Source organism: Agelaius phoeniceus, chromosome 29, assembly GCF_051311805.1.
Source record: "Agelaius phoeniceus isolate bAgePho1 chromosome 29, bAgePho1.hap1, whole genome shotgun sequence".
Classification (NCBI taxonomy): domain Eukaryota; kingdom Metazoa; phylum Chordata; class Aves; order Passeriformes; family Icteridae; genus Agelaius; species Agelaius phoeniceus.
Genome location: NC_135293.1, coordinates 4189559 through 4443561, shown reverse-complemented (window position 1 = coordinate 4443561; position 254003 = coordinate 4189559). Strand labels below are relative to the sequence as shown.

Sequence of the window (254003 nt, the reverse complement as noted above, 5' to 3'; positions counted from 1 at the left end):
GCCGTGGGATCCCGGGCTGTGTTAGGAAGAGCATCGGTGTTAGGACATGGCAGCTGATCCTGGCCCTTCCTCAGCCCTGCTGGGGCTCAGCTGGATACTGTGTCCAGCTCTGGGCTCCTCGGGATCAGTTAGACGTGGAGTGGGCCCGTGGGGGCTGTGGACATGATGAAGGGACTGGAGCATCTCTCGTACGAGGAACGGCTGGGGCTGTTCAGCCTCCAGAGCAGACCCAGCTGAGAGGGGCCCTCAGCCCTGTGTGCCTGAGGGAGGCTCAGAGCATGGCCCGGCCTCTGCCCTGTGGAGCCCAGCAGTGGCACCAGAGGAACTGGCAGGAACACATGCCCAGGAACTTCCACCTGGACGTCAGGCAGAACTTTGCTGTGCAGGTGACCAAGCACTGAACAGACTGCCCAGGGAAAGTGTGGGGCATCCCTCACTGGGAACATTCCAGAACCATCTGGACACAATCCTGCGCCCTGTGCTCTGGGATAGCCCTGCCGGAGCAGGAGGGTGGCAGCGGATGGCCCGGTGTGGTCACTCAAACTTGAATTATTCTGGGGTTCATCCCCTCCCACGCCCCGCGACAGCCGCGTCACTGCTGCCACTGCTGTCACTGCTGCCACTGCTGCCACTGTCCCAGCACTGGCCACGCCCCCAGACCGGGCCATGCCCCTGAACTGGCCACGCCCCCAGCCGGGCGCTCCCGCGGGTCCCACGTGGCAGCGCGGGCGCGCGCGGCGGGGAGGCGCGTGGGGACCGGGGTCCTTCCGTGGGAATGGGGGTCCCCCCGTGGGAATGGGGGTCCCCCCGTGGGAATGGGGGTCCCTCCGTGAGGATGGAGGTCCTTCCATGAGGGTGGGTGTCCTCCCGTGGGGACAGGATCCCTCCGAAGGGAGAAGGGGCCGTCATTGGGGATGGGGGTCTCTCCATGGGGATGGGGGTCCCTTTGTGGGCCTGAGGGTCCTTTCTGAGGCTGAGAGTTCCTGCATGGGGCCGGGGGTCACTCCATGGGGCTGGGGAACTCTCCATAAGGATGGAGACACCTCCATGGGTCTGCAGGTCCTTTCTGGGGCTGAGAGTCCCCCCATGGGGTCAGGTGTACCTCCATAGGGATCCCTCCATGGGGCTGCAGGTCCCTCCATGGGGATGGGGATCCTTCCATGGGGCTGCAGGTCCTTTCTGGGGCTAAGAGTCCCCCTGTGGGGTCAGGTGTACCTTCATAGGGATGGGAGAGCTGCAGGTCCCTCCATGGGGATGGGGATCCTTCCACGGGGCTGCAGGTCCTTTCTGGGGCTGAGAGTTCCCCCGTGGGGTCAGGTGTACCTTCATAGGGATGGGGGAGCTGCAGGTCCCTCCATGGGGTGGGGGTCCCATAGAGTGGGGCTGGCAGAGCTCCAGCTCTCCCCTCTGCCCATGGGTGTCAGCATTGGCTGCACAACCAAGAGAGCCAAATTCTGGGTCATTTTTTATTGGGGATGCAGCTCCAGAGGCTGCCACACCTGAGCACCCACTAAACACTGTCACCCACTGCCCCAGGTGACCAGTGTCAGTGTGGGAAAGCTGTGACAGGTGACATGATGTGTGGAACTTTGTGGGTGTCCCCATGCATGTAGGCACAGAGTGGGCAGTGGTTTGGTGTCCCTGTGACCACAGCTTGTCCTCTACCCGTGTGCCAAACACTCCTGAACGAGCCCCTACCCATGGATGACATGGCCCCACTGCAGGTGGGTGGTGACAGGGACCAGGAGAGGGTAAACAAAATGTGCAGGGGCTGCTTTCCCACCCCACCTTCATCTCAAGAACAGGATTCCAGCATCAGGGAAAGGAGGGAACCAAAGAGAAAGGAGCTTGCAAACAAAAAGGAGACATGACCTTGCCAAGATCCACCTGGGATTCTGAGCTGCTGCACATCAGGGGAAGGAAAAGGATTTCTCTTGCTCTCAATGTTTTCCCCTTTGTTCTCTGCCTTCAGCCTGGGCTTTGCAGGCTGTTGGTGTTGGCCCAGGGGCAGAGAGAGGAGCCCAGCTCAGGGGTTGTGTTGGTTTTATTCAGAAATAGCTGCACACATCAGCCCCTCTGCAGGAGGTTTCCCTTTTGAAGGGAAAAAGTCAAAGGGAGGAGTTGTGTTTGCTGGAGTCCTCATGGTATGGAGAACATCCAGCTGCCAGGCTGAGGCTGTGGTTGGGAAGGGCTGGCTGTGCCCAGCTGTGCTGTCACTGTCCCCACACTGTCCCCACACTGTCCCCACACTGTCCCCACACTGTCCCCCTGCCTCTGACTGGGCTGCTCTCTGAGGGGATCCCCAAAACCCTTGTGAAAATCCCCTGTTTTAACCCAGCCCTTTGCAGCGGAGCTCAGCCACTGTCACACTGTCACATAGTCACACTATCACATTGTCACACTGTCACTTTGTCACGTTGCCATTTTGCCACACCCTCACAGCCCCAGGCAGGGAAGCCCAGGCTGGGAGATGCAGCACCCCGAGGTGTGGGGAACATCTCCTACAGATGGGTTTGGACTCAAGACTTGATCCCTCCCAACTGAATTTCCACGGATTTCTTTTCCTGAGGCAGCCTGACTTAGTTCAGCCTTAAGAATTGTATTTGGGACACAATTGACTTTTTCACTCTTCCTGTGAATGCTGAAGGGTTTGGAATCCCCTTATGATCACCTTTAATTAACAGCATTGCTTTAAACCTAATTGCTGCCATCGGTGATACCTAAATCTTAAAATTCTCAGCTTTTGTCTTTCCCAGCTTTTGTCTTTCCCAGCTTTTGTCTTTCCCAGTTTTTGCAGCTCAGATATTTTTATTATTATTTTTTTAATAAATTACGCCACCTCCTGTTTTCTCTGCTGCACTTACACAGGCAGCATTTCCAGGGAAGGAATTTTCCCTCTCCAGCCGCTGAGAGAGTATCCCTAAGGAATGCTGTGCCTTGGGAGAGCTCTGCTGAGTCCCACAAAACACAATCCCTACCATCACATCCCCGATGGAGCTGGCTCTGAGCTGCTTGTTTGGTTTCCCCCGTGGCAATGCTTCCAAGAGCTTTCTCCCCATTCCTGGCACTCAAAGCACTCTGTGGGTTTCACACCCCAATGATGTTTAAGAGGATGTACTTGGTTATGTTAATTGTGATTTTTATGTAAATCACAAGGAAAGACACATGGAATTGAAGGAAAGAAACATGAAATTGGGGCTGTTCAGCCTCCAAGGGTCCAGCCAGGGTTCCCATGACAGGATGTCCATTTTGGAGTGCTCCTTTGGGGTGTTTCATGCCTGGGTACCCATATTGGGATGCCTGTGTTGGAGTGTCCTTGCCAGGAACCCCATGCCAGGATGTCTTTTTTGGGGCGTCCTTTATGGGACACTCAGGATGGGGTGACTGAGCCAGGGTGCCCTGTCCCCAGGTGACAATACTGGGGTACCCGTTTTGGGGTGCCCATATTGGGGTGCCCCATGTTGCAGTCCCCATGCTGAGGTGTCTGTGACAGAATACCTATTTTGGGATGCCCCTTTTGGAGTGCTTACATTGGGGTGCCCCATGCCTGGGTACCCATATTGGGATGCCTGTGTTGGAGTGTCCTTGCCAGGAATCCCATGCCAGGATGCCCTTTTTGGGGTGTCCTTTATGGGACACTCAGGATGGGGTGACTGAGCCAGGGTGCCCTGTCCCCAGGTGACAATACTGGGGTACCCGTTTTGGGGTGCCCATATTGGGGTGCCCCATGTTGCAGTCCCCATGCTGAGGTGTCTGTGACAGGATACCTATTTCGGGATGCCCCTTTTGGGGTGTCCTTTATGGGACACTCAGGATGGGGTGACTGAGCCAGGGTGCCCTGTCCCCAGGTGACAATACTGGGGTACCCGTTTTGGGGTGCCCATATTGGGGTGCCCCATGTTGCAGTTCGTATGCCAAGGTGTCTGTGACAGAATGCCCATTTTGGGGTGCCCATTTTGGGGTGCTTACAGTGGGGTACCCCATGCCTGGGTGCCCATATTGGGGTACCTCTGCTGGAGTGTCTTTGCTGGGATGGCCGTGTCAAAATGCCCTTTTTGAGGTGTCCCATGTAGGGTTGTCCTTGATGCCCAGGATGGTGTGACTGTGCCAGGGTGTCCTGCCCCCTGGGGACAATAGTGGAGTGCCCGAATTGAGCCCATACTGCAGTCCCCATGCAGAGGTGTCTGTGACAGGATGCCCGTTTTGGGGTGCCCGTTCTGGAGTACCCATATTGGGGCACTCCCATACTGCAGTCCTTATGCCAAGGTATCTGTGACAGGATGCCCATTTTGAGGTGCCAGTTTCGGGGTGAATCACGCTGGGGTGCCCCATGCCCCAGTGTCCCTATTGGGGCGCTCATACTGGGGTACCTGTGTTGGAATGTGTTTACCTGGGTGCCCTTTTTGGGGTGCTCCTATTGGGGTCCCATATCCAGGTGCCCCATGCCAGGGTGCCCGTGGTGGGGTGCCCCCATTGGGGTGCCTATATCCAGATGCCCCATGCCGGGGTGCCCCTTTTGGGGTGCCCATATCCAGATGCCCCATTCATGGGTGCCCTTTTCGGGGTGCCCCTATGGGATGCCCATATCCAGATGCTCGTTTTGTGGTGCCCCTATTGGGGTCCCATATCCAGATGCCCCATTCCGGAGTGCCCGTTTTGGGGTGCCCATATCCAGATGCCCCATTCCGGAGTGCCCGTTTTGGGGTGCCCATATCCAGATGCTCCATGCCAGGGTGCCCTTTTTGGGGTGCCCCTATTCGGATGCCCATATCCAGATGCCCCATTCCGGGATGCCCTTTTTGGAGTCCCTCATGCGGGGTGCCCTGTCCTGGGGTGCCGCTGTCGGGGTGTCCGCGGTGCCGGGCACAGACCCCGCTCCGCCGGTCCCTGCTCGTCCCCGCGAGGTGGCGCCTGCGGCCCGGGAGAGCCGGGGGGACACGGCGGGACCTGCCGGGGCTGGGGACACGCGTGGGGGACCTGTGTCATCAGGGGCAGGGCTGTAAGCCTTTAGGGGGATATGGGGGGCGATGGACTCCCCGTGTTTGGGTGATGGGTGCACTGTGGCTGGATGGGGCGCTGGGTTCCCCATCGGGCACCCGGTGTGGGTGACGGGTGCCCCGTGTGTGCTGCTGGGGTGACGCCTCTGTGGTGTCTGGTTGAGGGTGATGGGTGCCCCACATTCGGGTGGAGGTGATGGGTGCTCACATTTAGATTAAGGGTGACCCAAATATGTTCCCACCCCCACATTAGGGTGTGGGTGACGATGAGCTGTGGGGTGGGGCGCGGGGGCAGCCGGTGTCCCCGCGGGCCAGGCACGGGCCGGGACACGTGGCCAGCCGGCGCTGCGGGGACAAGGGACCCATTCAGGAGGCTCCGTGAGCCGCGGCTGCCTTGGGGCACTGCGGGTCCCGGGCGGGTGACTCGGGTCTGGCACCGCTGCACGGGCAGCTGGCACGGTCCCCTCGCCCCAGCCTGAGCCTTTGTGCCCCCACATTCCCTGCTGAAAGAGAGGGGGTCGGATGGAGCCCGAGGGTTAAACACCCGCCTCGTGCTCCCAAATTCCACATCTGATAGAATGCCTGGAATCCATCCCAAACCACGGCACATTGGAGCGGGCCGGGCCGGCAAGGTGAAGGCTGGGGAGAGCCCGGAGCCAGGGGAAAGCTGGGCACTGCTCCCTCTGCCTGAGAAATGGAGCCAGCGTGTCCCCAACCCCGGCTGCCCCAAACAAGGGGGTAAAAAAGGGCGAGAGAGGTGGGAGGCAGCAGCAGGGACAACCCAGCCCACCCACAGGACCAGGTTCGTCCTCTCTGTCCCCTCTGCCAGGGGCCAGGGCAGCGCAGAGGCTCCCTGGATGGCACCAGGGGCTCTCCAGAAGCCCTCTGGCAGTGTGGGGTTAGACACAGCCAGCGCTGCAGCATCGGCCAATTCAAGCTCCAGCAGAGCCTAAGAGGACAAAATTGGGTTTGTTTCCCCCTGGCAAAGCAGAGCTGATGGGAACCCCCGAGGGCTGGGTGGGAGGGAGGCACAGTGAAAACATTCCTGGCGCCTCCCCTGCCTCAGGGCTGCTCTGGGGGGCTGAGCAGGTGACTCTTCTGCCATCAGCTGTGCCTGGCACAGCCAGTGCCCCTGGCTTTGTCCCTCTTGTTCCTTGATGAATCTGGAGCACTGTGTAAGGGAGGCTCCAGCAGTGGCAGCCACATCTCCCTAGGGAGAAAAAGCTCCCAAACTGGGCTCAAACCCGGTTTGAGACCAGTTCCAGGACCAAAAGGGAGACACTGACAACCACAAGTGGCTTTATCCTGCCTGGACCTCCACTGGCACCAGCGCAGCTTTGATGCCTCGCCCAGCCCAGGCCCTCGGTATCAACAGGACTCCAGTGCAGAGGAAACTGTTGCATCACTGTTGTTGTGGCAACTGCAGCCAGAGCATCCCTGGAGAGCTTTTGCCCAGAGAGTTGGCAGGACAGATGGAAAGGACAGATGGAAAGATGTTGCTCCATGATGTGGAAGGGAATTCCCTGATGCCATGCAGGATTGACCCCAAGAAATTTAAGTGGGGCTTGGAAAATTGCACGTGGGGCATTTTGCATGAGGGAAAGGGAAGTTGTGCACTGACTCCATCCCTGGGGCTCTGGACCACCTGCATCCTCCCCTGCCACTACCAGGGCTCCCCTTGGGATGTTTCATCTGATGGGAGCAAACTTGCCTGCAGGAACCTGCCTCGTGATCCAGCTTGTTGTTGTCAGCTAAATTGGGTCAATAGTGAAGATGAGCTGTTGCTGGAAGGCAGGTCCACGTCAGAGGAGCTGAGTGCTCCTCGAACCCCTGTGCCAAGCCCTGGCCCTGCCTGAGGGTCAATGGACACATGAACATGATAGAAGCCGACCCCACAGTCCAAGGGGAGTAACCCCGGTGTGGGATGAGCTCCAGAGGTGCCTTTGCACGTGGTTTGTGCACAGAGGGTCAGAGCACTGCCTGTGCAAAGTGTCCTTAATTAATGCATTAATGCCCTCCCTGTGTCCCCCCACAGTGCAGAGTTGGGACCCCCATTCTGGGGGATCCCTGGCTGGGGCTGTATGGGAGCAGAGGTGGGATGTGGGAGCAGCAGGGCAGGAGGGGCTGTGCCAGCTGCCTGTGGGCACCAGCTGCCCACTGTGCACTCTTGACATGGAAAAATCTCTTTTCCAGTGCTACAGGAGCAGAGTTGTGTGCACGGAGCAGTGCAGAGCTTCCCCATTCCTCCCTATCCAAACTGGTTCATCTGGTGGTGGCAAAAAAAAAATTCAGCTCTGAATTGTGCCAGCCTGGAGCCAGGAGCTGCAGCTGGGGGATGCAGCAGGACCAGCACACCTGGGGAGGAGATGGGAACCTCTCCCCCCACAAACCTCCACACCAGAAAAATCCAACTGCTGCCAATTTGGAAGTGGATTCTTGATTCTCTGGAAGGGCCAATGCTGCAGGTCACTGCCTGGTGTCCCTGGAATATCATCTCTGGAACCCTGGCAGCAGCCAGTGTGTCCTGGTGCAGCACAGAGAGAGGAGCTGCAGGAGAGCACAGGGTGAGTGGGCAGAGAATCAGGGAATGGTTTGGGTTGGGAGGAACCTTAAATCCCACCCAGTGCCACCCCTGCCATGGCAGGGACACCTCCCACTGTCCCAGGTGCTCCCAGCCCTGTCCAGCCTGGCCTTGGGCACTGCCAGGGATGCAGGGGCAGCCCCAGCTGCTCTGGGCACCCTGTGCCAGGGCCTCACTGCCCTCACAGAGAGGAATTCTTTCCCAAAATCCCATCTAACCCTGCCCTCTGGCACTTGGAAGCCTTTCCCCTGACATGCTCTGGTCAGAAGCCTCTCCCAAGATTTCTTATAGACCCGCAAGACACCCAAAAAAGCAAAAATCCAGAGCTGTCCAAGGGGACAGAGTGGCTCCCAGCTCTCTCACATCTCTCAGGGGTCAGCTCAGCTCACTGAACCAGCTGCAAACAGGGCATTGCCCTTCCTTGCTTCCCTCTCATCTTCCAGATGTAAAACTCAGAGAAATCAATGAAAAGATGTCCTGATTCAGGCAGGTGCTTCAAAAATGACTCACTCCCCACTACCTGCCAGGAGGAGACATCAGCTCCAGCACCGAGCCCCTGCATGGTGGCCAGATGGTTGGGATTCATCTGGGAAATCCTGGAAGCTTCCATTACTCTTTATTAGCAGCCCAGGAGCCTGCTTGGGCCACACAAGGACTTGGACGACAAACTGATTAAAGACCAACCTAACGAACTCAAAGAGAATTCTTTAAATGGAGCCTGCTGTGCCTTGGAGAACTCCTGCCATGTCTATTTATTTAAATTTAATGGAATTTTTGTGGTAAGCTAATTAAAAATGAATTGATTATTTAAGAGGCAGTCAGAGCAGTTTAAGCACTGCTGACTTGATGATTTTAGTGTTTTCCTTAGAAAAGCGTTGCTAGCTATGGAGCTTTCTGCACGTACAGACGTTTAAGGGAGAGAAAAAGGATACAAAGAGGGGAGTGGATGAGTCTGGAGCCAGCCTTGGAGCAGTTTCTGGAGAAGGGAGCAGCCATGGGAACAGGAGCAGGGGCACATCCCAGCCCCCATCACAGAGCTGTGCAGCTGCCCCCAATAAACAGCTCCTGTCTCTGCTGAAGGCAGAGACCTGTCAGGAAATACAGGTGTTAAATAATGTACAAAATCCCTGTGCAGGGAATATCCTGCTCTGGCACTCGCTGGCTCTGGATGCATTTCAGGCATGGTGCATTCCCTGCCATCCTGAGGAGCACAGGGCCACAGGCAGTGACCCAAGCAGGACACCAGACACTGGATGTCTCCATGGCACATCTCCATCCCAAAGGACTTGCAGAGGTTCACTGGATGCAGGAGGCTTTGCCTGGCCCTGGAGCCACATCCCAGAGCAGGAGCAGAGTGGATGTGATGGCACCGACACAGGGGCACCAAAGCTGAGCTCCATAGGCTCCCCCAGGCTCCCCAGCATGGCTGAGCCACATCCTCTGCAGCCCCATAAAAGAATGATGGGATTAATAAACTGGGAACAACAGCCAGGAGAGCCAGATGGCACAAGCATCCTGCCCTGAGCTGTGTTTACTTGTCTTTGGCTGAGAAAGTGAGGAACCACAGGGGGAAAAGGTCCCAACACACACTGGCATGGCAGAACTTCCACCACCAGTTTATTGGGAAGGACTGGTTTTCCTTCCAGGTGCCAACTGGCTCTGCTGGACCCGGCTGCAGGTCAGAGCTGGGCTCAGCCGTGCCCAGCTGGGCTGAGGGCACCTCCTCAGGATGCTCCTGTCCCGCAGCAGGGATGCTCATCCCCAGCAGATGCTGCCTCCCAGCTGCTCTTCCACCCTCAGATGGAGCATGGCACCCTGCACGCTGTCATTGTCCCCTGGCCCCCTCGGAGGTGAGCAGAGGGTGTGGGCGCTGTGGTGGTGCTGGGTGCCCTTCCCTCGCAGTGCAGGGCAGGGTGGCAGGGTCCCCAGATGTCCCTGCACCCCAGGGCACGCACATGTCCCTGGAAGAGGGAAAGGCTGTGAAGGAGGAAGCTCCGGCCTGGTTTGTCGCCCAGTTGGACACCTATAGACATGCAAACGGTGTCACCCTGCCCGGCGGGCACCTATAGACATGGAAATCGCTGTCACTGAGCCCATCACCGGCCTCTATAGAGATGCAGCTCCCGGCCACACCCAGGTGTCACCGCTCCCTGCCCCCACCCAGGACACCTCCCGCTCCTGTCGCTGCCTGGCTGGGGTGCACTCAGCCCTACTCCCAGGTTACACCGTGTTGTAAGGCTGTAGCTGCCGCCACAGAGCTGCCGGTGCTGCTCTGGGCACCCAGTGCTTGGTGTCTGTGGCTGATGGACCCTGTCGCCATGTGCCGTTGTCCCCGTGTCCCCACTGGCCACTGCTGTGCACAGGGCTCACTGTGCTCCCTTGTGCCACTAAAGCTCCCCCTCGGAGTGTATGGAGCCCCCTGCACATCCTGGCACACCCACCCGTGTGCAATGGGGATGCCCCCTCTGTGTCCCACGTGTGACACACCCCCACGATCGTGACTGTCACCGTGTGGCACCGGGTAAAGCTCACAGGTCACTTGTATGCAGACTTTGCCCCAGGAACTTTGGGGGCTTGGTCCAGTGAGCCATGAGCACAGCCTGGCCTCACACGAGTGTGACAGCCCTGGGCCATCATATGTGTGCCAGCTGTATGGCATCATGAGTGTGACAGCCCTGTGCCATCACAAATGTGCCAGCTGTGTGCCATCATGTGCGTGACAACCCTGTGCCCTCACATGGGTGTGACAGCCCTGTGCCATCGCAAGTGTGCCAGCTGTATGGCATCATGAGTGTGTCAGCCCTGTGCCATCACATGAGTGTGACAGCCCTGTGCCATCACACGGGTGTGACAGCCCTGTGCCATCACGAGTGTGCCAGTCTTGTACCACCACATCAGTGACCCAGCCCTGCAAGGCCACATGAATGTCCCATGCCAGCCTTGTGCTGTCACATGGGTGCTCCACCCTCACACAGACCCTGAGTGCCATGGCCACCCTTGCCCTGTGTGACGCGTGACAATGTCCATCCTGCCTCCCGTGTGCCATGTGCCACCCTCACTCTGTCACCTGTGTCACACCACAGCCTGTCCTGCTCCCATGTGCCACCTTCTCCCCATCACACATGTGACAACGTGGCCTGTCCCACTCCTGTGCCCATGTGCCAACCTTGGCCTTGTCACACATCATGCCACAACCTGTTCTGTTCACAGGTGCCACTCTTGCTGTGTCACATGTGTCACACCACAGACGCTCCTGCTCCCATGTGCCACCCTCACCTTGTCACACATGTGTGACAATGTGGCCCATCCCTTCCTGTGCCCATGTGCCATCTTTGTGCCATCACACACATGTGACACTGCAGCCCATCCTGCTCCCGTGTGCAGGTGCCACCCTTGTCCCTGTTACACGCATGTGACACTGCAGCCCATCCTGCTCTTGTGTGCTGCCCTGGCCCTGTCACACGTGTGTGACACCATGGCCTGTCCTGCTCCTGTGTCCCATGTGCCACCCTGGCCCTGTCACACACGTGTCACACTGCAGCCCATCCTGCTCTTGTGTGCTGTGTGCCATCTTGGCCCGGTCACACGGATGTCACAGTGCAGCCTGTCCTGCTCCCGTGTGCCAGGTGCCACACTCATCCTTGTCACATGCGTGTAACACTGTAGTCCATCCTGCTTTCATGTGCTGTGTGTTGCCCTGGCCCTGTCACATGCATGTGACACCATGGCCTGTCCTGCTCCCATGTGCCACCCTCGTCCTTGTCACACACATGTCACTGCAGCCTATCCATCTCTCATGTCCCATGTGCCACCCTGGCCCTGTCACACGTGTCTGGCGCCGCAGCCGGTGCTGCTCTCCGTGCCTGTGTCACCCCAGTGCCACCCCAGTGCCACCCCAGTGCCACCCCTGTGTCACACCGCCCTGTCCGGGGGGCCCGTCCCCGCAGCCCCCCCCACCTCCCCCCTCCGCGCGCGACCCCCGCCCGCACCCGCACGCAGGAGGGGGGGGGATGGGGGGTGGGGGGTGGCTGCGGGCACGCGCACGAGAGGGCGAGAGGGCCGCGGGAGCGCGCGCGGCGCGGGGGCAGCTGAGGACAGGGGGGAGGGAGGGGAGGGAAGGGAAGGGGGGAGGGACCGCGGGGCCGTGCCCGCCCCTCTCCCCGCCCGCCCCCTCCCCGCGTCTGTCGCGTCGCTCGGGCCCGGCCCGGCCCGGCCCCGGCGCCTCATTGTGCTTCGCCTCACGCCGGCCCAAGATGGCGGCGGCGCCCGAGAGCCCCGCGAGCCGCCAACGACAATAGAGGGAGGGACGGGACCCGCCGCCCCCCCGGCACCGGCCGCCCCTCCCCGCCGCTCCCGCCGCCCCCCGCCCGCCGCACCGCGCCCACGCCCCCGGCCCGGCCCGGCCGCCGCACCCCGCCCCGGCCGGCCCCTCTAGCATGGTGCGGGGCCGCCGCCGCCTCGTCCTCCGGCTGCCGACATGGGCGAGAGGCTGGAGCTGCGGCTGAAGTCGCCCGTGGGAGCCGAGCCCGCCGTGTACCCCTGGCCGCTGCCCGTCTACGTGAGTATGGCCCGGCCCCGCACCTGCCCCGCGCCCTGTCAGCGCCCCCGGCCCTGCCCCGGCCCTGGCAGCCGCCGGGCGATCCCTCAGCGCCGGCCCTTCCCGGGATCCGTCGGGATGATCGCCCCCCGTGAGGGAACCCTCCCGCAGCCCCGGCCCCGGGTGCCGCCGCTGCTCGCCTGGAAGTCAAATCCCCAATTTCATTTTATAATTGGTTGACTAAACCGAAGGGCGGGGAGGAGGAGGACTGGTTAATGAAAAGTTTTCGTGTTTTCCTCGCGCTGGGCTCGTGTAACTGGTTAATAACCGGTGCTGCTCCGAGCGGGGTGCAATCCAGGGATTCTGGATGGGGGAATAGCGCTTAAATTATGGATGGCCTCGGGTGGTCGTGGGGACCCCAGGACCAGCCGCAGAGGGGGAATAAACAGCGGCCAGCGGCGCTTGTGGGTCTGGAGGCAGCGCTGGTGTCTGGGGCGGCCGCCAGTTCCCCTCCAGCCGTGCCCTTGGAGCTCCCCTTTTATTTATCCCGAGTAGAATTCGAGCCAGCCGCAATCCTCGTGCTTCCAAATAAAATGTCACTTGTCCTTGCTTAGCTACCGAGCAGCGTTTTTCCTTAACTTGCCTGACTTTCTCCCGAGCCCGGACGAGCGATGTGTGACCTTGATAACAATGTCCATGTTCAAATTAGTGACAATCCCACGAGAGGCGAAAGGCTCCGGGGAGGGTATTTTTGGATGTGTGTAGGCTTCCTATCAACCCTTGAGCAATTTCTCTCCCTAACTGCGTGTAGCCCCTCGGAGCACAGTTTGCAAAGGCAAACCGTCTCTCTTTATGTTTACTTGGCGCAGGCACTGTTGATTATCCCTGCGTTCCAGGCTGTGCTGTTGTACGTGAGCCGTTTTCCCGGCGAGAACACGCTGGGACGCACAGGCTGGGGCAGCTGATACTGCTGATGTTGTTGCTCGCTTTTGGCAATCGCTTGTTGTGTGTGAGCGATTAGGAATATATCGCTCGTGGCAGGGGGAGACGGCTGCCTGCTCCTATCTGCCGCCTGCCTTTCGGGGCTGCCGCTGTAGCCGTGCTTTTCCAAAACATCCTCCATGCAGTGCTGCTCCCGGCGTGTCTCCCAGCACACACTGGTTAAGCGCAGCCTTTCCTGTTTGGGCAGCTCTGTCAGTGTTGGCGGGCGCGCGCTCTGCTCAAATTGTCAGAAACTGAAAGTACAAGCGATGACCGGGTTCGGTTTTCCTCGCCAAATATTAACTCGTGTGTCCCCCCCTCCCTCCTCCACCTCCCTCTCCGAGCGGGTTGTGTGAAGCGGAGGTTAAAGATTACGCGGGATAGGGATTGTTCTGGGAGGGAGAGATGGTTTTATGTCTGTTCACAGAGATTCCTACGGGCTTAAAAACCGAAAAACCGATCCCCCCCCCCGCCCTTTATTTTAAGGGTGAAACGTGTGTTTTGCAGCATGGGAAATAAGGATTTAATTGTTTTGGGGGAACTTGAGCAGCTGTTTTTGAGGATGGCAGAATAAATAGAATTTTTTCTCAGTTAATCAGAAATGCGGATGGTGGAGGTGGTGGGCGGGGGAGGGGGCTGTGATCCCCCTATGTACTGAGAAATACCACAAACCCCAAACATCCTGCCCTTAAACCGTGCGCTTGGCACTGCCAGCCTTTCCAGAGCCATTCCCGGGTGGATGTTCCACCGGGGGCCGGGGGAGCTCCGGGGAGCGGAGCGCTGCGGCGCGGCCGAGGCGTGCTCGCACACACGCACTCCCCGGCTTTGACCGCGGCTCCGGCTGAACCCTGGGGCTCTGCAAACAAATCCCCGTGTCCGTGGCAGCGCTTGGCCTGCTGACATCGTGCTCTGCTGAACTGCAGCCGCGCTTTCCCCGCGCTGGCGCGGCCCCGAGCTGCCGGCAGAGCTCGGCTCGCTTTGACGTAAGCAGAACATTTCTTAGTTTCACCGCCCGTGCTTCCGAGGAAGCAAGGTGGGATAGCCGAGAGGAGGGAAAATCAAAAAAAAAAACCACACCACGCTGATTCAAGGAGTTTTATTTAGCAGCGTTCGGGTTGCTTCCTGTTGTACTCTGTGAGATGTGTTTTCCGAGGAGGGCTGTAGGAAAGGGAACGGGAAACTCACGGTCCCGGCAGGTTATTTTTGGTAAGAGCAGCAGCAGTGGCACGGAGTCATCTTTCCCAACATCCGAGGCTCTGTAGTGTGAACCTGCTGCGTGCCCGGGCTCCGTGGTGTGATGTAACCCTGCCTTGAGTAACTTGGCTATTTTTATGCCCTTACTACATCTTAAATTAGCGGCGTCAGTGTTGCTGCGTTGAAGGCTGGTCTCTCTTATTAATGGACGCCTGGGTTAATACCGTGTCTCTTTATTGCTGGGCTGCTGCTTATTTCGTGTATAATAGGAAAAGTGGGGTCTCTCCAGACTGCTGAGTCCGGATAATAACCCGGCTGACAACCCGGCGCTTGTTGGGATGCTAAAAGAGCCGGGGAGGCTGATGTGAAACACGTATTTCCCTCCGAGTCTAATTAGGGCCGTGGGAGGAGAGAGAGCGGCGGCGGTGGTGCAGCTCCAGCCTCCCACTGGCTTCCACACAAAACTGAAAGTGCGGCTCCTTCCCCCGCCTCAAAGGAAAGGCCACGGTGCCCTAATGAAGCCGTGGTGAGCCGTGCTGGCCGTGCCACACTGTGATGAGTAAGTTGAATAGTGCATGGTGAGTAATCTCTCCTCATGACTCACAAAATATTTTCTGATGTTGACCTCTGTTTTTGTGACTGCCCCGCTTAATCAGAGCTGAAGTGAGTGTACTCTTTTGTGGGCTGGTTAACTCCTCGGCTCCCACGTATCTGCCCCACTTTTTGCTGGTGCCAGGTTGTCAAGAGACCCAGGGATATGTGTTAAAATTTTAATTTTGGTACTACGAAAGATACAGGCCTAGATAAAGGAAGTATTTGGGTGAGAGACCAGAGTTAATGGATCTAACTGGTCTTAAATAGGCTACTGCTGGTAGAGGATGGCATTTTCACTCATACTTCAAGTGTTGCTAAGCATAACTTGGTACTCATCATTTAGATCTGAAGGGTATGAGGAGTGAAGTCCCCTTGTGTAGTTTTAAGACTTGCAGATATTTAGGTTTTTTCCCTGAGAATTTTTCTTAAAATCGGTCATTCTTGTCTCTGACTTCTACTATAGTTAAATTTGAATATGGATTAGGTTTAAATTTGAAGATTTTTCGTTTTATACCTCAGTATAAAGTGGAGATTTTTCATTTTATATCTCAGTAAGGCCTGCCTGATCTGTGAGGTGTCTCGGTTGTACTTTGAACTCCTGACAAGTTCCTGTGTAGAATGGCAGGCTGTTTTGTGTGCAGGAGGGAGAAAGGGTGGGGATGTTGTAGGGTGGCTCAGCTCTACAGTCTGGTCTGGCAGGGTTCTGCTGATATATCTGTGGCACCAGGGAGGGATTGCTTGCACAGAGAGCTGAGCAACAGGAGGTTCAGAGCTGCTGAAGCTGATAAATGTCCCCAAACTCGACGTTTCCTGGGCTGCACCCTGTTGCAGCAGAGAGTTGGTGAATGTGGAAAAGCCTGTTTGCAGTGTGCCAAAGAGAGGAAGGACACTGTGCTTCATTCATTTGCTCTCCTTAAGGCCTGCACTGCACTGGGAACAGGAGGCACCACCAGGTGCTGAGGGCTGTGCAGGGCTCTTGTGGCACCGTGTCCTTGGCCCTGCTGCCTGCTGTGTCCAATAGGCTGCAAGTCCCTTCCAGGTGCAGAATGAGCCATCTGCCTCTTGTGCTGTGATCCCTGCTGGGTGGCATTCCCGTGGAAGGCCCTGCAAGTGTCCATGTGTGACAGGTTGTTGTGGCTTGTGTTCCCCTCTCCCTGTGGGACTTGTGGAGGCTGAGCTGTGACAGTACCTGTAGGGTTGTGCTCTGGGTATAGGATCACAGAATCATGCAATGCTTTGGCTGGGAAGGGACCTTAAAGCCCAGCTTGTTCCACTCCCTTCCACTGTCCCAGGTCATTCCAAGCCCTGTCCAATCTGGCCTTGGACATTCCAGGGATGGGGCAGCCACAGCTGTTCTGGACAACCTGTGCCAGGGCCTCACCACCCTCACAGCCAAGAATTTATCTTCTGCCCTAGTTACCATATGGTAATACCATTTCTTTTTCATCTACCAATTTTATTCCCTTCTTCCAGCCTTTGACTCTGTCCCAGGAGGGGACAGTCCTGGCTGTGCCACCGTGCACATCTTACCAGGCTGAGGTGCCTCTGCCCTGAGCTGCTGGAGCTTAAACCTCCAAATCAGCACCTGTGATGAGAAGTCTGGCTTGAATAATTAATTTATTTGTGTTCCTCATCGTTACTGCTGACTTTCCACTCAGCTGTGATGGCAAGAAAATTCTCATTTTCTAATTGAGTGTTGTCAGAGCATCACCCTGCACCTGGAGGTGTGTGTGTGGCTGCTACTGGGAGTAATGGGATACAAGCTTCTTACTACTAGATTTTGCACAGGTGGGAGGGTGCAGGGTGTGGGTTTTGTTTTTTTTTTTCCCTTATCCAGCTGATACCATTCTGTCACCAAAGGAATGTGCTGTGCAGGGAGACCTCAAGGGCAGGGAGTGTTAATGAAAATCACAGCCCAGCGGGGATTGTCACCTTTGAAATTAAAGATCAGCGGTGGAGATGAATAACAAACCTTGTCTGAGAATTAAATCCTCTTTTTTTGTTCGTGTCACTCAGCTTTCCTGGGAAGTTTCTGTGCTGCCTGGCTTTGACTTCCCAGGCATCGAGGCAGGTGTGGGAGTGCCTTAGGATGGTGCTGTAGATGATTTTGGGAAGGAGCTAAAGAAAACCTAAATTGTTCCCTTGGGCTTGGAGCTGCCCTGCTGCTGGGGGTGGTCCTGTGCATCCTTCTCTGCCACAGACCCATCCCATGGGGTCCTTATTCCACACCCCACTGCCCTCCTGTGGGATGAGCTGATGGAAAACACGTTTTACACGTGCTCCTGGCTTTTCCTTGGGACCAGCCTGAGTTGGAGGGGGAAGGTGAAGCCCCCCTGATCCTCCCTGTGGTTGGGAATGTTGGTGCCTGTGGAGCTGTGTGTGGGGCGGCTCTGGGAACAGGATCGCTGGAAAAAAAAATGTAGCAGTGTATTGAGAGGCGGCCCCCCGGCCTGCTCTGTGAAATGTGAGTCAGGTTCTGCCCGGGGCAGCCGGCCCTACAAAGGAGGCAGAGGAGGAAACTGTTGCTCTGCCTTTGCCAGGCAAAAACCTCCTCACCCCCTGAGTAATGGCCCAGAAATTCGGCAGAGTCCGGGGGGGTTTTCCCTGTTGCTTCAGCTTGTTGGGAAATGCTTGTGGGGATGACTAATCACTTAGAAAAAGCTTGTCTAGTGAGGGAAAGGTTTGAACATTGAGCACAGTTCCGATTTCTCAGCACCTCTCTCTCTCTGCCTGCCCTCCCCTGTTGTAAAAACACCTGGAGTGGGGAGAGCACGCAGCGTGAAGCTGGGAAATATTGACTCAGTCATTTGCAAAGCGCTCGGGTTTCGGTGCTGTTAGCACATCACACAGCTGGCACAGTTACATCATTTTCCTGCCCTTTTCCCCGGTGCCAGAGGGACTCAGGGCTGTGCTCTTGGGGGGCACAAGAGCCCTACGGCGTTAATTGTGCAGCACGTGGGCAGCACAGAAGAGCAGTTTCCTTCTGGGCTTTACCTTTTGATGTTGCCCTGAGTGACAATCGGTGCTTGTTCAGTTCTCAAACTCCTTTGTTCCAAGCCCTGACCCGTTGGATCCAAGATAAATCATGAGTTCAGTTAACGGACACTTTTCTTGCCCAGTTTGAAAAGTGAAAGTTGGTCTCTTGTCTTGCATCTTAAAGGCCACACTAGTATTTATTTTTTTATATAACTGATTTATCTGAAAGGCAACTGTTGAAAGACAGAGTAGCTGTCCAAGATTGCTCGTTTTCCCCCTTCCATTCATCAACAGATGAGTGAGGATTAATGTTCCTGTCCAGGCCAAAGTTCCAGCCCAGGCAATTCAGAATTATCTACCTAAAAATTCACCCATCAGCTCCAGTTGGACACAGCACTGAAAGCTTTCAGTGTGCCAAGGGAAATCCATGCCCCCACATGCAGCTCCAGCTCTTGTCCTTCATGGCAGCCTTATTATAAATGGAGATGATTATCCTTTCAAGGCTCAGATACGGGACTGAATTGTGTTGCCTCTGGGAATTTAGGCAAAATATCTTACCTCTTGGTATGTGAGATTTATGGGGGATTTAATCACCCTTCTCCCTAGACATCCATATGTCTACTTTTGTACTCTTCCTTCTTTCTTTTCCCCCTTTCTCATTGATTTGCTTTTTTTTCCTCCTGCTTTGAGTTAACCTTTAACTGTCTGATTAAAGTTTTGCACTGTAATGATCAACACAAAGACCAAGGGTGGGGTGAATTTTTTCTGTATTTTATCACAGATTGATAATCATAAATTGTCTCAACGTATTTTTGCCTCGATTATTTTCTCCTTCCTAACAGAAGGATCCACAGAAGGAGGAAAAGTTCATGTTGGGAATTGTGAACATATTTACTTTCATGGTAATTATTAAAGACAAAACTAACTCTGAAGAGGAACAAGAAATAAAACTGAATAGAAAAGTTGGCCACATGCTGCTAGAGCTATCAAATCAAGCAGGGACTATTTTTAGAGCATAGGAAGAGGGTGAGTATATTTTACAGCAGGAAATGATGGTTTCATAGATAGGAGCAGATCAGTGAATAACGAAAAAGTTCCCGTTCAGAGTATTTTGGTTTGTTTCATTTCAGCAGTGAATGAGAGTTTTCTAAACATGTACACTGAATGGACTTGGTAGTGTTGGATGAAAAGTCTAAGGAGCTACTGAAGACAGATAAATGAAGCATTGGAAAACTTTTCTGAACCAAATCCTACAAAAAGTTCTGAATTAAGCTTCTTAGTAAAAATGAATGAGTTTTAATAGTGTTTGTTATTTTCTTCCCTTGTCGTGTGAAGGCCAATTTCCTGAGGTTTTGTTAATAATGTGTCATTCACTTTTTGGAGCTCAGCAATATTATTATTATTTGACACTTGTAAAATTCTAACAACTGTGAGCTTTTGAGGCTTCTCATTCATTCCTGAGTGGGATTCCCACTGGGCTGCAGGAGGTTCCCTCTGGTTCCCACATCCCACAAGACCTGGGAGATCAGGTGCTGGCTCAGGGTGGCCTCTGACCCCTGGAGCTGGGTTTAGAGTCTTTGTGGATCTTGGCTTCCACCCCTGCTCATTACAGCAAACACTCAGTTGAAATTCTGCAATCTGTGAAGAATGCATTGTAATATTGTAGGATCACTTATAAGTCTAAAGCAAAAGCTTGTGGAAATGGTTGGTGGCTGGAAGTTGATGTCTGCTGTCAGAACCTCCACTGGATCGCTGCTCTGCTCCACAAGTTGAAGCTTATAGAGGAAAACCCATCCATATTCTTTTTTTTTTTTGGTACCTCCATGCCCAGTGAGCTTCAGAAAGAGTACAGAATTTTACTGCTAATTTCTGTTATGTGGAATATTTATGTGTTTTAAGTAGGAACAGAATTTCTGAGCTGTCCAAGAGTGAGTTATCTTCACAGAATATAGAGTGGTTATTGAAGCTGTTGTCTCACCAGTTTTCCCTGCAGGAGATGGGGCTCAGGCTGTGCCATGAGCTTCCTCCCCTTCCTTCCCCACTGAGGGTGTTGAAAGACCTTGGGCTTGAGAAGGAGATGGTGGCAGCTTTCAGCAGCAGCAATTTTGGGGCTGTGTGTGGATTCCTTCCCCTGGGTCCTGTGTGCAGGGCTGTTTCTGGCAGTGTGGCTGAGCAGAGATGCCTTGTGCACCCTGCAGGGGTGGGGTATTTCCCTGCTAGCACAGCTGTGGCTCCTGGGGAGGTGCAGCTTTGGGGCTGGGACATCTGCAGGTAGAAGTGACTCTTGTCATCTCTGCTCCCTGGTGCTGAGCTGCTCTCACCCTTGGAGCAGTGTTTGTGAGCTGGGCTGGTTCAAAGGGAGCTGAGCCAAAAGCCCACAAAGGTTTGGTTTGAGTTCAGCCTCCCCTGCCTTTGCTGTGTGAGAGCACAGGCACTGCTGGCCCAGAGCAAGGGGTGACTTTTGGGGAAGTGTGGCAGGGCAGGTGGCTGGGTGGGGTTAAACTGGCTGTGAAAGGGTGGCAGAGCTGCCTCCTCTGCTCCAGGGAGTGAAAGCCCAGCAGTCTCAGAACAAGCAGTGCTGGCTTCTTGTGCCATGTGCACATGGGCTCACCACAGCCTCTGCCCCCTCCTGCAGCTGCCCTGGTGTGGGCAGGGTGTGCCACTGCCTAAAACCCACCTGGGAGGGCAGTGGGACACACCAGTGAATTGCTGTTCTACCAGAATCACTGCATCCCCCTATGTATTCTGTTTATGTTAGAATACATTATGTTATGTATTTTAAACTGCCTTTTTGCATAGTGGAAATGCTTCTTTTGTCTGGCTCATCCTGCTGTGGCTGTCCTGTGTGCCTCCAACGCTCCTGCAGGCTGATTGCATGTAAATGGATTGACCCAGCCCCTCCTGCACTACCAGGGGAACCATTCCCTCCTGCATCTGTGCAGTGTCCGTAGCAACAGTTGGGATTGCTGTGTGCAAAGGCAGAACTGTTACTGTGCTTGAAGCAGCAGCAGTGAAAGTGCAATCCCTCTTGCAACCATGCTAAATCATTATCCAGAGCACTTTGGATCTTCTTTCTCAATGCCTATTTCCTTTGTTAGTTTATTTTGGACCTTGGACCAACCTTTTCTTTTTATTTAAATGTCCTTATGTAGCCGTTAAGGAGGCCATGGTGACCACTATGTTTTCCAGTTGGTTTTGTGTGACAGTAACCTAGAAACTACCTCAGGCTTGTCTGCCTCCTGCTGTGTGGGAGATGGGCTTCCAAATGCAGTCTTGGGAGCTCTTCCTTCCCTTGTCTTTTCTTCCCTGAAACTGGGAGGAAAAGATGGTTACAAGGTGTTCTCTGTAGGAGATCTCTTTTTATACATTCTAATAAAAATGTGTTCTTGTGAATGTCCCTATGCTTTCTTGATTAAGGGAATGAAAATAATTGGGTGGCTCAGAGGAGACTTTTGGTTCTTGTCCATCTTGGTAAGAAAAACTGGGCTATGGTTGTTGCTATGGAAGCTAAAATTGGCATAATCTTGATTTGGGATAAAATCTGGTAACGTTAAACCAAGTCCTGCTATCCAGTATGGAATACTGCATGGAGCAGGCTTTCCCTTCCCTTACTCAAGGCTTAACTGGCATTTGAGCACAAGGCAAATAGCTGAAAATGCAAAGTGGTGGAAGGCAGAGCTGGCGGGACATGGAGCCTGAGATCCTCCCTCCTTGAGCAGCTCCTGGCTGCTGCAGTGCTGGAAGTGCTTTGGCTTTTCAGAGCCTCCTGTCACCTTCTTGTGTTCAGGTGTGCTGGCCATGGATGTGCCTGGGCAGGGGGATGTGCTGCTGGCTCTCTCTAGGTGGGTTAAGTGAAATTAAACCCTGTGGGAGGAGAACACAGCTTGTGACAGGCTGGAATCCCTGGTTTGTGAGGGCATCCATGTGCTGTGCAGAATGCTGGGTCTTTCCTGGCTCCCAGCAGCTGCAGTGGCTCTTGTTGCCTTTCCTGGTGTCCAGAGAAATCCTTATCATCCTCCCCAGATGGAAGCAAGAAAGGGGCTTGAAAGAGGCACTTGTCCCACCAGCCTTCTGCAAGATTGATTGGCTTTTCCTAATCCATCTTTTTGATCTCTGCTAACCATCTTGTCTGCAGCTGTAACATCCTCTCCTTTGGATTTATGGACTGCTGCCTGGGGAGAGAGAGCTGCCACTGCAGGCAACCAAGCTGTTCTTTAAACCCAGGGGCTGGTGGGACTGACCTCTTTTGTTTTGCAAGTTAAATGGGTCATGTGGAGATCAGAATTTGGCAAATCCCTCTGACTTCTGTTAATCCATGAGTGGGGTCAGTGTCCAGGATTTGGGAGGAGCTGCTGTTACATTGGAGGGCTGGAAGTGTATCCCCACAGGTCATTAAAAGGTACACAAGGTTGCCATTGAATTATTTGTAACTGGCTTGTTTCAGCTTTGGTTTTCACACATCTGGTGGGCAGGGGAAAGCTGTGGGAGATCTGTCCCTCCTGCTCTGCCCCTGCTTGACCACAGCTGCTTTTCACATTTCTGAAGAGCTGCTTTGGTCACCTGGCCTGTTTTTAGGGGAGGAAGCATGGTCTGGTGAGCCAGAACTGGCTCTGAAAGGGCAAGGGTTGCTCTGCTGTGGGACAGTTTAGTCTGGGCAGCCAAAGCTATGCCCAGAAATGTTCCTGTCTATGCAGAGGAGATAAAGGGTCATAAAAGTCTCTGTACGATGCTGGGAGAGTGAAAGATTGAAGGGGTCTGAGCTGTATTTCTTTTTTATTTCTTTTTCTTTTTTTTTTTTTTTTGTCAAGAACTTATATTTTCCAACCATTTGTTTGCTGCTCAGGTCTGCAGGCTTTTTGGGTACCTTTTCACTACCTGTGCTGTGTAGGTGATCAGATCTCACAAAGATCCCTCTTCCAGAGAATCATGGAATCACAGATTTGGGTTGGAAGGGACCTTAAACTCATCCAGTGCCACCCCCTGGCATGGCAGGGACATCTTCCACTATCCCAGGGTACTCCAAGCCCTGTCCAGCCTGGATGAGGTGAAGCTTGGCATGTGGGGAAATAAAATTCAGAAAAATATGGTGTTCACCCTCAAACCCCAATTTAGGCTTACCCCAAGGCTAAGCACAGTTTTGTAAGAAGAATTCAAATAAAAAAAGATGTAAATCTGGAAGGGCACTGGGGTGGTGTTTTGTGCCTCCAGGCAGTGCTGGCTGCCCAATTTAACTGAACAAATTTGTGTTTGAGGATGGAAAGCAGAACATTTAAAATTGTTGCTTTAGGTTATAGATTCACTTTGGACTATGGATTGTTGCACTGGGGGTTAACTGTTCTGTGCAAACACACCCAGGAGTCTGGGATAGGGTACTGGAACACAGAATTAAATCCAAATCTTGCCATTTAAGTATCTCAAGGGATGTTAGTTTGAAGATTTGATGTAACCAAAGCAGCCACACCTGGAGGAGGAGTGTAGGGGGAATTACAGGGGGAAGGAACTACAAACTGTTCCAACAGCCAACCTGTGGCAAAATTGTTGCCAACTCTAATTTGTACCTTACCTTGCTCTCCAAGAGTGTTCTGTAGAAATGTCTGCTTTGGCTGTTTTTAGTAGGAATTTGGTGCTTTGTAGAAGAAAGTTGTGCACAGGTTACTGAGTTGTGGCTGGTGCTGACCATGTCATGCACACTGTGATCCCTTGGGGCTGTGTTTGGGGTATTATTTGGGCTGCTTTAGCTTTTCTCACCCTGATGGCAGAGGAAGAGCTGTGAGTGCTGCTGAGTCCTGAATATCCTGAGCTGGAAGGGACCCTCAGGGATGATCAGTGCAGCCCCTGTGCTTGCACAGCCACCCCAAGAACCCCACCCTGAGCAGCCCTGGGAGCTCCTGGAGCTCTGAGCATCCCAAACTGCTCCTGGAGCTCTGAGCATCCCAAACTGCTCCTGGAGCTCTGAGCATCCCAAACTGCTCCTGGAGCTCTGAGCATCCCAAACTGCTCCTGGAGCTCTGAGCATCCCAAACTGCTCCTGGAGCTCTGAGCATCCCAAACTGCTCCTGGAGCTCTGGCAGCCTTGGCACCATTCCCTGGGGAGCCTGGGCAGTGCCCAGCACACAGCTCTGGTCATATTGGTGATTTGGAAAGAGCTTTTGGGCACTGTCTTATATGACTCCAAATGACAAATTAGGGCTTCTCATATCTGCAAGATACAAAAGGTCTTTTTTATGAGGAGGTGAAGGGAAAGATTGAACTCTCAGAAATTGCTCTGTGGTGTAACCCCCATGGCCTGAAGAGTGCCAGGAATTGGTGTCTGCAGGAGGACTCAGCTCTGTGTGTGTGGGACAGGAGCTCTGTGTGCTGGGGGCTCTGCTGTGCTCACTTACAGCTGTGGGGCTGTTCTGGCTCCAAACCCTGCTCACAGTTGGAGGAATGTGTGGTTGGAGAAACCTGTTGTAAGAATCAGAGGGGTGAAGCTGTTCAGTCCTGCTGGCTGAAACTCTGCTCCACTTTTCCATAGAATATGTTGGATGCTCTTTGACATGACTTTTGACAAAGTGTCTGCTTTCTTTCTGTTATTTTTTTCCAATGAAATATCTTGGCAAAAACTATCAAACTTTCTCTGGGAACTCACGTTTCAAATTAAAATTCAATGTTTGGGTTGAAGACCAGAACTCTGTGAAAAGGTCAGCTGGAGAGGGTTGGCTGCAATAACTCAATGTGTGTTTAAGTTTGGTTTGTTTAAATCTTGTTGTGAAGAGCTTTGGGCAGTCTCAATAATTACTGCAACTCTTTACTTGAAATACTTTCCACATTAAAGAGATAAGGTTGGTTGTGAAAAGCTTCCATTTATGTGGCTCAGAAGATTCCAAGGGCCTCTCAGACAACATAAGTACAGGAACATTGGAAAGTACACAGAGGGCAGGAGCAGCACGTAGTGTGCAGGGAGGAGGGAGGGAGGGAAGGAGGGAGAGCAGCCTGGAGCAGAGGAGGGTGAATGGAGCTGCTCTTTGTGACAGGGAGCACCGTGCTGGCATCATCTCATCTCGTGACTGGGAACAGAACACAGAGGCTGCTTGAGCCTGGGCCAAAAGGCTCCCGCACACGGGATTCCAGCACTGCTGGAGTGTGTGGGAGGCTCTTTCCCAACAGCTTTCACTGCCAGAGCCCTGGGGGTGTCAGAGTCCAGCGTGACACACGAGCACAACCTGCCTGCAACCTGAGTCATGGGCACTGCAGCTGGGGAAAAGAACAGAAACCCTCTGAACTGAGCCAAAAAACCCCAAAGTCAGACCCCTGGCTGAGGGGGGGAAGCTTCAGGCAACCTTTGGGGGTGCAGGGGTGGCTGTTGGCTGAGCAGGGTGAGGTTGATCAGCAGAGCAGGAGTCACCATCCTTCCATCCATCCTTCCATCCTTCCATCCATCCCTCCTTCCTTCCATCCCTCCTTCCTTCCATCCCTCCTTCCTTCCATCCCTCCTTCCTTCCATCCCTCCATCCATCCATCCCTCCATCCTTCCATCCCTCCATCCCTCCTTCCATCCATCCCTTCTTCCATCCATCCCTCCTTCCATCCATCCCTCCTTCCATCCATCCCTCCTTCCTTCCATCCCTCCATCCCTCCATCCCTCCTTCCACGCATCCATCTACCCATCATCCATTCACCCATCCATCATCCATCCACCATCCATCATCCATCCATCCATCATCCATCCATCCATCATCCATCCATCCATCATCCATCCATCCATCCACCATCCATCATCCATCCATCCATCATCCATCCATCCATCCATCCATCATCCATCCACCATCCATCATCCATCCATCCATCATCCATCCATCCATCATCCATCCATCCATCATCCATCCATCCATCCATCATCCATCCATCCATCATCCATCCATCCATCCATCCATCCATCATCCCTGTCCATCCATCCATCCCCCATCCATCCCTCATCCATCCCTCATCCATCCATCATCCATGTCCATCCATCCATCCATCCATCATCCATGTCCATCCATCCATCCATCCATCCATCATCCATGTCCATCCATCCATCCATCCATCCATCATCCATCCTTCCACCCTTCCACTCTTCCATCCAACCTTCCACCCTTCCTCCCAGGCTGCTGCCTTCAGTGTTCATCTATCTGGGGCAAAGGTTCTGGGGCAAAGCTGCTGCTCCTGCACCACTGCACCTGCTTGGGCTGCTGATGGAGCAGGGGCAGGATCTGGGGGGGTTCTGTGGGAAATGGATTTGTGGAGCACCTTTATTAAAGTTTGATAGAAGGTTTGTATAGGATGTATCTGTATTTAAACTTTGAGATGAGAAATGCTGACTTAGAAATGCCATGGAATAGGGCAGACATTGCTGAGAGAGAAATGGAACTAGAAATAAGTTTCGAAGTGTGGCCTTACAAATAAGTTGAGATACTTTAGAGAAATAAAACTATGAAAGATGCATTGCAGTAGGACCCACAAGGGGTAATTTTGGATGATTGGCTTTGAGGCCTTTACAGCATGGTGTGACAAAAACTGATAAGTCAAGAAATGTTTATGATGTATTGTAATTAGGAAATAATTGGCTTCTAATTGTGATGCTGTGAATTATAACATCTGTATTGTCTCACCTTTCACATGAGACTAAAAATAGAATTAAAATTTTTAAAGCACCTCAGTTGTCTCATCTGTGGGTCAGAAAAGAGCCTGATCCAACAGTTTCTATTCCATTTCCCTTTTGGTTGCCTCAGACTCCCTGCCAGTGCCACAACCAATTGCCTGAACACAGATGTGATGCCTGTTGCTGTTCAATGTCCTTTCTGATTAAATCATACAACCATAATCATGAAATGGGGTTGGAAGTTTCTCTAAGAAAAGAGAAGCTGCTCTGTAGTCCCTTCTGATATGTTTCCCCCTTCCCTCAGTTTTCCACAGCCAGCTCTGCTTTGAAGAAATGTAGGAGATCCTACTGGATTTAAAAAAAATATTATTTTATTTAATTTTTTTGGTGAGATTTGCTTGAGACCTTGGGAGCTTCTCTGCTCAGCCAAAGTCTGTTAGAGAGTGAAGTAAACTTGGGAAGTGTTTCAGCCTGGGGAGTTCAGCAGCAGTAGATGTGGAACTGGTTTGGATTTCTTTATTCCCAGATAATGTCACAAACTAAGCTCAAAGGTTCCTTCTTTCTGCCTGGAGTTTCCATGTGAGGTTGTGCAAAGTCACTTAAATTGGCTGATCTGTAGTTGTAGATGTGAATTGTAATTTATTATTATTATTTCTTAGATAGATTTGTTTACTTTTTAACCCAAGACAAGAGAGTCTGTTATTGAGACAATTTTAGTCACTTATAGGGTTGTTTTCATGAAGACCTGTAGGACAAGGGGTCTCTCATGTGCTCTGCTCTCACTGCAAGTGTCCAAGCCCAGAACTTCCTCCCAGGAAATGGCTATGCCAGAATAAGCCTGAATTCACTTTTCTGGTATAATGTGCTTCTGTTGATAAAGTAAATTGTGATTCTGCAGGGACACAGTTGGCTGGGAGAGCTGCATCAGCCCAGGGGGCTCTGCTGGATCATCGTGCATGGAGTGAAACATGAACATTGCTGGGAGATGTTTATGGATGAGCTGCTGGCCTGGGTTATTCTTACACACTTGGCAGATAAGAAATGAGAAGAAAGAGAAGTTCTCCTCCCTCCTTGTCCCCTCCTTTCAGTGCACAGAGAAAAAAGGAGACAACACGTTCTCTTTTATTTGTGCACTGAGAGGCAGGAGCAGGTTTTAGTTTGATTGTTTCCCTGGTTTCTAGGCCAACATTTATCAGAAGAATTACCTGACATTCCTGGGAAACTGGGTTATGGATGCTGCTGTTTTCTGTGGGGTTTGGGCTGTCCCAGCCCAGGAGCCTGGAGGAAGCACAGCCCAAATCTGTTCTGTGCTGTTTGGTGCAGCAGCAGTTGTTCAATGTGCCCAGGGCAGAGCTCAGCTCCAGGCTCTGTGTGATCCATCCCAAATGGCCTGGCTAATGTTGTTGGATGTTTTTCCTTCTCCATGTTGTAACTGGAATAATTTGGTTTTCTTGGCTTAGCCTTCCTTGTGACTTCTAGATTTGGTGTTAACTTTTTGTCATCTGAAAAGAAGAGTTTTTTTCTAGTGAAATAATATTTTCTCATAGCTTTAGTACAGAATCCCAGACTGGTTTGGGTTGGAAGGCACCTTAAAATATAATTTAGTTCCATTTTTCACCATTCCAGAATGCTCCAAGCCCCATCCAACCTGGCCTTGGACACTGCCAGGGATCCAGGGGCAGCCACAGGATGACACCCTTGATCCAGGTTGCTCTGGGCACCCTGTGCCAGGGCCTGCCCACCCTGCCAGAGAACAATTCCTGCCCAAGATCCCATCCAGCCCTGCCCTCTGGCACTGGGAGCCATTGCCTGGCTCCTGTCCCTCCTCACTGCAGTCGTGTCCTTCCACTGGGGACACAAACACAGTGGCACTGCCCCCTCTGCCTGCTCAGCCCAGCTCAGCTCAGCACAGGAGCTCCCCAGGCACAGGCAGCTCCTCCCTGGCCCCTGCAGCCACAGCCACAGCTGGGAGCACCCTGAGCCACAGCTGGGCACTGAAAGAATTCCACAAAATCACAGAATGGTTTGTGGGTTATGGTTTGTTCAAGCCCACCCAGTGCCACCCCTGCCATGGCAGGGACACCTCCCACTGTCCCAGGCTGCTCCCAGCCCTGTCCAGCCTGGCCTTGGGCACTGCCAGGGATGCAGGGGCAGCCCCAGCTGCTCTGGGCACCCTGTGCCAGGGCTGCCCACCCTGCCAGGGAACAATTCCTGATTGCCAAGATCCCATCCAGCCCTGCCCTCTGGCACTGGGAGCCATTGCCTGGCTCCTGTCACCAACTCCCCATATTAAAATTTCCTCTCCCTTCTGTTTATGAGCCCCTTTAAGGCACTGGAAGGATGGCAAAGCTCAGAAATTCTTGCCTATTTGTCCTGAAGTTTTTAACTAGGCATTGAAAGGGCTGTGTAGAAATTTCTTGGAATGAGAACTTCTGCAGGCCTGGCTGATTCCAAGTGCATGGAGTGGTTGTACAAGGGAAAATGTGTTTCCTCCTGAAAATAGGAAAGCTGAGATAATGATAGCAAATGCTTCCATTTGACTCAGATCATGTCCTTCCATGTCTTGAAAACGAGATAATCCAACCATTTGCTGTTATCAACCATCAGTGGTTTTCTTCTTGCCTTCCCCTGCCCCCAGTCCTCTGCTTTGTTACCTGTCTCTGCCCTTTGCTACAGAATTTCCCCTGGTAACTACAGAAATGACATTTCTGCAGCACAAAGCAAGGGAAATGATTTGAGGGAGCCTTTGCACTTGTATTTCTGGAAGGGCTGTAGATACAAGACTCCTAATTAAAAGGTCAAAGCCACTTGCAGAAACAAATGTCTAAATATAACCCCAGCTTTGTGCAGATGGACTCTGGTAACTAAGGCTGGATACATCAATGTGGATGAGGAACTCCTGTGGCTTCCCTAAAATAGAACTTCTTTTGTACAATGGTGCATATAAATACAGCTCCAAGAGCTCTTTCTAGCATGAATTTGTAATAATTAAAATAGTAAATAGTATAATAGTATATATATAATATATATATATACACATATATATGTGTATATATATATTATATATACACTATATATATAGTATATATATAGAGTATTATATATACTATATAAAATACTATATTTAGTATATATATACTATATATACTATATATATAGTATTATATATAGTATATATAATATACTATATATATAGTATATTATATATATAATTATATATAATGATATATAGTATATATATACTATTTATAATATAATATTTATATTATATACTATATATAATTTATATATTAATTATATATAGTATATATATACAATATATAAAATATTATATATATATATATATATATATATATATATATATATATATATATATATATATATAATAGTATAATAATTTATAGTAATAATAATTAAAATAGTAAAATGCTTCTGTTGCTCCTGAGTAAGCTCCCAAATGAAACCAGCAAACCTCCATGTCTCACCCTGGTGTGGATGTGTGCTGCTCAGGGTTTGGTGTGTTTTGGCTTTCAGTTCATGAGCAGGGCTGCACATCCAGGCCTTTTTTTCTGTGTGCTCTGAGGCTGTTTTTCCTGCACTGACATCTGCTCCCACTGTTTATTGGATGCTTTATTTTGGAAAGCCATTCCCTGTGCAAGAATCTCACTGCCCATCTGGAGCTGGGAGCCTGTGCCAGATGCTGGGCCAAGGGATTCAGCTGCTCATTGGGAACTTGCAGGGGAGTACCTGCTGCATCCCAACAATCCCAAAGGCTTCAGTCCCATAATCCCCAGCCACACAGTCCCTGACTGCAGGGAGTGACAGAGAAATGAGTAGAATGACAGTTCAGTCAGAGACACTTGAGAAATTTATTTCCTTCAGCCTTATTTTTCCTTAAAGGGCTCATTTTGATGGCTTCAATGGGTGGAATTCAAAGACTTCTGTCCCTGTATGCTTGGCACCTGTATCCTAAAAACCAGTGTGTTTTTAATTTCTGTAAACTCCTGACAAACAGCACCTCATGTGTCTTTTTTTCTGTTTAATTTCAGGACAAACACCACGATGCTGCTCATGAAATTATTGAGACAATTCGGTAAGTGCTGGGTGCAGCCTGCCTGGGACCCTTCCTGTGCCTCACTGCAGCTCTGGGGAGGGAGGGCTGCACTCAGGACACACAGGAGGGCAGCAGTTACCATTTAGCACCTCTGAGTTATTTTTCTAAGCTGAATTTGCTGCAATACAGAGCTCCTTGCCAAAGAGATTTTTGTTTTATCTTGCCATATTCCATTCTGTTGTGAACAGAGTTCAAAATGAGTGGTGGTGCTCAGCTTTAATACTTGTGGCAGTTGGTATCTGAGCTGTGGACACACAAGGTTTAGGGAACATTGATGTGTTATGTCCTGATCTTGCCTCTGCCCACCCTCTCTGTTTCCCCTGTTGCTGTGATCTTGCAGCATTTGGGTTGTTTGGCAATGATCTCCCTGTAGCATTGCTCTTAATCCTGCTGATAAAGTTGGAACAACGTGGGGAAAATGGGAGGATAAAGGTGAAAGACAACTGAGAGCAGCAAGAAGTCAGAGGATTTCCCAACACAGGCTCTCAGGACGTGACTTGCTGTTATTTCAGCAGGATTAGGAGGGGACTTGCCAAAGAACAACTTTTAATAAATGCTACACGAATTCCCCAAACACCTGAGGGATGAGGATGAGTTATCCCCATTCCAAAGCTGCTCTTGTTAACTGGTTTACATCCTCACAGGCTGCCCTTGGCTCAGCTCAGGGCTGTGTCTGCAGCAGGGTTTAGTGCTTGGGTGGTGCAGATACAGGTGAGGGAGGAGGTGTTTTACCTGCAGAACCACCTGAGCTCAAAATCTGCTCACAGATGGCAAAGGCAGCAGTGAGCCTTGTGTGCTGCCAGTGTGAGGGTGAGAGAACCAAGTGCTTGATAACATCACTCACATGCCTGAAATCAGAGCATTTCCCACGGGCTGGGGGGCAGAGGATGTGAATGAGGCTGCAGCTGAACATTTTTCTCCTAAAGGAGTTTCTATCTACAGAACTCTGCCACTGGGGCTGCCAGTTTGCCAGGACTGGTGGGGATAAGATTCTGTCTTTGGGGGTTTTGTGGCATCATTTTTGGGCCCCTTTCCAAGGGGCTCAGAGGGGGTGGCTGCAGTGGTTGGTGCTTTCTGTGCTGCATGGAGGCAAAGGGAAGCTGCCTTAGGAAGCTGTTGGGTCAGGTGATATTTCACAACTGTTTTCAGCAAGGCTGGAGTGAACTCAGTGTCAAAAGCTCTTTATGCTGCCTTTGCCTTGTGCAAAGTGCCCATGGTGTTGTGAAAGTGGTGCTGAGAGAATGCAGGAAATATCCCAATATCCCTTTATGTCATCAGGCAGTGGAATAATGGAATATCCCTGGACACAAGGATCCAGCTGCTGACTGCCTGTTCCTGGGATTTCAGAAGCACCAACCACTCCAGCCACCCCCTCAGAGCCCTGGTGCTTTTAGGGGACATGTGAGACACCAGAGGAGGGCCAGCCATGCATGTCCAAGTTCAGGTTTTCACTGGCTTGTGTAGTTATTAACCATGTGTGAATCAGCCACAAGGAACAGAACTGTTGGATCTTCAGTATTTTTTTTTATTCACCATTTTAATAGTGAAGAATGGAGCAAAGTTCATGAGGAAGAAATTCTGTGATTCCTATTGGAATTCATCTTGTGATGTGGGTTTTTCTGATGCTGACAGTGCTTTCCAATTTGATATTTGTGGAGGAAATTTGTGTGCAAAGCTTCTGTGGCTTTTAAATTGCTTTTGAAGGGAATGAATCTTCCTCCATTCCACAAGTGAAGCTCTCTCCTGTGAGCTGCCATTGTTGGATGCACTGCAAGTGGGAATGTGCTTCCCCTTTCTGATACCACAACACACAGGGCTGTGTTAATTCAGAGTATCAAAGGGGTCTTTTAGCAAAATAACTTCTCAAAATCTGGTTTGGCTGGGTGTGTAAGGTGTGAGGGAGTTTAAGCACTCCCCAGAGGAGAATATCCTGGCACTGAGTGGTTGGTGACAGGGTTTTTGGGCTGCTGTGGGAAATGTCTTCTCCACATTCAGCCTTGTCAAAGCTTCCTTGCAGCATCAGAATTCTTTGGAAATGCTGCACTTCTGCATTTTCTGTTAGATTAACATCAGCCATGACTCTGAGTATTTTTAGACACGTGGAATACATTTATCACCTCATTTTGAAGCTTTCTGCTCCTGCCAGTGTCTACAGGCATCTTGCTGTTTATTCAGAACAAATGTGAACTGTTGCAGTTTCCCATTATGTCTGCCTTATTCCTGAATTACTGTGAGCTCCCAGGGCTGCTGCAGTGTCCTCTCTTCATGTAAAGCAGCCCAAATTGAGACAAACAACCTTATTACACTTAATTGGCAACACCACTGTTCATTATTTCTTCTCTCCTTCTAGGTGGGTCTGTGAAGAAATCCCAGATCTCAAGCTTGCCATGGAAAACTATGTTTTAATTGACTATGATACAAAAAGGTGAGAGGAATGTTTTTGTTCCCAGCAGGAGTTGAGGGTGTAGTGAACCAGTGTAGAACTGGTTATTCTTAGACACTACCAACTGAAATTTTCTCTCAGAACTGGCTTCAGGCTCTGCTGGAGTTATTTTGGTAGGAAATGTGTAACAGCAACATTGGCAAAGGCAGTTGGATTAAGGACATAATTGGAAACTCCACGAGCTCCAGTGCAGCTCTGCTGTACATTGAATTACTCACTGTGAAACAATGATTGGTATCTGCACCCTTGGAGCAGGGCCAGGCTGGGAATCTCAGTGGTTCCTGCTCCTGTAGTAACCAGGAATTCCTGTTCTCAGCAGGCCATGGCAGAGCTGGGTGGCAGAGGGAGCTGCACCTTCCCCTTTTCCCTTTCCTGCTGGTTGGGGGCTGAATTAAAAAGTGAAATTCCCAGAGAGTATGGCCAGAGTGGGAATTTCAATGGTTCCTATTCCTGTAGTAACCAGGAATTCCTGTTCTCAGCAGGCCATGGCAGAGCTGGGTGGCAGAGGGAGCTGCACCTTCCCCTCCCTCCCCTTCTTTCTGGATGGGGGCTGAATTAAAAAGTGAAATTCCCAGGGAGCATGGCCAGAGTGGGAATTTCAATGGTTCCTGCTCCTGTAGTAACCAGGAATTCCTGTTCTCAGCAGGCCATGGCAGAGCTGGGTGGCAGAGGGAGCTGCACCTTCCCCTTTTCCCTTTCCTGCTGGTTGGGGGCTGAATTCAAAGGTGAAATTCCCAGAGAGTATGGCCAGGATGGGAATTTCAATGGTTCCTATTCCTGTAGTAACCAGGAATTCCTGTTCTCAGCAGGCCATGGCAGAGCTGGGTGGCAGAGGGAGCTGCACCTTCCCCTTCTCCTTTTCCTGCTGGTTGGGGGCTGAATTAAAAAGTGAAATTCCCAGAGAGTATGGCCAGGATGGGAATTTCAGTGGTTCCCACTCCTGTAGTAGCCAGGAATTCCTGTTCTCAGCAGGCCATGGCAGAGCTGGGTGGCAGAGGGAGCTGCACCATCCCCTTCTCCCTTTCCTGCTGGTTGGGGGCTGAATTAAAAAGTGAAATTCCCAGAGAGTATGGCCAGAGTGGGAATTTCAATGGTTCCTATTCCTGTAGTAACCAGGAATTCCTGTTCTCAGCAGGCCATGGCAGAGCTGGGTGGCAGAGGGAGCTGCACCTTCCCCTTCTCCCTTTCCTGCTAGTTGGGGGCTGAATTCAAAGGTGAAATTCCCAGGAGTGTTGTGGGCAGCTGGAGGGGTTCTGAGGTGCCTCAGCTCCATGGAGTTCAGAATAAATTAATTATGGGATATTCCCCTCCTGGGAGAGGCAGATCCTGACCTGTGATGTGTCTGTGGAGATTTCTGAGGTTCTGTGCATGGACTTGGCTCCACTGACATGGGAAAAGGGAGGATGCTCAACTGCAGTTTATAAAAACCTCCCTGGTTGCCTACATGGGAAAGACTGAATTTATCCAAATCTACAGAATGATTAAACTGTTAGAAGAAAGTTTACTGATGAAACTGCATTGCTGTCAGCAGAATCCCAGAATATCCTGAGCTGGATCCCACAGGGATCATCAGTGCAGCCCCTGGCCCTGCAGAGACAGAGACAAAAATCCCACCCTGAGCAGCCCTGGGGGCTCCTGGAGCTCTGGCAGCCTTGGCACCATTCCCTGGGGAGCCTGGGCAGTGCCCAGCAGCCTCAGGGGAAAGAACCTTTCCCAACCTAAACCTCCCCAGCCCCAGATATTTCTGTCATGCTTAAGGTATTGCCTCCTCTTCTCTCAATTTTCATTGTTTCATTGAAAGACTTTTTAGTCTTTGCCTTCCTCCTGGAAAATTCAAAAGGGGTAATCAAGGTCAAGCATCCCATTAAAATTCATTAATTTGGATTTGTGGATTACTCACAGCAGCTGCATTACTGTATTTTTGTGGTTCTGGCATCCTCACTGGGTGTGTTTCACTGGGGACCATCAGTGTGGTTGGCAGCAATGCTGAATAAAAGGGAAACCCTTCTGTTCCCCAAAGTCACCCCCCACTATCTTCCTGCAGCTTTTCAAGAAAGTCATGAACTGGAATTCTGGTAAAGATTTCAGTCTTTTTTACTTCCTTTGCAAAAATTTGTTGGAAAAATCCCTGGCAGCAGATGGGCTGAGGCAGGGATGTGAAAGAGAAGCAGCAGGTTATGGAAATGCAGACAAACCCCATTGCAGCCTTGCTTTTCCCAGCTTGGAAACAAGCACAGGCAGCTGGGAGAGCTCATGGGAGAGGAGTCCTGGCCAGGGTAGTGACCCTGAGGATCACAAGAGACTCAAGGGTCCCTTCTGATGTCCCCTGGCCCCCCATCCCTTGCCAGCTTTGGGAATGCCCATGTTTTGGGGATGTCACTCCTGTAACTCCTTGTGTTGTTTGTGCTCTGCTCTGTGGGTCTGGTTACATAACCATTGATGTTCCCAGGAATCAACTTTCTTTCCTGGCCTTGAATTGATTTAATCCTCTCAGTTTGTGTCATTAGGGCATCTGCCTGGGCTGACCATAATCCCAGGCAGCCCATGGAGCAATCCTCAGGCTTTCCTGATGGGTGATGCTTTAGGCTGTGTACTGGCTCTAAATGCATTTTCAGTCCCAGGGTGAATTTCTGGAAAAGCATCTGCTTGTCTCAGAACTGATTATTGTGGAGAGATGACAACAAAAAAGAGAAAAATGTACTGAGCTCTTAAATGTCTCTTCAGCTGAAAATATGGAGAAGAGGTTCTGAGAATACAGAAGTTTACCAGGAAAAGGGCTGTACTCAAAGTATGACTTGAAATAAAGGAACTAATATTATTTGTCATGTACTCCGGGTCTGCTGGGGATTTTATTTAAAGGAAACAAAGACTTTAATCTATGTATGTAATTACATATCCTGAGAGAAGCAAACCCTAAATACCTACTAACCAAGAGGATAGAAAAGCACAAGGTTTTACCTTCAAACCTGCCTGTTTTGAGCTGCCCCTGTGTTCTCCCCCCAGCTTTGAGAGCATGCAGAGACTGTGTGACAAGTACAACCGAGCCATTGACAGCATCCACCAGTTGGTGAGTATTGAATTTAGCAAAAACCTGCCAAGGTTTTTGTGTGCCACCTTTGAATTCAGGTAGTGAACAACAGCAGAAAGCTGTGACCGACTCAGTTCTGCATCATTACTCAGTTCAACATCGGTTCAGTGGGGATGGCAAAGAAACAAGGAGTGAACAAACCTTTACACCCACCCCAACTCTATTCAGTGCTGTGCTTTACATTGCCAAATGGCTTTTGCATCTCTTTATATTCCCCTTTATCACCTGTGAAATTACCTGTTAATTGAGGTGTGAGAAATGTGGTGTTCCAGAAACAGCCTGGAACTTCCAGTTTTTGGGGGGCTTGAGCTTAATATTAAACTTATTTTCTTGATCACATCTGGACAGTCAAGGAGTTAGTATTGGAGGGATATTCCTACAGAAAGAAAGGGAATTAAACACCATTTTTAGTTCCCAAATTCTGGTGCTCTTCCTTGTGCACTTCTGGCACTGTTATTTTGGCACGTGGAAACAACTGACTTGCCTTTAGGGGGAAGGAAAAGTTTATCTACCTTTAACACAGGGATTTCTCATATAGATTGACTTTTGCACAGAGAAATCTGTGACTTATGGGTACTTAAATAATCCATATGAAGTCTCTTGTGTGTTGTGGAAGTGATCCATGGCTTAGGAATTTCCTTGCCACAGTTCAGCTGCTCTGGCCTGTGGGATCACTGGCTAAAGTAGAATGTAATCTCTTTTCAGGCCAATTTAATGAGCTTTTTTGGTTCTTTTACCCCCCAAAAAGTTGAACTGGAGGAAGCAAAACCTGAACAATGAATAATGTAACTATTCTGCTTAATTTGAAAACATAGGTGGATTTTTTCTCTGCTGTGCTTGTGGGAGTTATTTGAAATATGCAGTATTATGGCAACAAGCCTTTTTTGCTGGGATTTTCTTAATATTTTGGGCCTTAAAACTTGTGCTTATTTGGATTCAGGCACCTTCATGTCTGTGTTGGTTAATAGCTAATTATTAGCAGCTATTCAGCATTTGCAGTTCCTATCTGAACTGGCAAACCTGATGGGCTTCATTTTTTCCTTTCCATTTGAATTTCACAGGAGAGTTTAGAAGGGGACTGGAATTGCCCTTTTATGGTTTGTTTTTATCAAGGGGAGAGGTAGACATTTTAAAAACTGAACAACTTTTCTGCTTAGCATGGGGTTTTTTCTGAAGAAGAAAGGAAGCTTGATTTCCATCTCTTTCCTGCCACTCCCTGTCTGAGTGCATCTGATCCCTCCCATGTGACAGCTCCTGGAGCAAAATTAACCTGTTCTTGTGTTGACAGTCAACAGCAGTTCAGTGGGGGTAGAAAAAAGGAGTGAACAAACCTTTACACCCACCCCAAAGTGTTGTGTTTTAAAATTGCCAATTGTTTCTGGCATCTCTTTAAGTTCCCCTTTATTACCTGGTAACTGAGGTGTGACAAAGTGCTGAGCAGCTGCTGGTGTGCAGTTTCTGCAGAATGACAGAAAGATTTGGGTTAGGAGGGACCTCAAAGCCCACCCAGAGCCACCCCTGCCATGGCAGGGACACCTCCCACTGTCCCAGGCTGCTCCCAGCCCTGTCCAGCCTGGCCTTGGGCACTGCCAGGGATGCAGGGGCAGCCCCAGCTGCTCTGGGCACCCTGGGCCAGGGCCTGCCCACCCTGCCAGGGAACAATTCCTGATTGCCAAGATCCCATCCAGCCCTGCCCTCTGGCACTGGGAGCCATTGCCTGGCTCCTGTCCCTGCAGGCCTTGTCCCCAGTCCCTCTGCAGCTCTCCTGGAGCCCCTTCAGGCCCTGCCAGGGGCTCTCAGGTGTCCCTGGAGCCTTCTCTTGTCCAGGTGAGCACCCCCAGCTCTCCCAGCACAAAAGCAAACCAGATTATTCCAGTCCCCAATTCCTGCTTCCAGCCCTGCTTCCCCAAGGACTGAACACATCTGAACCCATTTCTGCTCTCACTGAAATCAAGGGCACTGCTCCAATCCCTTGGCTTCAAGTCACAGGGTTGGGATCTGCAGGGGGCTCTGAGCTCTCCCCAGGGCCTTTTCTTGTCCAGGTGAGCACCCCCAGCTCTGCCAGCCTGGCTCCAGTTCCATTCCCTGCTTTTATCTTTAGGAAGCAGCACCTGCAGCCCAAGCTGAGGGTGAGGGGGTGGGAGGGGCCTGTCCCTCATCCCTCAGTGGGTTTGGTGCCACTTCCTTCTCCCCACAGTGGGTTCACCCTCATCCCCCTTGTGAGAAACAACTGCTGACTTTAAAAATTTAAAAAGGTTTATTAAACCTTAACAAAAATTCAACAAAAGGACTAAATAAGGGAAAATTCACAGCACTGGGAGCTGCCCTCATGCACACCACATGGCCAGTTCATCTTCAAGATGGATGCTCAGTGTTTTTTACCCCTGGGGGTTGCATCAACCCTCCCAAAGTCTGTCAGTCAGCTCTTCTTTGCCATTTACCATTGGAAACTGCTTTCTTGTAACTGGATTGGAGATCAGGTGTGCCTGATCCCCTCATGCCTCACCCCCTAAGCACCCCCAAGCTTTTCCATTCCCAGCTGTCCCATGCAAGGGACACACGTGCACACCTCTGTACCTGTCCTAGACAACCCAACCTGTCTGATGGTCACAATGCAGGGGGAAAGGGGAACTATGGGGAGAGCAGAGGACATCTAAACTACAATAACATCATATACATCACTAAAGCTTTTCTTAAAATGCACACAATAGTTATCCCTTAATTGTGAGAGCCAATCATCTCAATATCCACCCATAACACTTGTCCCCATGGTGGGTTCACCCCTGTCCCCCTTGTGAGAAACAACTGCTCACTTTGAAAAATTACAAAGGTTCATTAAACCTTGACAAAAATACAACAAAAGGACTCTATAAGGAAAAATTTGCACCGGTGGGAACTGCCCCTCGTGCACACCACATGGCCAATTCATCTTCAAGATGGATGCTCAGTCTTTTATACCCCTGGAGGTTGCATCAACCCTCCCAAAGTCTGTCAGTCAGCTCTTCTTTGCCATTTATCAGTGGAGACTGCTTTGTAACTGGATTGGAGGTCAGGTGTTGCCATGCCTCACCCCCTAAGCACCAAGCTTTTCCATTCCCAGCTGTCCCATGCAAGGGACACACGTGCACACCTCTGTACCTGTCCTAGACAACCCAACCTGTCTGATGGTCACAATACAGGGGGAAAGGGAACTATGGGGAGAGCAGAGGACGTCTAAACTACAATAACATAACTGTACATCACTAAAGCTTTTCTTAATATTCACACAATAGTTTTCTTTTAATTGTGAGAGCCAATCATCTCATTATCCATCTATAACAATGATATATAGTTATTGGTTGGTTTAGAGTAGAAGCTCACTGTCTAACATAGGTGATAGGTATTGGGAAGTTATGGTAAATATTGTACACGTAGTTTTTAGTATAAAAAGGTAACACCACCCTGAGGGTGTCAGTGTGCCTCTGTCTGACCTGCTGAAGGGACCTCAGCAGGCCAGGAGAAAGAATTTTATAGATAAGAAGCAAAATAAACAACCTTGAGAAGGAGAACTGAAGAGTTCTGATTCCTTCTTTGACAGCTGGGCTGGGAAAAGAGACTTTCTAACACATCTGGGGGTCACTGAGCAGCAAAACCCTGAGAAACTGAATCAACACAAAAAGGCAAAAACAATTAAAAGCACCCATAAGACAATTCTTAAAATGCAAACAATTTTGAGTCTTCCATGTCCAAACAGATTTTCTGGAGCATCTTAGGGCTTGCAGGAGGGATGTGGGGTTTTCTTAGCATGGTTTATCAGGACAAGGTTTTTTCTGTCACCTGTTGTTGGGGTCTCTTGCTTGTCAGAGTGACCCCAAGAAAAGTTAAAAAGTCTCTTTTCCCAGCCTGGCACTTGAAGAAGGAGTCAGGGCTCTTCATTTCTCGGTCTCAAGGTTGTTTATTGTATCTCATCTATAAAATTCTTTCTCCTGCCCTGCCGAGATCCACTCAGCAAGGCAGTCCAGGCACTCTGCCTGCCCCCAGGGCAGGGTTATGTGTTTATACTAAAAACTACAATGTGTACAATGTTTGCAATTACTTTCCAATACCTATCACCTATGTTAGACAGTGAGCTTCTACTCTAAACCAATCTAAAAGTGCCAACATTACAGCAAAAGATGGAGGCCAAGGAGAAGGAGGAAGGCTGGACATGCCCAGATTCCTCCATCTTGCCCTGCTGAATCCCTGTTCTAAAAATGCCAAAATCTTGTTTTTAACCCTGTGATAACTTCACTATCATTCTACTTAATTTGTCGGGGCTTGCAGATTTTCATCTAAGTTTGGTGATTTGCTCCATGGGTCATAATCAAACCCACAGGTGATCTGGGCTCTGTGCCAGGGTCTCTGAGCCCCCTGGCAGAGCGATGTCCTGGCTCCTGACAGCCTGTGCTGAAGGGCTTGGCTGTGACAGACTCTGCACCAGGCAGTGTGGCTCCAGCCATCTCAAGGTCCATCTCTGTCCCTGCAGTGGAAGGGGACCACGCAGCCCATGAAGCTGAACACGCGTCCCTCCAACGGGCTCCTGAGGCACATCCTGCAGCAGGTCTACAACCACTCGGTCACCGACCCCGAGAAACTCAACAACTACGAGCCCTTCTCGCCCGAGGTCTACGGAGAAACCTCCTTTGACTTGGTGGCCCAAATGATCGATGAGATTAAAATGACAGAGGATGATTTGTTCGTTGACTTGGGCAGTGGTAAGTGAGCAATAATTCCTTTTTCTCCTTTGCTTTCTCTTTTTCTTAATACTTTCAAAACCTCATATTTGGGAAGCCAAGTAGGGGCTGATCCTGTAACACAACCCCCAGGGCTGAGGGTTGTGTTAGAGGATAAACATTGTGAAAAACGCCAATCACTTGTTTTTAAAATTTTAAATGTTTGATAGTAATAAAATGGTTAGAAAAATAGTAATATAATTAGAGTAATAATAATTTTGGACAATTTGGATTAGGACAATATGAGACAATAGAAACAAAGAGTTATGGACAGTCTGGGTAAGGACCCACATTGACAGAGGTTTAACCCTTAAAAACAATAACCTGTTGCATATTCAAACACCTCATACATGATGTATAAATTCCCTTCAAACACAGAACTCTGTCTGGTCATCTTCAACTTCTTCTTAACCTTAACTGGCATCTTCATGGCTGAGTGAGATGGGAAGAAGTTCATTTCTCCTGATAATGGGGCAATAAATTCTCCTTCTCTGAAAGATTCAGGTGTCCTGTGGCTGCCATCTCAGTGTGAGTCCTTTCTTTAGAAAAAAAGTATCCCACACAGCATAGTCTCCACTCCAACCTCATCTTATAACCTAAAACTATATTTAACACACTACTCAAGAAAACCAATGCAGCACAACTTTCTAACATAACACATATAATATTAATTTTAATATTTGTGAAAAGCCAATCATAAAATACGCATTTTTCACAAGCATTTTTCCAGATAATCCCAAAGATGCTCCTGCTTTTTATGCCAGGATTAAATGGACCAGACAAACCCCCAGACCTCTTTTGTGTGGCAGTGAAATATCAGCCTGCAATGCAATAAACCCTTGTTACAAACCCCTTTGTTTGTGTTGGTATTGTTGGATACACTTGTGAAGAAGAAGAAATGTTAAAAATTATGTTTGACCCATCAAGTTACATTCCTAAGGATTCATCTGTTTTCACTGGATTTGTTTTATGCCCTTCATATCTGAAAATTGCATTTCCTGATCCTTCCCATGTGAAACCCTTGGTGTGGAATCTGAAAATGAAGGGTTTTTTTACCTCTGACTTGTCAGTGTGTCAAAAAAGCTTTTACAGTTTACTTGAACAGTTGTGAAACCCACAAAATCTAACCCACATCTGCAACAGAGTCAAGTTTTAAAAGGAAATTGATGTGTCTAGTTGGTGAGGAAACCAGGTATGACTCAAGCACATGTGCAACAGAGACACTGAGTAAGAAAATGTTCTTTTTCTTGGTAAATCTGGTTCAGAACAGGAAGGGAGTAATAAGAATTTCCTCTCTTGCTTGATGTGTTCTGAAGTTTTAACACATTTAAACACAAACAAGTATGTGTGATACAGGACTTCTGGGGAAAAATAGATTTTAAAAAAATTATATTTTGAATTTGAAAGTATATTTAAATATAAAACAGTTATATATAAATATTAGATATTTATGTATGTTATACATAGTGAAACAATAGATTGTAGAATAATTTAATATTAAGTAATATACTGTTAAAAAGTATAAGAATATAGTACACATGATAAAACAGAAAAGATATTAATATATAATATATATACATAATATATTACATGCAATATATTGTAATATATAATATTATATAATATATAATATATATTATATATGTAGAATATATAATATTTAGTAGTATAATATATAATATATATTATATATGTAGAATATATAATATTTAGTAGTATATAATATATATAATAGTATATAATATTAGATGTAAGATATATATAATATATAGATAATATAGAAAAATATACATCCTTATATAAATAAATGTAATAATAAATAATATATATTATTTATAGATTTATATACAATATATTATATATAAAACATAATTTAATACATTATATATTATACATTATATATTAATAGAAAAACAGACTAATAACATATGTTATATATTTATATATAATATAATATGGTATAATATATAATATAAGTATATAAAATATAGTAAATATAAAGAAAAATTTAAGAATATAAATATATAAGTATATAAGTATATAGATATACAAATATATACATTATTTGGATATAAGTATAAAAATAAATACATAAATAAACAAATAAATACACATACAGGCTCTTCAGTGATTTTGTTACCTCTACTTCCCCTCTCAGTGGGACTGACTGAAATTTCCTGTCAGGGACTGATGCTCAGATGAGACCTTTAGAAAGACATCAGAGCTGAGAAACTCTTTTCCATCTGGAGGGAAACAAAACCTCCACAGAATCTCACAATTGTTTGTCCAGGAAGGTTAAAGCAGATCATATCTGGGAGTGCTGCAGGCTGGGGCCCAGGCCCATGGCAGAGACTTTAATCTGCTGTCCCCAGGAATAAATCAGGTGTTCCTCACTCTGGTTTAGGGCTGAGCAGCACCAGAGCAGTGGGAATGACTTTGGGAACGCCCAGTGCCTCCAGTGGGATGTGAGAGCCCTGCCCAGTGCCCAGTCCCCCTGCTGGTTTTGTGTGCCCTAAATCTTCTCTCCCCTGGCAGTGGTTTGTTCTAAGCTCTGGGGTTTTTGTTCCTCCCCTGCAGGTGTGGGGCAGGTGGTGCTTCAGGTGGCTGCAGCCACAAACTGCAAACATCACTATGGAGTGGAGAAAGCTGATATTCCAGCCAAGTATGCTGAGGTGAGTGAGCTGGGGGTGCTGCTGGGGCAGGGGCTCTCTGCTGCAGGAAAAGCACAATTCCAGCCCTGCTGTATTTGCTGCTCAGCTCAGCCTGTCCTGGAGCTGTGAAATAGCAGCTGTGCAAGGATGGGCTTGAGGAAAGAAGTGTGTCCAGTCTGGAGTGTTCAGAAACATCTTTCTGGAGTCATTGCAGGCCCTGAAAGCTCTTTTACAATAATACAGGGTCTGTTCAAAAGGGGAGTGCAGGGTAAGCTTCACCCAAATACCTGCAGTCATTCCATGTCTGGAATGGCTCTAATGCAGCTCCCAGAGGCCACAGCAAGGAGCAAATCCAGGAATAAATTCACCAAACAATTAGAGTTAAGTATTTTAAAGGCCATGTCTCTGCCTTGGTGGTGATGTCCCTTTCTCAGTTATTAAACCACCAGAATTCCTCCTGAGGCCTGTGCTGGGTGTCTGCTCAGGAGGCACCTTAGTGAGGAAAACCATCAAATGGCCTGAAGCTGCAGGAGGGGAGATTGGGATTAGAGATTAGGAAGGAATTCTTGGCCTTGAGGGTGGCACAGGGTGCCCAGAGCAGCTGTGGCTGCCCCTGAATCCCTGGAAGTGTCAAAGGACAGGTTGGAAAGGGCTTGGAGCAGCCTGGGACAGAGGGAGGTGTCCCATGGCAGGGTATAGAACTAAATCATATTTAAGGTCCCTTGCAACCCAAACCATTCCATGATTGTTTGATAATGTTTAGTCAGGCTTTTTTAGTATATTTTAATATTTATGTTAAGGCTTCTTTAGTGAAGTTTCTGTACATTTCTAATCCTGTGCCAAGGGGACACACACAGCTGATGAGTTCAAGGCCAACCTGGAGGCCACAAGCAAGCAGGGAAGGTCAGGCATGGTTTACCACAAGAAGTTTGCTTCCTTCAGTAGCCTGAACAGAAACTGATCCCTCTGAATTGTCAAAACACAGATTCAGCCTGAACAGGCTGGAAAATTATCCCTCATGAAAGGAGGGAGGGAATAAATAAAACTCCTTGATCCTTCTTTTCAGTGATGTGGGCAAAATGCATGAACACAGTGGTGAGGATCATCAGTCAAGGACCTAAAAATCCACTTTATTTCTCCTGCCAGGACTGAGTGGAAGTTTTTACCTGGAGGGCTCTGCAGTCCCTCTGTGTGAACATCCTGGTGTTGCTTTGGGGCATTTACAAGGGCAGGAATCCCCTCTGTGTTTACCATGAAACTTAAGAGATCAGCTTTATAAGGAAAAGTGAAATTCTCACTTTTACTAATGCCCCTTCCTGTCACTGTGCAAACACAAGGCTTTGGTGCAAACAGCAAACAAAAGAATGAGCCACAAATGCAGAATTAGGGGTGAACAAAATATTCTACATTATTTCCCTGGTTAAATCCTTTCAGATTTAACAACCAAGGAGCTGCTGCAGTGTCAGAGTGTGTGGAGCTGCCTTGTGCCTCTGTTAGGACACAGTTTTCCTCCAAATATTGGTGGAAGAAGTTGGGTTGAGTTTCCAGGTAAATTGGCTGTGGGTACCATGATAATAGATGGATAATTAAATTTGAAAAGCTTCACCTAAAGAGGAAGAATGTTACAGATTTATTTCAGTGAAGTTGCCTTAATAAATTAAAATGGAAGTTCCTACATTAAAATACAGGGGATTTTGGGGTTTTTCTGCTCAGCTTTGGATTGCCTTTGAGCATAAAACATGGCTGTGCACACAGAGAGTTGTGTTGAGCTGATCAACCATCAGCTTGAGTTGTCAGTGGGATCACAATTTCTGCTGGGCCTCTCACACAGAACCACAGAGTAGCTGGTGTTGGAAGGGACCTCTGGCAGGGCCACCTGGAGCAGGAGGCACAGGAATGTGTCCAGGTGGCTTTGGGATGTCTGCAGGGAGGGAAACTCACCTCCAAATATGGGCCAAATCCTAAAGATCAGCTGGGCCAGGCTGCTGGCAGGGTGCTGTGGGGATGTGTGAGGCACTGAGCTGCCTGGATATGGGATTTTGTTCCTTTCTCCCTTCTTTGGACAATAAAATCCAGCAGAGCCCTCCCTGCTCTGCAGCCCTGGAGTGTTTGGGTGCAGTTTGAAGCACTCCCAGTGTCTGTGGGAAGCAGATTTGCTGCAGGATTCTCCCTCTTTGCTGCTGGGATGCTTTTCCTGCTGCTTTCTGCTTCCTCAGTGACCCCAGCAGACCTGGCCTTGTCCTGGCTGTCCCTTTGCTCCCTGGCCTTAGGCTGGGCTCACCCCCCTCCTCCTGGTGGGATTATGCACCACAAATTAATGCTGGGCTATTTTTAGTGCTGGGCAGTGTAAGGGCCTTGCTTAGAACATGGAACTTCCTTGGAAAGTGGGGGGGTGAAAATGCCAGCTTTGCCTTGGCCCTAAAAAAGTGAGGGTTTGGTTTTTTTAAGGAAACTGAACAGCAGGAGCTCTGTGTCTGCCTGTGCTTGGAATGTTCATGGCAAAAAAACCTCCAGCCAGCCAGAATTCCTGGGGATCAATGAGTGCTTCAGAGCTGTGTCCCATTGCTGGGATGGAATTGGAAATGTCAGATGTCCTCATGGCTCATTTTGGTTTTCTTCCCTCTTGCAGACGATGGACAGAGAGTTCAGAAAATGGATGAAATGGTATGGGAAGAAACATGCAGAATACACAGTGAGTGACACTCAGCTGCAGATTGGGATCCACACCCTGTGCAGAGTTTGTAAAGTCCCCTCCAGCCTTTGCTCAGGCAGCAGCAGCTGAGGCACAGCTGCTCCCTGGTTCATGTGTTGATCCTGGGGATGGTGTTTTCAATTTATCCTCTCAGACCCTCTCTATGTGGGGTATGGTGTTATTGGGAGCACTTCCGGGTCTTTCTAGAAACTTTTTTGGAAGATTTATTCTTCTAAAATATTGTTCTGACTGGGGCTGCCATGAGTCTTCTGTTTGTGTTAAATCCCCTTTCCCCTCCCTCTCTCCATGGATTGGGGTTTTTGCCAGGTATGGCAGCTCCTTTTTGGGGTTCTGAACTGTCCTGCTGGAAATGAAAGCTGAAGCTTTGGTTCTGCAGGCAGGGGAAGGTGTGGCCACCTGGGCCCAGTTCTGGAGGTTCTGGGTGGGTGGAGATTGGAGCAGAAAGCTCCAGGAGCAGGTAACAGGGTGGATGGCTCTCAGGAGAGGGTGGTGGGTGGTTCTGCCTTGGAAGGGTTTGGAATTGGATGCTCTGAAGGTGGAGCTGGAACAAGAGGAGTGATTGGGTCATTATGGGGGATCTTCCTGCCTGGGCCAAGGCTTGTGTTGAAATTTGATGTTTCTTTATTATCTAAGGATGTTTTGCCCTCCAAGGATGGTGTGAGGAATGTGCAAATCCATGCACTGTCCTGTCCATTCCTTCCTGTTTCCCTTTTTTTCCCTTTGTAATTGTCTATAAGAAAATCTGCTCTCTGCTTAATCCCTTTCCATTCAGAAGATGGATGTACAATAGGAACCCACTGGGAGTTTTGAAAACACATCTATTTCTGCTCCTGCCACTTTTCTGTGGTCAGGGAAGAGCCTGGGTGGATCAGGGATATTCCCAAATGTCCCAGGGAAGTCAGGGCAGTGCTCAGAGGCTGCAGCTGGCCATGTGTCCTGCATCTGGTGTGAGCAAGGATTGGGGAACTCCCTTCTCCTTCCTCCCTTTTCCTCCCTCCCTTTTCCTTCCTCCCTTTTCCTTCCTCCCTTCTCCTTCCTCCCTTCTCCTTCCTCCCTTCTCCTTCCTCCCTTCTCCTTCCTCCCTTCTCCTTCCTCCCTTCTCCTTCCTCCCTTCTCCTCCCTCCCTTTTCCTCCCTCCCTTTTCCTTCCTCCCTTTTCCTTCCTCCCTTCTCCTTCCTCCCTTCTCCTTCCTCCCTTTTCCTCCCTCCCTTTTCCTCCCTCCCTTTTCCTCCCTCCCTTTTTCTCCCTCCCTTTTCCTCCCTCCCTTTTTCTCCCTCCCTTTTCCTTCCTCCCTTTTCCTTCCTCCCTTCTCCTTCCTCCCTTCTCCTTCCTCCCTTCTCCTTCCTCCCTTCTCCTTCCCCTCCCTTCTCCTTCCCCTCCCTTCTCCTTCCCCTCCCTTCTCCTTCCCCTCCCTTCTCCTTCCCCTCCCTTCTTGCTCCCTTCTTGCTCCCTTCTTGCTCCCTTCTTGCTCCCTTCTTGCTCCCTTCTTGCTCCCTTCTTGCTCCCTTCTTGCTCCCTTCTTGCTCCCTTCTTGCTCCCTTCTTGCTCCCTTCTTGCTCCCTTCTTGCTCCCTTCTTGCTCCCTTCTTGCTCCCTTCTTGCTCCCTTCTTCCTCCCTTCTTCCTCCCTTCTTCCTCCCTTCTTCCTCCCTTCTTCCTCCCTTCTTCCTCCCTTCTTCCTCCCTTCTTCCTCCCTTCTTCCTCCCTTCTTCCTCCCTTTCTCCTTCCCTTTCTCCTTCCCTTTCTCCTTCCCTTTCTCCTTCCCTTTCTCCTTCCCTTTCTCCTTCCCTTTCTCCTTCCCTTCTCCCCTCCCTGCCCTGTCCCTGGGCTGGTGTGATCCACGTAGATCCCAGCACTGTGGGATCAATTGGAGCTGACCTGGTTTTATTTCCCAATTTTCTGTCTCCTGAGGCCCTTGGTGCCCTCATCTTGCAGAGCAGCTGCTCCAACTCTCCTTTGGGAAGCAGGCTGGGAAGGAGATGCTCCCACCTGCCCCTGGCACCTCCCTCCTGCAATTCCTGCTCTGCACACAGGGATTCCCTTCCAGGGATGCTGGGCCTGCTCTGCAGCAGGATTGATAATTCCTTCCTGCTGTGGCAGCACTGGGAGTGCTTTCCTTTTCCTGAAGTGGCCAGATGGCATTTTTCCATTGTGTCACCCAGCTGGCATGACTTGAAAGGAATTGTTCCTGAGGATGCTCTGCTTCTGGGCTGGGTAATTTAAGGAATAGGAGAGGAACTTAGACTAAAATATTGGAAGCATATTGCTTGCCTTAGGCAGCATTTCCATATTGAGCATTCCAAGTGACAGAGTCTGGTGCTATATTGAAACAAAGCTATTTATTTTTGCCAGGTTCTTTGGCTTTTATAACTCTGTTTTCTGCAGTGTTTAGAGTAAAATTTCCCTGAATATGCAATCTGAGGTTTTTTTGGGAAGAGTTAAACACTTGCAGCACTTCTTGTCTGAAGGGAAGTTGGTTTCCTGTCACCTTGGAGTGATGCTTGAACACAGATTTTATAGGAGGCACACAGGGCAGATTTTATTTAGGTTTTATTCATCAAACAGACTTTTGCCAGGCAGTTTATTTCCTTTAGGAACTCCTTAGCAGCATCTGCTATAGGTGACTGTTAAACACATCTATAAACACAGAGCAAACTTGATCATGATGCAGCTGGAGGACACAGGAAGATGTGGAATTGAAAACCTGGTATCTTTGTCTTTCTGGAAAACACTTTTGATCCTGCTTTGTGAGGTCCCAAAATTCCAAATGTTGGAGACAAAATAAGCACAAACTGAAATAATCTGTCATCAGCAGAGCTCAACTCGTGAGTTCCACTCCAGTGTTAGAGGCAGTCATATGAAAAATCAGTGTTTCAGAAGAATCAAGTGCTGGAGCAGGGGAGGGCTTGGTGGGAGTTCAGTGGGAAGAATTGCAGATCCCACCTGCAGCTCTGGCTGAACTTTGTGGATGGTGTTTCCCTCTTGCTGTAAAAGTAAAAACTGTGGTGCCTTAGGCAGCAATAAATGCTGGACATGCCCTACAGGGTCATGCTGGGTTTTTAGGGTATTTTAACAGCCAAGATCCCAGCACAGTTAGACATTTCCAATTCAAATGGATTTTGGGTTCTCCCTGAAAAGTGATCTGCTGAAAAGTTGACTTTGCAGAGTGTTCCATGCTTGTTTGGGATTGTGCATGGCTACAGTTCCTTGTTACTTGGGGAATCCTGATCTCTGGAGCTTTTCAGCATCTCCAGCCTTCCCAGCTGATAGAATCTTTTTGAGAAATATTTTCTGTCCTTTTTGCCTGTTGCAGCAGTCCAAGGGAACTCAGAACCTGATGATGTTTTTGCAACCTGCCCCAATCCTCCCAAGAGGATTTTTTCAGCTTGCCATTGAAGGAAAGTTGCTAGGAATGTAAACAACCAAAACCCCAGGAACCCCCCAAACTCTGCAAGCAATAAAGTTGTGTTTGAGAAGCCTTGGAGAGAAGGGCAGTCACTGTCCCCTCACCAAATTGTTCTGCAGCCTTGAAATTCAGCTTCTGGCCTTCCCCATTGGATTGTTCTTGTTAGTGCTGGAAGTTGTGAGCTTGGACATGAATTCTGGACAGCAAGACCCAGTTTATTTAAAATAAACCCCAATTATCCAGGTGTGTTTGTCCACAAATTATATAAATATATATATATATTGTCTACAATTGTAAAATAAAACAAAACAAAACTTCTTGAATGCTTCCACCCAAAATTTGTTCTGTAGTCACTTGGTGATAAAATCACATTAAAGTTCCCCAGCTGCAGGTGGCAAAGTGTCCTGGGGGTGTTGGATGCCCAAGGCTGCAGAGCCACAGCTGAGGGGGGGAAGATCCATGAGGGGCATGAGAGGAGAGGGAGGGATTTGCTCCTCATGCATTGCCCTGGGAGGCTCCTGATCTGCAGCTGTTGTTGGCCACTGAGTCTCATAATCCTCTTTAATGAATATTTACATGCCCTGCTCTTGGGGAATGTGCAATTCCTGCTCATTTAGGGAAAATCAGATTCTGCTGCTCTTCTCTCCTGCATTCCAAGGGGAGGATCCTCCTCCTCTAGTGCTTTTCATCATCATCATCATCATCATCTTCAGCTTTTTGCTCTAGAATGTCCCACTTCCACCACATGTCCTTTTATTCCAACTCTTTAAACTTCTCCTTTCTCTTCTCATGGAGCTCAGAAGTTTCCAAGATTAACTTTACCCCACTCTTTTCAAGTAAACTTCTCTGAAGGAACAGGAGACTTTGGGAAGGTCATTAGGCCTGGCTAATTAGTGAGTCTTTCTTGGGGAATTCCTGCATATGTGCAGCCATTCAATTAAAACCCTGCATGGCAATTAAGAGGCAGATGGGTTTTCATGGTTTCTAACTGTAAATATCCTCCTGTGGCCTCAGAATCAGAACCATCTCAGGTATCTGGGGCAGGAGGCTGGGATTGCTGAGTAGCACAAAGTTCTGCTCTTCCTGGGCTCCCCTTAGGGAAAGTTTGGGGTATTTTTTGGTTTTTTGTTGAGTTCTCAGTACCTGGGACCTGTTGTTCCCTTTAGAGAATGAAACACAGAGCAGACTTGCTGGAGGACACATGTAGATGTGGAATAGAAAGCCCAGCATCTTTGTCTTCCTGAAAATTTTGTCCCTGCAAAATGCTTTGTGAGATCCCAAAATTCCAAAGGTTTTTGTTGAGTTCTCAGTGCCTGTGCTTCCCTTTTCCTGAGAGGAGAAAGCACAGAGTAAACTTATTCATGCTGTACCTGGAGGGCACAGGGAGTTGTGGAATGGAAAGTTTGGCATCTTTGTCTTTCTGGAAACTTTGTCCCTGCAAAATGCTGTGTGAGGCCCCAAAATTATCAATGTTGGAGACAAAATAAGCACAACTTGAAGGATCCCAGGCTGAGCTCAGAGCAGCTGGGAGTTGCTGCAGTCCCATGTTGGACTCTGCTGAGAACCAGGCTTAGTTTTGTGTTTATTTACTCAGGGTTGTTATAACAGAATTCCTCATCTGCTCCAGAAAAGCTTCTTTAGGAGGTGGCAGTGATTATCAAACTCAGGATTCCTAAAGTTGGGATTTGGGCTGGATGGATGCCTCTGTCTGCTCCCAGGAAACCCCAGGAGTTTCTGGTGCCTGCAGGTGGTTCAGCCCTGAGGATCAGGGGTGAGTTTTGAGCATCAGTGCTAAGTTTGGGCTGCTTTTCTGCCTGCTTTATTGAATATTTCTCCTGTTCTGAGCACAAGCAGGGAGCTGTGTGGGAGTTCCAGTGCCCAGGAGCTCCTTTGTGATGGTGACTGACATCTCCTGCACCTGAAAACCTCCTGCTCCAGGAGCTGCTCTCAGGGCAGGATGAGCCAGCTGTTTGCTCCTGGTATTTTTGACCTCCCCATTTCAGCAGGAAATTTGCTGTTTTGGCATTTGAAAATCCCTCCAAACGTCCCCTGTGGCTTTGAAATGATGCCACATTTTGGAGGTTTGGATTCGTGCCTCTGGTTATTTTTGAAAAGAACAAGGACCTAAAAATAACCATGTGTACTTTTCCAGGCAGAAATTCTGGGGCTTTGGGAGCCAAGTGTTTGCACTGAGACATCCTGAATTTGTGAATTTATGGCTCCAGCAGCACAGAGCCTCCCTGGCCAGCACTGGGCTGAGAACCCAGCCCTCCTCCCCAGCACATGGGCCTGACCTTCCCAAACTCCTGCTCTGCTCCTTCTGACTTGGGGAATCCTGATCTCTGGAGCTTTTCAGCATCTCCAGCCTTCCCAGCTGATAGAATCTTGCTTGAAAAATATTTTCTGTCCTTTTTGCCTGTTGCAGCAGTCCAAGGGACTCAGAACCTCATGATGGTTTTATGGAGGAGGGGAGGGCTTGGTGGGAGTTCAGTGGGAAGATTTCAGATCCCACCTGCAGCTCTGGCTGAACTTTGTGGATGGTGTTTCCCTCTTGCTGTAAAAGTAAAAACTGTGGTGCCTTAGGCAGCAATAAATCCTGGACATGCCCTGCAGGGTCATGCTGGTTTTTTAGGGTGTTTTAACAGCCAAGATCCCAGCACAGTTAGGGATTTCCAATTCAAATGAACTTTGGGTTCTCCCTGAAAAGTGATCTGCTGAAAAGTTGACTTTGCAGTGTTCCATGCTTGTTTGGGATTGTGCATGTCTACAGCTCCTTGTTACTTGGGGAATCCTGATCTCTGGAGCTTTTCAGCATCTCCAGCCTTCCCAGCTGGTAGAATCTTGCTGAGAAATATTTTCTGTCCTTATTGCCTGTTGCAGCAGTCCAAGGGAACTCAGAACCTGATGATGTTTTTGTGTTTGAGAAGAATCAAGTGCTGGAGGAGGGGAGGGCTTGGTGGGAGTTCAGTGGGAAGAATTGCAGATCCCACCTGCAGCTCTGGCTGAACTTTGTGGATGGTGTTTCCCTCTTGCTGTAAAAGTAAAAACTGTGGTGCCTTAGGCAGCAACAAATCCTGGACATGCCCTGCAGGGTCATGCTGGGTTTTTAGGGTGTTTTAACAGCCAAGATCCCAGCACAGTTAGGGATTTCCAATTCAATGGATTTTGGGTTCTCCATGGGAAGTGATCTGCTGAACAGTTGACTTTGCAGAGTGTTCCATGCTTGTTTGGGATTGTGCATCTCAACAGCTCCTTCTTACTTGGGAAATCATGATCTCTGTAGTTTTTCAGCATCTCCAGCCTTCCTGCCTGGTAGAATCTTGCTGAGAAATATTTTCTGTCCTTTTTGCCTGTTGCAGCAGTCCAAGGGAACTCAGAACCTGATGATGTTTTTGCAACCTGCCCCAATCCTCCCAAGAGGATTTTTTCAGCTTGCCATTGAAGGAAAGTTGCTAGGAATGTGAACAACCAAAACCCCAGGACCCCCTAACTCTGCAAGCAATAAAGTTGTGTTTGAGAAGCCTTGGAGAGAAGGGCAGTCACTGTCCCCTCACCAAATTGTTCTGCAGCCTTGAAATTCAGCTTCTGGCCTTCCCCATTGGATTGTTCTTGTTAGTGCTGGAAGTTCTGAGCTTGGACATGAATTCTGGACAGCAAGGCCCAGTTTATTTAAAATAAACCTCAATTATCCAGGTGTGTTTCCACTCTATTTTGTCCACAATTATATATAAAAAACCCCAACCTCTTCAGCCATGTTTCCATACAGAATTGCAGCCTCATTTGTAGTCACTTGGATTCTCACCCTCTGTGTACCTCTGGCTGCCTCCCCCAGGCTGGGCCCTGCTGCTTTCCCTCCAGCTGCAGGAAGAGTTACAGGAATCAGAGACTGCTGAGTGTATTCCTGCAGTGGCTGTTTGAAAAACCTGAATAAAAACCTGCTCTGCCTTCTAAATTTAGAAGCAATGCAGGCACAGCTCTGGAGGCGATTTCTGTGAGCTCATTATCCTGTTAGATAAAGCATCTCCTGCACTGTCTAATCAGATGAAAATATCTGTGTTACAGATGGTCCCTTCCATTCATTATTCACTAAGGAGATTAAGTTTCAGAGAGAGGAGGAGCAGGGTGAGGGAGGGGACAGTGGAGGGAGAGATTGAGTGAGGCCCTGTGGATGTGTCCCCTTCTCCCAGCATGGACCAGTTCTGCTGCTCCAGCAGACTGGACTTCCCTTAATCAGCTGCATTTTCCTTCCCAGTTCCTGTTTCACTCTCAAAATTATTGCAAACCACCGAGCTGAGTGGGATCTGGGGGGAATTTTTTTTTGATTCTGTGTGTCAGTTGATGGATAAAGAGCTTCTTTCCTTTTTTATTGATCATTTATTGATCAGTGTCCCAGCACAGGGGGTAAGGAGCTAAATATAAATTACCCCCTGGTTACAGGGTCAGGCAGCTCAGTCCCTGCTACAGGGCAGCATCCAGGAATCACTGCCTTGCTTCCAGAGGGAAAAAATAACCCATTTTCTCCCAGCCACAGTTGCTCATTTGATTATTTCTGTACTCCAGTGTTTTTCCTGGAGAAGTTTTTCCCTTGGCTCTTGGCTAAGCATGAGCTGGGGAAGCAGTGCCACACAAAAATAGATGTGTTTAAAGTGGGCTGTGCTTCATTTGAATTGTTAAATGGCTCTGGCTTGCAAAGTGCTCATCCTTCATGGGTGATATCAGGTTAAAACCTGGAGATTTTGGTTAGAAGTGCTTTTCTAACCACACAGACAGGGCAAACACACAGTGAAACTGGACCCAAGTGAGGCCTAACAGCCACATAGGTTGGATTTCAAGACCTTTATTATGAAGTTTAGCATTTCAAAATAGTTTCATGTTACTCTGCTTCTCTGTTCTCTTGCACACTGTGATGTTTGTGGTTCCTGGTTTTCCCAATGCTTTTCTTTCCCTGTTAGTGTAGGAAAACCCTGTGGAGACTTTAGAAACTGGTGGTGTGGAAGATGCCATAGAGGAGCTGACTTGCAAAAATTGTTAGAAAATCAACACAGTTGCCTGTTATGTGCGTTTTCTTTGACTTTGTCTTGGTTACTCAACCATGGAGCTGTTCACTACAAGAATAGATAAGGCTGAGACAAAATGATCTCTTAAAATCAATCTAGAGGTGGTGTCCACATATAGACACCCAGAAATATCTTTCCTTATATGAGAAAAAACTCTTCCTAGAACTTTTTTGGTGTTAAATCTCTGGTTTAGATTCTGACAGTGCCCAGCTAGATGTCCTTGGCTTGGATCTTTCGAGTTCAGCTTCCATCTTATCCTTTGGTTTTATTGCAACAGGGATGTCAAAGGTGCTTCCCCTCCCAGAATTACAGGCACTAATTCTGCTTTAACTCTGACTCCAGCCCAGCTGGTGGAACAGGTATTTCTGAATAACTTGAGCTACTCTTACCTGCTCTCTTCAATTTCTGGCACTTCAGGCTCTTGACAAAGTTCTTGATCTCTTGCCTGAGATGTTCACTTTTCTCAGGACATTTTGGTGCTTTTCCCCTTCCTTTCCTCCTGGAAGCTGCCCCATTCCTGTTGGCACCTGTGGCTTTGTCCTTCACAGTGGCTCAGGCAGGTTTGTCACCCCCTCTGTGTCCCTGCCTGGCACCAGGAGCTCCCTTGGGATGTTCCCAGCCCTGAGGGATGGAAGTTGTTCCAGTGTCTGCAACTTTGGAGTTGTCACTAATGAGAATTTGTGCTGCCATGTGAAATCCTCACTCCCTCCCAGACAGAGAAATCAGTGCAGGAAAAGGATCCTCAGCAGCTGCTTTGATGTTCCTGAGGTTCTGGCACAAACCATCATCTTCAAAGGGTGCCAGCAGCATTAATTAGAGACTTGCACCTTATTTTTTCTCTCTTCCTCTTATCTTCCTCCCCCAAACCTCCTCCTGCCTGGCTTGTGGCACAGCAGAGATGTGGCCCATGGGCTCCTCTCCCATTTCCAGAACACAACTGAGGAAATTTCAGTCTGTGCCAGAGCTCTGTGCTCACCTGGGGCTTGATGTGGTGTCACCAGAAAGGTGCTGCACAACCACTGAAGTCATAACTGTACTTATTTTCAAACAAGGCCTTTATGTTACTTCATTTCCAACTTGAAAGTGTTAGAAGTGCTCAGGGTTTATATTTAGCAGCACAAAAATCAGATTGTTGTTTATGCAGTGCAGCAAGAGCCTGAATTGGGAGCCAGGGCTCCCAGCAGGAGCTGTTCCCAATCCAGGCTCAGCTCCCTGTGCTGAGGGGGGGTCCCCAGCCCTGGGGGCCTTCAGGAGGCATTTTCTGGGCAGTTTTAAACTGAGTGCCAGCACTTTTGGCTTCTCCATGGAGCAGAACCCTTCCCATGCAGGAGAGAGGCCGAGGACGGGAGCAGGGAGGGAGAAACCTCAGGGTCAGGTTTTCTGCTCCACCTCTGCCTTTCCAAAAGGTTCCACCTGCCCCTGGTTGTTGTGGGGTCAGGGAGCTGGTGCAGCCTGCTTGTCCCTCTCTGGAGGGTGCCCTGTTAACCCCTCTGTGTTTCTGTTCTTTGTCTTGTTTCAGCTGGAAAGAGGTGACTTCCTCTCAGAAGAATGGAGGGAGAGGATTGCAAACACAAGGTACAGTACAGCACTTGAATGCTGCTTTCTGAGCTGGATATTTGGGAGTTTGTATAATGGAAATTGGGAGGCTGGCCAGCTTTTTATATAGAATTTCCATAGCAAATACCCAAAGTCTATCTGCCAACTCTTACAGTGGCCTCTTTAGATCCTGTTTTCTGACTAGAAGAATGGCTTGGAGTGCATATCCCATGATATTCCATACAAGGGTGTATCCAAGATAAATTCTGCTTATAAAAGGAGCACAAACCTCCATTTGTTTTGCATATTCCTATAGTTCATGTCAGGGATTCTGGCAAAACACTCCTTCTCTTGGCTATTGGGGCACACAGGCTCACTTTCCCTCTAATAAAAAGGAAAAGACCCAAGTGAGTTTCTTTCAACTTAAATTGTAAGTAAGTTCATTTAAACTAATTGTCTTGAAGATTTATTTACGTGGAGAACTAAATGCAGAGGGTTGGGCTCCTTTCTGAGGGAGCAGAAAGGGAGTAAATTTGTTAAAAGCAATAAAAGTCATCTGAATTTTTAAAGCTTTGCATTCTTTCAGCCTTATGGGTAGAAAAAAAAAACCTCTTTATTTTTATATGACCTTCTGGGCCACCCTGTTATGTGGGGGAATGGAAGGCAGTTGTCAAAGAGAGCTCTGAAAGCCTTGAGAGTTGTGGCAATTTCTGGATGGCTCCCAAAGCTCTGGTTGTGAGAGCCTGGAGGAGGCGTCTGCCAGGCTGGTGACTCCTGCACGATTCTGCCCCTCACTTTCTTCTGGAGGTGCCTTTTAATTTGTGGACAGACTTGTCCCAGCCTTGCAGCACACTTGGGTTTGGCTTTGTTGCTTGTTATTCCAAGTGCACAATCCTCTGCTGCCCGGGCAACTTTCCTCGGAATTAATTGAAATTTTTTAGAGACATTTTTGGCTGCAGGAGCTCTGGCTGCACCCAGAAGCGCTGGGAGATGTTTGCTTTGTGTGGCATGGCACTCACTGTGTGTCTCAGTGCTGCTCCACCTCGCTCTGGGGCAGGACCTGGGAAGTCTGGAATGGTTTGGGTTGGAAGGGAGCTTAAATTCCATCCAGTGCCACCTCTGGCAGCTTCTGCACCTCAGGCCCTGTTCAGTCTGGCCTTGGACACTTCCAGGGATGGGGCTGCTACCAGGACATGGTTCCCTGTGTGTTCCAGGGCATCCCTGTGCCTGTGGCTTGGCAAAACCTCCTGGAAGGAGGCTGAGCCCGAGGGGATTCAGGGTTCCTGTGCCAGAGTGAACACTATAAAAACACATCTGCAGGCTCTGGCTTTTCCCCTTCCTCTCCTGGATGTTTTCTAGGCCCATTAATATGTTTGGCTCCTTTGCAAGGCCTTTTTTTTCTTTTGGCACATGGGAAGGAGAAGGAAGAAACCCCTGCTAGCTTTACTTGCCAGGCAGGGTTTCCCAAATTTCCAAGAGCAAGGCGTAGCAAGAATAACTTTTTTTTTCCCTTGGTGCATAAACATTTTTTTCATTCGTGGTTTTTAATAGCTTTGAGTGCTGCTCTTAAACTCCCTGTGTCCTTGTTGAACACGTTTCATGTGTGGAGGCACTGGGAAGGGAATTTTCCTGCAAAGAAATCAGTTCTTCATGTGGGAACAATAGACCAGGATGGATTTTACACTTCATAGAATCCTGGAATATTCTGAGGGGAAGGGACCCTCAGGGATCATCAGTGCAGCCCCTGTGCCTGCACAGCCACCCCAAGAACCCCACCCTGAGCAGCCCTGAGGGCTCTGTCAGTGAGGGGCTGGGAGCACAAACCCTGTGAGGAAGCACTGAGGGAGCTGGGGGTGCTCAGCCTGGAGAAAAGGAGACTCAGGGGTGCCCTCATCGCTCTCTGCAGCTCCTGAAAGGTGCCTGTGCTCAGCTGGGGCTGGGCTCTTTCTCCAGGAACTGACAGAACCAGAGCACACAGCCTCAACTGTGCCAAGGGAAATACAGGTTGGGTATCAGGAAAAAAATATAGGTTGGATATTAGGAAGTTGGTGAGATCCTATCCTATAGGTAGGATATTAGGAAAAACCTAATTAGGATATTAGGTTGGGTATTAGGAAAAAATATAGGTTGGATATTAGGAAAAATTGATCATTCTTTCAGTTTTTCATGGAAAGGGTGATAAAGTTCTGGAATGTTCTGCCCAGATAGGTGGTGGAGTCCCCATCCCTGGGTGTGTTTAACAAAGCCTGGATGTGGCACTGGGTGCCAGGGTTCAGTTGAGGTGCTGGGGCTGGGTTGGACTCGATGATCTTGGAGGTCTCTCCCAACCCAGTGATTCCAAAATTCTGTGAATTCTGTGAATTCTGTGTCCAAAGGCTCCTGGAGCTGTGGCAGCCTTGGCACCATTCCCTGGGGAGCCTGGGCAGTGCCCAGCAGCCTCGGGGGGCAGAACCTTGCCCTGAGCTCCATGCCAAGGCCTGACAGGTTCATTCAGCAGGGAGCTCAACCACTTTCAGGAGGTGTTGAGGACTCCTGCTGCAGCCTGGGCACCATTAACAATTAGGCCAGGCTGATTAGACCTTTAAACTAAAAGGATGTTTTTCTTTTTTAATCTGTGGCATGTTCTGTTTCTTTCCCAAGCCCTTTTATCATTTGTGGGATTCTACCTCTGTGCAGATTTCTTTGTTGCCATGATTGCTTTTTTCCAGGAACAATCCCTTCCCTCACTGAATTTCTTAACCCAGAAGCAAAGATGTAATTCCTCTGTTGTGGATAGGGCTGAAGTGCTGGGTTTAGGACTGGGAAAATGTGCTCAGAGGTCACTGTCTTCTGGCATTATGGGGAATTTGGAGTTGGAATTGAAACAGATTGCCCAGAGCAGCTCTGGCTGTCCCAGATCCCTGGAAATGTCCAAGGCCAGGTTGGACAGGGCTTGGAGCACAGTGGAAGGTGTCCCTGCCATGGCAGGGGTGGCACTGGATGAGCTTTAAGGTTCCTTCCAACCAAATAATTTTATGATTCTAAGGTACATTGTGATGTTTTGCTGTAAGATTTTAATCCCCACCAAGAAGTAGCAGGATGAAGAGCTGAGTGTTGCTCTCTGTGGTTTTGGTGACAGGAGCTGTAGAGTTTGGGACAAGCAGGTTTGTCCTTGGCAGGAGTGGCTGGGAAGGCTCCCAGTGGCTGTGGTGTGGCTGGGGGTCCTTGTGGGGTGTTCCTGGCTCCCTGATCTTTAACTGGATCATTGTTTTGCAGTGTTATTTTTGTGAATAATTTTGCCTTCGGGCCTGAGGTGGATCACCAGCTGAAGGAGCGCTTTGCCAACATGAAGGAAGGTAAATCCAACTGGAAATGTTTCCTCCTTGTTTCCTGATTCCTGTGGGAGCTGGGCTGGGTGGGGGGCTCAGTTACACCTGGCAAAGCCAGGCCTTGGGGTTTGTTCTGTGCCTTGGGGCCAAGGGGCTGCAGCACAGTGGGATTTGTTCTTCCCCCCTTTGTGTCTGCCCACACCTCCTGGCTCCTTGGGGCATCCCCTCTGCTGGGAAAACTGCAGCAGGGCTGGGGTGGGAGGAGCTGCTGGTCCATCCTTCCCTCTTTTGGGAGCCCACAAAACACCCAACAGCCAAGGCCAAACTTCCTGGATCCCTGGAAATGTCCAGGGCCAGGCTGGACAGGGCTTGGGGCACCCTGGGACAGTGGAAGGTGTCCCTGGCATGGCAGAGGGTGACACTGGGTGACTTTAAACTCCTTCCAACCCAAGCCATTCCATGATTCTGGCTGCAGAGGCACAGCTTTGGAAGGCCAGTCTGTAATTCCTTCCAGAATTCACTTCTCCTGTTCAGAGTTGGCTCATTTAGAGCAGGCTGTTAACTCCTGATTTTGGAAATGTTTGAGTCCCCATCCCTGGAAATACTCCAGACCTGTGGGGATGTGGCACCTGGGGACAGGCTTTAGTGGGATGGACTTTGATGGTTGGACATGATGATCTTAAAGGTATTTTCCAACCTTAATGGTTCCACAATTCCATAAAAACTGGGACAGTGTCACTGGGTGCTCCTGAGAAGCCACACTGCAGCCTGGGGACAGCCCCTAACCCCATCCTGGCCTCTCCATTGCCCTGAGTGTCTTTTCTTTGCTCTTAACCACTGGGAAAAGTAACAATTTTACTTGGTTGTGGCAGAAATGACAGAAATAACAATTTCTGAAAAGAAAAATATGTGGTGTGAACAAAGCAGCTGTGGCTTCCCATGGCACAGCTTTGTGCTGAAATAAATAATGTGACTTTTGGGCTCTGCTGCAAACCATAAAACCCCCAAACTTAAGCTGTTTTCTTTAATTTAACTGGATTGTTTTTCAGTTTTCAAACTTGTTTAATGGTGGCTTGAGAGCAGTGGGAAGGTGGAGATGTTTAAAGAACCCTTTACAATGATGAAACCTGATTTCTCTTCCCAGAGTGTGCTTCATTGAGTGTGCTCAATGACCCCAAATATCCATGAAATGAAGATTCGTGGCCTCTAAATTAAAGGGCTTTGGGGGCTTGTGTCTAAAAGATCCCAAGTAGGATGGAGATAATTGAAATTTCTTTAGATTGCCACTGAGAATTAACATGCTCTTTTTTTTCCAAGTGTTTCAAATCTGTCATTTTAAACGATTCTTGAGGTGTCACCTGGCAGGAATCATGGATTTGCTTTCCTGGGGCTCTCAGAATGAGAATGAAGGGATTTATTTATTTTTTAATGCTATACAAGGGGCAGTTTTATAGGATTGCTCTTTAGGGCTCTGTACTAGGTTATATTTAATAACTAGTTACTTCTAGAACAAATAATGGAGCTCTTTGTTTTTTGTTTTTTTTCTTCTTTTTCCAGGTGGGAGAATTGTGTCCTCAAAACCTTTTGCACCTCTAAATTTTAGAATTAACAGTCGAAACTTGAGTGGTATGATTGCCCTTTTTATTGTTCATTACAGTCGTGGATGTTCATTATCTGAAAATGTCTGGGGGGTGTTACTGCATTTTAGAGTTGTTTAAGTAGAAAATGCTGTTGGATTGTTAGGGCACACCAAGTGACAGGTACTTAAAATCAATTGTAAAAGAGGAGAGGACAATTTAAAATCAATTTAGAATCAAGTTAAAGAGAGGAGCAGACACTTTTGATGGGGTTTGTGCTGCTGTGTTTTGGTGTTGGTTCCATCAATGTGCAGAGAAATCAGGAGTTCAAGGGTGTGAATCATTCCTTGAGCCACAAAGAGCAGCCCTGACTCACAGGGGAGTTCCCTACACCCTAAATCCAGGCAGGTAAATCCCACCAGGCAGGATTCCTAAGGCTTAGAGGTCATGGAGCCAGGCTGGAGAGCTGGGGGTGCTCACCTGGACAAGAGGAGGCTCCAGGGGCACCTGAGAGCCCCTGGCAGGGCCTGAAGGGGCTCCATGAGAGCTGCAGAGGGACTGGGGACAAGGCCTGCAGGGACAGGAGCCAGGCAATGGCTCCCACTGGGAAAGTGACATTTAGATGGGAAAAAATCCCATTTAGATGGGATATTGGGTAGGAATTGTTCCCTGGCAGAGCTGGGGGTGCTCACCTGGACAAGAAAAGGCCCTGGGGAGAGCTCAGAGCCCCTGGCAGATCCCAAGCCCTGTGACTTGAAGCCAAGGGGTTTGAGCAGTGCCCTTGATTTCAATGAGAGCAGAAATGGGTTCAGATGTGTTCAGTCCTTGGGGAAGCAGGGCTGGAAGCAGGAATTGGGGACTGGAATAATCTGCTTTGCTTCTGTGCTGGGAGAGCTGGGGGAGCTCACCTGGACAAGAGAAGGCTCCAGGGACACCTGAGAGCCCCTGGCAGGGCCTGAAGGGGCTCCAGGAGAGCTGCAGAGGGACTGGGGACAAGGCCTGCAGGGACAGGAGCCAGGCAATGGCTCCCACTGCCAGAGGGCAGGGCTGGATGGGATCTTGGCAATCAGGAATTGTTCCCTGGCAGGGTGGGCAGGCCCTGGCACAGGGTGCCCAGAGCAGCTGGGGCTGCCCCTGCATCCCTGGCAGTGCCCAAGGCCAGGCTGGACAGGGCTGGGAGCAGCCTGGGACAGTGGGAGGTGTCCCTGCCATGGCAGGGGTGGCACTGGATGGGATTTAATGTCCCTCCCCATCAAACCAGTCTGGGATTTTCAACTGACTGGGACCATCTCAGCCTGGCAAAGAGGAAGGCTTTGGTTCCCCCAGCAAGGGGGTGCAGCTGCAGGGCTCCTATGGCCTCTCAACCAACCAGAACTGGTCAGGAACCCCAGCCCTGGCCATGCCCTCACTCACTGACCCCCCAGTTCAGGGTCAGGAACCTGGGGAAGGGCAGAGAAATGGCAGAACTGCTGCTGGTGCTGCTTTTTTATGGGAACCAAGTGATGGCTGGAAGGAAACACTCAGGATAAATAAACCCACAGAGAATTAAAAACTTGCCTGAACAGAGCTGTCAGTGGGAGGAGGGCACACAATAAAATCATGTGGCAGCTGGACAGGGCTGGGAGCAGCCTGGGATGGTTGAAGTGTCCCTGCCATGGCACTGGATGGGCTTTGAGGTCCCTCCCAACCCAAACCATTCCAGGATTGTGTGAAATGTTCAGCTTTGAACATCTCCTGTGCTGTGCATTAAGCAAACAAACCTCTCCCAGACACACCCAGGCCCTGGTCTGGTTCATTGGCAGCACAGGGTCGTGGTTTCCTTCTCCTGGGAACAGTCCAGACTCAATGTTTGGCAGCCTTGTCCTCTGTAAGGACATGAGCTGCAGTTTAAGGAGGTTTTGGGATGTTCCATGTGGTTGGTTTTGACCTTTTCAGACTTTGACTGTTGAAACTGGGGTGTCTGTGCAGAAACTGGACTGATGTTCTTTGTGGGTCCCTTTCAGTTCAGGTTTTTAAATTAAATTTCTCAAGCAGAAGAGCAGTCCAAGCTGGGCTTTACTTGTATTTATTGTTTCCAGTGCTAAATTTTCCTTAAATCAAACCCCCCTCATTCCCTCCCTGTGCAAACGTGGGGAGCAACTCAGTGAGTTCCAAATCTCAAGCTGTGCTGTCTAATTTTGGCCTAAACTGCTTTTGAAGAACAGTAATTTTTGGACTGTCATGAAGTAAATTGAGCCCTTGGGAGTTATTTTTAAGCTTGAATTCTTGTGGATGTACTACACATCAGGCACCCAAACCTGCACTTTTCTTCCCTGTTTGAAATTCTCGTCTGGGGCCTCTGGTGCTTTGGAACTTGGGTGCTGGACTGACAATTCTTTGGAGGCATGAACTTGAAAAGAAAAGGGAAAAAGGCTGGAATGATGCTCCTGGAACTCCTCAAGGCCTGGGAGAGCTGGGGCCAGGCTGTCAGTTTGCTAATGAGGCAAAGAGACCCTAAGTGAAGCTTGGGCCCTCTTGCAGAGCCCACCAGAGCTTGAGAAAATCCAAAAATGCACTTGGAGATGTTTTAATTAGACCTGCCCAAAAAAATACAGGGCTTTGGACTCTCAAACCTTTTCTTTTCCTGGATTTTTCCCATTCCCTTCTCTCTGTGCTGCATTTGGGAGACTGAGGCCAGCATGTGCTGCTGTTTCACCTCAGAGCAGCCCTGGCTGCCTCTGCCAGTTGAGCCAGACCTTTATCCCATCCCAGCTCTCAGCCCAGCCTGGATTCATTTGGGATGTTTTCTAGAATGCTGAACTCTCAGATCTCAGCTGTTATTCAATGCTGAATGGAAATGCTGATGTTAAAATTATATTGAGATGATTAATTGGACTTTGGATGGGTGAGAGGCTCTAGGAAAAGGAGAGCCAACAGCTTCTGCCAGTAGGAAACTTCCAGGGATTCAGATAAAAGGCCCTGAAAAAAAAATTACCTTAGTGTGCTACGAACAGGGAGAATTGTGTGAAGAAATTTTAGGGCTTAATCCCTTTTTGAGACCATGTTTTGTTGGGAAACACCAACATGAAATGAGCTTGTGTGGGATGTGCTGGGGCTGGGGCTTGTTGCAGTGTCCTGTTCCAAGTGCCACTGCCAGGGAAATGCCATCCCCAGCATGGCCAGGGTCCTGCTCATGGAGCAGGGAGTGTCACTGCTCTGCTGCCTCACAGCTGCCCCACAGGGTTTGCCATAACACTTTTATTCTTCAAGGCTTTTTTTGGTGCCTGAGCATGCCTTGAGTCACGTCTCACCTGTCAAATACTCTGATCCGGTGTATGAACATTTAAATAATTTATACAAAACCCTGGGAGAGATCAAGCTTTAAGAAGGAGGCACCAGTTCCCTCAATTCCACTTTTGTCCTTAGTAGTTCCATCTGTGGGAAGAAGTGGAAATGTGGAAGGAGTTGGGACAAATGAAAACAAGTATTAAAATGTGGTTAAAATAGTGGTTGAGGTTGCTGAATCCCAAACCTTGCTTTTGGCCTCTTCTGGGTCATTTTTGTTTAATTAGAAACGTGCCATAATTTCTCCTGCAGCCCTGCCACTGGCTCAGTGCTTGTGGGAATGTTTAAGGCACATCCCCAAGCTATTAATTCTGGAGAACAAAACAAATATAGACAAGAAAGCTAACCCAAAACATGTTTGTGCCCAGTCCAAATATAGGGCAGCTGCAGCTGACAGGGGCTGGGCTGGTGACGTGCTGGGGCTCTTTAATTCATCCCTGTCACACACATGTGGTGTTCCTTGGAAAAGAGTCTGGGACACAGTTCTGCTGGCCACAACTAACTCACTCTGGCCTGGCTGCCTCAAAGGTACATGTCCCACATGGTGCTTTGCTGTGGGGTGCACGTAGCAAGAGAGGAAGAAATTCCCTTCAAACTCCCAGCAGTGTTTTATTGGAGGATCTGCAAACCAGATTTCTCTGTGTTGGTTATTGTAAAATCAGGGCACTCCTGATGAAGGAGAATGATTGGCATCTGAGTCCATGGCTCTGGAATGTAAACACTTACTTTATTAGAACTGTATTATACATTAATGAAAATATTTATATCATATTATATCGTACCATATAATACGAGACCATATTATATTATATTATATTATATTATATTATATTATATTATATTATATTATATTATATTATATTATATTATATTATATTATATTATATTATATTATATTATACTATATTATACTATATTACATTACATTACATTATACTATATTATATTGTACTATATTGTACTATATTATACTATGATATTATATAATATGGCACATTACATTATATTAATTATACTATATCATATCATAATGTTATAGCATATTATAGCATATTACATTACATTATATTATATTACATTACATTTTATTATACTATGTTTTATCCTATCATATCATAGTATAATATATTAGTTATATTATATTTCTTATATCACATCATATATTATATTTTATTAATTATATTATATTTCTTATATTATATAGTACTTACTTCTAACTTTTAGCTACTATTGAAAACTTGTGACTGTCACCTGACAGTCCTGACACACGGACGTGGATCTAATTGGTCAACGAATTACAACACTATCACTAGAATCTAATAATTAAATTTTTTTAGGTAAATAATCTTCTAACACATTCCACATGTTCACAAAACAAGAGGAGCAGTACATGAGATAAGAATTGTTTTCCCTCTGTGCTTCTCCAGGAAAGACACTTGAGAGAGAGAATTGTGTCTCTTTCTGTTCAGAGGGTGTGTGAATACTGCAGTGGGCGCCTGGCTGGTGTCACCCATGATGCCCAGGGGTGCCAGGGGCAGTGACACAGGGGACTGGGGCTCTTGGATGCCCTCCAGGCCGTGGGGGCTGGCGCTGGGAAATGCCAAAGTCAACTCAGCCACTGACATTCCCAGGCTCCGTGTGCTGACGGACGCCCCAGTGCCCGGGGCCAGGGCAAACAGGGTGCTAGCCACCCCTCCAAATCCTCCTCTTCCTCACACGTGTGCTCCTGCACGTGTTTTTCCTCTGGGACTGTTTTGGGAGCAGCCAGGAGCCTGCAGCATCCCCTTTGCTCAGAGGCTGAGGCTGTGGCGGGGCCAAGGTTGGGTTTGGCTCTGCTTTGGGCACAGAGGCAGCACGGAGGAGCTGGAGCCATGGAGATACTTGGGGCCTGGTTCATCCCCCTGTGGGGATACTGTGCAGCACCCACATCATCTGTGCAGGGAAAAATTAGAGTGCTGAGCTGCTCTGGGAGCTGTGGCAAAGGAGGTTCAGCCCCCTGTGGGGATACTATGGAGCACCCACATCATCTGTGCAGGGAAAAATTAGAGTGCTGAGCTGCTCTGGGAGCTGTGGCAAAGGAGGTTCATCCCCCTGTGGGGATATGTGCAGCACCCACATCACCTGTGCAGGGAAAAATTAGGGTGCTGAGCTGCTCTGGGAGCTGTGGCAAAGGAGGTTCATCCCCCTGTGGGGATATGTGCAGCACCCACATCATCTGTGCAGGGAAAAATTAGGGTGCTGAGGTGCTCTGGGAGCTGTGGCAAAGGAGGTTCATCCCACTGTGGGCATACTGTGCAGCACCCACATCATCTTGGGTAATGCTGTGAGAAATGCACTGCCTGTTCATGGCCAAAAATATAAAGTATTGATTGTGCTCTGAGTTTTGAGTGAAATTTTGAGGGAAAAATTAGGGTGCTGAGCTGCTCTGGGAGCTGTGGCAAAGGAGGGATGGCAGGGTGAGACCTTAGTGCTGAGAGTGCCGTTGGTCTCAGCCCAAAATCCTCACTGTGTCCCCTAACCAGCTCCTGTCTCCTCCCACAGATATTGGCACTATCATGAGGGTTGTGGAGCTGTCACCACTGAAGGGCTCTGTGTCCTGGACAGGGAAGCCAGTCTCCTACTACCTGCACACCATTGACAGAACCATAGTGAGTACCAGGGCTGCCTGTGCCCTGCTCCTGGCAGCACTTCCAGCTCCTCATCCTTCTGCCTGGGCTTGTGTTCCTGTCCCTTTGTGGGTTTACACACCTGAGTGTGCAAACTGCCTGTCCCTTTGTGGGTTTACACACCTGAGTGTGCAGACTGCCTGTCCCTTTGTGGGTTTACACACCTGAGTGTGCAAACTGCCTGTCCCTTTGTGGGTTTACACACCTGAGTGTGCAAACTGCCTGTCCCTTTGTGGGTTTACACACCTGAGTGTGCAAACTGCCTGTCCCTTTGTGGGTTTACACACCTGAGAGTGCAAACTGCCTGTCCCTTTGTGGGTTTACACACCTGAGAGTGCAAACTGCCTGTCCCTTTCTGGGTTTACACACCTGAGTGTGCAAACTGCCTGTCCCTTTGTGGGTTTACACACCTGAGTGTGCAAACTGCCTGTCCCTTTGTGGGCTTACACACCTGAGAGTGCAAACTGCCTGTCCCTTTGTGGGTTTACACATCTGAGAGTGCAAACTGCCTGTCCCTTTGTGGGTTTACACACCTGAGTGTGCAAACTGCCTGCTCCAGGGTTGCACACCTGCCCTGGGGTTGAGGGCAGTGCTGGTTTAATGAAGCTGCAGAGATTCCCTGATAAAATTCCTTCTGCAGCTGCTCAGAATTGGACTCTCCTGCTGTTCTTTACTCACAGAGGAAAGACTCAGTGGGGCTTTGATTCCTCTGTGATGCACAGACCATTTCATTCAGTCATATCCAACCAGTAAATCTCAATTTTAGTAAAATTCTCAGCTGCTATAGAAGCAGCCCAAGCTCAATAACAATGATGATGCATTCACTGGATTTTTTTTCAATTAAAGAAAACTAAACCAACAACAAAAAATAACCCATGCAACAACCCCCCAACCAAAAAAACACCAACCCCCCACCAAAAAGCCTCCAAACCCTTCATAAAACCCAGAAACCCTTTGGAAATTAAAAATTTCATGGACAAATAATTTATCCCACCCTAAGGTTTTTGCAGTGGGATAATAATGCTGTTCTCCTTCCTCTGCTGTAGTCTAATAAAGCTTTTCTTCAGGAATGTGCCAGAGTGCAGATAAATGGTGGAGTACGAGGGTGCAGCAGCTTCAGTGCAAATAATTTCATTGAAAATCAGCCTGTGCTGAGGGGAGATATGTGACACAAAGCTTTAAAACAAGGCCAGGAGTGGTGGGGATGATAAAACCTTGTAGAGGTTGGATTATGCCCTGTTACACAACAGGCTGGGTGCCTGAAAGGAATGAATGTAAATGGCTTCTTGATGGAGCTTATCAAAGCAAAGCAGTCAGAATTGCTGCAGTTCTGCACTTGTTTTAAGCTAATATTTTATTCTTCTGTGTTCATCTGTCATGGTTTTGAGGATGACTCTCTTCTCTTTCTATTTTCAGCTTGAAAACTATTTTTCTAGTCTCAAAAATCCAAAACTCAGGGTAAGTAAGTTTCAATCATTTTCTGTAGAAAACTCAGAGTAAGGGAGCAGCCACTGTGAGGAATTTAATCACAGGTGGACAGAATTGATTGGAAATCCGATTTTCTTGCTAGGCAAAGAACATGGAGCTAATTGAAGGGAAGTCTCAGATGCCATCAAGCACTAATTCAATCATGTCCAAGGGATTTCTAATAGAGAATTAATGGGGCAGCCCCAAGGTGCTTTTACCTTGCACTGGGGGTCTGTAATGAGCTATTTCTTCATTAAAGAACTGGAATTAAAGAAGGGAATGATGGTTTGAATATGTCCCAGTGCTCAGCTCCTGAAATGAAGCTGAGCAAGGCTCTGAAATGTTCCTTTTGGGATGTGCCATTGGAGGCACAGAGTGAGTTGTCATTTGCTGCAGTCTGGGCTGTTACACGTGGAATTAAAATGCCAGAGAGTTTTTGGGACTGTGCAGGGCTGGGTTAACCTGAAATAATCAATGGATTCCCAGGAAGAGAATTAAGTGAGGCCACTTAATTTAAAATTTCAGGTGAGTGTTCATCCTCAGGCTGACTGGCTGTGTAAGAACAGACTCAAGGGGCTCTGAGAGGGAATTGTTTCAGATTGCTTGCTCCACTCAAATTTGGGGCAAAAAAGATTTCTTAGAGAAAAAAAAAAATAAAATCAGGGTACTTCTGGCCTTTGCTGCTTTTCACACTTAGATCTGCCACTGGTTTGGTTGATAATGTGGTTAAATCAAAGGAGTGTTGGAATTGCCAGAAATCTTAAGCAGATTTTAAACCTCTGGAAGGTGCAGGAAAGGCTTTGACTGCTCTCTTGGAAATTTCCTGTCCTAAAGAAGTTTTGTTTTTTCTGAGAGAAAAAGAGATTTTTCTCTGAACAGAGAAATTTCCTGTCAGCCTGGGAGAAAATAAGCCTGAAAAGTTGCTGGTTTTTTTTTGCTTTTTTATTAGTCACCTCAATAAACTTGGCTGAAGTTGAATGAGATGATGATTAATGGCTTTGCCATTTCCAGTCATGGAAGATTTCTAAAGTGTCATCACAAAATGTTGGGGATGTGGGAAGCTATTAAAGTGCACATTATTATTATTATTATTATTATTATTATTATTATTATTATTATTATTATTATTATTATTATTATTATTATTATTATTATTATTATTATTATTATTATTATTATCATCATCATCATCATCATTATCATTATTATCATTATAATTATTACTATTATTAATTTATCTATTTATTTATTTCTTATTATTGTTGTTTTTGTTATTATTGTTAGTGTTGTTATTATTATCATTACTATTATTATTGCTATTATTGTTATTTAATCATGATTATGGATATATACTATATTTAATATTTTCCACCATATTATTTACATATTATATATTAAATAATAATAATAATTATAATAACACTCATTAATAATATTAACAATTTTAATAGAATAATAATATCGCATTAACAAAAATTATTATTATTATTAATATTATTATTATTATTATTATTATTATTATTATTATTATTATTATTATTATTATTATTATTATTATTATTATTATTGATGATGATGATGATGATGATGATGATGATGATGATGATGATGATGATGATGAAATAAATTATTTAAAATGAAATCTGATAGAGCAGTGTGGGATTTGGAGGGGAGAATATGGGAAGAGGTTGAGATTTAATCCCCTCTGGAGGTGGAAGAGGATTTGTTCACACCTGAGTGTGTCCTGAGCCAAGGGGGATTTTGTTCCCTTTTCTTGTGGAAAATGAAGCTGAGAAAGAAGGTGATCTGTTTTACAAAGTGATAAAACGTGAGCAGATGGTGAAATGTGCCCTCCCTTGTCCCCAGGAGGAACAAGAGGCAGCTAGACGTCGTCAACAAAGAGAAAACAAAAGTAACACAACGACTCCAACGAAGGTCCAAGAAAACAAGGTGAGCATCCTGCATTTGTGGGTGCTGAGGGCTTCCTGTGCCTGAGCTCCTGCTCTGAGTCAGGAGGAGCCTCTGTGGGAAGGTTTTACTCTGGAGCTGTTGCTGTGCCCAAAAATATGATGGAGTGAGTTAATAAAAGCTGCTCTTGGGAGTTGCACCACTAATTCTGGAAGGACAAAAAAAAAGGTGTTGCAAGATGAATAGTTGGTTGTCCACCCTCGCTTGCATCCAGCAGGAGCTTGCAGAGCTGTCCCTGAGTCACAGCCCACTGAATGGAGCTCAGAGTCTGCTGAGTCTTCTGCAGAGACTCATTTCCTTTCTTGGGTAATGCTGTGAGAAATGCACTGCCTGTTCATGGCCAAAAATATAAAGTATTGATTGTGCTGTGAGATTTGAGTGAAATTCAGTTGAAGAATGTAGTCAGGGAAGGATGAATAATCAGCTTTTGTTAGACAGCAGGTACAGATTTACAGAATCACAGAACAGTTTGGCTGGAAGGGGCCTCAAAGCCCACCCAGTGCCACCCCTGCCATGGCAGGGACACCTCCCACTGTCCCAGGCTGCTCCCAGCCCTGTCCAGCCTGGCCTTGGGCACTGCCAGGGATGCAGGGGCAGCCCCAGCTGCTCTGGGCACCCTGTGCCAGGGCCTGCCCACCCTGCCAGGGAACAATTCCTGATTGCCAAGATCCCATCCAGCCCTGCCCTCTGGCAGTGGCAGCCATTGCCTGGCTCCTGTCCCTCCTCACTGCAGTTGTGTCCTTCCACTGGGGACACAAACACAGTGGCACTGCCCCCTCTGCCTGCTCAGCTCAGCTCAGCTCAGCACAGGAGCTCCCCAGGCAGAGGCAGCTCCTCCCTGGCCCCTGCAGCCACAGCCACACCTGGGAGCACCCTGAGCCACAGCTGGGCACTGAAAGAATTCCACACAATCCCAGAATGGTTTGTGGGTTATGGTTTGTTCAAGCCCACCCAGTGCCACCCCTGCCATGGCAGGGACACCTCCCAGTGTCCCAGGCTGCTCCCAGCCCTGTCCAGCCTGGCCTTGGGCACTGCCAGGGATGCAGGGGCAGCCCCAGCTGCTCTGGGCACCCTGTGCCAGGGCCTGCCCACCCTGCCAGGGAACAATTCCTGATTGCCAAGATCCCATCCAGCCCTGCCTGAAGTTCCCCTCCCTCAGCATTTTCTTTTCTTTAATGATTTCTTGGAATAGATTTTTTTTCTGACATAGAGATGGGGCAACTGAGAGGTGCTTTAAAAACTTATTCTATTTTTAGTCTCATGTGAAGGGTGAGACAATACAGATGTTCTAATTCACACCATCACAATCAGAAGTTAACTTTTTCCTAATTTCAATACATTTATAAGCATGTCTTGGCCAATCAGCTTTAGCCACACCATGCTGTAAATGCCTTAAAGCCAAACATCTAAAATTACCCCTCATTGGTCCCACTACAATGCATCTTTCATAGTTTAATTACTCAAAAGTATTTAGTCTTTTTTGTAAAGCTACCTTTTAAAACTTGTTTCTAGTTCCATTTCTCTCTGAACAATGTCTGTCTTATTCCATGGCATTTCTAAGTCAGTATTTCTTATGTCAAAATTTACATAGAGATACACACTATGTAAGCCTTCTGTCAAACTTTAAAAATTGTCAAAATTTAACTGTCACAAACTGTAACAAACGGTGAAAATTAAAAAATTTTCTACAAATCCATTTCCCACAATGAATGAGTCCAGAAGAGAATGAGCACAACCCCTTGGGAACAACTCTTATCCCAAGCAAGTCCACTTCCCTGGCACGTTATTGAACTACAGTGCCTCAGTTTCCTTTCAGAAACATTATTTCTGATATGATATATAATATATATATAAAAATATCAGAATATATTCCATTAATAAAAATGGAACACCATTATTTCTGATATGATATATCCTTTATATATCATATCATAAATAGACTTCAATAATAATAATGAAACCCCATTGTTTCTGATATGATATATCACATACATATAATATCAGAAACAGATTTCATTGATAGAAATGAAACACCATTATTTCTGATATATCATATATACACATATATATAAATATATATCATATCAGAAATGTATTTCATTGATAGAAATGAAGCACCATTATTTCTGATATATCATTTATATATCATATCAGAAATAGATTTCAATAACAATAATGAAACACCATTTTTTTCTGATATATTATGTATATATCATATCAGAGATAGATTTCAATAAGAAATATGATATATCATATATATTTATACATAATATCAGAAATAGATTTCATTAATAATAATGAAAAATTTTTTTCTGATATGATATATCATATATATCTATATATATATAATAACAGAAATGTATTTCATTGATAGAAATGAAACACCATTATATCTGATATGATATATCATATATATATATATATATAAAATATCAGAAATGTATTTCATTGATAGAAATGAAACACCATTTTTTCTGATGTGATATATCATATATATATATATATATATATATATATATAATATCAGAAATGTATTTCATTGATAGAAATGAAACACCATTATTAATGTTTGTTGAATAGGAATTCTGCATATGGAGGTAGAAATGACCAAATTTTTTCAAAATCTCTCAGGATTCTGGTGCTGAAGAAGAAAAAGCTGCAGCAAATTCTGTTAAAAAGCCATCTCCCTCCAAGGCCAGGAAGAAGAAGCTGAGTAAGAAGGGCAGGAAAATGGCAGGGAGGAAACGAGGGCGCCCCAAGAAAATGAACACGGCGAGCACTGAGCGCAAGACCAAGAAGAACCAAACTGCACTAGAAATTCTGCATGCTCAGACTGTCTCCCAGACATCTTCATCCTCTCCTCAGGGTGAGTGCAGGGCTGTGCAAGAGCCTGGAGCAGTCTCTGAAGCTCTGGATGTGCTGGTTTGTCCTTTCTTGCCAGGTTGGGTTTTGTGGCATAATTTCCCTGCTGTCACCAGAGCAGAGCTGCCCTTGAGGTGATGGTGGTGGGGTTGATGGTGATGGATGTGTTAATGGGGATGTGGGGGGATTAATGAATTGATGGTGATTAATGTGTTAATGGTGGTGGCATTCATGTTCTGATGGTTTGGGGGTGGGATTCATGGTGATTGATGGTGATTAATGCATTAATGGGGCCGGGGGTGGGATCTGTCTGTGGGTACTCAGCCAGGAGCTGGGGCTGTTGCCTTCTCTGAGCTGCTGCTCTTAGGATGGATCACAGAGACCCTTCCAAGCACTTTGGAACAGTGTGTGGACATCTTTGGAGCTCTGTGGTGATGGACTAAGCTGCTGGATCTCATTACAAATCCCTGTCTGTGCCCCACCTGGCAATGCTGAACTTAGAATCACAGAATCCCACGATGGTTTGGGTTGGAAGAGACCTCAAAGCCCATCCAATGCCACCCCTGCCATGGCAGGGACACCTTCCACCATCCCAGGCTGCTCCCAGCCCTGTCCAAGCCAGCCTTGGACACTGCCAGGGATGGTCCCTCCCAACCCAAACCAATTCCAGGATTCTGTGCCATATTTTCAGGATTCTGTGCCATGTTTTCAGGATTCTGTGCCATGTTTTCAGGATTCTGTGCCATGTTTTCGGGATTCTGTGCCATGTTTTCAGTGGCAAAGCTCCTGTCCATGTCCCAAACACTGAGTGCTGACCTGAGGTTGTGTTTGTGTCTCTCCAGATGCCTACAAGTCACCTCATAGCCCATTTTTCCAACTACCTCCTAAAGTGCAACGGCATTCGTCCAACCAGCTCCTGGTGACACCCACCCCCCCTGCACTACAGAAGCTGCTAGGTAAGGCCTGCCCACCCCCCTTTGGGGTTTTTTTATGGGGCAGGAGGGGGATTCTCTCCTCCCCACCTTCCCCTGCCTGCCCCACATCTGTCAGAACCCAGGACATTGCTCTGGCTGCCCTGGAGGACTTGAGACCCTGGCAGGGAGCTCAGAGACCTTGGCACAGTCAAAACCACCTGTGCCTTCCACTTTAGCCCATGGAAACAATTCCCAACTTTGTGTGAAGAGTTACAAGCCACAAGAGTTTAAACAGAATGATAGGTAATTTATTACCAAGTGAAAATGTAGAATTTTGGAGTTTTTTAAAGAAGCAAGATAGAAGAATCTGGACATGTCCTGTCCCTTCTCCTTCTCCTTCTCCTTCTCCTTCTCCTTCTCCTTCTCCTTCTCCTTCTCCTTCTCCTTCTCCTTCTCCTTCTCCTTCTCCTTCTCCTTCTCCTTCTCCTTCTCCTTCTCCTTCTCCTTCTCCTTCTCCTTCTCCTTCTCCTTCTCCTTCCTTCTTCTTTCTCCTTCTTCTTCTTCTTGCCCCCCATCTTCTGCTGTGATGGTGACACTTCTGGGTTGGTTTAGAGTAGAGACAGACTGTCTAACATAGGTGATAGGTATTGGAAATTTATTGTAAATAAAGTACAGGTAGTTTGTAGTAAAAAATGTTAACACCACCCCAAGGGCAGTGGCTGTGCCACAGCCCAACCTGCTGGACAGATCTCAGCAGGTCAGAGAAAGAATGGAAAAGTTTTAAAAAAATAAACAGCCTTGAGAACCAGAACTGAAGAATCCCAACTTCTTTTTCGAGCATGAAGCTAAGAAAAAAGACTTTTGATACCTCAAGAACCATTCCAGCAACAACTCAGAACCTGAGGCACATCCTTGGGCAGCACCACAAGTCCCCCCTCCTGCTGAAGCTGGTGTTTCACTCTGCATTTATTCTCTGATGTTGTTTCAGCTCTGCTTTGGCACAACAGGCAGTGAGCCTGAATTTAGCCAGAAATAGCTTTATTTGAAATAAAACCATGCTCTTAAACCTGGGGAACACCACTCTGTTGTGGTGTTGTGAGGGTATTCAAGACAAGGTGAAAAATGAGAATTAATTTCAAGTTTTCAGAAAATTGATTTTTAAAAAAATATAATATAATATAATATAATATAATATAATATAATATAATATAATATAATATAATATAATATAATATAATATAATATAATATAATATAATATAATATAATATAATATAATATAATATAGTATAATATAGTATAATATAATATAATATAGTATAATATAGTATAATATAGTATAATATAATATAACATAACATAATATAGTATAATATAATATAACATAACATAATATAGTATAATATAATATAATATAATATAATATAATATAATATCACATTTTATCACATTATATCACATATCATTACGTGATATACTACATTATATAAATTATATGATAGAATATTATATGATGAAATATTATATGATATAATATTATAATATATTATATTATGTTATATTTATTACATTATATGATATATCATATGATATCATATAATAGCACCATCATCTCATTATATTATGTGATATTATATGATATTTTATGATATAATATGATATATTATGTCATATATTATGTTATTATGTCATATGTTATATTATGTCATATAATAGTATATCATATATCATAGTATGTAATATAGTATATCATATTACATCATATGATATGACATTATAATATGAAAACAATATATTAAAACTATGCTAAAGAAAGAGAAAGGAAATATCAGAAAGCTTGACAAGAGGAATAATAAAAACCTATGACAGACTCAGAGAGTCTGACACAGCTAACTGTGATTAGCCATTAATTAAAAACCATTCACATGTTTGGATAAACAACTTCCAGGTTTTATTCCAGAGGAATCAAACATGGGGAAGCTGAAGCTTCTCAGGAGAAAAACAGGGAAAGGGATTTTTCATAAAATATCCTGGTGACCCCATTGCAGTTCCTCTGCTGAGCCCAGGGCCCATAAACGAGGCCCCGTGTGAGAGGCTGAGCTCACAAAGCTGTGGTTGGAAAATGCAGGAGGTGATGAAAGACAAACCTGGAGCCTTTTTTGGTTTGATCTTCTCCTCCTGTCCCCTCCCAGCTGTTCCTGGCTTTTGGCATTGCCAGGGGCCAGCCCAGGCTGCCCTGGGGATGTGGCACAGGGGGGGACAAAGGGTCCAGACATGTCCTTACCTTGGGCTCCCTGAGTCCTGGTGGAAGAGAGAGAAAGAGGCATTTAAAGGGATATTTTGTGGCAAAAAAGAGATTTTGAGGGATGTTTTGTGGCCAAAGGGTGATTTTTTTTTTTTTTGGAAGGGTTATTTTGTGGCAAAAGAGTAATTTTGAGGGATATTTTGTTGCAAAAGGAGTGATATCTTTTTTTTTGAAGGATATTTTTTGGGATATTTTGTGGCAAAAAGGTGATTTTGAGGGATGTTTTGTGGCCAAAGAGTAATTTTTTCTGAAGGGTTATTTTGTGACAAAAGAGTGATTTTGAGGGATGTTTTGTGGCCAAAGAGTGATTTTTTTTGAAGGGTTATTTTGTGGCAAAAGAGTGAATTTTGAGGGATATTTTGTGGCAAAAGAGTAATTTTGATGAATATTATGTGGCAAAAGTGATTTTTTTGAAGGGTTATTTTGTGGCAAAAGAGTGATTTTTTTTTTTTTAGGGATATTTTGTGGCAAAAGAATGATTTTTTTTTTTGAAGGGTTATTTTGTGGGAAAAGAAATTTTTCAGAGATATTTTGTGTCAAAAGTGATTTTGAGGGGTATTTTGTGGCAAATAATAATGATTCTTGAGGGATAATTTGTGGCAAAAGAGTGACTTTAAAGGCTATTTTGGCCAAAGAGTGATTTTGAGGGCTATTTTGTGGCCAAAGAGTGATTTTTGAGGGATATTTTGTGGCAAAAGTGATTTTTGAGGGATATTTTGGCAAAGGAGTGATTATGAGGGCTATTTTGTGGCCAATGATTAATTTTGAGGGATATTTTGTGGCAAAAGTGATTTTTGAGGGATATTTTGTGGCAAAGCAGTGATTTTGTGGAATGTTTTGAGGCAGGGTGGATGGGGTCATGGTTTCCATGGGACCTGATGGATCCAAGAGTTCCTTTTGTGCCAGGAGAGGCATTTTCAGCATCTTTCTAAATCCATCCTCAGTGGCTTAGTCTGACTTAGAGTCCAAATCAAAAACAAGGGAGAGACAAGTGAGGAGACAACTGGCCAGGGGGAGATAGGGTGGACAGAGGCATGGCATTTACCCCTGCTAAAATCCCTCATCTGATTTATTTTTATTTTATCTATTTTATTTTTATTCATTATTTTATTTCCATCTTCCATTTTCCATCCTCAATGGATTTCAACCCCAAATCAAAAGCAAGGGAGAGACAAGTGAGGAGAGGTGGCCAGAGGGGAAAAATGCCATGCCCAAACAGGGGCATGGCATTTACCCCTGCTGAAATTCCTCATCTGATTTATTTTATCTATTTCTTTTTATTTATTATTTTATTTCCATTTTTAATGGCTTGGTCTGATTTTAGTCCAAATCAAAAGCAAGGGAGAGACAAGTGAGAAGAGGTGGCCAGAGGGGAAATAGGGGTGGACAGGGCCATGGCATTTACCTTGCTGAAATTCCTCATCTGATTTATTTCTTTTTTTTTCTATTTATTACTTTATTTCCATTTTTAATTGCTTGGTCTGATTTTAGTCCAAATCAAAAGCAAGGGAGAGACAAATGAGGAGAGGTGGCCAGGGAGGAAATGGGGGCAAACAGGGGCATGGCATTTACCTTGCTGAAATTCCACATCTGATTTCTTTTTATCTACTTATTTTATTTCCATTTTTAATGGCTAAGCCTGACTTTGAGTCCAAATTGAAAGCAAGGGACAGACAAGTGAGGAGAGGTGGCCAGGGGGGAACTGGGGACAAACTGGGGACAGCATGGCATTTACCTTGCTGAAATTCCTCACCTGATTTATTTCTTTTTTTTTTTTTCTATTTATTATTTTATTTCCATTTTTAATTGCTTAGTCTGACTTTGAGTCCATTTCAAAAGCAAGGGAGAGACAAATGAGAAGAGGTGGCCAGAGGGGAAATAGGGGCAAACAGGGCCATGGCATTTACCTGAAATTCCACATCTGATTTATTTTGCAGACTCATTTAAGATCCAGTACATGCAGTTCATGGCATACATGAAAACTCCTCAGTACAAAGCAAGCCTGCAACAGTTACTGGAGCAGGAAAAGGTGGGTCTCACTTTTTCACATTTCTAAACAAAACTACCAGACTCTGAAGTTCCTTGGATATGGGGAAAGTGCTGGAGATGGGAATTGTGTGCATTTACACCAGTCCTGCTTAGGATGAGCAACTGCCAGGGGGTTTTTGTTGCTAAACTCTTTTTTTTTGTGTTTAAATCACAGAAAAATGGGAGAGCTGCACCTCCCCTGTTCCCTGACAGTGCTGACTTAGAATCAGAGGATCCTGTAAGGGTTTGGGTTGGGAGAGACCTCAAAGCCCACTCAGTGCCACCCCTGCCATGGCAGGGACACCTCCCACTGTCCCAGGCTGCTCCCAGCCCTGTCCAGCCTGGCCTTGGGCACTGCCAGGGATGGTCTCTCCCAACCCAAACCAATTCCAGGATTTTATGAACCACAGTCCATAGAATTATGGATTAAGGAACCATTGAACTTGGATTAAGAAACCCAAAGTGTCATCACTGCTTGTGGGGATTTAGCACAGCATCCTTGGCATTGATATCAGAATGGGTTGGATTGCACTGATGGGCAAAGTGTAAATGTCCCAAATCATGGACTGGGAAAGGTGGAAAGGCAAAGAGGGTCCAGGGGCTGTGCACTGGGGTGTTTGTCTGCCATGGAGCCACCAGCAGAGGGAGGAGATCTCCTGCCTGAGCTCCTCCTTGTCTTGCTTTGTCTCAGTGATCAATGATTTCATTGCTTATCAATTAGCCCTGATGAGTCTGTTCTGCTGCTGCTGTGGAGGAGCTTTCCCCATAATGCTCAGAATTAAGCTTGAACTTCCACTTAAAACCTTCCAGGGCCTGAAGGGGCTCCAGGAGAGCTGGACAGGGCCTGGGGACAAGGCCTGGAGGGACAGGAGCCAGGGAATGGCTCCCAGTGCCAGAGGGCAGGGCTGGATGGGATTTTGGGAATCAGGAATTGTGGAATCCATCCCTGGAATGGGTTTCCAAGAGCAGCTGGGGCTGCCCCTGCATCCCTGGCAGTGCCCAAGGCCAGGCTGGACAGGGCTGGGAGCAGCCTGGGACAGTGGGAGGTGTCCCTGCCATGGCAGGGGTGGCACTGGATGGGCTCTGAGGTCCCTCCCAACCCAAAGCAGTCTGGAATTCTGTCCAGGTCCAGCTTTTGGCATTCCCTGTGGAAGCTTTCCTTACTCTGTAGTCTTTGTGAGAGTGTCAGAAAAAAGCCACAGGGCTTTTGTCTCATGTTTTCCACATTGGGAACTCTCCAGAGGAGAGAAATTAACTTTTGCCACCCCGTTCCTTCCTGAGAAGTGGTTGGTGCTGCTCTGGTGTTCATGGAAACCTCTTTTTCTGTGGTTATTTCCATTTGCTTTCACAGTCAATCAGCACTTAGAACTTTCATCTTTCTCCTTAAGCAGCAGATTTTTCTGCTTGTTCTGCACTTGTCAGGAAAGTCAGCATGAAGTGCACTTGTCTCGTGCACAAATGAAATGATGGTGTGGAAGGGTTGTGCCCTGCACAGAGAATGAGTCAGGGGTGTGGAAAAGTCATCACTTGGTGCTGCTGTCCAACACCTGCTCCACACTTTTAAACGTTAAAATGAGGAATTCAGTATGAAAATATTTTTTTATGGAGTGTTACATGGCAAATTAAACCTGACAGAGGCAGAACTTGGCTGGGTGAGGGGCTGGGTATGGTCTGTTCAGTAACTCCCTCTTACAGGAAGGTTTTCAAGTACAATAAAAATCCCTCTCTAACAATGATTTTGAAATCAGCTGCTGCTTCCCAGTGTGCCCTTAGATGGAGCTGTCAGCCCCTGCAGTGCCTGGGAAGGCTGAAGGAAATGCCTCATGTTGAAAACAAAACTGATTTTCCAGCATCCCCCAGAGCAGCCCCTTTAGCATTGCAGGGACTTTTCCCCCAGCCAGGTCTGTGTGTTCCTGCATGTGGGGAATTTCCAGCACTGCTGCTTCCTTGCTTAGAATATCAGCCATGGAATTATTCAGGTTGGAAAGGATTAAGGTGCTTTTTGCCCCTGTTCCCCACTTTTCCTGGAGCAGTGGCTCAGTCTGTGCAATCCCTGCTTGGCCTCAGCAGCACAAGGTGGAGAGCAGGATAATCCCAAAGCTCCAAAGCTGCACTAATCCTGCATTTGGGGCTGGGTAAATGAGGCTCTTCAGCCTGGCCTGTCCTGCTCTTTGCTGTGCATGGCCATGGATTGAGGGAGCAGGGACCTGGTTAAGGAATGTTCAGGGCAGGGAATTGCTGTGAGTGGCTCAGGTGACCTGCTGAAATAATGGTGGCATAAGTATATAATATAAAAGTATATATATACATATATATAAATATAAAAAACATAATATTACATATAATATTATATATATTTATATACAATTAAATATTATATAATTATATATAAATATATTAATATTAATTTTTATATATTTATATAATTATATATCTATAATATTTTATATATATATAATGGTGGCACAAGTAGGAAAACTGGTTTGGCTTATTTAGGACTTTGTTCCTGCCTCCCCCCCAGTGTATCTTCATTTACTGCATCTCTTCCATGAGTATTGCACAGGGAAACTCTGAGCTGGGGCTCTGGGGATTTAGAGCCAGTTCTCTGTTTGGGAGCAGATTTCATGTAGATAATCTTTTCCAGTTCTATTTCTGCTCTGTGGGATGTGATTATTGCTGCTGCTTCATGATGCACTGGGAAGATAAAAATGAGTTTCTAAGACTGTCTTGATTATATTTTACCATACAGGATGAAAAACCTGCTTAAATTTAGTCAGAAATTTACTGCTTAAAAGCTCTTTACTACCTAAAACCTACCTAAATTTAGTCAGAAATTTACTACTTAAAGACTCTTTACAGCTGACTTAACCCCACCAGTATCACACCCAACAAATCCAGGTTCTCAGGAGGCTGGGGCAGGGCTGGATGAGCTCTCCTGCACCCAGGTTCTCTCCTAAAGTGCTCCACAAACCTCCTTGAGATGGCCCATGCTGCAGCTGGTGCTCCAAGTGTGTTTTTTCCCTGTTCCAGGAGAAGAATGCTCAGCTGCTGGGGACAGCCCAGCAGTTGTTCACCCACTGCCAGGCCCAGAAGGAGGAAATCAAACGTCTGTTCCAGCAGAAGCTTGATGAGGTACCTCTGTGCTGGGGGAATGTGTCTGAATCAGCTGCTTGCAAACTTTTCTGGTCCAGCTAAGTGAGAGCAGAGCAGTCTCAGCTCTTCAGCCCCTGCTTTGCAGCAGATCAGGCTCAGAAAGGTGCAATGTGTGTCACTCTCTGGTGAAGTTTTCTGTTTGTTGTTGGAATTGTTGTGTGCCCGCTGCCCAAGCAAGGGGACAACTCACAGCCAGCTGGTGTTTGGTGGAGGATTCACCCTCTGCTGCTCAAACAAGGCTCTGTGCTGCCAACCCAGCTCAGGAGCACAGGAGGAAAATGTGGGGGCTGCCCACAGACAGTTCTGCTGGCTGGCAAAGCCTAAATGCCAGTTTTACAGGTGAAGGGGTGGAACAGCAGCTCCAAGGTCCTTGAGTCCCTCCTTGTTATCCCCCAGCAGCCACAAAGTGCTTTGGGGAATGCTGGGAGTGGTCCTGAGAGCTGCAGATCTCCTCAGTGTCACTTGGGAATGGGACAGTCACCAGGAATGAGGGTGTCAGGACCCCAGGAATGAGGGTGTCAGGACCCAGGAATGAGGGTGTCAGGACCCCAGGAATGAGGGTGTCAGGACCCCGGGAATGAGGGTGTCAGGACCCCAGGAATGAGGGTGTCAGGACCCCAGGAATGAGGGTGTCAGGACCCCGGGAATGAGGGTGTCAGGACCCCAGGAATGAGGGTGTCAGGACCCCGGGAATGAGGGTGTCAGGACCCCAGGAATGAGGGTGTCAGGACCCCAGGAATGAGGGTGTCAGGACCCCAGGAATTGAGGGTGTCAGGACCCCAGGAATGAGGGTGTCAGGGCCTCAGGGACTGATCTCACCCTTCACCTTTCAGCTGGGAGTTAAAGCTCTGACGTACAACGACCTGATCCAGGCTCAGAAGGAAATCTCTGCTCACAACCAGCAGCTGAAAGAACAGACAAAACAGCTGGAGAAGGACAACAGTGAACTCAGGAACCAGAGCTTGCAGCTGGTGGGTCCAGGGGATGCTGCACTTGGGCTGAGGACAGGGCACGAGCTGGGGGTGAAACATCACCCAGCTGCTCAGGGATGAAGGGGGAAACCTGCAGGAGTCCTTTTTCACCTTTGATTGACCCCATAGCAGATCCTGAGGTGGCAGCTGGCTCAGCTGTGTCCCCAAACAGCTCTGGATGTCACTGGGTCTGGGTCTGGCTGGGCAGGGAGTTTGTGCAGGGCTTGCTCTGTGGTGCTCATCTTGGTAACTCAAACTTAGAGAATCATGGAACTGGTAATGTGGGAAAAAACCTGTAAGATCTTGGGGTCCAACCATCAAGGAGCAGCACCATGGGCACCAAAACACCAGGTCCTCAAGTGTCACAGCCTCTTGTTGTTTGAGCACTGCCAGGGGTGGGTACTGCTCTGGCAACCTGTGCCAATGCCTGACCACCCTTCAGTGAGGAAATTTTACCCATCTAAACCTGCCCTGGCCCAGCCTGAGGCCGTTCCCTCTGCTCCTGTCCCTGTTCCCTGGAGCACAGCCTGCCCCCCCTGGCTGTCCCCTCCTGTCAGGAGCTGTGCAAAGCCACAAGGGTCCCCTGAGCCTCCTTTGCTCCAGGCTGAGCCTCCTCAGGAGGTAGATGAGGGGAATATTTGGATGTGGAAGCACTGAGGGTGGGTGATAACACTGTTTTAGAAAGTGCCACACTCCCTAGCATGAAACTGGGAGCAGTTTTCAATGAGTTAAGGGCTTTTTGCACATTCAGTGCAAAGTTCCTGCTTTAGCTGGGAGCCCAGGTGTGCAGGGTGAGAGCTCTGTTCTGGCCTCTTTGTCCCTGTCCCTGTTCTGACCTCTTTGTCCCTGTCCCTGTGTGTCCCTGCAGCTGAAGGCTCGCTGTGAAGAGCTGAAGCTGGATTGGTCAACGCTGTCACTGGAGAACTTGCTGAAAGAGAAGCAGGCCTTGAAGAATCAGATTTCTGAGAAGCAGAAGCACTGTTTGGAACTGCAGGTAGAGAGCAAGAAACAAATGCAGAGTCACCAGCTTGGGGTAGCTCTTGGGCAATAGGCCAGTTATGGGTGTTACACTAAATATGGTGGGAAAGGATGAGCCAGGTGCTGCTTTTTTGTTTATTCTTTTTTTATTGCCCCAGAGATTGAGCTTTCTATTAGAGGATTTTAGTAAATAAGCATGTGGATAACTTGTAAAAGCAGGAGGTACCATGACCTGATTCCTTGGTGATGCTGTGGAAGGAGGACTCATGGCTTATCATTACATAAAATTAAAAATCACAAGCTGATGATTTTCATATGTGCTCTGATGTCTCAACTCAGAAATCACAGAATCCCATACTGGTTTGGCTTGGAAGAGACCTTAAAGCTCATCTCATTCCACCCCTGCCATGTGCAGGGACACCTTCCACCATTCCAGGTTCCTCCAAGCCCATCCAACCTGGCCTTGGACACTTCCAGGGACAGGGTGGGAATCATTTCCCCCAGAGTGACATTTCTCATAGTGACAAGAAATTGAACTCCTTTGTGTGAGATTGGCTCCAGAGCTATTCCAGCCTTTTGCTGGATGCAGAGGTACCCACAGTCTCTCTGTAAGTTGGAGATATTTTCCTTTTGGTTTTAAGATCTGAAGTGTTCTTTCTCAGGGTCTCTGAACCACTCCCTTCACTTGGGCCTTTTAGTCTTAAGCTCAGAGCAGAAATTTTCTCTCAAATTTCGAGTCCCTTGTTTTGCGTTGTTCCCAGAAGCAGAGACACTTTTACTTAGAAGAATTTGGAAGCAAAACTCCATAATGTGGAGTTTTGATAAAGTAATAGAATTTATACACTTAATAATAGAATTATTATTATTAATTATTATTAATAATATAATTACAAATGTATACACTTGATAATAGAATAATAGAATTTATACACTTAAAAATATAATTATTATTATTATGCATTATTATTAATAATAGAATTATTAATTTATTTACTTAATAATAAAATAATAGAATTTATACACTTAATAATAGAATTATTATTAATTATTATTAATAATATAATTACAAATGTATACACTTAATAATAGAATAATAGAATTTATACACTTAATAATAGAATTACTATTATTATTCATTATTATTAATTTATTTACTTAATAATTAAATAATAGAATTTATACACTTAATAATAGAATTATTAAGTGTAGTCTTTAATTTTTGTTTTCCTCTTCATTTAAAGATCAGCATCGTGGAACTCGAGAAGAGTCAGCGGCAGCAGGAGCTGCTGCAGCTCAAGTCCTACACACCCTCAGAGGAGCCCCTGCCAGTGCAGCTGCACAGCAAAAGCCACCTGAGCCGTGAGCCCGAGGCTGAGCAGGGCAGGTTCCAGCTGGAACTGGAGTGCTCCAAGTTCCCCATGCCCCACATCAATGGCATGAGCCCCGAGCTGTCCATGAACGGCCACGCCACCCCCTACGAGCTGCAGCACGCCTTCAGCCGGCCCTCGTCCAAGCAGAACACCCCCCAGTACCCCAACTGCCACCTGGAGCAAGATATTGTGCCCTGCACCCCCAACCACAGCAGCAGGCAGAAGGCAGACAAGGTGACCAGCCTGGCCCTCCCTGATTACACCAGGTTCTCCCCTGCTAAAATCGCCCTGCGCCGACACTTGAATCAGGACCACGGAGTCAATGGAAAAGCCACAGCTAGTGAGATCCAGAGGTGAGAGAGAGGTGGGGAGGGAGGGTAGATAGCAGAATAAATCACATGGATTCCGTGTTCTTCATGGTGGAAAAAGCCCCTTATTTGTTGGGAAGGATGAAAGTTTGACAAGAAAGTCTCACAGATGCTTAGCAGAAAGATTTTTGAATGGAGACTCTGGTGAAGGAATAGAAATGAAAGCAAGTTTTGATATAGAAGAAAAGAATTGCTGAGCCAGTCTCACTGGATAACCAAGGAGGCAAAGGGTGTGTTAGTTAGAAGGGGTTTTTATGGCTTAGAGCAAAGGATAAACCCACCTCAAACAAGAAGATGTTTTTACCAAGCAGAAAGACAGCACAGGCAAACAAGTCAGCAAAGCTGCAAGTAGAAAAAAAGTCTCAGAATTTTCCACTGCAAGAAAACTGAAAAACAACTTCTAGCTTAAACTGTAATGTACTGACTGTTAGTGATTGGAGAACAGTAACATGAATATGGTAATTATAGTAGTTATGATAGGCTGTGGATAATAGTTAAGGTATAGATTGGTTCTGCTGTATTAAGATGCTCAGCAAAGTCTATAATGCATTGTAACCAAAAGAAAAGTCTAGAATGCAATGGAACCAAAACCAAAGGGTCTCCAGGCCTGCCTGCAGCTGGAGCTCACAGCTGTGGGCACAGCTCTGTCACCACCACCCTGGACTGCTGTAACATCTTAGATACAATAAACTGCATTTTAGAGAGCTGCCTGGAGTCCCACATCTCTCATTTAGGCTCTTACACTTATTTATTCACATAATTCATTTTTATACAGTTTTATACAGGCCTCAGTGACTCCAATTGGAGTTAGTAGTTTTCTTGCCAATTATTATTAGTTAATAACAAGTTGTTACCCTGTATTGGTCATTCAAACCCCTGGTGTGTACACACAGGGAAAGTTGTTTGTGAGAGATAGTTTTCATTTTTCTATCTAAAAACAGTTTATACAGGTTCTGGTTGTTTGTCACCCAGGAGGAGATTGTTATGTTAACAAAATGCTCACACCAGGACTGCTTTCACATGGGAACTTGCAAAGTGCTGGCTTTGCCACTGATTCCAGGAGAGCAGACCTTTCTTAATAATTTTTCTACCTTACTGCAACAGGTAGTGTTAGTAGCACTGGTAATTTAGATTGGGAAAAAGTATTTTTCAAACTGGAGATTTATCTGTTTTAAAGAGTTTTGTTTCATGAAAACGAGCAGTGAGAGCTAATGGGGTAAAAAGGTGGGACAGGAATTGAGTGTGGTACAGGAATTCCTTGTCACTGGCTTTTGCATCCTGACAATTGTACATCTCTGTTCCAGAGCTGAGCATGTCAAAGAGAATGGCCTTACATATCCAAGCCCTGGAATTGCAAATGGCATAAAGCTGAGTCCTCAGGAAACTCGGCCCTCCTCCCCCGCGGCCTTACCCAGTGCAGGAGAGAAGGTAAAGGATCTGCTGCTGCTCAGGGCTGATCCTGGGGCAGCAAAGGGCAGCTGCAAAACACAGGAATGGCCTGGGAAATGCAGGAATGGGCAGGTTGGACAATGCAGGAATGACCTGGGAAATGCAGGAATGGGCAGGCTGGAAAATGCAGGAATGGCCTGGGAAATGCAGGAATGGGCAGGCTGGAAAACACAGGAATGGCCTGGGAAATGCAGGAATGGGCAGGTTGGACAATGCAGGAATGGCCTGGGAAATGCAGGAATGGGCAGGTTGGAAAATGCAAGAATGGCCTGGGAAATGCAGGAATGGCCTGGGAAATGCAGGAATGGCCAGGCTGGGAAATGCAGGAATGGCCTGGGAAATGCAGGGTTGGCCAGGCTGGAAAGTGCAGGAATTGCCTGGGAAATGCAGGAATGGCCTGGGAAATGCAGGTTTGGCCAGGCTGGAAAATGCAGGAATGGCCTGGGAAATGCAGGAATGGCCTGGGAAATGCAGGGTTGGCCAGGCTGGAAAATGCAGGAATGGCCTGGGAAATGCAGGAATGGGCAGGCTGGAAAATGCAGAAATGGCCTGGATAATGCAGGAATTGCCTGGGAAATGCAGGGTGAGCCAGGCTGGAAAATGCAGGAATGGCCTGGGAAATGCAGGAATGGGCAGGCTGGGAAATGCAGGAATGGCCTGGGAAATTCAGGTTTGGCCAGGCTGGAAAATGCAGGAATGGCCTGGAAAATGCAGGAATGGCCTGGGAAATACAGGAATGGGCAGGCTGGAAAATGCAGGAATGGCCTGGGAAATGCAGGAATGGCCTGGGAAATGCAGGGTTGGGCAGGCTGGAAAATGCAGGAATGGCCTGGGAAATGCAGGAATTGCCTGGGAAATGCAGGCTTGGCCAGGCTGGGAAATGCAGGAATGGCCTGGGAAATGCAGGAATGGCCTGGGAAATGCAGGAATGGGCAGGCTGCAAAACACAGGAATGGCCTGGGAAATGCAGGAATGGGCAGGTTGGAAATGCAGGAATGGCCTGGAAAATGCAGGCTTGGCCAGGCTGGAAAGTGCAGGAATTGCCTGGGAAAATGCAGGAATGGGCAGGCTGGAAAATGCAGGAATGGCCTGGATAATGCAGGAATTGCCTGGGAAATGCAGGGTGAGCCAGGCTGGAAAATGCAGGAATGGCCTGGGAAATGTAGGGTTGGTGAGGCTGGAAAATGCAGGAATGGCCTGGGAAATGTAGGGTTGGCCAGGCTGGAAAATGCAGGAATGACCTGGGAAATGCAGGGTTGGTGAGGCTGGAAAATGCAGGAATGGCCTGGGAAATGTAGGGTTGGCCAGGCTGGAAAATGCAGGAATGGCCTGGGAAATGCAGGAATGGCCTGGGAAATGTAGGGTTGGCCAGGCTGGAAAATGCAGGAATGCTGCTTTCTGTGGCCAGCTTGGAATGGGAAATAATACAAAATACAGTGGGTGTGATGCAATAAATCAGAGCTGGTCAGAGGCAGAGAAAGATGTGCTTCTTTCTGAGCTCCAGTAATGCAGTGGGAACACTGTTTGATCTGGCACATGTCTGCTTGAACTGGGCAAGGAGGCTCTTTCATAGTTATAAAAATAAAGAGTAGAAAAGATGGTCCATGTAATTGGTGCAGCCATGGAGCATATTGGGGCTCACAGAGCAGCAGGTGCCCTGCAGTAGCAGGTTGCCATGGAAATGCATCTGGCTGCTCCAGAGGGCCTCAAGATACAAAATCTGACATCTGAGTGCTTTTCACAGAGCTCTAACCCAAACACAGGGAAATGAGCTTGCCTAAGGCTTCCTTTTCCTGGTGCTGGGGGCCAGCAGTGGCCTTAATTTACCCATTCAAATGGGAAAATTTCTGTGCTGTGGATGTTGCTGTCCCAGGAGCCCCAAGCTGCTCCCTGTCTGGTGTAGTCATTCCTTAAAAAATTCTTTCAAAAAAAAAGGGGTGGGGGAATGACACACACCTAGAAACAAGCAGGTTATCATTTACAAACCTTTCCAATATCCTGTGTAAGAACTTTGCTTTCTCTTTTGATTTTCCAGGTTTTGAGAGAGAGAAGCTCTGTGAGTAATGGAGAAACTATCACCAGCCTCCCTATCAGTATTCCTCTGAGCACAGTGCAGCCCAATAAACTCCCTGTTAGTATCCCTCTGGCCAGCGTAGTCCTACCTAGCCGTGTTGAGAAGGTGGTGAGTAAGGGATTGTCAACACTTTCCATCCCTAAATCAAATTCAAATCCCAGGGGGCAGGAATGGGGTGCTGTGCCCCAGGATCCTCCATGGGCTGCTCCTCAGGGGTGGCTGTTGGGGGATGATCCTCTTGGATGCTGTAGATTTTTCCTCTCCTTTCTCTGTGGGGTGGTGGAGGGAGGTTCAGCCAGGAAGGAGAGTAAAGTGAATGCCTCAGGGGAGCCTAGTCTGGAATGTGTGTCTGGGTGAAAAGCCTGAGGGTTTGTAGCAGTGGAAGAAGAGAAATGCATGTGTCCATTTGTTCTTAGCCCTGCTTTCTGCAGGAACTTTCTGGGGGAGAATTCTTCTGTCTCAGTCACCTCAAAGCTGCTGTGTGCAGGGTGAGCTTGAGCAGCCCCTTGGGGCTGGGATACCTCCCATGGGAGTGGCTGCTCTGTAGCAGAAAGCTGGGGCCATTTCTTTTTGAGATGTGACAAGTCCCTGCCTCTCTGAGAGGAGGAGCAGTTCCAAAAGGCCTGGTCCAGTTTCTCACAGCCTTTGTCACAGAAGTGCTGCAGCAGAGAGCTGAGAAGCATTTGCTGCTTTTGCTGAGAGCTCTGAGTTAGAATCCATCCATGACTTGTCTTTCACTCCCATTTTGGGAAAGCTAGAGCTGGTTCACAGAATTGAACCCATTGCATTTTTCCAGCTGAAGACTTCTGGCTTTAGCAGAACCAGAGTCTGCTCAGCTCTGGGTGTCCTCAGGGCAGTGCCAGCCCTGGGTGGCACCTCCCTGTTTGTTCAGGCTGCCTTTTGACAGAGAATATCCCAGAGAACATGGCCTGATGCACTTCATGTTCCCTTTGGGTTGTTTTGGGAGTTTTGTGAGCACAGGCTGGGGACAGGATACAACCATCAGTCTCCTCCCTGCTGCAGCAGTGGGTTGAGCCATTCCTGCTCCTGGCAGAGCTGTCCTGAGGCTGAATATCCTGGGATGAGGAGCCTCCCTGTCTGCATGGTGCCTGCTGTGTGTGAGATACCACTGCAGCATAATTAATCACTACTTTGGGGCCATAACATGCTGATCCATGTTTTTCTCAAAACAAGCTGAATCTGGGGCACACAGGAAGCAGAGTCACTTCCCAGGCAGATGTACAGATGTACTAATGCATGTGAGTTTGGTTGAAGCTGGAGAGTTCTGATGCTGTTTCCTGAAATGCCTTTTTCTCTCCCCAGAGAAGCACACCCAGCCCAGTTCACCAGAGCAGAGACTCATCAACACTTGAAAAGCAGATTGGTGCTAGTTCTCATAATGGCATAAGCAATGCTGCTGGAAACAAGCCTCTGGCTTTGGCTACCTCAGGTAACAGCCTCACCTGTGCTCAGCTGCTCCTGTCTTGGGGCAGCACCCAAATGCACCCAGCTGAGTTTTCCAAGCACTTCTGGCCAGGTGCTGCAGGCCCTGGAGTGCTGGATAACTATGGGTGGGAGCAGAAACTCATGGATGATGCTGTGATGTGCATCTAACACAAAGGGTTGGATTGATGTGCCTTTACTTGTAAATAAACAATTGCTTCTGTGAGTTCTGGGGGGGTCCAGAGATTCCCACTGATTTATAGTGCAGGCAAACCTGCAGAGTGTCTGCAGCTGGTGACACAGCTGTGTCCTGAGCTGGTGATCCAGCTCTAAAAGTTTTATTTTACAAGGTCTTTAAATAGCAGAATGAATTTTTTGGGGCAGGTTATGGAGGTGCCTCGTGAGCAGCTGTAAAGGCACAACAACCTGGGTGGGAAAAGCTCAACTGGGAGAGGATGGGGATCCCTTTAGGTGCAGACATTGCTTCTGACTCACTCATCCGTGGAAATCATGGTCTTTAGCTACCCTGGCAATGTTATGGGCCAGGAAAAGTAGGTTCTACAGCTGATCCCTCACCAAAGAGTGCTTTTGTTCTCAGTGTTTACCACCCCCAGGGGCTTGGGTTGTTTCAGTATCTGTTTTGCAAAGGGCTTGCCTGCATTTATCTATAAAGCAAATGAAGTATTTAAAAAAAACTTGTTGTAAACCATTACCATGTTGTTCCCTTCTGCCCTTTTCATTTAGAGATCCCAGGCCATCCTAAAGCCCTAAACCCATTTCTGATACCCCGTGACAAACACTGAATTCCCTTCCCAAGATTCCTCCCTTGTGGAATTTTTCTGCCACTATGTCTTTGAAGGTCCCCTGTCACTCCCTAAGTGCCAGCCTTTTGCTGAATTTGGAGGAGGTTGGGCTGTGTGGATGGCAAAGTCCTTCTCTTTTTGGGGAAGGGAAGGACTGAGTCTGGCCATCCATCTCCTTGATGAAAGGAAGGAGTTGAGAGTAGAGGAGCCCTGATTTAAAGAGGGGTAATAGTTCAAACAAAGCTAAAACTCAAATTCCATGTAAAACTGGGAGGAGCACGTGTTCTGTGGGTACCTCCATATACCAGGTGAATTTTCCTGAACTGGCAAGAGAGCAGTGGAAGTCCCTAACCCCCAGCTGGCACCTCAGCACCCAGAGAGCCACGTGGAAAAGCAGCCCTGTGTTTTCCATGTAATCCAGGGCCACTGGCTGTCATCCAGGCAGAGCTGGAATCCCTCCTGGCCCTCCCAGCCCTGTTCTCAGTGACCTCTCTTGCTCAGCCCCAGCAATGATCTATACTTTCCCTCTCAACAGGTTTTTCTTACTCTTCTGGCTCCGTGGCAGTCAATGGAAATCTTACAAACAGCCCAGCCCATCTTAACCATAGTGTTGATCAGGCAGCTCTGGACGACTCTGGGAGTCTCTTTAACTCTGTAGGGTCTCGGAGTTCCACTCCACAACATCCTTTGCTAATGATGAGGAACTCTGGGCAGAACTCCCCTGCTCAGCAGCACTCGAGCCCCCGCTTAGGTGGCCCGGCCCAGAGCCTGGCAGGGGGACTGCAGAGTGCAGAGGCTCAGAAGATCTTTGCCGAAGCAACAAAGGGGGACCCGCAGTGTGATGCAGCCTTTTCAGATCCCGAGAACGAGGCCAAGAGGAGAATCATCTTTACAATCTCTCCTAATACAGGACATGTAAAACAATCCCCTTGCAGCAAGCACAGCCCCGTGGCCGGCAGCTGCCAGGCCCACGGGCAGGACGGGAAGAAGCGGGGCCGGCGGAAGAGATCGAACCCGGGCAGTGCCAGCGGCAACGGCGCCGTCTCCCCGAAACGCAAAGCCCTGCCCTCGCTGGCCGGGCTCTTCACACAGCCCTCGGGGTCACCCCTCAACATCAACTCCATGGTAAGGCCACCAGCTGGGCTTTGGGAGAGCTCTGGGAGTGAGGAGTGCAGCCTGGGTGGTGGCTGTAACCTGTTCCTTGAAATGTGGGATATCCCTGAAAAATAGCTCAGCTACCTTCGAAGGTATAAAATCAACAGAATGGCTTCTGTGGTAGTGTTGGAAACAAAAAGTGTGGGTTTAGAGGGTGGTGGGTGTTGCCTGTTCCTTGAAATGTGGGATATCCCTGAAAAATAGCTCAGCTACCTTCGAAGGTATAAAATCAGTAGGATGGTTCTGTGGTAATGTTGGAAACAAAAAGTGTGGGTTTAGAGGGTGGTTGCTGTTCCCTGTTCCCTGAAATGTTGGTCTCCTTGAATCTCATCAGCTCTTGGAGATCTATTTCAAACCCAAGATAGCCCAGCTGCCTTAGAAGGCATAAAATCAGTAGGATGGCTTCTGTGGCAGTGTTGGAAACAAAAAGTGTGGGTTTAGAGGGTGGTGGGTGTTACCTGTTCCTTGAAATAGGGGTCTCCTCAAGCCAGGTCTCATAAGCTCTTGCAGATTTATTTCTCCCCCAAGATAGCTCAGCTGCCTTAGAAGGCATAAAATCAGCAGGAGGGCTTCTGTGGTAGTGTTGGAAACAAAAAGTGTTTAGAGAGTGGTGGCTGTTACCTGTTCTCTGAAATATGGGATATCCCTGAAATAGGGGTCTCCTCAAGCCAGGTCTCATAAGCTCTTGCAGATCTATATCACACTCAAGATAGCTCAGCTACTTTAGAAGGCATAAAATCAACAGGATTTGTGGTAGTGTTGGAAACAAAAAGTGTTGGTTTAGAGGGTGGTTGCTGTTCCCTGAAATAGGGGTCTCCTCGAGTCTCATCAGCTCTTGGAGATCTATTTCACACCCAAGATAGCTCAGCTACCTTAGAAGGCATAAAATCAACAGGATTTGTGGTAGTGTTGGAAACAAGAAGTATTTAGAGGGTGGTGGCTGTTACCTGTTCCTTGAAATATGGGATATCCCTGAAAAATAGCTCAGCTACCTTAGAAGGCATAAAATCAGCAGGATGGTTCTGTGGTAGTGTTGGAAACAAAAAGTGTTTAGAGAGTGGTGGCTGTTACCTGTTCTCTGAAATATGGGATATCCCTGAAATAGGGGTCTCCTCAAGCCAGGTCTCATAAGCTCTTGCAGATCTATATCACACTCAAGGTAGCTCAGCTACCTTAGAAGGCATAAAATCAACAGGATTTTTGGTAGTGTTGGAAACAAGAAGTATTTAGAAGGTGGTGGCTGTAACCTGTTCCTTGAAATGTGGGATATCCCTGAAAAATAGCTCAGCTACCTTAGAAGGCATAAAATCAGTAGGATGGCTTCTGTGGTAATGTTGGAAACAAAAAGTGTGGGTTTAGAGGGTGGTTGCTGTTCCCTGTTCCCTGAAATGTTGGTCTCCTTGAATCTCATCAGCTCTTGCAGATCTATTTCAAACCCAAGATAGCCCAGCTGCCTTAGAAGGCATAAAATCAACAGAATGGCTTCTGTGGTAGTGTTGGAAACAAAAAGTGTGGGTTTAGAGGGTGGTGGGTGTTACCTGTTCCTTGAAATAGGGGTCTCCTTGAGCCAGGTCTCGTAAGCTCTTGGAGATTTATTTCACACCCAAGATAGCTCAGCTACCTTAGAAGGCATAAAATCAGCAGGATGGCTTCTGTGGTAGTGTTGGAAACAAAAAGTGTTTAGAGGGTGGTGGCTGTTACCTGTTCTCTGAAATATGGGATATCCCTAAAATAGGGGTCTCCTCGAGCCAGGTCTCATAAGCTCTTGCAGATTTATTTCTCCCCCAAGATAGCTCAGCTAGCTTAGAAGGCATAAAATCAGCAGGATGGCTTCTGTGGTAGTGTTGGAAACAAAAAGTGTTTAGAGGGTGGTGGCTGTTACCTGTTCTCTGAAATATGGGATATCCCTGAAATAGGGGTGTCCTCAAGCCAGGTCTCATCAGCTCTTGCAGATCTATATCACACTCAAGATAGCTCAGCTACCTTAGAAGGCATAAAATCAACAGGATTTGTGGTAGTGTTGGAAACAAAAAGTGTTGGTTTAGAGGGTGGTTGCTGATACCTGTTCCCTGAAATGTTGGTTTCCTCAAGTCTCATCAGCTCTTGGAGATGTGTTTAACATTCAAGATAGCTCAGCCACCTTAGAAAGTATAAAATCAACAGGATTTGTGGTAGTGTTGGAAACAAGAAGTATTTAGAAGGTGGTGGCTGTTACCTGTTCCTTGAAATGTGGGATATCCCTGAAAAATAGCTCAGCTACCTTAGAAGGTGTAAAATCAGTAGGGTGGCTTCTGTGGTAGTGTTGGAAACAAAAAGTGTTTAGAGGGTGGTGGCTGTTACCTGTTCTCTGAAATATGGGATATCCCTAAAATAGGGGTCTCCTCAAGCCAGGTCTCATAAGCTCTTGCAGATCTATATCACACTCAAGATAGCTCAGCTACCTTAGAAGGCATAAAATCAACAGGATTTTTGGTAGTGTTGGAAACAAAAAGTGTTGGTTTAGAGGGTGGTTGCTGTTCCCTGTTCCCTGAAATAGGGGTCTCCTCGAGTCTCATCAGCTCTTGGAGATCTATATCACACCCAAGATAGCTCAGCTACCTTAGAAGGCATAAAGTCAACAGGATTTGTGGTAGTGTTGGAAACAAGAAGTATTTAGAGGGTGGTGGCTGTTCCCTGTTCCTTGAAATATGGGATATCCCTGAAAAATAGCTCAGCTACTTTAGAAGGCATAAAATCAGTAGGATGGCTTCTGTGGTAATGTTGGAAACAAAAATATTTTAATAAAAGGCAAAATAACAAAACTCTTTACAGAGAAGAACTGAGCCAGGTGCCAGAGGCCCTTTGCCTTTGGTAAAACACCTCACAAAAGCCATTGGTTTCTTTGTTCTCCTCTTTTTCTAAATTGCCCAAGCAGGACTTTTTGGCTCCTGTGCAATTAGCTATCCTTAAGTTTGAGGTGAAGTCCCCCAGGTCCTATGAGGTGTCTTTTCACCTAATAGAGGAGAGAAACTTCTGGGCTTATTTCCTTTTTAAGGGGAGTTTGGTCACTCTGTCAACAGGGGGCACATTCCTATAGCTCCCCAGTGAGCATCTCCTGTGGCAAAGCTGTTTGGGTGAGCATTCAGGCAAGGCAGGAAAATCCACACACACCACACTCAGCAAGGCAAGCTCAGCAAAGAGAGGCAGAAGAGCCTTTTGTGTGGTGTGAAAAACACCTTCACTCTCCTGTGAAAGTTTCAGAAGTTTAATAAAGGAAGGGTTTTCAGCCTGTGAAAAACACCTTCACTCTCCTGTGGAAATTTCAGAAGTTTAATCAAGGACAATGGGAGACAAGGCCCATGGAGCAAAGGTTATTACAGGGATATTGTGGGATACCCCTTAAATACCTTTTTCCTTACATCTGCCTGTTGCATATTCATAGACCCTTATGAATATCCATAAACTAGTCTACATATTCCAGGAACTATTTTATGTGGTCCCTTCTTGGGTCTGCCTTTTTAGAGCATGCATGTTTCTTAGCTGTGGTTTTGGTTCCTTTTCTTTATCACTTCCAGTTTTTGGGCCTTGGTCCACACTTTGTTCAGACAGCAGATGCTGATGGTTGGCAGATCTGTACAGGTGTCCTTACCCTGTGTTCATTGGATGTTATCCCATCCAAGCAGGCATTTTCACACCAGCACAATTACATCAGCTATTCCACTATTATGTCTAAGCTTAATTAATAACAGAAATAAAAACAGTATCTTTATAACAAAGATAACATCACACATATAAAATTCATTTTACTTTAGCATCACACATATAAAATTCATTTTAATATTAGTGAAAAGCCAATATTATAATATGTATCTATAACATATGGTCAGTTCCAGCAAGGTTTATTTCAGCACACTGAAGGGGAACCAGAGACAAAAGACAAACCATGTTCTGTGCACAAGGTTAAGTGGGAGAGGGCACAGGGGTGGCACAAAGGGCAGGGCAAAGGCTTTGGCTTTCAGGGAAGATGGGGATGGCCAGCAGGGGCACCACAACCAAGGAGAAACAGGGAAAGGAGAAACCAGGGGAAGTTGGGACTTATGGGGGAAGGAGCTGGGATGGATCAGTGTTGGGCAAGACTCCATGGGGAAGTGTTTTCTGTTCACCCAGGGGGTTAAACTCTATGGGAAGAGTATGGTAAGACTATGGTAAATCTCTGCAAGGCAAGGCTCTGGGGATTTCCCTGAGGGGGAAGGAATCACAGGATTCCACAAGGGATAAGCTCCAGGCTGGAGCTGGAATTGCCATGAAGGCTCTTTGCAGCAATTCCTGCCTGCCTCTCATTTTCACTAAGTTGGTGAACAGTTTGTGTATAAGCAGAATGTCTTCAAAGAGCTCTTTGCTGTCAGAGCATTAAAAATTAAAAATAATCTCTTCCCTCATGACAAAGAGCTTGTTTCTGCAGTGAAGTTGAGTTTTGAGGCTGTAGATTCAATATTTTGAAAATAGTTTAAGCTAAGATTGACTAAACAGCAGAGGAGTGCCAGAAGCATATGGCATTCTTGCTAATGAAGCCAGCTAGAGAGTTGTGTGCATGTGATCCTGCAGTGTAGTTTGAGAAGAAAAGGTTTATTCCAGGTCGTCATTTCTGATGTCAAAGATGAAATCAAAGAATGAAAATTAGCTATTTTTCCAAGTTTATTTAAGCTCTCACCCCAGGTTCTAATGCAGGAGGTGGAAGACAGCAGCAGCAGTGCTAAAGCAGCAGCTGTTGGATGTCCCAGAGCAAGTTAAACCTGCATTCAAATCTTTATAAGTTGCCTTTCCAAGCATACTCTCATGTGTAACTGCTTTCTTTCCTTTTCACCCAGGTCAATAACATTAACCAGCCCTTAGAAATAACAGCCATTTCCTCTCCTGAAAACTCCCTGAAGAACTCTCCTGTTCCTTACCAGGACAATGACCAGCCCCCAGTGCTGAAAAAAGAGAAGCCCCTCGTTCAGAGCAACGGTGTCCATTACTCCCCCCTGACATCGGATGACGAGCAGGGCTCTGAGGATGAGCACAATAGCAGCAGGTGAATGCACAGGCACAGTTTCAGGATAGGGTTTCTTTCAGGGCTGATAACACTGCTCTCAGCAGGAGGGGTGTGTTTAAAGCCTCTTTGTTCTCCTTGCTTGAAGGCCCATCCCATTATCCCAAACCTCGGATGTGGCTGAAGCTGGGAACAGGGAAGGTATTCAGGCAGGAGAATGTGGGAAGCTGCTGTTGCTGCTGCTGTGTTTGCAGAGCTGGCAGGGTCTGGCCTTGGAGAAATGGCTGAGAAATGGGGGAGATGAGGGGAGGCTCCTGGGGGCTGCAGCTCCTGCCCAGGGCAGGCACAGGGGCAGGGGCTGAGCTCTGCTCTGGGACAGGGACAGGAGCCCAGCAAGGGCTGGAGCTGGGCCAGGCCTTGGCATGGAGCTCAGGGCAAGGTTCTGCCCCCCGAGGCTGCTGGGCACTGCCCAGGCTCCCCAGGGAATGGTGCCAAGGCTGCCACAGCTCCAGGAGCTCCCAGGGCTGCTCAGGGTGGGGTTCTTGGGGTGCCTGTGCAGGGATGGGGCTGCACTGATGATCTCTGTGGGATCCAGCTCAGGATATTCTGGGATTTATTCCCCTTGACCAGTGGGGCCTGCATTGCCCAGCTCATTTTCCCATCCTGGCAGCTGTGGGGTTTCTGTTTGCTCTGCCAATCCAGGAAGGTGCTGCTGGCAGCCCCCAAACCAGCCTGGTTTGCCTCCCTCCTCCCCTCAATCCAGCAGGAATCAGGAGAGGGCACAGCCCAGGGATGGCAGAACCCAGGAGGGCCCTGGCACAGGTGCCCAGAGCAGCTGGGGCTGCCCCTGCATCCCTGGCAGTGCCCAAGGCCAGGCTGGACAGGGCTGGGAGCAGCCTGGGACAGTGGCAGGTGTCCCTGCCATGGCAGGGGTGGCACTGCATGGGCTTTAAAGTCCCTCCCAAGCCAAACCATCCTATGGTTCTGAGAAAAATAACCTCTATAGTAATGTGGTTCTGCTTCTCGTTTTGAAAGAAAACAACAAAGTTCTCTGAACGTGCACTAATCCTGTCAAAGAGCAGTAATTCTGTAATAGCTTCTGCCTAAAGCTTGTGGTGGGGTTTTGGATGCTTATAAATTCCTTTAGTGACACAAAACTGTGGGACTGAGTTGTTTTTTTGTACTCTCATCTGATAAGACCTGATCATGAGGAGTATAAATTGTGAGGGGAAATATGCAGCAGAAGGTTTGTGCTATAGGTGCAATAACCTTTCTATTTTCCCACTAGAATTGAGAGGAAAATTGCAACAATATCATTGGAAAGCAAATCTCCACAGAAGACTGTTGAAAATGGTACGTGTGAGGAATGGGAATTGTTTGTGGCAGTGGCTGGGCCTGGGATGGGTGAAGCTGACAGTCCATGGGATGTTTCTTTCTGCTGCTGGACCAAGTGTCATTCTTAATCATCATTAAGCCAGGTGGCTGCTAATTCCAGATTTTGGGTCACTTCTTTCTGTAGTCACAGGTCAGCAAAGATCTGACCAGTTTTTTCACTGACTCAGGGTTTGAGGAGGGATCTGTAGTACAAATATAGGGGGGAAAAAAACAGATCAGTGTTCTCAGACTTTTCTACAGTGTTAAACTGAATTTTAAGGACTTTCAGGTGACTTCACAAATATTTCTGCCTTTGGTTCAGAAATAAAATTACAGACTGATAAAAGGTGGGTTTTGAAGGATAAAAAATGTGGGTGCTGCCCAGTGAAGGGTCTGAATCACCAGGAGCAGCTGGGGGAGCTCAGCCTGGAGAAAAGGAGGCTCAGGGTATCCTCACTCTCTACAACTCCCTGAAAGGAGGGGACAGCCAGGAGGAATGAGGCTCTGCTCCCAGGAAACAAGGGACAGGACAGGGAAAAATGGTCTCAAGCTGTGCCAGGGGAGGTTTAGATTGGATATTGTGAGAATTCTTTATTATTATATGTTATTTATTTATATCTTATGTTATTTCTAATTTCAATGCCTGACCACCACTAAAAGCATGGTCAGACATTGGAAGGGGCTGCCCAGGGCAGTGGTGGGGTTCCCACCCCTGGAAGTGTTCAAAAAACCAATGGATGGGGCACTTGGGGACGTGGTTTAGTGATAAGCATGGTGGTGGTGCTGGTTGATGATTGGACTTGATGGTCTTAAAGGACTCTGATTCTATAAAACCCCGTTCTCAAGGGGCAGATTGAGTGAATGCTGTTGATTGACATTTCTAAATCTTCCCCCCCAATCAGGTGGCAGCATATCGGGGAGGAAACAAGCACAAAGCAACGAGAACATGAACAGCAGCAAATGGAAATCGACTTTTTCACCGATATCTGACATCAACCTGACCAAAACCACCGACAGCCCCTTGCAGGCCGTGTCAGCTCTGAGCCAGAACTCCCTGTTTGCCTTCAGGCCTCCCTCCGAGGACGGGCTGCCCATGGACACCAAGGTGCCAGGACACCCCAGGAAGAGCCTGGCAGTGCCCTCGGACGGGCTGAGCCCTGGCACAAACCCCCCCAATGGCTTCAGCTACAACGGGGGCCTGTCCTCCGAGCTGGGCCTGCACGGCTTCATGGACGGCGCTGCTCTCCCTCACAAAGCTGGGGATGGCTCCAACTGCTCCCTGGGCTTCCCCTCGCAGCGAGGCAAGGACCTGGGGGTGTCAGACACCAACCTGTTCCTGAACAAGAGGCAGCTGGAAGCTCTGGGCACCAAGGGAGAAGAGCTGAGCCGGCCGGGGGTGAAGGGCAAGGAGCTGGGCGAGCTGAGCGCCCGAGCAGGGGGGGCTGTGGAGAAAAACTCAGTGCAGCACAACGGGAAGGTCGGCAAGGGAAGGGACCGAGACGTGGAGTTTAAAAACGGCCACAACCTTTTCATTTCTGCTGCTGTTTCGTCTGGTGGCCTTCTGAATGGTAAAAGCCTTTCTACTGCTGTTTCCTCAGCAGGGAACCCAGCGCCGTCTGTCCCGACGCACCATCCCTTCCTCAACACTCTGACCACTGGATCACAGTTCCCCCTCGGCCCCATGGCCTTGCAAGCAAACCTCAACTCGGTGACAAATTCCTCAGTATTGCAGTCCTTATTTAATTCAATGCCAGCTGCTGCCAGTCTGGTCCACGTGTCATCAGCTGCAACCAGACTGACTAATTCTCACACTATGGGGAACTTCTCTCCTGGGGTTACAGGTGGAACAGTTGGAGGTAGGCAGAACTCTTTCTCTGGTATAAGACAGGGCCTAAAGGAAAGTCTGACACTGCCTCTCCAGGGGTGAAACCCTTTCATTTCTACAGGATGCCAAGCAGATCTGTCTCACATAACCAGTCTCCTCTCTCTCTTTCTCTCTCTCTCTTGGAATTGCTAGGATGATTTCAGTTCCCTACAGTGAAATCTCATGAGCTTTGTCTGCTAGATGAGCTTGTTGTACCACCTTAATGAAACAATACACCCAGACTTTGTGATTGATAATGTTTGCTTGTTCAGATGTTGCTGTGTTGGAACCAACTTAGGTCTGCCTGCAGGTAACAGATTTGACTTGTCCTGGTACCATGTTAAGGATCTCTAACTTGTCAACTTGAGTAAAGGTTGAGTTTAGGCCTTGAATGGATTTAGCATGATCCAGGAGGAGCAGAACATCAGAGGAGCTGGTGTTGGGAGTTCTGTAGCATTCTGGCCCTTGAATGGACATGAAGAGCATTTCTTGGCCAGGAAGGGCAATGCCATATGCACCTTGCACTTCTGGGATTCTGCACAGGCTTGGCTTCTGTGGCCCACACCGGGGACAAGCTGGCAGGACCAGAAGATAGGCTGAACCTGCCATCTCTAAGTGTCTAGGGCAGTTTTTCTGACCTGTCCATAATCATTCAGGCACCATGTCGGGAAATCCTAACTCTCACATCTCTCAGCACGTAGATTTGCTGGAATTACACCTCCCCTCTGCTGCCCTGTAAGTGGGGGAGCAGGAGGGTGGGGAGGGAAGAGCAGCACTTTGAGTCTTCAGATAAGCAACTCTAAAGATCACTTCTAATCTCATCAAAACTCTGCCTGTGTGGTATAGAAGTGACAGTTCTTGGGTCTGACCATTTTTCCTCGTGGCCTTTAGAGGTTGGCAGTAGGAAAGGTAAGTGGAACCTTTTGTACCTCCTGGCCTGCACCATTATCTCCTCATTGCTTGCTGCCTTCTCACGCTGCACATTTTTGTATGGGGCTGTAACTTATTATAATTTTGCTTTTGTTTGTTTGTTTATTTTCTTTTTTTTTTTCCTTTTTTTGTTTTGTTTCTCTTGTCACTTGAGACTGTACAAAGGCCATCTGTTGAAGCTGAGTTTTTCTCTCCTGTTTGCAGGTATTTTTAACCATGCGGTGCCTTCTGCCTCCTCTCCTCATCAGTTTGGAGCCAGTTTCAGCAGCAGTGCTGTCTCTAGCAGCACCGTGCTAAGCTTAAACCCTCTGCAGGCTGTTGCCAGCACCTCATCCTCATCCTTCCCACCCTCTTCCTCTAATTTAGTAACATCTAGTGAGACTAGACCTGCTCAGCACCTCAACAGAGCTCCAGTGCAATCTGTCTTCCACCCCCCTCCACCCCCTCCTAACGTGTCCTTGCCTCCCCCTCCTCCTTTACTCGCTTCTAACTCCGAGCCTGCTCTCCTGCAGAACCTGCCCTCCATCCCTCCTGGCGAGACGTTCCTGCCCTCCTCCTCCTCCTCCTCCTCCTCCTCCTCCTCCTCCTGCTCTGCTCCTGTCCAGTCTAACTCTTCTTTGTCTCTCAAACTGGCTTCTCTCCAGCACAAACCCTCCCGCCCCTCCTTTACCGTGCACCACCCGCCCCTGCCCCGCGTGCTCCCGCAGCCCAACGCCGCTGGCACGGCCGCTATGTGGGTGACCCTTGGCATGCAGCCTCCTTATGCTTCGCACCTTTCGGGGGTTAAGCCACGATAAAGAGCTTGCTTAGCTAACAGTTCTTGTTTTGTAAGGTAAGGCCAGACTCAAAACCAGAGGAGTTTGCGTGCAAGATGCTCACTTGACGCTTCTTCCTTTGCAGAGAGAGAGAGGTCGGGGCCGGGCTCCGTGAAACAGGAACCTCTGAAACGGGGAAAACGTGTCCTAAAATGGGGGAGAGAAACCTCTGAAATGGGGGAGAGAAACCTCTGAAATGAGGAGAGGAATCTCTAAAATGTGGGGATTGAAAATCTCTAAAATGTGGGGATTGAAAATCTCTAAAATGTGGGGATTGAAAATCTCTAAAATGTGGGGATTGAAAATCTCTAAAATGTGGGGATTGAAAATCTCTAAAATGTGGGGATTGAAAATCTCTAAAATGTGGGGATTGAAAATCTCTAAAATGTGGGGATTGAAAATCTCTAAAATGTGGGGATTAAAAATCTCTAAAATGTAGGGATTGAAAATCTCTAAAATGTGGGGATTGAAAATCTCTAAAATGTGGGGATTGAAAATCTCTAAAATGTGGGGATTGAAAATCTCTAAAATGTGGGGATTGAAAATCCCTAAATTGTGGGGATTGAAATCTCTAAAATGTGGGGATTGAAATCTCTAAAATGTGGGGAGCAATTCAGCTGGTGGCAGAGGATGGGAAGTGTTGGTGCTCTCTGTTCTGGGAGTCAGGATTTCTCGACAAGGAGTGCTCACAGGGGGAACTGCTCTGGCTCAGGGTTATGTTCAGGCTGATGTCTCTTCATAGGTAGAGAAAATATTCTTTCTGGAGGTAGTAACAGGAGGAAATGTCTGTTTTTCATGTGGTTTTATACAGTTTTTGGAAGTGGGTGTTGACCATCTGATCCCCCTCCCCTCTTGCACAGCCTGTTTATCCCAAACCAGTCCTTGTCCGTAGCATTGAGGTGCCCAAAGGTGCCTCTTTGTGATTCTGTGTGACAATGTGGTGGTCAGTACAAACTGCCAGTCAACAACAGCTGCTCGAAATGATCATGAAGTTAACAATCTCTAGGTTATAACCTTCAGCTTTGCTTGGAGAGCAAATTCCCTGGGCCTGCAGTGCAGTCAGTGTCCCCTGCATCACTGGAAACACAACCACAGGTAGCAGAGAAGGGCTGTGACTCCCCTGTCACTTCCCTGTGCTGGACTTGCTGCCAGGGCCAGCAGGAACAGCCCCAGCAGATGTTTTATTTTTGCTCACAAGCCCTGGGAGCACAGGGAATGTGCAGGGGGAAGTGGGCTCCACTCTCCACAAAGGCTGGAGGAGAGGAGGGTTCCGAGGCTGTGTGCATTTCTCCTGCAGCAGGTATTTCTTGAACTGTCTAGAATAAACTGTACCACCACAGAGCTGGGTCCTGTGGTTCATGCAAACACTCTGTGGCAATCCTGCTGTACCAACTCGTGCTTGCCAAGTGCATCCAGTGTGTCCAGCCCCAGAGCTGGCTCCCTGCTTTCCTTGTAGGTCTGTGATGTTGTTGCTGTCCACTGGTACCAAAGCTACAAACGTGGCTGAACACACTTTGCTGCTTATAAAACTCGATTACAACACACCTGAGAGAGCCTCTGTGCATTGTGTGTAGTGTTTTCCTCATCAAATTCCTCCTCAGACACCACAAACCCCTGGTTAGGCTTTTGGGAGGCACGTAAGTATTGCCAGGTCCTTCCCTGCAGGAGAGGGAGGCTGAGGAAGGGCTTTGTGTGCCAGCAGAGAGGGGGGCATGGAAAACCCCAAACAGAGAGAGGATGGGGATGAAGGAAGATGGGGATGATGAGGAGGGTCTGTGTGTGAGGACATGTTGGAATTACCTGGAACTGAGACCATGCTGGAGTAGCATCCATCAGCTGTGACAGTGCCTGTCACTGAAAAATACTGAAAATAAGAGGCAAAGCACAAAAGGGACTGGTAGAAAAATAGCTGGGTGTCAAAGCTGGGTTGTGGAGCACAGGAGCAGAACTGATGGTGCCAGAGGTGGTTCTGATCCCAACCCTGTGACTTGAAGCCAAGAGATTGGAGCAGTGCCTTGATTTCAGTGAGAGCAGAAATGGGTTCAGATGTGTTCAGTCCTTGGGGAAGCAGGGCTGGAAGCAGGAATTGGGGACTGGAATAATCTGCTTTGCTTCTGTGCTGGGAGAGCTGGGGGTGCTCACCTGGACAAGAGAAGGCTCCAGGGACACCTGAGAGCCCCTGGCAGGGCCTGAAGGGGCTCCAGGAGAGCTGCAGAGGGACTGGGGACAAGGCCTGCAGGGACAGGAGCCAGGCAATGGCTCCCAGGGCCAGAGGGCAGGGCTGGATGGGATCTTGGCAATCAGGAATTGTTCCCTGGCAGGGTGGGCAGGCCCTGGCCCAGGGTGCCCAGAGCAGCTGGGGCTGCCCCTGCATCCCTGGCAGTGCCCAAGGCCAGGCTGGACAGGGCTGGGAGCAGCCTGGGACAGTGGGAGGTGTCCCTGCCATGGCAGGGTGGCACTGGGTGGGCTTTGAGCTCCCTCCCAACCCAAACCTTTCTGTGATTCATAATGTCCCTCCCCCACAATAATAACAAAACTCAAAGCAGATTAACTTTTACTATAAAAAGGTGAAATACTGAGGGGAGATTATACCTTTTTTACTCTTTTCCCCTCACTTGATTTCAGTCCTATAGGACAGAGTTCAACACAGCCACAGCTTGAAAAACTGCAGCATTTGGAGGGGCCCACACGTCCCTTGGAACATCCATCCTTTCCTCTAATTGGGATTGGGTCAAGATTTGCTTCATCTGAGGAGGTCTTGGAGCAATGTAGGAATGATTGACACATCTAACAACACAGCAGATTTTTGCCTTTTATTTAGATGAGTCTCTTCCTCTCCTCCTGTTGTGCAGGTAACTAGGATTTCTACCTCAACCCAATGTGACCTATGCAAGGACAACGTGGACCAACTTCACTCGGCTTCCACTGAAAGGTGCTCACCTGGCCTGTGCAGGGGTTTCTACTCTTACTACTGGACAAAATAAAAACCATAAAAAAAAAAGACCTAAACAACAGAGCAAACATTTACTGTGAATCTGACTAAAAAAAAAAAAAAGAAAAAAAAAAGGAAAAAAAGGCAAAAAAAAAAGGCAAAAGAAATGCTTAAAGCTCCAGTTTGTATTGTTGATAGTTTAGATAAAGTATTTATCTTTTTTTTTAAAGTGAAAACAATTTTGACTTATTTTATTCCACCTAGATTCATAAATACAAGTTATTATTATTAAATTCTCGGAATACTAAAGGACTGGCACACCAGCAGAGATGTAAAAGAGCCTCCTCGGTGCTATTTTGTCCGTCAGAACTGTGCCTCTGGTTTGAATCCTTGGTGCTGATTTTGGGGGGTTGACCAATGCCAAACCCAGTTTTTAAAGGTCTGCAGATTATTTATTCCCCTGCCTGTGTTCATATCCCCAAATCCTCTTGGTTGGCAGCCAGGGCTGACAGAGGAAGGAATTTTCCCCCAGTGTTTGGTTCAGACTGAGCCAGGCCCTTTTTACCTGGGTGGGTTTTAATTGAGTTTGTGACTAATGAGGGCTCTGTGCTCCCCTCTGGAGCAGCCTGGGCAGGCACAGCTGGAACAGGAGAAATCCAAGTCCTGCCCCATCCAAACTCCTTCCCTGGGCCATCTGCAGGTGCTGGTGGTGCTGGGGTCACTGTGAATTTTGGTAGCTGGTCTGGTAACGCTTCTTGGGGCTGGCCTTGGTGTTTGAGCAGGGTGTGTGCTGGTGCAGCCCTCTCCCAGCTTTGGGAAGGTTGAACTTTGTGTTTCTGTCCTGCTGCAGGCTGCAGAGTTTGCTCAGCTCGTTGTTCTTTCCTTCCAAGCACGACGCTTTCCTTGGTAGGGTTTGGATGCTTGACTCTGACCCGGCCTGGCCGTGTCCATGGATTAACAAGGTGCATTTTGCTTTTGTGTTCCTTTGCTTTTCAGTAGGTTCTTGAATGGTAGTTCACAAAAACACCCTGACCTGACCCTGTGCTGTCACTGTCCCCCTGCGTCGTGACTCGGTGCCGTGTGTGCAGGAGGGGCTGATTTCATAGAGCTGTGATGGAAACTTCTCAGTTCCCTCTGCTTTATTTCCTTTGGTTTTACTTTGTACAATGCACAATGAACCTGTAAAAAACTTATTTATTCAAGTGCACAAAGTGAGGAGGAGAAGGAGGATCCATTGAAGTAGAAATCAGGCTGGTCTGAGTTCAGGCCAGGCCAAGCACCAATTAAAAATATTACAGTAGAAAGGGGATTGCAACAGCAAAATGACTGGAAAAAAAAATCACATTCAGGCTTTGGAAAACACTCCTGGTGCTCAGAGGGGCAGCACTGGCTTTAACCCCTCTAATGCTCCCTGCTGGATCTCCCACTGCAGCAGCCAGGCAGGGGCAGGAGCCCCTTGGAGCCCCCAGGGTCACAGAGCTGCTCTGGCTTTGGGCTCAGTGGGGTCCCTGTGCCCTCCTGGGCCCTGGCTTTGGGCTCAGTGGGGTCCCTGTGCCCTCCTGGGCTCTGGCTTTGGGCTCAGTGGGGTCCCTGTGCCCTCCTGGGCTCTGGCTTTGGGCTCAGTGGGGTCCCTGTGCCCTCCTGGGCTCTCTGGCTTTGGGGACAGTGGGGTCCCTGTGCCCTCCTGGGCCCTGGCTTTGGGGACAGTGGGGTCCCTGTGCCCTCCTGGGCCCTGGCTTTGGGCTCAGTGGGGTCCCTGTGCCCTCCTGGGCTCTGGCTTTGGGCTCAGTGGGGTCCCTGTGCCCTCCTGGGCTCTGGCTTTGGGCTCAGTGGGGTCCCTGTGCCCTCCTGGGCCCTGGCTTTGGGCTCAGTGGGGTCCCTGTGCCCTCCTGGGCTCTCCTGCCTGGGTCCAGCAGGGTTGGGAGTGTTGGAGGGGCTCAGGGGCTGCAGCAGCTCCTCCCTCTGCAGGTGCAGCTCTGAGCCTCATCCTGGGCAGTCCTGGGGAGGTTTAGGACCAGGTGCAGTTGTCCTGTGGATTCCTGGCTGTGTCTTCCATGGCAGCCTCTGTGCAGCCTCTGGGGTCTGGCTTTGCCTCCTTATCCTCTGGGAAGGGACTGAAAGCCCTGGGAGCTGGGGGCATTTTGGCATTTCTGCTTTGTGTGGGACAGGGTGTGTCCTGCTGAGGGTCTGGCAGCACAGGGAGAGCCTGGGGAAGGGCAGGAATGCTCAGAGGGTGAGAGGAACATCCAGTAGCTTCTCGTAGGAGCCAAACTCAGTGTATGTCCTGGAATCCAGGAGCACAGTAACCCAGATGCTTTGCAGCTGGGAGTTGGGCAGCTCCAGCTTCTGCCCCAGCACTCAGCAGAGTGCTGGGGCCTCTGGAGACTGTAAATGAGTGATTGCTGGAGGGGCAGCAGCCTTAATTAATTTCCTAATTACCTCTCCCCCATGGTTTATATCTCTGGTGAAAGAGAGAGAGGAGGAAATTCAAGTAGAAGCTTTTCACCCCCCTGCTTTGATCAGATCCTTTCCTGCAGAGGGACCAGAATTTGGTGTCCCTTGGAGCTCTTGTGCCTCCCTTCATCACCTCCAGCCACAGGAAGAAAACTCAGCTGCCATCCCTGTCCTGGTTTGGGTGGTGCCCAGGGCACTGCCAGGGTTCCTGCTGGAGAAGGACCCAACCCACAGATCCCAGGAACCCTCTGTGCCCTGCTCCGGGCCTGGGTCACCTGTGTCACCTGTGTCACCCTCCCTGCAGGCTGAGGAGGGACAGATCCTTTGGGAATGATGTGCTCTGCATCCAGCAGAGCTGTCAGAGGTCAGGGTGGCCTGGCCACTGTCACCTCACAGCTGGACTCGCTGATCTGGAAGATCTTTTCCAACCTGAACAATTCTGTGATTCCAGGACCCTTTGGAGCCTTGGGTGAGGAGTTTGTCCCCTGCCCTTTGCTGGGTGCTGTGGAGAAGCAGAGCCTGTCTGTGCCTCAGTGTCACCTTTGTCACTGCCTTGGTGGCCAGGAGCAGCCTCAGGAATGGCAGCACAACCCCTGGGGCTCAGCACAGCTGGGCCTGAGCCTCTGCCACCTCCCAGGAGTTTTGGCTCTGTGGCTCTCCAGACTCACCCAGGAAGGGGAGCAGACCCAGGAGTGAATCTTTGGGGTTCCTGGAAAGGGATCCAGTCTGCCTGAGCCTCATCCTGCCCCTGCCTGTGCAGCACTGCCTGCTGCACCCCAGTGCCCTCTGTGCCCCCCTGCCCACCCAGTGCCCTCTGTGCCCCCCTGCCCACCCCACTCTGGGGCATCTGGAGCTGCTCCAGCCTTGCTGGTGTCCCCCCAGCCCAGGCCCTGCACTGTGTCTGTTCCTGGTTGTGATTCCCAGGTTGTGCTTCCAGCTGGGGCCTGCTCAGCACTGAGGGCAGCCAGGGGGGCAGTTTGGGGCTGGTGCCTCAGCACTGGCTGAGCTGGGAGATGTTTTTGCCAAGAGATTCCTGGTTTTGTCTTCCCTCTCCCTGACCTTTTATTGCTTTGCCATGATCTGGGGTAAGCTCAGCTTAAAATCTTGGACTCACAGAACATCCTGAGTTGGAAGGGACCTGGAGGCTCCTGGAGTGCAGCTCCTGGCCAGTCTCTTGCTGCTCTGTCTGCACATTGGGAAGAGCTCTCACCTGGCTGGATCCATGTGGCCACAGCTGTGACCCCACTGCTGCAGCACTGAGCCAGGAGCTGAAACCTGTTTGCAATAATTGAAGATCCTCTGGAGCAATCAAAGCCTAACAGTTCCAAAAAAGAGAGAGAATTTCTCCTGCTGGTGCTGGGTCCAGTCCTTCTGGGGCTGTGACACCATTCCCTCCCTCCAGGCCTCTGCTGCCAGCAAAGGACTCGCCAGGAAGCAAAAACACATCTTGGAGCAAGTCTGCTGCCAAAAAATGGAACTTCCTGAGTGCTGTGCTGAGGAAAACCTGTCCCTGCTGCTGAATGTCAGCCTTGAGGAACAAGAATTCCGTGGGCTCTTCCTTTCTTGGGCATTTGCCACCTCTGGCTCGCCAGGCCCAGTCCCCTGGGGAGCCACAGTGCTGGGAGGGCTCCACAGGCACTGCACCTAAATTTGGGGTTTGCTGCAGATGAGTAATTCAGCAGCAATTCTTCTTCCATCAGCCAGGGCTGTGGAGACAGCCAGCAGCTGGAATTGCTGAGGGAAAGCACTGCTGAGGATGAGGAGGCTGGATCTGAGCTGGTGCAGGGGATGAAGGGGGTTGGATCCATCCCCTCCAGGCTGTTCCCTGCAGGATCAGCCTGGACAAGCAGGGAGCAGCGTTCTGGGGCAGTGCAGCACATCCTCCCTGAGCTGCCATCCTGGGCTGAGCCCATCCAGCTCCTCCTGACCACCAGCAATTTGTGTCTCCTCAGCCACACAGGTCAGAAACTCTTGTGCTTCCATCTCTTTACCTTCCTTGCTCTTGGCAGCATTTTATCCTCCAGTGCAGGCTCTGTGCTCCCTCTGCTCCTGCCTGGGGCTGGGCTCTGGGCTCAGCCTGGCACAAGAATTGGGATTTCCCCTCATTGCTGGCATCAGCCCTTGGAGGGTCTGTCTGGGCTCACAGCACAGTCCCTGAGGTCCTGCAGGCAGGAAGGTGACAGCCCTTGCTCATCAATGGATTTACTCATCTCTTCTTGAGTCCAGAGATTCCAAATCCCCAGGATTTGACACTCCTTAGTGTGAAACTCGCCCAGCTCTGGGTCACACTCAGTTCAGCTGAGTCACTTTCTTCTTTCTTCAGTCAAATTTAATCCTTGAGGAGGTCACTTGAGCAATTGCAGCCTGGGAGTGGAGAGGTTTCCAGTCTGATCAGCTCTTCCATCCCACCTGGAACCCTGTCCAGCTGCAGCACTGCTGCAGGGCTGGGTGGGGCTGTGTCCCTGCCCTCACCCTGGGGACAGATTTTCTTCTGAGACGTGTGCTGGGGTCACTTCAGCCTTCTTTGGCTTCTTAAATGACTTTATTGGTGCTTTCCAATCTTCCCAAACTGTTCTGATTGTGTACAGACACATCTGGGAGGAGATGGGTGAGAGCCAGACCTGCCTCACCTGCAGCTCCTGCATCTTCCCCCAGCTCCGTGGGCTTCCACAGCTCAGGTGCTCCCCAGCACAGTGAATTTACTGCCTGTGGTCCCTGTTTCCATCTCATCCCAGCCTTCCCCTGGCAGGACCTGGACCTTCCTGCTCTGCTGGGCTGTTCCTTCCAGGGCCTTTCCTGTGGCCATGGGCAGAGGCAGCCCTGGCTTTGGTTCTTGCTGGGCTTTGGTTCTTGCTGGGGCTTGGTTCCCTCTGGGGTTGTGTGTTCAGGAAGCAGCATCTGCCACCAGTGGATATTTTTCCACTTGGCAGAGAGTCCAGGTGACAGGGGGGTGACAGGGGGGTGGTGACAGGGACAGTCCCAGTCCCAGCAGTGCAGAGCTGCTGGGGACACCCAGGCCTGGCTCAGGGAGGGGACAGCCAGTGCTTCCAGCTCCTCTGGGTCCCTTCAGGGCCCACCTTGGACTGGGGACCTGTTCCCCCTGTGCCCCCTGTGCCCTCGGGATGCTCTGGTTCCCCTGCCCTGCTCCAGGTCCTGCTGATTGGGACTCCCAGTGCTGGGAGCTGCTCTCAGGCTCTTGATGGGGATTCCCCTCCCTGCTGGGCCCTCCCTGGGCCCTCCCTGCCCCCCTGAGCCCTGGGGCCACCCTCAGAGCCTGGCCCGGGGTCTCTGTCCCCAGGAGCTGCTCCTGGAGCTGCCGTTCCCCAGGGTCTGGGGTTCTCCTGTCACTGGTGCTGAGGTGGCTTTGCTTGGTCACGTCCTGTGGGATTTTGGTGCTGGAATTGTCCCTGTGCTCCAGGCCCTGGAATCCTGAGGGGTCTCTGTGTGTTTTGTCCTGGAGAACTCCACCCTGGAATGATCCCAGCTCCCAGGGGGGCTGTTGTGGAAAATTCTGCTTTTCTTGTTTTGCCTGAGCCAAAAGCACAGAGGGGATTCAGGGCTGGGAGCAGGGGAGGGCCTTGGACAGGGCTGTGAACCCAAAATGCTTTTGGGGAGCAGAAACTTCACAGTGTTTTTGTGAACTATCTTTGCAGCACTGAGGAAAAATCACAGGAATTGGAGTTTTGGGAGTACAGATGTGCAGTCAGTGTATGAATATTTGAATTCTTACTGGTTTTAAAGGGTTTTTTCTTTTTTTTTTTTTTTTTTTTTTGCTCCATTTCCATTTTCCGCTCCATTTGCGGATCAGGTTTTCACTAAAAGCTGTTTCAAAATGTTGTTGTGCCATATTTTATTTATCCTTATACATTATAAATATATAAATATATATTTAGACTGAATATTGCATTGAAAGATGCTGTTATTGGGAACTTCAGGGTTTAAAACCAAGACAAAAAAAAAAAATTGGGAAATAATTCTCCAGTACTTTACTGTTTGGGATCCTCTTCCTGAAGAGGCTCCTTGAATTCTTTGTGGTGTAAAAACAAAATCTCATCTGAAAATTCCAAGTTTGACGATGCTAACCCTGAAGTTCTCAGGTTTGTGATCCTTTGGTTTTCTCGAGGTACATCTGGTTGCTTTTCTGGTGCAGTCAAATAATTTTTTTTAAAAGGTTTTGTCTCTGGAGTTATTGAGGAAAAGGTGGAATGGGTTGATCCATCCTGCTTGGCTTTTTTAACCTATTAATCATTGAAGTGATCGATTTCCAATTAAAACCCAACTTTTTAGGTCTCTGTTCTACTTAAACTTTTTAGGAGTGAGAGCCTGCCCTCGCTGAGTGGGACTTGGATGGGGAAAGCAGTAGATGATGAGGTTGCTGTTGCTCAGGAATTGATTAGTAAACTTTTAACTACTAATAAAAATCCATTTTTCAATGGATTTTTAGAAAAACCCATTTTCTTAGGACAGTGATATGGGATGTTTCCTAGTGAATAGGAATTAGTTTATATAGTTTAGCCTATTAAACTGAATTATTTAAAATTCAAACTTCCCCTAATTTATCTTTTTTTTTTTTTTTGGGGTTTTTTTTGGGTTTTTTTTTTTTTTTTTTTTTTTTTTGGTTGGTTTGTTTTTGGATTATTTTTTTTTTATACTGGTAAGTTGTTCTGTCATTCCTTTCATTCCTGCCTAGCAGTAGTGTGAATTCTGGTGTGTATATATGTATGTATAATATATATATTTCCACCCAGCCTTTCTAATTCTCCACAATGTAAGAGTTAGTTTTTGCTCCCCTCCCTCCACTTAATTTCTTGTGTCTCCCTTGATTTGTAATTGAAATGATGCTTTGAAGTTTTGTCTTTATATTAAAGTGTCTGTATTTTAATACACCGAGCTTGTGTGGACTTTCACTGCCTCAGTCAGGAGGGAAATGGGATTTGGGGCTTTGGGGGGCACAGGGACCCCTGAACCAGGCAGCACCTTCAGCTCTGGGGTTTGGGGATCCTGTGCTGGCACTGGGGAGGGACAGCAGGGCCTGGGGACAGCTCGGGACCCATCAAGGGACATTGAGGGGCTGGGGGTGTCCAGAGATGGGAACAGAGCTGGGGAAGGGTCTGGAGCTCCAGGAGAGGCTCAGGGAGCTGGGAAGGGGCTCAGCCTGGAGCAAAGGAGGCTCAGGGGGCCCTTGTGGCTCTGCACAGCTCCTGACAGGAGGGGACAGCCCAGGGGCCGGGCTGTGCTCCAGGGAACAGGGACAGGAGCAGAGGGAACGGCCTCAGGCTGGGCCAGGGGAGTTTAGATTGGAAATTGGGAAAATTCCTTCCCTGAAATGTTTGGGAAGTGTTGGAAGGGGCTGCCCAGGGTAGGAGTGGAGTCACCAGCCCCAGGAGTTGGAACAAAGTGTGGATGTGGCACTTGGGGACACAGGGCAGTGGTGGCCATGGCAGTGCTGCTGGGTCATGGTTGTGGACTGGATTTTTTAGAGGTTTTTTCCAACCTAAACTTCCATGATTCCCAACCCATCCAAGCTCTGTTCCCTTTTAGGCAGCAGTGGCACCAACGCCCCAGGCAGCCAGGGCTGTGTTTGAACCTTGGAGCTGGAGGCCCCAAACACTTCCTGAGCCAATTCCTTGGAGGATTTCAAATGAGGCACAGCCCCAGCTTCACCCTGAGCCCCCAGCCCTGGCTCTGCTGGGCCAGAACCTGACCCAGCTCCTCTCCCTCCCCAGCTTTGGCACCTGCCCCTGGCGTGGCTCCAGTACCACTTGGATTAGCTGACCTTTAAAGGCTTCTTCCAACCCAGAATATTCTGATTGTCTGAAAAAGCCTCCCCAAAGCCCCTGGTGGAGCCATCCCCAGCTGGGTCCTGAGCAGGAACCACCCCCGGTGCCCCTCTGGCTCCAGCCACCCCTCCCAGGGAGGTTTTGGTGTTGTAGAACAGTTCTGACCATCAAAAGATTAAAACAAGATTTATTGGGAATGTTCACTGTACAACACAGAAATGGCTCTCAGCTGAAACACAACAAGCAAAGTCATCAGAACGTGAAAAATGAACAATTGTCTGTAAATCACCAGCAGTTGATGCAGATTTCAAAGTGTCTACAAAGTACCAACCTCCCTCCCTAAATCCCACCCCGTGTCCCAGCCCTGCCCTACAATGGATCTGAGTCCCTGGGCCTGGCCTGGCCCTGGAACTCTTCACAGCTTTTGTTGTACATTCAGGTAAGAAATGTCATTGGTGATGAACATTCAAAGTGTTGGGCTTTGCTCTTGCTCACCCAATTGTTCCCTGGAACAGCAAATAAACCCCATTTTCTGCTCAGTGACACTGGAGGGTGGCAGCTGCACCTGGGGAAGGTGTCCTGCAAGGCACAGGTGACACATTTGCTACAGTGGTGGCAGGCCCAGCTGAGAGCTCAGCTCTGCTTTGTAAAAATGCAGGCTGGGCAGGATTGAAATGCCCTTTGGCGTCATGCAAGGATACAGATTCCCTAAAGCACAGCTCCTGTGTGTTCCTGCTCTTAATCCCTCGCTGCTGCTTCCCCTGGAGCTGCCATCTGTCTACAGCCCCCCCTGGATTCTGCTCCCTCCCTGCTGCCCTCAGCTGATCCTCAGGGCAGCTGCCCCTTGGCTGATTTTGGTAATGTCTGGAGCAAGCACCTGGAATGATTCAAGGGAAAGGGAGAATTTGGGGAGGGAAAAGGGGAAAATCTCAGCTTTGAGATAAAAACTAAAGCATCAGTGACAGGTGTCACTCCTGGTACTCGGCTGCATGAGGTAAAGAGGGAACACCAGGATAACAAAGGCTGCAGTGTGGGCTCTGCTTTGGGCATGAATTCCCAGCCAAGGAGGAAAAGACCCCAAAATTCCGTTCAAGCCCAGCTCAGAGGCTGCTCCACCCCCTCCCTGGGCTGGGCAGCTGGAGGGGAACAACGCCCAGAGCTGCAGCTGCCAAAGGCCAGGCCAGGTCCCGCCCTGCCCCAGCCCCAGCCCCGTTCCTGCTGCCAGCAGCCTCTGACAGGGACCCCTGGGCCCTTCCCAGAGGCCTCTCCAGGGAGTTTTCCCAGGCTGGGTCCAGGGAAGCTGCTCTGGCAGTCAAGAATCTGGGTCTGCTGCAGCCCTGGGTGTGGGGATGTCCTCCACCCCTCATGCCTGGGCAGTTTTCCTTGGTGCAGCCAGAGCCAGGGCTGATCCTATGGGGATCTTGTTCCTAATCCTGATCTCCTCCATGCAGGAGCTCCAGGACAGGCAGCCCTGGTTCCCTGGCAGCTCACTGGGACCTTGGCACAGTTTTTTGGTCTGTCCCTTTGGACAAAGGGGACGCACAGAGGGGTGAAAAGCTGCAGCAGTGGCTCAGGGAATGAAGGGTTAATGCCTGGCTGAGCTGGTGTCCTGCAGCTCCATCCTGCAGCCAAAGGGAGCAGCTCCTGCCTTTGCCAGCTCCTCCATCTGGATCACTGCAGAGCTCTGCAGGCAGGCAGGATCACACAGGGATCTCTCCCTGCCTTTGTTCCCTCGTGCTCTGCAGCTTTGTCCTTTTGGGTGGGCTTATCCAGCCCCCAGGAACTGCAGCTCCTGCCCAGGGGAGGGAAAAGAAGACCCCAAAAGGCCGTGGCTGCACAGGGCTGCAATGCTCCTGTCCATCAGCTGGAGCTGTGGCTGGGCTGGAGGAATTCCCACTCTCCCTGGAGGGCAGGAGGGGTTAATTTGGAGCCCAGAAATGCATCAGTCACATCCTTTTACAGCCAGGGATGGGCCTGGGAGACTGCAGGAGGATCCTGAGCCAGGGAGCTGAGCTGAAGGGTGGAGCTGGCCCCAGCATGGCCTGGAGGAGCTGGGGGCTCTGTGAGCCCCAGGCCTGGGGGCTCTGCTCCCACTGCAGCACCCACAGAACAGCTCAGCCCCCCCAGCTGGGGCACTGGGAATGTGCAACGAATTTGTAAAAAAAAACAACCTACAAAATGATTGGGGTAATAAATAAAAAAAGTCAGGTGGTCAGTGTGGGGAGCTGCAGCAGGGGAGGGTCACTGCCTGTGTGCTCCCAGCTGGAAACGAGCTTCCTCTGAGATTCCATACTGCTCCAGGGGGTCCTGTGGGGAGCACAGGGAGGCACCAGTGAGATGCAGACAAAGGCCAGAGCCCTTGGGACACACAGGACACAGCACCTGGCAGGGGTGGGTGAGCAGCATCCCCAGCCATGGGCCTGCCCAGGGGCTGTGAACTGTTCCAGAGAGCCCCTGGGAGGCCAGGCCAGCTCTGGACCTGTCCAGCTCCCAACCTTGGGCCACTCCAGCACTGGAATTTGTGCAGCCAGGGCAAGGTGCTCAGGTCTGGCTGTGCAGACCACGGCTCCCTATGGGATCTGGGATCTCCTTCCCACACACAGCCTGGGCAGGACTGGCAGCAACAGCCCCTGCTGCCACCCAGAGCCAGCAGTGACACCTGAGCAGTGCCCTGCAGGGACTCACTCACCTTCCCTGTCATCTTCTGGATCTCATTCCTGTAGAAAATCAGGCTCCTCCTCAGGAACTCGTAGCTGCAAGACAGGAACAGAGCAGGGGAAGGATGTGGGCAAGTTCCAGATGCTATTTAGAGCTGAGGGAAGCTTGTCTGGGAGGAGACAAGCACTGCCCTCCCAGCTCCTGATGCCAGAACAGCCCAGAGCCCCCAGCACTGCCCTGGCTCGGGGCTCAGCCCACCTGGCTCTCCTGAGTGCCTCCACCCACTCCTGGCACTGCTCCTCCGTGGCACACTCAAAGCAATATTTCCTCTCGGGCTCCTCGATGAAACCTGGGACAAGGAAAGGCTCCAGGCAGGTCCTGGCAGAGCTGCTGCTGCTCCCCTGACTCTGCCAGGCCACAATTAGCAGCTCTGTTAACTAAGATGAGCTGGGAATGAGTCTGCCACCCCCACTCCAGCCCCTCTCCCATTCCCTGGGTGGCTCTGGGTGCCTGGGGCAGCTGCCCACAGCATTTCCCAGCTTACAGCAGCCTGAGCCCTTGGGAGGAGCAACTTCCCAAACTGAGGGTGACCTGAACTGGAGCAGCATGGCCAGATCCAGATCCCTGAGGCCCCTTGCAAAGACACCAGGATTTCAATCCAAGTGGGAAACAGCCCTGGGAGAGGAACTGGGATACCTGCAGGGAGCAGCCAACAAGGAGTTAAACTGCACTGGGAGAAGGCCCTGAGCTGCCTTTGCTGGAGGATTTTGGGGATGTGGCACTCACATGGCACTGCCACCATGGGGAGCAGGTCCTGGTGCCACTCCAGTCCTTGACCAGGACATGTCACCAGTTCCTGTCCCCAGAGCTCTGCTGAGCAGACCCTCAGGGCTGCTGCTGCTGCTGCCAAACACCTCAGGATGTGCTGTGGACACATCCCAGCACCAGGAACTGCTGGGTTTGACCCTGCTCAGGAATCCTCCCCCACCAGAGCTCCCAATACCCCTCAAGCCCAGAATGCAGCACGTGGAGCTGTGGGCTCAGTGTGCTCAGGCTGCCTGAGGGAAGCACAGAGCAGAGCCACAGCTGTGCCTGGCAGCCAGGCCAAAAGATACAGGGATGGCCTTGGAGAAACATCCTGTTATTGTGGCCACATACCTCTGGCACAGGGGATGAAAGGCTGCTCCCAGGGGAGCTGGCCCAGCTGCACAAGGACACACAGAGGGGAGGATGGGGCTGGAGCAGCTTTATCTGAGCCTCTCCAGGGTGTTTTTTTGGATAAAATGCAGCAGCACAGAGCAGATCTGTCAATAACCAAGCTCCCCCTGCCAGGGTTCCACAGGCACTCAGGGGCCTGGCTGCTCTTAGTGCTGCTGTGCAAAGCCCACAGGCAGGGCCATGGAACAGCCCTGAGATGTCCCTGGGATGGGCCATGGGCACAGTGAGGAACAGCTGGCAGCTGAGGAGTTGCTAAAGTTGGAATGGGCCTTGGAGATCATCAAGTCCAACCATCAGCCCAGCAGCACCAGGTTCACCCCTGTCCCCAAGTGCCACAGCTCTTCTGAGCACTGCCAGGGATGGTGACTCCACCACTGCCCTGGGCAGCCTGTGCCAGTGCTTCCAAACCTTTCTGGGGAGTACATTTCCCCCAGTATCCAACCTAAACCTGCCCTGGGCACAACTGGAGCTCATTTCCTCTCCTCCTGTTCCCTGGGAGCAGAGCCTGACCCCACGGAGGGAGGGGAGAAGGGCTGGGGGCAGTGACCCCCAGAGGAGGGGAAGGGCTGAGCTGACCCCAGGGAAACAGGGGGAGCAGGAACTGAGCACTCCAACATTTCCTTCCCCATGTGCCACCAGGGGAAGGCAAAGGGGGCACAGGCAGCACTCACTGATGGAAAAGACATTCTCCTCCTCTTTGGTGATCTTGCAGTGCTCCAGCAGCAGAGCTCCAATTGGCTGGAAAACACAGGGAGAGAGGGTTTAACCCACAGAGCCCCCAACACCATGAGGGCTGAACCCACAGAACCCCAATACCACGAGGGCTGAACCCACAGAGCCCCAATACCACGAGGGCTGAACCCACAGAGCCCCAATACCACGAGGGCTGAACCCACAGAACCCCAACACCACGAGGGTTTAACCCACAGAGCCCCAACACCACGAGGGTTTAACCCACAGAACCCCAGTACCATGAGGGTTTAACCCACAGAGCCCCAACACCACGAGGGTTTAACCCACAGAACCCCAGTACCATGAGGGTTTAACCCACAGAGCCCCAGTACCATGAGGGTTTAACCCACAGAACCCCAACACCACGAGGGTTTAACCCACAGTGGAGCCTTTAAGGCAACTTTCACAAGCTGGGACTGCTTTTAAATAATTCAGTCTGATTGCACCACATTTCACATTCCTTTAATCAACGTTTTCATGCCAGTCTCACCTGTAGCACTTTGCATTTGTTAATTAAGTGTTAATCACCTCTGGTAGCTCAGATTCAGCCTGGTCTTTACCACTCTGTGATACCAGAGAAGAACTTTTGCTTTTAAAATCAAAGATGAAACATTTACTGTGACACCCAGAATAACCAACACTGAGCTGGGTAAGGGGTGTGCTGGAGCCTTGCTAGGGGTTGAACAGTGTGAGGGGAGCTGGAGCAGCTCAGGATGGACAGAAATCCACCTGGTACTATTCAGGGACAAGGGGACAACAGGGGACACTGGCCATGAACAAGAGCAACCACAGGAAACCCTTGTCCAAGTGAACCAAAGTGTCAGAAGCAAATCAGACAGCAGAGAAGGGACTGAAAACCTGATTGATCTTGTATTTCATAGAACCTATGACCTGTATTTCATAGAACTCTGCGTTGGAAGAGACCTCAGAGCCCACCCAGTGCTACCCCTGCCATGGCAGGGACACCTCCCACTGTCCCAGGCTGCTCCCAGCCCTGTCCAGCCTGGCCTTGGGCACTGCCAGGGATGCAGGGGCAGCCCCAGCTGCTCTGGGCACCCTGTGCCAGGGCCTGCCCACCCTGCCAGGGAACAATTCCTGATTGCCAAGATCCCATCCAGCCCTGCCCTCTGGCACTGGGAGCCATTGCCTGGCTCCTGTCCCTCCATCCCTTGTCCTTTTCCAGCTCTCCTGGAGCCCTCCTGAGCTGCTGGAAGAGGAAAGGTGGAACCTGCTCCATTTTCCTGCACCATTTTCCCAGCCCACACAATCCAGGCACAGAAAAAGAAGAAAGGAGGAGGGGAACAAAGCCCAGCCAGGGGCTCAATCCCTACCTCAGCCTCATCGGTGCGGAAATAGAAGAGAAAATTCACCACGAGCTTCACCAGGCGCTTCTTCAGCACTGCAGGGACAGGGGGACAGGGCAGGGCTGAGGCAGAGGGCACAGGGGCACCCCCTGCCAGCTCTGCCAGCCCTGAGCCCACCAAGGCACCCCCTGAACCCCCCCAAACACTGCCTGGGGGTGACAAAGTGGCCTCAGGGTGACAGAGCCCCTGAGCAGCTCCTCCAACAGCTCAGGAGGAGCCCCCAGCAGCTCCTCCTGGGCAGTCAGAGCTCCCAGCAGCAGCACAGGGCCTCAGGCACTCCAGGAAAAGCTCCAGATCCCAGGAGCCCCACCTGGAGCTGCCAGCACGGGCGTCACCTCCCAGGGACAAAGTCCAGCAGGTCCTCAGAGGAGGAAAGGCTCAGCACAAGGAGTGAGCACAGCACTCCAGGGCTGGTTTGCAAGGGAATTTGCTGGGAGATTTCAGGGAAGAGTTTCTTCCCCAGATCCCCTGGAAATGGGGGAATCTCCCTGAGCCCAGCCCAGCCTCAGAACCGCCCTCCACACCCAGACTGGATCCCACCACTCATGCTCCCCATTCCCACAGTGCAGCCTTCCCAGTCTGCCTGTGCCCAGTCCTGCCTCCCAGCACTCCCAGTGCTGCCCACCCAATACAGCCAGTCCTATCCTGCCCCTGTGCCCAGCACTCCCAGTGCTCTGCCCACCCAATGCAGCCAGTCCTATCCTGCCCCTGTGCCCAGCACACCCAGTGCTCTGCCTACCCAATACAGCCAGTCCTATCCTGCCCCTGTGCCCAGTGCTCCCAGTGCTCTGCCTACCCAATACAGCCAGTCCTATCCTGCCCCTGTGCCCAGTGCTCCCAGTGCTGCCCACCCAATGCAGCCAGTCCTATCCTGCCCCTGTTCCCAGTGCTCCCAGTGCTCTGCCCAGTGCTCCCAGTGCTCTGCCCACCTAATACAGCCAGTCCCACCCACCGGCTCTGCCCAGTGCTCCCAGTCCTGCCCTGGTTTCCCAGCCTGGATCCTCCAACACCCTCAATTCTCCCACCCAGCTCCCCCAGTCCCTCTCCAGCCTTGCCCCCAGTAACTCCAGTTCTGATTCTGCAGTCGGAGCCTCTCAAGTACCTCCAGTCCCTCCCTGGTCCTACTCCCAGTTTCTCACCCGTGATTCTCCAGTTCCCCCAGCCCCACCATCCAGGGCACTGAGCCTCTCTCTCCCAGTCCCTCCCCAGTATCCCCAGTCTTGATTCTGCAGTCGGAGCCCCCCATGCACCCCCAGTCCTGACCCACCTTCACCTTCCTCCCCACACCGCCCTCCAACCCCACTCCCCCTCCACCTGCCTCCCCCAGTACTCCCAGTTCTCCCAATCCCTCCTTGCCCACTACTCCCCCTTTCCCAGGCCGGATCCTCCAGCACCCTCAGCTCTCCCAGTCCCTCTCCAGTAACCCCAGCCCTGATTCCCCACTCGGGGCCCCTCAGGTACCCCTGGTCCTGTCTCCCCCGATCCTCCCAGTAGCCCCGGTCCTGCCCTGCTCCCTCCCCAGTAACCCCAGCCCTAATTCCGTACTCGAGGCCCCTCAGGTACCCCTGGTCCTGTCTCCCCAGATCCTCCCAGCACCCCCAGTCCTGCCCTGCTCCTACCCCAGTAACCCCAGCCCTGATTCCCCACTCGGGGCCCCTCAGGTACCCCCGGTCCTGCCCCCCCCGATCCTCCCAGTACCCCCGGTCCTGCCCTGGTCCCACCCCAATAACCCCAGCCCTGAGTCCCCCTCACCGTTGCCCTTCTTAGGAACGCTCATGCGAATCTCGGCCGCTTTCTCGGCGGGCTGGCGGGCCAGGGACAGCAGCTCCCGCTCGTTGTAGCGCATGGCGGGCCCGCCCCGGCCCATGGCCCCGCCCGGGCCGCCGCCAGCGCCGCCGGAAGCGCCCTCAGAGCCACCGGAAGCGCTCGCGGGGCGGCGGGAGCGCGCATGCGCAGGGACGGGAGCGCGCGTGCGCCGGGGAGAGAGCGGGGCCGCGCGCAGGTACCGAGCGGGGGAGGGGGGCGTGAGGGGAGAGGGGAAACGGGGCAGGACTGGACTGGACTGGGACAACTGGGACGACTGGAGCTGGGATAACCGGTAGAGCTGAGTGAGAAAAGGGTGGGAGTGCTGGGAAGGGGGGATTCAGAGAGCTGCGTATGGAGGGACTGGGAGAACTGGGAAGGAGGGACTGGGAGTGCTGGGTATGAGGGACTGGGAGAACTGGGAAGGAGGGACTGGGAGTGCTGGGTAAGGAGAGACCGGGAGAACTGAGTGAGGAGAGACCGGGAGTGCTGGGTAAGGAAAGGCTGGGAGAGCTCGGTGAGGAGGAACTGGGAGAGCTGGGTGAGGAGAGGCTGGGAGAACTGGGAAGGGGGGACTGGGAGTCTTGGGTATGGAGGGACTGGGAGAGCTGGGTAAGGAAAAGCTGGGTGAGAGCTGGGTGTGGAGGGACTGGGACAACTGGGAAGGAGGCACTGGGAGAGCTGGGTATGAGGGACTGGGAGTGTTGGGTATGGAGGAACTGGAAGAGCTGGGAAGGGGGGACTGGGAGTACTGGGTATGAGGGACTGGGAAGGAGGGACTGGGTATGTTGGGTATGGAGGGACTGGGAGTGTTGCGAAGGAGGGACTGGGAGAGCTGGGCAGCCTGGGTGGTGGGGCTGGGGGAACTGGAGAATCACGAGTGGGAAACTGGGGGTAAGGCCCAGGCAGGGTTTGGGCTACTGGGAGGATCAGCAGGGCAGGACTGGGGGGCCCTGAGTGCAGAACTGGGATGGAGTTACTGGGAAAGTACTGGGGGAACTGGGGTGCCCTTGGTGGGAGAACTGGGGGGCTGGAAAATCTGGGCTGGAAAACCAAGGGTCCTAGAAAAGGAAGGACTAGGAGAACTGGGGTGGTGGGGCTGGGGAATGACAAGTGGGAAACTGGGGTGGGAGCACAGTAGCACTGGGGGTACTGGGAGCATTGGGAGGGCAGGACTGGGGGTACCTGGGGCTCCTGGGTGCAGAATCAGGGCTGGAGTTGCTGGAGGGGGACTGGGAGAACTGGGTGGGAGAACTGGGGGTACTGGAGAATCTGGACAGGGAAAATGGGGGTAGGACTGGGAGAACTGGGAGGAGCAGGAGAAGCAGGACTGGGGGTATTTGGGGGACTTTGACAGGAGAATCAGGACTGGAGTTGGAGGAGAGGCACTGGGAGAGCTGTGTGCTCTGGGAAACCAGGACTGGGAGCAGGACAGGACTGGGAGTACACAGTGAGGAGGGACTGGGAGAACTGGAGAATCACGAGTGGGAAACTGGGATAGGGCCAGGGGAGGACTGGGAATATGGGGAGGATCAGAGGAGCACCTGAGTGGGAGTCAGGGGGCCTTGAGTGGAGAATCAGGACTGGAGCTACTGGGGATGTGGCTGGGGAGAGACTGGGGGAGAGACACTGGGAGAACTGGGGGCTCTGTGGGGAAGGATTTGGGGTTCCTCAAAGGTCTTTGCAGTGTTAGGGCTCTGTTTGGGGAGGGCTCTGACCTTGCTGAGGACAGGGGGGACTCCAGGACCTCACCTGGGGCTTGGGGACACTGCTCAGAGCCCCTGGCCTTGTTGGGGGGGCTCGGGGGGCTCTGAGCTTGCCGTGGTGGGAGGTGACCCTGTGGCTTTGGGGGTGTCCCGTGATGGGAGGGTGACCCTGTGGCTTTGGGGGTGTCCCGTGGTGGGAGGTGACCCTGTGGCTTTGGGGTGTCCCATGGTGGAAGGGTGACCCTGTGGCTTTGGGGATGTCCTGTGGTGGGAGGGTGACCCTGTGGCTTTGGGGGTGTCCTGTGATGGGAGGGTGACCCTGTGGCTTTGGGAGTGTCCCGTGGTGGGAGGGTGACCCTGTGGCTTTGGGGATGTCCTGTGATGGGAGGGTGACCCTGTGGCTTTGGGGGTGTCCTGTGGTGGTGGTGGGGCAGCAGATCTGGTGGTGGACAGGGGGGAGCTCTGGGGCTGTTGGTGCCTCAGGTGAGGGGGGAAAGCTCCTGTTTGGGGTCTTGGGGGGCCTCTGGTGGGGCTGCTTGGCCTCACTGGGGCCCAGCTGGCCTTGGGAGTGGCTGAGGAGATAGGAAGGGCTCCGGGGGGATTTTCTGGGTCCTTTTACTCCATTTTCCTGAGGTGGTGGTACCAGATGTGCTCCATGTGGGATTGCATCCCGCGCTGCGTACCCAGGGCACGTCTGGGGTGTCCTCCCCATCCTCACGGCTGGGCTGAACAATCCTGTGACTCAATGACCGCTTTCTTCTCCCAGCTTGTCCGTTGTTTCTCCAGGAGGAGCTGAAGGCCCGGAATCCCCGCCATGGATTTCCAGCACCGCCCCGGGGGTAAAACCGGCAGCGGGGGCGTGGCCTCGGCCTCCGAGAGCAACCGCGACCGGCGGGAGCGGCTCCGCCAGCTGGCCCTGGAGACCATCGACATCAACAAGGTACAGGGGACACGGTGGGGACACGGTGCAGGGTCACACTCATGGCATCAGGGCGGGGTTTGGGTTGAGAGGAGCATTAAAGCTCTTCCAGGGACATCTGCAGCTATCGCAGGTGTCCAGCCTGGCTTTGGATGCTTCCAGGGATGCAGGGGCAGCCACAGCTGCTCTGGGAAATCCATGCCGGGCCTCACCACCCTCACAGCCAAGAATTTCTTCCCAATATCCCAACTAAACCTGCTCTTGGTCTATTTGAAGCCATTCGCCCTTGTCCTGTTCCAAAGTTCCCCTCCAGCTCTCTTGGAGCCCCTTTAGGCTCTATGGTCACCCCAGAGCCTTTTTGTGTCCAAGCTGAGCTGTGAGTTGGGTTTAAATACTCCTGTTTGTGGACATGTGGGGGTTGAATAAGGAATATTTGGGACAGAGTCACAAGGAGGTTCCAGCTCTTGTGTATCCATCTATTCCCAGTCTCCCCAGGGCTGGTTTGGGTTGTGGTGTTTCCTGCTGCAGCTGGGGATTCTGTCACCAATGCACACAGCTGCTGTTGGTTCTCTCTGTTTCCTCCTCCTAAAGCTCTCTTGTGCTGTTAATTAAAAATGTGAACTCAGCTACAGGATCCTAGGATTTCCTGAGCTGGGAGGGACCCTCAGGGATGGTCAGTGCAGCCCCTGTCCCTGCACAGACACCCCAAAAATCCCACCCTGAGCACCCCTGAGAGTGGTATCCAAACATTCCTGGAGCTCTGTCCTTGGACTGGGACCATTCCTGGGGAGCCTGGGCAGTGCCCAGCAGCCTCAGGAGGAGGAACCCACTTCCTCCAGTGCAGAACTCTGCAGTATTTTGGTTATTCCCTTGCTTTGCCAATGGATTTTGCTCATAACTTCATCATTCTTTTCCCAGGACCCCTATTTTATGAAAAATCATCTGGGCTCCTACGAGTGCAAGCTTTGCCTGACACTGCACAACAATGAGGTGAGGGGAACATGTGCCTGTCCTGATCCCAGCAGCAACAACTTGGGAATAACAGGAGCTTCAGCACCTGGGCAGTGACTGCTGAGATGTGAGGGGTGGTGTCTGGGTTTGAACAGACAGGAGTCTGTTAAGGAAGGCAGGAGCCTCCCCTGGAATGGAAAATGTAACCCCCCTCCCTGTGAATTGTTATAAATTTGAAATTTGGGGTCTCTCAGGCAAAGATATGGGAGCAGGAATAACAGTTCTTTATTAGGGAAAAAAAAAAATAAAATAAACAGTGCAGTAATACAAAACAAACCCTGCCAGAGTCAGAGCAGTCCCTGTCCCCTGTGTGTCAGGGGGTGGCACAGCCCCATCCCATGGGGGCTCAGCCCTCCTGCAGTGCCAGCTGTGGCTCTGCTGGAGCAGGGATCCTGCACAAGGGGGGAGTTTTCCTCTGCAGCTCCAGTGGAAAAGGCAGCTGCTCCTCTGGGAATGCAGAGGAAAGGCTGTTCTGGTGTCCCAAACCTCAGATTGGATCCAGGTAGGAATGTTTGAAACCTCAGATTGGATCCAGGTAGGAATGTTTGAAACCTCAGATTGGATCCAGGTAGGAATGCTTGGCTCCTGCCCTGGGCAATGCAGCATCTCCCCATGGGATGCTGGAATTGGATCAGCCCTGCAGGGACACTCAGTGGCCATGGACAGCAGAGATCTCCTGGAGGGAGGGTTGGTGTGGGAGAGATAAAGAAAAAACTGCCCCAAGAACAGCAGAGAACTGCCCCAGCTCTGACAGGTGGGAACAGAACACACATCCCCATCTGGGATAGTTGGATAAACCTGACAGTGTGGGCTGTGATCTTGTTGAGGGCTGTAGTTTTCTTCTGTAGTTTTCTTCTTCAGCAGTAGTGTAGATGAGCTTGGTCATCTGATAATCTAGTAAAAAAATAAAGCTGTTCTTCATAGACTCTAACAGAGAAAGACTGCTTCCAGTGTGCTGAATCTCAGATTATACCCAAGTAAGAATGCTCAGCTCCTCCCCCTGAGCAGGCACCTCACAATGAGATGATGTCATTTTATCAGTTATGTAGTGAGATCCAATAGTTCATTAACAAAGATATCTCCCCAGAGGGAAGATTAGCTGTAGAAGAGATAAAGGAAACTGCCCAATTAACAGAAAATAACTGCCCCACTTCTAACACATAAAAATAAAATACACACATATCTTATAACCCCAGACATCATGGCAGCTCAGCAGCTGAGAGCAGTCTGCACTTTTGGAGTGAGATTCCTCTGTGCTGAGGATTAAAACTCCCTTGTCAGGGAGTGCTGCAGCCACCCTGTGACAGGAATGGTTCAGGCATGACTTCATTTAACTTCTACTTTGGTTTTTATTTCAGGGGAGTTACTTAGCACATACCCAGGGGAAGAAGCATCAGACCAATTTGTAAGTTATCCTCTGCCATAACTTTATTCTCCATTACTGAAGCACTTTAATATTAATGATGTTGAGTGTCTGTAGTTCTTTAACTCCACTGCACTCTGATTGTTCTTTTACTGTGGTTCCTCAGGCAGCCAGGAGGCACAGCCTGAACCTGCTTGAAAAATGGTGCTCAAGATCTCCATTTTAAGTTCAAATCCAGTGGTGAAATTTCTGAAGGAAGAGGGAGAGAGAGTTTTAAAAGCAAATTTAAAACTGTCTGAGTCTAGATAGAAGGACCTCTGCCTGCCAGAGCTCCAGGAACATTTGGACAATGCTCTCAGGGTGTTCAGGGTGGGATTGTTGGAGTGTCTGAGCAGGGCCAGGGGCTGGATTTGATGATCCCTGTGGGTCCTTCCAACTCAGGAGATTCCAAAATTCTGTGATCTGGATTTATCAATACAGGTTTAGAGAAGTTTGTAAGTTTTGTTTTAAGGAATCCAGTTTGCCTTGCTTGATCTGTGGGTTTGGCTTTCTTTTTGCTTTTTTCTTTCTTTTTCATGTTGATTTCAGGAATTAAAGTCTTTTCAAATCCATCTGTGGAGCCTGGCCTCAAGGTCATGGTGAGGGTGGATCAGATGGTTGAGTGACAACCTTTAGCTAGGGAGGAGGATGGATACAGCTGGGGATAAAATAGGATTTCCTGGCATGATTCCTGTGGAATGCTGTGCTGAGGGATTCAAACTGCTCCTGGGTTTCCTTTACAAACAATAATTCTTAAATTCTGAATTAATCCCCAGGGCTCGACGAGCTGCCAAGGAAGCCAAGGAAGCCCCAGCCCAGCCTGCCCCAGAGAAGGTCAAAGTGGAAGTGAAGAAATTTGTGAAAATTGGGCGCCCAGGCTACAAAGGTGAGCCAGGGGTGCCCAGGAGGTCCCTGCTGGGCAGTCCCTGCCTGGTGAGATGTGAATTATTCTTTAATTCTTTTGAGCAGTTCTGCCCATGAATAAGATATGGGCTCTTTCCTGGAGTCTTTTTATTGTTTAAATTGCTCATGGAACTTCTCTTTATGGCTGGCAGGCAGGGAGAACCACTTCAATAATAGATGGGTGTGTCTCAGGCTGCCAGGGAGATGATGGCATTTCATCTCCTCCTCCTCTTGTGCTGCAGCACCTTTCATTAATGCTGTAAATCAATAGGAAAAAAAATAAAATAAACAATGTGATTCTGAAAAACCCCATTCTGTTCCATGCAGAACTCATGGGTTTTTTCTGGTTTTCATGTTTTTTTGGCCAGCAATACAAAATTTGGCTTTTTAACCTCACCAGTGCTTTGCCCCACAGCAGCTGAACTTCACTAGAGGAGAATCATGGATTAATTTAGGTTGGAAAATACCTTTAAGGTCGTTGAGTCCAACAGTAAACTTAGCACTGCCAAGGGCACAGCTGAACCATGTCCCCAGGTGCCACATCCACAGGTGTTTTAACACTTCAGGGATGCTGATTCCTGGACTGCCCCTTCCAATGCTTTACAGCCTTTCAGGGAAGGAATTTTCCCAATTTCCAACCTAAATCTGGCCCAGCTTGTGGCTGTTCCCTCTGCTCCTGTCCCTGTTCCTGGGAGCAGAGCCTGACACCCCTGGGCTGTCCCCTCCTGTCAGGAGCTGTGCAGAGCCACAAGGGCCCCCCTGAGCCTCCTTTGCTCCAGGCTGAGCCCCTTCCCAGCTCCCTCAGCCTCTCCTGGTGCTCCAGAACTTTCCCCATCTCTGTTCCATTCTCTGGACACCCCCAGCCCCTCAATGTCATTCTTGGGGTGAGGGACCCAAACCTGCCCATGGCAGTGACACAATCCCAGAATGGTTTGGGTTGGAGGGGACCTTAAACCCATCCCACCCCTGCCATGGCAGGGACACTTTCACCATCCCAGGCTGCTCCCAGCCCTGTCCAGCCTGGCCTTGGGCACTGCCAGGGATCCAGGGCAGCCCCAGCTGCTCTGGGCACCCTGTGCCAGGGCCTGCCCACCTTACAGAAGCAGCTTTGTGACATTTTGTTTGATAAACAGGAGAAAAATCTTGTCATATTTAATTGTTGGAAACTTTGTGTGTTTCCCAGGGCAGATTCATGCTGCTCTCACTCTGCTGGAGCATTCTCAGCTTTCTTATTTTTGTTTTACAGTGACCAAACAGAGAGACCCAGAAACAGGCCAGCAGAGCCTTCTCTTCCAGGTAAGGGCAGGGTTCAAACTCTCCTTGTCAGGGTTTTCCAGGTTTTCCACTGCTGCTAAATGAGCAGTTCTTTGCAGGACCCATGAAATCAATAATAATAAGGAGGCCTGGTCTTCCTTGTTGCTGCAGCTGATTATGTTGAGCAAATCCCTGAGCTCAGCTCTCAGGCTGTGTAGTAGGAGAGGGATATTCCTGAGGTGGAATGAGATGAGGATCACAGGATGGTTTGGGCATTAAAATTTCTCTATTTCCATCCCCCTGTGATGGGCAGGGACATCTCCCATGACACCAGTTTGCTCTAACCTGGCCTTGGACACTTCCAGGGATGGAGCAACCACAGCTGCTCTGGGCACCCTGTGCCAGGCTCTCCCACCCCTCACAGGGAACAATTCCTTCCCAACATCTCTGCTAAATTTCTCCTAATTCAGTTTGGGGACTTTAATCCCAAAGCATTCTGGGATTCTCAGCCTTTCCTCTGCTCTTTGTTTCCTTTGCACTGGGGATTGCTCTGGGTGTGCTCCACACTGGGGGATGTGTTTGGTGGCCAAGAAGGCCAATGGCTCCTGGCCTGGATCAGGAATTGTGTGGCCAGGAGGATCAGGGAGGTCATTCTGCCCCTGTGCTTGGCACTGGTGAGGGCACACTTTGATTATTGTGTCCAGTTCTGGCCCCTCAGTTTAGGAAGGACCTTGAGATGCTTGAGGAAGGCAACAAGGCTGGTGAGGAGCTGGGAACACAAACCCAGTGAGGAATATTTGAAGGAGCTGGGGTTGTTTAGCCTGGAGAAGAGGAGGCTCAGAGGTGACCTTATTGCTGTCTACACCTTCCTGAAGGGAGGTTGGAGACAGGTGGGGTTGGTCTCTTCCACTGGGCAGCACTGACAGAACCAGAGGACACAGCCTCAAGCTTCATCAGAGAAGGTACAGGTTGGATATTAGGAAGAAATTTTTCACCAAAAGAATAATAAAGTACTGGAATGCTCTTCCCAGGGAGGTGGTGGAATCACCATCTCTGGATGTGTTTAAAAATAAAGTCTGGACATGGCCCTTGGTGCTACAGTCTGGTTGGGGTGTGAGGGCATAGGTTGGGCTTGATGATCTTAGAGGTCTCTTCCAGCCTCATGATTCTGTGATTCTGAAAAACATCCCTGAGGTTTTTGTGCTGACCCAGCCAGCTCCTGGCCACTTCCCCAGCCTGCAAGAGGCCTCAGCAGGGTCAGAAAAAGCTCCTGTGCTGAAGAGCTTCTCATCTCAGAACAGGGAGGCAGCAGCTGGGTTTGGGGGAGTCTGACAGCAAAAAGGACAGGACACAGACTGTAGGGGATACAGTCTCCAGCTATGTCAGGGGAGGTGTAGGTTGGATATTAGGAAGAAATTTTTCACCAAAAGAATAATAAAGCACTGGAATGCTCTTCCCAGGGAGGTGGTGGAATCACCATCTCTGGATGTGTTTAAAAATAAAGACTGGACATGGCCCTTGGTGCTATAGTCTGGTTGAGGTGTTAGGGCATAGGTTGGACTCCATGATCTTAGAGGTCTCTTCCAACCTCATGATTCTGGGATTCTGATTCTCTGTGATTCTGGGATTCTGATCAGAGCTGGGGGTGCAGAGGGGGAGTTGGTTGTGGTGGTGTTCACAGGGGGGTCCCAGGATGAGGGAAGAGATGAGAATCTCTCCATGTTTCAGAAAGTTGATTTATTATTTTATTATATATATGATATTAAAAGAAAATGATATATTAAAACCATATTAAAAGAATAGAAGAAAGGATTTCATCAGAAGGCAGGAAAGGAGAAAGGGAAGGAAAGGAAAGGGGGAAGGAAAGGAGAAAGGGAAGGAAAGGAGAAAGGGAAGGAAAGGGGGAAGGAAAGGGGGAAGGAAAGGGGGAAGGAAAGGAGAAAGGGAAGGAAAGGGGGAAGGAAAGGAGAAAGGGAAGGAAAGGGGGAAGGAAAGGAGAAGGGGAAGGAAAGGGGGAAGGAAAGGAGAAAGGGAAGGAAAGGAGGAAGGAAAGGGGGAAGGAAAGGAGAAAGGGAAGGAAAGGGGGAAGGAAAGGAGAAGGGGAAGGAAAGGAGAAAGGGAAGGAAAGGAGAAAGGGAAGGAAAGGGGGAAGGGAAGGGGGAAGGAAAGGGAAGGAAAGGGGAAAGGAAAGGAAAGGGGAAAGGAAAGGAAACAAGGAAAGAAAAGGAAAAAGGAAAGGGGAAAGGAAAGGAAAAAAGGAAAGAAAAGGAAAAAGGAAAGGGGAAAGGAAAGGAAAAAAGGAAAGAAAAGGAAAGGGGAAAGGAAAGAAAAGGAAAAAGGAAAGGGGAAAGGAAAGGAAAAAGGAAAGGAAAGAATAACAAAAGCTCGTTACCCTCAGAGAGTCTGAGCCAGCTGACTGTGATTGGCCATTAATTAGAAACAACCAACATGGAGCAGTCCCAGATGCACCTGTTGCATTCCACAGCAGCAGATAACCATTGCTCACATCTCATTTCTGAGGCCTCTCAGCTCCTCAGGAGAAAAAACCCTAAGGAAAGGCTTTTCCATAAAATACATCTGTGACAGAGATCTCTCCCAACCTCATTACTCTGTGCTTCTGAGCAGATCTGGGGGTGCACAGGGGGGGTGTTGATGCTGCCCTGTCCCCCCAGATCGATTACCCAGAGATAGCAGAGAGCATCATGCCCCGGCACCGCTTCATGTCGGCCTACGAGCAGCGCATCGAGCCCCCGGACCGGCGCTGGCAGTACCTGCTGATGGCAGCCGAGCCCTACGAGACCATTGCCTTCAAGGTGAGACTGCAGGGCAAGGCTGGGACACTGCCTGCCTCTGACAGCACAGCTGTGTGCTCAGGAAGGCAGCACCTCCCTGAAGTGGCAAATGCAAACCCTCTCCCTCTGAATTATTATAATTTTGAAATTAAGGGGCTTGCAGGCAAAGATAGAGGAATAAGAGTAATGGTTCTTTACTAGGGAAACTGAAAATACAAATGCAATAGTAGAAACAAGCTACTGACAGAGTCAGAATAGGAGCTGACACCCTGGGAACTGGTGTCCAGGTTTGAACAGACAGGTGTGTGCTAAGGAAGGCAGGAGCCTCTCCTGAAATGGGAAATGTAAACCCTCTCCCTCTGAATTATTATAATTTTGAAATTAAGGGGCTTGCAGGCAAAGATAGAGGAATAAGAGTAATGGTTCTTTACTAGGGAAACTGAAAATACAAATGTAATAGTGCAAACAGAGTCAGAATAGGAGCTGACACCCTGGAATCTGGTGTCTGGGTTTGAACAGACAGGTGTGTGCTCAGGAAGGCAGGAGCCTCCCTGAAATGGAAAATGTAACCCCCCACCCTCCAAATTATTATAATTTTGAAATTAAGGGGCTCTCAGGCAAAGATATAGGAATAGGAATAACAGTTCTTTACTAGGAAAATTAAAAATATAAATGTAACAGTTCAAACAAAATAACCTACTGACAGAGTCAGAATAGGAGCTGACACCCTGGGACCTGGTGTCTGGGTTTGAACAGACAGGTGTGTGCTAAGGAAGGCAGGAGCCTCCCTTGAAATGGAGAATGAATTATTATGCCTCCTTGAATTATTATAATTTTGAAATTAGAAGGCTCTTAGGCAAAGAAATGGGAATAGGAATAACAGTTCTTTACTAGGAAAATTAAAAATACAAATGCAATAGCACAAAAAAGCCAACAAACCCTGCCAGAGTCAGCCCAGTCCCTGTCCCCTGTGTGTCAGGGGGTGGCACAGCCCCATCCCATGGGGGCTCAGCCCTCCTGCAGTGCCAGCTGTGGCTCTGCTGGAGCAGGGATCCTGCACAAGGGGGGAGTTTTCCTCTGCAGCTCCAGGGCTGCTGGAGATGGGCCTGGGCTCCCTCTGGCCATGCAGGGCAGCAGAAGCTGTTCCTCTGGCAATGCACTGGGCAAAGGCTGCTGTGCTGTGCCAGGCTCACATTGGATCCAGGTAGGAATGCTTGGCTCCTGCCCTGGGCAATGCAGCATCTCCCCATGGGATGCTGGAATTGGATCAGCCCTGCAGGGACACTCAGTGGCCATGGACAGCAGAGATCTCCTGCAGGGAGGGTTGGTGTGGGAGAGATAAAGAAAAAACTGCCCCAAGAACAGCAGAGAACTGCCCCAGCTCTGACAGATAGGAATAGAATATTCTATTTCCAACTTAAGACAGAAAGCAATCCTGGGAAAGCTGGGAGAATTCCCTTCCTGCCTTTGCCAGGTCAAGGGTAGGGATTGTCCTGCTCTGCTCTGCTCTGCTCTGGGGTGGCCTCACCATCAGTGTTATGTGTGGTCACTGTGATGTGAGGAAGGTACTGAGCCATTAGAGAGTGCCCAAAGGAGGGACACAGAGCTGGGCAAGGGTCTGAGGAAAAAAGGAATTCAGCAGCAAATCCCAAAGCCAAACAGGACCCAGATGTCCTGGAAATCAGCAGACATGCAGAGAACCAGACCAAGGTGCCCAAGCTGAGCTCTTCTAAGGCAGGAGCATCCCTTGGGATGTGCTCAGCAACTGTTCCAGGCATCACAGCAGATCTGGCTCATCTCAGACACTGCAGAAAGGGCCCTGGGGGTCCTGGTCAGGGGCAAGTTGGATCTGAGTCACTGCTGGGCCCTGGCAGCCCCAAGGGCCACCCTGTGCTGGGGGCACCAGGCCCAGGGAGGGATTGTCCCACTCTGCTCTGCCCTGGGGCAGCCTCACCTCCAGTGCTGGGGGCACTTTGGGCACCACGAGATCAGAAGGGTCCAAAGCTGTTGGAGAGTGGCCAAAGGAGGGACACGGAGCTGGGGAAGGGCTGAGGAGCAGCTGAGGGCACTTGGCTGGTTCAGCTGGAGCCCAGGAGACTGAGGGGAGGCTCCTGGGGGCTGCAGCTCCTGCCCAGGGCAGGCACAGGGGCAGGGGCTGAGCTCTGCTCTGGGACAGGGACAGGAGCCCAGCAAGGGCTGGAGCTGGGCCAGGCCTTGGCATGGAGCTCAGGGCAAGGTTCTGCCCCCCGAGGCTGCTGGGCACTGCCCAGGCTCCCCAGGGAATGGTGCCAAGGCTGCCACAGCTCCAGGAGCTCCCAGGGCTGCTCAGGGTGGGGTTCTTGGGGTGCCTGTGCAGGGATGGGGCTGCACTGATCATCCCTGAGGGTCCCTTCCAGCTCAGGACATTCTGTAATTAATTCCTAATGAAGCCTCTGATGTCTGTGCTCACCCTCATGGAGAGGAAGGGGGGGTCAGGAAGACGTGGCTGGAAGTCTTTAAACCCCACTGAGGTTTGGTGGAGGACTCTGCTATGAAAACCAGACTGTGCTGAGCCCTGGGGAGCTGTGAATTCCCAGAGTCTGGCACAGACAGGAGCCTCCTGGGCTTCACTGCTCAGCCTCTGTGCAGATGTTCAGGGAGGGATTTTTGCTGCTTGTCCTTGACCGATAGGGAAGTAACTTAATTCTTTCCTGCCCCCACCTCTGTCTAATAACAACTCTGCAAGGCCTGGAATAACTGTGCTTATCTCTCAGGCTCTGGGGCTAAAAAGGGCCTTTGAGCTAATCTGGTGCTGCTAAGAATAGCTCTGTGTTCTCTTTTGGTGCAGGTGCCAAGCAGAGAAATTGATAAAGCAGAGGGAAAGTTTTGGACTCACTGGAACAGAGAAACCAAACAGGTAACTGAGGTTTTGTGATGTTTGTCCTTAAGGAGAGCAGAGCAACTTGAGAGAGTGGCATCAGTTCTGTCCTGTTGCCTCTGCTCCTCCAATCTCCATTCTCTAAATGCACCTGAGCAGTGGGAGCTGACAGAGATCCCCTTGTGGGGAATCTTGGAGAGGATTCAGTTTCTGGCAGCAGCAGCAGCAGGATGGGGCATAAATACCCAGAGAAAAGGAGGCTCAGGGGGAACCTTCTTGCTCTTACAGCTCCCTGACAGGAGGGTGCAGCCAGAGGGGGGTCAGGCTCTGCTCCCAGGGAACAGAAGAGAGCAGAGGGAGCGGCCTCAAGCTGTGCCAGGGGAAGTTTAGGTTGGATATTGGGAAAATTCCTTCACTTAAAGCATTGTCAGGCATTGGAACAGACTGCCTAGGCCAGTGGTGAAGTCACCACCCCTGGAAGGGTTCAAAAACACGTGGATGTGGCATTTGTGGTCATGGTTTAGTGGTGAATGTGGTGCTGCTGCTGGCTGGACTTGTTGATCTTAGGGTTAGGGTTAGGTTTGGCTTTTCCCAGCCTAAAGATTCCATGAGAAATGTGCTGCACTGTGTCCTCTGCCTGGCTCTGTGCCCTGTGTTCCCTGAGGCATCCTGGGGCTGGGGCTGCTCCCTGTATCCAGGGAACAGTGCCTGGGGGCTCCCACCCCTCACAGGAACCTCAGTGCTCAGAGTCCAGAGGAGTTAAAATCTGGGGCAAGAACGGTGCCAGTCACAGATGCTGCCAGGGCTGGGACAGGAGGGGCAGAGAGCAGCTCCTGGGTGCTGGCACAGCTGTCACCAGGCTGCTGGGCACTGCCCAGGCTCCCCAGGGAATGGTGCCAAGGCTGCCAGAGCTCCAGGAGCTCCCAGGGCTGCTCAGGGTGGGGTTCTTGGGGTGCCTGTGCAGGGCCAGGGGTTGGATCAATGATCCCTGAGGGTCCCTCCCAGCTCAGGGCACTCCAGAATTCTGGCAATCTCTGATTTAATCGTTCCCTTTTCTCTCCCATTCCCAGTTCTTCCTTCAATTCCACTTCAAGATGGAGAAGCCCCCAGCGCCCCCAAACCTCCCCCCGGGGCCCCCGACCGTCAAGCGGCCGCCGCCGCCTCCCCTGATGAACGGGCTGCCCCCCCGGCCCCCCCTGCCCGACTCCATGCCCCCCCCTCCCCCCGGGGGCATGGCTCTGCCCCCCATGCCCCCCTCGGGGCCGGTGCCCCCCCCCCCGGTGCCCCCCCAGCTGCCCCCAGCGCCCGGGGTGCCCCCCCCGGCTCCCCTGCCCCCCATGATGCGGCCGCCGCTGCCCACCGAGGGCCCGGGCACCATCCCCCCTCCTCCTCCCTCCAACTGAAGCCCTCCTGGACTCCATCCCCTGGGATTTGTGTCTTTTTAACTGCAGCTCACCCCCCCTCCATCCAGGGAACAGATCCTTTTTGTACCTCTGCAAAGATCAATGAAATCTGTAGGTTCATTAAAAGGTTTTTGATTCTCCTTTCCCTCTGCTTTCCTGTGCTGCTTTTGGGGTTCACTGTCCTCACCCCCATTCCCAGGCTGGTTGTATTTTGGAAATTCTCCAAAGAGGAGGCAAAGGATTGGGAATCTCAAGGCATCTCCTTCCATCAGCTGTCTCGGCCTGAGGAATCCCCCTCAGGCTGTCCCATTAATTACCCCCCATTAATCAGTTTTGATTCAACCAAAGCCCTTCATCCCTGTTCATTCACTGAGGGGGGACATGGAAAGGCTCCTGTTCCTGATATTAAATCTTAGTTTATTGTTATAATTCATTAAGTGTCAGTACCATGCTGCAGCACCTGCTGCCACATGATTTTATTGTGTGCCCTCCTCCCACTGACAGCTCTGTTCAGGCAAGTTTTTAATTCTCTGTGGGTTTATTTATCCTGAGTGTTTCCTTCCAGCCATCACTTGGTTCCCATAAAAAAGCAGCACCAGCAGCAGTTCTGCCATTTCTCTGCCCTTCCCCAGGTTCCTGACCCTGAACTGGGGGGTCAGTGAGTGAGGGCATGGCCAGGGCTGGGGTTCCTGACCAGTTCTGGTTGGTTGAGAGGCCATAGGAGCCCTGCAGCTGCACCCCCTTGCTGGGGGAACCAAAGCCTTCCTCTTTGCCAGGCTGAGATGGTCCCAGTCAGTTAAAAATCCCAGACTGGTTTGATGGGGAGGGACATTAAATCCCATCCAGAGCCACCCCTGCCATGGCAGGGACACCTCCCACTGTCCCAGGCTGCTCCCAGCCCTGTCCAGCCTGGCCTTGGGCACTGCCAGGGATGCAGGGGCAGCCCCAGCTGCTCTGGGCACCCTGGGCCAGGGCCTGCCCACCCTGCCAGGGAACAATTCCTGATTGCCAAGATCCCATCCAGCCCTGCCCTCTGGCACTGGGAGCCATTCCCTGGCTCCTGTCCCTGCAGGCCTTGTCCCCAGTCCCTCTGCAGCTCTCCTGGAGCCCCTTCAGGCCCTGCCAGGGGCTCTCAGGTGTCCCTGGATCCTTCTCTTGTCCAGGTGAGCACCCCCAGCTCTGCCAGGCTGGCTCCAGCCCTGGAGCAGCTCCCTGGCCTTTGCCAGCCCCTGTAGAAGTGACCTCAGACTCTTCCAGGCCTCGTTGTGTCCATGTCCTGCTCCAGTTTGGGTGCTCCATCCTTTTCTGATGATCCTGAGCTCCAGACTGCAAATACTTGGAAACCCAGGGAGGGGTCTGGAACTTTTTTGTTGGGACATTTCCCCAAAATCAGGAAGTCTTTTGGGATGGGTCTCCAGGATGGTTTAGACCACCTGGCAGTGGCAATTCCAGCTGTTCCAGTGGGTCTGGGCAGCTCATGGAGGGAAAGGTCTTTACAATTATATTAAGAAATCTGAATGGTGTGTGTTGGACTTTCTAAGGGAGGTACAGAGTGCTCCAAGTCCTCAGGCTGCTGCTGCCCCTCATGATTCTCATTCCCAGGATGAATCCCTATTTCAGAGCAGCCTGTTGAGCTGCAGGGTGAAGGTTTTCCAGCCAGAAGAAGGAATGCTTTCCATACATTTAGTTTTTATTTCAGCCCATTATCCACCCCTCTCCCCCTCCTCCTGCTCTGGCTCTCTCTCCCCTCCCGGTGTTTCAGTGCTGATGGGGTCGTACGTGCCAGTCCCCATGAGGATCCCATTCCAGACACTCATCCTCCTTTAGAAAACATCCCAAGTCAAGGCCGTGCATCCCTCCGAGCCAGTGCAACAGCTTCGATCTTTGCACGTTTCCAAAACGAGCTGCAGACCCAAAAATAGAACAAAACAAAGTTTCTTTGCCACCTCCCTCGCTGCTCTGCAGCGCCACAGCCCCGGGGCGGCTCAGGGGAGGTGGTTGTGCCTCGGCCACTCAAGGCCACCCGTGGTTAAAAGGCAGAGCTGTCCTCCCTCTTCCTGCCGAGGATTTGGGATCCTGAGCTGCTCCAGGGAAGAGCTGAGGTGGCACCATGAGCGCTCTCAGGGGGCTCCTGCTGTGCCTGGTGCTGCTGCTCCCCTCTGCAGCTCTGCCCAGGAAAGAGGGAAGGGATTCCCTGCTGGAAGCAGAAGGGAGAAAGGTGGGAAATGGAAGTTCACAGGAGACACCCAGGTCCAGGAGGGCCACTCGCCTCTTCTCCAAGCCTGAGCCAAAGGGAGCCAGATGCCCGCAGGGAGTGGCTGAGGAGGAGGAGGAGGAGGAGGGCCCGGGCTGGCCCCGCTCTCGCCCGCAGCCCTGGCCCCTCGGCGGCCTGGAGGGGCCCGTGTGCAGGGTGAGGATGGAGCAGGACGGGGCCAGCCCGAGGCAGCTGGAGGTGGTGGGAGTGCTCAGCCACTACGAGAGCAGCTTCATCAAACTGCTGAGGCGGCGCCGGAGCTGGGACGGGACCTTCCCCGGCACCTTCGGGCTGTGCCGGCCCGGGGAGGCCGGGGCTGCTCCCCATCCCCTGCAGAGGATCCATGAGCACGTCCTGGAGCCCGGCCTGGAGAGATTCCTGGTCCTGCACCTGGAGGAAGGTTGGTGGGAGAGCCCTGCAGGCTCTGAGGTGGAGCAGGGAGGGCAGGGATGCAGGCTCGGGGTGATGGTGGTGCTGTTTGCTGGCCCAGAGTCAGGGATTTAAACACAGAATTAAATCTGGGGGTTGGGTTCCCTTTAAAAACAGCAAAGTGATGGAGTGAAATGTTTCTGGGCATGCTTTGAAGGAGGTGAGGATGGCAGCGTGGCTCTGCCATCTGTTCAGCACCCAGTGCCACATTCCAGCAGCGTTTGGGACACGCTCTCAGGGATGCACAGGGTGGGATTGTTGGGGTGTCTGTGCAGGGCCAAGGGTGGGACTGGTGATTCTTGGCGATTCCTTTCCAGCTCAGGACATTCTGTGATTCTTGGTGGCTTCTGCTCTGCTCTCATGAGTGTTTCTCACTTTCTGTGTTTGGGTCCCCTCCTAGGTCTGGGGAGAAAGGAGGGGCTCAGATGCAGCTGCTCCTGCTGTGCCGGGAGCCCAGCACCTGCTGATCTCCACTCTTGGGGCTGTGGAGCTCCTGCAGCTTCAGCCTTATGGGAAATTCTCAACACACATTCCCCTGTCCCATCCCGGGGGTGATCCCGGTCCTGGAGAGGGAGTTACAGCCTCCAATTTAATCCTTAACCCGAGGGCAGTGATTGTTTCCTTCATCCCGAAATTTTCCGCCACTCCCGGGCTTTGGATTTTCAGCTGCGCTCAGCAGTGCCGGGCAGCGGGGAGGTGCCTCTCCCCCGGGCAGCGGCCACAGCGTTCCCGAGGCGCTGAAAAGCGATTTCCATGGGCTCTGGGGGAGGCAGCTCCCTGCCCTCCGGGTGCGGGGTGTGCCCGCTCTCCATCTCCCTGGAGCCAGGGACGGGATTTGCTGCATCCCTTCTCCCCCTCGGCTCCTGTCCCGGTGCTCCGGTCCCTTCACGGGGACTGTGCTGGGCCCGAAGCCCCTTCCCCAGCCTCCGGAGGGGATTCACGGCCGTGTCTCCCCCGTTGCAGTGCAGTGGGAGGCGCAGGTGAAGCTGCGGTTCCAGCTGGTTTTCCAGGCGGAGGTGGGACGGGCAGTGGGAGAGCTGCAGGCGGCCGTGATGCTTTTCTACCTGGGCCGCCGGGAGGGCTCCGGGCACCCGCAGGAGCTGCTGGCCACGGGCCCGGGGCTGCCGCGGGACCAGGTGGGTCCGGGCCTTGCTGGGAGCAGGGGAGGGACGGGGTGTCCCAGTGCCGCTGTCATCCCTCCCAGTCCACTCTACAGCCCCTCCAGCTCCCTTTGCTATCCCCTCCCCATTCATTCATCCTTCCTCCCAGTCGATTCACCATCCCCTCCCAGTCCATTCACCATCCCCTCCCAGTCCATTCACCATCCCCTCCCAGCCCCTTGTCACCCCTCCAGCCCTTGGCCAACCCTTCCCAGTCCCTTTGCGGTCCCCTCCCAGCAGCTCCGCCCCATCTCCCGCTCCCGCCGTGCCTGAAGATGGAGCTCTCGCCCTGCCCGCGGCTGCCGCAGGGCCAGCGGGGCTGTCCCGGTCCCCAGCCCGGTGTGGGGTCCTGAACGCTGCCCCTGGGCTGTTCTCGGGGTTCCCTGCACCCCGCGGCCCCCGGAGCAGCTCTGGGGCTGGGGGCGAAGCTCCCAGCGCTCCCCATCCTCCCTGTGGCTGCTCCCTGGGCTGGGTGACCCGGAGCGCGCAGGGACCGCAGCGGGGGCTCAGGTGCGTGTGTCCCCCGTGATGTCGCACTCACGCCCTCGGGGTTTCTGTGGTTTCTGCCTCGGTGCAGAGGCTCTGCCTCTCCAGGGACACGCAGTACCTGGCCCTGGCAGCCGCCGCAGCCTCGGTCACCCGCAGCGCGGAGCGGCTCCGCTTCTCGGCTTCCCTGGCCATCCACGGCGGCGCGGGAGGTAGGGACGGGGGACACCCTGGGGACAGCAGCATCCCCGCCCTCGTGTCCTCGCTTGGGCCTTTGGGGTCCTCTCAGGCCGGTGAGAGGTGGTGGGGACATGCAGGAGACCCCAGACCGACGTCCTCCCCTCTCGTGGCCGCTGCAGGTGCCCCCCTGCCCCGCACGGAGGTGCAGCAGCTCCTGTTCGGCTCCGATGACAAATGTTTCACCCGGATGACCCCGGTGCTGCTGCTGCTGGCCAAGTCACGGCAGCAGGAGGAGGAAGAGGAGGCTTTAGCCCCATCCTCCTACCTCTCTGCTGAGGGCGTGGTGGACACGGTTCCGTACCCACAGCTCAGGTCCGTGGCTGTCGCTGCGGGCACGGGAGAACGCAGGGGCTGGGAGATTGAAGTGGGACAGGGGCAGCCCCAGCTGTGGGACCAGGGCACAGCCTGGTGGGACCCCCGGGCTACACAGGGCCCCCGTGACTCTCCCTGTGCTCTCCTTGCAGCCCACCCCAGGCCGGTACCGAGGAGCTGCCGACTCCCACTGCCCCGGGCCAAGCCAACACCTCCAACCCAGCGCCCGGGGGCAGCGCCCAGTTCCTGGCAACCCTGACCCGCTTCATCCGGCAGCTCCTGAGCTCCTCCAGCGAGCCGCCCCTCCAGCCCAGCGCCCACCACTGGCTGGACTTCGAGATGATGGAGACCCTCCCTCACCAGCTGCTCAACCTGTCGGAGGAGGCGGCGCTGGAGCGGCTGGTGCAGTCGGAGGAGCCCTCGGTGCTGCTGCTGCCCCAGGACAGCGGGGCCGTGCTGGAGCAGCACCTGGGGGACTGGCAGCCGGAGGGCACCGTGCTGCAGCTGCTGATGGGCAAACTGCAGCTGGTCATCCAGGAGCTCAGGGACATCCCGGCTTTCCAAGCCAACGCGGCGCTTTTCCAGCACCTCCTGTCCTTCTGCTACTACCCCGCCGAGCCCGGGCAGGCCGAGGCGGCCGAGCGGGGCCCGGGCTCTCGGAAGCTGCGCACGCTGCTGCTGCTGAAGGCGCTGCAGTCGGTGCGGGCGCGCTGGCAGGAGCGCAGGAAGGTGCAGCGGCAGAACCGCAGCGCCCGGCAGCAGGGGCACTGCCGGCTGCAGGAGCTCACCATCGACCTGCGCGACCGCCACTTCGTCATCATGCCCACCATGTACGCGGCCAACAACTGCGAGGGGCCCTGCCGGCTGCCGCTGTCCACACGCATCCCCAGCTACTTCTCGCACACGGTGCTGCTGCTGGGCATGCAGGACCAGGGCTCGCCGCTGCGCAGGGCTCCGTGCTGCGTGCCCGTGCGCTACTCGGACCAGCTCATCATCAGCCTCTCCTCGGACGGGCTGGAGATCCGCAAGTTCCCCAACATGGTGGCAGAGGAGTGCGGCTGCCGGTGAGGCTCCCGCCGGCCTCCCCGCCCGTCCCACCCCGGCCCCTCTCCCGGTTCGCCCTCCCGGCTCGGGGTCTGGTGCTTCTCCCGAGACGGGAGCTCCCGTGTGTCCTTTCCCCGTGGTTTGGCTCGCTCTGGTTCTGGGTTCATCCATGCCTGTCCCTGGGGCTGCTCCGTGTCCCACTGGGGATGTCCCCTCCCGCTGCTGAGGGTGCCCGAGGTGCCTCTGCTGGGTACGTGGGGGAGGACAAGGCTTGGCGGATCCAGGCAGGACCATTCTTATTTATCCCTCACTCTCTGCTCCTGTAGTGGTTTGGAAGGGCAGCTGCTGCTTCCTCCAAGCCTTGCAGCATCCTCTGACCATTCCCCAGCTCACGGGACCCCCCTGGCCACAGGGCTCCACCTATGACAGCAGAGCAAGAGGCCAAATCCCCTGGCAGAGACCAGCCCTGCCCTGGGGACACGGCTCTGTGTGAGCCTGGCCGTGCCCGGGGGCTCTCGGCCAGGTCACGTCTGCTCACCCCGCTCTGACCCCGCCGCCGGGGCGAGGGGAGGAGGGAGGGAGCGATCCCGTTACAGCTCCCGGGCTGCTCACACCATTAATGGGAGCGGGAGCAAACGGCTGCCAGAGCACCTGCTCCGTGTCCCCGCCGGCGTCAGCACGGGCTGCCTGCCCCAGATCATCTTCCAGCTGAGCCAAAGCCTTGGGAGCAGCTCCTGGGCTTGTCCTGGCTGCACCTCCTCGGGTTTTGCAGTGGGGAGGCACGGCTGGAGGTTGGTACCCACCAGTCTCACCTCACAGCCCTGCAGGATGAACCCTGAAAACACACACACACATAACCAGGGACAAAACACATAACCAGGGACAAGGGCTTTTCTCATTTTCCTTTGGTTTTTTTTTACCCTATTTTTTAAAAACATCCAGTTGAATACCTTATTAAAAATGAAAATAGTTTATTTTAACCACTGTTGATTTAGCAAATACTGAAACCTGCCATGGGTGGGGGCTGTGAACATCTCTGGCTGTGTGATATTGCTCTTGTGTTTCCTTCTTAAAAGCGACTCGGAGAAGGCGAGGCCTGCAGGGATCCCTGGGTGAGGGCTCCAGCCCTGCTCTGTCACCAGCACCTTCTGGGCCACCCCCAGTGATGGCACTGGGCTGGCTGAGGTCGAGGGTCTGTCCCTGATGTCCCTCTGAGGACGGCTGCAGCCTGGTTCCGTAACCCAGAATATTCTTCTCTCTTGATTTGCTTTCAATAAAACCATTAACCCAAGAGCTGCACAGTCTGGACACAACTCTGTTCACTGGGATCCCTGGAACCACGAGTGGAGGGGAACTGCAGAGGGGTTTTGGGTGGGGATGGAGAAGGCAAGAGGCCCAAAGAAGCTCCTTCCATGAGTCCTTTCAGGTCACCTTTGATGCAGGGGGACCCAAAGTCCCCGGGGAGGCTCATGCCAGGCTCCTGGGCTGCTCTGCTGCTGCTCGGGGGTCCTGGTGCTGCCCGTGCCCGGCGGTGGCTCTGGAGGGCAGGCAGGGGTGGGGTTGGATCTCCCTGGATCCAGCCCCGCGCCCACCCCGGCCTCAGTCGCGTCTCTTGCCCTCCCTGGCCCTGCCGTCCCTGCCCGGCTCCCAGGGCTTCCTGCCCTTCTGCTGCTTCCAGTCCCGCCTCGGGCTCTCCCGGCCGCCGTCAGCCCTGCCGGGACGGCCCCTCCACCCCTCCCTCCTGGACTCATCCCGCTCCCGCCGTTTCTCCTTCCTCTCCTTCCTCTCCTTCCTCTCCCGGTCCCGTTTCTTCTGGGGCTGCTGCTCCGGTTCCCGGGGGGCCCGGGGGGCTCGGCCAGCTCTGTCCCCCGCTGTCCTGTCCTTGGCTCGTGCCTCCCTCCGGCCGCTCCGCTCCGCATGGACAGCGCGGCCTTCCCGGGCTTTCTCCTTCTTCTCCTCCTTCTTCTTCTCCTCCTTCTCCTCCTCCTCCTCCTCATCCTCCTCCTCCTCATTCTCCTCTTTTTCTTCCTCCTTCTCCTCCTTTTCTTCCTCCTCCTCCTCCTCCTGCACCTTTTTCTCCTGCTTCTCCTGGCTCTTCTTCCCCTCCGTCACAGCCGTTGGCACCTTGGGGACATCTGCAAGTTCTTCATCTTTGCCCTCATCCTCATCCTTGTCCTCATCCTTGTCTTCACCCTCGTCTTCATCCTTGTCCCCATCCTTGTCCTCATCCTCTGGTGTTGCACGGCCAAACCACTTCTTGAAGATCCAGGGTTCTCCCTGTGGGGACAGAGGGGACCAGGAACTGCTGATGCAGCCCAGGGGACTGGGACCCCTCTCCATCCCTCCCCCTGGGGACAAGCTGCTCCCTGCCCCGGCAGGTGCCACCCTGGCCCGTACCAGGTTGCTGTCAGCTTCGCTGTCATCGTCATCGTCACTGTCTTCATCATCATCATCATCCTCCTCCACCGCGCTGCTCTCCGGAGGCGGCGCAGGCTGGGCAGTCACCGCCTCTGGGATCTCCACCTTGGGGCTCACAACCTCTGGGAGGGGACAGGGACAGGCACGGTCAGCTGGGGCTGCTGGGGTGGGACATCCCAGCCAGGGGCTCGCAGGGCCCTGTCCCAGGCCGGACCGGGGGATCGAGGAGGGTCGGACCCACCGGGAACGGGAGGGGGCGGAGGCTCCTGGCGGCCGCGGGCGAGTCCCTCCTTGGAGCATGGCGCTGCAAGACAGCAGGGGACAGCAGGGGACAGGAGGTGACAGCACGGCCTGGCCACCCCTTCCCGCTCCGCCCGGCTCCCCACTCACCTTGGAGCACCTGGAAGGTGACGCTGAGCAGGGCCACCACCGAGGCCACCAGGATGCACTTGTTGAGGGTGAGCCCTTCCCAGAGCAGCGGCTCCTCCGCGGGGTCCAGGCTGGGCGGCTCCGCCTTGCTCTGCACGGGGAGGCTCCTGGGGACTGGGACATGGAAAAATGGGGGAACTGGGAGGAGGAAAAGGGCTCGGAGCGGGGGGGTGGGAAGAGCTCTTAACGTCCTCCTGCACAGCCGGGTCAGGGCAGGGACAGGACAGGGACAGGGACAGGGACAGGGAAAGGGGACAGGGACAGGGACAGGGAACAAGGGCAGGGACAGGGGTTAGGGAACAAGGGCAGGGACAGGGACGGGGACAGGGACAGGGACAAGGACAGGGACAGGGGCAGGGAACAAGGACAGGGACAGGGGTTAGGGAACAAGGGCAGGGACAGGGATGGGGACAGGGACAGGGACAAGGACAGGGACAGGGGCAGGGAACAAGGGCAGGGACAGGGACAGGGACAGGGCAGGGACAGGGACAGGGCAGGGACAGGGCAGGGACAGGGGCAGGGACAGGGCAGGGATGGGGAAAGGGACAGAGACAGGGACAGGGGCAGGGAACAAGGGCAGGGATGGGGACAGGGGCAGGGAGAGGGACAGGGACAGGGATGGAAACAGGGACAGGGGCAGGGAGAGGGACAGGGACAGGGACAGGAACAGGGACAGGGACAGGGATAAGAACAGGAGCAGGGGACAGGGGCAGGGACAGGGACAGGGGCAGGGACAGGGACAGGGCAGGGACAGGGGCAAGGGCAGGGACAGGGACAGGGACAGGGATAAGAACAGGAGCAGGGGACAGGGGCAGGAGCTGCTCCTGCCACGTGTTTGCAGTGCAGGAGTGGGGACAAGAGTGTCCCGGGGGCTGAGACCGAGGGGTTTGGTGACATTAGACTGTCCTGGTGATCAAGCTGGGAAAAGCTCTGCCCGTGCTCCTCCTCCAGCAGCAAATCTGGGCAGGATGGAGAGGAGGAGGTGGAGGAGGATGTGGCAGGTGCTGAGGAGCCCCATCTCCATCCCCGTGTCACTGATTTCCCCTTTCCATGGCCAGACAGCACCTCCCGGGCTGGCCGGGGACAGGGGACTGTGCCTCTGTGGCCACCTGGGCCAGGGTGGCTGTTCTGGGGCAGGGAAGGCCTTTCCCACTGTTGAAGATTGCAAGGCAAGATGTTTTCCATTACCATCTGTATGGCAGATTACCTTTGTCAAGTGGGCAGTTTGCCTTATCTCTCTCTTTGAGTGACCACAATCACTCCTCCCTCGGGAGGGGACATCTGCTGATAACAGCCATGGAATGTCCCTGCATGGCTGATAAGAACTACAGCATCCCATTGGGAGATGTAAGCCCAGAGGGAGGAGCCAAGCATTCCTGCCTGGATAGAATCTGGAGATTCTGGAACACCAGCCAAGCATTCCTGCCTGGATATAATCGGGAGATTCTGGAACACCAGCCAAGCATTCCTGCCTGGATATAATCTGGAGATTCTGGAACACCAGCACGGCTTCTGCACTGGATTTCCCAGAGGAACAGCAGCTGCCTCTGCCACTGGATCTCCAGAGGAAGATTCCACCCTTCTCTACAGGATCCCTGCTCCAGCAGAACCAGCCCTGACACTGCAGGAGGGCTGAGCCACAATTCCAATGGTTCTGCTGCCCACACCCTGACCCACAGGGTGTCAGGTTGGGTTCTGACTCTGGCAGTGTTGTTTTAGTTCACTGCATTGTTTATTTATCCTTTTATTTTTTTTCCTTTCCCTATTAAAGAACTGTTATTTCCTGCTCCCATATTTTTGCCTGAGAGCCCCTTAATTAAAAATTCATAGCAATTCAGAGGGGTGTGGAGGGTTCACATTCTCCATTTCAGGGGAGGCTCCTGCCTTCCTTAGCAGACTCCTGTCTTTCCAAACCCAGACACCCACACACCCACCTGGTGGCCCGGCAGCGCTGCCCTTGGCTCCCACCTTCTCCGCTCGCTTCTTCTCCGCCGCTTTCCTGTCCCCGCCGAGCGGGGCTGGCTCTGGCATGTCCGGCTCTGCCTCTCCTCGGGATGGCCTTGGTCCTGCTCAGAGAGGCTCTGCTCCTCTATTCCCTGCAGGGAGGGCACGGAGCGTGGCTGGGGGGACAGGGATAAGGACAGGGACAGGGACAGGGACAGGGATAAGAACAGGAGCAAGGGACAGGGGCAGGGATGGGACAGGGACAGGGAAAAGGGACAGGGACAGGGATAAGAACAGGAGCAGGGGACAGGGACAGTGGCAGGGATGGGACAGGGGGACAGGGACAGGGGTAGGAACAGAGAAAGGGATGGGACAGAGACAGGGAAAGGGACAGGGACAGGGAACAGAGGCAGGGACAGGGGGACAGGGGACAGGGATGGGACAGGGGCAGGGGGACAGGGACAAGGGCAGGGACAGGGGGACAGGGAACAGGGACAGGGGCAGGGACAGGGATAAGAACAGGAGCAGGGGACAGGGACACACTGTTCTGGGGGTCCCAGTGCTGCCCCAGCAAGAGGCACCAACCCAGCTCCTGCAGCACCTGGGGCGTGTTCACCTCAACATCCTTAAAGCTGGGGTGGATTTTATGTTATTCAAGCTGGATTTAGCCACGAGGCAGCCCTGGCTATCACATGGGTGGGCTGGTGGGACCCCCTGGCTGTGCCTGGGATCCCCCCGGGGCTGGGTTGGGGCTGCAGCAGCCCCCGGGGCAGGTTTGGTGTGTGGGGAGCCCAGGGAGCCGCGCTGTGCCCCGGGCTCCGCTGGCCGGGCTGGGCGTTGGTCGGTGCCACCAGGGAGAGCTGCCCACCAGCACAGATCAGTGACAGCGACAGCTGGGGGACCTGCAGGGACGTGCTGCAACCCTGCCGGGCAGAATGGCACTGCAGGACAGCCCCAGCCCGGCCCCTGACCCTGACCCAGCTCATGGATCCATCCCCAGAACCCCCTGCTGTCCCTGGCACAGGGATCCATCCCTGGCACCCCCTGCCCTGGCACAGGGATCCATCCCTGGCACCCCCTGCTCTGAACAGGGATCCATCCCTGGCACCCCCTGCTCTGAACAGGGATCTGTCCCTGGCACCCCCTGCTCTGAACAGGGATCCCCCCAGGCAACCCCTCCCCTGGCACAGGGATCCATTCCTGGCACCCCCTGCTCTGAACAGGGATCTGTCCCTGGCACCCCCTCCCCTGGCACAGGGATCCATCCCTGGCACTCCCCACCCTCCCTTGGCACAGGGATCTGTCCCTGGCACCCCCTGCTCTGAACAGGGATCCCCCCAGGCCCCTCCATCCCTGGCTCAGGGATCCATACAGGCACCCTCTGCCCTGGCACAGGGATCCATCCCTGGGACCCCTCCCCTGGCACAGGGATCCTTCTAGGCCCCCCCACCCTGCACTGTCATAGGGACCCATCCCTGGCACCCCCTGCCCTCCCCTGGCACAGGGATCCCCCCAGGCACCCCCTGCCCTGGCACAGGGATCCATCCCTGGCACAGGGATCCCCCCAGACCCCCTCACTGTTCTGAACAGGGATCCATCCCTGGCACCCCCTGCCCTCCCCAGGCACAGAGATCCATCCCTGGCACAGGGATCCCCCAGGCACCCCCTGCCCTGGCACAGGGATCCCCCAGGCCCCCTCCCTGCCCCGGGCACTCACATGGGCTCTGCTGCTCTCCCGTGGCTGTCGCTGCTCACCGGGGCGCTGCCATCTGTCACAGACAGGCACAGCTCAGCTCCTCAGGTGACAAACCTGGGCAGGTGGGAATCACCAGGGGCTGGGGGGTGTGAGCCCCTCAGGGACACCCCCAGCCTGCACAGAGGGGACATCTGGCTGTGATTGCCCCATTGGTGTCACCCATGGATGGACAGAGGGGTCCCAGGTCAGGCCAAAAAAACCCCCAGGAATTGAGGGGGTGCAAGGGGAGCTCTGGGACTCTGAGCCCCAAAAGGTCCCCAGCCTGGATATCCCAGGGGAGTGGCAGCCAAAGGGACAGTGACCTCCCTGCCAAGGCACACGGGGGGACAAACAGCCCAGGGAGTGCTCAGACACCCCAAAACCACTGGAGGGCCAGAGCCTGGCAGCAGGAGAAGGCCCAGCTCCCATGGAGCAACCAGAGCTCCAAAAGGAACTCAGGGGAGCTCAGGGAGGGCTCTCAGGGCTTTTGCCAGCTGGGAAATGCAGAGCAAACTGAGGGTCCCCAGGAACACCAGGAAGGGCTGGGGAGGGGGTCCTGGGGGTTCTCTGCCCTGGGAGAGCTGCAGGGGTGGGAAGGCACCACAAGGTCCCAGCACCACTGGCCCCAGCCCTCTTGGCTGAGTCCAGTGCCTCAGGTGCCACATCCTCCCCAGAAGGAAGAATTTTTGCCCCCTTTGAGCCAGATTGAGTTGATTTTCCCCCTGTGGAACACTGAGAAAAAGAGATCAGTACCCAGGATGAAACCTACCACTCAGTGCTGGAAGCAGAACAGATAAATATGAGGAAACCTTTTGGCCATGATCTGCAAGATCTTTGCTTTCAAGAGGAAATAAAAAGAGTCTTTGGTTTGTTTCAGTGATGTAAGTCTGGACCTTTCTCTGCTGGGAAGGGATGGAGCTGCCCCAGGACTCTGGTGGTGCTTGGGGGGGTCCAGACCCAGGGGAAGCACAAAGGTGGAGAACTTTTCCTCAAAGTGTTTCCCTGCCACGTGCTTGCCCTGTTTTTGAGCTTCTCCATCATTCACCTGGGTTTGGGGCACAGAAGAGCACCAGGAAGGTGGAGGAGGGCTAGAGCCTCTGTTCCTTTCTCCCTGGCCATGATCCATGCTCCCATGGGGCTGGTGGCACACGGGTGTCCCTCAGTGCCCGAGGTCACCCTGTGAAGTGACATCTGAAGTGACACCACCACAAAGAACCATCTCTGCCAGGCTGAGCTGTGTCCTGCAGAGTCTCACACACCTCACCAATGGCCAAGGAGCCTCTTCCGTCCTTCCCTGGCCATCTCTGAGCTCTCCCTGCCCACCTGGACAGCCCTTAGGTGGCCTCAGGGCATCCCAAGTCCTTCTCCAACACCACCCAGGGACAATGTCACCTGGTGAGACCCTCACCAAACTGAGAGGGGTCAAACTCTGTGCCCACAGCACACCCCTGCTGGGCTCCCCAGTCCTCAGCTGAGCCCAGGGCCCTGTCACAGAGTGCCAGGCTCTCTGTCTCTCCCCCTTGTGTTTCACCCTGAAGGAGGAGCCCAAACAGCCTCCAGACCCAGGGCAGGCAGGAGTCCTTCCCTGCCATGTGCCCCAAAGGCATTAACTCGGCCCCAGAGCTGACCAGATCCATGTCCAGCTCTGTCCCCATGGCCTGGCAAGGGGTGGATGCACTCTGGGGCTCCACAGCCCACACAGGATCCTTGTCCCCAGGCAGGATGGGCCGTGTCACCTGCAGGAACAGCCACCCTGGGCTGGTGACCCAGGGACAGCCACTGCCAGGCCAAGCAGGGCAGGGATGGCCACAGTGCCAGGGGTGGCTGTCAGTGCCATGTGAGGCCATCAGTGCCAGGGGTGGCCACCAGTGCTGGGGATGGCCACAGTGCCAGGGGTGCCCATCAGTGCCATGTGAGGCCATCAGTGCCAGGGACACTTTGCCCATGGCAGGGCTGGTCACCTGCAGCCCCCAAGTCCCTGCTCGCAGTGCCCCTGCCCAGGAGCGCTCCCGTCCATCCATCCATCCATCCATCCATCCATCCATCCATCCATCCATCCATCCATCCATCCATCCATCCCTCCCTCCCTCTCCCCCGCCCATCCCTCACCCCGCACTCCAGATCCGCCCGTAAAGGCTGAAAATCGCAGGCACTTAACAAATAATCAGCTCGGCTCTGCTGCCGCTGGGATTTCTCCTGCACGGGCTCCCGAGGTCGCCTTCACCGCTGACTCACGGCAAAGAAACTTCCAAAAATATCCCCTCGCCTGCCCCGTGTCCCTGTCACCCCCGGCCGGGGATGAGCCCCGTGGGGTTTGTTCCCACACAGGTCCGGGCTGCGGCCAGGGCTGCCCGGAGGCTGCAGAGTTTAAACCCCCCCACAGCAGCGTTTAAAAAGCCCCAGAAATCCGTACCTGGGGTCGGCGCCGCCTCCTCCTCGGCTGCAGCCCCCGGGCGGCCCCGGCTCTCCCGGGTAAAGAACAGCAACAGCTGCCGGGGGGAGCCGGAGCAAAATAGCGCCCAATCACCGGGGCTGAGAGCCACAAAAGGCAGCTCAGCCCCGGCCGGGAGCGCAGCGGCTGCCCTGGGCACGGGCTGAGGCTCCCGGGGCACCTGCGAGGGGTTTGTCCCTCTGTGACACTCCCGGGAGCACAGGGAGGGGACAGGACCCCGGCCCTGGGTGTCTGAGCCAGCTGTGGGAGGGATGGATGGATGGATGGATGGATGGATGGATGGACATGGATGGATGATGGATGGATGGATGGATGGGGGATGGATGGATGGATGGATGATGGATGGATGGATGGATGGATGATGGATGGATGGATGGATGGATGATGGATGGATGGATGGATGGATGGATGGATGGATGGATGATGGATGGATGGATGGATGGATGGATGGATGGATGGATGATGGATGGATGGATGGATGGATGGATGATGGATGGATGGATGGATGGATGGATGGATGATGGATGGATGGATGGATGGATGGATGGATGGATGGATGAGGGATGGATGGATGATGGAGGGATGGATGATGGATGGATGGATGGATGGATGATGGATGGATGGATGGATGATGGATGGATGGATGATGGAGGGATGGATGATGGATGGATGGTGGATGGATGGATGATGGATGGATGATGGATGGATGGATGATGGATGGACGGATGGATGATGGATGGATGGATGGATGGATGGATGAGGGATGGATGGATGGATGATGGATGGATGATGGATGATGGATGGATGGATGGATGGATGGATGGATGGATGGATGATGGATGGATGGATGGATGGATGAGGGATGGATGGATGGATGGATGGATGGATGATGGATGGATGATGGATGGATGGATGGATGGATGGATGATGGATGGATGATGGATGATGGATGGATGATGGATGGATGGATGGATGGATGGGTGGATGGATGAGGGATGGATGGATGGATGGTGGATGGATGGATGATGGATGGATGGATGGACGGATGGATGATGGATGGATGGGGGATGGATGTGGGTGCTGGGGGTGCAGAGGTGGAGCCAGGCACAGGTGAGGGGAGAGGATGAGAAATCCCCCTGGGGGCAGCAGTGCTCAGACAACCCCAGTGAAAATCCCATTTTGCAGTGTTTGCAGAGGTCCATCGCCCTCCCACCCCTCTGATGTCCCCATTCCTGTCCCCAGGAGCTCTGTCACAGCCACAGGCACCTCCTGGGCAGGTGGGAATGGGGATGTCCCGTCCCACCCACCCCAGGATACAGGGAGGAGATGAAGAATCCCATCTGGGGCTCTGGCCCTGCCTGTGGGGGTTATCCCCAGCCCCCAGCTCAGCACGGGCAGGAACAGCCTCAGGCAGGAGCTCCCGTGCCAGGGATGTGGTGCAGCAGTGCCTGGGACCAGTCTGGCACATCCCACTTTGAGGACATTGCTGTTGTGGAGAGGCTTCAGGCCCAAAAACCCCCAAGTGCCTGAAATTGTGGCATTTCCCACCTGCAGTATTGACATTTTTCTTTAGCACGATCTATAGGAGGAATAAACCAGGCACTGCCTTGCCCAGGTGAGGCTGGATCCTGGTCCTGCTTTAGGGGGCTCAGGAGCAGCCTCTGCTCCCCAGGGCAGGGATTTGGCCTCTCAGGCAGGGACAGGACTGAGCACAAGGAGGGAGAACAATGAGCCATGGAGGGATGGAGGGATGGAGGGAGGATGGGGCTGCCCACAGCCCCCAGAGCAGCCAGAGTGCCGGGCACACCCTCAGGAGACTTTTCCCGTTTGTATTCCCATTCCAGCAAGGCCAGAGCTGTTCACTGGCGTGGCATTTGCTTTATAGGGAGGTGATGAAAGAAGAAAATCATCAACAGGCCAACTAAAATCCCTTTTCCTCCCAGCTAATCACGTTTCCATGCTGCCCCCAGGTTTGTTCCCTGCTCCTGCCTCTCGTGGCTGAGCTGCTCCTTCCAGGAAAGATGCCAGGGGCTGAACCGGCACCGGCAAAACACCCTCCCACTTCATCCTTACATGGAGCCAGAGGATCGAGAGCTCTCCTCACCCTTCCTAGGACCTTTCAACACCCCCTTCCCGCAGCGGGGAGGGGCCGGCAGCGTTTCTGCCTCCACACGTGTAGCTGGGAGCAGTTCCCCGTGGAGCTGCAAAGCCTCCACCTCCATCGCACAATTTATCCCGGGCGGATGGAGGAAAGAGACTCCCGGAGGCGAATTCTTTCCTAATCTCTTGAACCCCCCCCAAATCCCGGCTTCTTCCGTGCCCTGAGCCTGATAAAAGCGTCTCTGGGACGGGGTGAGCTCAGGGAGGGGGAAACCCGATCCGGCTGGGAGGGCAGGAGGAGAGAGCCGGGCGGGGGAGCAGGGAGGGCAGTGGAGAGGCCGAAGAGTGACTTTGGGCTGGGCTGGACGGCACAGCCGCTCTTCCCTGGCTTCCCATGGCCTCTGTCCTCAGGAATCGTGGTCCAGGCTGTGCTGCAGCATCCCCTCACTGCCATGGCAACGCTCACTTCTCCTCCCACCAGGACATCATCTCCCTTCTCCCCGTTTTTAATAACTCACAGTTAAAAGGCAATCAGAAAGGCATTAAATTAGTCACTGAGTATTTTTGGCATGGGTTGGTTCTGGGGATGGATCTTCTCTCAATTCTCACAATTTCCTCTCTCCCCAGAGCCCCCAGGCCCTGCCTGACTCTGTCTCCTGCTGCCACAGGTATGAGGGGTGGCAGAAGCTCGAGCTGGCTGCTCAGGTGGCTTTTCCACTGCTCACCAGGCTGGCTGCAGGTTTTTTCCCCTTGGATTTCATCCCTGGCTCCATCAGAACCTGCCTGACCATGTTGCCAAGGCTTAGGACTCCAAAACACCTCCCAGCCTTTAGAGCCTTTACCCTCTAACCTGGGCAGGGCTGGGCTCTTGGCCTGATTTTAGAGATGGGAATTTGGATGTTGTCTGCCAAGCCAAGAGCCCTGGGCACAGCACAGCTTTGCAGGCAATGCCCAGCTCCAGCTGTGTCACCCCCATGCTGGCATTGTCCCTTGGGGACCACAGGTCTGAGGGTGCACAGGGCAGGTCCCCCTCTGCAGGCACCACAGCCCTGCTGGAGATGCACGTGGAGCTCACCCAGGTGCTGCCTGGGCTTGTTGGAGGAGCTTGGTGTCTCCCAGCCCTCCACCCTCCCCTCAGATGTGGTTGGGGATGCATTCAGAGCAGGGCTGGTGGAGGAGAGGATCACAGAAACACCAAAATTCTCCAGGAAATGGGGAGAAAGAGCACCTTGATTCCCAGCATGACCCAAACCCCAAAGGCACAGGTGTCCCCATGGCAGCCTGGGCACAGCAATATCCCACTGACCCAAATCAGCAATATCCCACTGACCCAAAACTCCTCTTTCAGCTGGATCCATCAGCTCCAGCTGGGGTTGTTGTGCAATGGTTGTGCTGACAGCTGCTGCCTCCTTCCCCTGAGGAACCAAACATCCACCTGGGAGATGATTCCTGCAGGAACCACAGAGCTTCCCGAGCACTGGCGTTATTGAGGAGCACTTGGGAGGTTTCAGGAAGGGAAGGAATGTCTTCTCCCTGCCAGCTGTGCTGCTCCTGTCAGATCCCATCTGTCAGCATGGAGATTTCAGATCTGCCTAGCTGAGCCATCTCCTTGCAGAGGTGTGGATGCTGGAAAGGCCTGGAGCAGTTTGGATGCTGGATGTTCCTGTGGCTCCACATCCTCAGGTGTTTCACAGGGCTGCAGGGAGCCAGCAGGAGATGGAGCATCCTCTGCATGAGCTGATTCCCACAGCTGATACCTGGGCAGGCTCCCTGTGCCCAGGAGGGCTGACTGCACATCAGGGGCCTGCAAAGGTTCTGAGGCCTGTTCTGATCAAGAACTCAGATCTGGGCCCTTCCTCGTGGCTTCAGGGATTTGGTTAAGCTGGAAAACGCAGCCAAGGGGATCTTCTGTCTCCTCTCCTGGGTTTGAGGTGGTGTGGAACTGGTGAGGGGAGATGGGAGCTCTCTGGGCTGGTACCACCTTGGTTTAATGAACCCCACCTTGGAGCATCGATGGGACAAGAGGAAATGGCCTCAAACTGCTCCAGGAGAGGGTCAGGCTGGACATCAGGAGGAATTTCTTCATGGAAAGGGTGGTCAGGCATTGGAAGAGGCTGCCCAGGGAGGTGGTGGAGTCACCAAAGAACAACTGGAGGTGGCAGTCAGTGCTCTGGGCTGGTGACAAGGTGGGGATCAGGCACAGGTTGGACCCAATGGTCTTAGAGGTGTTTTCCAACCTAAATGAGTCTGGGATTCTGAGATCTTGGAGGATCTTCTTCCTTTTATCCTTTTAGCCTGGAGGGAATGCCAACCATAGAAAGGATGGCTCTTTGTTTAAAGGGAAGGGGCCCAGAATCCTGCCCTGGGGATGGCTCCAGGAGCTCCTGCACCTTGTGGGTGTCACTGGGACCACAGAGGGGTGAGGGACACCCCCAGGCCACCAGCCAGGGCAGAACACACAGTGACAGTGGAGGGAGAGCCTTTCATGGGCTCATCCATCACCTCCTGGAATGACCCCCAGCTATCTGGAGCAGCTCCACATTAAAGCCACTCTGCCCAGCTGGAATCCACGTGTGCCCTAAAAACTCCAATTCACAAATCTCAGAGGTTTTGCTCCTTTTCCCTGGCAGCAGGAGCTCATTCAGGTCAGGGGGACAGAAGATCCAGATCCTGTTAAATCCTACTTTTAGTCTCAGCTCCTTTCTGTAATTGTTCCATGATCCCTTCTCTCACAGCTCAGCACCACTCAGGGCTGATCGCTGTTCTCCTTAAAGATTTGCAGTTTGTCACTCCCAGGAGAACAGGAGGACGTGGCTCTACTCCAGGGAATTATCCCTGGAAGTGCCATTTGGGATTGGGAAAGTGGCCATGACGTTTGTCCCACCAAGGGCTGGGGCTGTGGCACACTCAGTCAGGAACAGCCATGCCATGGGAAACTGAGGCAAAGGGAGATTTAGGGCAAGTGAAGCTTTGGGTGGAACAGCCTGGCCATATTTGACATCCCAATGATCACAAATCCTCCCCTTTTTTGGCTTTCCTGATGGATGGAGCATGGGTGCATTCATCCAGACAGGTTCTGGCACTGGGGGCTGCAGATCCCAAACCATTCCCAGTGAAGGAGCTGCTTCCCTCTGCTCTGAATAGACTTGCAAACAACCCAGGGCACCAGGAACCAGAGGGCTCTGCCTCCTGTAGGAATAACTTCATCATCCCAGCCTCTTTGGGATGATGGCACCCACTGGAGAGCAGGTCCTGGTGGATTCAACACCTTTCCCAGGTTGGCCCCACAGGACTGAGCAGTTCTGAAGCAACAAATCCATGTCCAGAGAAACATCTCTGTGCCATGGGGATGTTCCCAGGCTTGGCAGCTGGGCTGTGGGACATGGGGAGGGAGGAGATGTTCCAGGCAGATGTTTCAGGTCTTAAAAGGGTCATAAAAGTACAAAATCCACCACAAAGTCCAGCATAAAGTCCTGCAGGGGCAGCAGAAATAGCAGGAACTTCCCACCCACCTCCAGAGCTCAGCTGGGGTTTCCCAGTTACTCTGTGCCTCCCACCCTGTTCCCCATTTTCTCTCTCTGTAATCAGACCAGAAATTCCCAAATTAAAACTTTGCAGCCTCCAGACACCAAGGGCAGAGGTTTCACCCTGCCAGGCCCCTCTGCTCTCCCCTCCCTGCCTCACACCATGGATTTCTCAGTTCCTTTGGGACACTCTAGGAAGGCCGGAGGGGTTTGGGTTCCTTCCTTATCCCCTTGCCAAGACCAGGGCTGTGCTCTGGGGCTCTTTGTCCCTCTAAGGCACTTGCTGGGGTCCTCATGGAGGGGCTTTGTCATCTCAGAGGTCTGGAAACTTTGATGATGACTTCACCTCTCCAAAATTGTAGCAAACTCCTCTGATTTATAGCAGGACAGGAAGGGCTGGGATGTGGGGATGAGGTTTTTGAGCGAAGCCCCTTCTGCTCCAGCTTTCCCTCTTCCTACTTTCACACAGCAATGCCAAATGCAATATATTATGTAATGGGAACAAGCAAGAACCAAACCAGCAAGGACTCCAAACTGCAGGAAACCCCCTTTCCAAAGCCACACTCCTAATGACTCAGTTTTCTCTCCTGTTTGCTCACCACCCTTGCAGACCAGGCTTTGTCCAGTGCAATGAGGAGACACCAAAGCTCAGGATCTTTAATGTTTTCCAGTTCTTCCCCAATATGTCCTTGCAGGACATGTGTTCCCAAGACACATCCTGATCAAATAACAAGATCTGTGTTTAAAATAAAGCTTGAGCCTCCTCCAGGCATCACCAACCTTCAGGAAAGCCAGGGAGTGACAGGAAGGGAAGGAGAGAGGGACAGAGGCTCACCCTCCTTGCCATGACCCTGGATCCTGGATTGCCATCAGCTCCAGCACACCAGGGACAGCCTGGTTTGGGCTGGAGCAGCAGCCAAGCAGTGAAATGTCCCCTCCAGCCTGGAGCACAAGCACAAAGCCCTTGGGAGAGCTGGGCAGGGCCCATCTGTGTGGCACTGAGGGCAGGGATGTGGCTGTGTCTGATGTCATGGTCACCCCTCACACCCACAGCTGCCAGGGCTGGGCTCTGGGGGCTGGATTGGTGCTGGATACATCCAGGGCAGCTCCATTGAGTCAGGGAGTCAGTGTTTGGGTTGGGAGGGACCTCAGAGCCCACCCAGTGCCACCCCTGCCATGGCAGGGACACCTCCCACTGTCCCAGGCTGCTCCCAGCCCTGTCCAGCCTGGCCTTGGGCACTGCCAGGGATGCAGGGGCAGCCCCAGCTGCTCTGGGCACCCTGGGCCAGGGCCTGCCCACCCTGCCAGGGAACAATTCCTGATTGCCAAGATCCCATCCAGCCCTGCCCTCTGGCACTGGGAGCCATTGCCTGGCTCCTGTCCCTGCAGGCCTTGTCCCCAGTCCCTCTGCAGCTCTCCTGGAGCCCCTTCAGGCCCTGCCAGGGGCTCTCAGGTGTCCCTGGAGCCTTCTCTTGTCCAGGTGAGCACCCCCAGCTCTCCATGGGGTTACAGGAGATTTAGAAGGCAATCCCAGAGCTCACAGGCTCACAAAAGCTCAGCTTCAGGACTGTTCCTCCTCCTCAGCTCCCTGCCAGCACCAGGAGAAAGCAAATGTCCTACAAAAGCCAGCCTGGATCCACCAACTTGTGATTAATGCAAAATCAGGTGGAATCATTCACTGAGTGACAGAGAGGAGGTTCCAGGAATGAACCTGGAGTGGCTCTGCCCACCTGGCTGGGGGAAGGTGATCCAAGGGATTTGGACCAGCACCTCCACCCTGGCGGCTCCTGAGCTCAGGAATCATCCAGCCTGGAGCACTGGCCTGGATTTTAGGCTGTGTTCTCACCAACACCACATGGAGATGTGAGGACTGAGCCTTCCCTTCTCCCTCCTGCCCAAACACCCTCACTCCCACACAGCCTGTGCTGCACTTGGGGCAGGGCTGTGCTCACACCTTGGATCACACAGTTCAACACAGACTGAAGTGGTTCCCATGATCAGATACGACACCAGTCTGGTATTTGCTGGCAAAAAGGCACAAAGGAATGAAATGTGCCCCAGGATGGGGCAGGAAGGTGCAGAGACATGCAGGGGAAGGGCAGCCTGCCCAGGAGCTGAGGCAGGAGCCTGCAGGCTCTGCTGGTAACAATCCTGAAAGTGATGATGGAATTATTAAAACACGGCAACAACACGGGTGTAGGAGTGGGCAGAAGAGCAGGAGAGGAGCTGCTGCTGCCCAGGCATTCCCAGCAGAAAGGTGCTCAGTGTCCCTGCAGCCAGGATCTGTCCCTGAGAGTACCTCACATCCCTGGGGAGCCAGGCTGGGAGAGCTGGGGGTGCTCACCTGGACAAGAGAAGGATCCAGGGACACCTGAGAGCCCCTGGCAGGGCCTGAAGGGGCTCCAGGAGAGCTGCAGAGGGACTGGGGACAAGGCCTGCAGGGACAGGAGCCAGGCAATGGCTCCCACTGGAAAAGTGACATTTAGATGGGAAAAAATTCCATTTAGATGGGATATTGGGCAGGAATTGTTCCCTGGCAGAGCTGGGGGTGCTCACCTGGACAAGAAAAGGCCCTGGGGAGAGCTCAGAGCCCCCTGCAGATCCCAAGCCCTGTGACTTGAAGCCAAGGGATTGGAGCAGTGCCCTTGATTTCAGTGAGAGCAGAAATGGGTTCAGATGTGTTCAGTCCTTGGGGAAGCAGGGCTGGAAGCAGGAATTGGGGACTGGAATAATCTGCTTTGCTTCTGTGCTGGGAGAGCTGGGGGTGCTCACCTGGACAAGAGAAGCTCCAGGGACACCTGAGAGCCCCTGGCAGGGCCTGAAGGGGCTCCAGGAGAGCTGCAGAGGGACTGGGGACAAGGCCTGCAGGGACAGGAGCCAGGCAATGGCTCCCACTGCCAGAGGGCAGGGCTGGATGGGATCTTGGCAATCAGGAATTGTTCCCTGGCAGGGTGGGCAGGCCCTGGCCCAGGGTGCCCAGAGCAGCTGGGGCTGCCCCTGCATCCCTGGCAGTGCCCAAGGCCAGGCTGGACAGGGCTGGGAGCAGCCTGGGACAGTGGGAGGTGTCCCTGCCATGGCAGGGGTGGCTCTGGGTGGGATTTAAGGTCCCTTCCAGCCCAAACCATTTTGCTTTCTGTGATCTCCTGTCTGTGGACTCCTCAAGTGATCAGTGAAGACTCCATGACTTTGTGGATCCCAATGAGAGGAGCAAGGACCTGGATCCAGCTGTAGGCTCCATCCTGGGAGGGAAATGGAGGCAGAGCAGTGGAAGGGGGCTTGGCAGGGCCATGGCAGGAGCTCTGTGTCCTCTCCCAGCCCCACTTTGGCTCAGCTGCCCTCAAGTGGTGCCTCTGGGCCCCAGTGAAGGGACATTAAGGGACATTGAGTCTCCATCTCAGTTCCAAGACCGGTGTTTAGACACCACTACCCACATTTCCCCCATTCCCTCCTCCTCTCCCCACCTGTGCCCAGCCTGTCTCAGCTGGGGGAACCAAACCAAAACCAGCAGAATCCTTCTGCTGTTTTCTTTGACTGTTTCACTGAAATATCCACCACAGCCTGAAAGAATTCCCTCCTTGAGTCCCAAGGCAGGCCCCAGATGAGACACTGAAATCCATGAGGAGGTTTTTCCACAGGAAATGCTGCAGGACTCTCAGGCATCAGCATCTCCCAAATCCAAACACCACATCTGCCAGGCTCAGGGAGGAGCCAGGTCCTGCAGGACACATTCCCTGGGCCAGGCTCAGGCCCCAGCAGGTGCTTTCCTGGTCTAGATATCCAAGGATTTCAACAGCAAAAGAGAGGAGAGGAGAGGAGAGGAGAGGAGAGGAGAGGAGAGGAGAGGAGAGGAGAGGAGAGGAGAGGAGAGGAGAGGAGAGGAGAGGAGAGGAGAGGAGAGGAGAGGAGAGGAGAGGAGAGGAGAGGAGAGGAGAGGAGAGGAGAGGAGAGGAGAGGAGAGGAGAGGAGAGGAGAGGAGAGGAGAGGAGAGGAGTCCCCTCCCCTCCAGCCCCCTCTGCCCTGCAGAGAAGTGGGACATGAGGCCTCTCCATCCCCACCAGCCCCTTGTGGGGCTGGTGGGACCCAAACACCACCCATCCCCAAGAGCCTGCTGGTTATTCCCACCCTCCACAAGGTCCTGCAGGAATTCTGGGGGGAAAGGGGCAATTTGCCCTTTTCATGCTCACAGAAGCCATCCCCAGATGGCTGGGACAGATCCAAATCCAGCTGGGGGACAAAACACAGGAGATTGCTGGTATCAGGTCTGCAGATTGTTGGGATCTTCACCATTGGGATCTCCTGTCCCACAGCGACCAGGACCAGAGAATCATGGAATCATAAAGGTGGGAGAAGATTTTTAAGATCAAGTCCAACCATCAAGCCACCACCATGGCCATCACTGAGCCATGTCCCCAAATGCCACAGCCATCCAGTTTTGGAACACTCCCAGGCACACACAGTGCTGGCCCAGGAGGTGATGAGATGTCTTAGGTTGGAAGATGTCAGTGGGAGTGTGTATTCTATTATACCACCTGTCAGAGCTGGGGCAGTTCTCTGCTGTTCTTGGGGCAGTTTTTTCTTGATCTCTCCCACACCAACCCTCCCTCCAGGAGATCTCTGCTGTCCATGGCCACTGAGTGTCCCTGCAGGGCTGATCCAATTCCAGCATCCCATGGGGAGATGCTGCATTGCCCAGGGCAGGAGCCAAGCATTCCTACCTGGATCCAATGTGAGCCTGGCACAGCACAGCAGCCTTTGCCCAGTGCATTGCCAGAGGAGCAGCTTCTGCTGCCCTGCATGGCCAGAGGGAGCCCAGGCCCATCTGCAGCAGCCCTGGAGCTGCAGAGGAAAACTCCCCCCTTGTGCAGGATCCCTGCTCCAGCAGAGCCACAGCTGGCACTGCAGGAGGGCTGAGCCCCCATGGGATGGGGCTGTGCCACCCCCTGACACACAGGGGACAGGGCATGGGCTGACTCTGGCAGGGTTTGTTTGTTCTATTGCATTTGTATTTTCAGTTTTCATAGTAAAGAACTGTTATTCCTATTCCCATATCTTTACCTGCGAGCCCCTTAATTTCAAAATTATAATAATTCAGAGGGAGGGGGTTTACATTTTCCATTTCAGGGGAGGCTCCTGCCTTCCTGAGCACACACCTGTCTGTTCAAACCCAGACACCAGATCCCAGGGTGTCAGCTCCTATTCTGACTCTGTCAGTAGCTTGTTTGCACTATTACATTTATATTTCCAGTTTCCCTAGTAAAAAACCATTATTCTTATTCCTATATCTTTGCCTGAGAGCACCTTAATTTCAAAATTATAATAATTCAGAGGGAGGGGTTTACATTTTCCATTTCAGGGAGGCTGCTGCCTTCCTTAGCACACACCTGTCTGTTCAAACCTGGACACCAGATCCCAGGGTGTCAGCTCCTATTCTGACTCTGTCAGTAGCTTGTTTGCACTATTACATTTATATTTCCAGTTTCCCTAGTAAAAAAACATTATTCTTATTCCTATATCTTTGCCTGAGAGCACCTTAATTTCAAAATTATAATAATTTGGAGGGTGAGGGTTTGCATTTTCCATTTCAAGGAAGGCTCCTGCCTTCCTTAGCACACACCTGTCTGTTCAAACCCAGACACCAGGACCCAGGGTGTCAGCTCCTATTCTGACTCTGTCAGTAGCTTGTTTGCACTATTACATTAGTATTTTCAGTTTCCCTAGTAAAAAAACATTATTCTTATTCCTATATCTTTGCCTGAGAGCTCCTTAATTTTAAATTCACAATAATTCACAGGGAGGGTGTTTGCATTTTCCATTTCAAGGAAGGCTCCTGCCTTCCTTAGCACACACCTGTCTGTTCAAACCAAGACAGAAGAGAATGAGGAAGAAACCTGGAGAATGAGGAAGAAACCTGCAGAAAGCAGCGCCAGAATCCCCCTGGGAGTGTTTTGCTCCTGCTCTGGGAGGTGAATGATCTCACCAGAGAAGCATCAAAGCCTCTCTGCAGGTGAATGAGCAGCAGAGCCAGGCTGGGAACCTGGGACATGCTGGGACAGGCCATGGCACAAGGAAGAACTGGGATTTTGTCTGTGGGGAGCTCGACACCCTGAGCTGCCCCGTGGGAATTCCTTTTAAACTCAGGCTAGGGAGGAGCCTGGGTGAGTAATTGCTCCATGGCAGGTCCAAGAAGTGAATAATATTCCAAGAATAAAGGTTAAAAGCCTGGAGACTCCAATGAAAAGCACTCTATAAATAGGATGAAGTAGGCAGAGCAGTGGGAATAACAGGAGAAAAAACTCGATGTGGAAAAGGGCTGGGAAGGATCTGACACCCACAGTGGGATTGGACATGGGCTGGCTCTGCAGAACAGATCCTATACATGTGTCAGCATTTTGGGGTTTTATCAAAAACGACTTCTGGGCACCCCTCAGAGGGCATCCTGTGCCTGTTGGGAGCTGCCTGGAGCCATCCTGCCCCAGCAATGTGGGATTTGTCCCTGGACACTGTGGGGACAAGGCAGCAGCAGGACAGGAGGTGAAATCTGGGGTTTCCATCACATGGGACAACTTCTGCTGTGCCCAAGGGAACTGGGGGAATTTCCTTTCCCATTTTTGTCCTCCATTTCCATGTCCTTGTGTGGGACAAGGGGGGTGCAGGGACAGCCTACCAATGTGGCACTGGCCCTGTATCTCCCTCTTCCCATGAGAAAATCACCCCTCCCAAGGATGCTTATCCCTCCTTCCAGTTTACCTGTTACAGTTATCAGAAGGAGAGGTGAAGTCACAGCACAATTTATAACCAAAACCACGCTGGTTCTTTAAAAAATAATAACTTTTCTGCAGAACTGAGCTGTAAAGGAGCCAAAGCTGCTCAGAGGCCTCAGAGGATGTCACTGTGCAAATGTCAGCTCGGGGCTTAAGGCAGCAAAAAGCCTTGCCAGGGAATTGCTGTGGTAGAGGGATGATGATTGGAAAGATCATGCTGTGTTTGCAGGAAGCTCCTTCCCCCCCCTGTGTCTGCCAGCAGCTCTTGGTCACCTTGGAAAGGGACAGAAAAGCAAGAAAAAGAGATGGGTGTGGGAGCAAATGGTGTAAATGGCAAAGCTTCCCCAGGAGGAAAGGCTGAAGAGAGGGAACTGTCATCTTGGAAGAGAAACAACAACCCCAGGGAGCTCTGGAGAAGGAGCAGTTTCCCTCTAATCCACAAAGCACAGAAATTTGGGTCCAGATGTAACTGGAAAGTCACCGGTTGAAATCCAGCAAAGGTCCCTTCATAGAATCCTGGAGATCCTGAGTGGGAAGGGATCAGGGAGTCACCCCAAGAACCCCACCCTGAGCAGCCCTGAGAGTGCAGGTTTGGGTTGGGAGAGACCTTAGAGACCATCTTGTTCCACCTTCCACCACTCCAGGCTGCTCAGAGCCCTGTCCAGCTCTGTCACCCTGGGCAGCAGCAGCCACTGAGAGTTCAGGTGACACCAGGAGTGACACACACAGCCCCAGTGCCCTGCACTGCCACCACAACCACAACAGGCCCAGAGACTGGACAAACCAAGGAATCCTGAAATGTTCTCAGTGGGAAGGGACCCTCAGGGATCATTGATCCCAGCCCCTGTGCCTGCACAGCCACCCCAAACCCCACCCTGAGCAGCCCTGAGGGCTCTGTCAGTGAGGGGCTGGGAGCACAAACCCTGTGAGGAACAACTGAGGGAGCTGGGGGTGCTCAGCCTGGAGAAAAGGAGACTCAGGGGTGCCCTCATCACTCTCTGCAGCTCCTGAAAGGTGCCTGTGCTCAGCTGGGGCTGGGCTCTTTCTCCAGGAACTGACAGAACCAGAGCACACAGCCTCAACTGTGCCAAGGGAAATACAGGTTGGATATTAGGAAAAAAATATAGGTTGGATATCAGGAAAAAGTTTTTTACAGAAAGGGTGATAAAGCTCTGGAATGTTCTGCCCGGGGAGGTGGTGGAGTCCCCATCCCTGGGTGTGTTTAACAAAGCCTGGATGTGGCACTGGGTGCCAGGGTTCAGTTGAGGTGCTGGGGCTGGGCTGGACTCGATGATCTTGGAGGTCTCTCCCAACCCAGTGATTCTGAAATTCTGTGAATTCTGTATCCAAAGGCTCCTGGAGCTGTGGCAGCCTTGGCACCATTCCCTGGGGAGCCTGGGCAGTGCCCAGCAGCCTCGGGGGGAAGAACCTTGCCCTGAGCTCCATGCCAAGGCCTGGCCCAGCTCCAGCCCTTGCTGGGCTCCTGTCCCTGTCCCAGGGAGTTCAGTACCTGCAGAAGGCACTCCTGGATCTCATTGCTGTGGGATGTGGCTGGAGCCAAGTGTTCCATACTGTGGGAAAGGGTTTAAAACCCAAAGGAGGAAGGATCTGTGAAATCAGACTCTGGGATCTGGTCTGCTGGGATCTTCACCATTGGGATCTTCTGTCCCAGGACCAGAGAACCATGGAATTATTAAGGTGGGAAAGATTTTTAAGATCAAGTCCAACCATCAAACCACCACCAAATTCATACTTGAGAGCCCAAATTCAGACTCCAGAGCCCAAAGCTGGGCAAGCTGGTGACTCTTCTGCCCAGCCCAGCCCAGCCTTACCCCCTGACTCCCAGTGCCAGGGCAGATCCAGCAAAGGCAGATGATTTACAGGAGCTCTGGAATTGTGTGCAAGGCTAGAACTGGGGCCCAGATCTGCACATCAAAACAGATTCCCCATAAATTACTCTGTTAAGGCTTTTCAAAAAGTTTCACAGGGGGAGGGTTCATGAGGAACCTGTAATGTTTAATTAAAGGGGAGAAATGATCCTGCCATGAAAATCTTCTCAATCCCATGCCAAGCTCATCACTGACTTGATTTATGGGACATAAACAGGCCAGAAAATGGCATAAGTGAGAAAGCTGAGGAACTTCTGCCAATTTTGGATACAGAGATGTGCAAAGGGAGGGGGATTTACAAACCAAGTGAGGCAAAGGTGGATGTGCAGCAAGAAAACAGGGAATAAACTCCTGGGCACAGGATGGGAGGATCCAGCCTAGATCCAGCCTCCAGCTGCTGTTTTTGCTCCTAGCCTGAGTTCTGCCTCTTGGCATGAAGGTCACTGCCATGAAATTCCTTATTGCTTAAATGACCTGTGTCCCTCAGGCTGGAATCCCACATGGAAAAGTGTCAGGGCTGTGATGCTGGTGACACAGACACTGCTCTGACTCTGGTGGGACTGGCAGAATGACTCTGGACTGACACACTTCCACCCCACCCACTGCCAGGGGAACCTTCCTCCAGTTTTGCTGAGGTTTCCCTGCCCTGCTCATCCCCCTCAGAGTAACAGTGCCCATGGCAGGAGGCAATGTGTGCCCAGAATGGGATTCTTGGTGTTATTCACACGGAAAAAATGCTGTGGGATTGCTTCAATCCCAGAACTAACTGGTCCCATGAGCTCAGCTCATGATTCTTGATCCCTGAGTGGAAGAATTTCCAAAAGTGAGGAGGGAGAGGCTGCTGGGTTTGTGCAGAAGGGAGCAGGGAGGCTGCAGTGCTGGGAAAAGAGATTGGCTTGGAGAGAGCTCAGCTGAGCCTGGCTCCCCACACCATCATTCCAGAGCAAAGCAGAGAATTTGGACTCCAAGAGCCACAGAAACCTGCAGCTGGGGCTGCCTCTGATGAGGAATTCACCAGCCACAAAACAGAGCAGCTCCCCACTACCAGGGAAAAGAGGGAAGTGAGGAATTCAAAGGCTGGGAGGGAAGGAGGTCACTGCAGAGCTCCTCCAGCTCAGCAGCAGTTTCACAAATGCTTTAAAGAATTTGAAATAAAACACTTTCAACACCACTCCCTGCTGGCCTGGCCGGGTCTGGGCACTGCAGACAAAGCTCAAAGCTCAAGGTTTTGGAAAAAAAAGGTGAACAAATGTAGAGGAATGTCAGGAGCAGCTCTCTGGTTGTACAAGGAGATGTCTCCAGCTCCTTGGATGATCCTTGTGGGTCTCTCCCAGCTCAGGATATTCCATGATTCTACAATTCCTCCTTCCTTTGGTCACTGTCAGAGTCAGGATTTTGCAACAAAGCTGAATTTGAGTGAAGGGAATTGCCGTGGCAGTCAGGTGCTCCTGTCACATCCCTGGAACATCCCACTGGCAGTCCCAGCTGAGGACCTGGAATGTTTCACCCCCTTGGGAAGAGGCTCTCACCGAGTTTTGGAGGTACCAGGGGCACAAGAAGGATTTCAAAGCAGAAGAAAACAAATCAGAAAGGCAAAAATACAAGGTAAAAAGCCCAACCCCAGTCCCTCAGGTGCAAAAATGTTGCAGGAGCCAGGAGTGACTGTGCATGATCCGCTTTCACATTCCCACAACCAGGAATCATCCCTGACCCAATGTTTGCATTCCCACAACCAGGAATCATCCCTGATCCAGTGTTTGCATTCCCATAACCAGGAATCATCCTTGATCCAGTGTCTGCATTCCCACAACCAGGAATCATCCTTGATCCAGTGTCTGCATTCCCACAACCAGGATTCATCCCTGATCCACTTTCACATTCCCACAACCAGGAACCCTGTCCCTGTCCCTGTCCCTGTCCCTGTCCCTGTCCCTGTCCCTGTCCCTTCCTGCCCTCCCCTGCCCTGGGAAGTGTCCCCGAAGCTCCAGAGGAGCTCAGGGATGGAGCACAGCCCCGCTGGGAGTGGGACCAGCACCCTCCGCCACGGGCACCTCTCCCATCTGCTTTTCCCTGTGCCAGATGGGCAGGGGAGGGAGGGAAGGAGGGAGGGATGGGGGATGGAGCCGCATCGCTGGGATGGCGGGGATTCATTTCTTCCCATTCTTTTCCCAGTGCCATTTAAGCGGCTGGCCCCCAAACGCTTTCTGATTGCTTTGCTTGCCCCAGTGACACCAAGGCAGGAGCCTTTCAGAATTAATCATTTCGAGGCAGAGAGAGAAAAAAGCAGCAGCTCCGACCCCAAAGGCACACACACCTCCCTCCTCCTCCTCCTCCTCCTCCTCCTCCCCCTCCCCGCATGTTTTGGAGCTGCTGGAGCAAAGGGGAGAGCGAACAGGAGTAATTTTCCACGGATGCAGGGAACAATCGAGCCCCGCATGGTTTTTCTGGTTCAAACGCTTCCCTGCAGCAGTTCGTGCTCATCCCCGGCACACAAAGGCGATGCACATGCAGGGACCGGTCGTGTCTTGCTCCAGCCGCCGGTGCCGAGGTGCGGGGGACGGGAGGAGCGGGGGAGATGCTGCAGCTCCGCTCCCTGGGCAGGGGATGGCTGGAGCCGGCTCTGAGTCAGCGCCGGGCACAGCCCCTGCCCTGCCCAGGGACGGGAGAGGCACCGGGAGGAGGAACCCGTGGGTTTAGGGGCTGGGGTTCAGGGGCATCTTTGGTTTTGGTGCAGAGAGAGTTTGGGGGAGGAAGGAGGACATTGTGGCTTCACAGCGGTTCCTGCTCCAGCCTTGTGCCCGATTTCTCCTGGGATCCAGCCCCTCCACTCACACCGAGACCCCTGCCCCATCCAAGGGCTGCTCCCTGGGGACAGGGTGTGCTGGTGCTGAGGATGGATCCTGGCACCACCTGGGGAGAGGCTTTAGAGGGGAGCAGGGAGCCCTGGGCACCCTCAGCACCATCCCCCTGAAGGGGCTGGGCAGTGCTGGGGCAGGGACAGGAGCTCCTGGTCAAGCCCTGAAGGACAGAGGGGTCAACTCCAAGTCAAGCAAAGCCTTGCCAGGACCTTTTTTCCCCTTGGTCCCTGATTTCCTTCCCATCCCAACTCCTTTCAAAGAATCCTGGAATGGTCTGTGTTGGAAGGAACCTCAAAGCCCACCCAGTGCCACCCCTGCCATGGCAGGGACACCTCCCACTGTCCCAGGCTGCTCCCAGCCCTGTCCAGCCTGGCCTTGGGCACTGCCAGGGATGCAGGGGCAGCCCCAGCTGCTCTGGGCACCCTGTGCCAGGGCCTGCCCACCCTCACAGGGAACAATTCCTGATTGCCAAGATCCCATCCAGCCCTGCCCTCTGGCACTGGGAGCCATTGCCTGGCTCCTGTCCCTGCAGGCCTTGTCCCCAGTCTCTCTTTAGAGGGAGAAATTTGATCCCTCACTCCAAGCTTCACCCTCAGCCCCCTCAGGAGGAAGGGTCCTCAGAAATCCCCTCCCCACGTGTCAAACTTGTGAAAAGATCAACTATTATAGCCCAGACTTGCCCCAAGTAAGAGCTTCAGACTTCTGAACCTAAAAGAGCTTTGAAATGTCCACCTCTGGGGCCTGCAGGACAGCAGGAGGCGTGGTTTGGTCTGGCAGCTTTGCTGCTCTTGCACATCACTTCATGGCACCATTTCTGAGCCCCTTTGGCTCCTCTTCCCTGGGGTGTGCCTGTTAAACCCTCTGGGAGCACTCAGGGCTCAAGGGACAACACCTCTGGTCTTGTGGGAATCCTGTCAAGAGGACCCTTAGCTCTGGCTGGGAAGAAATATGAAAAGCCCCCAGTTTCCACAAAAAAACCCACAAGAATTCTTAGTTCCTCATCAAAGATCAGCACACAGGAGCTAAATAGACCCAGACTCCTGCTGGGAGATCTCTAAGCAACATTTTTGTGGTGCAGAGTGAGGTTTTCCTTCCACCAAACTCCTTCCACCTCCATCCCTCTGAGGCAGGGGCTCAGCCAGGGCTGGTTTGGATTCCTTTGCCAGAGCACTGGGGGCAGCTTCTAACAGAACATCACAGCAGAGACCCCCAGGGATCACAGGATCCAGTGTGAGGATCCAACAGCAACTTTGAGATGGGATATTGGGAATCAGGAATTGTTCCCTGGCAGGGTGGGCAGGCCCTGGCACAGGGTGCCCAGAGCAGCTGGGGCTGCCCCTGCATCCCTGGCAGTGCCCAAGGCCAGGCTGGACAGGGCTGGGAGCAGCCTGGGACAGTGGGAGGTGTCCCTGCCATGGCAGGGGTGGCACTGGGTGGGCTTGAACAAACCATAACCCACAAACCATTCTGGGATTGTGTGGAATTCTTTCAGTGCCCAGCTGTGGCTCAGGGTGCTCCCAGGTGTGGCTGTGGCTGCAGGGGCCAGGGAGGAGCTGCCTCTGCCTGGGGAGCTCCTGTGCTGAGCTGAGCTGGGCTGAGCAGGCAGAGGGGGCAGTGCCACTGTGTTTGTGTCCCCAGTGGAAGGACACGACTGCAGTGAGGATGCCAGAGCCTGCATGGAGCTGTGGAAGATCAGAGAGGATGGCCCTGGATCCCAGGCTGGACAGGGCTGGGAGCAGCCTGGGACAGTGGGAGGTGTCCCTGCCATGGCAGAGGTGGCACTGGATGGGCTTTGAGGTCCCTCCAACCCAAAGCATTCCATGATTCTGTGATCCTTGTCAAATCCTAACCCTGCCATGTAGATGTGCCAAACTCTTCCCTCCTTGTTCTGCTTGGGTGTTTGTGTTTTTTTAGCTCCGTTTCCAACATCCAGCAAATGAATTTAGAAACACTTGGGTTCTACCTAAGAGGTGATGGCACTGAGGTGGTCGTGCAGAGATGCTTTCTGTAAATAACTTGTGTGGGAATGATTCTGGATGGCTGAGAGGCTTCCTTGACAAGAAGCAGGGAAAGCAGAAAGGAAGATTTACAGAGGAAAGTCTCAGTTTGCTTTGCCTACCAAAACAAAGGGGTTGGATTGCTACACACAAAAGCACCAAGAGAAAGCCAAGATGCCAATTTAAGCATAAAGACAATGCTGGCATGAAACCAACTGGGGGAAAAAAAATTGGCTTAAATAAATAAAACTGGAATTATAAAGGAGCTTTGTAACTCTGAGAGCTCCCAGCTTGTGCAAGGGACACACTGGGGGCTGAAGGGGGAGCTCTGTGCCTTTCTGAGTCCTTGGACCACATGTGGACAGCAGGATTGGGATCAGAAGGTCCCTCCCCGCCCTATCCAACAGCAAACACATTCCACATCCAGGTCTCCAAACTGGGAAGCCAAACCTTGCAGGTGGAGAATGCTCAATGTGCCCATAAAGCTGCACCAAGAGCTCTTGAAAAGCCAATCCAAGGACTGTGAATGCCTTGGGAATGGGAGCTTTTCAAAACATCCCAACAAGCAGGGATCTGGGAGAGCTGCAACAATAGCTGATTTCCAAGGAAAATGAAGTTCAGCTTGTTTTCCCAAATCCCAGTTTCCTCCCAGTGCGTCAGAGCTGTTCTACCTGGAGGTCAGGGGGAAAAAAAGTCATGGAAAAAAGGCCTCATTGGAACTAATAAGTATTTTGGATGAAAGAAAAGACTTTGGATGTGTCCTGGCTGAATCCAGTGAGGACAGACTGGAGAGAAACTGCTCCTGCCTGTGGGAAGTGAGGGATGAACAGCAGCCATGGATTTAAGGGGAAAAGCCCAAATACTTTGTAAATACAGCCAAGTATTGGAAGGGATTGTGTGGGGAAAGGTTGGCCTCCCTCTCTCTGCAGGGTTTTCTGAACAGCTTTGTCAGGAAGGGCTCCTGAAAATCCCTTCCTCTTTTAGGGCAGGGATTTGGGTTATTTGTTATTTGTCCTACAATGGTGACTAACACCACCTGTGACCCAAAATGGGCTCCTCTGACCCCTCTGTCCCAAACTGGACACGGAACTGGCAGGGACCCCAAGGACCCTGCACATCCCACAGTCACCTGGAAACACCTCCTGAAGCAGCTGAACACCCTGGTCCCAGCCTTGGCATCACAGTTTGGACCAGAATGATAAAGGATTAATCATATTCATTAACTTTATTTGCATGGAAGCCTCAGGAAAGGCTTGTTGTTAAAATTCAGAGTTTTTTAAGTCCCAAGGGCACTGAGAGCAATGATACAAATACTCAGAGTTTTGGTGCCATTGTGTCAGGGGTGGCTCCTGTCCATCACCATCACCCTGAGAATGATCAAATAAATCCAGTTTTCTATAAACTGATACCCTGCAGCCACATCCATAACTTTTCCCATCCATAACATGGGAAAAGCATCCAGTTGCCCCTAGCAGCAATATTCCTGATCACAGTTAAAACCTTAAAATTGCAGAACATAAACCTGACAACACCAAAACAGCAGAGAAACCACGGGAAAATAAGCCAAATGGGATAGAAAAGAGAATTAAACATGATTATCAGTGCCAAAGTGATCTTCCATTCTTTTAAAGGCGACAAGGAGATCAATAAAATAAAATGATAATTTAAAAAAAGGGAGCTGAGGTAGGATTAGGAGAGATGATTTAGGTTAAAAGGCACATTTTGCTTTGGAATATTATTTACAAAGGAGACTTTTCAAAAACTCTCCCCAGTCCATTTTCCCCAGAGAAAGGGGAGGGAGCAGCAGAGTGAGATCAGCTCCCACCTCAGCTCTGCCTTCTCCCACCCTCAGCTTCCCAAGCCCTGGGATTCCTGCTGGAATCACAGCTCCAAAGGGGCAGCACGGGGCCACAGGGGGAGCCTAAACACACAAACCTGGGCTCCCTGTCTCAGGCTGGACTTGATGATCTTTAAATCTCTTCCAACCTCGAAAAAACAACAAAAAAACCCACCCCAAAACAACAACAACAAAAAACCCCAACCAAACAAACAAACAAACAAAAACCCCAACAACAACCCCTCCCTAAAAAAACCCCACAAAAAAAAGACCCCAAAGAAACCCCAAAACCCCAACAACAACCCCTCCCTAAAAAAAAACCCATAAAAGAAAAAGACCCCAAAAAAACCCCAAAACCCCAACAACAACCCCTCCCTAAAAAAAAAGACCCCATTAAAAAAAGACTCCAAAAAAACCCCAAAACCCCAACAACAATCCCTCCCTAAAAAAAAAAACATTAAAAAAAGACCCAAAAAAACCCCCAAAACCCCAACAACCCCTCCCTAAAAAAAACCCATAAAAAAAGACCCCAAAGAAACCCCAAAACCCCAACAACAACCCCTCCCTAAAAAAAAACCCATAAAAAAAAGACCCCAAAAAAACCCCAAAACCCCAACAACAACCCTTCCCTAAAAAACCCCATAAAAAAAGACCCCAAAAAAACCCCAAAACCCCAACAACAACCCTTCCCTAAAAAACCCCATAAAAAAAGACCCCAAAAAAACCCCAAAACCCCAACAACAATCCCTCCCTAAAAAAAACCCATAAAAAAAGACCCCAAAAAAACCCCAAAACCCCAACAACAACCCCTCCCTAAAAAAAAAAAAAACCATAAAAAAAGACTCCAAAAAAACCCCAAACCCCAACAACAACCCCTCCCTAAAAAAAAAAAACCCATTAAAAAAAGACCCAAAAAACCCCCAAACCCCAACAACCCCTCCCTAAAAAAAAAAAAAACATTAAAAAAAGACCCAAAAAAACCCCAACAACCCCTCCCTAAAAAACCCCATAAAAAAAGACCCCAAAAAAACCCCAAAACCCCAACAACAACCCCTCCCTAAAAAAAACCCATTAAAAAAGACCCAAAAAACCCCCAAAACCCCAACAACCCCTCTCTAAAAAACCCCATAAAAAAGACCCCAAAAAAACCCCAAAACCCCAACAACAACCCCTCCCTAAAAAAAAAACCCATAAAAAAAACTCCAAAAAAAAACCCCCAAAACCCCAACAACAATCCCTCCCTAAAAAAAACCCATTAAAAAAAGACCCCAAAACCCCAACAACAATCCCTCCCTAAAAAAACCCCATAAAAAAAAACACCCCAAAAAAACCCAAAACCCCAACAACAATCCCTTCCTAAAAAAAAACCCATAAAAAAAGACCCCAAAAAAAACCCCAAACCCCAACAACAACCCCTCCCTAAAAAAAAAACCCATTAAAAAAAAGACCCCAAAAAAACCCCAAAACCCCAACAACAATCCCTTCCTAAAAAAAAACCCATTAAAAAAAAGACCCCAAAAAAACCCCAAAACCCCAACAACAACCCCTCCCTAAAAAAACCCCATAAAAAAAGACCCCAAAAAAACCCCAAAACCCCAACAACAACCCCTCCCTAAAAAAAAAAACCAAACATAAAAAAAAGACCCAAAAAACCCCCAAAAAACCCAAAAACCAACCAACCCCCCCCCCAAAAAAAACCAAAATAAAACAACAAACAAACAAAAATACCCCTGGCCCTAGGGATGCTGTGGGATCCACCCTGCAGGGATCAGGTTTAAGCTAAGCCCAAGCCTGGGTTTAGCAGAGTGGTGGCTCTGTGCACTTTACTAAAGCCTGACCTGGTGGCTCCCATTGCTTCCTGTCACATCCTGTTCCTTCAGGGATTCCTGGTGATATTTTCCTGCCTAAAGAGCCCAAGAAAGCTGAAGATGGGCTGAGAGTGATGATCCTGGAGCCAGGTGAGGCTGTGTGTGAAGCCAAACAACCATGGGAATGTTGAGGGGAATGAGGAACTGAGAGCTGAGAAATGAAACAACAAAAGAGCAGGGAAGCAGCAGGAAGGCAGAGCACCACCAAAATCGGAAAGGATTTACTCACTGGACAACCCACCAGGGAAATTCTGACCCCAAAAGAGAAAAACATTGATAAGGGAATCAGAAAAGGGCTAAATACTCCAGGAAACAGATTTCACAATGAAATCTCAGCTCCTGTCCAGTTCATTTCCAGTACTTGCAGCATTCCCAGTCTTCCACATGCCTCTGAGGAGGGAGATTTTCAGCTCATCACCTGATGTAGCTGGCAGAAGTCACCATGAGCAGGAAATCAAGCTAAGTAGGTCACAGCTCCAAGCCTGAGCAGTAATTTCAAGGGTCTTTACCTTCCTTATGCCACCTCTTTATCTTCCAGCACTTTAGGAATTTTGCTGCTCTCGTTTAGAGCTCAGCTCTGCTGGAAGTGGGGTTTGCTCAGCCAGAGAGGAGTCAGGGTGTCCGTGTGTGCCACCCAGAGCAGGACACATGGGAATGAAGAGCTCCCTGGAGTCTGGCTCCTCTGGAAACACCAGGACAGGCAGTGAAACACTGCACTGCTCATCTCCCTCCTGGAGCAATGAACCCTTCAAACCTCGGCTTCTCCCAGGACCAACAGGAGGCAGGGGAAGTTCATCTGTATCTAGAACAGCTTCATAAATAAAACTGGAACATTCTAGTACTGAATTAAAGCTGTTTTCATTTTAAAACCTCCACTCCTGAGTGTGGTGGCAGCCTGGGGGCTCCTTTGATGGCAGTGCCAGTCCCTTAGGGAGCACCAATTCTTTGGACTTTGGTTTGTCACTTCCAGAGGAGGTTTGTCACTCCCTGGGGAGATGCCAAGGCCAGCCCAGACCCCCTTCCAGAGGGGATTTTTGCCTGCAGAGGCTCAGGGATGGGCAGTTGCTGCAGGGAGGGCTGGTGCTCACCAGAGCTGTCACGCTGCCACCTCTCCCAGCCTGGAAATCAGGAGTATTTGTAAAAAAAAAGATGTAAACAAGGGAAGCTGCTCAGCTGGGCAGGCTCCAGCCCTGCTCTCACTGCAGGGATTGCTGACAATCCCAGCACACAGAGCCCTGAGTAAATATTGGTTCAGACACGGATGCAGAGAGCACGAGGCCGCCTGCAGCTCAGCAAACAGCCTGGCCAAAGCAGCTTTCCCCAGGCTGCACCTTCCTGCTCCTCCTGCAGGCAAAAACCAGCCTGGTAAAAAACCCTTTTAACCAAAGCTGGACCTTTCTGTTCTTCCTGCAGTCAAAAACCAGCCTGGCAAAAAAAACCCCACCAACTTTTAACCAAATTGGACCTTCCTGCTCCTCCTGCAGTCAAAAACCAGCCTGGTAAAAAACCCTTTTAACCAAAGTTGGACCTTCCTGTTCCTCCTGCAGTCAAAAACCAGCCTGGCAAAATAAACCTTTTAACCAAATTGGACCTTCTTGTCCCTCCAGAGCTCAAAAACCAGCCTGGCAAAAAAAACCCAAAACCTTTTAACCAAAGTTGGACCTTTCTGTCCCTCCTGCAGTCAAAAACCAGCCTGGCAAAGAAACCCTTTTAACCAAAGTTGGACCTTCCTGCTCCTCCTGCAGGCAAAAACCAGCCTGGCAAAAAAAAACCCCACCAACTTTTAACCAAATTGGACCTTCCTGCTCCTCCTGCAGTCAAAAACCAGCCTGGCAAAAAAACCCTTTTAACCAAAGCTGGACCTTCCTGTTCCTCCTGCAGTCAAAAACCAGCCTGGCAAAAGAAGAAACTTTTTACCAAATTGGACCTTCCTGTCCCTCCTGCAGTCAAAAACCAGCCTGGCAAAAAAAACCCAAAACCTTTTAACCAAAGTTGGACCTTCCTGCCCCTCCTGCAGTCAAAAACCAGCCTGGCAAAAAAAACCCTTTTAACCAAAGTTGGACCTTTCTGTTCTTCCTGCAGTCAAAAACCAGCCTGGCAAAAGAAACTTTTTACCAAATTGGACCTTCTTGTCCCTCCTGCAGTCAAAAACCAGCCTGGCAAAAAAAACCAAAACAACTTTTTACCAAATTGGACCTTCCTCTTCCTCCTGCAGTCAAAAACCAGCCTGGCAAAAAAAAAAAAACCTTTTAACCAAAGTTGGACCTTCCTGTCCCTCCTGCAGTCAAAAACCAGCCTGGCAAAAGAAGAAACTTTTAACCAAAGCTGCACCTTCCTGTCCCTCCTGCAGTCAGAAACCAGCCTGGCAAAAGAAACTTTTTACCAAATTGGACCTTCCTGTTCCTCCTGCAGCACCCCTGTGCCTCAAGCACCAGGATTTCTGGCCAGTGACAGAATCCACGTGGATTATCCCCCAAATAAAGCAGTGTGGAGCACACAGAGCTGGAAGAAATCCACCTTAGCCTGTAGGTCTCTGGCTCTCAGGGTGAACTGGTTCCCTCAGCCCCAATTCTCCAAAGGGGTGAGTGTGGGATAGAACTGATTCCAGGCAAAAGAACCTTCCCTGCCCTCCAGGCCTGCTCATTTTATTTATGGGAAAATACGCTGGTAAATGCTCTTATCACAGGCAGGATCTAATGGTGAGGGGGGCAAAGTCTCCTTTGAGTATCTCCACGTTAATGAGCTGCTGGGTGAGATGTTTCAGCAGGCACAGCTCCCCCCGAGCTGCTTTGTGACAGAGCAGCCTCTGCACAGGCCCTAACGCTCATCCTGCTGGCAGCTGTTTGTTTGGATAACATTTCCAAACGAAATGAGGGGTTACAAAAGCAGAGCTGCACTTCCTCATCCCTGAGGCTGCCTGAGCCAAGCACAAGAGGAATTGGAGGAAAACAAGGCAGGCTGTGCCATTCCCCTTCCCCTTCCCAGCAAGGGATTGTCCTGCAGGAAAAGCTGGGATGGTGGTGGATTCTGAGAGGGGGCAATGGAAATAAAAAATAAACTCCTAAATCCACCACACAGGCAAGCAAGAGAGGGGAAGGAAAATGTTCATGTCCAGGGAGCCTGAAATGCTGCTTATGGTGGGATTGATTATGAGGGGTGGTGGATTCTGAGAGAGGGGCAATGGAAACAAAAAATAAACTCCTAAATCCACCACACAGGCAAGCAAGAGAGGGGAAGGAAAATGTTCATGGAGGAATTCCAGGGAGATTGAAATGCTGATTATGGTGGGATTGATTATGAGGGGTGGTGGATTCTGGGAGGAGGAGGAATAGAAACAAAAAATAAACTCCTAAATCCACCACACAGGCTCCAGCAAGCAAGAGAGGGGAAGGAAAATGTCCATGTCCAGGGAGCCTGAAATGCTGCTTGTGGTGGGATTGATTGTGAGGGGTGGTGGATTCTGAGAGGAGGGCAATGGAAATAAAAAATAAACTCCTAAATCCACCACACAGGCAAGCAAGAGAGGGGAAGGAAAATGTGAAAATGTTCACGGAGGAATTCCAGGGAGATTGAAATGCTGATTATGGTGGGATTGATTATGAGTGGATTCTGAGAGGGGGGCAATGGAAACAAAAAATAAACTCCTAAATCCACCACACAGGCTCCAGCAAGCAAGAGAGGGGAAGGAAAATGTTCATGGAGGAATTCCAGGGAGATTGAAATGCTGCTTATGGTGGGATTGATTATGAGGGGTGCTGGATTCTGGGAGGACGAGGAATAGAAACAAAAAATAAACCCCTAAATCCACCACACAGGCTCCAGCAAGAGAGGGGAAGGAAAGTGTTCATGTCCAGGGAGATTGAAATGCTGATTATGGTGGGATTGATTATGAGTGGATTCTGAGAGGGGGGCAATGGAAATAAAAAATAAACTCCTAAATCCACCACACAGGCTCCAGCAAGCAAGAGAGGAGAAGGAAAATGTTCATGCCCAGGGAGCCTGAAATGCTGATTATGGTGGGATTGATTGTGAGGGGTGGTGGATTCTGAGAGGGGGGCAATGGAAATAAAAAATAAACTCCTAAATCCACCACACAGGCAAGCAAGAGAGGGGAAGGAAAATGTTCATGGAGGAATTCCAGGGAGATTGAAATGCTGATTATGGTGGGATTGATTATGAGTGGATTCTGAGAGGGGGGCAATGGAAATAAAAAATAAACTCCTAAATCCACCACACAGGCAAGCAAGAGAGGGGAAGGAAAATGTCCATGTCCAGGGAGCCTGAAATGCTGATTATGGTGGGATTGATTGTGAGGGGTGGTGGATTCTGGGAGGAGGGGGAATAGAAATAAAAAAATAAACTCCTAAATCCACCACACAGGCTTCAGCAAGCAAGAGAGAGGAAGGAAAATGTTCATGTCCAGGGAGCCTGAAATGCTGATTATGGTGGGATTGATTATGAGGGGTGGTGGATTCTGGGAGGAGGGGGAATAGAAACAAAAAAATAAACTCCTAAATCCACCACACAGGCTCCAGCAAGAGAGGGGAAGGAAAATGCTCATGGAGGAATTCCAGGCAGATTGAAATGCTGATTATGGTGGGATTGATTATGAGTGGATTCTGAGAGGGGGGCAATGGAAACAAAAAATAAACCCCTAAATCCACCACACAGGCTCCAGCAAGCAAGAGAGGGGAAGGAAAATGTTCATGGAGGAATTCCAGGGAGCCTGAAATGCTGATTATGGTGGGATTGATTATGAGTGGATTCTGAGAGAGGGGCAATGGAAACAAAAAAATAAACTCCTAAATCCACCACACAATGCTCCAGCAAGCAAGAGAGGGGAAGGAAAATGTTCATGTCCAGGGAGCCTGAAATGCTGATTATGGTGGGATTGATTATGAGGGGTGGTGGATTCTGAGAGGGGGGCAATGGAAACAAAAAATAAACTCCTAAATCCACCACACAGTCAAGCAAGAGAGGGGAAGGAAAATGTTCATGTCCAGGGAGCCTGAAATGCTGCTTATGGTGGGATTGATTGTGAGGGGTTTGCAAAGGGTTTGCTCAGGACCCCAACACCCTTTCCATGCAAACAGGGGGGACAGGGCTTCACTCCCTCCCCAAATTAACTCCCCTCTGTGACTCCTCTGCAAGACAAAGAGTTCCAATGTGGGAAATGGATTTGCAGAAAATTCTTAAAATGAAGAAATTTACCCTTGAAGGGGTAATTTTAGATGATTGGCATTAAGGCATTTACAGCATGGTGTGGCTAAAGCTGATAGGACAAGAAATTCTTAAAATGTATTGTAATAATTGGCTTCTGACTGTGATGGTGTGAACTATAACATCTGTATTGTTTCACCCTTCACAGGACACTGAACATTGAATAAAAGTTTTTAAAAAGCCTCTCAGTTGCCTCATATCTGGGCAACTGAGAAAAGGGCATGAAAAATCTCAGAAAAAAATCTGAAAAATCTCAGAAAAGAGCAAAATCTAACATCCATCAGCTCTGATGTAACTCGGGAGAGGGGTTGGAGCTGAGCTGCCTCCGGCCCAGCAGAAACGAAACAGAAAATGGGGTGGGGAGGGGAGGCTGTTGCAACGTCTTTCACTCCATTGTTTTGCAACCACCTCCAAATTCCTCGGGGCCATTTGTTCACAACTGGCAGCAAGAGCCAGAGAAAAATCAATACAGGGATCAGCGTTGTGGAACATCATCCCTAAATTGCAGACCCGTAACATCAAAGTGCCCCTGCACACTTCCCAGAAATCATAGGGTGCCACCCTCTGAGTGTTTCTTGTGGCTCTTGCTCTTGGCCAAGCCCCTTTCCAGCTGATTTCCTGTTCCCACATTATTTTTATGTGGGAACTGCTCTGTTTGATCCTGCAGACTCAAAAAGAACAATTCAGCCTTTCCCAGGTGCCCAGGTGATGTTGGATTCCAGCTTTCATTCAGATAAATGAGAATTTACAGCATTTTAAACATCTATTACCTCATCTGTATCCCTCTCCATGCCAGCTGTTTTGAAGTGGAAAAACAGAGATCCAAAGGTTTTTTTTGGTTTTTTTTTTTTTTTTTTTTGGACTGATAACTGTTTTCTTCTAGTTCAGTATCTCACAAAGATCTTGGAAAAATAAATTCTTCCCTGTGCTGGTACACACCTAAAAATTCTAGCTTCATTTGGCAGAGTCTCCTTCCAGCACAAGTGGGTCTGCAGAAAGGCTGACCTTCAAATGAAATCATTCTCACAGGGATGACAATGAAAATGAGAGTTTTTCCAGCTAGGAAAGGTGTTCTAATTACATGTCCCACAAAGATCAGAATAGATTCTGACACACTAAAGAGTGATTTAGTGGGGGAGTATTTAAAATTAGATAACTGCTACTTAACTGTTACCTGTGAGGAGATGAACCAGAAGTACTAAGGAAGGAGAGGGGTAGATTTAAAAGCCATTATTTTATTAAGACTTATAAAATATAGGTTTGATAAGTGTAGAAAAATTACTCTCCAGTGTTTTGATAATGCCTCACAAGCTTTTGCTTTGTCTCCACAGAGGGCTGACCAACAGGAACATTTCAATTATTCCATGACTAAAATCAGAGGGTGAAGTCATCACAGACAATGATTTCTATGAAAACATGTCCTGATGACATCTCTGCCTCAGCTTCTGTCCTGTTTTGGTGCTTGGCTGCATCTACAGACACCTCTCAAAACTGCAAGAATAAGCACTGAAATGGAGAGAAAAGGCAATCAGATCCACTTGATTTGAAACCTGCTTCAATAAATCAATAAATTACTGTATTTTATTCCCATTTTTGGGGAGGTACTAAATGGGCAATGCTATGCATGGAGTGCACATGCTTTGGGAGGGAGCTCCTGTTTTTCTCTCATGTTTTTCTCTCATGTTTTTCTCTCATGTTTTTCTCTCATGTTGTTTTTCCCTTGTCAGCAAATCAGAGCAGGATGGATTCCCCTGCTGCTGTTAAATGCCACAAACATCCATTTCCACCTTCCAGGAGAGCCCTGGGAGCGTGATGCAGCACAGCACAAAACACACAGGGCTTTCTGCTACCCATCAAAAAGGATTTTTGTCCCATTCCCCATCCCTGGAGCTCTGCTGCTCCTCTAGAACATAGATGCAGGAGCAGCCTCAGCTCCAGCAGTGGCAGAAAACCAGGCAGAAGCAGCAGTTTTTGCAGCTGTGTGATTTAATCCTGCTTTAATCACCTGAATGACAGAAGGGTTTATCTCTCCTTCTTGGAATAAATGATGTTACAGAGCTGTGGTTTCGACGTGCAGGATTTCAGAACCTTGGGAGGTTTATGGGTGTTTCAGCTCCTGAACATCTTTCTAAGCACTGATCTTGTGTTATCTGATCACAAACACTTGCACACCTGAAAACACAGGGAAGAGGGAACACAGTTACTTATCCCACACCCATTTCTTGCTCTAATACATTCCCAACAGTTTTTAATCTGGTTTGCTTCTTGTGCTGCCATAAACTCATCCTCCAGACTATTTCAGAAAGTTAAACCCATAAAAGCTTGACAAAGAATCACTGACTGGTGATTTGAACTATTGTTTGAGACCCTTTTTTGTGAAAAGAGGGTAAAAAGCAGAAGGAAACAAACTAAGAAAGGAAAATCTGGGAAAATCAGCACCTTGGCTTTTCTCAGCCCGAAACAATTTCAACTTGGATCCTTAACAGAGATCAGTTTGTTGGTGCTTCTGTCCTTTCCTCATTAACTGCTCTGGTTATTGAGTAACTCAGGCTGTACAAGATTCTTTCCCAGGAGGTTTCAGGCAGCCCAGTTGCTGTGACCTGCTTGGGGTAAGAGCACAGAGCAACTGGGACCTGCTGGGGCTCTCTGGAGAGCTCCCTCAAGAGCTGAGAACTGACCCCAGCTCCTGGCTGTGGGACTGGCAGAGTCCTTGGGAATGCAGTTGCTGGAGAGGGGAAGGCTGTGGTAGCTGGAATGAGGAGGACTTTGTGTGTTTGAGGACACCTGCACAGCATTTGGGATGAACGTGCTGGATGAGATCCTCTGTTTGCAATGGTTGTAAAAATGCAATGTAATGGAGAAACAAAGAAGTATCCAAAGCTGTCCAAAGGAGGGACACGGAGCTGGGGAAGGGGCTGAGGAAAAAAGGAATTCAGCAGCAAATCCCAAAGCCAAACAGGACCCAGATGTCCTGGAAATCAGCAGACATGCAGAGAACCAGACCAAGGTGCCCAAGCTGAGCTCTTGTAAGGCAGGAGCATCCCTTGGGATGTGCTCAGCAACTGTTCCAGGCATCACAGCAGATCTGGCTCATCTCAGACACTGCAGAAAGGGCCCTGGGGGTCCTGGTCAGGGGCAAGTTGGATCTGAGTCACTGCTGGGCCCTGGCAGCCCCAAGGGCCCCCCTGTGCTGGGGGCACCAGGCCCAGGGAGGGATTGTCCCACTCTGCTCTGCCCTGGGGCAGCCTCACCTCCAGTGCTGGGGGCACTTTGGGCACCACGAGATCAGAAGGAGCCAAAGCTGTTGGAGAGTGGCCAAAGGAGGGACAGGGAGCTGGGGAAGGGCTGAGGAGCAGCTGAGGGCACTTGGCTGGTTCAGCTGGAGCCCAGGAGACTGAGGGGAGGCTCCTGGGGGCTGCAGCTCCTGCCCAGGGCAGGCACAGGGGCAGGGGCTGAGCTCTGCTCTGGGACAGGGACAGGAGCCCAGCAAGGGCTGGAGCTGGGCCAGGCCTTGGCATGGAGCTCAGGGCAAGGTTCTGCCCCCCGAGGCTGCTGGGCACTGCCCAGGCTCCCCAGGGAATGGTGCCAAGGCTGCCACAGCTCCAGGAGCTCCCAGGGCTGCTCAGGGTGGGGTTCTTGGGGTGGCTGGGCAGGGATGGGGCTGCACTGATCATCCCTGTGGGATCCAGCTCGGGATATTCTGGGATGCTGTGAATCTTCCCTGTGTGTTGAAAGCAGCTGTGCCACAGCAGAGCTGGGCTGCTCAGACTGTCAGGGCTCACTGCCCCCTGAATCAGGTAATTCCAGGGACTGAGATCCCAAACTGGGAATGCAGCTGGAGCAACAACCCTGCTGCAGTTATTCTGCCACAGGAGGGGCAGTCATGGCAAAAACCAGCTGGGGATGGCAACATCTCCAACTGCCTCTGCCATAATCCCGAAATTGTGAGTCAGAGGCTTCTGTGTGAGGATTTCTGAATCAGTGTCTCTGCTAAAGTGGAAGTTGGGCTCTCTCAGCAAAACTGCAGCTGGAACTAATCCCCCATGGTGTTTGACACAAACCCAGCACAGGTTGCTTGGGCTTTTGCAGAGCTCTCCAGGCACTCAGCTGTGAAATGGAGTGATGGACCATGGAGGTGACAGGGATTCAGAGGGCAAAGCTGTTCCCAGTTCTCAGGGAAGAGGAAACAGCTGCAGCGCTGATTCTGCTCACACAGAGCCATTATAAGGAATTACAGGAGGATTACTACAGCAATAATAAATGCCATTATTGGAAATCATGAAATCTATCACTGAGTGCTGATGTAGCCCTTCCACCCCCTGACACCTCCAGCCCCCAGCAGGAAAACCTTGCTAACACAACACACAAACCAGGAATTGCTAAATCTCCTCTGATGTGCTCCGGATATTCCGGAATTGCAGCTCTGCCATTGTTTCAGGCTGGACTCTGGGCAATGCATTAAACAGAAGAGTTTCCCCTCCATAAATCAACACCCTCGAGGCTGAGGTGAGCACAAGCTCCGTTTATGTCGTGTTCTGGGAGCTGAGTGCAGATGCCTGCAGCAGGAAAAGGACTTTCTTCTCATCCCTTTCACTTTCCAAGACTCCCAGAATTTTTTTTTCCCTGGCTGCTGGCCAGGCCAGGCTTCTCCTCTGAGCTGCAGGAGAGCAAACACTGTTGAATTGTTGTTTTTATTTTGACTTTTTTTATTGGACACTTTGTTCCATCCTGGGTTATCCCAGCAGCTTCGGGACACAAAAGGTGGGTGGAGATTTAGACAGTGATACCTCTGCAAAGTGGAGCTGATCAATCCATTGTGCTCAGAGCTCCTGGATGGGGATATTTTCAAGCAAATAAAAATAAAGGTAGCAATAAAACCCCCTAAGAAGTGGTCAAATGCAGCTCTGGTAGCTGCAGGCAAGAAAACAGGTGTGTTGTGGCCTGAGTTGATGAAGAAAAAAAGAAATGCAGCCATCTATAAGTTTTTTAATGGAAAACCATGATTTTTAAAACCATTACAATGTCTCTTTAGCAGTTTTATTTGGTTCTATAAACACCTTTCCCCACTTAACTTACAAGGCATCCCTGCCTGCAAACACCATCACACCATTATTTTGAGCTCTCTTTCCATACAGGATAAAATCCACTGCTCAGGATGTGTCCTGGATGTGCCTCTGCCTTGGTTTTCAGGCTGAAATGATCAGAAATGGCTCAGCCAAAGATTTGATTCCCAAACCCATGGGAATGATGACCTATTTAGCTTTTTGTGCACATTTCCTGCTTTAAAATGGATTTTGAAGGCTTTTGGATTTTGAGGGCTGACCCTCACCCCCAAGGCATGAAGCTGCTTCCATCAGTCCCATCCAGAAGAGCAGTGGGGGTGTCCTGTTTCCAAATTCCCATCCTTTCCTCGGGACTGTTCTTGTTGTGGGACTGCACAAAGACCCAACCACATCCCCAAGCCATGGATTTCCAAGCCCCTGGCAGGAGATGGAAAGCAGAGGGCATGGCTTGGCTGCTACAGGGATGAGCCCAACTTCTGCTGTGTAAATAACCAGAATTTATCCACTTTGTCATGAAGGCAGAGCAAAAAAAGTCTTTTTAGCCTAAAAGATCGTCACTGTCAACAATTCCCCACCCCTAGTCCCCAACTGATCCATTAACCAACTGTTCCCCATCCCTATTCCCCTATAAATCCATGATCCAACCATTCCCCATCCCTATTCCCCTATAAATCCATGATCCAACCATTCCTCATCCCTATTCCCCTATAAATCCGTGATCCAACCATTCCTCATCCCTATTCCCCTATAAATCAACCATTTCCCATCCCTATGCCCTTATAAATCCATAAACCAACCCTTCCTCTTCCCTATTCCACTATAAATCCATAAAACAACTTTTCCCCATCCCTATTTCACTATAAATCCATGAACCAACCTTTCCCCATCCCTATTCCCCTATTAATCCACAAACCATCCATTCCTTATCCCTTTTCCACTATAAACCCATAAACTCACTATTCCCCATCCCTATTCCCTTATAAAACCTTCACCTAACTATTCCCCATCCCTATTCCCTTATAAATCCATATACCAACTATTTCCCATCCTTATTCCATTCTAAACCCACAAACCAACTACTCCCCAACCCTATTCCCCTATAAATCCATAAACCACAGCGAGCCCAAAGGGAAGCAGTCCAAACAAAACCAGCTCACAACTCCAGAACCCGACTTTTCAGGGACCCACCCCACTACTTGTGGTGGGTTCATTATTAATTTTTAATTAAAACTTTCCCTCAGCATAGAGCTCCGTGCGAAGCCCTGAGGGCGCGATGCCCCCGGGGGTCCCACAGGTGATCCTGCGGCCGCCTCTCCGCCGCTTCCAGCCCCAGGGCTGCACCCTACGGACGTGCCCGTGTTTTTCCATGACTCTTCACGTCTCTCCCTCCCGGTGCTCCCTTCACACCCCGCTCCTCCCCCGGCCCCCCTGGTTACCTCAGCCGGGCGGGGCGCGGGCGCGGGACTCGAACCGGCGGCTCCGAGGGCAGTGAGGGGTTGCGGAGCGCCCGCCGGCCGATGCCCCGCCAGGCCCCGCCCCGCCCGCGCCGCGCGCAGCCAATCACGCGCCGCTATCCCCCGCCTCCCGTACGGCACCCCCAGCCGAAGTCCCTCCCACCGCGCTCCTTTAGCCAATAAACAGCGAGATATTTAAATAGACACCTAAACTGCCCAATAAAAGCCGTTTTCTCGTGCGAGGGCGTGGCACGCGCTGAGGGGCGTGGCTTCTTAGGGGGCGTGGCAGAGGGAGGGTATATAAGGAGGCAGTGGGGCCGGGGTGCCATTTTGTGTAGCAGCGCCTGGGGAGAGGGGGGCGGAGGCGGCGGAGGGTTTCGGGGTTCGGACCAGAGCGGCCGGATGGTGAAATCCTCCCTGCAACGGATACTCAACAGCCACTGCTTCGCTAGAGAGAAAGAGGGGAATAAAAGCACCATCATGCCCGCTGTGCTGAGCCTCAGTACCGGACAGAGCAGGTGAGGCGCCGCGGCCTCCCTCAGCCTCGCACCGCTGGGCCCTCGCTGTCTCCTTCCTCTTCCTCATCCTCGTTGTCGCCTCCCTGGTGGCCGGAGATGGGCGGGGGACGCTGCGTGGCCAGCGGGGGAGGGGCGGCCCGGCCCCGGCCCCGCGGGGAAAGGCGGCAGGGGAGGGTGGAAAAAGCACAAAAAAAAGGAGATTTTGAGGCCCCAACGCTGCCCCGGCCCTGGGAGGGACCCCTGAGGGCACCCCCGGGCTGGGGGAGGCTCCGGACAGGGCTGGGGGTGGAGGGGGGGGGGGGGCCGCGGGGAAAACAATAATTAGGCAAAGATATTGAAGGATTGAAGGCTGTTATCCCCTTATGTAACCGTGGATACTCCGCAAAACGAATCGAGGGTAAGAGTGTTACGAGAGCTGGTGGTTAAAAACTCAACCGAAAGATTAAAACACCCCCCACAGGTGCTGGGAAGAAAGAAAATACCTGAATTAAGGTGGCTGGTGTGGAGCGCTGGATGCTCAGGACATCGATCTGCCCTTTCCACCTCGTGTGTGGACTGTGCAAGGAGTTCTTTAACCGTTTCTATATTTAACTGCGAGCTAAAGATTGTTTTTTTTTCTCCCTAAGAGCACGTAAACATCAGTAAAATGTATTTATGGCTGCAAACCTTCCTTCTGCACCACCTTTTTGGGCAGAAAGGTGAAATTATTGAAGATTGCCACAGCACACCTTTGGAAAAGGGTTTTTAAGGTTATTTATGGGGGAAATTAAAAATGTGTAGTTCACAGTCATTCTCAGATAAAAATAAATAATGTTGATATTAAAGAAAAACGTCTCTTTCTAAGAGCTTAAAATAATGGGTTGGATACTCATTTAATTTAAATAACGCCTTCAGTTAGCGCAGATTTTGTATTTTTAATAAAACTTCGCAGTTGTTACCCTTGCTTCATATTAAAAATATAAATATAATTTACCTTCCAGCACATAATATTTAACCTCTCTGCCCGTTTCCAGCCTTTTTAATACGGATTATTCATCACAAGTTTCAAGCTCATTTAAAAAAAACAAACAACAAAAAACCAAAAAAGAAATTAAAAAAAAACCCCAAACCAATCCAAACCCCGCAACTCGGGTGCAAAATGGTGGATTATTTTGTAGCTGTTTATTCGGATTTGCAAATGGCTGCAGTGGCTGCTGCTGGCACCCGGAGACAGGACGATTGTGAAAATTCCCCCAAGGGCCTCGATTGCTGCATCTGCTGAGATGACGCAACTCAAGAGTGGAGCCTGCGGGTGAAGGATGGTGCAGAGGGAGGGGCCAGCGCTGCTCTGCCACGGGAGGAGTGAAACAGCCTTGAAAAGGATGGGGAGAAACTTAAAAATAATCCTTGCACCTTCAAAAATGCAGTGTTTTTTCTCCTCGAGTGCTGAGCGTTGTGGGATCGCTCTGAGGAGTTCAGTGGGAAGAGGTTTGGAGGTTTTGCAGAGGTTCAGGTGTGGCATCAGCTGAAACTGAAATTCCCTGGAATTTCTTGGGAAGGTCTGGTGGGGAATAACCCAGGGAAAAAAGTGATCCCTGCCTTGCTGGGCTGGAGGTTTGTGCTGCCTCAGAACAAGGAGAGCAGAAAACTGCAAATTCCTGCAGGAAGGTTCTCCTGAGCTCACATCAGGCCTGCCCTGGCACAGAAACACACCTGGCTCACCCAGCCTGAGCATTTCTCATCTCCAAGTGAGTCTTCACTCAAAATACTGCAGTGGCAGCTCCCTGCTGTGGAGCTTCCTTTATCTTCCCACTTGCATTGGGAGGAGTCCTTTGGCCTAGGTTTGGGGTTTTTAACACTGTTTGAATCCTGCAGGTCCCAGGGCTTTGCCCAAGCCTGTGTAACCATGTTCCCTTTGCAGTTCCAGGGTTCCCTTCAATTGCTGTAGTAACCTGGGTCCGGGGCCTCGGTGGTGCTCCTGATGTCCCTCACCCACCCCTGAAGATCCCAGGTGGGCGAGGGAATAGTCAGAGGGATCACAATCTTTCAGCTAATTTATTTTATTCGGTGAGTATGAGGTGCAGTGAGCTTGATAACATTCCCTGCTTCAATCCTTCCTCTGAAAACGAGCAGGAAAATCACTCTGCTCTTGTCCCTGCTGCAGGATAATCGGCTGAATGTCACAGAAGAACTAACACCTAACAACAGGACAAGAATTCTCAATGTCCAGTCAAGGCTTACAGATGCCAAACACATCAGTTGGAGAGCAGTGCTGAACAACAACAACCTCTACATTGAAATTCCCAGTGGTGCTCTGCCTGAGGGGAGCAAGGACAGGTGGGGCAGGGAAAACTTGGCTGTGAATTAGCACGAGGCCTCTCAGGGGGGTGGGACAACACTTTGCTCTTTGTATTTTTAAAGTTTAATTTTGGGTTTTGAAGGCTCTCTTGTGAGCCTGGTTTCAGGGCTGCAGGCAGAACCAAAGTCTGGGGTTTCAGGCTGGTTTAGGCACTGAGATTTCCAGGCTGTTTGAGTCTGTCACTGCAGCTCATCAGCTTTTTCTGTGCCACTGAGGAGTCCTGCTTGGGCTTCAGGGATCTGGTGGTGTGAGGCTCCAACCTGTGCCTCTTCCCTAGGAATTCCTGTGTGGATTGGCTCTCAGGGCCTTGAAGCTCTCTCTGAAGAAGCACTTGCTGCCAGAGCTCAAACAGTCAGGGTGGGGTTGTTGGGGTGCCTGTGCAGGGCTGGGGCTTGGCCTGCATGGTCCCTGTGGGTCCCTCCCATCCCAGGACATGCCCTGGACACTGAACCCCTGCTGTTTCTCTTGCAGTTTTGCAGTTCTTCTCGAGTTTGCTGAAGAACAGCTCCGAGTTGAGCACGTGTTCATCTGTTTCCACAAGAACAGAGATGACAGAGGTGGGTGTTCCTGCGCCTCCAGAGACACAAAATGCCTTCTGGTGGAAATTTCAGGTGAATTTTTCACTATGCCATGGCTGAAACCTGTCTCCTGCTTTATTTTCTAGCTGCACTGCTCCGTACTTTCAGCTTTTTGGGCTTTGAGATTGTGAGACCAGGGCATCCCCTTGTCCCCAAGAGACCAGATGCTTGCTTCATGGCCTACACGTTTGAGAGAGACTCAGCAGAAGAAGACTAGATTGCAATGTTTGCCTCTTTAGAGCTTTCTTGTTGTCTATAAAAGATGATTCTGTAGAAATTTTGTCAACATCTTATTCCAGTCTATCTTAACTCTTGTACGAAAACCTTGTGTGACCCAGCTGCTTTGGTGGTGAGATGTTGAAAATTTCAGACTCCACATCTTTCTCTGGATTTTGTGCGCATGTCGTGGTTGTGCAAAAATAAATGCTCCCTCCAAATTTAGCAGTATATTTCTTGAAGTTTAATATTGTGTTTGTGATACTGAAGTATTTGCTTTAATTCTAAATAAAAATTTATATTTTACTTTTTATTGCTGGTTTTAAGCTGTTTAAAGACTTGCACTCTTGAAGAGGTGGCTCTGGAACTGCCCCAACCATTAAAGTTGCAGGTGTGGAAAGGCTTTGCTTGTTCTTTGCTTGACTGGAACTCATGGGTGTGCTCTGACAGGGCTTGGAATAATCCAGCAATCCTGGAAAAGTCTACTTTTAGTGAGTAATTAGCAGCTGTGCTAATTAGGAGCAGTGCTTGCCTGCTCTGCCAGTATTTTGGACGATATTCAGGGTGTGATTTGGTTGGGAAGTCTCAAGTGAAACATGATCAGCTCAACCCATGGCTGCTTTAAATACCAAATATGCAACTTAAATACCTGGAATTTTATAGTGTTCCTGTACCAGTGCAGCCTTTCCAGTGTGTGCAGGTGAGTGCAGGAATTCTGGCTGTGAGCTGGGAAGGTTTGTGGCACTGCTGCACCTCAGTGGTGTCACCAAGGATGCTTGGGGGGGTTGAAGGGTGAGGAGGGGGCTGTGCTGGGGCTCCTTGAGATGCTGGAATTAACAAACCTGGGACTGAAATTACAACAAATAAGGTTCCAAAGGGGCTGAGCTTTAAACTGTGGTGTTTCCATGTTTTTCAGTACTTGCAGGCTTGTTTAGAGCTGATGAATCTTTCCTCTATAAAACCTTGGAGCAGGGGGAATCCTTGGGCTGGGTTTATTTCACCAGGTTCTGCTGGGTGTGAGTAGAAGTCTCTGAGTGCTGTGAAATGTGTGAGTGAGGCCCTAAAGTTTCTCCCACAGCCATCCCTGGGCTCAGCAGTGCTGGGATCCCATGGAATACACTGAAATGTTCCCTGAAACTCCTCGGAGATGCAGCACAGAGTCACTGGGGTGTGTGAGCAGTGATGGTGCAAAGTGGGGGCTCTTGTTGGGCTCTTTAATTTGACTCATCCCAATCCTCTCGTGGCCCTACAATTGTGCTAATCCTGGAGGGATTTTTAGAAAGGAACTGCCCAAAGCTGGGCTGGGAGAGATTTGGCATGGAGCTCAGGGCAAGGTTCTGCCCCCCGAGGCTGCTGGGCACTGCCCAGGCTCCCCAGGGAATGGTGCCAAGGCTGCCACAGCTCCAGGAGCTCCCAGGATGGGGATGTTGGGGCCAGGGGCTGCACTGATGATCCCTGAGGGTCCTTTCCCACTCAGGATATTCCTGGATATCATGGTGGTGGCATGACCAGGGGAGGGTGTCCTTGTTTTGCACAAGAGGCTGGCACAGGGCTGAACTCCTGCTATGGTTATCTGGAAAAATCCCTGTTTTCCTCTGCAACGTGGTACCTGTGCCATGTTCTGCTCTCCACGGGTACAGGAGCGTGGAATGTGCCTGGTCCTGCCTCCATGGGACATTTTGCTGACTTTGGATGCTCCTGGCAGAAGGGGACGGGGTCACCCACGCTGCAAACCAAAACTGGGGGACTGGGCAGGAGCCGGGGGAGCGGGTTTGGCTCTGTCTCCCCGGGATGAGGGGCTGTGCCACGGCCTTTACTGCCCTCTGGTAGCCACGGCAAATACTGCAGGAGCCACGGGGACAGCGGGCTGGGCTCTCCCGGGACACCTGGAATGAGATCTGAGCCCCATTTCTGTGCCTGGGTTAATGGGGTCCAGCCTGGGCAGGGAGAGGCTGCTCTGGGGGATTTGGGTGCTGCTCCAGGTGGGAGCAAACCAACCATGGGGCTGGGACTGAGCTGCTCTCTGCAGGGTCCCAGCTCTGGTTTATCTTTGTGTTTTAGAGCTCAGGGACTCCTAGGAGGAATCCTCCTCACTCCAGCCATGCCCCAGGCTCTGGGTGTTTGCCTGGGGAGCCACTGTCACATCCATGGGCACAGCAGCTGTGGGGAGGCTCTGTCCCACTGTGTGCACAGCCCTGCTGCTGTCAGGTGATGGAGTCACTGAATCATGGAATTGTTTAGGTTGGAAAAGCTTCCTAAGACCACTGAGGCTGACCATGACCCCATCACCACTAAGCCATGTCCCCAAGTGCCACATCCACCCTTGGAACACTCCCAGGGATGGTGACTCCAGCACTGCCCTGGGCAGCCTGTGCTGATGCCTGATCACTCTTTCAGTGAAGGAATTTTTCCTGATACTTAGCCTAGATGGCTGTGAGTGGATCAATAATTGCTGAGAAATAATTTAAATGACCTTCACCATGCTGGTCCCTCGACATCTGGATGGATTTGGGGACTGGGCCCAGGTCCCATGTGCTGCCAGGTGTTTCACAGCAAGGAGCAGATGCCACAGCCCTGCCTTGGTGCCCATGAACTCACCTGAGCTGTTCACAAGGGCCCATTGGAGGCTGTTCTGGGTAATCACCACCGGGCAGGGCAGTTTGGCTTTGTGTTTCCCTCTGGATCCATCCCTGGCGTGTGTAATGCTGGCAGAGAAGCACATAAAGGACCAGTGTTTGAGAGGCTTGGCTCCAGGTTTTATTGAAGCTATATTTTTCCCTTTAAAAATGTCATTTTTATTAGTGACTGTTCCACAAATTGTCTCTGGGAAGCACAGGCTGAAGGAGCTGTTGTTTCTCCTCTGCTGAGAAGGGTGAGCTGTGATGGGTGGCTTTCAGTGTTGTTTAAAACAGCAAAAACCTGGTGGCTGCAAAAAGGCTCTGAGAGGGTTTTGTTCAAAGTCTGAACCCCATAAACTTTATTTGGTATTATCAGCCACTAAATTGGTGCTTGGGACTCCCATCCAGCTGCCTTTCCTCAGGTGCTCTGATAAACCAGACTTAGAAGATCAAGGAACAATTGTTTGAGGGTATAAACCCTGTGGTTTTACTCACTTCATCATCCATGGGTTTGGGTTTGCAGAGCTTTCCCAGTGAAGACCTGCTGGAATTTCTCAGGAACTGATGGATTTCATAGAATCATAGAATGAGTTGGGCTGAAAGGACCCTAAAAATAACTTAGTTCCAATTCCCCTGCCCTGGGCAGGGACAGGTTTGGGCAGAGACAGGTTTGGCCAGGCCTTCATGAGCTTTGAGGAGACCTTTGGGTGGGCTCTCCTGGAGGTTGTTTAGGGAGCATAGAGAACCTGGGTGACCTGGTAAAGGGTGTATTCAGTGACTCCCTGGAAGTACTGGCAGCACAGCCACTCCTCCAGGCCTGGGCTGACCCCAGCCCCAGCTGAGTTCTCTGCAAAGCTCAGGAGCAGCAGAGCCCTCTTGACCTGCAGCCAGCTCTGGAGCAGCTCCAGGCTCTTCCTGCTCCTGGCAAAGAGCTCCTGGCGTGGTCCCCAGAGCAGCACCTGCAGGATGGCCCTGGCCTGCAGGATGGACACCCTCTGGTGAGGATCCCTGTGCAGCAGCAGCGAGGCCAAGCGCTTCAGTCCTGCCGAGTAGATGGACAGCGAGGGGATTTCGGGAAGCCTTTTGCTTCTGAAGTCCAAAATGTTCTCCAGGGAGATGTCCACGTGCAAGATCTGATAGATCAGTCTGCCCAAGTTCAGCTCAGCTGCTGTTGGAGGGGAAGGTGCAGCAAGAGCCTGGCTCCAGTCCAGCTCCTGGCTGCTGGAACAAGGTCTCTGCTTCTCCTGCACCTTGAAGAAGCTGCTGATGAGCAGCCGTGGAAGGGACAGTCCCAGCGGCTCCTTCTGCCTCTGGGGGGGACATGGGCACTGCACCAGCAGCAGGTTCTCAGGGCACAGGTCCCCCTGGACCACGTTGTGCCCCCTCAGGTGCTCCAGCCCCATGCAGAGCTGCAGCAGCAGGAGGCAGCCCAGGCGTTCGTAGTGCCCGGGGCTGCTCCTGTGCAAAGCGTGGGAGCCCTTCACAAACTCTGCCAGGGTCTGCTGGGGAACCTCGGCACAAAGGAGCACCTGCAGGACGGGCTGGGGGGCAGGACAGGCTGGCCCCTCTCTGGAAGGGCCCTGGCTCTGTGCTCCAGGGATCCCTGGGAGCACCAGCTCCCGGGGGAGGCGGTCGGTGAAGCGGCCGAGCAGGCGCTGGATGCTGCAGTGCGTGCCCAGGGAGCTCTGCACGGCCAGGCTGGAGCAGCACGGCTTGGGGACCTGCAGGGACACACAGGACAGGGCCAGCTGTGCAGGGACAGCTGTCCTGGGCTGGGCCACCCTGCCAGCTCAGGGCCACCAGCCCTGCTGTGACCCGCATGTGGTGCTGCACCCTCTGAACCCAGGAATGGAGCCAGAGCTGGGATATGAGGGTGATGCATGGGCTGGGCTCTCATCCTGCTCTCCTGGCAGCCAGCTCTGCTCCATCCTCTCCTCTGCCTGTGCTGGCCCCTCTGGCTGAGTTAGCAGGACCGGTCCCCCAGCAGGGCTGTTTTTTGACATGTCCCTTGCCCCCAGGGGAAGTGTCACCCTCACCAGCCAGCCCCTGCCAGCAGCACTGTGTCATCCAGCAATGCAGAAGTGGCTGCAGAAAGGGGAAGTGGCCCCAGTGTCGTGTTCCGTGGAAAAGCCAACACTCCTGGATCTCCTGGCTCCCTCTGCACCACCCAGACCTCTCACCCTGATTCCCCCCTTACCTTGGCTGCCAACTGCAGCTGGCTGTGCTGGAAGGTGAAGCCCACCCTGAAGTACCAGGCGTCCCCGCTCTGGCAGCAGGGCTGGGGCTCCAGGACACCGAGGGCTGCCCAGCGCTTCCCCACCAGCTCTGCCTCCAGCAGCTGCTGCCTCTCCTCGGGCCCCAGCAGCTCCTCCTGCAGCAGAGCCGAGAGCCGGGCCAGGGAGGCCTCCTGGCACCCCAAAACCACCCCAGAGACCCCGGCTGGGCTCTCCAGGAGCTGCCCCAGCTCGCCGTCCCCTGTCCCAAATGTCAGCTCCTTCAGGCGGCCTGAGGGGGCTTTCTGGGGGCTGCTTGGGGCCAGCGGCTCCCCCAGGCTTTGGGACTTGCTCAGGGGCTTCTTGGAGGGTCTGTCCCGGGGGGGAGCCCCCTGTCCTGCCGGGATGCTGTACAGGCTGCTGCCAGCCCGCGGCTCGGGCTCCTCATGGCAGCGCTGGGATGGTGCCGGCGCCGGGAGGGACTCGGCTCGCTGGAGCTGCTTTTTGGGCAGGGGGGGAGGCAGCGGGTCTGGCTGGGCCCGGGGGAGGGGTCTCACAGCGCCCTCCCCTCGGCTGGCCTTGCGGGGAACGAGGTGGGCACGCAGCTCTCCTGGGGACGGAGGGACAGACGTGACAGGACAGACAGGACAGAGGAGAGGAGTGGGATGGGATGGGATGGGATGAGTGGGATGGGGTGAGTAGGGTGGGATGGGGTGAGATGGGGTGAGTAGGGTGGGATAGGGTGCGATGGGGTGAATAGGGTGGGATAGGGTAGGATGGGATGGGGTGGGGTGGGGTGGGATGGGATGGGATGGGGTTGGATAGGGTGGGTGGGATGGGATGGATGGGGTGGGATGGGGTGGGATAGGGCGGGTGGGACGGGATGGATGGGGTGGGATAGGGGGGGTGGGACGGGGTGGGAGTACAGCACGTTGTTCTTTGCCCCCTGCATATTTCCAAATTTCCAGCCCCAAAGCCACAGCCAGCACCGGCCAGAGGGGTGACACGGGGTGGGGGGGGAAGGACAGGGCCAGCAGTGCCACCGCCCGAGGTGACACTCGGCAGGCAGGGGCACAGCAGGGCCAGGAGGTCACTCACCCACGTTGCTGTAGATGAGGGCTGAGCTGGGGGAGCGAGGGGGGCACCCCCCCGGCGTGTCCGGCATGGGGGTGGCCGCTCCGGGGGCAGCCGGGTCCGGGCTGGCGCTGTGGGGCACGGAGCTGGGCCTGCACGGGCCGGGAGCAGCAGCGTCACCCCCGGGCTCCCGCTGCCCCCGGGGCCGGCTCGGGGGAGGAACGCTCAGAAAAGGGGAAGCAGCGGCCTGGGGAGCCTTGCTGGGGCGGTTTTGGGGAGAAACGCGGGGAGTTTGGTGGCCCAGTGACTTCAGTTGCCGCTCTGGGAAATCCTGGGGCTGGCAGAGGCCCCAGGGGCTCCCCACGCACGGGACACACCCAGGTGTGCCCAGGGCCTGATGTGGCACCGGTGGGCCCTGCTGGGTGACCCCAGGGAGGACACAGCGCTGGGAGAGGTGTGGGACAAGAGCAGGAAAGGCCTTTGACAGCCCCAGCCAAGCCTGGGGGACAGGACAGGGGTCTGGGCATGGGGAGGGAGCCCGAAGGAGGAGGGCACGGGGATGGAGCCCCTGGTTTCACTTCCCTGTCCTGGCGCTGGGCTCTGCCACTAGCGATACCAAAACCACGGTGGCTTTGTCTAAACCTCCCCGTTCTGCTGGAATCTCCAAAGTTCAGCTCTGTCTGAGCAACCCCAGATGGTGCCCCCAACTCCCCAGTGCTCCCCAGACCCCTCAAAACCCCGGGCTTGGGGCAGCAGCCGTGCTGAGAGCAGCTCCTTCCTTCCCCTCTGCAGAGCCCTCGGTACCTGTGAGGTGTCCTTGGGGGCAGGGAGGTCCCACGGGGCTCCAGCTGCGCATCCCGGAGCCGCAGCAGCTCCTGCTGCCCGTCCCAGCCCCTCCTGGTGCTGCCCATGGCGCTCGGGGCTCGCCTTGTGCTGCCTCCCAGCCCGGCAGGATGTGCTTTCAAAACCTGCTCCGGGCTCGGCTCAAGGAAGCTGGGCTTGGCTTAGCTGGGTTTGGTTCAGCCGGGCTTGGCTCAGCTGGGCTTGGCTTAGTTGAGTTTGGTTCAGCCGGGTTTGGCCTCGCTCCCCCAGAGCCCCCTGGCACTGCCCCAGTGTCGCAGACATCTTTTATGGAAAATCCTTTCCTTAGGATTTTTCCTCCTGAGAAGCTGAGAGGCCTCAGGAACACAATGTAAACATTGATTATCTGCTGCTGTGGAATGCAACAGGTGCATCTGGGATTGGCCTCATGTGGTTGTTTCTAATTAATGACCAATCACAGTCCAGCTGGCTCAGACTCTCTGTCAGAGCCACAAGCCTTTGTTATTAATTCTTTCTTATTCTATTCTTAGCCAGCCTTCTGATGAAATCCTTTCTTCTATTCTTTTAGTATAGTTTTAGTGTAATATATATCATAAAATAATAAATCAAGCCTTCTGAAACATGGAGTCAGATCCTCATCTCTTCCCTCATCCTCAGAGCCCTGTGAACACGGTCACACCCTGGCCCTGGTCACTGTGTCCCCATCAGTGCCACCTGTGGGTTTGTGTCCCTCCAGCTGCTCCTCCTTCCTAGATGGCTCCAGGGATGGCTTGAAGGGTGGCAGCTGCTCTGAGGAGGGGATTGACCCCCCCAAACCCCCCTCAAATTACATAATTAATTGCCCCTACATAATTAAAACCCCCTTGCTCTGGGTTATTACTCTGGGAGGGGTTGGCAAGGAGGAATATTTTAATTTTCTTCCATGGACTGAGGTTGTGGGTTCAGTTCCTTTAAGAATTGGAACTGATGATCCCTGTGCTTCTCTTCCAACTCAGAAGATTCTTTGATCTGTGATCTGTCTTTTTTGCTGGGATTTGCTGCAGCCATTGCTTGAGAGGAGCCCAACTCTTGGAAAAAACCTTGGAAAAAACCTCTTTTTTTTTTTTTTTTTTTTGATTTTGTCTCCCAGAGCTTTACAGATGCTCAAAGTGCACAAGTGACCCAACTTAGCTGGAAAAAATCCTCCCATTGGTGTCTATCCCCTCTAGGAAGAAGTCACTTTTTAAACACTCTAAAGCCCAAATATTTCAATATTTCCTATTCACTCTTTGAGTCACCAGTGGTGCCACTGTGGGTGCTGTGGCAAGGCAGCTGCAGGGATTTCTCCTGGGGGCAGCGAGGTTGGGATGAGCAGCCTTTGGGAAATGTGGATTTCCATGAGGAAAACAGAAAATTTCACTTCTGGAGCCCAAGAACAGCAGGACCCTGGGCCCAGGCACCTCTGCAGGGTTTTGGTGGCTGGGGTGGGAGTCGGGGGGTGCTGGGAGCCTGCAGCCACCCCCATGGGGAGCCCACAGCTCCCTCCCTGTGTTTATTTCTGTATTTCCCAGGGTTGTGGCTGTTGGCTGGGGCTGGGGCTGTTTCTGGGTGCTGGGGCCGTGTGTGAGAGCTGATAAAAACTCTGTGGGGCTGAGTCATGCTTGGATCCAGCTCAGGGAGGAGGAGCAGGGCTCTGGGAGGGGACAATCTCCACCATCCACCCCATGTTGCACCAACAACCCAGAATGGTTTGGGTGGGAAGGGACCTCAAAGCTCACCCAGTGCCACCCCTGCCATGGCAGGGACACCTCCCACTGTCCCAGGCTGCTCCCAGCCCTGTCCAGCCTGGCCTTGGGCACTGCCAGGGATGCAGGGGCAGCCCCAGCTGCTCTGGGCACCCTGTGCCAGGGCCTGCCCACCCTCACAGTGTTAGAAGCATCACTGTTTTTCCCTAATGAATAAAATTGCCTTTAAGAAGTACCAAAAGATGGTAGGAATAAAATGACAGAATTCCTGCCATCCTGGGACCCTGCCAAGCTAGAGAGAGGTGGCCAGGGAAAGAGGGGCAGCCAGGAACTGCCTTTTAGCTGTGAAATTCCTCATTTGTCTTACTCCAACCAAGGAGAAAATGCCAAGTTTAAAAGCCACCCAAGCCCTTAACAAGGACAATCATTTCCTGTTGCCAACCTCTGCAGGACTGTGCAAAATTCTGATTTAGTGGAGCATCCATGAATCCTTTGGTAGGTCCTGCTGCCTGTTCCAGGTGGATAAATCAGCTGCAGGACATGGCCCTGGTGGCATTGCTGGCCCTGATGGCACTGACAGCATTTGCAGACTGGTGCAGGAGCTGCTGAGCCCTTTTCCCCCTGGATTTGGGGGACTGATGCAGGGAAGTTTTCTTAACTCCAGCCTTTTTGCTTTGTAAGGAAATTGATTTCTCTTCCCAGTGGGAGATAGGATCTTTAATCGCAGCTGCTGGAAAATGGCATTTTTCTAATTGTCTTTATTTCTTTTGCTGTTTTTTTTTTTTTTGCCGTGACATCATTCAGCAGCCCCAGGTGCTGTGGGGATGCTCCGTGCTCAGCTCAGGGCTGATCCCTGGGGCACTGAACCCACCCGGGGGCTCTCTCAGCATCTCCATCCTGCACCACCCCCAAAAGGAGCAGGGGGTTCAGTCCTGGCTCCCACACCCTCGGGCACAGGCAGGAGATGTAACCTCCACCCTTCACCTCCCTGCGCCACGAAACTCATCTTGAAGCAGGAAATGAGAGAAAAACCCCAATTTCCTCCTTCCTCTCACGGCAGCTCTCTCTCACGGGGGCTGCAGCCTCACGGTTATTTTGGCAACCAGGGCCACCCCCGTCGTGTGGTGGGGAGGGAGTGGGAGCCTCCCCGGCCCCCAGGGAATTTTTGGGGTCTGGAATTCCGGGCTGGGGTGGCCCAGGGCTCATTTCTCCAGCAGATGGAGGCATTGCTTTGTTGCCACATTTCACAGAGAGAAAAGCAAGGCACAATTCTTCCCAAGGATTTCTGAGATTCACATTCTCTGAATCCCAGAGAAAGGGAAAACACAACTCTTATCACTTGCTGTGCCTGTGTTGTGTGCCCAAGTAGAATACAATATTGTCCTAGGGTGACATTATGATGCTTGTATCTGTTCTGTTTATTCTGGATATCATGTTCTGTGCCTTCAAGACTGGCTCTGAAGAGTGAAAGTTTTGTTTTGTTTTGTTATCAGCTGCTCCCCCACAGCTGGCGGGACACAGAAATGGGGCAGTACATGGTGCTGCTTTTGCTTTTTGCTTTGCTCTTGCTCTTGCTTCTGCTTTGTTCTTGCTTTTTGCTCCTGCTCATTAGTTAGTTTAGCTAAGCAGCCCAAATTTTCCCTGGACTGTTTCTCCTTTCCCTTTTTTGGACCTACTCGAACCTGCTCTGGACTGGGACCTGGGAAACACCGAGAGTTTGCCCCTTGTGGCTGCAGCAGCTGCCCCAGCACAGGACAGACTGATAACAGAGCGACCACCCCCAGGAGAGACTTTCTGAAGCTGTCATCTTTTTCAGAGTGGTGAAATATTGGTGTCATCTGGTATTGTTCATTTTGTGTGCTGGGGGGTGCTGTGCCTGTTAAATAAACAGGTTCTTTCCACTTCTCTCAGAGGAATCTTTCCAAACCAGTTGGAGGGAAGAGCCCTGTGGGTTTGCTTTCTGGAGGGGCCCCTTTTGGAGGTTTTCTCCCGAATTTGCCCTAAATCAGGACAAATATAGAGATTGTTTATCCAAAGTGAAGATGTTTTGTTTCCTTGGCCTATCAGGCCCAACTGTGTGTGTGTGTTGGGACTGTGAGCTAACAGCCATGAGATTCAGTGCAGTGTAAACAGTTGTGTGCAGAGTGAGTGTTTAGTGGATTCAGTTTAGATAAAATGTAGAGCTGTTCCAGATTGCAAGGCAAGATGTACTCTATTACCATCTCCATGGCAGCTGTCTTCTGTTCAGTGGGCAGTTTCCCTTATCTCTTTCACACCCACTCCTCCCTCTGGGCAGACATCTGCTGATAACAGCCATTGAATGCCCCTGCATGGTTGATAAGAACTACAGCATCCCATTGGGAGATGTGAGCCCAGAGGGAGGAGCCAAGCATTCCTGCCTGGATATAATCTGGAGATTCTGGGACACCAGCCAAGCATTCCTGCCTGGATATAATCTGGAGATTCTGGAACACCAGCACAGCTTCTGCACTGGATTTCCCAGAGGAACAGCAGCTGCCTCTGCCACTGGATCTTCAGAGGAAGATTCCACCCTTCTCCAGGATCCCTGCTCCAGCAGAACCACCCCTGACACTGCAGGAGGGCTGAGCCACAATTCCAATGGTTCTGCTGCCAACACCCTGACCCACAGGGTGTCAGGCTGGGTTCTGACTCTGGCAGTGTTGGTTTAGTTTACTGCATTGTTTATTTTTGTTTATTTTATCCTTTTATTTTATTTCCTATTAAAGAACTGTTATTTCCTGCTCCCATATTTTTGTTGCCTGAGAGCCCCTTAATTTAAAATTTATAGCAATTTGGAGGGGAGAGGTTCATTTTATCCATTTCAGGGGAGGCTCCTGCCTTCCTTAGCAGGCACCTGTCTTTCCAAACCAAGACAATAGTATAATAAAGTAATTAATTAACCTTCTGATATCCATAGAATCCTCCTCATCATTCTCTCCCCTTCGCTGGAGTCACCTTTGATTTACAATATTGCTTTGCTCCCAGTGCCAGCCCAGTCTGTGCTGGGAGAGCCAGGGCTGGCAGGGGACAGGGCACTGAGCCTGGCAAAGGGACATGGGGGCTTTGGGGAGGGGCATTGCCCCCTTGAGGGGGACACAAGGACAGGTGGCCCCCTCAAACATAAAACTGGTGCAAACATAACATTGGCCCATGGAAGGTGCAGCTCACGGGACGTGGCCTCTCCAAAGGGTAACTGGTTAAAATTATGATGTTTTTACCCGAAAATCAGTGAATGGGATGGTTTAAAATGTCTGTGTTTCAGTGTGGATGTGCTCCTGTTTGGAGTTTCCAAGCAAAATGATGTTAATATATAGAGAGACCAAGAAAATCTGCTTTTTTTTTTTTTTTTTTTTTGGTAGTTCCTGCAGTTGGAATGGATGATCTGGTCTATGGGAACACCCAGTTTGAGTCTGATCTTTCCAGGCAGCACCTGGGACTTTCTCTAACCTCTTGGAACACCCCTGGATGCTCCAAGGCACCATTTCCATAACTTTTTTCCCAGCTTCTCTTTCTCTTTAGCCAGGAGACCCTGGGCTGGCTGAGCCCGTGGTGGGGACAGCAGTGGCAGCTGTGCCAAGGGCAGGGGTGGCCTTGGGAGGGCCAGGCTGTGCCCTGGGGCTGGGGGAATGAGGAGGGCACTGGGAGGGTCACTCTGTGGAGAGGAACCACCTCCTCTTCCCCACTGGCTCCTGCCCCACTGCAGTGCCCCCCTGTGCCTCAGTTTCCCCTGGCACATGCCCGATTTTCCAGTCCCATCCAAGGGATTTGGCTCCCTGTGCGCACTCTGGGGTGGATGTGACTCCTTTTAACCCCCCAAACCCCAAGTTTCCTGCCAGCAGGATTCGAGGTGCTGCCTTTGCACCCTCCACTTTTGGCACATCCTCCTAAACACAGCATTAATAATTAATAATCGATTAATAGCAGCAGCAGTCTGTTAGCACATGTGCATTAATCATTTATTAGTTATTAATATGGACTTTGGCACCCTCTGGGAGGTGCTTTCACGTTGTTTATGTGGGGTTTGTGGGATTGATGGTGGGGATGGACTCAGGGGCTGCAAATCCCCGCAGAGCCCCAGGAAGGCGGGAAGGACTGCTGGAATTCCAGGAGCTTCCCAGCTTGCAGCAGGTCTGGAGAGCTCAGAGCTGTGAGTTCTGGTGCTCCTGCCCTTTCCAGCTCCTGCTCAGGCTTTGCCCACTGATTTTGCCTTTTCTTATCGAGGCACATAGGGAATAAAAGGGGGAGAAAAACCCAAATGAGCCACAAAAATCCCTTTTTTTCCTTTTTTTTTTTTTTTTTTTTTTTGTTTTGCTCACAAATACATCTCACATGCTCGTTACATAGAAAATTGTGCCAGGTCTGCACTGCCCTTTGCTCCCACTGTGAGGGTCCATGCCCGACCCCCTCCTTGCCCTCCCACCCCCCCTCCCATCCCCTCCCCAAGGATAAAAAAACCCCAGACACCAAACAGGACCCTGGGAGGACACGGCATGCACGGCTGGGGATGAGGGGCACCGGGCATGAGGGGCCACAGGGACAGACGGACCCACGGCAGGGAGGGATGGAGATGGATGGATGGATGGATGGATGGATGGATGGACATGGATGGATGGATGGATGGATGGATGGATGGGGGATGGATGGAAGGATGGATGGATGGATGGACATGGATGGATGGATGGACATGGATGGATGGATGGATGATGGATGGATGATGGATGGATGGATGATGGATGGATGGATGGACATGGATGGATGGATGGATTATGGATGGATGGATGGATGGATGGATGGATGGATGGATGGATGGATGGATGGATGATGGATGGATGGACAGATGATGGATGGATGGGGGATGGATGGACAGATGATGGATGGATGGATGGATGATGGATGGACGGACGGACGGATGGATGGATGGATGGATGGATGGATGGATGGATGGATGATGGATGGATGGATGGATGGATGGATGGATGGATGATGGATGGACGGATGGATGGATGGATGGATGGATGGATGATGGATGGATGATGGATGGACGGATGGATGGATGGATGGATGGATGGATGGATGGATGGATGGATGGATGATGGATGGGTGGGGGGCACCCTGTGGCAGCAGAACAGGGTTGGGGGGATGTTCTGAGCAGCCACTTGTGCCCCACAAAGCTCCCAACCCCTCGGATGCTCTGGTGCCACTCCAGGATGCCCATCAGGGAATGGGCAGCTGCTCCCTCCAGCTCCCAGCCTGACCATCACTGGCTGGAGAAGGGACATCCAGGTGGGAAATATCCCTGCAGGAATGGGGACAGAGGTGGGACCTGCAGCAACCCCCAGAGTGCACGTGGGAGGAGGAAGAGGAGGAAGCAATGAACTCCCTGGATCCTCCAGGTCACATCCAGGCTCTTCCATTCCAGCTTCATTCCTTCTCCCTCACACAAAAATCCACACCCTGAGGCAGAGCCAGGGCAAAGCCTGGGAAGGGGTGGGATGGGAAGGCAGGAACCACCCCTGTGGCAGCAGAAGCAGCCCCAGGGACATTGACCTGTGGTCGTCAGCGTTGGAGGGTGCAGGATCTGGGATGGAGGTGTCAGCCAGGATGTTCTCCTGGACTGCTTCTTCCCAGCTTTTCTCTCCTCTTCTTTCCTGGGCCGTAGCACCTCCCTGCACACGATAAGCCAGGTCCTGCTCTTCTGCTGATTTTGACTTTGCAACTCCAAGAAAATTAACCCAAAGTGCCTTTTGAACCCGTAGGAATCCCAACCCTCCATTGGGTGGATGCAAAGATGGGGAGGCCTTGCATCACCCTGGGGTTGCTCTTCCTGATTTTAATGATCTTGCCCTCGTTTTGCCTTTTTTCCCTTTTTCTTCTTGCTGACACCTCCTCAGAGCCTGGCCCTGGAGGGTTATTATTGCTTGTGCAGAAGTGTCCCCGGGCACCCACATTGGCAGATGCTGGATCTTAAATCCATGGATGAAAAGCTCTCAAGGCACATCTGTGCCCGGGAGGATGGGGGTCTGTCTTTGCCAAGGGGCTGGGGGACCCCCGAGCTTGGCACAACCTCCCCAGTCCTGCATCGCCCCGGAAGACATTTCTCTTGGAAATTCATTAAAAAAAAAAAAAAATTGGACCAAAACCCCCACCAACAACAAGAAAAGAACCACAAACAACTACCAGGAAAGTTTTCTGAAGAGTCCCTTACAAAAAAAGGGAAAGGGTGGGAGGAAAACAGGAAGCATTTTTCTCCCAGGCCCAAACACTGCTGATCTTTTGGCTCAAGAAATGCATAGTTGGTAGCAAAAACCTCGCTACATCAGGAGCCCCTGGGACAGCCCCTGAGCCCTGAGGGCTCTCGACAGGGCCAGGACATCGGGGTCATCCCTCCCCGACCCTGAGGTCCCCACAGTTCTGATCCTGCTGGCTTGTGGCACCTCTGTCTCCAGCCATGTCCCAGCACAGCAAGGTCACTCTGCCAGCTCTGGGACATGGCCGGTGCTCCCACAGCCCTCCCAGCCCTCCCAGCTGAGGACTGGGCTGCAAAAAATGGTTCTCCTCTGGGAGAGGCTCAGATCATCTTCATGTTGAACTTCCTGGCCCCTCCTTGGCCGGTGGTGGTGGTGGGGCCATCCACCTTGCGGAAGGAATATTCCACGGAGAAGTTGTTCTTGTGCTGCCCCCGGCCGCGGCTCCAGACGAAGAGCAGGAGGAAGCAGAAGAGCACCACGCCCAGGAAGGTGATGCAGCCCATGGCCGTGGAGACCAGGATGGTCTTGAGGTCCAAGGTGAACTTCAAGAAGACCTGGGTGTTGTTGTGGAAGGTGTCATTGAAGTCGCTGAGGTACAAAGTCCGGTTGGCGAGGTGGGCGCCGTCGGCCGGGCGCCCCTTGACCGTCAGCGTGGCAAAGTAGGTGTCGTTGCCACCGGCATTGCTGGCGATGCAGATGTAGGTGCCACTGTCCTGCACCTGGGCAAAACGGATCTCCAGGGTGCCCCCAGGCAGCACCGTGGCCCGGCCCGTGCTGCGGGTGGTGATCATGCGGTGCTGGGGGGACACCCAGGCGATGGAGGGGTCGGGCTCCCCGTCGGCGCGGCACAGGAAGGACACGGACTGTCCCTCCCGCGCCGTCACGTGCTGCAGCTTCCGATCCCGGATCTTGGGCTTCTGGCAGGTGAAGTACTCGAAGAGCACTGAGTCTGGGAAGTCACGCAGGGCATTGCCCTGGATTTCGGGCGGTGAGGAGCACATGGGCTGCTGCCCGTCGAAGTTGAGTGTCTTGCGCCGCTGCAGGATCCAGAGGAGGCGGCAGTCGCAGGCCAGGGGGTTCCTGTCCACCCGCAGCGTCTCCAGCGTGTTGACCGAGTGGAAGGTGCTCTCCTCAAGCGTGGACAGGAAGTTGCTGGAGAGGTTGAGCAGCCGGATCTGTCTCAGGCCGGAGAAAGCCTGCGGCTCCACGGACACCAGGAGAGCACCCACAATGTGGAGCTCCTGGAGCCGGATGAGGTCTTTGAAGGAGCCCTTCAGCACAGTGCTAATGGGGTTGTAGGACAGGTTGAGGTACCGCAGGTACACCAAGTTCCTCAAGGCAGCGGCGGGCACGGCTGTGATGTTGGTGTAGGTGATGGAGAGCGAGGTGAGGTTCAGGCCCTGGAAGCTGGTGGGGGACACCTCCTCCAGCAGTGGCCAGTTGTCGATCTCCAGCTGCAGGAGGTTGTAGAGCTTCTTGAAGTTCTGGTCCTCCAGCGCAGAGATGCTGAGGTGCCGGAGCCGCAGCACCTCCAGGTTCTGGAGGTAGGACAGCGACTCGGCCGAGATGGAGGTCAGGTTGCACTTCTCAATGGTCAGCTGCTCCAGGCCCAGCAGCCCTGAGAAGGCGCGCTGGGAGATGTACACCAGGTCGTTGTCGCCCACCTCCAGGCTCTTCAGGTTGCGCAGGTCCTGGAACATGTAGTCCAGCAGGATGACCAGCTTGTTCTCGCTGATGTCCAGCAGGGTCAGGTTGCTCAGCTTGGTGAAGACCCCCGGGGGGATGAGCTTGAGCTGGTTCCCCCGCAGCCGCAGGGTCTGCAGGTTGAACAGATTGCTGAAGGCGCCGGGCTCCACATTGGAGATGATGTTCTCGCTGAAATCCAGCTCCTCCAGCAGCGGGTAGGGCGCCAGGTCGCCGGGGTTGAGGCAGCGGATGCGGTTCTTGTTGAGCTCCAGCACACGGGTCTCGCTGGGGATGCCCTCGGGGATGGCGGTGAGGCGGCGGCGGTGGCACAGCACCGAGCGCAGCTGCGGCGCGCACTCGCAGCGCGCGGGGCACGCGCCCGCCCGCGGGGACAGCAGCAGGGCCAGCAGCGGGAGCCACCATCTCATGGTGTGGGGCATGGTCTAGGGGCTCACTGCTGCTCTGCCATGTGCCTGTGACAACAGAGAGAGCAGAGTCAGCAGGGACAAGGTCGTACCCTGTGACCGTGTTCACAGGGGCTCTTGGATGAGGGAAGAGATGAGGATCTGACTCCATGTTTCAGAAGGCTGATTTATTATGATATATATTCCATTAAAACTATGCTAAAAGAATAGAAGAAAAGGTTTCATCAGAAGGCTGGCTAAGAATAGAATAGGAAGGAATGATAACAAAGGTTTGTGGCTCAGACAGAGAGTCCAAGCCAGCTGGGCTATGATTGGCCATTAATTAGAAACATTTAACATGGACTAATCACAGATCCACCTGTTGCATTCCACAGCAGCAGATAATCAATGTTTACATTTTGTTCCTGAGGCCTCTCAGCTTCTCAGGTGGAAAAATCCTAAGGAAAGGATTTTTCATAAAAGATATCTGCGACAGTACCCTATTGGAATAATTACCAATATTGCAGACAGGACATGCCTGAGCTTGTCTGGCCCTTGGTGCTTGTCAGAGCTCAGTGCATCCCTCCGGGTGTCCAGAGTTGCCGAGAGCCCTGATAGGGGGCTCGGAGACCCTGGCACAAAGCCCAGAACACCTCCGGGTTAGATTGTGACCCCTGGAGCAAGTTACCAGCTTTGTATGAGGACCTGAAAGTCACAGAAGTTTAAATAGTATAATAATAAAATGATCACAGGGTGAAAATGTAGATTTTAGCATTTTTGGTATGGGGGTTATGGGGACAAGATGGAGGAACTTGGGCGTGTCCAGCCTTTCTTCTTCTTCTTCTTGTTCTCCATTTTCTGCAGTGATGTTGGCACTTTGGGATTGGTTTAGAGTAGAAGTGCACTGTCTAACATGGGTGATAGGTATTGGGAATTAAGTGTAAATATGTTATACGTAGTTTGTGGTATAAAAAGACAACACCCCCTTAGGGGTGGTCAGAGTACCTGTGGCTGCCCTGCTGAGCAGATCTCGGCTGGGCAGAAAGAAAATTTTATAGATAAGAATTAATAAACAACTTCAAGACTGAAAACTGAAGAGCTCTGACTCATTCTTCAGACGTGAGGGCTGAAACAGAGACATCCTGCACATCTCGGGGCAGCAATTAACAACCAAAAACCCGAGAGGTGCTGAACCAAATAGCAGCAACTGTGGTGTTTCACCCCAGAGACACTTTTGGCTGGCTGGGTGCTGCAGTTGGCACTGCGGACAAGTCCATGCCTGCAGGAGCTCTGGTGGTGCTGGGATGGAGCTTCCCCCCATAACAGGGGCTGCTCCTGGGGTTTCCCTCTGCTGGAGAAGCTTTAAGGTGATGGTGAAGGAAAGGAGTCGGTTCTGAGGGAGGGTTTGGATCCAGAGCTTTATTCTGGCCTCTGAATGCAGCACCAGCTCCAACAGAACTCCCTGAGCCCGTGGCTGCTGCTCCTTTAACCCCGGGGAGAGGGGCAGGGAAGGGGCAGGGAGCCACCAAGCAGGGACAGGAGGGGAGGGACAAAGGGACAAAGGACACCTGGATGGCTCAATGTCCACGGATCGCCTGTCTGTGAGCTGGGACTGGACACTGCTCCCCAAGGCCCTGGGGTTGATGAGGCCCCATTCCCTCCAGGAAAACCCCTGGGTCCCTTTCACCAACTGTGCAACCTGGGGATCCTGCCCTGTGCAAAGCTGGGATAAATGAACCTCGCTCTCTATTGGAACAGGGAAACTGAGGCAAGGGGCGAGGTCTCTGAGAGGAGACAGAGCTGCAGACCCACACCTGAGCCTCTGCTCCCACTGGCTCAGCCTCCCTGTGCCCCTGATGGTGCAGGCACAGGCAGAGGGCATGGTGAGCACCTTGGGATAATGCACAGACACCCCAAGGGCAGGGCAGGAGCAAAGAGATGCTGGCAGAGACATTGCCAACTCGTGACACAGCTGGGATGTCCCATTCCCTCTGGTGACACAGCTGGGATGTCCCATTCCCTCTGGTGACAGAGCTGGGATGCCCCATTCTCTCTGGTGACACAGCTGGGATGCCCCATTCCCTCTGGTGACAGAGCTGGCATGCCCCATTCCCTCTGGTGACACAGCTGGGATGTCCCATTCTCTCTGGTGACAGAGCTGGGATGCCCCATTCCCTCTGGTGACAGAGCTGGCATGCCCCATTCTCTCTGGTGACACAGCTGGGATGTCCCATTCTCTCTGGTGACACAGCTGGCATGCCCCATTCTCTCTGGTGACACAGGAGGGATGTCCCATTCCCTCTGGTCACACACCTGGGATGTCCCATTCCCTCTGGTCACACAGCTGGGATGTCCATTCTCTCTGGTAACACAGGAGGGATGTCCCATTCCCTCTGGTGACACAGCTGGGATGTCCCATTCCCTCTGGTGACAGAGCTGGGATGCCCCATTCCCTCTGGTGACAGAGCTGGGATGCCCCATTCCCTCTGGTCACACAGCTGGGATGTCCCATTCCCTCTGGTGACACAGGAAGGATGTCCCATTCTCTCTGGTGACAGAGATGGGATGTCCCATTCCCTCTGGTGACACAGCTGGGATGTCCCATTCCCTCTGCTCCTGGTGTGAGGTCTCATCCAGTGGCACAAATTATCCGAGGGCCCCTGTCTTGGAGGGGTCCCGTAGGACAGGGGATGCTCAATGCCACATGTAGGGCCCAGTCCCCTGTCCCCGTCCCCGTCCCCGTCCCTGTCCCTGTCCCTGTCCCCATCCCCGTCCCCATCCCGGTCCCGCCCTCTCAGATCCCAGGTTAAGGCGGCCCCGGGCTCCATCTTTGCCGAGCAGGGATTAACCCCGACCCCGCGGCGCCGTGCCCCGCCTGCTCTCCTTTCCTTTCCAGGGATTAGCACTTGGCTGCTGCTTTCCCTTTTCTTTGCCTCCTCTTTCCCTCTCCCTGTCCCCATCCGTGCCCCAAATCTGCCTGGAAACGCCACCGCAGACTCCTTTCCTTAATGAAGCACGGTCATTAACCTAATTAAGCGGCAGAGTTGCTCGGTTGGGTGTTGTTGAGCCTGGCATGAGAATATTGGGGGTGCCAAGAGCAGAACCAGCCCCTGGGGAGGCGCAGGGAATGGGGCACTGTCATCTTCAGCGTGGGGGGCTTTGTGCCATCGCTCCCACAGCACTGGGACAAACGGGGGTGCAGTCCCTGAGGGTTGGTTCCAGCCCCTCTCACACTCCCTTCTGTCCCTCTGGGCTGACCCCAAACCTGTCTGTGGGAGCCCAGCAGGATGTGGGGCGAGGGAAGAGGACAATGTGACATCTGTGGCTGCTCAAGGCCATTGAGGTGTGGCTGCAGTGCCCCACCTCGGTGCCACTGCAGGTGCTCAGTGTCTAAAAGGTCCCCAAAGGGCCCATTTTGAGGTGGCTGCTGCTTGGCTTAGGGGGGGCACAGAAGGAGAGTGATGGGGACCCAGGTCCCCCAGAGAGGTGACAGTGGTGGAGCAGGGACAGCAGGAGCTGGCCCAGCCCAGCATCTCCTGCTCCTCACACCCTCAGTGCTGGTAAAGGACACCCAAGGCTGGTGTCACCCTCCCTCCTGTCCCCACGGGCTGGTGACACATGGGACAGCCCCAGGGGGCTGTTACTGCCTCCCTGTGCTCAGGGCCCAGGGAAGGATGACACCTCCAGGGTAATTTCCTGATCCCATTATCCCAGAGCAGCAATCTCTGGGGTTAAACCCATTGCTCAGGGCAATTTTGGAAGGATGGGACAGGATCTTCAAGGAGTGTTTGGACACTGCTCTGAGGGATGCTCAGGGTGGGGTTGTTGGGGTGTCTGTGCAGGGACAGGGGTTGGACTGATGATCCCTGAGGATTCCTTCCCCTCAGGATATTCCAGGGTTCTGTGATCTTTTACAGATGTGGCACTGAGGGACAATGGTGTCCTTGGCAGTGCTGGGCTTGCACTTGATCTTAGAGGGATTTCCAACCTCACCAATTCTATTCTGATTCTGTGGCACCTTTTTCTTTTATTTTGTGTGTCTTCATTTTGCCACATTTCCCTTTTTCTTCCAACAAATCAAACCAAGAGGGAGGTGTCACCATTTCCCACAACCACAGGATTGTGGATGCAGCTGGGGGCCAGGGAGTGGGACCACTGACCCCACTGCTGCCCCTGCCCCTTTCTCCCCTCTCTCCAGCACTGCTCAGCTTCACTCCTTGCCCCAAACTCCTTTTGGGGATTGGAGGTCCCCAAATGCCACCTGGACACTGGAGCTGCCTGGCAGCCACTTTGTGAAGGCTCTGCCTGGCTGGTGGCCCCAGGAACCTGAGCTGGCTCTGGGGTGAGGAGGGGGCAGCTCCCCTTGGTCCCCCTGGTTCTGGAGGCCCCACTCTTGCTCTGCCCTGGGGCTCCATGGGAAGGATGCCCCAAGCACGACCTGCAAACCCACAGGAAAAAAACCCTCCCCATTTATTGTGACACTTTTTCATGCTATTGAGAGTCTCTACACTAAATAAAGGTGCCCTGGAGCCTCTTTAATGGTGTCTCCCTGTCAGTCCTGGGGGATCCAGCCCTTCCCCTCCCTGCCTGAGGCTCTGCCCTGTGTTCATTATGGATGAGCCTGGAGTAACCCAACTCCACTTTTGGTTCCTACTCTGGCCACCTGATCCTCTAAGCAAAGCTCCAGCACCATTGGAGTTGTTTTCCCTGGCAGATGGAGAGCGGGAGCCACAGCCTTGGGCTCAGCTTCCCTGTCCAGAGCCAGAGCATCAGCCAGCCCTGCCCTGGGCTCAGCTTCCCTGGCCATCAGCCATTCCTGATTCCTGCTGCCCCCCAACCTTGGGCTCAGCTTCCCTGTCCATCAGCCATTCCTGATTCCTGCTGCCCCCCAACCTTGGGCTCAGCTTCCCTGTCCAGAGCCAGAGCATCAGCCAGCCCTGCCCTGGGCTCAGCTTCCCTGGCCATCAGCCATTCCTGATTCCTGCTGCCCCCCAACCTTGGGCTCAGCTTCCCTGTCCTGAGCCAGAGCATCAGCCAGCCCTGCTTCCCCACAGCCCTGGGCTCACCCTCCGTGTCCATCAGCCAGCCCTGGGCTCACCTTCCCTCTCCAGAGGATCAGTCCTGCTGCCCCTCAACCCTGGGCTCATCTTCCCTCTCCTGACCCAGAGCATCACCCAGCCCTGCTGCTCCTCAGCTCTGGGCTCACCTTCCCCCTCCAGAGCCAGAATATCAGCCAGCCCTGGGCTCACCTTCCTTCTGAGCCAGAGCATCACCCAGCCCTGCTTCCCCCCAGCCCTGGGCTCACCTTCCCTGACCCATAACCAGCCCTGCTGCCCCCCAACCCTGCTTCCCCCCAGCCCTGGGCTCACCTTCCTTCTCCTGAGCCAGAGCATCACCCAGCCCTGCTTCCCCCCAGCCCTGGGCTCACCTTCCCTGCCCACACCCAGCCCTACTTCCCCTCAGCCCTGGGCTCACTTTCCCTGCCCACACCCAGCCCTGCTGCCCCCCAGCCCCAGCCATGGATGCTCCACTGCCCCCACAGCAAACCCCACATTTGGATGAGCCAATTCCCTGCAAACCCAGGCAGAGCCGGGCTCTGGAGCAAGGCTGGCTCTGCCAGGGTCTCTGGCAGCCCCAGGACACCCAGCAGAGGAGCTGCAGAGCCGCAGTGTCCCCCAGGGCCAGCGGGACCCTCTCGGTGCCGGGCAGAGCCGGGCGGAGCCCGGCTGTTTATTAATAGCTCATTACGGTGATTGTGTGGCGCTTTCCGGGCTCGCCCGGCCCCTGGGGAGCCAGGGCAATAAAGATCCAGAGCAAGGCCTAGATAGAGGCTCTTCTCCTCATTTAATTTGTTTTTAAAAATAACAAGCTTGCTGCATGCAGCGCTGGGGACGGAGCCAGCAAAGCCCGGGGCTGAGGGGCTGCGATGGGGGAAGCGGAGCAGGGCAATTTTGGACAATTTGACAATTTTGTGAGCCCCTGGAGCCTTCCCTGCCTCGTTCCCTACTTCCCCACCAGGATTTGTGACCACTGAGCTTGCTTTGTCCCAGGCACCAGCAGCACAGAGGAACTGCTGCTCTCCAGCCACCCTGGCTTGGGGCTCCCCTGGACCCCTGAAGTGTCCAAGGCCAGGCTGGACAGGGCTTGGAGCACCTGGGACAGTGGAAGCAGCCCCTAGCCATGGCAGGGGGTGGGATGAGATGGTTTTTAATGTCCCTTCCATCCCAAACCATTCTGGGATTCCATGCAGGTGGGATTTTGCTCCCTCTCCACCCTTCAAACAGCTCCCGCTCCTCTGACACAAGCTTGGCCCTGCCAGCTCCTCCAAGAGCAACTGCTCCTCAGCTGCCATTATTTAGCCCTTTTTGTGAATAAAGACCAAAAAATCAGCCCAGGCTGCCATTTCCAGGTCCCCCTGCTCAGACATCACATCAGCACAAACCCCTCAGTCAGAGCAAGGTCTTGTTTTATCCTTCCCTTGACGTGCAGGATGTAAAATGCTCCTGCTGAGCTCCTCTCCTTCCAGCACCCCACTGCTGCTGCTCCAGGCTCATGGTGAGGGCCAGGGGATGCTGCTGCATCTTTCCAGGGATGCAGGGAACCCCAGGAGAGGATGGAGACTCCAAAGTAAGGAGGGAAAAAATGGAGCAGAATGTGACTGTGGGATGCTGTGAGAGTCTGTCCGAAACATCCCTCATCTGCCTCACGATTGTTATTTAGGGACCACTGAAGAAAAGACCCCCCTGTCTAGAATCTCTGGCTCTGAAGGAGAAAGTCTCATGCCAACAAGGCCCCGAGATCTGAGAGCATTGCTAAGTTATTGTTTTCACAGGTGTTGTTTGCTGTATGCTGCACTGAGCCCAATGAGAAGAAGAAGGGGGCACTGTGGCCTTTTTGCAACAACAGCCTTGGGAGCTGTCCCATCTCTCGGCCTGGCTGGATTTCTCCTGAGTTCAGGTGGTCTCCCACAGCAGACCCTCACCTGTTTTACAGCCACCGTGACAGACAGACTGAGATGTAAGGAGCCTCTCCATCAAGGAGTGAGACATGGAACCCCCATGTGAAAAGGCCCCTCTGCTCCTCCCAAGGACGGGGACTGAAACCCCCAGGCCAGGGCAGGTGTGTGGGGGAGGCAAGCTGACCAAAGCGAGATGTTTGCCTGCAGGTTGTGACCGCTGGACCAAGAAAACAATGGTTCTCATTTACTGTTGAGAACATGGACTACCTGTTACATCTATTCCTTATTGTATCTGTTTCCCACCCCCCCCTCACAATTTTCAACAGAATTATCATAATAAAAACCTCTGAGTTAGCTAGAGATTTTGAGATCTGCCCAATGTAACAGGGGATCCTCAACTGGACTGGACCAAAGGACTTTGTCTCTACATTTGGTAGCTCTATCCTCCTCTTTCTCTCTCTCTTTTCTCTCCTCTCTTTCTCTACCTTTTTCTCTCCCTTAATCCCTCTATCGCATTTTGCTGTGGTCATTCAATAAAGATGCATTTGTTTTGATTATCACTGCAAATCCCCTGTGCTGTGCTGGTTTTTTGCACCCTGAGATCAAATCCACAAACCATCACGAACCCCATTCGTAAGGACAGACCGTGACAGATGAAAACACCAACGTGGGGATAACCCAGTGCTCTGTCACACGGCTCTCAGGGAGCTGCCAGCGCCTTGTGCCAGTGCCAGTGTGTCCCAAACTTGGCCTGAGACAGGAGAGGGCTCCTACAAACACCAGCAGCAGCCAAGTGCTGTCGGGAACACCCCGAGCACTGCCCTGCCTGGCAGCTGAGTGTCCCCGCGCCATCCCCGCTCCCTGGCTGCTGTCCCCAGCCCAGCTCCGTGCCAGGCTGGCAATGCCAACCCTGCTGGGCTGTGCCAGCACCCTCACAGACTCTGTCACCCTGCTCAGCCCCTGCATGGGGCTGGGGCTGGATGGAGTGTCCAGGCACCCCTGTGGTGCTCCCCAGCTCACTGAGAGCTGTCCAGGATTGCTGCTGGGGTCTCCATCAGGACAAGCTCCCCGTGCTTCCCTGCAGGAATGCGCTCTTTGTTGACAGAGTGACAAAACCATCTTTGGTCTTTTCAAAAAGGAAAGAAGCCCAGAAGTTTTTCTCTTCAATTAGGTGAAAAATCTACTTCATAGGCCTAAGGGCCTTTACCTTAAACTTAAGGATAGCTAATTGGACAGAAGCTAAAAAGTCTTGCTTAGGTAATTTACTAGAAAAAGAAGTGAACAAAGAAACAAATTGCTTTTGTAAGGTGTTTTATCAGGAGCAAAGACTTTTTGCACTTGGCTTGGTTTTTCTTTGTTTGTTATTTTGCTTTTTATTTAACTTTTTTTGTTTCTAACACTGCAACAGAAGCTATTTTGTTAATTTTCATGCTTCCAAGCATAGCTGAGCTATCTTGGGTGTGTTATAGACCTCTAAGAGCTTATGAGACTTGGCTTAAAGAGAATATTATAACACTTTCCTGTCCTGGGGTGTGAGCAGGATGAGATCTCCACTGCCAGGAACAGGACTGTGCTGGACCAAGCTGTAGCCATGATATTTTATGAAAAATCCTTTTGCTAGGATTTTTTTCTCCTGAGAAAATGAGAAGCCTCAGAGGAAAAGAAAAACAATAATTATCTGCTGCTGTGGAATTCAAAGGTGCATCTTTGATTGGTCCATGTTGGTTGTTTCTAATTAATGGCCAATCAAAGTCAGCTGGATCGGACTCTCTGAGAGTCATATAATATATATTATATATAATATATATAATATTATATTATATATTTTAATAGAATAAAAATATAATATAATTATATATTTCCATAATATATTATATTATAAATTATATATTATATACAATTACAATAATATTATATACTATATAATATCATAAAATATTATATATATTATAGAATTTATATTATTATATGAATTATATTATCTATTATATAATATTATTATACATTATGTTATACCATGTAATTATTATATAATATAATAGTATATATTATATAATTATGTTATATTATATAATTATAATACTATAATTATATAATTATGATATATTATATTTTATATTTATTTAATTTAATAATTATATAATCATAATATAATATATATCTAAAATATATTTATTATTTTATATATAAAAATAATATATTTATTATTTTCTAAATAATAGAAAATAATAGAAAATATATCTATTATTTTCTAAAATATATTTATGATTTTAATATAATAATAAATCAGCCTTCTGCAACATGGAGTCAAGATTCTCTTCTCTTCCCATGTTGGGAAGCTTCCACACCAAGCAGGGTCCCTGGGCTGGAGCCTCCCTGAGCTGCTGGCAGGGGCTCAGGGCAGAGGATGGGGCACTCTGGGTGCTGATGCCAACAATTCCCTGGCTCCAAGCCCATGGGGAAGGGAAAACTGCAGCCAGAGCTGCCCCAGGACAGAGCTCCTCCAGACCCCAATCCTGTGCCAAAGCCAGTCCAGACCTCTGCTCCTTCTTCCCTGCTGGAAAACCCCGAGCCCTCAGTCACACCTTCCAAAAACACCCTTCCCCTTGTATGATTTTAGGCTGAAATGGCAAAAAATGAGAATCCCTGGGGTCTGCTCCATGCTCAGCTTCACTGGTGACACCACCCACACTGATGGTGGCTCCAGGGGCTGCTGGGGATCCCCTGGGGGTGTCCTGGCATCGTTCACAGCTGGCAGAGCCCAGTTTGATGCCCCAATGTGAACTCAGGGAATCCAACTGTGTTTTTCCAGCTGTTGCTGCAGCTCAGAGCAGAGCACAGGGCACTGAAATGAGGACTAAAGGTGACCTGTGCCACCCTCCAAAAACCAACCAAAAGCTCCTGCAGCTTCAGTTTAGCCCTTGCCTCGAGTCTGAAAAATCAGTGGGTTTGGAGCCACACTGAGCTTGGAAAAACCCCAGAAAAGACAGGGGGGCATGGGGGGGGGATAGGGGCGATGGGGAGGAGATTCAGGAACTTCCCTCAGACCTTCCCTGGCTCCTGGGGTGACACCAGCAGGTTTCTCCCTCTGCACAGGGCAGCAGAAAGATCCTGGCTAATGCTGGGGCGTGGAGGGGATTAAATCAGAGCTGAGACAGAAACAAAGAGGCAGAAACTGGAGGGTCAAAGGAGGCCAGGGATGTGCCCAAGCCTCAGCTCTGGTGATCAGGCAATTAGCAAGCCAAGCATGAGAATAAATAATGCAGCTGAAACAGGGAGAGCAGGACAGAGCTGGGGGTAAGAAGGAAGGAAATCAATCACCAGACCTAATGGAGAATTATCCAGGAGAGAGTTATTCCTAATCCTATCAGGGGCTGGCTGGGAAACAAATTCTCCCGGCTCTGTGGCTCTCAGCACGTTTTTCTGGGTCAGGGCTGGGCTGGGCAGGGCTGGAGGAGCAGAGGGAGAACCAATGGCTGGGAGGGCACTGAGGGCACCCAGCAGGGGCCCTACAGAGCATCTCCCACCCCACAGGACCTGGTGAACCGTGGGAGTGTTGGGGTAGGATGGTGGGGATGGACGGAGATGAGAGATCTCTGCAGCCAGGTCAGGGAAATTGCATTTATTGCAAAGGGCCTGGGTGCAGGGCCCTGCTGGGAGCTGCAGCCACAGCTCAGAGCAGGCCTGAGAGAAGGCAAGAGCGTGGTAAAGAGATGAGAGAGTGAGGAAGAGTAAAGAGGGTAAAGAGAGAGTAAAAGAGGACGAGGTTCCTGTTACAATACAATAAATCTTCTTCTGGTCGTGGAACTTGGGGTTCATTGCAAAGGGCCTGGGTGCAGGGCCCTGCTGGAGCTGCCAGGCACAGCTCAGAGCAGGCCCGAGAGAAGAGAGGGGGAGAGAGGATGACAGGGTGAGAGAGTAAAAGGGTAAGAGAGCAAAAGCATAAGAGAGTAAAAGGGTAAGAGCTTGGAAATAGAAGGATAAGAGAATAAAAGGCAAGAGGGCAATACAATACAATAAATTTTATTCTGTGTTGAATATTCTGATTCTCACTAACCAATCTAGTACAAGATACAAATCCTATAGCATTTCCATACAGCCTATAAGAATCACTACATTACCATACTGTGTTACATTTTAAACCCTAAAAACTCCTCTTTGGGCCCCTTCTGCCAAGCTGGCAGGGTCTGCTCAGACCCTTGGAGCTGCCTGCAAGCAGAGGGTGTTGTTCCATCAAAAGGGGATCACCTTCAGCCAGCCATGCCATTGTTTTCCCGTTGTTCAGTGACTAAGGGATCTCAAAGCTTGCTTTCATTTCAATCTCGCTTATAGTTTCTATAGTCTCAAAATCTTTTGCCAGACAATCATACTTATGAGGCTTTCCTGTTTCATCTTCCCCAACAGTGAACACCTTGAGAGTCCTCAGACCACCAGGTGGCCAAGTGGCCATCCCCAACAGCCCTGTGCTGGCTGTGCTGGTGCTGTCACCCTGGTGTCCCTCTCAAGGCTGCTCAGGCAGAGCAGATGTTGCTGGCAAGGCAGGGGAATGGGGAGGGGAGCATGGAAGGAGCTGCCTGGGCAGGAGCCAGGTGGTGGCTGGGTCACCACTGAATGTCCCAAGGGTGACTTCAGGGACAGCTGGAGAACATGAAAAGCTTCCACAGAAGGGAGTGAATTTGGTGAGTGGCAGCTGCTGCCTCTCACAAGGCTCCTCCTGCTCAGCAGCCCCAGGTCTCGGGGCGGCCGAGCAGCGCCGGAGCAGCTCCCAGGGAGGATCTGCCCTTCCTTTCCTGGGTCTCCACGGTGTCTTCCCAGCCCAGGATCCCATCCTGAGTCCCCAGCAGCCACAGGACTCTCCACTCCTCTCCCACGTGGGAACTCCCAGCACTGAGGATTCCCTGATGAGCCACGGCACCAAGGAGACGACCCGAAAGGAGCCACCGCTTATTTTTAGAGCCAACCTTATGATTCCTGAGCACGTGGCCCAGGCAACACTGCACAGGCAGCCCCAGATTGGCCACAATCTGCTTTTCTTCTTGACAGACATCATGTCTGAATCTCTATCTCCTCAAGATGCTCCCAGGAGAGGAGACATTTAGAGAACGACCACGACGTACAACATTTCTGAAAGGTCACTGCCTGCACCAGGCAATGAGGAGCAGGAGCCACTCATCAGCAACAGGGGCTTTAGGGAGGTGTTTAATATTCCATGAGCATCTCTATTTCTCTACCAAAGTGGATAACTCTTCTAAAAGTGGGGTGGGGGGGGCAGGGCAGGTGGGTGCTGGGCTCGTTTCCACCCAAGGGGGGCTGACTGAACCACAGGCAGAGCTGAATCTCGACTGCTGCTGGGAAATGGTGGCTGAGACTGAACCTGACCTGGATCTCAACAATCTCAGAACCTCCAGGAGCAGAGGCTGAGCTTGACTCCCCCTCTTCAGCTGCATCCCAGACCACCCAGCTGCCACTGATGCCCCCAGGAACCCTGGAGCTGAACTCAGTGGCTCTGGTCCCCGCATGGAGAGCAGGGGCTCATTTTTGGAGGGTTCAGGTGAGAACTTTTAATTTGCAGAAGCCCATTAACATCAGGGGCAGGATGAGGAGGGGCTGGGAGGCAACTGCAGGGTGACAGCACACGGCCCACAGTGCCAGGACTTTCTGGTGTTGTCCCAGCCCAGTCTGTCACCAGGACTGGGTGCTGGCCACAGCCCCATGGTGTCCTTCTCCCTGAGCACTGACCCAGCCAGCAGCAAGGTGACAGCCCAGGTCTAGGAGACTCCCACTGCAAACCCAGCTCTGTTCTCTCCCACTGCAAACCCAGCTCTGTCCTCTCCCACTGCAAACCCAGCTTTGTCCTCTCCCACTGCAAACCCAGCTCTGTCCTCTCCCACTGCAAACCCAGCTTTGTCCTCTCCCACTGCAAACCCAGCTTTGTCCTCTCCCACTGCAAACCCAGCTTTGTCCTCTCCCACCAAAGCTGGGCTTTGCCAAGGTCCCCATCCAAGCCCAAAGGTGCCCATCCAAACCAACCTTGGCCAAGGCTGGCCTGGTCTCAGGTTTCTCCCCAGCCTGGGAGTGGGGTCAAAGAACACAAACCCCTGGCAACTGTCCTGGCACCTCAGCTGTAGGGTCCACATGACATTTGTTGCTGCTGGATGTACAAAGCACGAGCCCACAACAGCCCCAGCAGCACAGATGTGACAGCCAGGCACAGCCATGGGCACAGAAAGCTCCTGGCAAGGGCTCCTGCCCCCACAGAGACACAAATACAGAGCATTCAATGAGAGAGGGGAATTTGCTCCTTCCTCTGCAGCTGCCTCCCCCTCCTGCCTCCCTCCTGAGCACCAAAACACGGCCTGGGAGCAAACTGAGAGCACCACAGCATGGCTGAGTCCATGTGGGAGGGCACAGAGGGAATGGCCAGGCAGGACAGGGTGTGGTGGGGACACCTCTGGGGGTGTCCCCTCCTGCTGGGGGGACAAATCACCCACAGGGGCTCTGAGCAGCAGGGAGGATGTGAGACCTTGTCACAGGAAGGGTCCCTGTGCCTTCACTGCTCCAGCCCTGCAGTTCCAGCCCTGCAGCTGGGTGACAAAGGAAGTGCTGGGGCAGGAGGATGAATAAGGGAACAGGAAAGCAGAGGCTGTAATTAGGCACCTTTCAGAGCGCTGATGGATGACGATGATGATGATGATGACGCTGCTCGGGGGCGTGCAGAGCTGGGATGCTGACGTGCAGCCACCCCCCAGTGCCAGCACAGGTCCCAGTCTGCCCTGAGGTGCCCAGCAGAGCCCTGCCCTACTGCTGGACAGTGATTTCCTGGTGATTTCAGTGCCAGCAGAGCCCTGCCCTGCTGCTGGACAGTGATTTCCTGATGATTTCAGTGCCCAGGAGAGCCCTGCCCTGCTGCTGGACAGTGATTTCAGTGCCCAGAGAGCCCTACCCTGATGTTGGACAGTGATTTCAGTGCCCAGAGAGCCCTGCCCTGTTGCTGGACAGTGATTTCAGTGCCCAGAGAGCCCTACCCTGATGTTGGACAGTGATTTCAGTGCCCAGAGAGCCCTACCCTGATGTTGGACAGTGATTTCAGTGCCCAGAGAGCCCTACCCTGATGTTGGACAGTGATTTCAGTGCCCAGCAGAGCCCTGCCCTGCTGCTGGACAGTGATTTCAGTGCCCAGAGAGCCCTACCCTGCTGCTGGACAGTGATTTCAGTGCCAGGAGAGCCCTGCCCTGCTGCTGGACAGTGATTTCCTGATGATTTCAGTGCCCAGCAGGGCTCTGCCCTACCGTTGGACAGTGATTTCAGTGCCCAGAGAGCCCTACCCTGCTGCTGGACAGTGATTTCAGTGCCCAGAGAGCCCTGCTCTGCTGCTGGACAGTGATTTCCTGGTGATTTCAGTGCCCAGCAGGGCTCTGCCCTACCGTTGGACAGTGATTTCCTGGTGATTTCAGTCACAGCTGCCTCCCAGGGGCTTTGCCCCAGCACACGACCTCATTTGTCCAGCCCAGCCGTGCCAGCCCTCGTTAGATCAGCTCCTTCATTAAGCTCAGCACTTCAGGAAGGCTGGTCTGAGCCCCTCGGGGGGCTGGCACATAAATCACACCCTGATTGCTGTCACTTGCTGCCAGTGCTGGACCTTTGATGGCAAAATCTCCTCCTAATCCCTCACCTGAGCTGTGGTGACACAGATCAGGGCAGTCCCAGCCTCTCCCCCAAGCTCCTGGATAAAACAAAGGCTCTTTGCAGCCTTGAGCCACAGGGAGGGCCCTTCTCCTGAGGGCTCAGCCCCAAGGGAGCCTTCATCCATGGCAGGGGTGCCCAGCAGGGCCAGCTGCCCTCTGGAGGGGGAGCCCTGGCTGCTCCCAGCCGATCTCTGCACCTCAGCAGGGGGATCCATCATTCCAGAGGCTTTAATCCCACTGGACTGCTGGACATGTGGGCAGGGGAGCAGACTGACAGGCCAGACTGACAGACAGCTGCAGGGACAGGCAGCTGTGGCTGGAGACCAGCCTGGTCCCAGCAGGACTGCTCAGCTCTGCAGAACCCAGCTCGGAGCTCTGCGGGGACAGGGGGGAAAGGGGGCACAGGTGGAGCCCCCAATTTGCTGGAAACCCTGAAACCCTGCTGGGAGTGGGAATTCCAGGCAGGAGCAGCACGGAGTGGCAGCTTTCCCTCCCCCTCCCAGCTCTGCTCAGCAGCACTCGCGGGCTGAGAGCATTTTTTAAGATCTGTCTGCAGCTGCTGCTTCACTGGAGATTTTATTGCCATCCCAATTATGATCATGGGAGCAGCGAGAGCAAAATGCCACAACAGGGGTGAAACAACTCCTGACGTCCCAACCCACAACAGGGGTGAAATAACCCCTGAAATCCCAACCCATAACAGGGGTGAAACAACCCCTGAAATCCCAACCCATGCCAGAGGTGAAACAGTTCCTGACATCCCAACCCACAACAGGGGTGAAATAACCCCTGAAATCTCAACCCACAACAGGGGTGAAACAACCCCTGAAATCCCAACCCACAACAGGGGTGAAACAACCCCTGAAATCCCAACCATGCCAGGGGTGAAACAGCTCCTGACATCCCAACCATGCCAGGGGTGAAACAGCTGCTGACATCCCAACCCACAACAGAGGTGAAACAGCTCCTGACATCCCAACCATGACAGGGGTGAAACAACCCTTGAAATCCCAAACCCACAACAGGGGTGAAACAACCCCTGAAATCCCAACCCACAACAGGGGTGAAACAGCTCCTGACATCCCAACCCAGCCCTGTCACACGAGTGGGAGCAGGACCAACCCCCGGGATCATCCTGCAGAGGGGAGGGGACAGGGGGATCCACCCCAGATCTGTCCTGGCCTTGCTGGAGATCCCAGAGGGGCCCAGCAGAGCCCAGGGGGGTTCAGCTGTGCCACCCCCAGACCCCCCTTGGCTGGAGGGTGACACTGATGAGGCAGTGGTGACATCTGGAGCAAGACACGCTGGCGTCAGTCCCAGATGTGTGGCTGCAGGGCATCAGCTGGGGCACCAGGAGAGCAGCTCAGCTCCTTCTCATGTGCAGCCCCAAGAGGATCCCAAAAGCCAGAAATCTCCATGGGGGAAGGGAAAGGGGCCGTGCGGCTTCACTCCCTGTCTGGCATCTGGACAGCAGAGCAGAGGCAAAGCCTCCAGAGCTCCTCTCTGAGCTGAGGAACTCCCAAATCCCAGGAAATCCATACAAACCCCAAACCACGGCTGCACATGGATCCTGGCATGGCCAAGGCTGAGGACAGTGGGGTCCCACTGCTGCCTGCCACCAACCCTGAGCAAATCACTGAGCTCAGCATCCCAGAGCTTCACACCACAGCTCTGCCTGAGCCTCTTCTGGCTTATTTTGGGGTGGTGACAACAGGCTGGACATCTCCCAGCTGCTCCACGGGACTCCTGATGCACGAGGAGCTGGGGACAAGGAGAGGGCTAATGCCACCAAGCAGGGGTGGCCACGAGGTCAAAATGAGCTGGATTTTGAGTGTCCCAGTGCACAACCCCAATCCCACTGGAGCCCAGGGAGTTCTCACCGTTCTGCAGGTGCAGGGCTGCTCTGACATGGGGCTCTGCTGAGGCATTGGAGCCTGGGGACGGTCACATGGTGAAGGGTCAGGCACAGCCAGCCTCGGCTCCTCTGCACAGAAAGCACAGGGAGAGCACTGTCAGTCACCTTCCCCCAGTGTCTGCCACAGAAATCCCAAATAAACCCCTCCAAAGGCCAGGGATGGGGCACCCAGGCACTTCCCAGAGAGAGGGAGCATCCTCAGAGCTGCTCCAGGTGCATGTGTGACCTGACCATTGCAGCTTGCCTGGTTTTATCTGTAAATATATAAATATTATATAGCATATTTTAATATAAAATATCATATATTTATAATATTCGATAATATATACCCTAGATATTCTATTCTATTCTATTCTATTCTATTCTATTCTATTCTATTCTATTCTATTCTATTCTATTCTATTCTATATTACATTATATCATATTACATTACATTATATTACATTATATTATATTATATTATATTATATTATAATTTATATTATAATTTATATTGTAATTTATATTAAATATATAGTACAATATAAAATATATATTCATATGTAATGTAAAATATAATAATATTAATTGTTATCGTTACAGATATAATATGTATATTTTATAATATATAAATATAGTATATGCCTAATTTATAGAATTAGAAATATACAATATTTATATATTATAAAATATTATAAATAAATATAAATATAAAAGATATATTATAAAGTATATTTATAATTTTAGAAATATAAAATTATATCACACTTTGTGCCCTGAAGGATCCTCTCCCCACCAGGAAAGCATCCCAGCCCATCCCTGCCTGGGTAGCTCCGGGTGGAGCAGGGAAGACCCAGCCCTGCCCTTGGGGAATCGTGCAGGGACTCCAGGAGGGCACTGAACCCACCCAGGGGATGCCCACTGCCCAGGGGGCCTCGAATCTGGGGAGATTTCACCCAAACGTGGCAGCAGAAGTGCCACTGGCCGGACCCTCAGCCCAGTGTCCCCCTCTGGGCATTTTTGGGGACCTGGGGGGGATCGGGAGATGCTCCCAGCACTGATGCAGCAGATGCTGAACAAATGATTCGCTGTGGTTTCACCGAATTGCTTTGAGCTCTCTGGATGAAGTTTAATTTGCCTGTTGCAAAGGAAGAGGGAATTTAAATAGCTCCTTTTGTGTGGAAATCCTGCTTAACAGCCCTCAAATGTCCCCGGCTCGGGTCTCTCAGCACACCCACGCTGCTGCTGCAGCTCAGCAGCTGCTCTGAGCCTGCTGCAGACCTCACTCAGCTCGGGGAGGTGGCGTTTGGGTGGGCAGCAGCAACCAGGGGGTTAATTCCTGCTGGGAGAGGCTTGGGGAGCCTTTGGCAAAGGAGCTTTCCAGGGCAGGGGAATGAGGAGCATCAGCAGCCAGACCTGGGGCACAGGGATCACACCCATGGGGACACAGGGATCACACCCATGGGACACAGGGATCACAGCCATGGGACACAGGGATCACAACTTTGGGGGCACAGGGAGCACAGCCATGGGGACACAGGGATCACACCCATGGGGACACAGGGATCACATCCATGGGGCATAGGGATCACAACTTTGGGGACACAGGGATCACAGCCATGGGGACACAGGGATCACATCCATGGGGCACAGGGAGCACACCCATGGGGACACAGGGATCACACCCCTGGGGACACAGGGATCACACCCCTGGCACAGGGATCACACCCATGGGGACACAGGGATCACATCCATGGGGCACAGGGAGCACACCCATGGGGACACAGGGATCACAGCCATGGGGCACAGGGAGCACACCCATGGGGCACAGGGATCACACCCCTGGCACAGGGATCACACCCATGGGGACACAGGGATCACATCCATGGCACAGGGATCACAACTTTGGGACACAGGGAGCACACCCATGGGACACAGGGAGCACACCCATGGCACAGGGATCACACCCATGGGGACACAGGGATCACACCTTTGGGGACACAGGGATCACAGCCATGGGGACACAGGGATCACACCTTTGGGGACACAGGGATCACAGCCATGGCACAGGGATCACACCCATGGGACACAGGGATCACACCCAAGGAGACACAGGGATCACAGCCATGGGGACACAGGGATCACAGCCATGGGGCACAGGGATCACAGCCATGGGGACACAGGGATCACAGCCATGGGGCACAGGGATCACACCCATGGGGACACAGGGATCACACCCCTGGCACAGAGATCACACCCATGGGGCACAGGGATCACACCCATGGGGGCACAGGGATCACAACCCTGGCACAGGGATCACACCCATGGGACACAGGGATCACACCCATGGGACACAGGGATCACACCCCTGGCACAGGGATCACAGCCTTGGGGACACAGGGATCACACCCATGGGGCACAGGGATCACACCCATGGGACACAGGGATCACAACCCTGGCACAGGGATCACACCCAAGGGGACAGAGGGATCACAGCCATGGGACACAGGGATCACATCCCTGGTACAGGGATCACACCCATGGGACACAGGGATCACACCCATGGGGACACAGGGATCACACCTTTGGGGTGTGATCCCCTTTATTGGGGAGTGTTCCTGACTGAGTTCCATGCAGTTCCAAATGAAAGCATTTGTTCCAGAACATGAGTTTGAAATCCCACATGGGATTTGCATCCCTGCCACCCAGGGAGGGACTGGCTGGGGTGAAGGGCTCAGCGGATCCCACTGACACTGGGACCTTCTGGGAGCTGGGAATGTGTGTTCCTGCTGTTATAGGGGGAATTCTGGGTCCCTCAGGACAAAAGGGACAATCAGGGCTGGCAGCAGGATGGAGAAACCCAGGATCCCAGCAGGATGGAAAAGCCCAGGATCCCAGCAGGATGGAAAAGCCCAGGATCCCAGCAGGATGACCAAGTCCAGGATCCCAGCAGGATGGGAAAGCTCAGGATCCCAGCAGGATGGAAAAGCCCAGGATCCCAGCAGGATATGAAAGCCCAGGATCCCAGCAGGCTGGAAAAGCCCAGGATCCCAGCAGGATATGAAAGCCCAGGATCCCAGCAGGATGGACAGGCCCAGGATCCCAGCAGGCTGGAAAAGCCCAGGATCCCAGCAGGATGGGAAAGCCCAGGATCCCAGCAGGATGACCAAGCCCAGGATCCCAGCAGGATGGGAAAGCCCAGGATCCCAGCAGGATGGAAAAGCCCAGGATCCCAGCAGGATATGAAAGCCCAGGATCCCAGCAGGATGGACAGGCCCAGGATCCCAGCAGGATGGACAGGCCCAGGATCCCAGCAGGCTGGAAAAGCCCAAGATCCCAGCAGGCTGGAAAAGCCCAGGATCCCAGCAGGCTGGAAAAGCCCAAGATCCCAGCAGGCTGGAAAAGCCCAGGATCCCAGAAGGCTGGAAAAGCCCGGGATCCCAGCAGGATGGGAAAGCCCAGGATCCCAGCAAGATGGAAAAGCTCAGGATCCCAGCAGGATGACCAAGTCCAGGATCCCAGCAGGATGGGAAAGCCCAGGATCCCAGCAGGCTGGAAAAGCCCAGGATCCCAGCAGGATGGAAAAGCCCAGGATCCCAGCAGGATGGGAAAGCCCAGGATCCCAGCAGGATCCCATCTCCTCAGGAACGTGCCCTGCAGCACAGGGAGCTGGAGCACACAGTGTGGGAGTAACTCTGACCCACCACCCTGAAATAACAGCAAGAATGACCCAAACCAAGCCCTGAGATGCAGAAATGACCCAAAAACACCTGAACCCACCCTCAGCACCTGCAGGGGGGAGCTTGTGACACCTCCATCAACTACAGCTGGTGCAATTTGGGGAGGAATTTGCCTCCAGGGGATGCAGTGTGTGTGCTTTGAGGGACTGATGGCCACGGATCTGCTGTGGATCCCTGGGGCTGCTCCACTCCTGGGAGATGGGATAACTGGGAGGGAAGTGGCTTTGGATCTCTTGCAGCACCGTGTGTGGGACTCACACACTCAGATATTCCAGCAGGGATGGAGGAGGCTCCTCAGAACCAGCACCACCTGAGGATAAATCCCAACCACACCAGCCCAGCTGCTGCTCCCCATGGCCAGGCTCCAGCTCTGGGGATGGAAAAAGTAAAATTTCAATCTAATTCCAGCAGGCTGGACACAGCCAGGTATTTACTGCAGACCTGCAGAGAGCAAACTGCAGTCAGGCCAAACGTGCTCAGCTCCTGGCCCTGAGCAGCCTCTCCTGCCCTCCCTGAGAGGTTTCTTCACTCCCATCCTGCCTGAGCATGGGGAATGTGGAATTTAAGCTCACTTAGAGACCACCTGAGCTTGGCTTGTCAGGTGAGTCCCTCATTCCCAGCCCTGGGAATGAGCTGATGGTCTTGGCATTTGTTTTTGGCAGCTCCTGGGTCACGTAGCAACCTCTGTCTCAGGTTACCTCCGGGGTTTTGTCTGCAAATACATTTTAATCCTTGTGAAATGGGACCCACCAGCACGTGGGTGAAGTGCCTAAACCTCCCTCAGTGCCACGTGGTGACACCAGCACAGCACCCTGGCCCTCTGTATGTTTGTGCCACCAGGGTTGTTGTCACCTTCTGCTCCTGTGCTTTTTGGTTTTTTACTCAAAACTTGGATTTTTCAAACTCTTTTCTGGGCTACTCAGTGCAGGAGCCAGGAGAGGATTCCCCTCTCCCTGGGTGCCACACAGGACCTGCTTCTCCATCAAGGAGCTTCCAGTTCTGCATAGTGGATCTCCTTGAAAAAAAGGAATTCAGCAGCAAATCCCAAAGCCAGACAAGATCCAGATGTCCTGGAAATCAGCAGACATGCAGAGAACCAGACCAAGGCACCCAAGTTGAGCTCTTCTAAGGCAGATCCAACTTGCCCCTGACCAGGACCCCCAGGGCCCTTTCTGCAGTGCTCTGAGATGAGCCAGATCTGCTGTGATGCCTGGAACAGTTGCTGAGCACATCCCAAGGGCCCTGGGGGTCCTGGTCAGGGGCAAGTTGGATCTGAGTCACTGCTGGGCCCTGGCAGCCCCAAGGGCCACCCTGTGCTGGGGGCACCAGGCCCAGGGAGGGATTGTCCCACTCTGCTCTGCCCTGGGGCAGCCTCACCTCCAGTGCTGGGGGCACTTTGGGCACCACGAGATCAGAAGGATCCAAAGCTGTTGGAGAGTGGCCAAAGGAGGGACACGGAGCTGGGGAAGGGCTGAGGAGCAGCTGAGGGCCCTTGGCTGGTTCAGCTGGAGCCCAGGAGACTGAGGGGAGGCTCCTGGGGGCTGCAGCTCCTGCCCAGGGCAGGCACAGGGGCAGGGGCTGAGCTCTGCTCTGGGACAGGGACAGGAGCCCAGCAAGGGCTGGAGCTGGGCCAGGCCTTGGCATGGAGCTCAGGGCAAGGTTCTGCCCCCCGAGGCTGCTGGGCACTGCCCAGGCTCCCCAGGGAATGGTGCCAAGGCTGCCAGAGCTCCAGGAGCCTTTGGACACAGAATTCACAGAATTCACAGAATTTTGGAATCACTGGGCTGGAAGAGACCTCCAAGATCATCGAGTCCAACCCAGCCCCAACACCTCAACTGAACCCTGGCACCCAGTGCCACATCCAGGCTCTCAGGGCTGCTCAGGGTGGGGTTGTTGGGGTGGCTGTGCAGGGATGGGGCTGCACTGAGGATCCCTGTGGGATCCAGCTCGGGCTCTTTTGGGATTTGATCATTCCATGGATCCCAGGACACCTGAGAGTGCCCCAGTGTCACACAGCCCTGGTATCCAGGAGCATTAAGCCAGAGATTTTTGCTCATTAGTGTAATTAATGTCAGATTGTCCAGCCAGCTGAGCTTCCAGCTGACCTTTAGTTACTGAAATATCAACAACAAAAATGACACATTACCATGGGGAGGTGTCACAGGCTGCTCATTTGAAATCCTCTCTCAGTGACAGCCCCCCAAAGAGTTTCTATCTGCAAAAGTAAATGGAAAGATTTGGAAAATGCTCAAGGAAAGAGGAAGAATTCATCTCCACTGCAGCACAACATCTCCCAGCTCTGGGGGGACAGCCAGAAATGATCCCAGGGAGAGAAATGGAGGGAGAAATGAGGCAGAGCTGTTAAAAATGAAACAGAGGGAAAAAAAGATCTGTTTCTTAGGAGTCTTGGGAAAGTCACTGAGGTGGAAAGAGCTGAGCCAGGACTGAGGCAGCAGGGACAAGTCCCCAGGCCATGGAGTGATCCCTGCACAGGGACAGGGACATGAACTCAGGGCAGCAAAAGCCTGAGCCAGAGAGACCCTCAGGGCATGGAAAGAAACCCCAAAAACCCAGCAGCATTGTCTGATGCTGGATGAGCCTGACCCAACAGATCACAGCCCCACTTGTCACTGCAACAGCAACAACCTGCACCTGGATTTCCAGAGGTTTCCAGATGTTGCAGGCTGGGCAAGGCAGGGGAAGGCAGTGGTGCCAAATTGCTTTGCCACAAGGCTGGTGCTTGATGTAAAAGTGACCCTGAAGGGAAGAGGTAAGACCCTGGAATTTGTTTTCCCTCAGGAAATGATGCCTTAGGTTTGAGCTTTTCTATTTTTCAGGTTCTGTGCTGCTTTAGTGGGTGGGTCTGGGATTCACATGTGGGGATGGTGAGCTCTGTGCACAGAGCAGGGAGACAAAACAATTCCTGCTCCAGCTGGGAACCAAGGACAAATGATCCAAATCTCAGCCCAAGAGCACAAACAACATGGACTGAAGAGAGAAAAACAAGAAAGATGGGACTTAGTAAGCTAGAGCTGTAATTAGACAATTAACTCCACTATGCAAATGGAGCAGAACTGATCAAAGTGAGAGACCCCACGACCAGGTGTCCATTTTGGGACCATTTTGGTTCATCTTGGGTGCAGGCCTGGCTGGGCTGGAGGGTCCAACCTCCACAAGAACTCCTGGAATGACTTTCCAGAGCACTGGGCAGGGCTGGCAGGGATGTTTGCATCACCCACTTCCCTTCCCTGGGAGCAGCAGCCCAAGGCTCCCACTCCTCATCAGGCCCTGCAATAAGGACTAATGAAAGCAGGATTATTTCCTCCCCACTCCATTAGTCACACTTGGTTAATATTCCTGCTTATGGAAAAAGGTCACAGTTTCTCTCTCATTTATGTCACTCCACCTTCCATTTGCAGTTGCAGGGTTCTGCTCCTTTTCCATCCCTAATTAGTGTTCAATTACAGGGGCCCTGCCCCAGCCTCCCACCAGGCACAAGTCCTGGGCCACGCTGCCTCTCCTGGGTCTCCCTGTGGAAAACTGACCCAAGAAAAGCCCTTTTTTCCTCTGGCAGCACAGAGGGAACCAGATGGACTTTCCTTCAAATGAGATTTAAATGGAAAAACACAAAATAGCTCCTTGTGCCAATATTGAAGGGTTGGTGTCCAGCTGTCCTGAGCATGGGGAAGGTAAGCCCGGGTGACCCTCTGGAAAAAGAGGCCAAAAGCATCCAACACCCTCACGGTTTGCTCCTCTGGCTGCACCACTGAGAAGGGGTTGGAAATGATTCCTTCAACTCTTCTGATGCCTTGTGAGGGCTGACCTAGAACAGAGACTGGACAGAGCTAAAGAATAAAGCAGGGATTTATTAGGAGGCCTCAATGGATGCACCTTGGGCAGCACAAGAGCCCAGCCAGGGCTGCACCTCAGGTAAACCAAAATGGTCCCAAAATGGACAACAGGTCATGGGGTCTCTCACTTTTATAAGTTCTGCTCCATTTGCATATTGGAGTTCATTGTCCAATTCCAGCCCCAGCCCATGCAGTCCCATCCTTGTTTTTCTCTCTCCAGCCCATGTTGTTTGTGCTCTTGGGGCTGAGATTTGGATCATTTGTCCTTGGTGCCCAGCTGGAGCAGGAATTGTTTTGTCTCCTTGCTCTGTGCACAGAGCTCACCATCCCCTCATGTGAACCCAGACCCACAGACTAAAGCAGCACAGAACCTGAAACATAGAAAAGCTCAAACCTGAGACATCATTTCCTGAGTGAAAACAAATCCTCTCACCTCAGGTGAGGTGTTCCAGCATGGAGTGTGGCTGAGGGAGTCTGGATGCTCAGGGAGAGCCCCTTTAGCTCCCCTGCCCTGCAAACCCCTGCTGCTGCTGCCTTGTGAGGAGCACTGTGAGGACTGAGCTCAGGAGGCTTCAGAAGATGGAAAACACCTTTCCAAGGCTGCCTGAATCCCCTCAGTGCATGCTCCATCCCTGCTGGTGGCACCTGGCCCAGCATCTCTGTCACAGCCTGGTCCCACAGAGCAGCCACCAGCACTCTCCTGACCACTTCAGTCTAGAGCTGAACCCCCTCATCCTCCTGCACTGAAACAGTGGCCAAATTGAGAGGAAAAGCAGTCAAGGCCTGGGGAAGCTTTCTGGAGATGCTGAGGATGGGAACTGAGTCAGAGATCAGGCACAGCCCCCCTCACTGCAGGTCCTGCTCCTGCTCCTCCTTCCCTCCTGTGCCTGCTGGGATCTGCTGGGTGAAACAGCCACCATGTCCCACACTCCCAGCTCTGAAACCAGCAGGGTTTCACTGCAGGGACACAGTTTGGGGTGACTGGGAGTGGGTGCAGCTGTGAGAAGCAGGTGAGCAGCACTGACAGCAATGAGAGTGCCCAGGTGTGCTGAGCAAGCACTCCAGGGACACACAGGTGCAATGCATGGACATGAGGGGTATAAAAAGGTGGGCTAAAAACAAGAAGGGCAGATGTAGGAGAAGATGAAACAGGAAAGCCTCATAAATATGATTGTCTGGCAAAAGATTTTGAGACTATAGAAACTATAAGCGAGATTGAAATGAAAGCAAGCTTTGAGATCCCTCAGTTACTGAACAACTGGAAAACAATGGTGTGGCCAGCTGAAGGTGATCCCCTTTTGATGAAACAACACCCTCTGCCTGCAGACAGCTCCAAGGGTCTGAGCAGACCCTGCCAGCTTGGCAGAAGGGGCCCAAAGAGGAGTTTTTAGGGTTTAAAATGTAACACAGTATGGTAATGCAGTGATTCTTATAGGCTGTATGGAAATGTTATAGGATTTGTATATTGTACTAGATGGGTTAGTGAGAATCAGAATATTCAACACAGAAGATGATTTATTGTATTGTAACGGGAACTTTGCCCTCTTACTTTTCTATGCTCTTACCCTTTTACTCTCTCACCCTCTCATCCTCTCTCCCCTCTCTTCTCTCAGTCCTGCTCTGAGCTGTGCCTGGCAGCTCCCAGCAGGGCCCTGCACCCAGGCCCTTTGCAATAAACCCCAAGTTCCACGACCAGAAGAAGATTTATTGTATTGTAACAGGAACCTTGTCCTCTTTTACTCTCTCTTTACCCTCTTTACTCTTCCTCACTCTCTCATCTTTTTACCACGCTCTTGCCTTCTCTCTTTTTATCTCTCTTCTCTCAGGCCTGCTCTGAGCTGTGCCTGGCAGCTCCCAGCAGGGCCCTGCACCCAGGCCCTTTGCAATAAACCCCAAGTTCCATGACCTGGCTGCAGAGATCTCTCATCTCCATCTGTCCCGACCGTGCTACCCCTGATGCTCCTACAGGCAGATGCTTGCAGCCCTCGGAAATGATGTGATGTTATTCTGTATCAGTTGAACCCTTCTGAAACTGATGATACCCTGTGTATTGTGGCTGTCCCAACTGCGACACTTCAGCACCTCCCTGGCAGGAGCAGGACTGTCCCCAGCACCCAAAGTCCCCCCAGTCCCCACTCAACTCTCTGGGAACATCAGGGTTCTGTGCCGTGACAGGGAGAGCGCTCAGGCTCAAACACACCCAGGGAGGGACAATATTTGGTTTAAATTTTTCCTCAATTCCCCTCCCACTGAATATTTTCTTTTCTCCATTCCAAGAACTTCCTTTATTTCTCCCTGTCTCCCTCTAGCAACAGTATCTGGGAGAAACAATGAATTTTTAATAGGAGGGGGCGTGGGAAGAGGCAGACCCTGAGGCAAGAAGAGAAAACATTGATCTGTTCAATCCCCTCCATCAGCAGGAAACCACATTTAAGGGAGAGGGAGCCACGTGAGGACCACACAGCAGGGTCCTGGTCCCCCTTTTCTCTGAACCAGTGGATGTTGTACAAGTCCCAGCCAGGGTGAATCCTGCTCAGAGGAGCTCTCCACACCCCCCTGATGTGGAGCTGGGGGTGCAGCCCCTTGGAAAGGAGCAGAACCAGGGTTGTTCCTCTGCTGCACCATCCCTGTGAGGGTGAGCAGGCCCTGGCACAGCTGGGGCTGCCCCTGGATCCCTGGCAGTGCCCAAGGCCAGGCTGGGTGGGATTGAAGCAGCCTGGGATGGTGGAAGGTTTCCCTGACCATGGCTGGATGGGCTTTAAGGTCCCTCCCAACCCAAACCTTGGGGATCCCACGACCCCAAAGCTGAGGTGTGCCCACCTCCTGCTCCCCACTCTGCTCTACAGGGCCAGGGCTCATCCCCATGGAGCTGAGGATGCCCAGCTCCCCTCCCTTGGTGCCTGGCCTGGCTCCCCACCACAGCCTGAGCCTAAATATAGACCCTGGTTCTCTTTTCTTGTAGACACAACCGGTGCTCTGAGTCAAAGTCCTTTCCCATGAACTCAGTGTTGCTTAATAAAGCACAAACCCTCGGAGACCTTGATGCTGAGATCTGTCATTTTAATTCCCAGTAACACTTGTTCCTCTCCACTCCAGTGTGTGGCCGCTGCTATTTTGGTTGGCACACTGGGAGCTGAACAAGGAGCCCCAGCGCTCCAGATCTGAGCTGGGCAGAGCTGGGACAGCTTTGAAAACCAAACCCTCCTGATGGATGGGGCTGCAAGCCACAGCTGAGCTCGTGGTGGCATGAAAAATTCAGGGGGAGGAAGGCAGGGAAGCAAGGGAAGAGGCAGAGGAGGGAGGAGGGCACACTCATGTCGCAGACATCTTTTCATGAAAAATCCTTTCCTTAGGATTTTTCCTCCTGAGAAGCCTCAAGAGCAAAATGTAAACAATGGTTATCTGCTGCTGTGGAATGCAACAGGTGCATCTGGGATTGGTCCATGTTAAATGTTTGTAATTAATGGCCAATCACAGCCCAACTGGCTCGGACACAGAGCCTGAGCCACAAACCTTTGTTATCATTCTTTCCTATTCTATTCTTAGCCAGCCTTCTGATGAAACCTTTTCTTCTATTCTTTTATTATAGTTTTAATGTAATATATATCATAAAATAATAAATCAGCCTTCTGAAACATGGAGTCAGATCCTCATCTCTTCCCTTCTCTGAAAACCCCTGTGAACACGGGCACACACTCAGAGAGGTGGATCCTGCCTCTGCTCCTGGGCTGCCCCAGCCTTGGGGTGCCCCTGTGGGTGCCAAGGCACCACAGCAGCCTGGGGAGCACAGCCCAGACCCTCTGTGCTTTGTTTTTAACCCATCCCTGACAAAGCTGTTTCTATTCACCCAAATTTTCCATCCCAGTCTCTGCTGTTTGCTTGTTCTGGGGTGAATTTGGTGCTGTCCTCAGTTTTCCCGTTTTATATGGGAAAGAGGGAATGGCAGCCCCTGCCTGGGCCTGGGGAGGGCTCTTGCCCATGTGAAATGAGCAAGCTGAGGACAGCATCAAATTCAAATTGCCATTTCCCTGCTCTCCCACCACCAGGGCCATTTCCCCACTTTCCCCCTCCAAATTGCCATTCCTCAATTTGGGCCATTTCCCCAATTTGCCCCACCAAATTGCCATTTCCCTGCTCTCCCACCACCAGGGCCATTTCCCCACTTTGCCCCTCCTGAACAGGGACACCTCTGACACCCCACAGAGCTGGGGCACTCGTGGGGTTCCAGCTCCAGCCCCAAACACCACGGCTCAAGTGGGATCCAAAGGAGAATCCCGCACATTCCATTGCCAGTGGCTGAGCAAAGCTCTGGCCCAGCCTGTCCCACTCCTGCCCCCCTGCTCCCACAACCCCTGAGCCAAACCTCGTGGAAGCAGCTGCTTTGTCTTTCAAGGTAAACCCTACAAAAACTTCACAAACAGAAGGTTTGTCAGCTGAGGGTGCCCAAATCCATTTCCCTTCCACAGCCACTGAGGCTCTCAGCAGCATTTCCAAGCGTTCTCGTGGGATTTATTGCTTTTCATCTCCTCTCACATCTCTGTTCTGATCATTTCTGCCCTCACCTGTTTGTTCTGGGGCTTTTCCAGCATTCCAGAGTGGCCCTTTGGGCTCAGGCAGCACCTCCCACCCTCCCTGTAGCCCCATGGACCCTGCAGGATGCTCCCTGATGCTCCCTCTGCCTGCTCAGACAACCCCACCGCTGCTCCACAGCCCCCACAGGCAGCAGGAGTTGGGCTGCTGAGGGTCTGTGCCACCCTCCAAAGCCAGGCTCCACACCCCAACCCCTGCAGCCAGGGAAACTGAGGCACGGCACGCACACAGAAGGGTTTTGGAGCCTCATGGTGAATCAGAGCCACTGGGGACAAGCCCAGGGATGGCCTCACTTGGCTCCCATGTCTATTCCCTCTTGCTGTGCCTGTGGGGATGTGGGGAGGTGTTGCTGGTGCCAGGATCCCACCCGGGCTGCCCACACGCACCCACTCCACACCCAACCCCTGCAGCCAGGGAAACTGAGGCACAGCACGCACACAGAAGGGTTTGGGAGCCTCATGGTGAATCAGAGCCACTGGGGACAAGCCCAGGGATGGCCTCACTTGGCTCCCAGTTCCCTTCCCTCTTGCTGTGCCTGTGGGGACGTGGGGAGATGTTGCTGGTGCCAGGATCCCACCCGGGCTGCCCACACGCACCGGCGGCACGGGAATCGCCGCTGCCCACACCCAGCACACCCAGCCACGTGTGCTTCACATTCCCAGCAGCATTCCCAGGCCTTCCAACACCCCTCTGCCTCTTCCACATCCCCATCCCGGGGATGGGAACGCAGCAGTGCCGGAGCAGCCCAACTCCTCCTGCCTTATGGCAGCTCCTGCTCCTCACGGAGAGAACAGGAGCCACCTGCTCCCTGGTGGGATGCTGAGGGGGGGGGAACAGGAGTGATCTGACAGCCAGGAGTTGGGAAAAATCCATCCCAGACACGTGGATTGAAAACCTTTAAATGCTGGATTGAAAACCTTTAAATGCTGAGTGCAGCCGGCGCCGAGTCCGTCTGTGCTGCTGGGCTGTGAGTCCAGGGTTTAATTCGGGCCCAGGAGGGAAAAGCAGGGATTAGGTTTGGGCCTTGGAGCCAGGGATGAGTCCTCTGGTGAGGCAGGATTAGCACAGCTAATAAAAGCAGACATTCCTGAGCTCTAAACACTACAAAATAGGAAAAAAGCCCCCGGCCCTGCTATCTTCAGCCAGGGATCAGCAAAAGCTCAACACCCAGAAAGGCTGAGCCTGGCAGGAAAGGCTGAGCCTGGCAGGAAAGGCTGAGCCTGGGATATATCCCAGCTCTGCCCAGCACAGCCTCAGCATCGATGCCCTGCATGGATGAAACACAGCCCAGCCTCTGTTCCTCCTGTCCTCCTGCTCCCTTCTCCAACAGGGCAGGATAAAAGGAAAATCTGATTTTGCTGATTTTTAAGCAAACTCTTTCCTGAAGCTGCTTTGCCTCCTGCTCCCTCCTCTCGGGATGCTCCCCCAGCTGTTTTGCAGGATGGGCTTTGGAGAGCATCTTCCCCCAAGATCAGCCCACAAGCCAAGAGCTTTAGGAAAGGCTGCAGACACCCAAGTGGGGTTTTTGCAATGTGAAAACTAAGAAATTTTGAGTGGACCAAAAATCACCTCTCCGAGCTGCTCTGGCCAAAACCCATCCAGCTCCACCTGTCCTCCAGCAGCCAGAGGCAGCAGCTCCACTGCTTCCCCTCTGTGAGTGCCACAGAACCATTGGTGATAAAAACATCAGCACAAAATTAAACCAGATCAGCCCCAGGCTGCCCAGCTGGCAGCTCTCCTACTCATCTTCAATTATTCTCCCATTTAAAGGACGTGCACCACGTTCTCTGCCATGCCCCAGGGTGCTGGGATTTTATCCCTTCTCCATCCTGCCAGGGGTGATGGAGCTTTGGGGTACAGAGCCACCCCAAGGGCCTCACAATTCCCAAAGGGTTATTGCAGGGTTCAACACCTGCATTTGGGATTTTAACCCACACACAACCACATCACTGCTGGGCAGCTCTGCTCTTGGGAGGATTTTTGGTTTAAATGCCTCATGTTTTGATGGAGAGGATTGTAGGAACTTTCCCTGCCTGGATGAGGCTTTTCCCATGGTGACACCCCTGCTTTGGGGCTGGCGCTGGGTTTTGGGGTCTCCATCCTGCAGGCTGGGTGAGAGTGCATGAGAGACCATCCACAAAACCAAGCAGCAGCCAGGAGCTCTGCTAGGCCCAGGCTGGTGTCCCCAAGCCACCAAACACCCCCAGTCCTGGTCACTTCCCTCTCCACTGCTCTGGCTCCAGGGCTCCTCACTCCCCTAGGCTGGGTTTGTGCTCTGGGTGCTGCCAGGCTGCAGAGCCCGGCACGGCTCCACTCTCCATCTATTTCACAGGCACTCTGCCTTCTCCTGCCATCCTCTCTCCTTTCCTGCTTGCTCTTTTCTCCTTCCCAAAAACCTCATCTCAGGGTAGGAACAGAAAAAGCAGCTGCTCCTCTGCAACCGCTGCCTGTGCGACTGCCGCGGGAATTGGAGCACCTTTTGTCAGCTTTTAGCTCAAATCCACTTTGCAAGTGGATTAAGGAACTGGCACAAAAGTACTCTGGATGGAGAGTGGGAAGAGGCAAAGGCTGCTATTCCAGCACGGCAATAGGAGCCAGGAATGCTGCGCTTGCTGCCTGCTCCATTTCCCCGAGAAACACAAGCCGGTAACATCCGCGGCTAAACCAACCCTCGGAATTTTCAGGAGAATCCGCCTAAAAATCCGCGATGCTCGGGGAAGAAGAGGCAGGAAGGGCCCTGGGGTGCCGAGGAGTGAGGACCTGCAGCGCCCGGGGGGGAAACACGAGCGAGAGGAGACGGGGAAAGCTTTCCCGACGCCCGGCGATGCCCGGACCCGCTCGGCTGTGCCGGGGAAGGGGCTGCGAGCGGCGGCCCCAGCCCAAACCGGGCTGGGGGGGACTGCGGGTACCGGACCCCCGGGGGATGGAGCGGGGCAGGGGCGGGCGAGGCGGCACCGCCGCCACCCCCGGTGCGACCCCGGGCACGGCGGGGGCTGCGGAGGGGCCTGCGGGCGGTGGGCACAGCCGGGCAGCCCCCGGCGGGCAGGGATGGAGGGAGGCATGGAGGGAGGGATGGAGGGAGGCTGCGAGTCCCCAGGGGCGGCGGGGGCTCGGCGGCCGCCCCCCGGCGCCACGTGTGCGGCTCGGCACGACCCTCCCCGGCCCCGGGACCCCGCACTCACCGCTCGGCGGCCGCTGCGGGGCTGCCCATGGTGCGGCGGCGGCGGCGGCGCGGGCAGAGCCGCAGCCCCGGGGGCGGCGCGGCGGCGGCTCCGGACGGACCCCGGCCCGGCCCCGGCCCGTCCCCGGGGGCGGCGCGGCGGCGGCAGCGCCTCTCCAGCCGCGTTGGGCCGTGCGCGGAGCCGCCCCCCGCGCCCCCAGCCCGGCCGGGGGAGGGACGGGGCCGGGGGCGATGCGCGGCCCCGGGCGGAGAACGGGCACGGCCCCGGAGGAACGCAGGGAAGGGCACGGGGGTCTCCTCTCCGCGCAGCCGTCAGCAAAGGGGAGGGGTTCACCCGGGCAGCTCGGGGTGTACAAGCCTCGGAGTGCCCTTGCTGAGGTCCCCGACCCCATGGCAGCACCGTGGGGTACCCCTGACCACCGTGCCTGGGGTACACAACCCCATGGCAGCACTGTGGGGTGCCCCTGCCCACCGTGCCTGGGGTACACAACCCCATGGCAGCACCGTGGGGTACCCCCGAGCACCGTGCCTGGGGTACACAACCCCATGGCAGCACTGAGGGGTATCCCCACACCGCTGTCTGGGCTCCCCCAGCCCCACTCTGCCCACCTGGGTACCCCCGAGCACCGTGCCTGGCTTCCCCCAGCCCCATTCTGCACACCTGGGTACCCCCACACCGCCCTGCCTGGGCTTCTTCCATGGCAGTACCCACAGGTACCCACCTGCCACCCTGCCTGGGGTCCCTCAGCCCCATAGCAGCCCCCCCAGATCCCTCCCACCCCATCCCCATGACAGCCTGTTTGCATCCCCCTGCCTGCCCCAGGACAGGGTCTGGAGGCCACCTCACCCTGAGCTGCCCTCTGCACTGGAGGTGGAGGTGGTTGTGGATGGACACAGCCATTCCCCCTCCATCCCATGGGAAGTTGGGGCAATCAGGGCACAAACAGAGCTGTGACCCCAGGAATGAGAGCAGCCCCCAGCCCAAGCAGGGCTCCTGCATTTGTGCCCCCACACTGGGTTCCACTGTCCCTTGCAGCAGTGCCAGGAGATGCCAGGCTCACGGGACAATGACCTGGAGCCCCCCAGCAGCATCCCCATCCCCCATGGGGCCAGCACTCACCATTGCAATTCCTCCTTGGAGTTCTCCTCTTGCTCCTGCCGAAGCCTCCTGAGCTGTGGTGATTTGGTTAATTGGGCTTTGAGGATGGCAGAGGCCGATTCCCTCCTTGGCTCTGGCTTGCAGGGTGGAATTGTTGCTCCTCTCCACTCATCACTGGTCAGTCCAGGCTGGCCTTAGCCTTGCTGGTCCCTGGCCTCAGTGGGCAGCTGATGCAGAGTGCCCTGTGCCCTTGATGTGCTGTGTGCCAGCTGACCAAGCACCACCTGAGCCATTGGGTGACATTTGCTGCGTCTGACAGCGCTTTTCAAGCAGGGCTTGGCAGCATCTTCTTCACTTTACAGCTGAGGAAACTGAGGGCAGAGCTCAGGGGGAAGGAACGGGGCTCAGCACCGAACACCAGGTGGGTCCAACGCCGTGGTTCCACCTGGGCTGGCTCCGTTTGTGCAGGATTTTGTCAGGAGAAATGCCAACAGCTCTCCCAGCCTTGTCGGTTCCACTCCCAATCCCATCCCTTGCTGCAGCCCAGCGCTTCTGCTGCTGGAGGTTCCTGGTGCCTCCTGCTGCTCGCTTGCTCTGGGATGTGGATTTATAATTTCATTGCAGGCACACGCAGCTCGGGCTTTCCCATTTGAGCTTCATCCCCAGCCTCAGCCCTGGATCTGCAGTTAAAACCGGGAGATTTATGTGGCTGGGAAGGAATTTTGTTGCTGTTTTAAACAATATCAACTCATCTCCTTAGGAAAAGATGAAAAATCCAGGCATGAAAATTGCAGCCGGTTTAGTTTGGGGATGGATTTTTGAGAGGCTGGCGTGGGGGGGAGGGTGTGCCAGAGCAATCCACGTCTCATTTCCATCCCCCAGGATGGAAAGGTGATTCTGGCTAATTTGAACACAGTCATTAAGCTGCTGTATCAAAAGCACAGAGCCAATTAAGCAGCGTCCCCCCCACCCTGGCCCCTCAGGCTGTGCTGTTTTAATCAAGGATGGGGGGAATTGCTGCTGCTCCCACCCAGCTCCCCATCCTGGTGCTGGGAGCTGGTTTTGCCTGGTGGAAGATGCTCTCCTGCCTGCTGGCCTGGGTTGGAGGTGATTTTGGGGGAGCAGACTGCTGATAAATGCACTGGGGGTGCTGGGGGAGCCCCAGGTTGGAGCAGGCTGCTCTGTCCTTCTCCTCTCCCCAAGCACCTCACCAGAAAATCAGGTTATTTCTGTCTTACTGTGTCCCCTCCATGCTGCTATTTAATTCTGGGGGAAACCAAGGCACAAACTTGGATAAGGGAACAGGCAGGTTGTGGTTCAAGCCTGGGCTGTGGGTTTTGGCTCAGCCCTGCTCCCCCCTCTGGGCTCTCTGTCCCACCCATTAACTCCAATGCCCTTCTGGCATCATTCTGGGCTTTGAGGAAGGAGCAGGACAAAGCTGTGGAGCAAAAGCACCAGGCTGAGGTGACCAGTTCTGCTTCCCCAGGCCAGAGTCTGGCACTGGACACTGGAGGATCCCATGGGGCCCTTGGTCTCGTGTTCCAATTAATTCAAATTGGCTTCAATATGAGCAGAAATCCAAAGGGATTTTAGGCCAGGAGGCAGGGACAGATTGGGGAGGAGGTCCCTGCCAGGGGCTGGGGAATTTGGGGTGCTGAGATGGGACCCAGACCCCTCCTTAGGGAGCTTTACCCCCACATGTCACCTCTGTCCCATGAGCCTGGCCCTAAACAAAACCAGCATCCCCACAAGTGAGGATGGGGACCCACAAACCACCAAAACCCTCCAAAATCTTGCTGAGCATCAGAACTGGGATGAAATGGGGCCACCTGGGAACACAAATACCATGGAATCATATAATCATCACGGTGGGAAGAGACCTCCAAGACCACCCAGTCCAACTGTGCCCCAGTCTGGGGGGGACACACAGAAGTAGCAGCACCCTGAGGTTGCTCCAGGGAGGGTCCCTGCCTTTGGAGATGCTGTTCCAAGTGAGCCAGCTCTTGGGAGTGTCTTGACAAGTTTTGCTGCTTTCTGGGGCATTTTCACACAGACTCAGCAAAATGATTTAGGGGAAAAAAAAAAAAAGAAGTGTGAGAGAAATAAAAAAAAAAAAAATCACAGCTGCTCTGGCACATGCTCAAAATCTCAAAGAGTTTTTGACTGAAACGTGCCAAGGGGAAAAAAAATTAATTCCAACAAAGTGAGAAGCAAAATCCCTTTTGCCCCCAGTTTGCCCTCTGTGGTGGAGTGAGGGATCTGAGGGATCTCTCCCTGCCTGCAGGGTCCCTGCCAGCCCCTCCTGCCACGGCCAAGCTGGTTCCCTGCCAGCCTGAATGCAGCATTCCAGCGCTGCCAGCTCCAGTGACAGCCTGGGATGGTTTTTGTCCCCATTCAGGATGCAGCAGTGGGTGCCACGTGATGAGAGCAGGCTCCTGGTGCCCATTAATTCTGCCTAATGGGAACCTCGATGGGCTCCTCGAAGGAGCCAGCTGGATGCTCCCACTCCATGTGGTCCTACAGAATTTGGGTTTTGGGGAGCTGGGATGATGCCATGAGGGTGCCAGGGTGTGGGAATCCCCAAAATTAGAGGGGTTTGGGAAAGCTCCTAAGCTACAGCACGAGAAATCATTTATCTAAAACAAAATAGGATGTTTTTGGCCAGCTTGAGACAATTTTACAAGATAAAAGACGTTCATACATCTCAAAACATGAACTGAAAGACTTATTAATCTAAGTAAAGGCAAATACTCAAAATATAGACTTGCAGTCTGCTTTTACCTTTGATTTTTGAGGCCAGATAAACGGTGATACCAGGGAGCCACTCCTGGCTTGGCAGCCCAGAGCCCCCAGCCCCAAATGCCCCTGAGCAGAGCCAGCCACACCACAGGGACTGGGGACAGCACCATCCCCAGGATTTGGGCCCCAGGGCTGATCTGGGGGTTTATTTTGTGCTGCCCAGAGCTTTGCAGTGCCCCAAACATCACTGGAGGGCCCCTGTGCTGTCCCCTCCATCCAGCCTGGAGCCAGCCTGTCCCAGAGCCCTGCTGAGGTGGCACCAGCAGGTCCCATGGGTTCACTCTGGCCTGGTCACCCATCACAGCCAAAAACGCAGCTTCTCCTCAGGTGTGCAATCTGGAAGGACTCAGGAATGGAAAGTTGGGGGCACAGCCCTGCTGTGGGGTTTGGGGGGCACAGGGAAGAGTGGCTGCCACACCACGAGTGACATCTGTGACCTGCTGTGCACAGAGCTGGGGTGGTTGCCCTGCAAACCCTCCTGTTCCCACTCCAAACCCTCCTGTTCCCATTCCAAACCCTCCTGTTCCCACTCCAAACCCTCCTGTTCCCATTCCAAACCCTCCTGTTCCCATTCCAAACCCTCCTGTTCCCGTTCCAAACCCTCCTGTTCCCACTCCAAACCCTCCTGTTCCCCTCCAATCCTTCTTATTTCCCCTCCAAAGCCCTGTATTCCCCCTCCAAACCCTCTTGTTTCCCCTCCAAACCTATTGTTCCCTCTCCAAACCCTGTTGTTCCCTCTCCAAACCCTGTTGTTCCCTCTCCAAACCCTCTTTTACCCCTCCAAAGCCCTGGATGCTCCCTCCAAACCCTCTTGTCCCTCTCCAAACCCTCTTTTACCCCCTCCAAACCCTCTTTTTCCCCCTCCATCCCTCTTGTTCTACCTCCAAACCCTCTTGTTTCCCTTCCAAACCCTCTTGTTCCTCCTCCAAAGCCCTGGGTTCCCCTTCCAAACCCTCTTTTTCCCCCTCCAAACCTCTTGTTCCCCCTCCAAACCCTCTTTTACCCCTCCAAACCTTGTTTCCACTCCAAAGCCCTGGGTTCCCCCTCCAAAACCCTCTTTTACCCCTCCAAACCCTCTTTTACCTCTCCAAAGCCTCTTGTTTCCCCTCCAAACCCTCTTTTTCCCCCCTTGTTCCCCCTCCAAAGCCCATTTCCTCCAGCCCCCTCTGCCCTGACCCCAATATCTCCATGTTTACCCTTCAGATCTGTTCATTTTGAGCAGGAACCCCTGAGGGGGGACAGTCCCAGCTCCTGTTCCCTGCCAGAGCCCTGGGTGGGTGGCCCCGCTCTGCACACACAGCCTGAGCCCGTGGCTGAGCCCAGTTACTTTTAATAAATATTTGGTAATAACAATGGAAGTTTCTTTGGCCAGGAACCTGCTGTTCTGAGCTGTGCCAGGCAGGAGCACCATCAGGTGGAGGGTTTTCATCCAAGCAGGAGGGAAAGGGACCTTTCCCCTCTCTCAGTGCCTGGGAGCCTCACCTTCCCTTCCTCCCATTGCAGCCCCTGAGTGAGCCCTCATCTCTGGGGCCAGGTGTCCCTTCTGGCACTGATGTCACCCCAAGGTGACAAATTCCACCAAAGGAAGATTTCCTTCCATTTTAAGGGTCAGTTTTGCAGAATTATCCAGCCCCGGCCAGCTTCAGCAGGAGCTTTGCAGACCTTAAATCCGGCCTAACATTTCCCTGATCAGAGAAGGATCAAGCAAATTCTCTCTGGTTTCCCAGCACAGACTGCATTTCTCCTGCTGCACAAATTAGGCCACCCCAGGTCCCATTTGCTGTTGGGACCTTTAGCTTGTCACAGTGACCCCGAGAAGAGTTGGAAAGTCTCTTTTCCCAGCAGGGTTTGCTGCTGCTGCTGCCCAGCCAGGCAGGATGGCAGAGCCACCTGGGTCCCCAAGGGCTCCCTGACAGGCTGGGAGCAGCCCTGGGACAGTGCAGTGACAGGGCTGGGGTGGGAAAGGCTCATGCTGGGACCCCTGCTCGACCCAAAAGCAGTGGGGAGCAGAACATTTCAGGCTCCAAATGCAGCTGCCCCAGGCTGCCTGAGCTCAGGGGCTTTGGGGAGCAGTGGCTGGGCTGTGGGGTGCACTCTACAGATGATCAGCTCAGATTTCACCCCCAACACTTCCCCTTCTCGTCCGCTTATTGTTCCCAATTATTTTTATCAGGGCTGGGCAGGTTATGGGGCCATCCTGGTGTGGATGGGCAGGACAATCCCAGAATTACAGAATCATGGAATCACAGAATAAGAGGAGCTGGGAGGGACCCTCAGGGATGATCAGTGCAGCCCTGTCCCTGCACAGGCACCCCAAGAACCCCACCCTGAGCAGCCCTGGGAGCTCCTGGAGCTCTGGCAGCCTTGGCACCATTCCCTGGGGAGCCTGGGCAGTGCCCAGCAGCCTCGGGGGGCAGAACCTTGCCCTGAGCTCCATGCCAAGGCCTGGCCCAGCTCCAGCCCTTGCTGGGCTCCTGTCCCTGTCCCAGAGCAGAGCTCAGCCCCTGCCCCTGTGCCTGCCCTGGGCAGGAGCTGCAGCCCCCAGGAGCCTCCCCTCGGTCTCTCCAGCCTCACAGATGAGAATCAGGGGGTTTTTTTTTGCCATGTAATTCCTGTCTCAGCAGCTCCCAGGTTCCCTCCCCATCCCTGAAGCAGCTCAGGGATGGATCCATTGCTGCCGTTCCCGGTGGGCTCCCATCACTCGCCCACCCTCGGGGGTCTGGGGGCGGCCTCTCCTCTCCCTCCCCGTGAGGAAATCGCTCCTGATGGGATCCAGCCCACGCTCCCCGAGCCGCAGAGAGCGCACGGAACCCGCGCTGCCACCCCCGCCCTCCCTCCTGCCTTTATCTGCCAGTGGCATCGCATCCCTCCAGCAGCTCCCAGCTCCTTTTCAAATACCATTAGAGCGATTAGAATTCCGGGCGCTGCGGTGCCACGGACAGGCAAACACGGCATTTGCACCTTCCAGATGGAAAATATCCCCGTGTCCCCGTGTCCCTGTGTCACCGCGACCCGCAGACAGAGCACGTTCTAATCCCCTTCATTCATCGGCTCGGCCTCATCAGCTCCCAGCTCTGGGAGCTGCTCAGGGATGGGGACAATGTGGAATGCTGGGGACTCCTTGTTCCCAGGGAATCTGAGCAGGATTGCACCTGAAAACCCCCAAATCCGGGGCTCCTTGTCCCCAAAGAATCTGGACAGGATTACACCTGAAAACCCCCAAATCAAACCCCCAAATCCGGGATTCCTTGTCCCCAAGGAATCTGAACAGGATTGCACCTGAAAACCCCCAAATCCGGGGCTCCTTGTCCCTGAAGAATCTGGACAGGATTGCACCTGAAAACCCCCAAATCAAACCCCAAATCCGGGGCTCCTTGTCCCCAAAGAATCTGGACAGGATTGCACCTGAAAACCCCCAAATCAAACCCCCAAATCTGGGGTTCCTTGTCCCCAGGGAATCTGAGCAGGATGGCACCTGAAAACCCCCAAATCTGGGGCTCCTTGTCCCCGAAGAATCTGAACAAGATTGCACCTGAAAACCCCCAGATCAAACCCCCAAATCTGGGGTTCCTTGTCCCCAGGGAATCTGAGCAGGATTGCACCTGAAAACCCCCAAATCCAGGGCTCCTTGTCCCCAGGGAATCTGGACAGGATTGCACCTGAAAACCCCAAATCCGGGGCTCCTTGTCCCTGAAGAATCTGGACAGGATTGCACCTGAAAACCCCCAGATCAAACCCCCAAATCCGGGGCTCCTTGTCCCCAGGGAATCTGGACAGGATTGCACCTGAAAACCCCCAAATCCAGGGCTCCTTGTCCCCAGGGAATCTGAGCAGGATTGCACCTGAAAACCCCAAATCCGAGCCTGTTTCTGGCCAGGTTCTCAGCCAGGGGTGGCTCAGGAATGGCTGGACTCAGGGCAGGCGGGATCTCACTGGGGCCACCAGGCAGGGACATCCCCCTCAGCCTCTCCTCCCAGCTGGCAGCCTGTCTGACCCACCAGTCACCCCTCAGGGTGCTTTTTGGGAGAAAAAAAAGCTGCCAGTGCATGGCTCAGTGCAATCCCAGTCACCACCTGGATTGTCCCCTTGTTGGGAAGAAAGGGACCCACAACACCAAACTGGAAAAGAGCACATGCACCCCAGCCAGAGCTGCCCAGCCCCTCACCTGTGCCCAGGTGTAGCTGGCAGGTGACAGCGGTGACAACACACTGTCCCTTTGCCTGCTGGAGGCTCTCAAGGTTTTCCCTTCCTCTGTTTGTGCCCTTCCCAGTCGCTTTCCTGCTTCAGGGCCATGCTGAGGCAAGGAGGTCCCAATCCCCAAAATTCTGCTTCTTCCATGTCCTCATGTGGATCGTGTCCAGAATATGAACTCAAACAGCAAAGGAAGAAACTCCCCTGTCCCCATCTGTCCCCCTATCCCCTCCCCAGTCCAGCACAGGGGTCCTGGGGTTTGTTTTTGCTGCCTACTCTTGCTCCATGTCCTTGGAGTGGGATGGGAGCTGTTAGGTTGAAAGACAAATTATGCTGGGATGCAGTGATGGCAGAGCTGATTCATCAGCTGGGGGGGTCTACAAGGTCTAATTTGGGAGGGAGGATCACTGACGAATCCTTCAGTAACCAGGAGGACTTGGGAAACTTTTCCTGGCTGAACACATCATTAATTTCCCTGCCCATCCAAGAGCTCAGATGGGGAGGCTGCCATGGGTAGGGAAAAGGTTTCAAACAGGAAATGTGTTTGCAGGAAACAGCTTCAGATTTGCTGGATCATCATTAATTGTTGGACTCGGTGATCTCACAGATCTTTTCCAGCCTCAGTGGCTCCATGGTTCCAAAGCCTCCAGGCCAACACCAGGATGAAGATGATGGTTTCTCCCCTAGGGAATTCAGATCCTGAGAGTCTCTTCTGAAGCTCCACAGCGCTGGATGTGTTTTGCCTGCCAGAAGAACCTATACAGACATCTTTTATGGAAAATCCTTTCCTTAGGATTTTTCCTCCTGAGAAGCTGAGAGGCCTCAGGAACACAATGTAACCAATGGTTATCTGCTGCTGTGGAATGCAACAGGTGCATCTGTGATTGGCCTCATGTGGTTGTTTCTAATTAATGGCCAATCACAGTCAGCTGGCTCAGACAGAGAGTCCGAGCCACAAACCTTTATTATGATTCTTCTTCTTTCCTATTCTATTCTTAGCTAGCCTTCTGATGAAATCCTTTCTTCTATTCTTTTAGTATAGTTTTAATGTAATATATATCATAAAATAATAAATCAAGCCTTCTGAAACATGGAGTCAGATCCTCATCTCTTCCCTCATCCTAAGACCCCTGTGAACACGGTCACAAGAACCCTCATTCTTTGTGCCCTCTGTGGGGACCAGGAGCAGGTTCTGGAATGCTCTGGCTGCCCTGATGCTTAAGGGGGTTGGATGTGGCTGGACATGGCTCTGGAGCATGAAGGAATTTCTCCAGCTTGATGCTGTGGGAATTGGCTCAGGCTGGCAATTCCAGCCCCTCTGGCAGCCTTAGGGGCTGCAGGAGACACTCAGGGCTGGGCTCTGGGCATTCCTCGCTGTTCCCACGTCCCCATCTGGGGCTCTGGGGTGGGGGCACTGTCATGGAATGGAGCTGGCAGGAGGATTTTGGGGAGCTGTCAGTGCTGGAGGTGAGAACAGGCCTGGCACCCAGCCAGCATTATTAGTGTCTCACTTCCACAGGCAACAAATCCGCCCACGTCCTCCATGGAAGGAAAAGCTGTTTGGAAACAAGAGCTGTACCTGGCACAGGGATGCAGAGATGCTCTCCTGGTGCATCTCCCTGCACCCCATGGCCCTGGCAGGATGGGCAGCAGTGCCCAAGGGTCCCTGTGACCGTGTTCACAGGGGTCTCAGGCTGAGGGAAGAGACGAGGATCTGACTCCATGTTTCAGAAGGTTTGATTTATTATTTTATGATATATATTATATTAAAACTATATAAAAGAATAGAAGAAAGGATTTCATCAGAAAGCTAGCTAAGAATAGAATAAGAAAAAATGATAACAAAAGCTCTGTCTTGGACTCTCTGTCTGAGCCAGCTGAGCTGTGATTAACCATTAATTAGAAACATCCAACATGAGCTAATCAAAGACCTACCTGTTGCATTCCACAGCAGCAGATAATTAATGCTTACATTTTGTTCTTGAAGCCTCTTGGCTTCTCAAGAGGAAAACTCCTAAAGAAAAGATTTTCCATAAAAGATGTCTGTGACAGGTCCCCATCATCCTGTCCCTGCTCCTCATTCCAGCAGCAGCTCCTTGGATATGTGAGAGGGGTGGGGGTCGCTGCCCTGCCTTGCTCTGTGAATTATTAATCCAGCAGGAGACAGCTTGGACTGGGAAACCTTCCCCAGCAGCCACCCCCAGCAGGCAGGAACACTGGGAATGGCTTTTCCAGGCTGTGCTGGGTGAACTGGCCAGGATTGAGGCTCCTGGTCCAGCCTGTCTGGTGTCCTGTCCCTGCTCCCCCCCCGAGCCATGGGGAATTCAGGGTTGCCCTTGCTCTGCTCCAGTTTCTCTGCTCTGCCCTGGGGTAAATCCTGCCCCAAACCTTGGGGTCCTCCTGGGAAAGGCCTGGGCACAGGGTGGGGGTGCTGCAGAGCAGAGGGTGCTCCCAGGGGCCCCGAGCCCAGCTCCCAGCACAGGGTCCTGGTCTGGGGCAGGTACCAGGGGCATTCAGCAGGGGAGAGAGACTCAGCTCCCTGGGTGCCTCAGGTCTGAGCTTTTCTATTTTTCAGGTTCTGTGCTGCTTTAGTGGGTGGGTCTGGGTTCACATGAGGGGATGGTGAGCTCTGTGCACAGAGCAGGGAGACAAAACAATTCCTGCTCCAGCTGGGGACCAAGGACAAATGATCCAAATCTCAGCCCAAGAGCACAAACACCGTGGACTGGAGAGAGAAAAACAAGGATGGGACTGGATGGGCTGGGGCTGGAATTGGACAATGAACTCCAATATGCAAATGGAGCAGAACTGGTCAAAGTGAGAGACCCTGTGACCTGTTGTCCATTTGGTTCATCTTGGGTGCAGCCCTGGCTGGGCTCTTGTGCTGCCCAGGGTGGATCCATTGAGGCCTTTTAATAAATCCCTGCTTTATTCTTTAGCCCTAACCTCTGTCCTAGCTCAGCCTTCCCAAGGCATCACACTCAGGCCAAAGCTCTCCCCTCCCAGCAGCCAAACCCTTGGAGCAGCCCCTGCCAGCCCCCAGCCTCACCTGCACTACCCAAGCATCCCCCTGGGTATCCCACCCCAGCATCCCACCCCAGCTTCCTGCAGAGAGGGAGGAGGAAGGGCAGCTGGATGCTCCAGGCTGTGGCCTGTGCCACCTCACCTCTGCTGACAGCTCCGGCCACCCCAGTGACCCCAAGGTGTCTGCTGTCCTCCTGTCACTCTGTGTTTGTGTCCCTGCTCCCTGGGGGCTGTTCCCAGCCTCCTCTGTGGGGAACAGCCAGGGCTGCAGGCAAAGGGAAGCTGCTGCTGACTTTTGTGTTTCCCCAAGCCATCGGCTCTGGTGGTGTCTTCTGAACAGACTAAACTTGGATCCCAGCCCCAAGATCAGCTGATAGAGCTGCTGGGAGGCAGAAAAGGGGTTTTGGGGAGCTTGTATGAGTCTGGGAAGCAGGTGGGAATTTTGTGTGCTGGGGGTGGGGAGGCACAGGTTGTCCAGAGAAGCTGTGTCTACCCCTGGACTCTGGAAGTGTCCAAGGCCAGGCCGGACAGGGCTTGGAGCACCCTGGGGGAGCAGAAGGTGTCCCTGGCCATGGCAGGGGTGGAATGGGAGGATCTCTAATGTCCTTCCAACCCAGACTCATGCCATGGTTAGTGGGGATCAGATCCTTTGTGCCAGGACCCAGAGCATCCCCCTGGCTGTCCTGGAGTGCCAAGAGCCCTGCCAGGGGGCTCAGAGACCCTGGCATGGAGCCCAAAACACCTGGGGGTTTGATTATGACCCATGGAGCAAATCACCAACCTTGTATGAAGATCAGCAGCCTCAACAGTTTAGGTAGAATAACAGTGAAGTTATCATGGGGTGAAAAAGTAGATTTTGGGGTTTTTGGTATGGGGGTTCAGGGGGCAAGATGGAGGGAACTGGGTGTGCCCAGCCTTTCTCCTTCTTCTTGGCCTCCATCTTCTGCTATGATGTTGGCACTTACAGATTGGTTTAGAGTAGAAGCTCACTGTCTAACATAGGTGATGGGTATTGGAAAGTAATTGCTAACATTATACAGGTAGTTTTTAGTATAAACACATAACCCTGCCCTGGGGGCAGGCAGAGTGCCTGGACTGCCTTGCTGAGCGGATCTCAACAGGACAGGAGAAAAATTTTTATAGATAAGAAACAATAAACAACCTTGAGACTGAGAAATGAAGAGCCCTGACTCCTTCTTCGAGCGCCAGGCTGGGAAAAGAGACTTTCCAACTTTTCTCAGGGTCACTCTGACAAGGTAAAGATCCTGACACCTTGGCTCTGAAAGGTGCAGAGATGCTGGTGCTGGAGCTGTACTGGGCCCACCCTGGGTGTTGAAGGTGCTTGTGGGGAGCAGCAACCTCTGCTGGGACCACAGGAGCCTGGGGGACACATCCACATTGGCCATGGGCTGGTGACACTGAGCTGAGCTGTCCCTGCTCCCCTTCACGGGGCCGGGCCACCTCCAGCCTCTGCTCCACCTTGGAGTCCCCCATGAGCAGCATCCCCTCACTCAGCCTGGTCCCTTCCCAAAAACCTCCCCAAGGCTTCACCCACGGAAGCCCCTGGACCTCCTGGAAGCCCCCAAATGTCTCCCACTGAGAGGAGGAGAGGCGGGTGCTGAGGTGCATCCAACACCCAAGGCAGCATCTCAGTGCTCCCCACATCTGACAAAAACTGTTTAACTTCATTAAACTTTGGGAGTAACAACACCATCACACCACTGCTGTCATTAATCCTTGCTAATTGTTTCTATAATTAAAAGCCCCATTGTGTCTTGTCTCTCCCAACATGATTTATCAGACAGGGAGCACTCTTGCATGAATGATGCACGGCTGGTGGGAGGACATCTGCTCTGGGCTGCCTGCATGGAGGGGAAATGCCTGGGGGCTGCTCCCTCCCCCAGCCCTCAGCCTCTTCAAGCCCAGGATGAAATCCCCTGCCCTGGACACCCCTTTGTTGGGAAGGATGAAAGTTTGACAAGAAAGTCTCACAGATATGTATGTTTAGCAGAAAGATTTTTGAATGTGGAGTCTGATAAAGGAATAGAGATGGAAGCAAGTTTTGATATAGAAGAAAAGAATTGCTGAGCCAGTCTTACTGGATAACCAAGGAGGCAAAGGGTGTGTTAGTTAGAAGGGGTTTTTATGGCTTAGAGCAAAGGATAAACCCACCCCAAACAAGAAGATGTTTTTACCAAGCAGAAAGACAGCACAGGCAAACAAGGCAGCAAAGCTGCAAGTAGAAAAAAGTCTCAGAATTTTCCACTGCAAGAAAACTGAAAAACAACTTCTAGATTAAACTGTAATGTACTAACTTTAAATGATTGGAGAACAGTAACATGAATATGGTAATTATAGTAGTTATGATAGGCTATGGATAATAGTTAAGGTATAGATTGGTTCTACTGTATTAAGATGCTCAGCAAAGTCTATAATGCATTGTAACCAAAAGAAAAGTCTCTAATGCAATGGAACCAAAACCAAAGGGTCTCCAGGCCTGCCTGCAGCTGGAGCTGCCACTGTAGGCACAGCTCTGTCACCCACCACCCTGGACTGCTGGAATGTCTTAGATACAATAAATGCACTTTGAAGAGCTGCCTGGAGTCCCACATCCCTCATTTAGGCTCTTACACCCCTTGGCTTCCTGGACACCAGGGCAAGGTTCTGCCCCCCGAGGCTGCTGGGCACTGCCCAGGCTCCCCAGGGAATGGTGCCAAGGCTGCCACAGCTCCAGGAGCTCCCAGGGCTGCTCAGGGTGGGGTTCTTGGGGTGCCTGTGCAGGGATGGGGCTGCACTGATCATCCCTGAGGGTCCCTTCTCATGTAGGAGCTTCCATGACCGATGAACATCAGGAATGGGATTGTTCCAATCCTTTGTGCAAAGCTCCTGGCCTTTGATTCCCCCAGTGAGATACAGGCAAGGACAGAACTCACTCCCGAGTGACAGCAGCAAAAGAGGAGCCTCCTCCTTCCCTGGGGGCATGGAGGACTGGGGTGGTGTCAGCAGATCCTGCTGTGCCTCAGCTTGCTTTACAAACCTGAAACCAGCTGGCAGGAGCTGCTCTTTGCTGCTGATGAACGAGGGGGGCCTTGGGCTCCTTCCCTCCCTTGGAGACCCTGGAGCCTGGGGGGGAAGGAACCCAAGGAAAGTGCAGCAGAAGATTCAAACCAGGACAATTCCATGGCTGGTGTGGGCATGAAGCCTCCTTAGCTGGGGGCTGCTCCTGGTGAGGCATTTTTGGTGCTAAAGCTGGGAGCTGGAAGTCAGAGGATCTGAAAGGTTGGAAAACCCCTTTGAGATCATGGAGCCCAACCAGTGCCATGCCCACCTGTGTCACCAAATGCCACATCTCTGGTCATTTGCTGAGGTGCCAGCAGTGCCCCCTGAGCTCTGCAGGGATGGGGCAGGCGCTGGGAGCTCCTGGAAGCAGCAGTGGCATCGAGGGGGTGATGCTGAGCCAGCCAAGGGTCCCTTGGGGACAGAGCAGTGACCTGCAGCCTCTCCAGCCTGCCTGGCTCTCCCCTTCCCAGGGCTGGCATGTGGGGACACAGCAGGAGCACGAGTCACCTGCAGTGGGCAGAGAAGCATCCACAGCTCTCAGGGAGGTCCCTGGGGAGAAGGGGGTGTCACAGCAAGGAGGGGACAGGTGACAATCTACACTCCCACCCTTTTTGGTGCCCTGAACCAGCCACAGGAGCCTCTTCCTCTGCAGGCAGAAGAAACAAGAATAAGACCCAAGAAACAGAGCCAAGAAACTCAGTACAATCATGGAATGGTTTGGGTGAGAGGGGACTGTTAAAACCATCTTGTTCCACCCCTGCCATGGCAGGGACACCTCCCACTGTCCCAGGCTGCTCCAAGCCCTGTCCAGCCTGGCCTTGGGCACTGCCAGGGATGCAGGGGCAGCCCCAGCTGCTCTGGGCACCCTGGGCCAGGGCCTGCCCACCCTGCCAGGGAACAATTCCTGCCCAATATCCCATCTAAGCTTCCTCTCTTTCAGTTTAAAACCATTCCCCTGTCACTACATACTCTCCTAAATAACTTTTCTCCAGACTGGCTCATCTTTGACCTCTGTACCCTCCACCTGAAGGCCCCTGGAGGGCACAGGTACCAGGAGGTCACAAATTGGCACCAGCAGCTCCAGCGCCACAAACTGGCACTGACCTCATCCCTCCTTCCCTCTGTGGGGTGGGGATGGGAACCATCCATAGCTCCCAGGCTGCCCTGTCACCTCCCATTTTTCTGAGCTAATATCTTGCAGCATCTTTAAATGAAATATGAACAAAACCAGCGAGTTTTGGGGAGCACAGGGCTGAGGATAATCAGACCTGAAAATGACTCTGCTTTGTGAGTCACACCAAATGCATGTGCATATCAATGCTGCCCTTCCCAGCTGTGCTTCCCAGAGCTTTCACTGGAAAGAACTTGAGCTGGAAAGACACTGGGAGAGAGGCACAGCTCAGCTCCCAGCTCTGCTCAACAGCACGATTGGCAGGGAGGGGGTGTCACAGACATCTTTTCATGAAAAATCCTTTCCTTAGGATTTTTCCTCCTGAGAAGCTGAGAGGCCTCAGGAACACAATGTAAACAATGGTTATCTGCTGCTGTGGAATGCAACAGGTGCATCTGGGATTGGCCCATGTTGGATGTTTATAATTAATGGCCAATCACAGCCCAGCTGGCTCAGACAGAGAGCTGAGCCACAAACCTTTGTTATCATTCTTTCCTATTCTATTCTTAGCAAGCCTTCTGATGAAACCTTTCTTCTATTCTTTTAGTATAGTTTTAATGTAATATATATCATAAAATAATAAATCAAGCCTTCTGAAACATGGAGTCAGATCCTCGTCTCTTCCCTCAGCCTCAGACCCCTGTGAACACGGTGACAGAGGGGGGGTCTGGCCTGCTGGATACCACTTTTCCCTCATTTTTCCATCCATTTTCCCTCATTTTCCCATCCCTTTTCCCACAGTATGACACACAGTGACTCTCCAGGCCTCAGCTGGACGCCAGCCCAGCCGTGGCATCTGCTGTAGCTCCAGCTCCTCCCTCCACCCAACTGTGACCAACAGCTTGGAGATGCCAACAAGGGCAGCAACACAAACGTGGGCTCAGAGCCTTTGGAAAATGTCAACATTCTCAGCACTCCAAAAATATCTGGGCTGGGAATTGTGCACCTCTGAGGGGGTGGTTCCACGTCCAGAGATGCTGGGGATGGCCAGAGTGCTCTGTCACTGCTGCCACCATCTGCTCCCAGGTGCTGGAGCCCTCCTCAGGTGTAAAACACTGCTCAGCTGGTCCAAGGCACCTTTGGGCTCCCAGATCCAGATAATCCACGGGGAGCAGGGTCAGCCTTGATGTAAATCCCTCCCTGGCATGTGCAAAACCCCACAGGGTAACTCCAGACAGGGGCTGGTCCCTCCCTGCACATCCCTGAGCAAATCAGAGCCCTG

The 254003-nt window shown here is 51.7% G+C and overlaps 8 protein-coding genes across 23 annotated transcripts; 4 read left to right on the top strand and 4 right to left on the bottom strand.

Annotated features, from left to right (window-relative positions):
- Window positions 1-11737: 11737 nt before the first annotated feature.
- DOT1L (DOT1 like histone lysine methyltransferase) lies at window positions 11738-112688 on the top strand. 8 transcript variants are annotated; one of them, XM_054650301.2, is made up of 29 exons: window positions 11738-12136; window positions 30533-30576; window positions 32948-33022; window positions 36044-36107; window positions 40633-40861; window positions 43457-43551; window positions 46160-46222; window positions 56224-56279; window positions 59496-59575; window positions 61106-61174; window positions 66991-67097; window positions 68532-68573; window positions 70449-70532; window positions 73182-73416; window positions 74255-74368; window positions 78568-78659; window positions 81689-81790; window positions 82645-82782; window positions 83651-83776; window positions 85002-85483; window positions 86803-86926; window positions 88983-89129; window positions 90345-90471; window positions 91803-92392; window positions 97270-97475; window positions 98722-98786; window positions 99710-100663; window positions 101806-102433; window positions 105269-112688. In XM_054650301.2, the coding sequence occupies exons 1-28, from the start codon at window positions 12056-12058 to the stop codon at window positions 102396-102398; spliced, it is 5184 nt and encodes a 1727-aa protein (XP_054506276.2). In that variant the 5' UTR covers window positions 11738-12055; the 3' UTR covers window positions 102399-102433; window positions 105269-112688. The 8 variants fall into 8 exon arrangements, with proteins under 8 accessions (XP_054506276.2, XP_054506278.2, XP_054506279.2 ...); XM_054650303.2 differs by having other exon boundaries at window positions 88983-89078; window positions 101806-112688; XM_054650304.2 differs by having other exon boundaries at window positions 97354-97475; window positions 101806-112688.
- Window positions 112689-113752: 1064 nt separating this feature from the next.
- Window positions 113753-121467, bottom strand: PLEKHJ1 (pleckstrin homology domain containing J1). Of its 2 annotated transcripts, none has more exons than XM_054650355.2 (6): window positions 121307-121467; window positions 119522-119589; window positions 118130-118196; window positions 116499-116589; window positions 116272-116335; window positions 113753-113811 (listed from the first exon to the last, which is right to left on the bottom strand). In XM_054650355.2, the coding sequence occupies exons 1-6, from the start codon at window positions 121419-121421 to the stop codon at window positions 113770-113772; spliced, it is 447 nt and encodes a 148-aa protein (XP_054506330.2). In that variant the 5' UTR covers window positions 121422-121467; the 3' UTR covers window positions 113753-113769. The 2 variants fall into 2 exon arrangements, with proteins under 2 accessions (XP_054506330.2, XP_054506329.2); XM_054650354.2 differs by having other exon boundaries at window positions 113753-115889; window positions 121307-121464.
- Window positions 121468-121470: 3 nt separating this feature from the next.
- SF3A2 (splicing factor 3a subunit 2) lies at window positions 121471-135749 on the top strand. 2 transcript variants are annotated; one of them, XM_077191357.1, is made up of 9 exons: window positions 121471-121556; window positions 123850-124003; window positions 124901-124972; window positions 126352-126398; window positions 127172-127281; window positions 128545-128594; window positions 131225-131365; window positions 134172-134240; window positions 135272-135749. In XM_077191357.1, exons 2-9 carry the CDS (start codon window positions 123878-123880, stop codon window positions 135602-135604), a joined length of 948 nt encoding a protein of 315 aa, XP_077047472.1. In that variant the 5' UTR covers window positions 121471-121556; window positions 123850-123877; the 3' UTR covers window positions 135605-135749. The 2 variants fall into 2 exon arrangements, with proteins under 2 accessions (XP_077047472.1, XP_054506317.1); XM_054650342.2 differs by having other exon boundaries at window positions 121482-121556; window positions 123830-124003.
- Window positions 135750-137504: 1755 nt separating this feature from the next.
- On the top strand, window positions 137505-142822 carry AMH (anti-Mullerian hormone). The gene is made up of 5 exons (XM_054650335.2): window positions 137505-138258; window positions 139251-139423; window positions 140025-140145; window positions 140293-140485; window positions 140638-142822. The coding sequence occupies exons 1-5, from the start codon at window positions 137715-137717 to the stop codon at window positions 141551-141553; spliced, it is 1947 nt and encodes a 648-aa protein (XP_054506310.2). The 5' UTR covers window positions 137505-137714; the 3' UTR covers window positions 141554-142822.
- JSRP1 (junctional sarcoplasmic reticulum protein 1) lies at window positions 142498-185179 on the bottom strand. 4 transcript variants are annotated; one of them, XM_077191354.1, is made up of 7 exons: window positions 185061-185179; window positions 148038-148130; window positions 146311-146496; window positions 144338-144490; window positions 144189-144251; window positions 143927-144069; window positions 142499-143806 (listed from the first exon to the last, which is right to left on the bottom strand). In XM_077191354.1, exons 3-7 carry the CDS (start codon window positions 146405-146407, stop codon window positions 143129-143131), a joined length of 1134 nt encoding a protein of 377 aa, XP_077047469.1. In that variant the 5' UTR covers window positions 146408-146496; window positions 148038-148130; window positions 185061-185179; the 3' UTR covers window positions 142499-143128. The 4 variants fall into 4 exon arrangements, with proteins under 4 accessions (XP_077047471.1, XP_077047469.1, XP_077047468.1 ...); XM_077191353.1 differs by having other exon boundaries at window positions 146311-146472; XM_077191356.1 differs by lacking the exon at window positions 144189-144251 and having other exon boundaries at window positions 142498-143806; window positions 146311-146472.
- Window positions 185180-185397: 218 nt separating this feature from the next.
- OAZ1 (ornithine decarboxylase antizyme 1) lies at window positions 185398-189041 on the top strand. Its single transcript, XM_054650347.2, is given in 6 exon segments — window positions 185398-185596; window positions 187497-187554; window positions 187556-187642; window positions 187740-187912; window positions 188406-188491; window positions 188599-189041. Coding segments are annotated over 6 exon segments (651 nt in total). The 5' UTR covers window positions 185398-185480; the 3' UTR covers window positions 188730-189041.
- Window positions 189042-191462: 2421 nt separating this feature from the next.
- PEAK3 (PEAK family member 3) lies at window positions 191463-195658 on the bottom strand. The gene is made up of 4 exons (XM_054650336.2): window positions 195438-195658; window positions 194658-194785; window positions 193544-194169; window positions 191463-193067 (listed from the first exon to the last, which is right to left on the bottom strand). The coding sequence occupies exons 1-4, from the start codon at window positions 195542-195544 to the stop codon at window positions 192075-192077; spliced, it is 1854 nt and encodes a 617-aa protein (XP_054506311.2). The 5' UTR covers window positions 195545-195658; the 3' UTR covers window positions 191463-192074.
- A 7655-nt stretch (window positions 195659-203313) lies between these two features.
- Window positions 203314-239383, bottom strand: LINGO3 (leucine rich repeat and Ig domain containing 3). Of its 4 annotated transcripts, none has more exons than XM_077191585.1 (3): window positions 238558-239382; window positions 222062-222165; window positions 203314-205607 (listed from the first exon to the last, which is right to left on the bottom strand). In XM_077191585.1, the coding sequence occupies exon 3, from the start codon at window positions 205572-205574 to the stop codon at window positions 203769-203771; it is 1806 nt and encodes a 601-aa protein (XP_077047700.1). In that variant the 5' UTR covers window positions 205575-205607; window positions 222062-222165; window positions 238558-239382; the 3' UTR covers window positions 203314-203768. The 4 variants fall into 4 exon arrangements, with proteins under 4 accessions (XP_077047700.1, XP_077047699.1, XP_077047701.1 ...); XM_077191584.1 differs by lacking the exon at window positions 238558-239382 and adding an exon at window positions 237439-237610; XM_077191586.1 differs by lacking the exon at window positions 222062-222165 and having other exon boundaries at window positions 238558-239383.
- Window positions 239384-254003: the final 14620 nt, after the last annotated feature.

Excerpts from the sequence above, each read along its gene's own strand:
- AMH (XM_054650335.2), top strand. The coding sequence starts at position 137,715 with ATGAGCGCTCTCAGGGGGCTCCTGCTGTGCCTGGTGCTGCTGCTCCCC. Across the intron at positions 138,259-139,250 it reads GGTCCTGCACCTGGAGGAAG|TGCAGTGGGAGGCGCAGGTG; the intron begins GTTGGTGGGAGA and ends CCCCCGTTGCAG. Across the intron at positions 139,424-140,024 it reads CGGGGCTGCCGCGGGACCAG|AGGCTCTGCCTCTCCAGGGA; the intron begins GTGGGTCCGGGC and ends GCCTCGGTGCAG.
- DOT1L (XM_054650301.2), top strand. The coding sequence starts at position 12,056 with ATGGGCGAGAGGCTGGAGCTGCGGCTGAAGTCGCCCGTGGGAGCCGAG. Across the intron at positions 43,552-46,159 it reads TTCCAGCCAAGTATGCTGAG|ACGATGGACAGAGAGTTCAG; the intron begins GTGAGTGAGCTG and ends TCCCTCTTGCAG. Across the intron at positions 70,533-73,181 it reads CGAAGGTCCAAGAAAACAAG|GATTCTGGTGCTGAAGAAGA; the intron begins GTGAGCATCCTG and ends AAAATCTCTCAG.
- PEAK3 (XM_054650336.2), bottom strand. The coding sequence starts at position 195,544 with ATGGGCAGCACCAGGAGGGGCTGGGACGGGCAGCAGGAGCTGCTGCGG. Across the intron at positions 194,786-195,437 it reads CCCCCAAGGACACCTCACAG|GCCCAGCTCCGTGCCCCACA; the intron begins GTACCGAGGGCT and ends CGGCCCGTGCAG. Across the intron at positions 194,170-194,657 it reads CCTCATCTACAGCAACGTGG|GAGAGCTGCGTGCCCACCTC; the intron begins GTGAGTGACCTC and ends CTCCGTCCCCAG.
- SF3A2 (XM_077191357.1), top strand. The coding sequence starts at position 123,878 with ATGGATTTCCAGCACCGCCCCGGGGGTAAAACCGGCAGCGGGGGCGTG. Across the intron at positions 127,282-128,544 it reads TGGGCGCCCAGGCTACAAAG|TGACCAAACAGAGAGACCCA; the intron begins GTGAGCCAGGGG and ends TTTGTTTTACAG. Across the intron at positions 134,241-135,271 it reads GGAACAGAGAAACCAAACAG|TTCTTCCTTCAATTCCACTT; the intron begins GTAACTGAGGTT and ends TCCCATTCCCAG.
- PLEKHJ1 (XM_054650354.2), bottom strand. The coding sequence starts at position 121,421 with ATGGGCCGGGGCGGGCCCGCCATGCGCTACAACGAGCGGGAGCTGCTG. Across the intron at positions 116,590-118,129 it reads GGAGAATGTCTTTTCCATCA|GTTTCATCGAGGAGCCCGAG; the intron begins GTGAGTGCTGCC and ends TCCTTGTCCCAG. Across the intron at positions 116,336-116,498 it reads GAGGCACTCAGGAGAGCCAG|CTACGAGTTCCTGAGGAGGA; the intron begins GTGGGCTGAGCC and ends CCTGTCTTGCAG.
- LINGO3 (XM_077191586.1), bottom strand. The coding sequence starts at position 205,574 with ATGCCCCACACCATGAGATGGTGGCTCCCGCTGCTGGCCCTGCTGCTG.
- JSRP1 (XM_077191354.1), bottom strand. The coding sequence starts at position 146,407 with ATGCCAGAGCCAGCCCCGCTCGGCGGGGACAGGAAAGCGGCGGAGAAG. Across the intron at positions 144,252-144,337 it reads CACCTTCCAGGTGCTCCAAG|CGCCATGCTCCAAGGAGGGA; the intron begins GTGAGTGGGGAG and ends GCTGTCTTGCAG. Across the intron at positions 143,807-143,926 it reads GCGAAGCTGACAGCAACCTG|GGAGAACCCTGGATCTTCAA; the intron begins GTACGGGCCAGG and ends CTGTCCCCACAG.